Raw genomic sequence first — 288,358 nt, forward strand, 5'->3', positions numbered from 1 at the left:
TCAATCTACTCTTAGTCGAATTCCAACTGTTCTTTTATGTGTATGTTAACGTGTAGCTTCCCAAAATATTGAGCCTCTGGTACATTTATAGGCCACGTGGCGTGTGTGGGAAATATTTTATCCAGCTATACTTCAAACACCTTTATTTATTTATCTACTTCAAAAAAAAAGTTTTAGAGTTTAATTTGCAGAAGGAAAAAAATGTTAATATTGAGAGCTCATTAATCCGCACCGATATCATCCTTCTCATCAATTTTAGCGGCCTGGTTAATAAACTTATAACATTAAAATGTACTGTTGATCGGAAATTTTTTTAATTTCTATATATTTATTTATTTATTTATTTTCAGCTTTGATAAGTATTTTATTTGAAGAAAAGATCGATTCCGCATTTGCAAACTATTATACATCAAAGGCGTTGGGTTTTGCTACTACTTTCATCTGTGGTGTTTTCATGTGCCTGAGAATTAGACTATTTATCGCAGTGGCATTACTTGGAGTTGGCTTCCTTGGTTACGTGGGAGCAGAAGTTCTTTATTCAAAAACAAAACTTTTACAGAATCGAAAGGATGATAATTATGCTTCTAGGGATGAACAAACAGGTTTGTAGATTAGAACTGTGCACACGGTAACACGGTTTACACAAAGCCGCCAATCCCATTTCATTTATACCTCGTGGGTTTTCTCCGGGTCCTCCGGTCTCCTCCCACTGCTAAAGACCCCTACGTGCATGTAAATTACTGAAATAAAATTGAACCGTGTGTTTGTCCCGAAATGACCTGGTTTGTGTCGAGTGGTCGTTAAACTGTAGCGTCAGACAAAGCCGTATATAGATAAAGTTGCGACAAATGTGAAGCCATCCTAAACTTAGGCTGCCTGTCTACAGCTAGCTCCGCCTGAGAACAGGCCCTAAGCTAATTAGCCGACATTTTAATTCCTACATGACGATTTTAAACGAAAACACTGAGTATGCTTTTAGAAATTTTTAGAAGTATTTATTTCTCTTCTATTTTCATATTGAATGAAATTAAATATGATTATTTAGCCGTTGTGTGCATGAAAGATGTCAAACTGGTCAGAGCGGAATCACGAAATAGTCCACTAATTATTCAATATGGCGGCGCCCATAAAAGATAATTTCACAGAAGCGGTTTTGTTTGCGAAGACAAATTTAGGAGTATCTAACCTTGTTTTGAAAGATAAACAGATTGAAACTGTAAAGGCGTTATCACTCCCCGACAATGTGTAAATAATAATATTAATCTAATATATAAACCGCACAAATTTAACAGATACAAATAATGTACATGTTATTCCAAGGGTAGACAGACATTGAAGGAGCCCAGTGAAGGAGACGCAGTTGGTTTAGAATTTGTCCGACTCATTTGAGAATTTGCGCCACATTTCCAATGAAATAATCATGTTGTTCTGATACTCAACTAGTATCAAATATATATCGTGTCTGAGGTTTGTTACAAATCGCCTCGAGCATGTTCCACACACCTCAACATTTATCAGCTTTTTGTTCAATCTATAAAAGCCTACATTTCTACAAAATGTTTTGTTTAGTCAAGTGAAACAAGAAATTCATAGGCTAAATGAAACAATAGAACAAGTACACTTTGATATCTATGGAAGGGTATCGCTGCCAATATTAAATACTCTGCGACAATTTCGTTTCCATTGATTATATGTAAAAAATACAATGCACAAAGTCTTAATATCGATGAAGATAAAGTCAAAATACCTCTAAGGCAAGAGTTAAATGTAAAAAATCAAATGTTAAGTGTTAAATAACAAATGTTTTGTGGGAAAATGCTTTTTTTGGCGTGTCAACATTTTACATTTCTCTCATTACATTTCTCTTTTGATGTTGGCACACCGGGGGCCATTGCTATTTTGGGTTCAAAATTCAAAAGAACATATTTTCAGTTCATTTTTACTGATAAATTCCAGCAAAGATTGTAAACAATCTCTTATATCACATACATCTAAACATGTATACTATCTCTTTAATCGTAATGTAAACGCCCATCACATTTAATCATAAACTAAATGACTATTATATTTAATGGAAGTTTTGAGAACAAATGTACCTAAATTAATGTCAAAGTGACCATTCAAAAATCAAACAGAAAGTGTTGATCTCCTAAATTTTACACCATCCGTTTCCGTTTTCTAATCTATGTAAGAGTAATAAAATTTGGTTGTTTTCTTTTTCAGTTAACCAAAATAATGTCCAATTTCGATTTTATCAACCAATTAAATTAAATAAGAGTTTAACTCATTTTTTCACACGTACATTGGGTCAACTTTTAAAAACACCCATTAGCTAAAATTCATATGTACATTATGTAGTTAAAGACGCACATTGTGCCTGATAACGATAAGAAATGAAATGAAATGCAATGAAACGGGGTTTAACCTCCTACTGCTCTGCTCCTAAAATGGGCTAATGAAGACGGGCATACGCCATACAGTGTACTATGAGGGAATTTTTGCCCGGGCAGCGGCGCTACGGCCTACTCGAATTCCAACTGCCAAGGGATCTTTTACGTGCACGTCAATATGTACTCGGGACCTCGGTTTTACGTCCCATCCGAACGACTAGACAGTTGTCCTTGTCAGGCCCTCCGTCCTGCATCACTGACAAGGGGAAACCACGCCGGAAAATCGGGATGAACTTTCTCGGCCAATGCAGAGATCGAACACACGACCTCCAGGCTAGCGAGCCAGCGCCTTACCCACTAAGCCACGTGATCCCCAATAAGAGGACACTAGTCGAAACGTCGTGCTTATATAGAACCACATAGCTACAAATGTCGTACCGTTAAACTGCGTTTAACGCTACAATTGATACAGTAAAAAAACTTCTTACGCAAGTACAAATAGGTTCAAACGCACAATAATTGTCAACGTCATAACAGTTTGTATTGACATAGGTAATTTTATCACAAATAGTGAAGACTGAGAATGCTTTGTGAACTTGGGGCCAGATTATTAACTGTTTTCCTTGAGCAAATTAAACTCTAAAACATTTTTCTTTGAAGTAATAGAAAAATAGATAAAGTTGATTGAAATATATCTAGATAAAAATATTTCCTATTTAGTGTAAATGTGTTTATAAAATGAGTAAAGTGTCAGTTAAACAGTGCACGCGCCATAGACCCAATGAACAGCGCCTTGCGGTTTGACGTCACCTGTAGAAGGCATACTTGAACTTATAAAGGTTACCCAGTAGTCATCTAATACCTCTGTGATTGTTTCCCATAACCAGCGGCTGCCAAGCAGGTTACGCCCACATTTTGCAAGAGATAAAAATTTTGACCTCTAGAGGGACCACAAGCTAAAAACGTGATTTTTCGTACAATCAGGGGCCATAATTCAGGAAATTATGATTTGATATGCGCAAATATCGAAAGCAACCACGATCTGTGGGTTATAAACATGCATTTCAAGTTTCATCAAAATCAGAAGACAATTGTGACCTCTAGCGGGTCCACAACATTGATATACCAGATGTTTGCACTATTTGCGTAGGGGGAGGCCATTTTGTCTGGCAGTTTTCGAACTCGACCAACATTACGGTGTAACGGTGATATATTCGAACAGTTTTATAAATCAGATAATAATTGTGACCTCTAGATGAACCACAGGCTTAAAACGCGATTTTTCGTACAATCAGGGGCCATAAACCATGAAGTTACGGTCCGATACATGCCGAGATCTTAGGGAGATAAACCTATATTTCAAGTTTCGTTGAAATCAGATAAAAATTGTGACCTGTAGAGTGTCCACAAACAATTGCGGTAGGATGGACGGACAGGGGCGACGACAATATACGTCCACATGGAAATGTGGGCGTATAAAAAGGCGATTTTTCGTACAATCAGGGGCCATAATTCAGGAAGTTACGATCCGATATGCGCAAATATCGCAAGGAACCAAGATCTTTGGGTTATAAACATGCATTTCAAGTTTCATCAAAATCGGTTTAAAATTGTGACCTCATTAGGGTCCACTAGCTAAAAACGTGATTTTTCGTAAAATCAGGGGCCATAATCCATGAAGTTTCGATCCGATACATGCCAATATCGAAAGCAACCGAGCTCTTTTGGAGATAAACCTATAGTTCCAGTTTCGTCAAAATCGGATAAGAAATAAAGAATTGTGACCTGTAGAGTGTCCACAAACAATTGTGGACGGGCGAACGGACGGCAAGGGGCGACGACAATATACGGCCACAAGAAAATGTGGGCGTATAAAAATTGTGTTCCTTTAATGGCCTTAAAGACCATTGGTATCTCATGGATCAAACAAAGACAGTAGCTTTGGGCCTTAATTGATCCAAAAAGGTTAAAGAAAGAGTAGATAAATATCCAGATAATAAGCCTGGTTTTAATATTACACTTGTATGTGACAATAACACAACACAGTTTTTATGGGATACAATCACTAGTTGTATTCTAAAAGCAAGAAGTTTCGACAAGTATTCTCGTATCGTTATCAGGCACAATGTGCGTCTTTTACATTGGATTCTTCTCCCCATGGCCGTTCTTTTGATGATGTATCAATTTTGACGTTATATCAACTTTGAAGTTATATCCATTTCACGTTTTATCAATGTGACGTCATATCCATTCTGACGACAAAGCCTAGACTGGATAACCTGCTCTAATACGTCAGACTCGCTCCTACGTCACTCCTTTTCTGACTTGCATATATTAAAGTCAGAATAGCGCAGTGACGTGGGAACAAGCCTGGCGTCATTTAAAGCAGGTTGTCCAGTCTAGCCAAATTCCTGTATAGGAAAAGTTACGACAACTCATTTACAGGCGCCATTTTTGGGTCCCAACTATGACGCCATAAAAACTATGACGTCATGGCGTCATATAGCTTTACTTAACAAAATGTTTTACGGGCTACAATTTATCCCAAACAAATTGCAAAAGAAACCAATGCAGTTTGGTTCAATGATAAAATCATCATCTGCCGAATTCGGCCATGGCAAAATCACGTAATTAACATAATTCTAAACGGCGTTCTTCGGGAATTATTGGAGAATGATATCTCGTAATCGGCGTCTTTCAGTGGTGGGAGGATAAATAATATCTTTTTCAATCTTTAAACACACGAGTGGTTATGCAAACGAAATGAGCCGAAAATTGAATTTGACAAACATTAATTTAAAAAATGTATTTTTCATTTGGTGTTAGGCATTTCTTTCAAAATGGCTGCCAAATCTGGTAATTAATATCATTCTCCCCCCCCCCCCAAAAAAAAACCCATAAATTTGGTAATAAAAGGGCAGCGATAATCTCTTAAGATATGACTTTTGCTATGTTTTATATGGTTTTCGATGTCTGAATTTTAAGTTAGATTTCGAAAATCCACAGGAACACAAATCGGCGGATGTTAATTTAATCGTCATTTTTTGTAACATGTCATTTACACGCTATTTGATGTCGCCGGATTCAATACTGATCTGAATCCATGATGACAGAAATTAAACACGGTCGGCAAAATTTAATCCAAAATTGCACGAATTTTGCAATATATCTTATATATACTATTCAAAAAAAGTAGGGGATATTTGATTTTGGGGGCATAATACTAAAATATGCAAATGTCTACGAAAAAAGTCACTATAGAACCTAACAGAAGAAACATTTCCAGTTACATGTGACGCCCAAACGCACCAATAGCTACCGCATGGAATGCAGGTGATGCTTGGGATCATCATGGGGGTCCAACCCAAGATTTGCACGACTCTGACTTTGAATGTTACAGTCATTGTGGCATTGAATTCCAGGGTGGAAACATCAGTTTAATTGTTTTAGTGACCAGAAAACAAATTTTGATATGCGTCGGCTTACCCAAAATGAAAGGTTACGTGCCCTTGGCATGCTACAGATCGGCACAACACAGGCGGTTGTGGCGCGGACGATGAATGTTTCTCAGTCTGTCATAAGCAGGCTATGGTCCAGATACCGTGATACACAATCTGTACAGGACAGACCACGCTCAGGTCGACCAAGGGCGACAACTCAAGCCCAGGATCGATTTATCCGTACCTTGGCCTTGAGAAATCGTGTCATCACAGCAAATCAGATCAGCGCTCGTCTTCAAACAGACACTGGTGTGACAGTGAGTGGCCAGACGATTCGGAATCGACTGCATAGGGGTCACCTTCGCGCCCGACGTCCTCGCGTGATCCCTTGTTTGAGAGATCATCACATTCAGGCAAGACGTCGTTGGTGTAGGGATCGTCAACACTGGGATAATCGACGCTGGAGCAATGTGATGTTTTCAGATGAGTCAAGGTTCACTGTTGATTTTTTGGACAGACGTAGGAGGGTGTGGCGTCTTCGAAACGAGCGCTTCCAAGACGTTAACGTCATCAGACATGATCGATTTGGGGGTGGTTCTGTTATGGTGTGGGGAGGCATCACTGTTGCTGGAAGAACGGCTTTACATGTTGTTGCAGGGCGTGTTACAGGCCAGTACTACCGGGACAACATCTGGCAGTCCATGTTGTGCCGTTCGCACGACGTCATGGCCGCCGTTTCATCTTCCAGGATGACAACGCAAGATGTCACAGGGCCAGGATCGTTACAGGTTACCTCCAACAACAGAACATCACCACATTACCTTGGCCAGCACTGAGTCCCGACCTCTCCCCCATCGAGCATGTCTGGGACATGCTTGGACAGAGGTTACGTCGACGTCAACAACGTCCTGCCAATGTCCAAGAACTTGCTGCTGCGTTGCAACAGGAATGGGACAATCTGGACCAAAATGACCTTAGACGTCTCATTGGGAGTATGCCACGTCGGATCAATGCTTGTTTGGCAAACAGAGGAGGATTTACCCGTTACTGACTTGGTTGTGATGCTGTGGTAACTTTGCTGTTTGACCCCGGGTATCATTTTACCCTTATAATGGTCAGTCTGTGCCTTACTTAGTCTAACGATCATTTGGAATAAATCGATGAATGTGAACTTCATTTCATTTTGTCATTTGTTTCTTCCTCAGTTTCATTAGGTGACTTTAATAACACTTAAAAATCAAATATCCCCTACTTTTTTTGAATAGTATATGTGTTTTGGGGTTATCCGGTTCAACTCTGATCTCAAAATTAAATTTCGGGAATTCTTGACGGTAGAAATTCAAAATGGTCGGCAAAATGACAACCTGATTAAAATACAGATTATATTTCGTTTCGTTTTTTTATACTTTCGATGGCCTTTTGACCCTATGACGTCAGACATTTGATTAACCAATCAGCATTGATGTTACTAGTGGATTACCCACAGTTCCGTGCAAAACACGCCTAAAGTTCGCCGTAACAGACTGTTTCATTGGCTTATCCCTAACACCATTCAGAACACGAGTAAAATAACAACGCTTCCAGATCCTAGTGTAGTAAAGACAAGTAAAACGAAATTTTGAACTTTAAAACTAAACGAAATAGGATCTGTGTTTTAACCAGATTGGCAAAATGAAATCCAAAATAGTGGTATTTTAATTAATCGTCATTTTTTCCTTTGGGTATGGCTTGTGATATGTCGTATATATGGGTTTTGGTGGTTACTGGGTTCTATTTAAAAAAACAATAAGTATGAATAGTTCAGGTGGTGTAAATATGAAACGACAATCAAAGTAGAAACCAAAATGGCGATGCCTGTCCTTGTGGACATTATTTGTAATAGGGGTTTTAGGGTTACTGAATTCAATATTGGGTTCAAAACTTAATTTCAGATAGGATTGTCACACATCAAATTTGTGCGTAAGCTAGAAACATCAGGGCCCTTATTCACGAAAACTTAAACTAAGTTACAACCGAAATTTTAAGAAATACTGCAACTTCAGTGTCCTGCATCACTGACAAGGGGAATCCACGCCGGAAAATCGGGATGAACTTTCTCGGCCAATGCAGGGATCGAACACACAACCTCCAGGCTAGCGAGCCAGCGTCTTACCCACTAAGCCACGTGATCCCCAATAAGAGGACACTAGTCGAAACGTCGTGCTTATATAGAACCACATAGCTACAAATGTCGTAAGGTTAAACTGCGTTTAACGCTACAATTGATACAGTAAAAAAACTTCTTACGCAAGTACAAATAGGTTCAAACCCACAATAATTGTCAACGTCATAACAGTTTGTATTGACATAGGTAATTTTATCACAAATAGTGAAGACTGAGAATGCTTTGTGAACTTGGGGCCAGATTATTAACTGTTTTCCTTGAGCAAATTAAATTCTAAAACATTTTTCTTCGAAGTAATAGAAAAATAGATAAAGTTGATTGAAATATATCTAGATAAAAATATTTCCTATTTAGTGTAAATGTGTTTATAAAATGAGTAAAGTGTCAGTTAAACAGTGCACGCGCCATAGAGCCAATGAACAGCGCCTTGCGGTTTGACGTCACCTGTAGAAGGCATACTTGAACTTATAAAGGTTACCCAGTAGTCATCTAATACCTCTGTGATTGTTTTCATAACCAGCGGCTGCCAAGCAGGTTACGCCCACATTTTGCAAGAGATAAAAATTTTGACCTCTAGAGGGACCACAAGCTAAAAACGTGATTTTTCGTACAATCAGGGGCCATAATTCAGGAAATTATGATTTGATATGCGCAAATATCGAAAGCAACCACGATCTGTGGGTTATAAACATGCATTTCAAGTTTCATCAAAATCAGAAGACAATTGTGACCTCTAGCGGGTCCACAACATTGATATACCAGATGTTTGCACTATTTGCGTAGGGGGCGGCCATTTTGTCTGGCAGTTTTCGAACTCGACCAACATTACGGTGTAACGGTGATATATTCGAACAGTTTTATAAATCAGATAATAATTGTGACCTCTAGATGGACCACAGGCTTAAAACGCGATTTTTCGTACAATCAGGGGCCATAAACCATGAAGTTACGGTCCGATACATGCCGAGATCTTAGGGAGATAAACCTATATTTCAAGTTTCGTTGAAATCGGATAAAAATTGTGACCTGTAGAGTGTCCACAAACAATTGCGGTAGGATGGACGGACAGGGGCGACGACAATATACGTCCACATGAAAATGTGGGCGTATAAAAAGGCGATTTTTCGTACAATCAGGGGCCATAATTCAGGAAGTTACGATCCGATATGCGCAAATATCGCAAGGAACCAAGATCTTTGGGTTATAAACATGCATTTCAAGTTTCATCAAAATCGGTTTAAAATTGTGACCTCAATAGGGTCCACTAGCTAAAAACGTGATTTTTCGTAAAATCAGGGGCCATAATCCATGAAGTTTCGATCCGATACATGCCAATATCGAAAGCAACCGAGCTCTTTTGGAGATAAACCTATAGTTCCAGTTTCGTCAAAATCGGATAAGAAATAAAGAATTGTGACCTGTAGAGTGTCCACAAACAGTTGCGGACGGGCGAACGGACGGCAAGGGGCGACGACAATATACGGCCACATGAAAATGTGGGCGTATAAAAATTGTGTTCCTTTAATGGCCTTAAAGACCATTGGTATCTCATGGATCAAACAAAGACAGTAGCTTTGGGCCTTAATTGATCCAAAAAGGTTAAAGAAAGAGTAGATAAATATCCAGATAATAAGCCTGGTTTTAATATTACACTTGTATGTGACAATAACACAACACAGTTTTTATGGGATACAATCACTAGTTGTATTCTAAAAGCAAGAAGTTTCGACAAGTATTCTCGTATCGTTATCAAGCACAATGTGCGTCTTTTACTCTAGATTCTTCTCCCCATGGCCGTTCTTTTGATGATGTGTCAATTTTGACGTTATATCAACTTTGAAGTTATATCCATTTCACGTTTTATCAATGTGACGTCATATCCATTCTGACGCCAAAGCCTAGACTGGATAACCTGCTCTAATACGTCAGACTCGCTCCTACGTCACTCCTTTTCTGACTTGCCTGGCCTGGCGTCATTTAAAGCAGGTTGTCCAGTCTAGCCAAAGCCCTGTATAGGAAAAGTTACGACAACTCATTTACAGGCGCCATTTTTGGGTCCCAACTATGACGCCATAAAAACTATGACGTCATGGCGTCATATAGCTTTACTTAACAAAACGTTTTACGGGCTACAATTTATCCCAAACAAATTGCCAAAGAAACCAATGCAGTTTGGTTCAATGATAAAATCATCATCTGCCGAATTCGGCCATGGCAAAATCACGTAATTAACATAATTCTAAACGGCGTTCTTCGGGAATTATTGGAGAATGATATCTCGTAATCGGCGTCTTTCAGTGGTGGGAGGATAAATAATATCTTTTTCAATCTTTAAACACACGAGTGGTTATGCAAACGAAATGAGCCGAAAATTGAATTTGACAAACATTAATTTAAAAAATGTATTTTTCATTTGGTGGTAGGCATTTCTTTCAAATCTGGTAATTAATATCATTCCCCCCCCCCCCCCAAAAAAAACCCCATAAATTTGGTAATAAAAGGGCAGCGATAATCTCTTAAGATATGACTTTTGCTATGTTTTATATGGTTTTCGATGTCTGAAGTTTAAGTTAGATTTCGAAAATCCACAGGAACACAAATCGGCGGTTGTTAATTTAATCGTCATTTTTTGTAACATGTCATTTACACGCTATTTGATGTCGCCGGATTCAATACTGATCTGAATCCATGATGACAGAAATTAAACACGGTCGGCAAAATTTAATCCAAAATTGCACGAATTTTGCAATATATCTTATATATGTGTTTTGGGGTTATCCGGTTCAACTCTGATCTCAAAATTAAATTTCGGGAATTCTTGATGGTAGAAATTCAAAATGGTCGGCAAAATGACAACCTGATTAAAATACAGATTATATTTCGTTTCGTTTTTTTATACTCTCGATGGCCTTTTGACCCTATGACGTCAGACATTTGATTAACCAATCAGCATTGATGTTACTAGTGGATTACCCACAGTTCCGTGCAAAACACGCCTAAAGTTCGCCGTAACAGACTGTTTCATTGGCTTATCCCTAACATCATTCAGAACACGAGTTAAATAACAACGCTTCCAGATCCTAGTGTAGTAAAGACAAGTAAAACGAAATTTTGAACTTTAAAACGAAACGAAATAGGATCTGTGTTTTAACCAGATTGGCAAAATGAAATCCAAAATAGTGGTATTTTAATTAATCGTCATTTTTTCCTTTGGGTATGGCTTGTGATATGTCGTATATATGGGTTTTGGTGGTTACTGGGTTCTATTTAAAAAACAATAAGTATGAATAGTTCAGGTGGTGTAAATATGAAACGACAATCAAAGTAGAAACCAAAATGGCGATGCCTGTCCTTGTGGACATTATTTGTTATAGGGTTTTTAGGGTTACTGAATTCAATATTGGGTTCAAAACTTAATTTCAGATAGGATTGTCACACATCAAATTTGTGCGTAAGCTAGAAACATCAGGGCCCTTATTCACGAAAACTTAAACTAAGTTACAACCGAAATTTTAAGAAATACTGCAACTTCATTGGATATATGCAAATTGATTTTACTGGTCAGCCAATCGAATTGCAGTATTTTTTAAAATTTCGATTGTATCTTAGTTTAAGTTTTCGTGAATAAGGGCCCAGGACAAATTACAGAAAACATTTTTACGATCAGTTTTATAAAAGCAATGAGAGAACCCCACCGGACCCCCATTAGCGTGCGTGGGAACTAGTGTTTCTTGCTTGTGTAAAACTGTACTGATGTGGTAATCACAAGAGCCTGTCGTGAAATGAATATCAGACAGAATTGAACCCATGGTAATTACTATCGGCCTTGATGCTACCAGGGACAGACCGAGGGTCTAGGATATCTAAACCATGATGTACCCTGTAGTTCAAATAGAGTCCCTAAACCATGATGCACCTCGTAGTTCAGACTGAGTCTCTAAACCATGATGTATCCCAATCTGATTAAAACACAGATCCAATTTCGTTTCGTTTTTATAGTTCAAAATTTCGATTTTAGTTGTCTTTGCTACACTTAGATCTGGAACCGTTGTTATTTAACTCGTGTTCTGCTTGAAATGAGGGGTCAGCCAATCAAATGGTCTGTCGAATCGAGCGTTTGACCTTTTTAGCGCGGAACTGTAGATAGCAAAAGTAGATAAAAAATACATGGCGGTCGCTAATTGGTTAATCGAATGACTGACGTAATCGGGTCAAATGTCGCTTGCTTGGTACCTGACGTCATAGAACGTGGATTCCCGCAATAACTTGTTAGATCTACATGTAGTGTAGGCCATCGAAAGTATAAAAAAACGAAACGAAATATAGATCTTTATTTTAATTAGATTGGATGTATCCTGTAGTTCGGATAGAGTCCCTCTAAACAATCATGTACCCGGTTGTTCGGATAGAGTCTCTAAACCATGATATACCATGTAGTTCGATGTACCTTGTAGTTCAGATAGAGCCCCTAAACCATGATCTACCCTGTAGTCTCTAAAATATGATGTACCCTGTCTCTAAATCATGTTTACGCCGTAGTTGGGATAAACCAGAGTTTTGTAAATAGGAGGTGGATCGTCAAATGAATATGAATTTTACGATATGTTAATCCCGAAATGACATAGTTGCTCTTAAATGAATATATTGTTAATGCGCTTTAAACATCTAGATGCAATAGAATTGGTGTAGGATATTCTAGGTACATACTGTTAACAACCCGTAGATGTTGTTCACATGAATGTACCCCCCCCCCCCATCCCGGCATAGTTAACAATTTCTTGTTTTGCTTGACTAAACAAAACATTTTGTAGGAATGTAGGTTTTATAGATTAAAAAAAAGCCGATAAATATTTTGTGATGAACATGCTTGAGGCGATTCTAATTTTGTTTGTTTTCAATTTGTTTGCATGAAAAATTTGATTTTTAAAAGTTAAATATATTCAATTGCGCTTTTATCTGGTGTATCTTTTATTTTATTTTCTTATGAATTGGGTTCTTTTTGTTGTATAATACTAATAATATACTATTCAAAAAAAGTAGGGGATATTTGATTTTTAAGTGTTATTAAAGTCACCTAATGAAACTGAGGAAGAAACAAATGACAAAATGAAATGAAGTTCACATTCATCGATTTATTCCAAATGATCGTTAGACTAAGTAAGGCACAGACTGACCATTATAAGGGTAAAATGATACCCGGGGTCAAACAGCAAAGTTACCACAGCATCACAACCAAGTCAGTAACGGGTAAATCCTCCTCTGTTTGCCAAACAAGCATTGATCCGACGTGGCATACATCTAATGAGACGTCTAAGGTCATTTTGGTCCAGATTGTCCCATTCCTATTGCAACGCAGCAGCAAGTTCTTGGACATTGGCAGGACGTTGTTGACGTTGACGTAACCTCTGTCCAAGCATGTCCCAGACATGCTCGATGGGGGAGAGGTCGGGACTCAGTGCTGGCCAAGGTAATGTGGTGATGTTCTGTTGTTGGAGGTAACCTGTAACGATCCTGGCCCTGTGACATCCTGCGTTGTCATCCTGGAAGATGAAACGGCGGCCATGACGTCGTGCGAACGGCCCAACATGGACTGCCAAGATGTTGTCCCGGTAGTACTGGCCTGTAACACGCCCTGCAACAACATGTAAAGCCGTTCTTCCAGCAACAGTGATGCCTCCCCACACCATAACAGAACCACCCCCAAATCGATCATGTCTGATGGCGTTAACGTCTTGGAAGCGCTCGTTTCGACGACGCCACACCCTCCTACGTCTGTCCAAAAAATCAACAGTGAACCTTGACTCATCTGAAAACATCACATTGCTCCAGCGTCGATTATCCCAGTGTTGACGATCCCTACACCAACGACGTCTTGCCTGAATGTGATGATCTCTCAAACAAGGGATCACGCGAGGACGTCGGGCGCGAAGGTGACCCCTATGCAGTCGATTCCGAATCGTCTGGCCACTCACTCTCACACCAGTGTCTGTTTGAAGACGAGCGCTGATCTGATTTGCTGTGATGACACGATTTCTCAAGGCCAAGGTACGGATAAATCGATCCTGGGCTTAAGTTGTCGCCCTTGGTCGACCTGAGCGTGGTCTGTCCTGTACAGATTGTGTATCACGGTATCTGGACCATAGCCTGCTTATGACAGACTGAGAAACATTCATCGTCCGCGCCACAACCGCCTGTGTTGTGCCGATCTGTAGCATGCCAAGGGCACGTAACCTTTCATTTTGGGTAAGCCGACGCATATCAAAATTTGTTTTCTGGTCAATAAAACAATTAAACTGATGTTTCCATCCTGGAATTCAATGTCACAATGACTGTAACATTCAAAGTCAGAGTCGTGCAAATCTTGGGTTGGACCCCCATGATGATCCCAAGCATCACCTGCATTCCATGCGGTAGCTATTGGTGCGTTTGGGCGTCACCTGTAACTGGAAATGTTTCTTCTGTTAGGTTCTATAGTGACTTTTTTCGTAGTCATTTGCATATTTTAGTATTATGCCCCCAAAATCAAATATCCCCTACTTTTTTTGAATAGTATAGAATGTTTTAAAAATGTATGATTTATCTCCTATAGAATCTTCTTCGCGGATATCTATGACACATCTATTCACGCCCCTGTCTGTCGAGACAGTCAACTGCGACATAGCAATATATGGGGCATATAAATAGAGAGTGAGTACACTTTGTACACTTAGGTCATATTTTTTTCATGACGTCATCTGAAATTTCTGGCTTCACAGTTGTTGCAACTTTATCTATATAGCCCAAAGCCCTGTATAGGGATACGACTTTGATATAGCTCTACTTAACAAAACGTTTTATTTTTTTCTTGGTATAACGTTTTACGGGTCCTAAACAAATTGCAAAAGAAACCAATGCAGTTTGGTTAGATGATAAATATGTCAGACAAAATCATACTCAAAATCGGCCAAGGCAAAATGACATGATTAACATAATTCAATTTGGCGTTCTTCAGGAATTGATAACGATAAGAGGATACTTTTAGAATAAAACTAGTGATTGTATCCCATAAAACTGTGTTCTGTTAATGTGTTTACCGGTCGCTAAATGCCACTTAAAGATTATGTAGGTGAAAAGGTGTAAGGTTGCCGGGGAAGTCTTGCGGGGTTCTTCTTGATTTTATCCCACTGTCAGTCCCAAAATGGATTGTTTTAAGATGAGTCAACGTCCCCAGCCACGCCCAAACCGCTAACACTCCCCAGATGCAACCATCTGAAGCTGGGTGGGTGATACTTTTTTATTGAGAAAATAAAAGTTTCAGTTTTCATGTGGGGTTGGCCACAAGTTACCAATTAACACTGTGTAAATGTCTGGATATACGTGACTATATACCTGCCAAATTATCAAGTCTTTCACACAAATGATAATGAAATTGCAGTAATGAGTTAAGTAATATGGAAGGATAACGCTGCCACAAATTATTCCAATGTTAACGGTGTAAAATGCATATGTCAGCAGTTCAAAATACGTATTTGAGTTTTACAATTTGCAATATCCATTGCTTCACAATACCATTGTCACAGTGTTAAAATACAGAATACACTTTTCAATAATACAAAATACAGTACAATAGTTATTTTGCAGATATTACACTTCTCCGTTCTGCATTTTGCATAATAGACAAATGCATAATAGAACTTAGCATATTAGAACATATACCTTATATGGGATCTACGACGAAGCTCATTTGCATACGGAAACCAGCGGTTGCCAGGCAGGATACACCCACATTTTGCAAGAGATGGATAGAGAACAGGCTAAAAACAAGCGGTATTTTTGGTCTGAAATGCGCAAATATCAAAAGGGACTAAAAACATGATTTTTCGTAAAATCGAGGAACATAATTCAGGAATTATAATATTGTATGGTCACTTATTGTATAACAGATTAATCTCTGTCACTTCTACTGATGTTGTCCTTGTAGATTAAATTATTTATTAAGTCCAGATTTTTTTCCGTATGCAAATGAGCTTCGTCGTATATCCCATATAAGGTATATGTTCTACTATGCGAAGTTCTATTATGCATTTGTCTATTATGCAAAATGCGGAATGGAGACGTGTAATGTGCAAAATAACTATTATACTGTTTTTTATATTATTGAAAAGTGTATTCTGTATTTTAACACTGTGACATTGGTATTGTGGAGCAATTGAAATTGCAAATTGTAAAACTAAAATACGTATTTTGAACTGCTGACATATACAGTTTGTACAGTGAACATTGAAATAATATTGGCAACGTTATCCTTCCATAAAGTCCGAATGGTTAGCACTCACGCACTGTATCATACGGTCTGTCATTGAGTCAACTGGCGGGGTTTCGATTCCCCGGTTGTACGTGACAAGGAGTAGGGTCGCCTGTCCAACCTCGTGGGTTTTCTCTGGGTCCTCCAGTTTCCTCCCACTGCTAAAGACCCCTACGCGCAAGCGAATTATTGAAATAAAATTAAACCATGTGTTAGTCCCGAAATTACCTTGTTTGTGTCGAGTGGACTTTAAACCCCATTTCTCTCTCTCTCTCTCTCTCTCTATAAAGTAAATATCAAGCAAATCTGGCAATCATCTCTTGTGAAATCTGGTACTACTCGAAAATTATTGATCATAGAATAAGAATAACTGAAAAATTTTTAAACTAGCTATATGGATACCCGTTTTATTATCAATAATGACTAATTAAATATAAAAATTAATAAACATGATAAAATAAATTACTTGGTTTAAAAATTATTATGCTAATTTGTTTAAACTCTTCATATTTCCGTGATAGTATCATTAACCTGGCTAAACCCTTGTTTCATTCTTACATTACATATGCAATAACATTGGTTTTGTTAAACAATAACTCTAAAAAATATTACTCTTTGGTTCAAAAGGCCCAGGTTCCTAGAAAAATCTGAGGTCGGGGGCCTGTTTCACGAAGGAGGGTTGGATGGCCGAATGGTTAGCAAGTGCGCGCTGTATCATAAGACCTGTCATTGAGTTAACTGGCGTGGTTTTGAATCCCCGGTTGTATGTGACAAGGAGTAGGGTTGCCTGTCCAACCTCGTGGGTTTTCTCTGGGTCCTCCGGTTTCATCCCACTGCTAAAGACCTCTACGCGCACGCGAATTATTGAAATAAAATTAAACCATATGTTAGTCCGGAAATGACCTAGTTTGTGTCGAGTGGACCTTAAACCCCATTTTTCTCTCTCTCTCTCTGTTTCACAAAATTTTAACTAAGATAAAATCCAAATTTTAGTAATTTGATTGGTTAATATTAGATGGATTTTAGTGCTTAGCCAATCAAAATTGAAGTATCTACTAAAATTATCTAGTATCTAGTTAAAATGTCGTAAAACAGGGGCCTGAACTGAAAAATTATGTAATTTAACTGCACAAAAATTGACTTTAGCCTATATTTGTCTAAGTAACATGGTCATATTGTTTTAAAATGTTAGATTTTGTTGGAATTTAGGATTCCCCTCTCTCTCCCTTAAAATAACAATAACTCCCAATCTTTAGTCAAGAGATAAATTCCTTTACTACATGTAGACCATTATGAACAGCCATAGTTGACACAACCATGGACAATCTATATGTGATATCATAAACAAACACAGTCTAGTACACAAACAACAATCTGGACTAGTTCATTATAACCATCATAATTTAATACATATTCATAAACACAGTCTGGTATACAAACAACAATCTGGACCAGTTCATAACAACCATAATTTGAAACAAACATAAACAATCTAGATTTGCAGATTATAAACTACCATAGTTTGATACAAAAATCAACAACTAAAGCTAGATACAAATATCAACAACCTAGATTTGAAGACCATAAACAACCATAGCTTGATACAAACATCAACAATTAAAGCTTGATACAAATATCAACAACCTAGATTTGAAGATTATAGATAACCATAGCTTGATACAAACATCAACAACTATAGTTTGATACAAACATCAACAATCTACAAAAATTGTTCGTTGTATTGTAAATGAGATGTGGTATCAGGTGTTTTATAAAGAGTAATCATATCCTGCTCCATACACTCGTCACTATTTATTGTCAAATGATATCATACTTTGGATTTCAGAATTCTTTAGTTTTTGACTAGGAAACAATGATTTAAAGAATTATTACCGAATGTGTATATTATCTGAAAAATGTGTGGTTTAAAGATGCATTACGTAAGATTTAGATAAAGAGCTGGTCTTTTTTTTAAGCAATATTTTTTATTCAGATTTGTATCTGAATAGGGATTGGGGAACAGGCATAGCCTATATTAAACCCCTCTGGTCTTTCTTGATATACTAGTTCAAAAATTGAAAGTGAAAAATGAATATATTGAAAATTCCATTCAAATTACTCTGAGTGAAGTTTTGAATGTTGAAAGATGTAGAGTACATTGTTTACTGTTGTAGTAATGTAGTAATTTAAATCTCTGCAATCCGATTGACTAGAGACTTGATCATGGGCTTGTCATATTAATAAATGTCTAATTGAAATGAAATGAAATAAGGTTTAACATTTTTGCTCCGAACTGGGCTAATGAAGACCCGCAACAGCAGTACGGCCTACTCTTTTATCGAATTCCAACTGCCAAGAGATCTTTTACGTGCACGCCAATGTTTACACAGGACCTCGGTTTTCCATCTTATCCAAATGACTAGACAGCAGTCCTTGTCAGGCCCTCCGTCCTGCAGATGTCTAAATAATATTTTATATAACATTTGAAGCCAAAATAAAGACCAGCAATAGAAAGATTTAGATCTTACATAATGCATCTTTAAACTGTAAAAAATTATAAATGGTCCTGGTGCAAAAGACAATTAGCGGTTTAAATGAAGACAAACTAGAAATGCCAAGTATCAAGAATCAAGGTTAGAAGCTGATGATTGTTCGTCAGTTGAGTAGAATTTTCTAAGAGTTTTATTCATGGAGTATTCCACTGCATTATCGATAGGCTTCACAATAAATGGAATGCAGATTAAGCCAATTATTGTTGTGGTCCAGTGGCGTACTGGTGGTGAAAATCTTGTACCCCGCTTCAATGCAACTCCCAAATATGTACAGAGTCTGTTTATGGTGAATCCTGGGATAGCAACAGACGCAAACCCCTGCCATATCAAGCAATCACCGGTTGCTATGGAAACTCTTTCAAACTTTTCTTTTTTGGTTTTGTGTTTTTTCTGAAATAAAAAATTGATTTCCATTGACTTTGAGATTCTCAAAATAGATAATGGGAACCATAAAAACATTTAATATCAGGGTTGGTTTCAGACTATTTAGCAAGGTCAAGTATAGGAAACTTCAACCTAATAATTTCCAAATAAAAGCCCAATGTAGGCTTACTTTAGAGAATTTCCAAATATAGCCGTCAATGTACTTCAGAGAATTTCCAAATATAGTCTGATGTACTTCAGAGAATTCTCAAATATTGCCTGATGTACTTCAGAGAATTTTCAAATATAGTCTGATGTGCTTCAGAGAATTCCCAAATATAGCCTAATGTGCACATTATATTTAGGTATCATAGATAGTATTATCTTGTACTACTAAGCATGTTCTTTGTAGTAGTGGTGCTAGGTAGGTATTACTGCTATATGTTATCATTACCTTGTGCTTCGTACTGAGAATGTTCTTTATGAATGATTAGATATTATTACCTTGTCCTGAGTGTGTACTTTATGAATGCTATATAGATCAATATTATTACCTGTAATGATCATGTCCTTTATGAATGCTAGGAAGGTATACAGATATTATTACCTTGTACTGAGCATATCCTTTATGAATAGCATCTGCTACAACATAACAGCTGGCTACACCATAACTTAAATACACCAATCGAACTGGAACCTGAGATCTAAACGCTTCACCTACTTCATTAGTATAACCTGAAATATATCAATTATCTTTACAGAAAATGTTTCCAAATACCGACGAGAATTATTTATTTATTCATGTTACCCAGGACAGGAAAAACAGTTTTAGTTGTACCTTACAAATTGACAGGCATCACAGAACTTGTACCTGATATTTTGAACATTTTGTTGGACATGTACGTACTATAAAACCATAGAAAAAAGTGCTGGATAAATGACAGGCACCAAAGGGATTGTGCCTCATAATGCAAGCCTGAATTTTTGACTGGCGATGTCTGCTGTGACACACATGTTTTATCTCCCGGCTTGATTTTAGATCACTTTGTAAAATAAAAAACATTAGCCTATATATTAAGAATGAACAAATATTGGGTGGATCCAATTAATAAGGTTTACTTGCTCTAGATAGATACATGCTGGGTTTTTTAGCAGCTGATGCAATTATTATACCGTTGAGTGTGCTCCTAATATCCATGACATCCATAGAAACAAATACTACCAAATATATTTCTAAAATTTTCTGGGGTAGGCCTACCTACTCCCACCACCACCCTTCCCTCCAGCTCTCCTTTCAGACACAACTTAGAGCTGTAAATATTATGTAACAACATAAAAACAAACACTGCAATCATACCCAGATATCTGACCAGGGAATCTCTAAATATGTCGGTGTCGCCATTCTCTTTGGAAGGTATGGTGGCAGTTCACTGTGAACTTGATAAATTAGGTTTATAAAATCTATATTGAGGCGAGTAAAGGTAAAAGATTCCGTTTTAAGTGTTCCGTTAACTTAACGGTTAACCACGTGTTGGGAAGGTTATTTAGCGCCCTCTATAAATAAACAACCAAAGGGAGGTAATTCTAAATTAAATGAAACCCCTAACAGAACTTCAAATCGCATTCATTTGATTAAATATGCAGACTATCTGAATAATATTCTTATTTATAAGTTAATAATGGATAAAGCGACGGTGAAGAATGGCAATAAAACTGTGGCATTTGCTTTTGAGATTTGCGACAACGACAGAAAACTGCAACAACCACCAAGTCAATTTTTGAAACGTCAAGAACGTCACGTTCAAAAAAAGGAAAAATATTCAAAGGAATATTTGGATAGAAAACAAGAAGAAGCGACCAAACGTAGACAGGTACAAAATAAATAACCCAACCATGTGTTTCTTCTCCTACTGTTAAACATCCCTAGATGCAAGACAATATATAGTCTGTACACGTCTCTCTTTATTGGTTTTTTGTTTTTTGTTTACAATGAATGAAAGTTAATTGGATTACAATTTGTACCTTAAATGGGGGTTGGATGCCCGAATGGTGTGCGCGTTACATCATCAAAGGGTCTGTCATTGAGTCAACTGCGTGGTTTTGATTCCCCGGTTGTACGTGACAAGGAGTAGGGCCATGTACCTGTCTAACCTTTTCGGTTTCCTCCCACGTGGATTAAGACCCCTACGCGCAAGTGAATTATTGAATTAAAATTAAACCATATTTTAGTCACGAAATGACCTAGTTTGTGTTGAGCGGACGTTAAATCCTATTTCTCTCACTCTCTCTGTAAGGGACAATTTCCCATTTAAGTTTTTTGCAGATAATGGTGCCGCATCAGATGACAATGAAAAATATCTAGTACCGGTACAGTAGGCCTAATTCTGATGACACAATAATAAACAGGCTAGTTTATGCACGTAATGGATTCCTTGCCAATTAACTGCAATTTTGAAACACCACCATCCTGGCTAAATCCCCCCTAATAATAAATTTCTCCCTCTCCTTAAAATTGAAAATCGCTCTCCTTGACAAAGTCATGGAGGGTTTATTATCATTTATGAATCCAGGAATGACCCCCAAACCTGCAGTTATTGATCTTCAGAACCATTTTCCATACACACAACAAATACTTCCCTAGGCCTAGTATAGTAAAAATGTCTAGTTCTTTGGATGATACAAAAAAACCGAAGGTTCATCCCTGGAGTAGGCCCGGAAAAGTAAAATAATCTGTGACAGTCGGAAGTTGATGAAGAGTAGCAAAAAGTCAATCATAATCAGTCATTGTTGTTTATGTTTTAGAGGAGAGCCGAAAAAAGCTCTCCTTAATCAACAAATTGAAAAAAATCACTCCCCTAAAAAAGCTCTCCCAGTTTCGATAAGAACAGGGATTGTGTGACACAACTAATCACTCTTCTTAAAGGACAATATTGGTGCCAGTCATTATCACATATGTGACAGAGCTGGTTAAACACATTCCAAATATAATTTTAACACAGAGATCATTGCTACGATAGCTGAGTAATACAGGTTTCCTGAATCGGAAGTGACGAACGCCAAAGGAAAACACGAGCCATCTCTCTATATAACTGACTGATGTGACGAGTGATAACGGATATACGGGCGAATTTCTGCTCACTAATAATTGCCTCGAAGACCAAAAGTTGTTGTGTGAGACCGTGAGAGGATAATGACTGGCACCAATATTGTCCTTTAATATCAGATCACTCTCCTTAATTTCTAAATCCCTGTTCTTATTGAAACTGGGATGTATGTACATTCATTTTTTTTGTATCATCCGAAGAACTAGACATTTTTACTATACTAGGCCTAGGGATGTATTTTGTTGACAAGATTTAAAATACCGTTCCTTTTGTTTTTAGGATTATGAAGAGGCCATGATAGCTAGAATACAAGAAAGAAGTGAAGAATGTCGTAAGATAGATGAAAAGGTTCAGGTGTTGATGGAACAAGATGCACTCCGGAGACAATTACCAGGCTGCGAAAACATCAAACCATTATCTAGATCTGAGGTGTCTAAAACAATAAAAAGTGTTGCGAAGGACTTTCAAAATATATCAGTAAATATTAACAAAAGTACTGATATATCGTAATCAGCACTTATGAATGAGGATTTTGAATATTATGCTTTTTTTAGGCCAAACCAATTTGACTGTCCAACGTAACCTTGTGAGTTTATTCTGGGTCCGCCCACTGTTAAAGACGCCTGTGTGCAAGCAAATTATTGAAATAGAAATTGTACTTGTATGCTAGTCCTAAAATAACCTAGTTTGTGTTGCATGGATGTTAATCCCCATTTATCTCTGCTGCAACCACCATATAGTCTTCTCATCACTCGCCTTCTCTTTTAAACGTTGTCAAATTTGTTCTTTCTTACTAATATTACTATATCTTGGTATTTAAATTTAAAAAAAAAAAAAATAATTGTGATATTTATTTTTATTATTAACTAATCTGTGATATTTGCTTCTATTTTATGTATATTTTGTGATAATTTTGTCTCGAAGATTATATGTTTGGAAGAATATATCCTAGTTGGTGCCTACATGCCAAGAAAAGCGATTTCTTTCATTGCTATTTTTTTATTTATTGTTACTACGCAATTTTTTTTTTCTTTTGAAATATTGCACCCTGTTGGAATTTTGAACCGAGGACAACTGCCATTGACTTCGAGCTGTAATATCAGTACTAAGATATATTATGTTTTTTTTGTGTAGTATTTCAATCTAAGCCTTGGGTTCTCATTTTCCACCAACAACTTGTCACAAGTTTAGTCATTTCAGTTTTCATTTCTACAATAATAAATTAAAGCTACTGACAAAGGGGAATAAAATGAAATGGGGTTTAACACCCTACTGTTCTGCTCCGACTGGGCTAACGAAGACAGGCATACGCCATGAGTGAAATTTTGCCCAGACAGTGACACTATGGTCTACTCTTATTTCAAATGTCAAGGTTTTTTTTTTTTACGTGCACACCAATGTGTAAATGATACCTTGGTTTTTCGTCTTAACCGAACAACTATATATTGTCCCTTGATAGGCCCTCCATCGTACACCACTGAAAAGGGGGAACCACGCTGGAAAATCCCAATGTTCTTTCTTGGCCAACACAAGGATCAACCATACATGTAGGACTGCCAGGTTAGTGAGCCAACATCCTACTCACTGTGACTCCCTGACAAAAGGGAGATTTTAGAATACTGTTTATGAAATCAAGTACCAAACGAATGTCCATTCTCCTTTCTCTTCTAACTGATTTTAGTTAAATTTATTACCATAAAGTAATCCCATTTTTCTATTGGTTTATGGAGTCCATATATTGGAGCCACGGGGACTCCATATATTGGAGCCACGGGGGCTTGGGCACCTGTTTACTAAGAAGGAGGTACGGGGTTGGAGAAAGTTCTTCCGAGATTTTCGAGCCTATAGTTCCCAGATCCCTTGGCAAATACAAAATAGCTTTCATTAGCCATGTTGGTGCAGAAAGTAAAGATGTTTAACCCCATGGAAGTTAGGGGACCACGTGGCTAAGTGGGTAAGACGCTGGCTCGCTAGCCTGCATTGGCCGAGAAAGTTCATCCAGATTTTCCGGCGTGGTTCCCCCTTGTCAGTGATGCAGGACGGAGGGCCTGACAAGGACAGCTGTCTAGTCCTTCGGATGACACGAAACACCAAGGTCCCGTGTATACATTGGAATGCACGTAAAAGATCCCTTGGCAGTTGGAATTCGATATAAGAGTAGGCGATAGTGCCGCTGCCCGGGCAAAATTTCCCTCATAGCACACTGTATGGCGTATGCCCGTCTTCATTAGCCCAGGTTAGGAGCAGAACAGTAGGACGTTAAACCTCATTTCATTTCATTTCATTTCCATGGAAGTTAATTCTTTTGAAAAAAAAAAACGACACGAAAATTTCAATTTAGTTAATAGCTTGTTTCCTTTAGAAAATTGGACAATAGAAAAAGTGTTCGACAGTTATGAATGTCTTTGGACTAAAACTTCTTTTTTTTTCAAATTCAATGTGTAGCAGTTTGTCTTTTTAAAAAAACAGGTTATCAAAAGTTATTGACCATTTCATCATTGTGTTTCAATAAGACTATGAAATTGACCAAATTTATTTTATTATACTTTTTACAAAAAATGTGAATTAATACAAATTGAGATAAAGATGGAACATATTTTGTTCTAGTTGACAGTATATTATTTCATTTTTGTATTTAATATTTATATGCATAAAAGTTGTATTTTATGTTTAATTTTACTGTGATATTGTTTTTATTTATGCATATAATGTTTTTCTGTGATATGCTTGTAATATTCACCATATATTTGGCGCAATATAGTCCGGTTGGAGCTGACGTGCCATAAAACCACATTTCATTTCATTTCTAGTTGACAGGCCTTGAAAAGCAGTTTTATCAGTTGAATCAAATGATTTGTGTAAACATTCATTAATTTATCTTGCATCGATGGAGCTGTCAGTCCTTGTCGTTTTTGAGTTAGCGTTATATGTTCTATGGCTTTCTAGACAAGTTGTTTTTGAAATGTCATAAATATATTTATCTTTATTTATTATGTAAATTGATAGTGATAAGATAGTTATGTTCGAGACGAGTTGTTTTTGAAATGTCATAAATAAATTTTTATTTATTATGTAAATTGATAGTGAATAATTATTTTATGTTTAAACTTTGTTCTCACATCCAAAATATGTGGGGGGTTGGATGGCTGAATGGTTAGCGTGTGCGTGCTGTATCATAAAGCCTGTCATTGAGTCAACTGGCATGGTTTCGAATCCCCGGTTGTACGTGACAAGAAGTAGGGTCGCCTGTTCAACCTCGTGGGTTTTCTACGGGTCCTCCCACTGCTAAAGACCCCTACGCGCAAGCGAATTATTGAAATAAAATTAAAACCATATGTTAGTCCCGAAATGAATTAGTTTGTGTCGAGTGGACGTTAAACCCCATTTCTCTCCAAAATATGTACATTGCAAATCCAGAATATAACCAATTGATCAATCTGATTAAAATACAGATCTATATTTCGGTTTTTTTTTTATACTTTCAATGGCCTACACTACATGAAGATCTGGCCATTTGTAGTTGGGGGTCATACAAGCGGCTTTTGACCCTATGACGTCAGACATTGATTAATCAGTCGGCGTTGACGTTTCTAGTGGTTTACCTAAAGTTACGTGCATGGCATGCTCGCCGTAACAGACTGTTTCTTTGGCTTATCCCTTACTTCAACCAAAACGCCGGTAATATAATAACTCTTCCAGATCTGAGTACTGGGTCATATACTTAAGTCTAAGGGACATATAGTCAAGAAGTTGATCCTGGGTATCACCAAACCTCTTTAAGCGGCTTATAGTTCACAAATAACTACAAAATCATATTGGAGAAATACTTATCAAATCATTAGGGGAGTCAAGCACTAGCGTCTCAACTACAAGATTGAAAGTGGGCAGAGAATAACTTGCAGGACATCTCAAAGGAAAGTATGTCCAGTCTTTCGAACACGATCACAAAAGCTCATGAGGTCCTGATTGGCTTGTAGGAGAAAGAACTCTTGGCAGTTGGAAATTGAAACAGAATAGGCAAAATGCCCCTTAAATAAACACATCTTTAAATGAATATATAACAAATGTAATTTGTATAATAATAAATTTTATTTACAATAGTACTTTCAGATTATTATCAGCACTTTTAACAAACAAAAAATATCTTTTGTTAATCTAGTCAAATGACACTGTAACATCTATCAGCATCAACCATATTCCTACATGGTAATAAATGTATATAACAAGGGCAAACCAATTTAATTTTTAATCATTCAAGGCCTTAAGAAACAAGCCAACAGTGAGGCTGATGTCCCCCCGCTGAAATTGCAAAATAAATAGATGACACATATTAATTAATCGCACATTTATTTTTTTCACTAAGTTTCATCACTCTCTATCAGATAGAATCAAGATTATCTTGTCCCAAACCATCGACAAATGAAATCGATTAGCTCTGCTTAGCTTCAGCTCGAAATGTTAATTATTGAACTCAGTCAAGACATTCACCTAATGAACATCTACATATACATCAAGTTTAAACATTCACCTAATAGACACCTATGCCAAGTTTGAACATTCTACCTCAATTAGAAGGAGAGTTATTGTGTTCCAAAGTTTCTACCAATCAAATTGCTTATCACTCTGCTTACCCTCAGCAAAAAATGTTCATTATCGAACTTAGTTAAGGTATTCATATAATAAATCTATACACCAAGTTTCATCAATCTCACTTAATTAGAACTAAAGTTATCGTGTCCCAAAGCATCAACCAATCAAATTGCTTATCTCTGCTTACCCTAAGCGGAAAATGCTCATCTTCGAACTCCATCAAGGCATTGACCTAATCAACACATACACCAAGTTTGAACATTCTAGCTCAATTAGGAAGAGAGTTATCGTGCCCCAAAGTATCAACCAATCAAATTGCTTATCTCTGCTTACCCTAAGCGGAAAATGCTCATCTTCGAACTCCATCAAGGCATTGACCTAATAAACACATACACCAAGTTTGAACATTCTAGCTCAATTAAAAGTTATCGTGTCCCAAAGCATCAACCAATCAAATTGCTTATCTCTGCTTACCCTAAGTGGAAAATGCTCATCTTCGAACTCCATCAAGGCATTGACCTAATCAACACATACACCAAGTTTGAACATTCTAGCCCAATTAGGAAGAGAGTTATCGTGTCCCAAAGCATCAACCAATCAAATTGCTTATCTCTGCTTACCCTAAGCGGAAAATGCTCATCTTCGAACTCCATCAAGGCATTGACCTAATAAACACATACACCAAGTTTGAACATTCTAGCTCAATTAGGAAGAGAGTTATTGTGTCCCAAAAAGTGTGACGGACAGACAGACGGACAGACAGACGAACAGACAGACAGACAGACAGACAGACAGACAGACGGACGAACCCATTTTAATAGTCCCCTGCTTTCTTCGAAAGGCGGGGGACAATAAATTTACACTTGAATCTCATGAATGACATTTTGTTGAAAATGTCAAAACTTTAAAATTTGGAACCAAAAGTTTTTGAACAACCAAGTATTGTTTTTGGTTTTGAAACTATTCTTAAGTTAGAGGACAAGAAATACTTTTTTTAAGTGAACTGTCCAAGAACAATTACTAACATATTTTTGGGGGTATAAGTCAGTAATTTCTCTAAGACATTGTCTTAATCTAGTACTCCACATTGAGTTCTATCAAATTTGACATAATACAAAATGACACAAAATTTTGATAAAATAAAATATTCAGACTTTTAACAAAATAAATTTTTACTGCATTTGTATTTCACAAATTCTTGTTCATGCATTTATAATCATAATCACAACATGAAGATTTTACAAGAACTTAACCCTTTGGCACCTGCCAATATCATTAATTTTGGCCTTAAAATTAGATTTAACATCCTACTTTTCTACACGAACCGGGCTATAGAAGTCGGTATTTTCTGTTCTGTTTTGGTTCGAGTCTTCAAATGTTATGAAAATTTACAAAATAATTTACGGACTTCTTCGATGGGCATTTAGTAGTTTATCATATTAACACAAGGCACATCCCTAAAAATAATTTGGTTAATTGCTAATAATTTTCAAATTTCTTTAAGTATATTAGTAGTATCTGCTTTGGCCTGGTAAACTGAGGAAGCATAACCATAACTTTTTTAATAGTCCTTTTGTAATGGAACTTCTTAACACAATATTGTGATTGTACCTTGCATTAATAAGGATTTTGTAATGGAACTTACACAATACTGTACTTGTACCTTGTTAATAAGCATTTTATAATGGACCTTATAAAAACAATACTGTACTTGTACCTTGTTAATAAGCATTTTGTAATGGAACTTATAAAAACAGTACTGTAATTGTACCTTGTGTTTATTTACATGCTAGTTAATGACATTACATAAACAAAGTCTTTTTAAAATCTGCATAGTCATCTTCCCTCAGATCAAACAGTAATTTATAGATAATAATTTTTGTTTTTACAAATGATTTTTCTGTGATGATCCTGTCTATCCCACCAACTGATTTATTTCTTTCACCAGATGTTCACCATATTGAACCCAGTCCACCGGAGTCGCTGATAAACAAACTGTCTTTAATCTACTCTCCTCCTGTCAACAAATAACAAAATTCAAATAAACAACAGAGAGAGAGAGAGTAGAACGTCCACTCGACACACAAACTATTTCATTTCGGGACCAACACCTTGTTCTATTTTATTTCAATAATTCGCTTGCGCGTAGGGGTCTTTAGCAGAGGGAGGAAACCGGATGACCCGAGAAAACCCACGAGGTTGGACAGGCAACCCTACTCCTTGTCGGATACAACCGGGGAAACAAAACCAAGAGTAAATAGCAGATTATTGCTCTATTTTTAGTCTAGAATGTTCTGATTTGATGAGATTACAAATAAGTCATACATAATTGATTTCTGTCACAAATTCTGTCGGTCCCAATAACAGAAGAATTGAGAGCGGAATCATGACATCATCAAATGTTTCGGCTACGGTGATTGGTTGCGACAGTATCATAGTCAGTTGATGCAGGCTTTACTCGATTCATATATTTTTGGAAGTTTGAGAGTATTCAAATCAATCAAGTAAAAAGATTTGTCCTCAACAAATTTCTAACGAGCAAAAGGTACAACTACCATAATAGGTCGACGTTTGTACAAAGCTTCATAAAGATGTCATATCAATATCCCTCCTTCCTCCCTTAGCTTACCCCCGGATCCATTCACTTAATTTGATATGTACATCTGTTTGTGATTTCTGCATATTGTGTCTTGTCCGTAGATTTGTTTTGTGTAATTATGTGTGGTGCAGTCCCCCTGCACTTACTATTAAACAAGACTTACGTTATATGTCTCGACTTTAGCTCGTAATTTGAAGATAAATGATTTGAATAACGCATTCTGGAATAAACTGTCGAACTTTGCTTCATCCTGAAATATATCATAACATAAATATATACATACAAGATTGAGTATGGATTATCCTAATCTGTTAGCCATATGAAAACATCCTTTGGGATAAAGGCAGTCTGATTAGAACATAGATCCTATTTTGTTTTGTTTTTTATAGTTCAAAATTTTGTTTTATTTGCACTACACTAGGATCTGGAAGAGTTGTTATATAACCTGCGTTCTGGATGGCGTGAGGGATTAGCCAATGAAACCATCTGTTACGGCGGCTTCTTGGCGTGCGATGCAAGGTACTGTGGTTGAACCACTAGAAACATCAACGCTGATTGATTAATCAATGTCTGACGTCATATGGTCAAATGCTGTTCGTATGACCTCTGACGCGATCCCCCAAAACAACTGGTCAGATCTTCATGTAGTGCAGGCCATCAAAACTATAAAAAAACAAACGAAATATAGATCTGTATTTTAATCAGATTGTGTGTATTTTAGACTAAAAGGCAATCTACACCATTATATCAAATATAATAGAGCATTATTTCTAGACCTGTTTTATTATGTACCAACCTGCTCTCTCAAGTTACCAATAACATCTGCTTTCTCTCCTAGCAACATCTCCGCTGATTCCTGGAAACATGTCGCCCATTGGTTGTCCGAGAAATCAGCTAAATTTGTCTATAAAACAAGATAAATAGGATTATATCGGAAACACATCCACAATCTATACTAATATTTGTGACTGTTGTTTTTTTTTTCTTCTGTTTGTCTGTTCAGGGTAAGCGGCTACACTAGAGCTGTCCCAAGGCTGAAATTTGATGTATAGGTATCTCGGACCAGGGAGTAACATCGGCTAGGTGGCATTGACCTACCATTTCCAGTTATACTACTTTCAATCCGTGCAACACCGGTCATTCGCTAGTATTATTATATTGAAAACATGATGCATATTAACAGTTATAAAGATCTATAATAACTTACACTCAGTATCATTCTCCATTTAAAGTTGGGGAATTCTTTGTTACATTTTTCACATCGATATAAACCATTTCCTTGATCTACTACTTTCTTATTACACTGGTCTGTTGGACATGCCTATAATATAGATAACATGTCTCAAATACACAGATAACACAAACCCATTATTATAACAATGGTCTGTTGGACATGCCTACAATATAACATAACATAAAAACATCCACCATTTGATTTCAACCATCAAGGGTTCTTTCACATGCATGTCAACTATACACACGGCATCAGAGGGTCGTTGCATGTGTAGTAACCCAAGATCCCATCATGATGTGTTTGAATATCCCCCATTTATAAATTTATAACTTGGTTTATCTTCTGACAGTTTCCATGACAACAAGCTAACTCACTTTGTATATGCTGTTTCTATGACAACCTACTCACCAAGAACATACAGTTTCTGTGACAACTAACTCACCCAGTACATACAATTTCCATGACGACTGACCAACCCAGTACATAGTTTCCATGACAACCAAATCACATAGAACATAATGTTTCCACGACAACAAACTCACCTGGTACATACAGTTTTCTTTCTTTAGGTAAACAATGGTGGCTTTAGATGTAAAGAAATCAGCTTTACCCGATTGTCCCAAATTTTCACTCTTCACTTGGCTAAACGTCTTCCAATTTGTAGCGCCACCTGAAATAAATAAAATATCTTTTAGATTCTTGGACCGAAAGATAGGGCTTCAGATCATTCAAAAAAAAAATTAGGCCATTCTGGGAATAATGAAGGCATAGTTATGAAGAGACAAAACGCTAAAAAGGAAAAAAAATTAATAAATCATGATAAAAATTCCATAAAAAAATGCAAAACTGTTTCTGTGGAAGTTTGATCTATAAAACATGTTTTATTTTCCTCTGAAAATGTGATTTTGCAACACAGTCTCACTCTATAGAGATCAATAATTCTATATATCCTTGGTCAATTAGCCACAAGTATCCCAGTCTTTTCACTATTGCCACCCGGCAAATAAAAAAGGTTTCATTACCTGCTCCACTCGATCCCGGCCCATCACTGGCAAATTTATCAAAGTTCATACTCTGTCCTTCTCGATCGTACCAACCACGCAAGAAATGACTTTCTCTTATATCTGGATTCATTATCATCTGACTACTGGCTAACACTGACAACGATCGACCTGTGAAAAAAATAATATGGTGAACACAATCGTGAATAGAATTTTGAGCAGGCAGCATCTATTATTCTCAGTATCAAAGAATTTTGTATATATAAACTCTATAGTTTATTACCTTCAGGAAAACTTTATTTTCTAACTCCAAAAGCAAAACTATATACAGCAAACTCTCAGCAACATTGGGAAAACCAAATTTCTTGCAGCCCAACAGGTTTTCTCTCGACACTTCATTACCAAGCTTTAAAATTTCATACTGGAAATTTTAACTTGGTGTTTTTACGAAGCAACTACACATAGGGTTCATTAGCAGTTGGAAGAAACCAGAGAAAACCCAGAAAGTTGGGCAAGCGTCACTTTATGATCTAAAACCACTTGTCTTTATCAGCCAAGTCAGAGCAGAACAGTAGGAGAGAGAGAGAGAGAGAGAGAGAGAGGGAGAGAGAGAAATGGGGTTTAACCTCCACTCGACACAAACTAGGTCATTTCGGGACTAACACATGGTTCAATTTTATTTCCATAATTCGCTTGTGCGTAGGGGTCTTTAGCAGTGGGAGGAAACCAGAGGGCCCGAAGAAAACCCACGAGGTTGGACAGGCGACCCTATTCCTTCTCACGTACAACCGGGGATCAGAACAGTAGGACTTTAAACCCCATTTCATTTCTAAAACACACAAGTTAGACCATGAAGTCACCCAAACTTTGTAATATTAAAAGGCTCTGTATATTAAACTTACCACCATAATCTGATAATCTGGCACCTTTTACAGCTATAACAGGATTACCATCTCCACTAAACTGTTGAGCCTGTAGAAATAAAACATAATAAATTAATATTTTTTACAAAACTATCATTAGATATCTTACGGTGAATATATGAGAAACCGCTTTATTTAATGGTGCCTTTCATCGAAGTGACATCTCAGTCATTCTTCTGATCAAAAAGAGAGGTTAACTTCCACTCGACACAAACTAGGTCATTTCATGACTAGCAAATGGTTTAATTTTATTTCAACAATTTGCTTGTGCGTAGGGGTCTTTAGCAGCGGGAGGTTGGACAGGCAACCATACTCCTTGTCGCGTATATATAAAGCTATGAATCGAAACCACGCCACTTGACTAAATGACAGACCAAGATGAGAATATGACAACTACACGCTGCCTGGTTGCCCAGTATTATCACTTCTCTGTCTCAGTCGGTCCTTTACAATGACAGCAGTCGTCTCCATCTAACTTCTATGCCACTCTTGACAAAACAGATGTCGTTTTCTTTTAAATCTTGAAATTCTTATATTCCTTTCTTTTATAGAGTAAAATCTATGTTTGTAAAAGATTTTTCCATACTATCATTCCATTAAGAACAAACAGAACAGGAAAATAAATTTAATCCAAAGAAATGAAATGGGGTTTAACATCCTACTGTTCTGCTCCTATGCTGGGCTAATGAAGACGGGCATACGCCATACAGTGTGCTATGAGGGAAATTTTTCCCGGGCAGCGACACTATCGCCTACTCTTATATCGAATTCCAACTGCCAAGGGATCTTTTACTTGCATTCTAATGTATATACGGGACCTCGGTTTTTCATATCATCCGAAGGACTAGATAGCTGTCCTTGTCAGGCCCTCCGTCCTGCATGCCTTAATCCAAAGAATAACCTAGATAAAGTATATGATTGATAAAGTCAACTTACATCGTTACCCCACAATGTGAGATTAACACCAACACCTGATTGGTCAACTAAAGTTATATCACGTTTTGTTATTTCTTTCTGACTCTGACGACCAACAACGGAACCAATATCACCACATTTACTCACAACTCCAATTATATCTGGAAAACAAATTACGATAATCTGAATACATCAAATAATACAAAAAGAATTACAATGAATAGTTTGTTAAGACATGTCTTCTTGCTGTGCTTGAATAACGATAAAAGAACATTTGTTGCGCTAGGATTTAACGGTGATATAATAATACGTTTTTTTTAATCAGATAAAAATTATGACCTCTATAGGGTCCACAATCTAAAAACTCGATTTTTCGTACAATCAGGGGCCATAATTCATGAAGTTACGGTCCGATATGCGTGAATATCGAAAGGAACCGAGATCTTTGGGTTATAAACTTACATTTCTAGTTTCAACAAAATCGGATAAAAATTGTGACCTCTATAGGGTCCACAACCTTGATATACCATATTTTTACGCTATCTGAGAAAGAACGGCAGCCATTTTGTCTGTCAATTTTGGGCCGATTGTCACAAAATTCGAACTCAGTCGTCCTTAGGGTGAAACGGTGATATAATAATACGTTTTTTTAAATCTGATAAAAATTATAACCTCTATAGGGTCCACAAGCTAAAAATGCGATTTTTCGTACAATAAGGGGCCATAATTCAGGAAGTTACGGTCCGGTATGTGCAAATATCGAAAGGAACCGAAATCTTTGGGTTATAAACTTACATTTCAAGTTTCAACAAAATCGGATAAAAATTGTGACCTCTATATTTTTATGCAATTTGAGAACAAACGGCGGCCATTTTGTCTGTCAATTTTGGGCCGATTTTCAGGAAATTCGAACTCAGCCATCCTCAGGGTGTAACGGTGATATAATAATACGTTTTTTTTAAATCGGATAAAAATTATGACCTCTATAGGGTCCCCAAGCTAAAAAACGCGATTTTCGTACCCCACTGGCCATAATTCAGGAAGTTACGGTCCGATATGTGCGAATATCGGAAGGAACCAAGATCTTTGGGTTATAAACTTACATTTCAAGTTTCAACAAAATCGGATAAAAATTGTGACCTCTATAGTGTCCACAACCTTGATTTTCCATACTTTTACGCTATTTGAGAACGAACGGCGACCATTTTGTCTGTCAATTTTGGGCCGATTTTCACGAAATTCGAACTCAGCCATCCTTAGGGTGTAACGGTGATATAATTGAACGGTTTTTTAAATCGGATAAAAATTATGACCTCTATATGGTCCACAAGCTAAAAACGTGATTTTTCGTACAATCAGGGGCCATAATTCAGGAAGTTACGGTCCGATATGCGCGAATATCGAAAGGAACCGAGATCTTTGGATTATCAACTTAGATTTCAAGTTTCAACAAAATCGGATAAAATTGTGACATCTATAGGGTCCACAAGCTAAAAACGTGATTTTTCGTACAAACAGGGGCCATAATCCATAAGTTTTGATCCGATACATGCCAGTATTGAAAGCAGCCGAGATCTTTTGGGGATAAACCTACATTTCAAGTTTCGTCAAAATCAGATAAGAATTGTGACCTGTAGAGAGTCCACAAACAATTGTGGACGGACGGACAGGAGCGACGGCATAATACGTCCACATGAAAATGTGGGCGTATAATTATATAAAACAAAAGGTTTGTCTTGGGTTATTAGTTAGCAAATGGTCTGGGCCCTTTGACATACATTCTCAATGGGTAATAATGACCTACATGTATATAAATTTAACAAACTGCATAGTATGACAGTTTATGTTGAAAATCATTGACGTAATGTCAACAGGACTAGACGTGTCAATTGCTAATCGCATCCTCGAGAAGCAAGTGTATCAATGGGCAATTCACTGGCTAACTGACCGGGATTGATTCAGGTGTTGTTTGAGACAGTTGGCGGGTGTTGCAGTGACTTGAAAAATCTCGACATTCTATCATGGGAAAATAGGACAGTCTAGTCGATAGTACAGTGTTCTCAGCGCCAAGAAACAACAAAACAACGATATCACAGAAAGTAACCCACCTATCATACTGTTTGGTTGATGTTTTTCTAAATCTGATATTTGGACAAAATCAAAGGTCATGCTCGGTAGATCAGTTTCCTCCTCACATACCTCTATATTAGTATCAGGGTTAAAGGTCATTTCATAATCATTATTCACTGATGAATATTGTTTGTTGGCTGTCTTCAGAGTGGCTCGACTAACATAATATACCTGCAAATTAAATAATAGATTAGTGACTTAAGATACAATTTTTGTGGATTATCTCCATTGTTGTGAGGTTGATTATATTTTGAGTTAAGCCTGCATCATTTAAAGGCCCAGGATTGTGCAGTGAAGTGGATGTTTACGGCCGGTAACATTTATTTGAGTTAACATCAGATATTTACAGTGTTTATCAATTAAAAATAGTCAATTAAATCACTAAGAGAGAGAGAGAGAGAGAGAGAAGAGAGAGAGAGAGAGAGAGAGAGAGAGAGTTTAATGTCCACTTTCCACAAACTAGGTCATTTCGGGATTAACACAAAGTTCAATTTAATTTCAATTTTTTGCTTGTAAATAGGTCTTTAGCAGTAGGAGGAAATCAGAGGACCTGGAGAAAACCCACGAGTTGGACAGGCAATCCTACTCCTTATGCCGTTCAAGCGGGGGAATGAAACCACGCGACTTGACACATTCCCGTTCAAGCGGGGGATTGAAACAACGCGTCTTGACACATTCCCGTTCAAGCAGGGGATTGAAACAACGCGACTCGACACAATGACAAATCTTATCATGCAACGTGCACACAGTAACCATTCCCCCCCCCACCCACCCGTATCACTAAGATACAAATCATACAGAATCTGCTGTTCTACAAGAGATCTAATTTCCATCCAAAACTGACTAAAATAATAAATTTAACAAACCTTATTGACTTCTAACATATCGTAAAATTTGTCAACAGCATCATTAAATCCCGTTGCTCGTATTTCTCCAGATTCATCAAGAAAATTAACACTGAAGAGTTTACCCTCTCCACGTGAATTACTCCAGGTTTTAACAGATGATTTCTGGGTTATTCGTGCTCTGATTCGCCATCTACAAAACAACACAATATTTGTTATTCTGAGACTAACACATTGTAATATTTGATATGGTTGATGTGTAATGTTCGACCTACTCTTCGAAATACAACTGCACAGGAATCTTTTACCATGCATGACTAAAGTCCTTTTTCAATGATGAAGTGGGAAGCGGGTTGAAACATTCCGAAAGGCCCTCTATTAAGCAGTAAATTATTGAACTATGGTATAGTTTTGATATTTTTCAAGTCTTCTTAGGATTATAATTGTTAAATATCACGTCCGCAATGCTATAAACACAATACCAAAGTGAAAGTAGCATACTCGTCAAAATATTATAACTTTTTTGATGTGTCAAGGGTGTCTTTAACTAGTAATATCAAAGTAAAAGTATTGCACCAGTTTTAATATGGGGTCAGATGGCCTATTGACCATAATATCAAATTGAAAGTAGTTTAACTATTTTGATAAAGGTATCAGGCCTACTAAATGCTATATGAATGTGAAAGTAGTGTACCTATTTGATATATGGTATCTGAGTGCCTATTCAACATAATAAGAAAATGAAAGTAGCGTACCTATTTTGATCAGGTATCAAAGTGCCTACAAAATGTAATATGAAAAGTGAAAGTAGTGTACCTGTTTTGATATGGTGTCAGACTGCTGATTGAATGTACTCTGGATGTAGATGGACTGGCTGTAGCAGCCCCTCCCCCTTTTATACTGTAACCAGGTTTATTGTTATTGGTAGCCATGGCTGAAATATTCATAAAATATAATTACACAATTAGTGCTGGGTATTGCCAATTCAATCACGATACAATATGTATTGCAATTTGGGTGCTACGATGACAATTCATTACCCGGTCAATATTTACCAAGAAAACAACAGGATGAATGGATAATCAATATTTTCAGTGCTGTCGATGTTGAAGAAATAAAATTGTTTTATATCACAATATAGATGTGGATCAAAATAAGGACCAAACAAAATAATTTAAGAGTGTTTCTTTACTGAAGGCCCCCCTCCAAAAAAAAAACAACGATACATCGATTCAGGGTCTCGCATTCAATATGCAAATTGTGAGACCGTGAACCGCAATACATCAATATTCAATGATATATCGTGCCAGCACTATACACATTACCATTAGATTCAAACAGACTGGATATAATTTCTAAAGATGCATTATGTAAGGCTTAGATAAAGAGTTGGCAGTTATTGCTAAAATAGTTTAAAAACAGATAAGAAATAAATATATTGAAAATTTCAGTCATATTATTAATTCTAAGCAAAGTTGTCAGCGTTGGAAGTTTTCACAAAAAAGTCCTGATTCTCAAGTACCGTTATTACGATAATAAAGTTTTGATTATCCATTTTAAATTAAATGGCAATCATGTTTCAAACCATTTAAAATCGTGACCACCCGATGTTCTAGAGAGTTGATTATGGATATCTCATGTGAATAAAAGTCTAATTAATAATTCATATAACATTTGAGGTCAAACGAAAATATCTGCAATTGGCAGATTTAGCTCTTACATAATGTTTCTTTAAGGGGATAGTAAGCACTTCAGACCAAATTTTTTACTTATAAAGCTAGGATGTTTAAATTTTCACACAAGACACATATACATGAGACAAGTATAAAATTTGTCGTTTCGTTAAAATCTGACAACCAGTTGCCATGGCAACAGAAAAAAGGGATTTTATATAGGTAATGTGCTTAGTTTTGCTATTTTTCAGGATCTATCAATGGGATTTGGCTCAAATTTATTCTGAATGTTGTTTATGTGTTACTGTGTGCAAATATGAAGTTTGGTGGAGAAAAAATGATATAAAGTCACATTATGATGGCCACAAAAATTAGCGAAGCAAAATTTAGTACAGCCTTAGTTACTTTAGAAACCATAACTTTTGCCCTATTTGATGCATATTCAAAAAAAACCTTATTTGCACACAGCAACACCTCATGAAGCATCTCTGAAAATTTCAAATTGATATCTCTAATAGTTTTTGAAAAATAGCGAAACTAAAAGTTGCGACTGGCACAAAAACATGTTTTGAGAAAATGCCATTTGAAGTTTGTGCACAGTTTCCTGCAAGCATTTCATACTAAATTTTAACTTACAATGCTAGAATATTTAGATTTTCACACAAGACACATATACATGAAACAAGAATAAAATTTGTGTTTTCGTTAAAATCTGACAACCGGTTGCCACGGCAAACGGAAAAAGGGTATTTTATATAGGTAATTTTTTAGTTTCGCTATTTTTCAAAATCTATTAGTTGGATTTGGCTCAAATTTATTCTGAATGTTGTTTATGTGTCACTGTGTGCAAATATGAACTTTGGTGGAGCAAAATGATATAAAGTCACATTATAATGGCCACTAAAATTAGCTGCAACCATAATAAAAATTATAATCAGAAAAAAATGATAAGGGTATCCGTGTTACCGTATCAGTTGTTTGTAATGTTAATATATTGTTCGTTAAATCGTGCAAAGTGAAAAATTAACTGTTTTTGAACACTGATAGTTTATTTTTATTTGCCGGTACTAAAATTAAAACCCTTCGGAAATATAAACTGCTCCCTCTTTTATACTGCTAGTCACATTTTTTTTTTTAATTTTTCCAATTCTTTGACTTTCATATTTTTTTTAAATATCTCTCTGAATTTTATATATATATTATTTTGTATGTTCATTCATTTTTGTGCCATACCACTAATAGAACTCCCAGCAGCAGAAGCATTCATCCTATTTTATTGGCAGTGGAAACATTTTTCTGGCAAAAATTACAATACCGGTCCACCGTAATTGAAATTATTTTCAATCAAACAAAACTGTTGATCAAATTTATTCTGAAATTTTGGACGATTCAATTTTGATATTATTGACATTAGAAAGTTAACATCAGTCAAACATAACTGTTGATCAAATTTATTCTGACATTTTGGACTATTTAATTTTGATATTATTTATTTTAGAAAATTTACATCGACTAGTCTGTACGACTGTAGCCTGATGGGCCATTACTACTAGCCGTAACTAGGTCTAGACGGCTCTTCAATGGACGGAATATGCCAAATGTTGAGGGAAGACTCGTAGCTCAACGTCGACTATACCTTCTTCCTTTGAATTTATTTGCACTTCTCTATTTTTAATACGCATTTTAGGCTCAAAAATCAGTAAAATTCGGCTTAAGTTTTATCATTCTTAGCACTTCCGGAAGTTCGGTAAGAATAATAGTGCGCATGTGCACACGCGTCAAAGGTTACAAAATACCTGTATGTACTGATGTACTACGCATTTTCATTGGCTAATAATTCCATGTGATCTAATAGACCAATAGAAAACTTTGTTTTTGCTATCGAGGACTCGGTGTAACATGGGAATTCCTGTACATTGTCATTGCAAACACATAATACGTCACGGTTTATTTATAGTATTTTTCCCAGGCTATAAATAGATACCAAGATGGCGACGATCAGTTGATTTGTATAGAAGTTACGAGGGGGTGAATTTAGGCAAAATTTCAAAGACAAAAGATTAATTACGGATAAAAATTAATTATAAGATATGCAAAAGTCATTATATTTGTAGAAAATAATCATTTTCGGGAGAAATAAAGACTGAAAACAAGTTTAGTACACTTTATCCAAACATCATTTCATGTAAATAAAATTTTTCATTTTTTTTCATTTTTAATAAAAAAACGGTCATACCAAGTGCGAACGATCCCCTTAAATTTGGTGGTTTTACTATTAAACAAGAGTTGGTCATCAGCATTAAGCCCCCCTTGTCTGTCAAAAATAAGGAGAGTGAGAGAGAGAAATAGGGTTTAACATCCACTTGACACAAACTAGGTCATTTCGGAACTAACACATGGTTCAATTGTATGTCAACAATTTGCTTGCGCATAAGGGTCTTTAGCAGTGGCAGCAAACCAGAGGACAAGGAGAAAACCCACGAGGTTGGAATAAAAAAAAAATGTCTAACTTACGTCCATTACTACTGTTGTTTAGTGGTTTATTGATTGGTTGTGCAGTAGTTTCTAAAACAAAGAGAAATATACAAAATAAATAACATGGAACACCTGATACCATTTCTCATTTATTTAACAAGTTTTCATGAAATAGTAAACCACAAGAGATATGGGGTTTAATGCCCACTTGACATTAACCAGATTATTTCGGGATTAATATATAATATATTTCTATAAATAATTTACTTGCATGCAGTAGTTTTCAAAATTGAAGGACCCTGTAGTACCCATACTAAACTTAGGCTGTCTGTCTACAGTTGTCTCCGCAGAAGAATAGACACTAAGCTAGTTTACGAACATTTTGGTCACAAATTTTGTTATGTATGTATTCTCGAAGTATGAAGTAGGTGGATCTCTGTGTGCAGAATTGTGGATTACCCAGAGAAAACAACTAGACACAGTTCCTTGCCACGCCCTCTGCTTGACACAACTGACAAGGCGAGACAAGGATGTAAAATCCTGATCAAACCGTGGCTATCTACATACCTGCCTTCATGTGGTTACTATTATTAGTATTATCATGACCATTCACTTGACCACCTAAAAATATATCAAATGATTCAGATTAATGTGTCCTGCTATATGAACAGCAGGTAGCAAAGGCTGCTACAATTTCATGAGATAGAAACAATCAAACCCGACTGAACTCCGGTCATTTTAGATGATAAATGTACGAGAGAGAGAGGAATGGGGTTTAATGTCCACTTGACACAAACTAGGTCATATGGTTCAATTTTATTTCAATAATTTGCGTGCGAGTAGGGGTCTTTAACAGTGGGAGGAAACTAGAGGACTTTGAGAAAACCCACAAGGTTGGACAGACAGCCCTACTCCTTGTTACTTACAACCGGGAAATCAAAACCATGCCACTTGACTCAATGCCAGACCTTATGATCTGAAGTACAGATTCAACCATTCGATAAGGGTGTTAATGTTAAGACTAAAACTTACCATCAGCAGCAGATGCTTTATACTGTTGTGGATTACCAATTCTAACACCAACTTGTGAACCAGGTTGTAAAACATTTACATCCAGTAATATCATTATACGTCTATAATATATACAAGTTATTGTCATATAATAATTATATATCATCATATCTTCCACATGGACTAAGACTAGTAATTATTTCCCCTTATTTCATGATGGTATAGACAATTTTTCCCTTAATTTTTTTCTCCCCTCTTCCTGCATTTTTGGGTTGACTTTTTGGTCTAGAATTGGAGAAAAGGGATCAAATTTGCAATTTCATAGCAGTTTTGTGTAATACTGATGATATTACAGCGGAGGGATAGGGGGTGTCAAGTGTCTTTCTGCAGAGCAATCATTGTGTCGGAAGTGAGATTTTCACCCCTGTCAACTTCAAATCTGTGTAGCAAAAAATCTAAATGGTCAACCCCCTACAAAATTATGATGAGGAGATTGCCAAATGTTGTCCCCATTGTGCCTATAAAGATTGGAACCAACGGAATGTTGAGCAAAAAGCTACAGCCTGTGATGTTACAGTCATTTAACATTGAAGTCAATGGGCAAATAATTGCTAGTCGGAGTTCATATATTCATGGAAGAGTTTCCTCCCTTTTATTAGTTATTGGAGAGTGAATAAACAGGGTTGATCTCAGCTGCATGTGGTTTTAAATTAATTGTATTCTAACAAATACCATCAATAGATAAACAAACTACCCCCCTCAAGTAACTTTTGGTTTCAAAATGCCATGTTAGTGAATAATTGATCTTGGGCCGATAACACGGAAAGATTTACTTTTTAACCAAGATGAATTATGGTTTACTGCCCTACATTCCTTCTGGTTAATGGCGCATCCGCAACCTTATTCAAAGAGAGAGAGAGAGAGAAACATCCACTCGACATATACCCGGTCATTTAGGGACTAACATATAGTTCAATTTTGTATCAATAATTCACTTGCGCATGAGTTTCTTTAGCAGTTGGAGGAAATCAAAGAAAACCCATGAGGTTGGATAGACAACCCTACTCCTTGTCACCTTCAAGTGGGGAATCAAAACCTTGCGAAAAAATGACTAGACCACCCAAATCCCCCTAAATCAAAGACAAACTATTTAAACACCAACTTACCTGTCATTTTGTATTGTATTACAGAGATATCGTTCAACTTGAATCACACACAGATTATCTATTAAACCATCTTCCATATAATTATTTAACTGGGTTGCCAACATGGCATCTAGAAAATAAACAACAATACTTTATTTGAATTCAGGCTGACAACTTAAGTACTGACTGAATAATCATTCAGAAGGCACAAAAACACGGGTCAATCCTTCATCAACCCTCCGGCTTTCCATCTAAAAGAATTCTTAACATTGGCATTGGATAGAAAATTATTTGGAAACGATATGAAATGGGGTTTAACGTTCTACTCCAACTGAGCTAATCAAAACAGACATACGCCATTCTGTTTGCAATGAGGGAGATTTTGCCTGGACAGCTGCACTACAGTCTACTCTTATATCGAATTCCAACTGCCAAGGGATCTTTTACATGTACACAGGGCCTCGATTTTTCGTCCCAATAAGTCGTGTTTGCAATGTCAGTGACTGTGGATGATATTGAGTTATATACTTGCCTCCTTTAAGTCTATATACTTACGTGAATATGTGAGTTCTCCATCTGATAATAATAATCTATATCTATCAGCTGATCCACCTGCTGATATCTTCTTAAAACTCTGAAATAATACAAAACAACAAGTCTAAAATAACATTTTAACCAGTTGATAACGGACAGTCACCCAAAACAATACAGAATCGAAAATTTACTAAAGTAGAATTCGAATCAAGTATTTCCCCCCCCCCCCACACTTACCTAATTTTGTTTCGTCATATATATATATATATATATATACATAAATTTGTGTTACCCTATATCTAGATTCAATGGCCTCTGCCAAGCAGCTTAGAAGGGGAGGGATTTTTAAGAGCATTTTTAACAGGTCTTATTTTGTCACTAAAATGTTCCCTTACATTGTACAGGTCATTACAGTTTCTGACGCGAGATCGTTTAGCAGTAAAAAGTTGCCCAGTAAAATTGACTAGGGGTCAAAACTTTTTCGATAAGGATTCAAAAGGGCAGTTCCTTAACGTACAGGACAAGTGTAATGAGACCTACGTTCAGAGCTGAACTACTGATTGATCAGCCTTTTTTTTTTATTCATAGATGGCATTAGCATCGAAATCAATTCAATGTGACCGGCGATATTAATTTCTTACTTCACCAGGCTTTAACTACATTTTTTTTTTAGGAAGTGGATATTTAACCGTATACGGCAAAGTATCTACTTTCGCTATTTTACCGTACATCGTTTCTGATTGGCTAATTTGTATGATGATGTCATACCTTATTCAAAATGGCGGAAAGTACAGATGTTCTGAAGGATGTCAGCTGTTTCGTAACCTGGCTGTTTCGTACTTAGTTCATTCGTACCTCACATGAGCCGTTTCGTACTTCACTTCGTACCTCAAATTGATTCTTACCTTTTCCTATGTTGTTGAAATCAGTTAAAAGAAATTGAAATAAAGGTGAAACGATTTGATCAGATCCAACGGCTACGCTAAATTTATATTACACAGCCTGCCCAATAGTAGTAATTCACATACATTTTTACTAAAATTGCTTCAACATTTCACTAAATTTACATCGGTTATGATCGAAAGCCATTTTCATGCAGTTGGGTTTCAATAACAGAATCACCCCGTGATATGACCGTATATATACAGTCCATGATATAACAGATCAAAAAAAACGCGTACGCCCATCTTCACACGAAGGCACCTTTTGGAGACTTAATTGCTGCATTCTGTTTCTAGGCATAAATAACCCAACCATATCAGAAAACATGCAGTTTCACCTTACAATGAGTTAAATTGATTTTGGAATTCTTAGTATATTCAATCGTTTTTAATCGCTTTAACAACCACCAATCAGTTGTCGTCAATAATCACAAATCACAACTCACTCAACAGAATGGGTTTAATAATCAACCCCAGATTAAATACTTTACAATCGTTTTTTAAACTGCATTAACAATTACCAATCAACTGTCATCAAAAATCACAACTCACTGAGCAGAATGGAATCGATAATCAACATCAGATTTAAAAGAAACGCAGGTAATTGTTTATTATTTCAATTTCTTTCAACAACATATAGATTTATTTTAATTTCTTTCAATTCATTTCAATAACATATAGGAAAAGGTACGAATCAATTTGAGGTACAAATCACATGTGTATTCTAATTCTCGTTTGGCAGCCATTTTTATAAATTTAGTGCAGCCTTTGGATTTAGGAAAAGGAACTAATCAATTTGAGGTACAAATCTCGTGCATATTCTAATTCTGGTTCGGCATTTTCAATTTCTTTCAACTGATTTCAACAACATAGGAAAGGTACGAATCAATTTGAGGTACGAAGTGAGGTACGAATGAACTAAGTACGAAACAGCCAGGTTACGAAACAGCCTGCACCCGTTCTGAAAATAGGAGGTAAATTTGAACCCTAATCCTAATCCATTTTTCTAATCCATCAAAATGGGAAATTAAATTAAAATAATTACAATAGTGTGTTCTTAATTTATTTTCAAATTTAGGGATTAATACTGATTTTTAAGATAGCCGTATACGGTTAAATTCATCTCATGTACGGTCAAATAATCCAGGAAATGACACTTGATGACGTCACTATATTCCAGCCAATAAGAAACGATGTACGGTAAAATAGCGGAAGTAGATACTTTGCCGTATACGGTTAAATATCCACTCCGTTTTTTTTAAGGAATTAATTGTTATTTTTGTGTTCTGTACCGGTAATGGTTATGGTAATCTCATGTTTTGGGGCAGCAACACATAACATTGGTTGATAATGCACTACGAAATAATAATTTAATGCAGTATCAAATTCTACTATACACTTACAATAACTTGAAGAACTGGCTTATCTGGAGATCCTCCCTTAATAATAGCCTGAAAAAAATACAGTTGAGTTAATTAAGCCAGAAAATTAAATAAATTCTAGTCCACACGATAATTAATTTCAGACTAAAAAGCTTACTAAAGGTATGCGTAAGAAGAAAGCAGTGAATTTATTCAAAGACTGTCTTGTTATTTGAAATTATTATTCATAAGGTATGTAACAATATCAAAGACAAGATTGTCTGGGCTGTGAGTTGTAGCAAATGCGACTATCAAGGTTTGACAATCTTTCGTTTGTGATGTGAAACTAAAAAAAAACAGTTTTCAATTTTTGTTGTTTACTTGTTTTTTGTTGGCATTTTTTTCTCTATTTCTCTGGAATCACATATTTGTTTCATACCTCAATCGAGCCGTTACTAAGTTTTGCTGTCATTATGACAAAATATCTGTTATCTTCACTTTCTTTTTAGTCTTTCTTCTTCGAATGCTTACCCTCGCAAAATATGGCGCGAAATGTATGCGGTTGTCTAAAAATAACAATTATGAAACCTATTAATTTATTCTCACAAAGAGTGCACTCTCAACCCAATTCATTGTGAACAAGTTGAAAACATTATTCTTCATTCGAAAGACTTAAGTTTTGTCGTGGCCTATTATTCGCATTATGTTGATGGGATGATGTCATTATGTTTTATTTTCGTTTCGATTATAAAAGAAAATTATTCCGCTTCCAAATTTTAATCTCGGCAACGTTTGACCCGTTGACCTCAAAATATAAACTTCCGGTCTACGCCATACTGCTAGCGGAAATCTGGAAAAAATGTTTTAAAACTTTTAATAAGTCGTAATTTCGTGACGTTTTTTCTCTAAAAACCACATTGATAACCACGCAGCATATTCAGAAATGTATTAAAGCAGTTGAAAAGGGCTCGAGTGGAGTTCAAGGGTCAAAATGCCGATTGTGAAGATGAAGAAGAAAAAATCGGGTGGCAGCTCGAAAAGTTTGCCAGTCCGTGTGACGACGATGGATGCAGAGCTGGAATTTGATATTGATGTAAGAATTACTTTTTAAAAAGTGTTACTGTGTTTCTGCAAGCAATAAATAGATCAAAATATCAAACAAAAAACATTGTCATTAACAGTGATTTATTTTTCCAATAACGTCCGATTGCTTCTCCCAAATTTGAAATTAGTCATCACTTTCACTGACAAGAAATCAGTCATAATCTATGATTAGAGTTAGACATTGGTTTGGTATGTGTTTGCTTAAGGCAATAAATCTGAACATAACTGTATGTTTGGGGAGCATAGTAATGGTACTAACGGAAATTAAATATATTTTAATGTCTTAAATAATTTTTCTGAGCCAATATGATATGCCCCCGTCCGTTTGATTTCAACTAGATCTTGCACGTGCAATGGCAATGAACATGCTTATGAAGTTCTGACATGCACCCCAAAATTTTAAGCGTGAAGGAAATAAATCCATGTGGGATCAAAAAGGCTATTTTAGCCCAGTGTGCAATTTAAAACAAATACCGGTACCACTGAAATTCAAAATTGTAGCAACCATTGTACATTAGCCATACACAACAACTCATTTGGGTCAATTTGGGTCTGATACATGTATATACCATGTGCCATTATTAGAGAGCAATATAGACCACTCGTCCCAAGTTTAGAAGATCACTTATCCCACAATAGTTGTGTTTGTTTTAATACATTGGTCGAGATAGAAGATCGGGAAGCAGGTCGTTTCATCCCATGACTGGTTCACCCCGGGCTGTTTCATCCCAAAGTGACCCCGGGCTGTTTCATCCTGTCATATCGGGTCGTTTCATCCCACAAATCAATAAACAGGTTTTAGGTATTTTTACTATTTTTATTCATACATTTATAACAATAACAACATGTCATGGCACTTTTAGTAATATGATACATACATCATTTCATTTCAAACCTCCAAACGCATTGTATCCAATGAAAAACACAGCCCTTTAACTTCATAACAAGGGGGATGAAACAGCCCGGGGTGAAACGATTACATGTCATTTCGGTCCCGCGTCATTTCGGACTTACGTCATTTCGGACTCCAAAAAATATGTCCCCGACATTTCGGACTCGGGTAGGTGACATTTCGGACTCGGGTAGGTGACGTTTCGGACTCGGGTAGGTGACGTTTCGGACTCGGGTAGGTAAGATAGAATTATACAACACACTGACGCCAATTTACTTTATAAACTATTTTATTTATCAACATAGCATAAAATGATAACATCGATTTATAACAACGGGCATATTATTTTATTTTTAAACATACCATATAGCGATAACAACGGTCAAACAAAACATTCATTTATTGTATAAATACATACACATTCATACATTAACGCAACATTTATAACAACACGTGTATTTATTTGATGAAAAAATAGCTTTAGTCGGCTATTCATTTTTTTTTTTTTTTTTTTTCATTTTTTTAATTATGTAATTGTTTTTCACTGAGCGGGTGGACCATACAAATGACTTATTTTTTTTAATAGTCTACTAGTGCTCATCTGTTTTTCATTGTATGAATCCCATATATTAAAAAGTTGGCCTTCTACATGTCGATACCGACGTCTTTGGTGTCGTCTCAATGAACCTTCCGACATCATTGTGAGGTCCAGTGGTATCTTTGTAGCTTCTGAAAAAAGTGCGCAAATCAATAGATAAAATGGCACAGGACCTCTGGCGTTGACACGGGAATTTAGTCTGTTGTGCCAGCCCTCCACGTCGTTATTGGTTCTCACTGGCAACATAAACACGCACCAATCTTCTATTGGAAACAGACGAGATGAAATCCATTGATCTTCTATGTATGTACATATCGGCTCTAACTGTTCTGGGCACCTGTCTTTCAAATGGGCAAACATGCCCGCCACGTGTTCTTCGGGCAGGAAAGGGAGAGCCATCAATCGCCTCAAATAATTAAACACGTCCCCCTTTTCGTTGTACGCTGTCTGAAATAATAAAATATTAGAAATATATTAATACTGAAAATCTATTTGTGCACTTGTACTTTAAAAGAAGATATTATAATAAGAATTTTTTTATTTTACTATAAGAAGATTTATTATAAGAAGAACGCACAACATACCTGGAATCCCTTTTCTTGAATTTTCCGGAAAACGGCCTGGGTCCAATGAAACACGCATCCTTGAATTCTTATATCTACAAAACGGCGTCTAAGGGCCTGCCATAACCCCGCCTCAAAATCCACCACAAATCCCTCCAAGGCAATCTGGCTTGGTAGCATCTTGTCCACTGCCCGGAGAACCTGTAAAATAAATAAACCAAACGTTCATTTATCTGATTATATTTATTCATTTATCCGATTGTAATCATTTCTCCGATTATATTCATTTCTCCGGTTATTCATTTCTCCATTTTTTCCGATTATATTTATATCATTTTTTTATTCCGAGTTTATAGATCACATCTTACCTTGTAGTAATCGTCCTGACTCTTCCCGGACATTACACAAAAGACAAGTGGTACCTGCTTCGTGGTTTCCCCGGCTTTTACGAAAGCGTGGATAGAAAATAATTGAGAATATGGTTTGTTGATAACTCGGAAGGTGGCGTCCATGTACCACGTTTTAGCGATTGATGGACAGGATCTTGTAAAAATATTTCCTATGGCTTCCTTCTTAGCCTGCAATGATATAATAAATATTATACATATTCTTTTTTTTTATTTCAGCAACAGTCAGTACCAGGGTCAGCTGGAGGAATGAATATCTGTTCTTTCAATCTTTTAATATATGTACATATCGTTACTTTAATATTTGTATTTTTATATACATACCGTTACTTTAATTTTAGCAGCAGTCAATATACCAGGTTCTGCTGGGTGAATATGCTCTTTCAAACCTTTCTTGAAGTCGGTACCATCCTGAATCACCGTTCCAGGACAAGTCAGGGAACCATTTCTCTTGCAGCACCTCCATACGGTCGTTTTCTTGTCCGTCTAAAAAAAACATCATTAGTTCTAATTAGATATCATATTCGTCTACACGTAACATTAGTTCTAATATATAAGTTCTAGTTAGATATCATATTTGTCTATAACATACATATATATAACACATACCTTTATCGTATAAGCAAAACCAATGTTGTCAAACAGCTTCTTTTTCCCACGTGTTGTTGCTGCCTCTTCTATAGTGTATGCTAATTCAGGTTCTTCTTCAGCAAATACGCTAATATCTTGCTCATCTTCAGACATTGAAGACTCGATAACCGGATCAGGTAGCTGGTATGGTCGTTCAATGGTGAATGATTCTTCGATGTCCATTTCTTCTTCTGTAGGGGGGAGCGGGGCAACACATCTACAGCATTTCCATTCAAAAGCAGTTCTATGTCGGTTTAAACTCCTGTACTCATCCCGAGTGATGCCTGAAATAGTGATAAATAAAATAATAATATTCCCGGATTGCGGGTACGTGTCAATAAATAACAATAACGACAAATTTATAACGTTTCAATAAATAACAATAACTTACAAGCTGAAACGACAAATTTATAACGTTTCAATAAATAACAATAACTTACAAGAAACGACAAATTTAAAACGTTTTAATAAATAACAATAACTTACAAGAAACGACAAATTTAAAACGTTTTAATAAATAACAATAACTTACAAGAAACGACAAATTTAAAACGTTTTAATAAATAACAATAAAGAAAATTTCATTACGTACCGGAATCGCAGGTTCGATGTTGCCATAAAAGACAAGAATCGCACTGGAGGCCTTCTTGTCGAGGACGGACAGGATTGGTACACTTTACGCAATTTCCACTAGCCATGATAGATTCGTGTAAAAATTGAGAATGATTTGAATTGAAATATGGCACATATATATAATACATTTGAGCTTGGGCTCAATCATTTCTTAACGGCTTCATTATTTCTCAATCATTTCTTAGCGGCTATTAGAAACGCCGATCAGTGTTTTTATTTCTCAATCATTTCTTAGCGGCTATTAGAAACGCCGATCAATTATCGCTATTAATCTTAAATACAACAATGGGATGGTTTCACTAATCGCTGGATTCACTAATCGCTAGATTAAAACAACAATCGCGGATCGATTATCGTCAACAATCTAAACTAATTCATCGTCAACAATCAAAATTTACTCATCAAAATACAATAATATCCGATCAAGTAAATAAACAAATACAAAAAAGGCAAGTAGCATAGGTTTTACTTCAAGTTCAAGTTCAAAGGCGTGTTGTCAAGTAATGGCCTGTATGGGATAAATAAAACAAGACTAACAATGTTTAAATCTTTATTAATGTGAATGGTCTGTCTTGAGCCTCACCTACAACGAAAGAAAAACAGCTATTACTAATATATACACACATAATTTTAAGTTTTATTTGAGTCCGAGTCCGAGTCCGAAATGTCGCCGGTCCGAGTCCTAAATGTCGTTTGACTGAGTCCGAAATGACACCGAGTAAGTCCGAAAAGTCGCCATACTGAGTCCGAAACGACGTTTGTGCTGAGTCCGAAATGACGCGGGACCGAAATGACGTGCTACCGGTGAAACAGCCCGATAGAAAATAAGGTTGAGATGAAACAGCCGGGGTGAACCGGTTATGGGATGAACTGACCCACACCCAGAAGATCGCTCAGACTAAATTAAAATAAAATATTACTCAATTTATTGTTTTTTATTTATCATTAATATTTATTAAATTAATCTGTATACATCAAAAATTTATAAAAGAACAATTTACAAGAATAATGATATTGAATTAATCTTTATTACATCAACAATATTAAACATACATTATGCAAGAGCTAAATCTGCCTATTGCAAATTTTTTTTTTAGCCCTGAACTGTTATCTAAATTATTAATTAAACATTAATTAACTTATCCAGGCCATAATCAACTTTCGATGTCATCGCTAGCCTGCGATATTTAGTGGATTGGAATAGGCTACATTTTCACATTTTGTGAAGGATAATTAAATGAATAATCAAGACTTTGGTTTTTTTTTATCGTACTGACTTTAGTAATGATGATCGAGGCTAGCCTAAAATTCAAAAGCGAATATCTTGATTCAGACTGGAGCAATTCGACTGAAAATTTTTAGCATCTTCTTTTTAAGTTATCTATTTTTTAACTATTATAGCGAGAACTGTCAACTCTTTATCTAATCTCCCATAATGTCCCTTTAATATAAAATAATCTTTATCAACAAATTATTAAATAATACATTTTTTTCCCCTTATATCTATTCAAATATATGTTTGTTTTTTGTCTTCATTTTTTTGTTCCTTGCGTCCTTTAGTTTGTTGTTCCGAGTGGTCTTTTATCTTGGGATGAGTGGTCTTCTATTGGGCTGCGTGGTCTTTGGCCACAAGTGATCTTGGGAATGAGTTCTCTGAATACCATGTAACGGCAATGAGGATCTACTCTTATTTTGATTTACAATTGTCAGTGATCTTTAACATGTTGTCACTCATATGTACATGACCTCGTTTGTTTTTTTTTTTACTCTTCTCCTTACCATACTTTCCGTCCTGCACTGCTGACAAAAGAAAAGGCAAGCTGGAACAAACTGATGGAACATTATTGACAAACACCGGGATCAGGGCCAGCACTATACACAGCGAGTCACCTCGGTCCCTTTTGGCTTTGGGTCACTGATAAAGGGAATGTGTCTTGGCATATAATGATAGAGGGTGGGAAGGATATGAAATATCACTTGATATTTGGAATATGAAGAAAACTAGGCATATACCCCATTGTCACATCAAATTCTCCCTTTGATGGCAGATAAAACCCCAATAAAAAGAATAAGGTTGTTTACAAAAATGTCTATTTTTGAAAATGGTATCAATTGTCGTTTTTTTTGTTTCAGAACAAGACTGTTGGTAAAGAATTATTTGAATTGGTTTGTCGCACAATTGGTTTGAGAGAAACTTGGTATTTCGGTTTACAGTTTGTAGATTCAAAGGGTTATATAGCATGGCTCAAGTTCGAGAAAAAGGTTTGTTTTTGAAAACTCTCATTTATACATTTATGTATCATATAAAACTATCTCCAGTTAGCTGAAGTCGTAAAATTGATATGTGTTTCTTGCTAGTGCTTAAATTTTTTTCTTTAACAGAGATAGGGTCACCTGTCCAACCACATGGGTTTTCCCTCCGGGTCCTCCGGTTTCCTCCCTCTGCTAAAGACCCCTATGCGCAAGCGAATTATTGAAATAAAATTGAACCCTAAGTAAGCCCCGGTATGACCTAGTTTGTGTCGAGTGGACGTTAAACCCCATTTCTCTCTCCCTCTTTAACAGAGAATTTAAAAACAATGGAGATGCCCACATGTTCTCTCGCCCATGCAGTTTGCTGCGAATGTAAATTTAAAGATATATACCTAATGTAAACAATGTTTGTTTCTTCTTTTTAGGTTTTAGATCAGGATGTTCCAAAAGAATCTCCTATACCTTTTCTATTCTTGGCGAAGTTTTCTCCGGAAGATGTGTCGGAGGAATTGATCCAGGAGATTACACAGCATTTATTCTTTTTACAAGTGAAACAGTCAATATTAAATATGGATGTATATTGTCCACCTGAAGCTTCAGTATTACTAGCATCTTACGCTGTACAGGCAAAGGTAAAATACTCTACACACTTCACAAATTATCTTGAGGGGTTGGGTGGCCGAATAGTTAGCGCATGTGTGTGCTGTATCATATGATCTGTCATTGAGTCAACTGGTGTGGTTTCCATTCCCCGGTTGTACGTGACAAGGAGTAGGGTCGCTTGTCCAACCTCATGGGTTTTCTCCTGGTCCTCCAGTTTCCTCCCACTGCTAAAGATCCTACGTGCCAGCGAATTATTGAAATAAAATAGAACCAGATGTTAGTCCCGAAATGACCTAGTTTGTGTTGAGTGGACGTTATACCCCATTTCTTTTCCACCAGTTATCTTAAGGCCTTATAAAACAAATATTCTGGTTCTTAAAAAGAGCCACTAGACCTGTTTTTATTTTTAAAAAAATACAAATGGTCTGATTAATAACTGCACTTAAATGTTTTCACTGGATTACAGGAAGTACATCTGTGAATCTGAAAGGTAGGCTCAATTATCAAATATGCACTCCTGATAAATAGATGATTTATGATTTAACCTAGATGATTGTCTCACATGCCAGTATTAAGGATGCTGTAGGTAGAACAATTGTTGAAATATGACCGATTTTGTGTTCAGCTGGTGACATTTGGAGCAATTTGGTCCTAATAATCTCAAGACTTGCGCTAAATTTGGGGATGATTCACAGCAGACTGATTGGGGATGATCATATGATCTCAGGGGACATGCCTTTTTCTGTATAATACCTTTTGTAACAGACAGAGTTTGTCCCTTAATTAAAGATGCATTATGCAAGAGCTAAATCTGTCTCTTGATGCTATTGCATACTCAAGATTTTCAATGGATTTAAACAATTTTGGTGGTAAATGGATAATCAAGACTTTGTTTACTATCATAACAATGGTAGCAATGACAATCAAGACTCTGCTGTACTCCAAACAGTCCCAAAGTCGCGCAGAATGAAGTAATTTGATGAAATTTTTAAAATATTCCCATTTCATTATCTAGTTTTTATCTAGTATAGCGAGAATGTCAGCTCTTTATCTAAATATGGGGGTTGGATGGCCGAATGGTTAGTGCGTGCACAGTGTATCATATAGTCTGTTATTGAGTCAGCTGGTGTGGTTTTGATTCCCCGGTTGTACGTGACAAGGAGTAGGGTCGTCTGTCCAACCTCCTGGGTTTTCTTCGGGTCCTCCGGTTTCCTCCCACTGCTAAAGACCCCTACGCGCAAGAGAATTATTGAAATAAAATTGAACTATACGTTAGTCCCAAAATGACCTGGCCTGTGTCGAGTGGATGTTAAACCACATTTCTCTCTCTCTCTCTCTCTTTTTTTACCTCAATGTTACCTAATGTCCCTTTAAAACTGTGTCTCTTTATAACTCAAGAGTTATTTATATATTTCAGTATGGTGATTATGATGAAAGTACGTATAGATCTGGTATGTTAGCAAGTGAAGATCTTCTACCACAGCGTGTTATAGATCAATATCAGATGACAGCTGAGATGTGGGAGGAAAGAATTAAAGTCTGGTACGCTGATAGAAGGGGGATGACGAGGTAAAATATCATTTATAACTCTTGGACCCTATAATATATACTGTCCTTCTAGTAGATCTTAATAGGTGCACTATTATTCAAGAGCTAAATTTTCCTATTGCAGGTCTTTCGTTAGGCCTTAAATGTTATATGAATTATTAGACATTTAACATGACAAGACCATAATCAAGGTCTTTATTTAGACCTGAAATGTTATATAAATTATTAGACATTTTTTAACATGACAAGACCATAATCAACTCTTGATGCCATCAGATACTCGTGATTTTAACTGGATTAGAACGGTTTGCCATTTGAAGATCTAATTTAAAATTGAGAAGTGATACTAAGCCTCAAATATACCAGTACCATGGTTTCGATAATAAACAATCAATACACACATTTTGTCAACACTACAAACAGTAATTACTTTGCTCAGAACAAAATATAATTTGACTGAAATTTTCAATATATTCATTTTTCATTATTTATGTTTGAACTATTATAACAAGAATGGCCAGCTCTTTATCTAAATCTTGTATCTGTAATAATTGTTATTTTAATTGAACAGAGATGAAGCTGAAATGGAATATTTAAAGATAGCTCAAGATCTAGAAATGTATGGTATTAATTATTTTCAAATCAAAGTAAGTTGGAAGGTGGTTTCTTTTAAATTTAAAATGTGAAATCCAATGTTATTGATACTGATCGTAATACAGTAGATTTCAAATCTCTTGCAAACTACATTAATGTGAGGGATTTGGTATTTACAAAGATATGAAAATTTGGCAACATTTTGGTATACACAATACCGCGTTACCTACACCATAAAGTTGATATCGTTGACTAAGCAACAAATAAATAACATTTATAAATGACAATATGCAACACTAACAGATCAAAGTCATCAGTTTTGTCACTAAGGCGTTAAAACTGTGATTATTGAATGATATACACCACTATTGTCCGGGTTTGTGTATTCAATAGTGATGGCTGTTATAAGTATATTTTAGCATGGATTGAGCTGTGATGAATTAGATTTTGTCTGAAATATGTGAATGACGATCGTTGACTTTCATATTTTCACACGAAGAGAAAACAAACAAAAGCTTTAGCCCTCACAAAAAAATATTGTCAATAGTGTTTCCCATGGTTACGGACTTGATAGCTGAGATTAGTGTTCATTTCCTGTTATCAAGAAACGTTCAATAGAGTTACTTCCATTGATCGTGGGAAATATGAACAATCGGAATTCAAAATAAATACATATGTTGCGCCCCATTTTTAATGACTTGGCAGTAGCTGATAACCAGACTATTTTTTTTTGTGTGACCTTATACTGATCTGTCTTCCAAGAAATGTTTCCAGATGATATATTTACAATATAATACTTACTTCTATGTTTAGAATAAGAAGGGGAGTGAACTCTGGTTTGGTGTTGACTGTCGTGGTATAAATGTTTACGAACGGGATAATAGATTGTCACCAAAAGTTACCTTCCCTTGGAGTGAAATCAAAAATATTTCTTTTAAAGACAAAAAGGTAAGTAGTGGAATATCTTGTGATAAATGCTTCAGTTTTGACTATCCGCTATTAGAAACAAAACTTTGAAATTTCTATTTCCAAATTTGTTATTCAAGTACAGGGTAATAGTCATTTAAATCTTCCATAATTTTTTTCTGACAACCTACGAATTTTGACAATCCTGAGCAAAAGTCAGATTTCAGACTACAATGTATACACCAACTGAACTGAAAAATATCTCAACCGACCATGACAGCTGAAACATATTCTCTGTGTTTCATTATGTAGTGATTCTACTTAAACTACCTCACTATAACACATACTTATGGAAAAACAGCTACTGATTTATTTAGGTGATGTTTCGAAGAGTATACTCTCAACGTTATCAAGCTAACGGGAGTATACTCTTCAAAACGTCACCTACATTTAATTTTTTTCCATAAGTATGTGTTATATACTGATGTCCAAAAGAAAGTATACACACTAAAATTATCACTAAGTTTTGTTTGGATTAAAAACATTTGATAAAGCATTACTGAGTTTGTCTCTTGCGTCCAAACTCAACATTTCTAAGCAAAATAAAAGTGTGAAACAAATTGACATTCTACCCAAATATCGTATACCATGAAAAAACGACTTTGGTTGATGCAGCACAAAATGCACAGTGTATACTTTCTTTTGGACATTAGTATAGTTTATTTAGCTACCCAGTTACTAAATGCTACTTAAAGAATATTACCTGAGATATTGGCAAGGTAAACGTGTTTAATTATGTAGATATCGATGCTGTTATTCTGTTGCTTTTGAATCTTCCAGACTAACATTTATTTAGTTTTTATTCAGTTGTCATTTATATTATTTCAAAGCTTTAAAGGGGCATTATCAGAGATTAATTTAAAGTTGACAGTTCTCGCTTATAATACATGTAGTTAAAAACTAGATAACATAAAGAGAATATACTGACAATTTCAGTCAAATTGCTCCGCTTTGTACAAAGATATTAGTGATTTAATTTTAAGTCTAGTCTCTATCATCATTACTAAAGTCTGTATGATAAAAAAAAAAGTCTTGATTATCCATTTTGACGTTATATCATCTATCACAAAATGTATTCAAATCCAGTAAGTATCGCAGACTAGCAATGGCATCGAGAGTTGATTATGATCTGGATAAGTTAATTAATGTCTAATTAATTATTTAGAAAACATTTCAGGCCTAAAGAAAGACCTGCAATAGGCCGATTTAGCTCTTGCATAATGCGTGTTTGAAGGTCAAATCTATAAATTATTTTGGTTATTCAATGTCTTTATTTATTTTATTTTCAGTTCACAATCAAAAATGTAGATAAGAAAGCTCCTGATTTTATGTTTTATGCTCCTAAATCACGGATTAACAAACTGGTGAGTATTACTGACATATTCTGACATAACTAGGTCATTTCGGGACTAACACATGGTTCAATTTTATTTCAATAATTCGCTTGCGCGTAGGGGTCTTTAGCAGTTGGAGGAAACCGGAGGACCCAGAGAAAACCCACTATTTTAGCGAGAACTGTCAGCTCTTTATCTAATCTTACGTCCCTTTAATTATGTCTGACTTATAACGTCGTGTATATATATTAGAAATTACCCGGTATCTTGGGGTTGGGTGGATGAGTGGTGTTACGCATGCTGAATCAAATAGTGTGATTTCCATCCCAAGCTTGTACTTGACAAGGAATAGGATTGCCTGTCGAACCTCGTGGGTTTTCTTGGGTCCTCTGGTTTCCTCCCATTGCTACCGTCCACTACTACCGTCCACTACGCACAAGCGAGTTATTGAAATGAAATAGAACCATATGTTAGTACCCTGAAAAATGTTTACTTCACATTGTTTAGAAAAGAACTTCAAACCACATTTGAATTAAATTTTAACAATGTGCTTATCTTGTATTTCACTGACGATTATCGTTGTGTTTTTATTTTGTCAGATTTTAGAATTATGTGTTGGTAATCATGATCTGTTTATGCGACGAAGGAAACCAGATTCCATGGAAATTCAACAAATGAAAGCTCAAGCTCGAGAAGAAAAAGACAGAAAACAGGTTAGACTTTACTTAAAATGGTCTTCACATTGCTGTCCTTCTTGAAGTGAGGTTTGGTAACTAATAGTAAGTGCAGGGAGACTGCACCACACAAAATTTACACAAAAACAAATACACGGACAGGACATCATATTCAGGAAAACACAAACATACAGACAATTCAAAAAAAGTGAATGGATCCGGGGGCTAGCCGTAAGCGTCCACTGCGCTGTACAGTCCCGGGTCTGTAGTGACACAGACTTCACTCATATTGTGTAATGCCAGCATGAGATCGAGTCATGATCTGCTATATGCTACACAAAATACGAATGTAAGCATATGTGGTAAAATTCAACTATACAAGTAACCACATCGGTGAAATGTATAAAAAAAGTAATCTAAATTCACCTTTTGCTCACTCGCTAGAGGTGTAAAGATTCCATGCCTGGTGTCGCACATTTAGTTACTCAGCGACCGACAATTACCGAAAAAAACATTTTGTCACATGAGCAGTACATGTGGGGAGGTGGATTTGTTCCCAATAGCTTCATTTCCGAATAATAAATATATTTTGTTTGTTGTTTTGTAGCTAGATTGATCAAGACTAGCTTGTGATAAATGTGAATGTATTTTGTTTGTTGTTGTGTAGCTGGATAGATCTAGACTACCTTGTGATGAATGTTTTTTTGTAGTTTTATAGCTGGATAGATCTAGACTAGCTTGTGATGAATATGTATTTGGTGGTTTTATAGCTGGATAGATCTAGACTATGAATATATTTTGTTGTTTTATAGCTGGATAGATCTAGACTATGAATATATTTTGTTGTTTTATAGCTGGATAGATCTAGACTAGCTCGTGAGAAACAGATGAGAGAGGAAGCTACGAGAGAGAAAGATGAGATGGAAAGAAAACTAGGGATGCTTCAAGATGAAGTTAGAGGTGCTCAAGAAGCTCTGGTAAATAATTCATATTTTTATGTCGAGAATGGATCACAAGTTAAATTCTAATTGGCTGCTGTTGTCATTTAAAGGATTGAGAGTCTTTCACATTCGTGGAAGTGGATGAACGAACGCACAAACGAACGACTGAACTTCACGTTTAAGATGCGCTTTCGCTCCTGCACCTCGACTGTCCTTCGCGGGAGTCATTATAGATACCTGCAAATTAGCTAAATCGCTCTCCTAAATATTCAGATTAATAAACTACTTTCAGTTTCTGTTTATTTTTAAACAGCATATGTTGAGCTATCAGTTTCCATGATGATAATTCTGATGTTATATTCACGAAGCATATACAATACAGAGAGAGAGAGAGAGAGAGAGAGAGAGGGAAATGGGGTTTAACGTCCACTCAACACAAACTAGGTCATTTTGGGACTAACACATGGTTCAATTTTATTTCAATAATTCGCTTTAGCAGTGGGAGGAAACTGGAGGACCCAGAGAAAACCCAAGAGGTTGGACATGCGACCCTACTCCTTGTCACATACAACCGGGGAATCGAAACACTGCCAGTTGACTCAATGACAGACCGTATGATACAGCGCAGCACGCACATGTTAACCATTCGGCCATCCAACCCCCCATATACAATACAAGACTAAAGCATAAATACAATTTGGCTCTCCTTAATTAAAGAAAATCTAGAATTAATCTTGCAATATTATTAAGAAAAGTTTTTTTTTACGGGAGCTGCTTTCTCATTTTCAAAATTGACAGGAGCTTTTTATGGCTCAAACACAAATTTTTAAACGCGAAGGACTGGACTGAGGAGAGAATCTCTTGTAAAATACAATATTTTGTGGTTTTGAAGGGATTTCAGAAAATCTTATCAAAAGACAATCAGAAACATTTTAAAAAGAAAATTGTTTCATGGCCTTCTACTACAATCTCAATCCTAGAGATACCTTACACTTTGTTTATCTCTGGTAAAACTTGTCGGCCATTAATCAGCGTGAAATCGGTTCCTAAGCTCCGCCCCCAGTGGCTTCCGATTGGCAGGATTTGTTAGAATGAAATGCTGCTGATTTCTCGTCAATTAGGCATCGATTCGTTGCATGAATTACATATTAATGATCCTTGGAACATTTTCCACATCTTGACATCAAAAGTTCATTCAAAAACAGCCGATTTGATGATTTACTGGGAACTATTTTTAACACACAATGTGAATGCATGAAATTTCTGAAAAAACGCGAGTTTGAGAGGCCATCTTGGATCTTTGTGAAGCGATCGACGGATTGGCGAGTTTTACCATAGATAAACAAAGGGTGAACTTACCTCAGGGATCAAGATTGCTTCTATTACTGTATCTGTAATTGATGAACTTTGATTTAGAGATATCAAAACTACTCAGCAGACCAGGTTTCTACTACTGTGTCTGTAATTGATAAACCTTGATTTAGAGATATTAAAACTGTAGAATTTTATATTCATTTATTTTTCTTTGTAGATACGATCTGAAGAATCAGCTGATCTGTTAGCGGAGAAAGTTCGTATTTTAGATGAAGAGGCTCAACTTTTAACACAGAAAGCAGCTGAAGCTGAAGGCGAAGTCCATAGAATGAAGTTAAACACCATGAAGGTAAATATTTAAAGTTAGATTCCTCTAAAACAGACAAGTATGTTTTATAGTATGGTTAAAGTTAGATTCTCCTCCACAACAGACAAGTATGTTTTATAGAATGAAATTAAACACCATGAAGGGTAATGTTTAAAGTTAGATTCCCTCCATCAGAGAAATATGTTTCATCTTGAAGGTAATGCTTAAAGTTAGATTCCCTGCAAACAGACAAATATTTTTTATGATGAAGGTAATGCTTAAAACTAGATTCGTCTCAGACAGAGAGAGAGAGAGAAATGGGATTTAACGTTAGAATCCCGCCAACATACTAGTATGTGTTATCATACAAGCAAATACAGGAATGTAGTATAATGATTTTCTTTTTTAACTCTTCAGACTGAGGAAGAGAGAATGATGATGGAGAACCGTGCAATGGAAGCAGAACTGATAGCTGTTACTTTATTAGAAGATTCGGAAAAACGGTAAATTAGACATTTTCACCATTATATACATATGTCTAACATCACTACAAATGGCTTGCTAACCTGGTGATCTTGTGTTCGATCTCGATGTTGGTTGAGAAAATCCCTCAAGATTTTCCGAGGGGGTTCCCCCCTTTTCAGTTGTGAAGGAAGGAAGGCTTGGCAAGGGACAATGTATAGTTGTTCGGATGGAACAAGAAACCTGAAGTCCTGTGTACATATTAGATATTAGCGTGCATGTAAAAGAACCCATGACAGTTGGAATTCGAAATAAGAGTAGGCGATAGTACCACTGTCCAGGCAAAATTTCCTTCATAACTGTCTTCATTAGCAGAAAAGTAGGACGTTAAACAACATTTCATTTCATTTGTTCATCACTACAGAATAATGAGGTTCTTTTTTATGAAGGAAATATTATGTACAGGGCTAAATAGTGGAAAATATAGCCTATCTAAACATTGAGCTCACATGACCTTCTTGGCTGATCAATAATTTTCTGTGAGTTACTAAAGTTAGAATATTGTCAGCTGGACACCCTTTGTCAAGTCTGGGTAATCAAGACTTTAGTGGATATATTTACTTTTGTTTCTATAGTAACTGTTCCATCATATTCCTAGAACCCTTAAACCCACTGAACAATAGCGTGATATATATATATATATATATATATATATATGTTATTTACAGTGCTAAAGAAGCCGAGATGTTACGAAATGAGTTGGTTCAAGCTAGAATATCAGAGAAAGCGGCAAAAGGAACTTTATTAGAATTAACCAGAACTACCCAATATACGGTAAGTATGGAAGAGAAAGACACACGTGATCTTCTGAAATGTTAACTTAATTTCATACAAGTTGCTGGATAGAAAGATTTACCCAAATCTACCCAAATCCACCATTATTTCAATAATTTATATCGATATTTGATAAGATGCAGGCTCGCTAGCCTGGAGGTCGCGTTTTCAACCCCTGCATTGGTTGAGAAAGTTATCAAGATTTTCCAACGTGGTTTCCCCTTGTCAGTGGTGCAGAACGAGGGCCTGACAAGGACAGCTGTCTAATCGTTCTGATAGGACGATAACCTCGGTCCTGTGTATACATAGGTGTGCACGCAAAAGATCCCTTGTCAGTTGGAATTTGATATAAGAGTAGGCCATAGTGCCGCTGTCCAGGCAAAATTTCCCTCATAGCACACTGCATGGCATATACATGTCTTCATTAGCCCAGTCGGAGCAGAACAGTAGGACGTTAAACCACATTTCATTTCCCGGATTGCACTACTATGACCTACTCCTATTTTAGATATTCAACTGTCAGGTAACATTTAACACACTGTCAAAGGTTTTCACAGAACCTCCTTTTGCATACCATCCAAATAACTAGATTCTTTTCCTAAATGTGTATAACTCTTTGGTATTTCAGCCATATGCTCGATACCAAGGCTTATCCTCTGACCTCAGTGATCTTCGATTGAACTCTGACCTAGGATCAGGTGATACAGAGATGAGTTGTGATCTAATACCAGATAATATGGATCACGATCAGTTGAGTCAAGAAATAGAAAAAGAAAGGTCAGTTCTTTAATTCTTAGTTTTTAAATTCTTAGTTTTTAAACGCCCACATTGAAATGTTGTTGTCACCTGTATCTGCTATCTCGTCTCCCAGAGAGAAGTTTACCAATCGTTTCTCTCTATTGGGAATCCCTCCAGCCATTTTGATGGGGGGTTGGATGGCTGAATGGTTAGCGTGCGCGCGCTGTATCATAAAGTCTGTCAATGAGTCGACTGGCGTGGTTTCAAATCCCCGGTTGTACGTGACAAGGAGTAAGGTCGCCTGTCCAACCTCGTGGGTTTTCTCCGGGTCCTCCGGTTTCCTCCCAATGCTAAAGACCCCTTCGCGCAAGCGAATTGTTGAAATAAAGTTAAACCATATGTTAGTCCCGAAATGACCTAGTTTGTCTCGAGTGGACGTTAAACCCCATTTCTCTCTCTCCAGCCATTTTGAATGTCACATGATGTATCCTTCTACTGGTCGCTACACAAAGATCCAAGATGGAGTTTCAAACTCGCGTTTCTTCAGAAATTAGCATATTTTATGCTCATATTGCCGAATCACTCACATTGCGTCAAAAAAATAGTTCCCGGTAAATCATCAAATCAGTTATTTTCGAATGAACTTTTGATGTCTAGATGTGGAATATGTTCAAAGGATGATTAATATGTAACTCATGCGACGAACCAATGCATAATTGTCTAGAAATTGGCAGCATTTCATTCAAACAAATCCAGCCAATCAGGAGCTACTGGGGGAGGAGCTTATGAACCGAATGCAGACTGATTAGTGGCCGATGTGATTCCTAGGAGAGAGAAACGAACAATAAACTTCTCTCTGGGGCGCCAAGATTTCCCTATCTGTTTGTCCACCCTGCTTATAAACGTGATGGAGGTAAAATTGTTTATGTACAAGATGAATGAATTTCAAATTAAACAGCCAAGTATTTGCTTTGTGTCAAGAAGAAGCCAATAATGAGTCCAACACGCAAGCGGATTATTGAAATAAAATTTAACCATGTGTTAGTCCCGAAATGACCTAATTTGTGTAGAGTGAGCGTTAAACCCTCTCTTCTATCTCTCTTTCTCTATCCCGCGTTCAGTCAACCATGACAGCTGAAACATATTCGTTAAGTTCAATAACTTCACAATTCTACTCACACCACCTCCGTTTTCTGGGCTGAGAGAAATGCGACATGACTGAAATTTGCGTCACTCGATTGCAATTTTGGCAATTCAGGACGTCCCGAACTGTCTATTGACCCTCCCCTAATATCCCATCGGAAACGTTGTCCCTTGACAGGTCTCTTCAGTCTCTTGGATGATATTTTACAGGTTAGAGTATATGGAGAAGAGCCAACATCTACAGGAACAGTTAAAAGGTTTAAAAAGTGAAATAGAAGTTTTAAAAGTTGAAGATAAACAGACAGACATGGACAGATTACACGAAGCTAATCTAGAACGAGGAGAAAATAAATACTCAACATTATCAAAGGTTTGTTTCATTCTCAATTAAATTTGGCGCTCGTGATCAAGTATTATTTGCACATTATCTCATTTTTTTATGGGGGGATCACGGTGGCTAAGTGGGTAAGACGCTGGCTCGCTAGACTGAAGGTCGAATTTTCGATCCCTGCATTGGTTGAGAAAGTTCATCCAGATTTTCCGGCGTGGTTCCCCTTTGCCAGTGATACAGGACGAAGGGCCTGACAAGGACAGCTGTGTAGTCGGTCGGATGGGACGAAAAACCGAGGTCCCATGTACACATTGGCGTGGACGTAAAAGATCCCTTGACAGTTGGAATTCGATATAAGACCTTATTAGATATAAGGGGGCAGCCAAATGTTTAGCACACGTTGTATCTTAAGGTCTGTCATTGAGTCAACTGGTGTGGTTAAAATTCCCCGGCTGTACGTGACAAGGGATAGGATCGCCTGTCCAACCTCGTGGGTTTTCTCCAGGTCCTCTGGTTTCTTCCCACTGCTAAAGACCCCTACGTGCACGAGAATTATTGAAATAAAATTAGATATAAAATTAACACTTTTACAAGCTCCTGTAGTGTTCCCAAATATTTTATTGTACAAAAAATATCTGGACCTTCTATCAATTGTTGGCTGAGAAAGTTCATCAGGATGGTGCGAAAAACCGAGGACCCGTGTACATATTGGCCATAAATGCCGCCCAGTAGGAGCAGAACAGTAGGACATTAAACCCCATTTTATTTCGTTTCTATCAATAATGAAGCTTGATAGTCGAATATTGAGGAAGAGTAGGTCGAAATATTGCTGACACGTAACCATGGAAACATGTTACCCTTATTTCTTTATATTCTGTTTCAGATAACTGCCAGTACCTTAAGATCAAGAGTAACTTTCTTTGAAGATTTATGATCTGTGATTGTTAAAAACAATAATGACTACTTATTAGAAACAGTTTATAGCTACTGTTTGATTAGTGCCTTATAAGGACAATGCTATATCCACAGAATCTTTATCCGCAGTATGGCTGTCCCAGAATCACTGTCATTTGATTGAAGCGTTAGATTTACTTAAACGTTAGTAGATAGTTTTAGCTGCTGTTTAGTGCCTTACAACGGTGATGCTTCATTCGTGAAAATATCAATGACAGTGCCAGAATCTTTATCCACAAAAAGATTGATGGCTGTGCCAGAATCTTTGTTCTCAAAATATTGATGGCTGTGCTAGAATCTTTATCTGCAAAATATTAATGGCTATGTCAGAATCTTAAATCTCAAAATATTGATGGCTGGGCCAGAATCGCTCGCTGTCAATCGAGTGAAACGTGAGAGATATTTACGAATAAGGAGTTTAGTGTTATTTACAGTGAATGTGTGTGAAAATATTTTGGTTCTGTTCAATCACTGATGGAGTAACATATTGCTGTACCATAGTGAGTAAGAAGCGTTTTGTTATAATAGACTGTTCTAAACGGCACAACGTGCACTGCATTCTCAACAACACAACACGTAGTGCAGTCTCAATGACTGGCCAGTTCTTTTGCCGTATTTGATTTGCTTGACAAGATTTACCCAGTATTACAGAAAGGGGTGACGATACTAGTAGGATGATAATGTTATTTATTCTAGGTCTAGAGTCTACTGACATAAATTTGAATAACGCATGGGAATTAAATATGAAAAATAACGAGGTGCATCTATTTTTTATTACGTACGAATTTGAATATTATGTTGACACATGATTTTTGTGTGTGGTCAAAAACTGCCTGATGAAATAACAATAAGAGTTATGTCCCTTTATTTTCGGTAAAAATGTCTGACAAGAAAATTTTTGAAATCCCATCTCTGGTCTAGATCTATGGAAGGAGGAAGGGATTCGGTGGAATGGTTAAATGGCAGGATTTGTGACCAAACCATGGTAGGTTCGATACATAAAGTCTACCCAGCTCTAAAGTAGTCCTGAACCATAAAACCAGGGCTCACACTGGCTTTCAATTTTTTTCCGCCAAAATGGATGAATAGTTTTATGTAAAACAATGATGATATTTTTTTTCCGCCAACTTGAATATTTATCCGCCAAAAATATATAATAAAAAAAATCACATATTGTAATAGCATAAAACAAACCGTTAATCCCAGACAATTGTTTAGTATTACTCATGACACGTTCGGAATTATCAGCAAGTTGATTGATTTATCTTATACCGCTATGGTTAATCAAGGATAAATACGATTAGAATTTTAAGGATTTTTTTCACCAATTCTAAAAAAGAATCGCCAGTACCCCTAAACTCTATCGCCAAAATTATCGCCAAAAACAAAATTTAATCGCCACTTTCGTAATTTTATCGCAAATTGCGAATTTGGCGACCGACAGTGTGAGCCCTGCATAAAACATTTTATTGCTTAACTCAAATTTTAATTAAACTTTACATGACTTGTTGCTAGGATGCAAAGTAATATTTTATGATGCAGGACTAATATCACTGTAACCCGGGTATCATTTAAACTTGTGTATTTAGCACTAATTCCTTTCACATTCTTTTAATATCAAATTAGATGATTTCAGGTGATTTTAAATGATTTTTATGAATTTTTAAACAAAGATTTTATATTAAACGCATGTGAAAGAAATTAGTGCTAGATACATAAGATTAAATGATACCCGGGTTACAGTGTATACAGCTGATAAGACTTGGACTCTCGAACCTTCAGTTGTAATTGACAATAGTATCAATATTTTACTATTGACCTAATACAGCTGTACATCAACCCAGTGTAGTTTGTAGAGAATTGAAGACATAGTGTAAGTTTTGAATACAAGTAATTCTAAAGTATCAGACTAAAAAAAGTATTTTAAAATGCCACAAGAAATCAATGTCTTTACAAAGAAGTATTTGAAACCCACCCAATATCGATTTTAACATCAATTTGTTACGGTTACTTAATAACTTGAGCTTTAAATGAAAGTTTTTAGATACAGGAGTATTTCAGCTTTAATTTTAATGTCTTCCAAATCATTTTCATTAAATTGTTTTAATGGCATTTAGTAATTGAACTGGAATATACAGGTCACAATTCTATGGAATACAATTACTACTTTTAACAGAGGGATGTTTCGACTAGGCTTCTCTAGTCATCATCAAGCAATTACTGCTTTTAACAGAGCGATATTTCAACAAGGCATCTCAATTCTTTTTAAAGCATAGCTCAGTAATAAACAGTCATCGGATTCAATAGAATTGTAACATGTGTTAACATCTTCATTGTTATAATAATTATTTATTGATGTAAAACTTTGTCCTTTATCCACAAGAACTTTAACTAAAATAGTTTAAGAACAAGCCTGGCCATAAAGCACCTGTTACAGTATAATCCTTGAGTGGCATTTAGTAATTGAGCACATTAAAAAAACACAACACAATTTATATGAAAAACAATCACTGGTTTATACACATATAGCAAGACGTTTCGACAAATATTCTCTTATCATTATCAAGTACAAATGATCATTTATACTTGATAACTATAAGAGAATAATTGTCGATACGTCGTGCTATGTGTATAAACCAGTGATTGTATTCCATATAAATTGTGTTGTGTTTTTTTAACTGTTACAGATTTTGTCAAGTACAAATTATCACACATATAACATGTACATGTATGTTGTGTAATAAATTGTGTCTGATAATGTCTATGAGTAGTGACTTATGTCAAGGCTTGTATACATACATGTATGTTGTGGAATAATTTGTATACATTGAAGAATAATTGTTACTTGACAAATTCTATGGCCTTATGTCCAAGCTTGTTGTATATGTTGTGGAATAATTAGTACTTGACAAAGTCTATGACAGGTGCCATATGTCCAGGCATGTATATATATATATATGTTGTGGTATACAGTAGAATCTGTATGAGCAGCCACTCCTATTCAGCGACATCTCCTTGTAAGCGGTCACGATAAATTCCCCCCGTAGAAATTCTGTTGTTTCATCTCTTTATTCAACGGTCACTCCTCTAACGCGGCCAGCGGTCACTATTTTACTAATAAATTCAACAAAACATCGCCCATTCAACGGCCATTGTTGAATGATACCATCTTGTCGTTCTTTGTAACACCCCCGCTAATCCCGTGAGTAGTAGTTAATTAACTGGACCCCCACTGATCAGGTAAAAAGAAATGTAAAAATAACAATCAACCCGGGATTATCTGTTAATTAATCTTTTGTTTTATTAAACGACTAACCTGATCATTGTTTTCACGCGTAACGACACATTATTTGATACTGATTGAATAAAATAAAAGTACCGAGTTTTGTCACGATCATCTAGTATCTCGCTTAGCGCCTCCTATAACATTACATACAGAGTTACACCCCCTGTAAATAGGTGATAAAATTAGCAATGTTTTTTGTTCATGTGCTTTTTTGATAAAATAAAATGAATTCATCGATTTTCTTCACAAAAATGGATAAATATTATCGAATGCATCACAATGGTAGACAGTAGTATCGAAGGTTGGTACAAAATGACAAATTTACAGAAGTTATGTCCGAGATTTGAGTAAAGAATTTTCGTTCGGCGCAAGATTCAGCGACGGCCAAATTTACCGCTTCCAATGCATCCAAGCGTAATATTTAATTTATGTCGGCACAAAAAGCAACAAGATTTTATTAAGAGGCCACTCTCGTTAAGTTATGTCCGAGATTTGAGTAAAGAATTTTCGTTCGGCGCAAGATTCAGCGACGGCCAAATTTACCGCTTCCAATGCATCCAAGCGTAATATTTAATTTATGTCGGCACAAAAAGCAACGAGATTTTATTAAGAGGCCACTCCCGTTAAGCGGTCAGTTGTGAAAATTCCCTTGGGTGGCTGCTTAATGCAGATTCTACTGTAATTTGTACTTGAAAAAGTCTGTAACAGGTGCCATATGTCCAGGCTTTTATATATATATATGTTGTGTGATAATTTGTACTTGATAATGTCTATGATAGGTATCTTATGTCCAGGCTTGTATACATTGTGTGATAATTTGTACTTGACAAAACCTTTGACAGGTGCCTTGTGTCTTGTTTAAGAATGTGGACTGATCATTTAAATCATAGAATGGACCCTTTCTCTCGACCAGTGGAAAGGCTGCATTCTAAATATATCTTAGTTTTATGTTTTCTTGAATAACTTTACTTTGACAACTTCCCAGTCTTTACAATAAGGTTAGATCAACTTGAATTTCTGTTCTTTGGTGTATTGTTAAATAAATAACAACTTGAATCACATGAAAGATGTTTAGAGTAAAATCACGAAACTTAATTTGGAACTAAAAGCTTTCGAACATCACAATCAAGTACTTTTGGTTTTTAAATCATGAAGTAATAAGATGGACAATATTTACAGTGTTCACTGAAGAACAGAAAATCAGTTGTTGATGTAATACCACTACCATTTGTTGATGTAATACCAGATGTAATACCAGTTGTTGATGATGTAATACTAGTTGTTGATGTAATACCAATTGTTGATGTAATACCAGTTGTTGATGTAATACCAGTTGTTGATGTAATACTAGTTGTTGATGTAATACCAGATGTTGATGTAATACGGGAAGGTTTTATCAGTGGACTACTCAAACAAATTATTCAAGTAGATGGAGATAAGGGATGCTCAATAACTTATTTCATTGATTCCTAAAGAGATTGGTGCAGAACATTCTTCATATATTTTTGAAACATAAATTTCCAAATATAAATTTATTGACAGATTTCCAAATATAAATTTATCGATAGATTTCCAAATATAAATTTATTGATAGATTTCCAAATATAAATTTATCGATAGATTTCTAAATATAAATTTATCGTTAGATTTCTAAATATAAATTTATCGATAGATTTCTAAATATAAATTTATCGATAGATTTCTAAATATAAATTTATCGATAGATTTCTAAATATAGATTTATCGATAGATTTCTAAATATAAATTTAGCGATAGATTTTCAATAGGTCCATACGAAAACTGTTGGTAGATTTCTAAATAGAATAGAATTGAGCAAAGAAAAGAAAGAAAGAATTGTAAATAGTTATTATTATTATTGTAATATTTAATTTAACTAGATCTCAATATAAACATGTATATATAGTTTTTGTCATAATATATATATATATAAATTAATACATCTAGTCTAAAATTGATATCCTGCGCATAAACAACTCGGAACCACTCGACACAAATTAGGTCATTTTAGGACTAACACAGTGATTCTCAACCAGTGTGCTGCCCCACAGAGGTGTGCCGCGAGATCTTCCTAAGTGTGCCGCAAAATTTTGATAGCTGTGTTTTTCTTTATTTAGTTGAGACATTCTATGTGTCTATGTCTAGTCAGTTTCTACGGTTGTATGCTGTCTGACTTACCATGTTTTTATTCTGCAAAATTCAGTATTTTTGTCCCCCGCCTTTCGAAGAAAGCAGGGGACTATTAAAATGGGTTCGTCCGTCTGTCTGTCCGTCTGTCTGTCCGTCTGTCTGTCCGTCACACTTTTTGGGACACAATAACTCTCTTCCTAATTGAGCTAGAATGTTCAAACTTGGTGTATGTGTTTATTAGGTCAATGCCTTGATGGAGTTCGAAGATGAGCATTTTCCGCTTAGGGTAAGCAGAGATAAGCAATTTGATTGGTTGATGCTTTGGGACACGATAACTCTCTTCCTAATTGGGCTAGAATGTTCAAACTTGGTGTATGTGTTGATTAGGTCAATGCCTTGATGGAGTTCGAAGATGAGTATTTTCCGCTTAGGGTAAGCAGAGATAAGCAATTTGATCGGTTGATGCTTTGGGACACGATAACTTTTAATTGAGCTAGAATGTTCAAACTTGGTGTATGTGTTTATTAGGTCAATGCCTTGATGGAGTTCGAAGATGAGCATTTTCCGCTTAGGGTAAGCAGAGATAAGCAATTTGATTGGTTGATGCTTTGGGACACGATAACTCTCTTCCTAATTGGGCTAGAATGTTCAAACTTGGTGTATGTGTTGATTAGGTCAATGCCTTGATGGAGTTCGAAGATGAGTATTTTCCGCTTAGGGTAAGCAGAGATAAGCAATTTGATTGGTTGATGCTTTGGGACACGATAACTTTTAATTGAGCTAGAATGTTCAAACTTGGTGTATGTGTTTATTAGGTCAATGCCTTGATGGAGTTCGAAGATGAGCATTTTCCGCTTAGGGTAAGCAGAGATAAGCAATTTTTTGGTTGTTACTTTGGGGCACGATAACTCTCTTCCTAATTGAGCTAGAATGTTCAAACTTGGTGTATGTGTTGATTAGGTCAATGCCTTGATGGAGTTCGAAGATGAGCATTTTCCGCTTAGGGTAAGCAGAGATAAGCAATTTGATTGGTTGATGCTTTGGGACACGATAACTTTAGTTCTAATTAAGTGAGATTGATGAAACTTGGTGTATAGTTTCATTACAGTAATACCTTGACTAAGTTTGATAATGAGCATTTTCTGCTCAGGGTAAGCAGAGCGATACGCAATTTGATTTTTATATGTGTCCTCTAATTATTTTCCTATTTTGGCGGGGGACATCAGCCTCACTGTTGGCTTGTTCATATATATTTAGCCAGGGGTGCGGCTATTTTTCATGTGTTGCAAGGTGTGCCGTTGGCAAAAAAAGGTTGAGAACCACTGGACTAAAACATGGTCCAATTTTATTTTGATTATTTGCTAGTGTGTAGGAGTCTTTAGTCAGAGGTGAGAACAAGTCGCAATCTTAAGTTGCTGACTTTAGTGTCGAGTCGAGTCCCAAGTCTTCGCAAAGTCTGAGTCCCATTCAAGTCACTAGTTCATCAAACGAGTCAGCAATCATTCTTTGTTACATGACAATTTAAAATATGTAATTTAAAAATTAAGAACTTTTTTTTAATGAGCTTTTCATTGTTTTCTCCTTCCTTTTTATTGCTTGCTTTGTCTTAATTAATTATGCTGTGTATAAAACCACATTTTGAAAAATTCAAATGTATTTTATGGTTTATTATTGTTTATATTTTAAAAGACTAATTAAACCTTTTGAATTTTATTAAATGAAAGCAGATTATTGAAATTTTGTTTTCAACTAAAATCATTGATTTAGGACTCAATATGTCTGTCAACTTGCTTTGTGTCTGTTCTGAAGCAGAGCTTATTGTAGACAGACAGCCTAAGTTTAGTATGTTATTGATTGGGGGAGGGGAAACGAGAAAATTATTCACATAAAATATTTAGTTGCTTTGACTAATGGATTCAGATCAAATTTTTAAGTTTTGAAATTTTGAACAAAACATTGTTCACTGACTCTAGTAGCTTTTTATTTATTAAGATTTCTATAAATTGAATTCGTTCAAACTGATTAAAACACAGATCCTATTTTGTTCTGGTTTTGTTTAGAGTTCAAAATTCCATTTTACTTGTCTTTACTACACTAAGATCTGGAATAGTTGTTATATAACCGAGTTCTAGATGATGTAAGGGATTAACCAATGAAACAGTCTGTTACAGCAAGTTTTTGGCGCGAAGTACACAGAACTGTGTGTAACCCAATATAGAGACGTCAACACAGATTGGTTAATCAAATGTCTGACGCCTTGGGGTCAAAAGCCTTTCGTATGACCTCTGACTCGACCTCCCACTACAACCAGTCAGATCTTCATGTAGTGTCGGCCATCGAAAGTATAATATAGATCGAAACGAAATATAGATCTGTATTTTAATCAGATTGGAAATCGTTTGGCCATATATGTTTTAAGTTTTATGTGTTTTTCTATACTTTGTAATGTATTGCAAAATATCAAATTTTGTTTGAAGAAGTTGTAGAACTTTGAAGAACGTCAATTTTATCAAATTTAATCAAATGAAATATTTGATGTTTAATTTTATTTCTGAGCTTCATTGTATCTTGTGATATTTTGTCATTTTCTTAAAATCTTTTTTTAAAAATCTTCTTAATCAAATAAGTTTTTTTTTAATTGAAAGCATGTCAATTGTTAATTTAGTGCAATATATTTTTTATTTTTATTTTAGAAAAATAGAATTAGAATGTAGGGTTTATAGTATTCTACAAGCTTGATTATCGTACTCACAGGCATCTAAAACATGGAAAATCTCTTTTAAAAATAATATTATGTTCAGACGGAGTATAATGTCTAAAGTCTATTATGTTCATGGAGCCACAGTGGTTCTGTGAGTAGGATGTTGGCTTGCTAACTTGGAGGTCCCGTGTTCAATCCCCGTGTTGTCCCAGAATGTTTATCGGAATTTTCCGCCATCGTTCCCACTTGTCAGTGGTGTATGACAGAGGGCCTGGCAAGGAACAACGTATAGTCGTTCAGATGGGACGAAAAACCAAGGTCCTGTGTATGCATTGGGGTGCATGTTAAAGAACCTTCGAGTTGGAATTCGAAATAAGAGAAGGTCATAGCGTCGCTGTCTGGGCAAATTGTTGCTTCATAGAACATGGCGTATGTCTATCTTCATTAGCCCAGTAGGAGTAGAACAGTAGGATGTTAAACCCCATTTTTCATCTCTATTACGTTCATGTTCGAAAGCAGGATTATCAAATTCAGGTGCAAATAACTTATCCGAAACCTGACTAATAGAGTTTGTTTTCCAATGAGTTATTTGCCCCTGAAATATTATTTAAATAATGTATGATAACCAATTTACCTGTATCATTATTTGAAATAATGGTACAGGTACGCCAACATCATAGGATGATGTCATATTTGTGTTTTATTAGTGATTTTGTAATTTGTAGATTTTGTAATTTGTATCTATGTATATATAATATTTTTGTCGTGTAAATATTTATATTAAAAGTCGGCAGTAAAACTTATATATATATATTAGTTTAGTTTCTGGTTTATGTACTGGTTCCTCGTTTGCCATTATCGGTAAGAACTTTGGCGTACAAGTAAACACACCCTTGACAGTTGTAATTGGGTGATTATTAGGCAGACACGCTACCGCCGGGGCAAAATGTCCCTCATGCCATAATACATGGCATATACCCGCCTTCTTTAGTCCTGTTAATATATATTAGTATGGTTTGTGTAGCGTAGCTGCAGTGAGTAAGGTGCTGGCTCACTAACCAGGGGGTCCGGGGTACATTCAAGGTGTTGGCCGAGAAAGTTCTCCTGGATATTCCAGCATGGCTTCCCCTTGTCAGTAGTGCAGGATGGATGTCCTGGCATTAGGGACAACATATACACGTTGGCGTGTACTTTTAAGAAACCTCGACAGTTGGAATTTATAATAAATGAAATGAAATGGGGTTTAACGTCCTACTGTTCTGCTCCTAAACTGGGCTAATGAGGGAAATTTTGCCCGGGCAGTGGCTACGGCCTACTCTTATATCAAATTCCAACTGCCAAGGGATCTTTTACGTGCACTCCAATGTGTACACGGGACCTCCGTCCTGCAAATTTGAAATAAGAGTAGTAGGTTGTAACCTCAGTGCCCGAGCAAAACTTCCCTCCTAGCACAATATCGTATGCCCATCTTCATTAACCCATTTGGTACAGAAAAATAGGACATTAAACCCCACATTATTATGACAGGAATGCAATGCACCACTGCTAATCATCCATCCTTGATATATGGTATTTACTTTTATTCCGACCTGGTTCCCCCTTGTCAGTGGTGCAGAACGGAGGGCCTGACAAGGACAGCTGTCTAGTCCTTCGGATGAGACGGAAAACCGAGGTCCCGTGTATACATTGGAATGCACGTAAAAGATCCCTTGGCAGTTCGAATTCGATATAAGAGTAGGCGATAGTGCCGCTGCCCGGGCAAAATTTCCCTCATAGCACACTGTATGGCATATGCCGTCTTCATTAGCCCAGTATAGGAGCAGAACAGTAGGACGTTAAACCCCATTTCATTTCATTTCAATTCATTTACTTTTATAACCCCCATCCTGGTTAGATCTAAATATTAAGGCCACCTGCCGATTTCGTCAAGGTTACAAGATGTAAACAGGGTTAGGGTTAGCCCTAGCTGTTTACATCGTGACCTTGACGAAATCTGCGGGTGCCCTTAATATTTACACCTACCCCCACACCCCCACTAAAAATAACTGTAATGCATCTTATTCGTAGAATTCTTTAATAATAAAATATTTACAAGCTGCGTTGAATACATGGTTAATTTGATTGATACAAGCAAGGCATCCATTATATACGATAGGTAGTAGTTATAATATATTATATAATATATACAAATTATATAAACAAATAAATCACATTGTTTTTAGAATGAATAAATCATTAGGAATATAACATGAGACAATTAAGTTTACATGCACAAAAAAAAAAAAACAGAATTAAAAAAACAAATTTACAAAATATTTACAATCCTTGAAGCACTATTGATATTTATATTTGAAGCATTTCAAACTTTCAAATTGTTTTCTAATTTTGGCCATTGAGTGACGATGATAAAAGTTGTGCATAGGACAAAATATATAATCAACATTTCAATATATCAACTGCTATTTACAATTATCAACTTAATAATTCATTGATAAGAAATATATGATTTCCATTAACAGCGGCACCAGAGACAGGGTGGAGAGTTATCCCCACTATCCGACACGCGTTAAAAAAAAATTAAAATATTAATGTATCAGTCGAGCTCCAGAAGTCAAATTTCCCATCCTCTGATGCCAAGTTTATTATTTTTTAAATGTGTTCCTTATAAGAAAATTAAATTGCGAATTTTGCTGAGAAATTAGGACTATCTTTAAGTGGAGGCCCCCACCTGGCCCATGTATACAGAATAGGTAATATATATGTTTTACATACTGACCATATGTGAATATCATCCTTGACCTCTACAGATATTTCTACATTGTTGCCATAGTTACATGTATAATTAAATATGGCTGTTTGAAGTTTATACAAATTATAAGCATTGATCGGATTATATGTAGACGACAGCACATGACAACATAGATTAATATTATTTATATTGATATACCGGTAACTGACTAATTGAGTTTTATAGACCACAGCAACACAGGGATCGAACCTGACACATCCTGGTTATAGCAAGCCAGCGCTTTAGTCACTGAGCCACTGTGGCTCCTGTCACAACATAGATAAGTATTATTATTATTGATATAATTGACTAGTTGTGTTGAATAGACCACAGCAACACAGGGATCGAACACAATACCTCCTGGTTATAGCAAGCTAGCGCTTTAGTCACTGAGCCACTGTGGCTCCTGTCACAACATAGATAAGTATTATTATTATTGATATAATTGACTAGTTGTGTTGAATAGACCACAGCCACACAGGGATCGAACCCAATACCTCCTGGTTATAGCAAGCCAGCGCCTTAATCACTGAGCCACTGTGGCTCCTGTCACAACATAGATAAATATTATTAATATAACTGACTAATGGAGATAACGATACCAGTAGTTGTTGGTGGTACCTGGTACTAGTGAATAAATAGTTAACATTAAGTGTATGACAAAGGAAAATGTTAATACACCAAATATACATTAAACACAGTTGTTAAAGATGAGTATTATATCCTTAAATGACATTTAGAAGTAGAGATATAACATTAATTATAACACAACTTTATGGATTTACTTCTTCTTTGTTATAAATTGTTTTTACTCGTGGATGTACTATAAATATATGGTTGTTATTCATTATTGATCATTGCTTTATAAAGATACCTGTAAGAGTGAGAGAGAGAGAAATGGGGTTTAACGTCCACTCGACACAACCTAGGTCATTTCGGGACTAACATATGGTTTAATTTTATTTCATTAATTCGCTTGCGCGTAGGGGTCTTTAGCAGTGGGAGGAAACCAGAGGACCCGGAGAAAACCCACGAGGTTGGACAGGTGACCCTACTCCTTGTCACGTACAACCGTGGAATCGAAACCACGCCAGTTGACTCAATGACAGACTTTATGATACAGCGCGCACACGCTAACCATTTAGCCATCCAACCCACCTACCTGTAAGAGTACTGAAACGTTGTATGTAATAAACTAAGAAGTAGTAAATCCATAAAGTTGTGTTATAATGAATATGAGTATTGTTTATTATAATACAGTATCAACGGCAATCATTTGGCAGAAAATCGTGTTAACTAGAGGACGCTTGACAACAAATCAAATATATCTGAAGTCAAAAGCAATTTTTAAAATACATAAATATTGGTTATCGATGATATCTACACAGACAATTACAAGTGTAGGCCCGACTAACAATGTGCAATTGTCCAAAGACAATGGCAGAGCCTTAAGCTTCTTCCTTGAAAAGCGTCACCCAATATTACCAATTGTATGGGCAGAAAAAGAGAGCGAGAAAGAAATGGGGTTTAACATCCATTTGACACAAACTAAGTCATTTTGGGACTAACATATGGTTCAATTTTATTTCAATAATTTGCTTGTGCGTAGGGGTCTTTAGCAGTGGGAGGAAACCTATGAGGTTGTCACGTTCCAGTGGAGGATAAAAATCACACCACTTCACTCAATGACAGACCTTGTGATTTCACGCGTAGACAATATCAGATACCAACTGGCGCCGAGGGTTAGTTCCATGTCTAAAACTGGTCTAAAACAATCCTTCATCGATCTTTGAACAAAAAAAAGACTTTAGTGAACATAAAACAAAACATTAATAAATTAATTGGCTTAGCTGTACAAAAAGCTCCTGAGTCAAGATGAAGGAAAGTGGAACAACAAAAGGGTATAATATACAATGACAGACTATTAATTATATCAATATATGACTTGAAAACCTGGACTATAACATTCAATGCCAGACAATATATCAATATAGAACTTGTAAACCTGGACTATACTATTCAATGACAGACAATGGCTGAAACGAGAACCCAGGATTGTATGATTTTTCAGTTATCACAACTTGTGTAATATTGTGTAATATATAATATTTATACCAGGTTGTTGTGTAATATATAATATCACCAGGTTGTTGTGTAATATATAATATTTATACCAGGTTGTTGTGTAATATATAATATCACCAGGTTGTTGTGTAATATATAATATTTATACCAGGTTGTTGTGTAATATATAATATTTATACCAGGTTGTTGTTTAATATTACAATATGTATAACAGTTTGTTGTGTAATATATAATATCACCAGGCTGTTGTGTAATATATAATATTAACAACAGGTTGTTGTGTAATATATAATATTCAAATCATTATAAATCAGTATAAAATTTTAAAGTACAATATTTGACCATTTATCAATCCTATATAAGATCGACAGTAACTAAAACTTTGGTGTTCACTTTCATTGGCATCTTATCATAGCAGTAGTAGGTCTGATAAATTTGGCTAAAAACTTTTGGTTATATAATTAATAATTCACAAAATTTCATAATGACCATCACACAATCATTCAGTCATCATATTTTATTGTCTGTGTATTTTATAATTCACAAAATATAATGACAGTCATACAATCATTTAGTCATATTTTAATTCACATAATTTCAAAATGTCTATTAATTTTATAATTCATAAAACATAATGACTGTCATACTATGATTATATTTTAATTCATATAACTTCAAAATGTCCACTTATTTGGCAATATCCTTCCAGTGATACCCTTATAATGTTCACCTCGTCATCGTATTTACAATTTACAAATTATACATCATGTTGTTTATTTTCTCATCTGTAACCCTTGGAAACCATGTGTTGTCAACTGTGTCTCTTCAAAAGCTTTTCTTCCTTCATCACCTAAAAGAGAAAAATGAAATTAAAGAAATGAAATGGGGGTTTAAAAATGTGATTAAAACACAGATCCTATTTCGTTTTGTCTTTTATAGTTCAAAATTTTACTTTTCTTGTCTTTACTACATCTGGAAGAGTTGTTATATAACCCGCGTTCTGGATGATGTGAGGGATTGGCCAATGAAAAGGTCTGTTACAGTGAGTTTTTGGCATGAGGTGCACAGAACTGTGGGTATCCCACTAGAAACATCAATGCCAATTGGTTAATCAAATGTCTGACATCTTAGGGTCAAAAGCAGCTTGTATGACCTCTGATGTGACCTTTCATGACAACCGGTCAGATCTTCATGTAGTGTAGGCCATCGAAAGCATAAAAAAAAACGAAATGAAATGGGGTTTAACGTCCTACTGTTCTGCTCCTACACTGGGCTAATGAAGACGGGCATACGGCATACAGTGTGCTATGGGGGAAATTTTGCCCGGGCAGCGGCACTATCGCCTACTCTTATATCGAATTCCAACTGCCAGAGGATCTTTTACGTGCAATCCAATAAATACACGGGACCTCGGTATTGCGTCTCAACCGAAGATAAAAAAATGAAACGAAATATAGATCTGTGTTTTAATCAGATTGGGGGTTTAACATTCTAGGCTTCTTTCAAGTGCAAATCTACATGTACACAGGACCTTCGTTTTTCTTTCCGTTCTATCCGAATTACTAGAGGCTTTTACTTGGATTGTCTCCCTTGTGGTGAGTTTGTTTCCATTTTGAGTGGGAATGTACAGCGCAGTCGCTTTGGACGTTTTCGACTGGCCCCCAAATTTATTCACTTGATTTGATATATACTTTTGATTTTTATTACTTGTAATATCCGTTGTGTTTTTTGTTTTTGTCGGCTGGTTAGTACTATTAGATAGTATTTCAAAATTGTGAAAATGAAGTAAAACGTACCTAGTGAAAACAAGGCATCTTTAGCTTTACGTCTGACTGTTGTGGAATCATCTGATTGACAGACAAATACCAACTGATCTGTACACTCAACAGCCTGTAATATAAAACATAGGTTGCTAGGTAACCAAACATACACACAACAGATAACTCTTCCAAGCAGGACAAACTGATGGGAGAGAGAGGAATGGGGTTTAACATCCACTCGACACAGCACTAACATATGGTTTAATTTTATTTCAATAATTCGCTTGTGCATAGGGGTCTTTAGCAATGGGAGGTCCCAGAGAAAACCCACAAGGTTAATATATTTTAGGCTTTGGTTATTTTCAGGTAAAATAATAGGTCTGTTGGTCAGTCGAAATATGCAGTGATTCATTATTGCTGCTGTGTTGAAGAAAATATGTCTCCAAGTCGTTGACATTGTCATTGTCTACAAAATAGCAAGGGCACGGCAAAGTCAAACCACACTACTAACGTTTTTCCACCTATCAAAATTTGGTTGCACTATGTTTCTTTTAAAATTTATTTAAAATCATGACCTCAATTCAAAATACAATCATAAAGACTTGAAATGGCTATTAAAATAGGAACTGAAATTGCTCCATCATTCTGCACCAAGTTTAAGACAGACAGATTTGTTAAACTATAAATATTATAACGAACCTCGATAACAGATAGAGCCATACAAGATCCAGCTCGTACGTCTGGTAACATGTCTTCTAAACCTTCAACAAATACAATCATAGCCTGAAAATACACAAACATTATTACTGTTAACACACATAAACAACATGGCCATTATCAATCAACAGAGAAAACATTTGTTACAATTGGGAATCTATATATAGTGTCAGGTAGCTGTTCGAGACTCCTCTCATAAAGCTATCAGTTTCATTTTTATGTGAACAACTTTTTTACAGTGGTGTTTGTGAAAATTTTGAATTCTTTTGAATAAATTGTTCCTTACAGTGAACAAAGTGCCTATCCCCCCCCCCTCCCGAAATGGGGTTTAACGTCCCTTTGACACAAACTAGGTCATTTTGGGACTAACATTTGGTTCAATTTTATTTCAACAATCTGCTTGCACGTAGGGGTCTTAAGCAGTGGTAGAAGACCCACGAGGTTGGACAGACGACCCTACTCCTTGTTACATACAAGCAAGGGAATCGAAAACCACATCACTTGACTCTATGACAAAAATTGTGATTTCATATGCACCGTTAAACCACCCCACCCCCCTGTTAACAATGAACAAATCAACTGAAATAACTCACCTTATCACGTGTTTGTTTATTTTTACTGACTAGTTTAAGGTAAGATGCTGAAATAACAAAGTTAAATAAACCCATTAACACAACCCATCAATACAACCTATGAATACAAACAATTAATACAACCCATCAATACGACCCATTAATACAACCCATCAATATGACCCATTAATACAACCCATCAATACAACTCATTAATACAATTGTGGTATTTATTCATCTATCAAAATGAAATGAAATGAAATGGGGTTTAACGTCCTACTGTTTTGCTCCGAACTGGGCTAATGAAGACGGGCATACGCCATACAGTGTGCTATGAGGGAAATTTTGCCCGGACAGCGGCACTACGGCCTACTCTTGTATCGAATTCCAACTGTCAAGGGATATTTTACGTGCATGCCAATGTGTACACGGGGCCTCGGTTTTTCATCCCATCCGAACGACTAGATAGCTTTCCTTGTCAGCCACTCCGTCCTCCATCCCTGACAAGGGAGAACCACGCCGGAAAATCTGGATGAACTTTCTCGGCCAGGGATCGAACACCCGACCTCCAGGCTAGCAAGCCAACGTCTTACCCACTTAGCCACGTGATCCCCTTATTCATCTATAAATAGAACATCCTCAGCAGAACCACAAATAGTCTAGTTAATGGACTTGTAGGTATTTTCGGTCTTTTTAAAATAAATTATTTTCAGCAATTTTCGAAATTCAAATGGAGAAACAGGCACGATTGAACGTTCATGTATACACAGGACCTCAGGTTTTTTGTACCATCCGATGGACAAGACAAGATGCTGTTCATGTGTGACAAGACAATACCCATATTTCTGAGAAAACAAAACCAGTTTATGTCTTACCTGCAGACTGTTGGATTTCCTTGTTGACGCCGCCACATAGTAGCGACCCAATAACTTTGAGACAAAGAGGGGAAGGTAACTCTTCTCGTTGTGTTAATATTGATTTAATTACGATATCTGGATTACCTGAACATAATCTATCAGTCAACGCAACTAAAATATAAAATAAAATAATCAAATTAAAGTCACTAGTCGTCATTTCAGAAATTTTTTAATCCTGTGCAGACTACAATATTTGAATCTATAGTTTGAATGATCAGTCTTAATTAAAGATGCATTATGTAAGATTTAGATAAAGAGCTGGCTGTTCTCACTATAATATTTCAAAAATAGATAATGCGAAAATTAATATATTGAAAATTTCATTCAAATTACTTTATGCTGAGCGAAGTTATGACTGTTTGAAATTTTGACAAGTTGTAGCATAGATTGTTTATCACCATAGCAATGGTACTTGTTAATCAAGATCAAACGTCGATTCATCATTTTTTTAAATTAAATTATTAAATGGCAATTGTGTTTAAATCTCGATCATCCGATGTTCTAGAGAGTTGATTATATTGTCATGTTAATAAATGTCTAATTATAGTTTATATAATATTTTAAGTCAAAACAAAAACCTGTAATCGGCAAATTCAGGTCTTGAATAATGCATCTTTAAAGTTTCTGATTGTCATGTAATGGATTGAGCAAACTACAATATTGTGAAAGTTGAATCTCTAAAAGCAATATCAGCCCTAAAACTGGTTCAATTCCTTTCAGTATTTATAAAGATATGAATTTAACCTTTGTCAACAGTCACCATCCACTGCAGACAACAGATTGGATCTTTGTCAACAGTCACTATCCACTGCAGACAACTGATAGGATATAGTCAACACAATTTGTCTCAGTTAACTGCTGGTGGATGTGCTCATTAAAATTTTACAATAACAGAAATTTTGTTTCTCAATTTTCTATATTGGTTCAAGACAGGAATAGGATTTAACATCTCACTAACACAATACAAACAGCTATTCTTATTTACTTTGGTCATTTGTGTTATGCCTAGATAGTATTTTCTAACTGTAAAGGGCTTTGTTTAAGTGCACACCAATATGTACAATGGATGAAGCTCGTTTCTACAGCCTGAACAAACAAGTCATGTCTTTGTCAGTCGTATGGGCACTATCCCTACCTCAGTCGAAGCTAGTGTTGAAAATATTCGCAGAAAAATGGTTGATGCAGTTGAAATTTGGTTAGAAACAATACAAATGAAATGAAATGGGGGTTTAACGTCTTACTGTTCAGCTCCTATACTGGGCTAATGAAGACGGGCATTCACCATACAGTGTGCTATGAGGGAAACTTTGCCCGGACAGCGGCACTACGGTCTACTCTTATATCAAATTCCAACTATCACTGGATCTTTTACGTGCATGCTGGACCTTGATTTTTCGTCCCATCCAAATGACTAGCCAGCTGTCCTTGTCAGAAACAATACAATGTCTGTTTATCTTACAATATGAACTAATCAAGTAATTATAACTTACTATCGTGAGTGACATCATCAAGTTTTTGTAATCCACCCGCGGAAGTAAAATAAGACATAAACTGATGTAGAGTAACGATGTGTGATGATTTTAGTTTCTCTGGTTGATACGTTGGTATATCTAAAATCTTCGACATCACATGCCAAAATGCTGGAATAAAACAAAACACAGATTATAAGTTCAGGAGGACAACAACACAAATAAATCAGAGAGAGAGAGAGAGGTGTAACCTCCACTCGACACAAACCATGTCATTTCGGTACTAACACATGGTTCAATTTTATTTCAATAATTTGCTTGCGCGTAGGAGTCTTTAGCAGTGGGAGGGATCAGAAAGACCCGGAGAAAACCCACAAGGTTGGACATGCGACCCTACTAATTGTCACGTACAACCCGGAGAATCGAAACCATGACAGTTGACTCAATGACAGACCTTATGATACAGCGCGCATGTGCTAAGCTATCGGCCATCCACCCCAAACCCCACCCATTGAATCAAAACCACATCACTCGACTCAATGACAGGCCTTATAATCTAAAGCCCCACCTTCCCCCCATTCAAAATTCCAATGTCAAAGGTTCCTTTATGAGCACACAAACATGCATTAGTGACCTCATGGACAGCAGGTTAGCAAGCCAGCGCCTTACTCATTGAGCCATCAAAATAAAGACGTAAACTTATTGTATGTAATTATACCTCTAGTAGGTGATATATTGGCTGCATCTTGTAGACGTTGACCAAACTTCTGTTCCATCATATAAACTAATTTCTCTGGATGTAAAAACAACAAATTCTGATCCACACACATTACCCAGAATTCTTTTATTGATTTGTCGTCTGTTAGTTCCGCCATTACTGAAATCGAATAAAATAACAGTTGATAGAAGTAGAACATGCATGTCAGTAAATGGAAAACATGGTTTGCCAGGCAATAAAACAATACACAATAAAAATTATTAGTAGTAGGAGGAAACCGAAGGATCCGAAAAACCCATGAGATTAATGCTCCAGACAGTGGCGCTCGCCCTACTCTTATACCAAATTCCAACTGCCAAGGGATCTTGTAAGTGCACGCCAATGTGAAAACAGGACTCTGGTTTTTCGTCCCATCCAAACGACTAGAGAGGTGTCTTTGTCATGCTGGAAAATCCTGATGAACTTTACCGGCCAACACTGGTATCGAACCTGCAACCTCCAGGCTATCGAGCCAGTGTCTCACTCACTTAGCCACCGTGGCTCCTACCACGCCACCAGGCTCAATGACAGACATTATGATCTTAAGCGCATGATGTAAACCATTCGGCCACACAATCCCTTGAAACCAATATATGACCTCATTATCAATATAGATGTATAAAAATGATTGAGTGTAGAAACTGGAACTTACTGGGATGAAGGTCAACATTTGGTCCAGCTCTGGCTATTTTTAATAATGCTGCTATAATTCCTGACTGAGTTTTCAACTTGTCCAATGCATAAAACTCCCGACATTTTAGAGGGCCAAAATTACCCAAACTCTGAAAACAAATACCATTGGAAGACATGTAATAGATAAAACAGACAGAACAAACAATACATTATTACAACACAGACAACATGATGTTAGTGATATAACTACATTTAAACATTTAAAATACAAGCCTGCATCATTTGACACATATCTGACTGGGAAGCTGGGCATGTACCATACAATTTATGACAGAAATTTGGCCACGACAGCGGCACTACAGCCTACTCTTGTTTCAATTTCCATCTGCCAAGCAATCTGATTAAAACACAGATCATCTTTCATTTCATTTTTTTTATAGTTCAAAATTTTGTTTTACTTGTCTTTACTACACTAGGATCTGGAAGAGTTGTTATATAACACGCGTTCTGGATGATGTGAGGGATTAACCAATGAAACGGTCTGTTACAGAGATTTTTTGGTGTGAGGGGCACAGAAATGTGAGTAAACCACTAGAAACGCCAACGCTGATTGATTAATCAATATCTGACACCATAGGGTCAAAAGCCACTCATATGACCTTTGATGCAACCTATCACTACAACCAATCAAATCTTCATGTAGTGTAGGCCATCAAAAGTATAAAAAAAACCAAAACAAAATATAGATCTGTATTTTAATTAGATTGCCTGCCAAGGTATCTTTGGTGTATGCTTCTACCTAGGATGATATTGAACTCTGGGGTTATGACATGCAGGTGCAGTCTGGTCATCCTAGCTGCGATCTATTAGAGTCTGACAGTAGGACGTCAAGTCCTCCCACCAATCTAACACTTCTTTAGAACTATATTTTCACAGGGCTAGGAATTGTCTTGCCACAATCCTCCACCCACAAATATACCGTCACTTCCAAACCAACCAGATATCTATGCCTATGACTCTTCCCCCGGGATGTAGAGCCTTAAGCTTGTTGCACTATCTTGTTTTCTGTCCACTCCACAAATAATGAGTTAAGCCTAATAGGTCAAGGATCAAAAGGTCAAAAGGTTAAAGAAATCTTACCTCTAATAATCTATCACAGTAGTTAAGATGAAACAAGAGGGCGTGGTCCACCTGTTCATTACCAGTAGATGGTGGCACTGGACTAGACCCAAGACTTGATCCAAGTTGCGTATCTTCACTCAATCGTTTTGCAAGGGACTCGATACCAGAATCTCCAGTTTTTGCCGTAGATTCGGGACTAACTAATATATTATCAATACTTGATGTACGACTTTCTCTGTGGATTAGAAATATTTACATATATACAGAGAGAAATGGGGTTTAACGTCCACTCGACACAAACTAGGTCATTTTTGGACTAACACATCGTTCAATTTTATTTCTATAATTCTCATGCACGTAGGGGTCTTTAGCAGTGGGTGGAAACCGGAGGACCCAGAGAAAACCCACAAGGTTGGACAGGCTACCCTACTCCTTGTCACATACAACCGGGGAATCGAAACCACGCCTGTTGACTCAATGACAGACTTTATGATATAGTGCACACTTACTAACCATTCAGCCATCCAACCCCCCATTCAGAAAATAAGTAACTTACTCAGGTGAGTGGTCTAAATCTTCGACCGATTCTTCTGTGTTTAGAAAGTCGAAAGCTTCGAGAGCACTTTCTATTGATACACTAATACTGGAAGATCTAGAACTACATCGGGATCGTTTCTAATAATATAAAAACATTTAAAAACATTAAAAAACACATCTGAATATAACCGTTTTATCCAATCTGATTAAAACACAGATCCTATTTCGTTTTGTTTTTATAGTTCAAAATTTCGTTTTATTTGTCTTTACTACACTAGGATCTGGAAGAGTTGTCAATGAAACAGTCTGATACGGCGAGATTTAGACTTGAGGTGAACAGAACTGTGGGTAACCCACTAGAAACATCAACGGTGATTGGTTAATCAAATGACTGACATCATAGGGTCAAAAGGCGCTGGTATGACCTTCCACTACAACCAGTTACATCTTCGTGTAGTAGAGGCCATCGAAAGTATAAAAAAAAACGTAACGAAATATAGATCTGTATTTTAATCAGGTTGGGTTTTATCTGACTTAATATCAGGCACTACTGAACAGGTATGTGATATTTTGAACTTTGTGACGGACATTTGTTAACACAGTTATTATGTCCCTAAGCTTCGACCAATCAAATTGAGTATCCACTCTTAGTCTGAGGAATTCACCCAATAATAATTGTATTTATGTAATGAAACTATACACCAAGTTTTATCATTCTGCCTGAATTTGTGCCTATTCCCAGGTTTAATAAAGATAGGTTGCCCAGCAACAAAACATACGCCCACAGCAGCTAAATCGTCTGGGGATTCAACAAGTGTTGTCGCATATTTTTACTTTTTTCGGTAATGAAACATTTATAATACACTAAAATCTGATTAAGAGTAACAACTCATTAAGTAATTATCACAAAACCATTAGAATTTGTTTGGTTTTTATAAAGTTCTGTCCCATGCTAATGTTTAGTATACGAAACTTTTAATATCATGGATTTAGCTGTTCAAGTCATAAAAATTGTTTGTCTCAAGATCTTAAACTCTGTGTATCAATCTGAAGTCAATCAGATGACAACTTTGGCCTCTAGAGCGTCCAAAAGATTTTTTGAAGTGATCAAGGGCCATATCATTTTGATATCTTCACAGAAATCTACTTCATTCATCTCTCAAATTTCACTAATATTAGTTTACTATATAATAACTGCATGGGGCTCATTTTATAGTAAACTAAAATAAGCAATGAGACTTTAAAGTCAACACTTTTATTTATGTTGCTAGTTTCGCTAATATTAGTTTACTATATAATAACAGCATGGGGCTCATTTTATAGTAAACTAAAATAAAGCAATGAGACTTTAATGTCAACACTTTTATTTATTTATGTCATTTGATCCTGAGACTAACATGTGGTAATTTTTATGTCACATTACTAAAGCTCACACCAATTACTGATTCATATATTGTATAAAGCTGAGAAATCCATAGGGACTTCTCGGTCAACACCGGGATCGAACTCCGGACATCCTGGTTAGTGAGCCAGCATCTTACTCATCGAGCCCCCGCGGCTCATCAGAAAAAAGAACAAAAACCCCAGTCAAGATTAATAATATGCTTACTCTTAGAAACTGTTCTAAAGATACAACCACTTCTTCCAAGTATTGTAACTCTGGATATTGTCCGAGAAAATCTTCCATGGAAGTCGTTAAATTAACTAAAGCTTCTTCCACATGCGTCGGTTCATCACGAGTCACTAAAGTCTGTGAGAAAACACCCGGGAAACGTGTCTGTGGAACTATAGGGGGAGACAGCGCTCCACTACCTAGCACAGTCTGTGAAATAAGGGAACTATGGGATTCATCTGAACTTGAATAAACCGTGTTTTCTTTCACTCGTAATAACGGGGAGTGATACGAGGGGGAATCGTAGCCTCCACGAACTACAGGAAGTGATGTTGATGACCCGAACACAGAAAAATCTTCTTTTGATCTCAACATATGTATTGGACTTGAGTATCGTCTCTCGTGGCCTAAATCAGAATAACTATTTGACTGAAAAATACAAAAAAAACAAACAAATATTAGATTGAGATTTATAAACGAAATATTTCAAAATTCAAAATGCACAAGACTAATTTCCTTATTCTCGGGGTCTTATTTGTGAAAACTTAAAACTGAAATATTTTAGTATTGGCTAGTTACTAAAATCACAGCACAAGAGTACGCCCTACTCTTATATTGAATTCCACCTGCCAATGAATCTTTTACGTGCACCCCAATGTATATATGGGATCTCTGTCCTTCACCACTGACAAGAGGAAACCACGCCGAAAAATCACGATGGACTTTCACAGCCAACACCGGGATCAAACCCACGACCCCAGGCTAGCGAGCCAGCGTCTTACTCACTTATCCAATGTGGCTCCCTAGAAATGACGAAACTATCCTGGTTCACTCTATTGATAACAATGAACATCTGTTTGTTGTGACCATGTGATATATGATTTTTTTAAGTTTTCCTCATCAGCCCAGCACGTTATGCCCCTGGCAGGTGCCCTTACTGTTTGACAACCCTCTCCCCCTGATACTTACATACTGTCCGTTTAATGCTACAACAGATACTGGGCGTCGACGAGGTGTTGTAGCTGATCGGGTTGGTGCTTCAAAAAAGGTTATACTTTCATCCATACCTTCCAAAGGACTGAAACAAAATTTAACATCGAAATGAAATTTAACAGGACAACTGATCTATAGAGTATAGAAAATACAAACACAACAATAAAGGAATCGAATGGAATTCAACTTCTCTTCAACTAAATGCTTCAGTTATTTCAAGACTAATATAGTTGTTTTCTAAATTTGCATTTGCAATGCCAGAGAGGAGAACTTTGCCCAGATAGTGGTATTTTTACAAACTTTTCATATATTTCCAATTGTTTTGTTTTTTGGATGCTTTTCATGTACACCACTGATATTTTTCATGCTATCCAATCCTGTATACAGGACCTCAGTTTTTCGTCCTATGCGAACAACTATACATTGTCCCTTACCAGGCCCCCGGTCCTATAAATAATATAAAGATAGACTTACTTCCATGTGATAACAATGCTGAGTTTAAGAGAACCGTTAAAGTTGATACTAATGGTCATTAACTGTGGATTAGCCGAGAATAAATCTTTCACCTCACAATTCTTCTGGCCTAATAAAACACTTTTAAAACTACGTGATTCCAGGGCCTACAGATAGAAAATGAAATTTTAAATGAATAAATTTATGGTCATTACGATGTAGGATACGTGCTAAATCTGAATAACAGAATTTATGAAAGAAATGAGGGTTTAACGTCCTACTTTTCTGAAGGCCATACAGTGTGCTATGAGGGAAATTTTGCCTGGACAACAATGGAATTCCAACTGTGTACACAGGACTTCTGTTTTCATCCCATCCAATGTGTAAACAGGACCTCTGTTTTCATCCCATCCAACTGTGTACACAGGTCCTCTGTTTTCATCCCATCCAATGTGTACACAGGTCCTCTGTTTTCATCCCATCCAAATGACTAGACACTGCTGAATAACAGAAATCTCCACGCCCTGTCAATCTGCATTTACTCCCCATAGCCAAATGATCTCCTGCCTATTAATATGATTCTAATATAAACTACTGAAATTCATCATGAGAATACCAACAATTTCATACTGAATATTATCCACATGGATCTCTTGTAGATAGATCCCTTTGACTTTACAAATAGCCAAAACTTTTACATGGACACTTCAGGTTAGGTAACTCTTTATACGACTTGATCCAAATAAAGAAATATGTTTATTAATAAAAAAAACTTACTTTAATGCTGAGTACATCACCGACTAATGCTTTAAAGGTAAATTCGGGCATGTCCCATTTCTGGGTATTATTTTTCTCAATACGTCCTTTTGTCTTCCATTTTTGGGGTCCATGGCGTATTGTCACTTCAAATACATCTCCCGGACATAATCTCGCAAAACCAGCCATACCTAGATTCAAACAAAAACAAAACAATTTTAGTTTAAATATTCAAAAGTAATAATAAAGAACTCTAGATTTTAAAAAAAAAAGAAATTTGTGCATCCGAGTGTGTGCATGGATGGACATTGGATTTTAGTCCCATCCGAACAACTAGGCAAATCTCAAGGTTCTTCTCGGCCCCACACAGTCCTATGTCAATAAATCTTAAACTTACATATTTTAAAAATGTGGCCTTTTCATTGGCTCAAAGAAAACGCCGGAAAATCCTGATGAACTCGCTCGATCAACACAGGGATGGAACACAGGAATTTCAGGTTATTGAGTTAATGTCTTATCCATCGAATCAGTCAAACAATGAAAATGGTGCATCTACTCAGGGATCGAACACAGGACTTTCAGGTTAGTGAGCCAACATCTTACTCACTGAGCCAGTCAAACAATGAACATGGTGCATCTACTCTGGGATGGAACACAAGACGACCTCCAAGTTAGTGAGATAATGTCTTATCACTGAACCAGTCAACCAACGAAAACCGAAATGAAATGAAATGAAATGGGGTTTAATGTCCTACTGTTCTGCTCCTATACTGGGCTAATGAAGACGGGCATACGCCATACAGTGTGCTATGAGGGAAATTTTGCCCAGGCAGCGGCACTATCGCCTACTCTTATATCGAATTCCAACTGCCAAGGGATCTTTTACGTGCATTCCAATGTATACACGGGACCTCGGTTTTTCGTCTCATCTGAAGGACTAGACAGCTGTCCTTGTCAGGCCCTCCGTTCTGCACCACTGACAAGGGGAAACCACGTCGGAAAATCACCAACGAAAACCCTGCATACTTAAAGTACTCTAGTTTAAGTTTAAATGAATCTATGACATTCAAACAATGAAAACTATGGAACAGGAGGAAAGATGTATTATTTACCTTTTAATTTACAATGGAATGTGCCTAACATATTCTCTAGCTGAGCTTCTATAGCACATAATGTCTGAAAATATAAACAAAATAATGTTTACACCTGTTGTACATCAGGTCACAAAGCTTTTAAACAAAATGGACGTCAACGCATCGATTTGAAAAGTGTAATTTTTAAATATAATAACAATTACGAACATTATCCATGGTCTTTTATGTGGCCTACTATTCTCTTAGTACATTCTGATTGTCATTTGTGAGATTTAGCACCTGTTGAAATTAATTAAATATCAGTTCTGTACTTATAAAGATGTGACGAACTGAATATTTTACAATACGAAATGAAATGGGGTTTAACGTCCAACTGTTCTGCTTCGACTGAGCTATTGAAGATGGGAATATGCCATACAATGTGCTATGAGGGAAATTCTGCCCGGATAGCGGTACTAAAAAGTTTACTCTTATATCGAATTTCAACTGTCAAGGGATCTTTTACGTGCATGCCAATGTGTACACGTTTCATAAAACATTCAGAGAGATAGATAAACACAAATAATAATTAAACCAACCTGTGAGCATTCTTTATAGCCGTATTTAACATTAGTTATAGAATCTTTACGGTGTCCAGGTGATGTGGTGAAAGCTCTCGCCATCGTACGAGCACCTGAAGTCAGAAAAACAGAATTATTAATATTTACATTTATTCTTGAGAATCACAATGTGGTTTAACGATGTACACATTACTTTATCAAGTGGACGAATTAAGACAGGCATATGCCATACAGTGAGTTATTAGGGACATTTTGCCCAGACAGCGGCTCTCCAATTTACTTTTATTGCAAACTACAATAGTTATAAAGACATGATAAACATTGTCATCCACTGCAGTCAATATATAGTCAAAACAAGTCAGTTGATATATAGGATAGGGTCAAAACAAGTCAGTTGATATAGAAGATATAGTCAAAACAAGTCAGTTGATATAGAAGATATAGTCAAAACAAGTCAGAGCCACTTATGACAACTTTCACTGAAATCTTTTGAAGGGCCTCTTTATTGTCCGATTTAAACCAAGTCAGGAGATCATCTACCGTTGTTATATTTATTTTATGTTCTTAATTAAATAATCAATCTGAGTACATATTTAGCATGGATTAAACCATGAAAATTATTATATTTTCCACATGACAATAAGTAAGACATTCAAGTAGGGAGCACATGTTAATGTCTCACTATGTTCCAAATGAGGCCGGTCCAATTAATTATTTAGTATGGATTAAAGCATGAAATTTTTTTATTTTTTCCAAATGACGACAGTCAAGTAAGGAGCACATGTTAATATCTCACCATGCTTCAAACGAGGCCAGACCAATTAATTATTTAGCATGGATTAAACCATGAAAATCGTTATATTTTCCAAATAATGATAAGTAAGACATGTACAGTCAAGTAGGGAGCACATGTTAATATCTCACCATGTTCCAAACGAGGCCGGACCAATTAATTATTTAGCATGGATTAAACCATGAAAATTTTTGATATTTTCCACATGACAATCAGTAAGACAAGTACAGTCAAGTGGGTAGCGAATGTTAATGTCTCACCATGTGCCGAACGAGGCCGGACCAATTAATTATTTGTAGTAAATCTATACATGTTTGTCTGAAGAGTGTAAATAAGTTTTCACAAGCTTTGTATTTGATTTGGAGATAAAGTTAACATTTAATTCATTCTTTGAGTCCAATTAACTGACGATATATAGGTCACCGGGGCAACAAGAGTTACCTGTCAATATTTATCTTCAAGTAGATGAACAAATTACACCAAGATAAAAAAAACCCACCTGGAGTCTTAATTCGTATTGTAGATTTATTTTATCTTAAGATACATTATGTATGATTTAGATAAATAGCTGGTCATTCTTGTTATAATAGTTTAAAAATAGATAATAAAAAATGAATATATTGAAAATTTCAGTCAAATTACTTTAATCCATGCGATGTTGGGAGAGTTTGGTAATTGATAATCAAGACTATCTACTATCTCGTTAATAATATATAATACTAAATGAATATATTGAAAATTTCAGTCAAATTACTTTAATCTGTGAGAAGTTAGGAGTATTGTCTACTTGATAATCAAGACTATAGACTTTCTCGAAAAAAATGTTAAATGTCTACCATGTTCTTATCTACTTCAAATTAGAGCAATCTGATGGCTCAGAGGGTTGATTATAGGCTTGTCATGTTAGTAAATGTTTAAATAATATTTAATAATATTTAAAGCCAGAATAAAGACATGGAATAGACAGATTTAGTGCTTACATGATGCATCTTTAATCGAGAAGTCAGAACTCAACCAAGTCAACCATGACACTAGGCTCTTTATTTTAAATATATTGACTAAAGAATGTGAGAAATTATTCATTAGGGTCATAAAGACTAAAACAAGGCATTTTTATTCATGAAGGTTGGGGGGAAGGGAGAAGTTGGTGTAGGAGAATTTAGCCAAGGCACTTACCTTCTCGTAGTTGTTGATGAACCAAATAACAATCATATAACTCATCAACCTGTTAATAAAAGAATTAAGATTTCAATTAAATAAACAGTTTCTACTAGATAGAAATCAATCAGGTATCTCCAGTTCCTGTGCCCAGGTCTTGGCTACTAAGACTAACAATGCTCACAATGTCAACCGCTATTTCTGCCAATTCCAATAAAAATATAGTTTTTCGACGGTACATTTTTTCTTGGGATGATTCTATTTTGCTGTGGTGATGGGGTTTGGGGGGGGGGGGGTTCACAAAATGTTTTCTAAGCTTTGTTTATTTTTCATGTCATCCATGTGTTTCAATCCATGCTCAGTCAATCGTCACATAATTAGGTATCTATCATATATTAACCTTTTTTCTATTAGTGTTTAATGTCTGCTTCCACCAACGGAGATATCGTACACAAACTTTCTTATTTTTATTATCTTAGCACACATGTGGGGGGTCTTTCCTATTGTTGAGAAGGCCCCCCCTGTCTCCAAGCCACACCAGGGATCAAAACCACGACCACAAGCCAGAGATAACCGACCACCTAGAGCTCGAAGTGCAGCACTCTAGACCACTAGGCCTAGACCACTAGGCCATCCCAAACCCTCTATATTAATTAATATGGGATTAGTATTTATAGCGAGAGTGGTATTAAATGGGTATTGCTGAATTGAGAAAAGGTGTAATAGTTGAGATACGATTACGTCTGGAATGATTCCCCGTCGGCAGTGCTGGGGTTTTCTATGATTACGTCTGGAGTGATTCCCCATCGGCAGTGCTAGGGTCTTCTAACAATCAATCTCTCATTTATCAACGCAATTTATTGTTTCGTTCAAATCATCTACTCACCTTAGCTAAATGGAATTCTAATTTCTTTAAATATCGTTCGGCTGATTTAATTTGCTGAAAAATAAGCAAAAAGAGAAATTAGATAGATTAAAATTTGTCTGAAGATAAATTTAACTTTAAAATAATCATGATATACAAAGAAAAGATAAAAAGAATTCCAGAAGAGAACAAACTCAAAATAACCAACTAAATAACTAAATCGACCAATAACGTTAAAACTATCCTGAGATCAACTGAAACATTAGGTAAAATGTTCAATCACTATAGGTAGGAAATAAAATGGGGTTTAACATCCTACGTTTCTGCACCAACCAGGCTAATGAAGGCAGACCAAGTCCATGCAGTGAGCTATCACATAAATTTTCCTGGACACTTCTCCAAATTCCTACTGCCAAGGGATCTTTGAAATGCCCACATATGAGAAACTTTCCTACCAACAACAGGATTGAACCTCCGACATCCTGGTTAATGAGCAAACACATAACTCACTGAGCCATCAAGGCTTCCATCCTTCAAAGTCTATTAATTGATGCACAATTGCCCAAACTCAAATTGGAAGATAAGATGAAGAACAAGAAGATTACCATGGAAACATATCCTGTTTCAAAAATATGACTGGCCGAGAAATGACCTAAGGGAGGTAAGAACTGACTGGGTTAACAGAAATTAAATTTAAATCATTTTTCTGGAAATTAATAATTTCCTGATAACATTTCAAAAGAAATTTATCTGCATTAGTACAAATTAACATGCATTTTAGTTACAACACAAATAAAGGTTGCAAGATAATAAAATAATTCTTAAAAAAATCAAACATTCACCTAATTATAATCTTTTAAAAAATTAATCTAAAACATTAAAGGCAATTAACTAAAGCAAATGAGAGAAATGGCATTTAATGTCCTCTAGACACAAACTAGGCCATTTTGGGACTAACATATGGTTCAGTTTTATTTCAATAAATCGCTTGCACATAGGGGTCCTTTGCAGTGGGAGGAAACTGGAAGACCCAGAGAAAACTCATGAGGTTGGACAGGCACCCCTTCTCCTTGTAATGTACAACCGGGGAATCGAAACAACGCCACTTGGACTAGAACAGGTTTTAATATTTGATCAACATAATACTTTAGTTATTTTAACACAAGCAACTAGATATTATTTTATTGGTCAGCCAGACAGGCGTAAAGTTCATGCAAGGGTAAGAATATTTTTCTTTTTTAGAAAAAATTTCTATGGTATAAAAAAAAAACAAGGGCCATAACTCTGAGAGTTATTATTGGAATCATAAATAAATATACATCTTCTGCTCAAGAACTTAAGCACAGAGTGTAAATGTCCAGTTAATCTGATAATAAGTTAAGCCTTTAGAGAGTCCGCAAAATTTCTGAGAAATCATGGAAAATCCATAGGATTCTTCATCTCTTTTTTTCTTATAAACAAAACTTCGTTCAGATTAGTAGCTGAAAAAGGATTGGGAAAAAAACATAGCCTGTATTAAACCCTCTCGTCTCTTAAACATAAACATTGTGTATAAATTTAGCCTCTAAACTACGGACAAACGAATGGGTGTGACAACAATAGACTACAACATTTCAATGTAGCCATACAAAAATAATGGAAAGAACACAAATGTAAGGCAAGTCTCCTTGCAAGTACCATGCAAAATATTTATAAAGCTTCAACTACATAAAGAACAAAACATAGTCCCTGCTTTCTACAAAATAACCTTATTTCCATGCTGACCAAACATTTAACAATTTTATGCTGGGCTAACCATTTCGTTGATCACATCAAAAGGTACGAGATAGAAAAATATCAACCATTACATGAATTCTGTAATCTACATGGTTTGTTCAATCAGGAAAGGTGACAGTCTGAATTATCGCTTTGTGACTGAATGAAACAGTATATTGACTACTCCCAAAATTCCAACTGCCAATGGATCTTTCCCGTGCATACCAATGTGGATAAGGGACCTGCACCACCAACAAGGGAAAACGTTTGACCAATCATTAAAGATGCATTATGTAAGAGCTAAATCTGACTATTGCAGGTTCTTATTTTGGCTTCAAATGTTATATAAACATTTTATCAAGATATTTATTCACATGTTATATAAATTATTAGTTTGACATTTATTTATTCACATGACTTGTCTATAATCAACTCTCAAGCATCGGATGGCAGAGATTAAAACGGATTAAAACACAATTGCCATTTAATGATTTAATTTAAAAATGGCAAAACGAGGCTAAGTCTGGAATAAGAAATACCGCTGTTATGATAATATATGCCACATCTTATCAAAACTTTGCTCAGAATAAAGTAATTTAAATAAAATTTCCAATTTATTCATTTTGCATTATCTATATTTGAACTGTTATAGCAATAAAGACAAGCTCCTTATCAAAATCTTACATAATGCATTTTTAACCCAATCTTTAGGCCAAACGTTAGGCCAAACATTAGACCGATCGTTAGGTCTATAGTTGGACCAATCGTTAGATCAATTGTTGAACGAATCGTTCCTCCAATTGTTAAACCAATCGTTAAACCTATCGTTAAACCTATCGTTAGGTCTATCGTTAGGCTTATCGTTAGGCTAATTGTTAGATCAATGTTAGGCCTATCAGGCACCCAACTCCTAACTGAACAAAACCATTAAACATATTGACCAAACCAAAAAGCACAAATTATCACAATTAATATCAAAACAACATGGAGTCTTATCTTTATTTAATAAAACTTCTAAAAACAACAATGGTGTTTAGAAGTGAAGAAATAAACTGCCAGTTTTATCTGATATTAATTGTTAACCTTTTAGCACTAGGTACATGTAAATACTGACAACTCCAGCTTCCCTTAAATAAATTGGAGGAAATAGGTTACTTTTATAATCGTGTAAAGGGTATTTTACCAGAGGGAGGGGGAACCAGAGAACAGAGAAAAACTCCACAAAGTTGAACAGGCAACCCTATTCCTTGTCATGTATAAGTTGGGAATCGGAACCACTCCACTTGATTTAATGACAGACCTTATGATCTAAAGCTATATGTTAAGACCATTCAGATTCCACCACCTCCCAGCAATTTGAGTGACACAGGTGATTTGAGATGTTGAGGGAAGGAGTAGTTTATAGCGGTTTCACGCAATCCCAGTGCTAAAAGGTCAATAATGCAAATAAAAAATCAAAACACCTAAAAAAATATAAGATAAATAGTAAAAGTTAGTAGAATGGAGAACAATACAACACGATTCCAGTCTAAATATACAATATACCTTCTCTATTTCATGTAGTTTCCCCTAGCAACAGATAAATATAATATATTAATGACTATATAACCAACGCAGTTGTCAGGTGATGGAAATGAAATGGAGTTTAACGTCCTACTGTTCTGCTCCGAACTGGACTAATACGTTGTTACCTAACGATCAAGAGGTTCAAATAGATCCTAATAATAAATGGTTGTAAGGTCATACAAAAAAAATATTTCTTGTTCTTAGACAATCCTTAAAATAAATCTAATGCAGGAGGGGGTTCCTGAATTTTCAAAGCTAATGCAGGGATCGAACAGGCTAGTTAACCACCATGCCTCCTGGGTATCTGAGAACCATAATTATTTTTTTGTATGAACAATTATGTATTATTTTGCAAGAAACAGGTGTTTTCAGATTTGTAAAAAAAAAAAAACTTCCAGCATTCCTATCACAAATATTTTCAAGTAAAGAATACAAGTTTTTACCTGGGAGGCTGTGGAATCGTTTGTCTGTAAATGTAGCATATCTTCTTTTGTTGCGTGAATAAATTCCCTGAAAATCAAAATAATGTTTATTTTATTTGGAATGATATACATGACAAAATATAAGTGACCAAGCAATGAAACATACAACCCATGGCAGCTAAATTGTCCGAAAAGTTTAGAAATCGAGTGTGAAAACCAGGGGCCTGTTTCATGAAATTTTAACTAAGATAAAATCCATATTCTAGTAATTTGATTGGATAATATTAGATTGATTTTAGTGCTTAGCCAATCAAAATTGAAGTATCTACTAAAATTTAGATTTTATCTTTAGTTAAGATTTCGAGAAACAGGGCCCTGGCTGTTTAGTCACTATAATTAACATTATGTGAATGCTTTAATGAGCCTAGAGCATCCCCAAGTGGGATGAATTGGTGAGCAATATAAATATTGCTATTCTTATTATTTATTATGTATTTCTATTCTTTTATAGGTACAAGACACTACACTCTGATCAAGGGCAACAACTCATGAATTAATTATCAGAAATAATAAAAATTTGAAAACTTTTTTCTTGCACTAACATGAACAGATGACAACTTTTGCGGTTTTGGGTTAAGATCGTGGTAATGCTTGCTTGTTTTTACCATAGCATTTGCAAAGAATACTGAATATTGCAAAAATTTCAATTCATCATACTGAACTTAATAAACTAAACAAATCTCTGATTAATTTAACTCTGCATGGAATTCACAATACCTCAAATGATTTTAATTCAGTAAATGGAATTGAAATAGGGTTTAATGACCTACTGTTCTGCTCCGACTGGCTAATAAAGACGGGCATACGCCACACAGTGTGCTACGATGGAATTTTGCAAGGACAGCGGCACTACAGCCTACTCTGATATCAAATTCCATCTGCCAAGGGATCTTTTTCATGCACGGCAATGTGTACATGGGACCTCAGTTTTTCTTCCCATCCAAATGACTAGACAGCTGTCCTTGTCAGGCTGTCCGTCCTGCATCACTGACAAGGGGGAACCACGCTGGAAAATCTGGGTTCACTTTCTCGGCCAATGCAAGGATCAAACCTGTGACCTCCAGGTTAGCGAGCGAGCGTCTTATTCACTTAGCCACTGTGGCTCCCTTGTAAATTATGAAGCCTGGCATGAAGCCACCTGTCTCATACATTGACAGACATAACTTCTTTGGTGCCTGTTATTTTATCTGTCATGGATTTGTCTTTAATTACATGTGAGGCACAAGGTTCAAATTGGCAGGTACTAGTTCAGTAGAGTCGGTCATTTATCAATTAAACTTATTATTTCTAGGTCTGTAATTTATACAATAAAAGCATTCAATTGACTATTTTAAAAGAATTTCATTCTATTTCTTAAAGTATCGTACTTGAAAGATAGTATGTCCGTTTGACCTTTAAGGGTCGAAATCAGCTGAGTATAACTATTGACAATGTCATGTATTCGATCTTTCCTCGAGTTAACGAAGCGATTAAACATCACGTCTGTGATACAATCTTAAACAAACGACGAGAAAAACTTTGCAAAACATCACGGAATTACCGGAAAATCTTAAACACTTACTAAGACTGTGTCTAAATCAATATTTGCTCACCATTACGAAGGGCATTTTTTACATTTTTTTTCCTCCCAAAAATTGAAACAATTCTAACTGTTGTAGTTATTTTACCAAAAGAAATATGGTGAATTTGTTTTAAAGGCTAAAACAGTTGTTGTTTCAGATAGTTGTAAAGCCTTCACAAACACGGACAAAAAAAAACTTGTTATAAAGTTTTGACAGTTCTGCAACCATTGTTGTCTCCATTGGAAGCCGTGGTGACTCAGTGAGTAAGAAATTGTCTCACTAACAGAGAAAGAGAGAGAGAGAGAGAGAGACAGAGAGAGAGAGGATGGGGTTTAACATGCACTCGATCAACATAAACCAGGTCATTTCGGGACTAATATAAGGCTCAATGGACAGACGACCTTACTCCTTGTCGGGGACAAGCGGTGAATCAAAACCTCGCCACACTTGACTCACAACCATTCGACCACCCAGCTCCCGCATACTGATTTGCTCAAAAGACAAGGTTTTAATGACCTTGAGAAAAAAAACTACTGACCCAACCTCCATTTGTGTTCAATAATAACCGATAGTGGACAGCTTATTGACGGCAATAGCTAACTAGTTGTTTGTTTGTTTGTCGCACGGCCGAGAAAAAGGGATTTAAGTGTGGGGATTAAAGACGTATTTGTTTTATTTAAAATACCGGACTGTTGTGAGATTAACATAAAATACGAATATCCTAACTATTAGTTGTTCCATGGCCAAATTTTCTACTTGTAACTCAGCAGACGGAAAGAATGGTCTTAAAGTCAGGATGTAAACACAACCAGCGTTGGATCTCCGCACTCTTTTTATTTTGTATTGTTTTGTCTTAAAGTTGGAGATCGCCAATTACATTTGTCAGACAAATATCTCACTTAATCCACGGTAACATGTGCTAAAATGGATTGTTGAAGATTTAATTAAGAAAAAAGAAAATAAAAAAAAATCAATGGTGTATAATCTCCTAGCTTGGAATCAATCAAATTAAAAAGTTGGCAGTGATATTAGTTGACTATATCCTACATATGTCTGTAGTGGATGAAGATTGTTGCCAAATTTTCAATTGATATAATGCAGTTTGTAAGGAGAGAGAGAGAGAGAGAGAGAGAGACAGACAGAGAGAGAGAGGTGGGCAAGCCAGGGTCTTACCCACATAGCCACCGTGATCCCCTCCTAGTTTGTAAGGGACTTACAATAATGCAATCCATCAAGAGACATTTTTGTCTCCCTATATCTTGCAGTCAAGACTCAAGCGTACTCCAGCAAACCTTACTGCTTCTGCAGCAGAACACATTAAACTAATGACTATATTATAGCCTACTTACCCAAGTCCCTTTTTGACACTCTCAAATATAAGAAGGGCTCGATTAGGTCGTGGTACTTTCGGCACTTTGGGAGATTTACGGAAGCTGATCCCGGCATTACGTGACGCATGCTGGGGATGGGTGTAGACACGTGGTGTACGTTTTATCGTGTCACCGAGGACAGGCGTCGAAGATGACGATGACGACTTGCTTGACATTCCGCCAAATGACTGACTTCTGGTTACGCATACAGGACCACGACCACGGCCTTCTTTAAGTGACATGTTATCATGACTGTTATCGTGTTCCAGGATTCGAGTCATCGAGGAGGTCGAATCTGAAAATACAAAAAAAAAATTGTTTTGAGAATAATTACATTGCCAAGACAAGCCCATATTCCTGAAGCAATGGCCCGAGAAATCCCTCTCTGGTCATTGCTGGATTGGCTTCTGATACTTGAGCGTTTGAGGGAGTGTGTCTATTCTTCCCGTTCAATCAAATATATCCCAAGTACAGCAACATGACAGTCCGTTTAATCTGGGGTCTTTCCTAAAACTTTGGACAGTGATTTAAGGTGTTAAAAACGGTGAAAGTATTCTTCATCTCCATACAGTATTGTTTACATTGTTTTCGATTTGATAGTCTTGTTTGTCATGCAATTAGTTTTTCTGCAATATTCTGCTATGCACTGGTTAATTGGGCATAATAAAATCATGAGTCATGACGTAACTTTATGTAAACATATTTGGTCCAATTTGGAGCTCTGTTTTAAGCGTAATGCTTTTGTAACGCAGTTAGCTATTTGGTTGTTAATCGGACCATTGACCAGTCATAATTTGGAACAGAAATATGCCTTCATTAAAGCAGTGTTTAGTGGGATTAGGTATAATCAAACGAAACACTGCGAGGAGTATGAGACAACCCTGGAAATAAGGCACCTGTCACAGACACTGTCAGGCACGAATGTTAGTTTTGTCAGGTACAACCTCTCTTCTGCCAGTCATTCTGTCTGGCATAGATTTGTTATTTTTCAGTGTTTTTATTGATATTATTAAAAACAACATTATGTAAGATTTAGATAAAGAGCTGACCATTCTTGCCATAATAGCTCAAATATAGATAATGCAAAATGAAAATATTGAATATTTCATTCAAATTACACTATTCTGATCCAAGTTATCACTGTTTGTAATTTTGACACCATGTGTACATTGTGGTAACTAGGGCACTGGTATAATCAAGATTAAGTCTTGCTTGCCCATTTTTAAAAGGCGAACCGTTCTAATCTAGTTAAAATCTTGAGTATCCCATTATGGTCTTGTTTTGTTTATAAATGTCTAATTAATAATTTATATAACATTTAAGACCTAAAGAAAGACCTGCAATAGACAGATTTAGTTCTTACATAATGCCTGTTTAAATACACTTCTGACACAAAATTCAGATTGTTTGGTACAAATAATTTCTAGCACATCCTTTTCGTTAAAAAAAAAGAGGGTGTAATCACCACCCCTGAAGTTATTAAGATGTTGAGATCAGTTTGTCAACCAAACTTAAAGATACATTATGTAAGATTTAGATAAAGAGCTAGCCATTCTTGCTATAATAGTTCAAAAATAGATAATGTAAAATGAATAATTTGAAAATTTCATTCATTTTACTCTATTAGCATTTGAAGGTTTGACAAGACGTGTGCAATAATTTCAACCATTGTACTGGTTGTTCGAAGCTAAGTCTCGCTCCTCCATTTTTAGCTTAAATCAAAATATGGCTGAACTGTTCTAATCTATTTAATATTGGAGAAATATGATGCCATCGACAGTTGATTATGGCCTGGATAAGTTAATGTCTAATTAAGAATTTAGAAGACATTTCAGGCCTAAAGAAAGACCCTGCAATCGGCAGATTTAGCTCTTGCATAATGTATGTTTAATAAATGAGCTAATCGTAAAGTATTGAGTTGGGTTGATAAATATCGATTTGAAAGATTAATAATTTCTAGAAATCTGAAAATGCATCAAAATCAAAAATTCATCAATTCAATCTGAAAATCAGCATTCAATTAGTCATTTAGCAGTATATCAGATTTTTTATCGAAAATTACCTTTTTCTTTATCTTTTTCTTTCGATTTAAATAACGACGACATAATATTCAAATTTCTGGTGAATTCTATTAACCCCATATTCAATGATATTCAAAGAAACTGCTGAATAATCCAGGAAATTAAACTATTTGATTCAAAACGACTTATAATTCACTTCTTTGTCACCTTTAACAGTATTCTATCTTCCCAGAGAAAAACGATTGAAATTCAATCAAAGTATAACTAAGGCAGTCTAATAATGTATCAAATTCCTCATTTATATTACACTTTTCATGAAATGAGAATACGCTCCAATTAATAATAACAAAAACTGTAATACAATAATAGAAATTTTACACCATTCCATAAATTATTCAAATCATGGTTTTCATGAAATGAGAAACACACAATTCAATTTTCAATCACAGATCTCTGTAACATGATAGTAGAAATATTACACCAATCATAAATTATTCAAATCAGGATGTTTAAATTAATCATTGTTAAACCTTTTACAGTATAACAGGGAAGTATACATCAGTGATCACACATAATATAACAGTTAGCTTAAATCACAATGACTTCGATCAAGATGCTTGAGAATGCTAATTAAAATGCTGATCAGTTATAAATAATACCAATTGTATTGCATAGAAATACTTCTTGTTTATTTCCAGTTCAAATACTAAACATCGCTCAGTAATAAACGTAACTGTTTGATAAAGACTAGAGCAGCCTGGTAGAAACGTCGCCCAGTAGTAAAGAGTAACTGTATTCCATAGAATTATGCCTTGTGTATTTCAAATTCAATTACTAAATTCCATTAAAACAATTCATCACAACTTCAAAATGATCATACACTTTCATGTCAATCCTGACACACAAGGTTTTGAATTGTTACTTAATTCGTGTATCCAACTGTCAACTAATTCTGTTATCTAACTTCATTTAACTATATAAAATCAAGTGATCAAGCCGACAGACACACGAAAGTTGAATTAAAGAATTTTGGTTCAGGTATCAAAATTTAACCACCTGAATGTAAAATATTTCATAATAAGATAACATGACTTAATCATAATAAGGATTGTTCACATGTTTTTATGTTTATTACGGATTGCTCACATGTTTTTATTATAAATAGAATAGAACAACACGTTCCTTTTATACTGTATTATATACATGTTTAACTTAATCTAGTCACAGCTGATTGGTTGCCATATGTATATACAGGGGGCCGTCAAATGAGTAATACCCTACTTCGTTCTACTTTAATAGAGCAGATGTGCAGAGCATGTTCATAGCATATCATTCTGATTACAAGGGTTTTCTGGGGGGTTGGGCTTCTTTTAAATCATAAGTCAACTACAGGGGAGTTAACAAGGGTGTTAGGGGATTGTTTTTTTAGGTCGTTAGCCACACACCTATATAAGGAGTTCACCAAGGAATTACGGGGTTGGGTTTTTGAGTTATTTATTGTTATCCACAGATATGTAAAGAATTTAAAAGATATTTATATTTGACAGTATTACTGACTAACATAGGTAGTTTAAAAGTAATTTATATATGTCAATACAGGTAGATTAACCGATTAGTTACCTGTATTTCCTGGTTGTCTTATATAGGTAGACCCACTCCTGTATTATCTTCAAGCCTAGACATAAGGCATCCTACATAGATTTTGTCAGACACAAATTATTAGACCACATATATCTTATAATACATGTTGTGTGATAATTTGTGTCCAACAAAGTCTGTGACAGGTGCCTTAATTGTCCAGGCTTAATTGATTTGTCTACAGGTACCTGTATTATCTCGCATACCTGGGGATTTTTCTTATCGTATTAATGTCATTATTGAGGTACTGACTTTTGCTAATGGAATTTTACGCCTGATTTCCCTTCAAGCTATCAATGAATATCAGTAATTCGGAAAATTGATCTAAACAACATCCTGATAATAAAAGGTGACTAGAGTTTATACATATTCTGTGTGTGAAATAGTTTTATTTAACACTTTATTTAACGCCCACATTTCCCACTTCATAGTAAACTGTATGGCGTATGCCCATCTTCATTAGCCCAGTTGGAGCAGAATAGTAGGACGTTAAATCACATTTCATTTTATTTTATTTCATTTCATTTGATATCTTATTCCTATTTTGATTTCCACCTGTCTGGGAATCTTTAACCTTTATTTGTCCCGTCCGAACAACTAGATGCTTCAAATAGATTTTTTTAAAAAAAAACTTGCTACACGAGTGGCTTATTTGCTCAAAATTATTGAACAATTATTGAACAATTTATTTAAGGCAATTAATCTTTCTGAATCAAAGCACATGGGATTTGATTTCTAATCATATCATTCAGTCAAGAGAGAGAGAGAGAAATGGGGTTTAACCTCCACTCGACACACACTAGGTCATTTCGGGACTAACATATGGTTGAATTTTATTTCAATAATTCGCTTGACCCTAGGGATCTTTAGCAGTGGGAGGAAACCGGAGGACCCTGAGAAAACCCACGAGGTTGGACAGGCGACTCATTCAGTCAAACAGTGGCACAATCAATGACCTATCAACAACTAGGTATATCATAATATCTGATCTATTAATAGATTATTATTATTAATCACACCCAGGAAATCATTCACACAGGTAACATACAGGTATATACAAAAGGTAACAGGTAAACAGTGATGTAACCAATGACCTATCAACAACTACGTATATCATATGATAGGTTCTATTAATAGATTATGAATTCCACCCAGGAATTCATTCACAACCAGACACCGATAAATACAATAGGTAACACACCTAATCGACCAATCATAATACTACCTTTATATTCTATTTATAGATTTTTCCCAGGGGGGTTGACACAATTTCATTCATAATTCATTCAATATATCATTCAGTACTGTTATACACATGCATATACACATGGGGTTTAATGTTGTACTTCACTGAACCAATCTGGTGAATGAAGAACGTCAGGTGTCATGCAGTGTGCTATAACTGAAGAATGTCAGATGCCACGCAGTGTGCTATAACTGAAGAACGTCAGATGTTGTGCAGTGTGCTTGGAGTGAAATTTTGCCAGGAACAGCAGCAAATCCGCCTGCTCTTCATCAAATTCCAACTATCAAGGGTTCCTTTACATGTACGCCAATGTGTCAGGATTTTTGTCCTATCCATATGACTAGACACTTTTTCTTGACACATTGGAATATTGGAATACACTAAACAGATCTTTAAACCTCACTTACCTTTCTGCATCCCCCAAGCTAACAAAATGAACCTTTGCCATACAATGTGCTATGATCGACTCTCAGTGGCAGTTTTATGTGCATACCAATGTGTACTAAGATGGACCTCTGATTTCTATCCTATCTCAATGACTTGACATATAGTATGAAACATTGGAAAGTATCAAGGAAATTTCTTTAAACCTTGTAGTACCTCACTAAATTGGGTGAAAATAAAGTGTTCAGTTTAAACATACATTATATGCAAGAGCTAAATCTGCCTATTGCAGGTCTTTCTTTAGGCCTGAAATGTTTTCTAAATTATTAATTAGACATTAATTAACTTATCCAGACAATAATCAACTGTTGATGGCATCGGATTTCTTCTATATTAAATAGATTAGAACAGTTCAACCATATTTTGATTTGAGCTAAAAATGTAGGAACGACACTTAACTTCAACAACCAGTACGGTGGTTGAAATTATTGCACACGTCCTGTCAAACCTTCAAAGGCTAATATCTTCGCTCGCAATAGAGTAATTTCAATGAAATTTTCAAATTTTTTTTTTTACATCATCTATTTTCGAACTATGATAGCAAGAATGGCTAGCTCTTTATCTAAATCTAACATAATGTATCTGTAAGTTAGCTTTGTTACTTTGATCAATGAAGGAAAGTTTAAGTTAGTTTTGTTATTTTGATCAGCTTTGAAGAAATTTCAATACAAAAAATTTGCTATCTACAACTATTTAGCAAAACAAATCGGCATATTGAATTGACTGAATTGACACACTCTGACGTGAAATACAACACATTCAAAATTCACACAAAAATTTTCAACAATTTGTTTGCTATTTAATTGTTCTATATGTCAATCAAAAGTTTTCAAAGGGGTCTGATTTTTCCAATATAGAAATCATTTAACAATATCAATGAAATGAAATCAAAAAAATATTCAAATATATTATATCAAATACTGGTAATTGACCATTTGAAATGGATTTATATAGAATTTGAATCATTACTGAGAGAGAGAGAGAGAGAGAGAGAGAGTTAAACTTTCACTCGACACAAACTAGGTAATTTCTGGACTAACATACGGTTCAATTTTATTTCAATAATTCGCTTGCGTGTAGGGGTGGGAGGAAACAGGAGGACCCGGAGAAAACCCATGAGGTTGGACAGGTGAATCATTACATTGAATAGCATCTGCCACTAACAGATAGTACTAAATATCAATGTGAAAAATGTGACAACACAACAAGCAGACATGATTGATGATATATTGATAGCTTAAGGATATTTATTATATGTATATTATCTATTCTATATCCACTATAAATATTATCTTTAACAGATATACATCCCCTGAAGGAAAAACAAATCCTTTTATTTAATAAATAAGCAATTGGATCATAAGGCCTGTAATTGAACCAACTGGAGTGGTTTTGATTCCCCTCTTGTACGTGACAAGGAGTAGGGTTACCTGTCCAACCTTGTGGGTTTTCTTCAGTTATTTTGAAACATACAGTTAATCTGTGGTTACATGTAGAATTTAGCCCAGATTGTAAAGGGTTTTGAAGAGCCGGAGTTAAATCTGGCATCAGCTCCCTTGCTAAAAATGTCACTGAGGCCCATGAGGGAAAAAGCGAGAAAGAAATGGGGTTTAACATTCACTCAACACAAACTAGGTCATTTCGAGACTATCATATGGTTCAATTTTATTTCAATAATTTGCTTGCGCGTAGGTGTCTTTAGCAGTGGGAGGAAACTGGAGGCCCTGTAGAAAACCCATAAGGTTGGACAGGTGATTCTGGACGATAATGCCAAATATAATGTGATAATAATCAACCAAATATCACGATAAACGATATTATTGTGTGTCTTAAGAAGTCAAATTTTGAATACTTGGGCAGAAAATCGTTGCTTGATGTCAAATTATTGTTAGTAAAGTCAGTCGATGCCATTATGGATATTTTCCCTAGACCAATTGATATAATGCTGTTTTTTTACAGATGAATTTAATTCTATCAATAAATGTCATAAAAGTTAGTCAAAGTAAAATATCAATAACAATAATATGTAAACATAACTGGCAGGGTTCTAAAATCTAATTTTTGATATTTACAAGACAGTGACAGTTGCGACCGGGGTAAATACTGTCCAACTTTGACCTTGAAAAACAAGTGTTCCTCGATTACGAATCCTTGCATCAGTCGTGACCTCTCGCATTGCCATTTCGACTTCATACCGTGCACTTCAGCTGCACATGTCATGAGAAGGTGGTGATATAGATGTATTATCATCAATATTGGGACACGATTATCATATCACGATAATTTTGGTTGTCACGATATATACCGGTTTTTCGATATTTTTAAATAAGTCTGATATGATAAAATGATTTTATCACGATATACATTAAAACCATAAAACAAAGCACAGTCAATCCACGATAACAAAGAAACAATTATCGACTCCAACAAGATAAAAGAATAATATCTATATAGCTTTAGGATATATCAATATTCTTATCAGTAATTATCTACAGAAATAATACAATATATTACAGAGATAAGTACTATATTATATTCTGATCTTATAAAGTGGGGCTGAACAATTATTTTAATAAATCATTTAATGACAATACAGTTTTGACCATTAATAATAGGGGGGAGAGAGAGATAGGGAGAGAGAGAGGTTTAAGGTCTACTCGACACAAACCAGGTCATTTTGGGACTAACATATGGTTCAATTTTTTATTTCTATATTTCGTTGGCACATAGGGGTCTTTAGCAGTGGAAAGAAACCTGAGGACCCTGAGAAAACCCACGAGGTTGGACATGCGACACTACTAAATTCCACATACAACTGAGGAATCGAAACCACGCCACCTGACTCAATAACAAGACATTATGATGCAGCGAGCATGCGGCTAACCATTCAGTCATCATACCCCCAATAAATGTAGCAACTAAGATAGCCAGGAATAAACAGTACATTTAAAAAAAAAAAATCATGGGAAAAAAAGGTACATTTTGGAAGAACACATACCCATGCCCTGATCTAAAGTCTTTCTCCTTCAATAAAGATCATGTTCACATCCTTTTACAATATAATTTGTTTTCCATGATGAGATAAATAATTTCCTTAATATATTTATAGTTCATCCAAATTATCTGCACCATTTAATTCCTCGTAATATCTGATGTAGAGTACATGTACTATTGTGTCTTATTTTTCTTGTGATCATTTAAGAGAGAGAGAGATGTGGTTCAACGTCCACGACACAAACTAGGTCATTTCGAAACTAACATATGGTTTACTTTTATTTCCATAATTCGCTTGCACGTAGGTGTCTTTAGCAATGGGAGGAAACCGCAGGACCCGGAGAAATCCCACAAGGTTGGAAAGGTGACCCTACTCCTTGTCACGTACAACCGGGGATTCGAAACCATGCCAGTTGACTCAATGACAGACTTTATGATACAGTGCGCACGTGCTAACCATTCAGCCATCCAACCCCCCTCATTTAAGAAAGGAAAAAAATCAATAAAAAAAAAAGAAAGGTGCCGCGCAAGATACACCACCATATTGAAAGATGGACAGAAAAAAGGCCCCCCTCCCCCAAAAAGCGATTTTTCGTACAATCAGCAGCCATAATCCAGGAATTTACAGTCCGATATGCACAAATATTGACTGGAAACCAGATCTTTTGAATATAAAGATATATTTTAAATTTAATTAAAATCAGATAAAAATTGTGAGTGGGCGCAAGCTAAAAATGTGATTTGTTGTAAAATCAGGGGCCATAATCCATGAAGTTATGGTCTGATAAATGCCATTATTTACAGGAACCAAAATTGTTTGGGGATAAACCTATATTTCAAGTTTCGTCAAAATCGGATAAAAATGGTGATCTGTAGAGTGACCACAAGCAAATTTACATACAGACCAACGTTTAAAATGAAGTTCAGTTTTTCATTCGATTTGAAATGGGGTTTAACATCCAACTGTTCTGCTCCGACTGGGCAAATGAAAACGGGTATATGCCTTACAGTGTGCTGTGATGGAAATTTTGCCCTGACAGTGGTGCTACGACCTACTCTTATATCAAGTTCCAACTGCCAAGGGATCTTTTACGTGCACACCAATGTGTACAAGAGATCTCCGGTTTTTTTTTCATCCCATCCAAATGACTAGACAGCACCACTGACAAGGAGAAACCACGCACGAATATCCTGTCTTACTCACTGATCATGTATAGTCTACTCTTCAAATTGCAGATGCCAATGGATCTTTAAGTACATGTAATGCCAATCAGTACTCCATTAAGAGCTAAGTTATAAAGACAATAAGTAGGCCTTTCATCAAAGAAGATTTTTTTTATTATTTCATGGACCACCACCACAGCTTTATTCTAGATCCTTATTAATTACTCTTCCAGCTTTTAACAAATCAATAAACAGCCTTGTTCTAACCTATAGTTGTTTGTTATATCAACTCAAACACAACAGGCTGCCATCATGGATGCAAGGAGCCTTGTGTCTGGGCCCATTTTACTCTTCAATTTAGGTACTTTTTGATGAATTTGTAAGATTGACACACACCAAATTTGTGCCTTAGCTAGAACCATCAGGATATCAGGATATACTCTAGAAAGTATCATTTACAATTAGTTTTTTAAAACATTTATCATGGTGGGCCACTTTTATAACCAGACACATGGGCCTTCAGGTGCCAGTCCGTCCTAGCTGCCTTTTAAATTTTTCTTATGGAAAGGAAATGGAGTTAATTTAAACATCTCAACAACAGAATACTTTAGCCATTTTGAGAATAACATGATTTTTTTATGGTTACATCTGCATTCCTGTTGGGGGGGGGGGGATTGTTGCCCACACAGTGGCATTTCCACATACCCATCCATAAAATGCCAACTGTCAAGGATTCTTTTACGTGAATGCCAATGTCTATATGATTTTCTGTCCCATTTGAATTATGCACCATTTGGGCTAATGAAGACGGGCATAAACCATAGTGTTCTACGATGTAAAATTTGCCTGGCAAACAGCGCTTCTGGCTTCATCTAATTCCAACCGTACATGAGACCTAGTCAGTAAGGGTCATACTCTGAGCAACAGTAGACCCCACATAGGAAATAAAAGTACAAACCAACCTATATGTTCTGACTGCTATTCCATACATACATGTACTATCCCCAGTAAAAATACACTATAAAGGTCCTTGTTAAAAATAAACTATCAGATCCTTGATTAATTCTGACAGCAGACACAGTCAACACAGAGCTATCTCCTCCCAGAATATACTTCAAATATTCATTAAATTGTTGGGTGTTTTTTTTGTAATAAAATGATTCCTTACAGTTTGTTTCTCTCCAGCTCAGCAGTAAATATACGTTCAAATCTTCATTAATATGATATTTTTCTAATAAAACATTTCCTGAAAGTTGCCTTTGTTCTTACTAGCTCAGCAGTAAATGATCCGTCTGCTGCTAGAAGCTGTATCAGACACACAGTAGTAATATGAACCACCTTCACCTGAGTGAACACAACTATAGTTTCTCACTTGTATATAGCTTCAGGTAGTACTATAACTATAGGTAGTTGATTAGTTTATTGTTCTCAGGTATATTGATTAGCACACCTGGAGACAGATAACGACCACACCTACCACTCATCAACAATCAACTATATAAATACCTGTATTATCCCATGAACTTTACAAATTAACCTCTCACCTTTGGGAATTAACCTTGGATTTTCCTGCAACAATTAAAGGGGAATTCTGTCTGTTGATTGCCTTAATGGAACAGGAATAGGATTTAACATCTTGTCAACTTATTACTGTAGTTATTTTGAGACTGTCCTGCAAAGGGGAGGATTTTGCCTCAACAGCAGCTTTTTTTACCTACTTGTCATCAAATTTTAGATACAGTTAATAGACTTGAGGTCAGTCTACTCTAGCTAGTGCTTGTCTTTTTCATCTGACTATTAAACTACCGGTATATTAAAGATGCATTATGTAAGAATTAAATAAGAATGAGAGAGAATTGAGGTGTAACGTTCACTCGACACAAACTGGGTCATTTCGGGACTTACATATGGTTCAATTTTATTTCAATAATTTCGCTTGCACGTAGGGGTCTTTAGCAGTGGGAGGAAACCGGAGGACCGGGAGAAAACCCACGAGGTTGGACAGTCGACCCTACTCCTTGTCACGTACAACCAGCGAATCGAAACCACGCCAGTTGACTCAATGACAGGCCTTAAATCTCGGTATGTGAATAAATGTCTTAAATAACAGTTTATATAACATCTGAAGCAAAATAAAGACCTGCATTTAATAGGCTGATTTAGTACATAATGTATCTTTAATGATGTACGTTTATCATCTATATCTGCAAGAATAATACTTTATTTCACCGATAATGGGGGGTTGGGTGTCGCCTGTCCAACCTCGTGCATTTTCTTTGAGCCCTCCGGTTTCCTCCCACTGCTAAAGACCCCTCCGTGCAAGCGAATTATTGAAATAAAATTGAGCCATGTTTATATTGAAATGACCTAGTTTGTGTCAAGTGGACATTTAAACCCCATTTCTCTCTCTCCCCTGATAATGTACACTGTAACTTTTGTAGATATGGCCACTAATTTATAAATATAAGACAGTTTCAATGAATATCGTTATTTCAAAATCCATAGACAATAGCTTACAACCAGATTAAATTTATAATCTATGAGGCCTTTAACATCAAAGGTTGACCACCACTTTAATCCCCAATATTGTGCCTTGTGGTAAACCTCGTGGAGCTGCTACATCTCTCAGTCCAGCGATGATCCTGGACCAAGAAGGAAAGAAACACTAGTTAAAACTATTTCACAACTTACTTTCAGACATGTTTTAATATTTACATTTCAACCTTGCAACATTTCTCGCTTTCCTAATATAAACTCTTTCTTTTATTTCACCCTCGTTCTTCTAATTGGGTGGCTCAACATTGGCTCGCTAACCCGATGGTCCCGTGTTCAATCCCTGCAGTGGCAAAGAAAGTTCAGGATTTTTGGCCGTGGTTCCCCCTTTTCAGAGGTGCAGGACAGATGGCCTGGCAAGGGAACATGGATAGTCATTCAGATGGGATGGAAAACTGAGGTCCTGTGTACACATTGGTGTGCACGTAAAAGATCCCCTGGAACAGTAGGACGTTAGACCCAATTTCATTTCATTTCTTCTTAATTCGACGAACAGTAGGACATTAAACCCCATATCATTCTTAATTGAACCACTTTTATTTTGCTGACAGTGATTTTTAGGTATGATTTCTCTTGTAACATTAAATGTAGGATTGCTCTCTTAAAAGTGCACCACACATAAACGAACAGAAACCCCTGTCTTCGGTGCCGAACAGTAGAACCTTAAACCCCTTTTCATTTTCAGGTCCTACTGTTCTGCTCCAACTGGGCTAATGAAGTGGGGCATACGCCATACAGTGTGCTATGAGGGAAATTTTTCCCAGACAATGGGATCTTTTACATACAGCCAAAGTGTCCATGTGACCTCATTTATTTGTCCCATCCAAACAACTGGACGGTTTTCCTTGTCAGGCCCTCCGTCCTGCACCACTGACAAGGGAAACCATGCAGGAAAAAAACACATTTCAAACAGAAACTAATAATACATAGCCTGGGACAAGACAAACAACACATGGATATTGCAACCAAACAAAAAACAACACTACTATTAAATTACCGGGATCAGAGCCCTGGGGTGCTGGTCATAAATCACCAGGTAAATTAGTCTCTTATTCACTAGTTACCAGCAGATGTGACAATACCCTACATTTTGTTTAAATCTTAAAACAACAAATAGAAGAGGTGGTCTTAATCCGTCTATTACATATTATTACATGTACTAAGTCAGACATGGATAAACATTATTATAACATTCTCTGTTTACAGTGGACATGGTTTGTTTATCGTGATGTACAATAAATAAATAAATAAATCCTCACACTACAAAAATCAAACAAATATTACCTAGTATTATAAACAATCAACAAACAGATCTATTGGTGAAGTTAGATTTTATTGATGTTTTGACCTACAAGGAGAAATAGTCGTGGGAGTAAAGATGACATTACGACTTACTCGTATTTTAAATTCCATAACTGTCATGGAGTCTTTTTTTGTAAATGTCAATGTCCCATTCAAGCAACTGCACATGGTTCCATCCCGCATCACTGACCAGGAATTAAATGAAATGAAATGGGGGTTAACATCCTACTGTTCTGCTCCATCAGGGCTAATCAAGTGTGCTATGAGGAGAATTTTGCCCAGGCAGCAAGGCCACTATCAAGGGTTCTTTGACATGCACACACGTGTGTACACGGAACACTGGTTTGTTATGCCATCCGAACAAATAGATACTGTTCCATCCTGGATGGAATGAAATAAAATGTAATTTGATTTAATAACTACTGGTCTGCCCCATCCAGGTTAAGATGATATATGCCAGTATATACATGGAAAATAAGCTTTTTGTCCCATTCCAACAACTAGACAATGCTCCATACAGCACCACTGATAAGGAGAAAAGCTGTGATACAAATTGAAATGCTGTGTTCCCATTAGAAGGGCTTTTTATCATTCCACTTTTTTGGTCCCAAATGTATGAATGAATTGGGATTTAAGTCCTACGTTTCTGAACATCATGTGAGGTAGTATTGGACGGAGAGCCTGGCAAGGGGCAACATATAGTCATTCGGATGGGATTAAAAAAACTGAGGTCTCATGTACACATTGATAGTTGAACTTCAAAATAAGAGTAGGCCCTTGCTGTCTGAGCAAAATTTCCCTCATAGCACACTGTATGGTGTATGCTTGTTTATTAGCCCAGTAAGACGTTAAACGCCATTTCATTTCATTTCATTTTTTGCATTTTTCACATTATCTATTTTTGAACTATTATAGTAAGAACAGTCAGCTCTTTATTTAAATTTTATATAACGCATCTATAATGTCTCAACACAATACTTTGGTCATTTGAATTAAGACTAACACATGATAATTGTTTATTTCTATGGTTACGTGATCAATACAAGATGGGATGATTTTGCCCAGGCGGCAACATGGAAGATGTTGCTTTACACAATCATAATCTACCACATTCCTAAAGCAATGACCACACATTTTACTACAACATCTAGACGTTGCAACACTACTTTGCATTTTCCGAACTTATAGCTACGTTATCTCCCTTTACTGGAGAAACATGAACAGTAGCGTACAATCAGAGGTTGTGACACGAACACACTCAAATCAAACATGGCGACCTCCACAAAAACCTTGACATTTAACGAACCTTGAACTTTGCAACTCGATTATGACAGGTAGACATTTTAGCTGGAAAGCAGGAGAATTGATATTCGCGATGATCGAGGAATCTGATAGGCTCTCGAGCTGGGTCCGTAGCCAATCGAAATCAGTGCCGAAATATGCAGCGTATTACGTGAAGGGCTTGATAAGATGTACAGAGTTATGGCGAGATCAAACCTTCAGTTGAAGATGAATCTATCGTAGCTGATAAAAGGTAGATTGTACATTGATGAAATTCACCAACAATGATGAGACCCAAAGATTATAAAGGAAAAAAAAAATCTGCACAAAATATACAAACATTTGAAGCCATCTTTTGTTTTTCATTCAAAGAATTGTAAATAATACAAAATAAACAATCCGTATCTTGCGAGAAATCTCGATGTGCAATCGAAGTGCATTGATGTTTGGATACGAGAGCTGTGTCACACAATGCTGCAGCTGTTTGCAAATTTACTTAGTTGATTTTTTAACAAAAATGAAGAAGGCTGTTCATTAAATTCGTTCACAAACGACATCCATTGTTCTGTTCTGTTGTTATAGTTTAGGTCAAGTTAACGTTAATTGCAGAAATAAATCTCCTACTCTTAAAGATGCATTATGCCAGAGCTAAATCTGTCTATTGCAGGTCTTTCTTTTGGCTACAAATGTTATATAAAGTATTATTTAGACATTTATTCACATGACAAGCCTGTAATCAACTCTCAATTAACAAGTAATAAATAAAAGTCATCCTCAATTGAAATATCATCAATAAGCCTGTCGCCATTTTGTTGTGGGTGAACAGAAATGATAGTGATTTGTTAAATTTAATCAAATTTTAAATAATCAACTAGAGTACATATTAGTATTTTTAACTACAGGGGTTTTCTGTGGGTCCTCCTCGTTTCCTCTCCCTACTAAAGACCCTACGCGCAAGCAAATTATTGAAATAAAATTGAACCATCTGTTACTCCCAAAATGACCTAGTTTGTGTCAAGTGGACGTTTAACCCCATTTCTCTTTTTCTCTTTCATTGAGTCTGTCCCTATTTCAAGGAATAGGGGTACCTGCCTACTCTCTCTCTCTCTCATATTAGCATGGATGTCATCAGAAATTTGATATTTTAGTGACATATGCATCATTACTACCACAGCATTCATTATTCATAAAACTCAGTTTTTATAAGTAGTGAAAGATCTTAGGGAATCATTTATTAAGGTCATCAGGAATATCAGAAAATGGTTGAATCATGAATAAATAAAATTTGACCTTAGAAAGAAATTATTATATTAAATATTTATAGTTGTTATCGCTGGCAGCGCTATAGATAATTACTCCTGTTAAGTCGATCTAAGCTAGTTAAAGTCACTGCATGATCATCATTTAAAATTTTCCAAGACTACTGAAATCTCACTCAAATTGATTATTTAACATTTAATTAAGAAAACAAAATAAAAACAAGCCCATCAAATAAAGTTCAGTAAATATTTAACTTTCTTGGCCCAACTCTTGGTTAGTGTGTGGGAAAGAAATGGGGTTTAACATCCACTCAACACGAACTAGGTCATTTCAGGACTAACATATTGTTCAATTTTATTTTCTGAATTTTCTTGTGCATAGGGGTCTTTAGGTGTGCAAGGAAACCAGAGGACCCAGAGTAAACCCACTCGGTTAGACAGGCGACCCTACTCTTTGTCACAAGCTTACAAGCAGCCACATTATTCAATGACAGGCCTTATGATCTAAAGTGCACATGTTAAACCATTCAGCCACCCAGCCCCCTATGAAAAAGAAAAAAGAGAGAGAGAAATGGGGTTTAACGTCCACTCGACACAAACTAGGTCATTTCGGGACTAACATATGGTTTAATTTTTTTATTTCAATAATTCGCTTGCGCATAGGGGTCTTTAGCAGTGGGAGGAAACCGGAGGACCCTACTACTTGTCACGTACAACCGGGAAAAATGAAAAAAAAAAGAAAGGAATAGCGCTATGGACAACACTATGGTAAGTTTGATAAATATCTATTTCAAATTACACAAACACTTCATAACATTGATTAGTCCTTTGGATGGGACAAAAAAAAAAAATTGGCCCACCTTTGTCCTCATTCCTCATTGCAATTCGTTTCAAAGAACAGTCATAATTTCAGCAAGAGTAGGTGGTAATACAGCTGTTCAAGCAAAATTTTTCGTCATAGCACAATGTAAGGCGTATAAGGGGCTGAAAAGTAACCCTTACACCCTATTTCATTTGCTTCAAATTATTCTGTCATGTCTGTAACATTCTAATAAACATGTCACATTATTTAATCAATAAAAACAAACGTTGAGTCAACATCATAAAATAATGAATAGGTTAATTGTTATCAAAAACAAAACATTTTTAAAATTCTCCAAAGTAGGGCACTCGTAAAACATAAATATTTAAGCAATCCTGTAGGACAACATTTCAACATAATAATCCGCAAAAAGAAAATGTCCACCAAATTTCATCACAGAAACGAGCCGCTATGAAGATCCACAAAAAAACAAAACGGTCAGCCTTGTCAATACGCAGGTTCATCAAACTTTGAAACATAGCACACATATCAAATACTCTACTCCCTCCATCAAAAATATCACAAACGTCCATTTTGAAAGACGTACTCTTCTACAAAATATTTTTGTTACCTGTAACAACAAACACTTCTGGCTTCAACAACTGCGTCTGCTAAAAAATATTCCGTCAAAAACACAGCTCCCAAAAATGTTGTAGCAAAGTCGGATTTCTGATGATATCCAGAAACAAACGTTTCTAAACTGGCAAGACGGCTTTTTGAGGGAGTCACACAAATTTACATGCCTTCCTTGAGACCCGTTATTACCTCCAAGTCCCGAAGACACAACAAGAAATGCAACTGGAAATTCCTCAACATTGTAAAACAGAGTATTTGTAAACGATAGAACATTGTACAAATATTATTCTCTGGCACAACAGTCCAATCAAATTGTTTTAAGAGTAGGATCTGCAAATGCAACTGAGCATTATATAGAAATAAGAAAAATTTGTGGTTTCATCAGTTCGTTGTTGCCAGTAGACGGCGACATTCCAATCGAGCAGATCTATTGTATTTGGATCAGTATTTAAACAACTGCAGCATGTTCAAAATTCGTCAACTCGACTTCCTACAAAATGAGATGAAATGGAGCTTACTTTACTGCACTGACTGGGCTAATCAAGACGGGCAGTGTACTATTAACCCGTTAAGTGCATAGGTCGTTATATAACATCCTGGACAACTGCCACTCACTGTGTGTAGGGCGTAATATAACGCACTGGAGGTATTTTCCCCAACCTATTCTTAGAACATAGTACATAGTTCTTCGTCACTTCGTCAAATTAATTACACAATAGGAGGTAGTTAACGTTTTAAAAACGTCACGCTTAATGCGTTAAGGAAATTGTCAGGAAAGTATGGCCTACTATACATAATTGTTTCAAATTCTATCTGTTAAGGGTTCTTTTATGTGCACACCATTGTGTACATGGAACCTCAGGATTTTTTTTTCTGTACTCGCCAGATCTTCCATCTTCCACCACTGACTAGGGTAAACCACATTGGAACTTTCTCTGAAATTATTGGGAGAGAATCCAAGACCTTCTGGCTAGTGAGACACCCCAGTTCTATTTCTTCCCTCAACGAAAGAAACCACATCTTTATATGATGCTCATGTTATAGCCTTGTTGCTGAATTTTATAGTTTTTGCAAATTATAAAACTAGCAAGTTTTACGCAGAATACAGATTAAAAAATCAAACAAATCTAAATGAGAAGTAACTAGTGAACATCTTTTTCTATGTCTATTCAACACCAACTAGGTCATTTTTGGACTAACACATGGTACAATAACTTGATTGTGCATAGGGATTTGAAGAAAATCAACAAGTTTGGGCAGGTAACCCTAATCCTGATCAAGCATGGGATCAATAACAGGTCTTATGATCCAAAGCACACTTGTTAAGACCATTCGATCAGTTGCATTAAAAGTTTTTTTTGTTTTTTTCATTCTGGATAGCGTATGCGGGACAAGTTTGCATAAACTAAAAGTAGTGCAGATAGCACAGTCTTCGAATTCTGAAAAGACAACATTTTTCTGATAAATTCAAGAACTTGGAGTTTGACATTTTGCCAACAGATCAATTTAATCCATAGCTATTTGGTGATCACCTTTTTTTTCTCTGCCATCTCACATGATTGAAAAAGGTGAATCAAACACTTTTAGCAAAATATTTCAAAGGTCCCACATTTAAGATTTCATCAGTGCTCACCAAGTGACTTGGCCAACTATTGTATCAATTGTGACTGCGTAACAAAATGATTTTTTTTTTGGTCAAATCTTAGTGCTATAAACCCATCACAGATTTTCACGAAGTTCCTGACTCTGACCAATTATATCTTATACAGAACTTTCATTCCATTCGGTTTCACTGACACTTATTATTTTATATTTATTTTCTTCTAATGTTGATCTATTAAACTGACAGATTGGGCAACAAAATGGTGACTTTGTCTGTATTAACATGGAAATGAAATGGGATTTAATGTCCAACCTTTCTGCATCAAGTGGGTTAATGAAGTCGGACTCACGCCATACAATGTGTTATGAGACAACCTACACTTATTTCAATTCCAACTGTTCTTTAACGTGCACGCCGATGTATACACTGGACGTCATCCAAAGGACACTGTCCTTGTCAGGCCCTCCGTCCTGCACTAAGGACACAACCTCCTGGTGAGCAAGATAGTGTTGTATTCGCTGAGCCACCATGGCTTATATCGGTGTAACAGTGGCACCCGAGAGGTTATATTCAACACTCTTAAACAATTAAAATTAATTTATGTAATTTTATTACAATTATATCCGTTGACTGACATACTCTAAGGTCCGTTTTTGATATACGGGTCTTTGTAGACTACATAGAAATCATCTCATTACATTTGTGTAAGACCGGCTTTCAAACAGGGAAAATGAAAGCAAAAACACATACATCGAATATAGGACTAATTCATGCATTTCACCACGAGTTTTTCAAATACACCCTCCCACATCATCTAGGAATCTGGGCGGCGATTGTTAACCTGTTGTGCCATTCCAAGTTCCAAACAAAAGATACCAAAACATACCTTCTTCCATTTTAGATATATTGTACCAAACAGCTAACCTTGAAACACATCATCAGTATTAGAAAACAAAAACAAAACTTTATAACACTTGTTTCTCAACCTACTCAAAGGTCAACAATGTCTAATTCATTTGTTTCAGGTCAATTGTTGCAAAAACTTTATTTCTTTTATCTAATTTGACAGTTAAGTCGACAATATAAAAAAACTGTAAGAAATTAACTACTTTGGTGGTGTATTTTTTAAATATTGCCTTTTTGTTATTTTACTACCATATATAAATAATTTATAAGTTGACTTTACAAAAAATAACTATTTTGGGGTTATAAAGTCATATTTGTTTTTCGCTAAAGATGTTTTCGTAAAATATTTAAACTTGGTTTTCGTAAAGACATGTTATTTGAGGGGTTGTGTAATCCCTTGCAAACTACAATATTGTAATAGAAGAATTTCTAAACAGAATGTCAGTCTGAAAATGGTTAATTTCTGTTCACTATATACAAGAGAGAGAGAAATGGGGTTTAACACATGGTTCAATTTTATTTCAATAATCGCTTTTGCGTAAGGGTCTTTAACAGTGGGAGGAAACCAAAGGACCCGGAGAAAACCCACGCGGTTGGACAGGCAACAATACTCCTTGTCACATAAAAACGGGGAATCGAAACCCCGCCAGTTGACTCAAAGACATGCCTTATGATACATGCTAACCATTCGGCCATCCACAATTAAGATCAGTGATTTGGAGCAGCAGCAACTCTTTGATTTTGATCAATTTAAGATATTGAACTGATTTGATTACTGATCACATGATTTGTTTTGTCAGCTGGTCTAGTAATTTCAGTTTTATTTTCGTCTCAACTTTGTTACGTAACAAAATGAGTTATAACGTAACATTTATTTTATCTACAGACGTAAAATATTCAGATTGCCATCCCACAAAACAAACTAACATATGAAATCCAATGAAACTGATTCAAATTGGGTTCCTTTTATAAACACAACATTCCATTCTATATAAAAAGATTTATCCTCAATGTAATTAAAACATGTACATGAAATACTGAAATAAAACAACAAAATAAAATTGGTTTTGTATAGAAAACATGGAAATACTCTCTAATTACTATTTATATATAGTAACAACTATTTGTTTTGCAGAAATTAATTCGTTTATATACACATTTTAGAACTGTGCCTTTTTTTCCACAATATTTTTTACCTGTGAGATTCTTACTGTGCACCGCATTGCACACATGAAAATAACCATATTCTACCTTCTTTGATATACATTTAGTAATTGAACATATTTTATAGATATACAATTACTGAGTTTAATACTAAGCGACCTTTCGACGAGGATACGTAATATCGAAACGTCGCTTAGTATTAAACTCAGTAATTGTATATCTATAAAATTGTGTTCTAGTCTAAATAGTGGCCGGACACTGATGCTGAACCTTATTAAACTATAAATGGGAAACAAGGTGGAATGAATGGCAACACTCCCTTGAGAGAGTGAGAGAGAGAGAGAGAGAGAGAGCAACACTCCCTTAAAAGAGAGAGAGAGAGAGAGAGAGAGAGAGAGAGACCCCTATGCGCAAGCGAATTATTGAAATAAAATCAAACCATGTGTTAGTCCCGAAATGACCTAGTTTGTGTCAAGTGGACGTTAAACCCCATTTTCCTCTCTGATTTTGTACTTATTTTCCTCTCTCTCTGATTTCGTACTGCTGTTAAGCACGGATTTTTAAATATCTAATCTATAAATGAATAGACTTACAATTTACTATATTTTAGTCCCATTTTTTTCCCTACCTTTCTAATCTGTGGAAATCACATTAAAAAAAATTCAGATTCACATGTTCGTATATTTTAGTCCATAGTGGGCCGACACTACATCCCAGTCAATTCCTTTCAATTAATGAACCAGTTTTACAAGTTACTAGAAGCTAAGAGTACAGATGAACCAAAATACCTTGTAACAATATTTTTCATTCTTTTGAGGTAAAAAGTCACTTGAACGGTTTTAAACATCAACCACAAATTCAACAAAACCTAACTAAATCAAAAAACAACATATTTTAGTGGTTGCAAAAAAAAAAAAAAAAAAAATGTTTTGTTGACATTCTTTTACTTGTTGACATTCCGCCATATTGACAATAGTAATTAAAGTTTCTAAAAAAAACCTTCTCATTTCACTTTGCTATGTAAATTTCAGGTACATTTATTGAAAGCCAGGACATGACTGAAGCTGCAGTATATAAACATTTAGTCTCTCATAGTCACGATTACATTTAATTATTTCTCCCGTCCTCGGTGGAATTTAATTAAATCGCTTGTTGGTGCATTAATGAGTCTATATACAAACCAGAATAATTTGTCTTCAACAATCGGTCTATACCAATGGATCTTTGAAATATGGGTAGGTGAGCAACGTGGGACTAACACGTGGTATATCAATGTTTCATTATTTAGGGCGTGGTTTCCCCTTGTGTGGTGCAAGATGGATTGCCTGACAAGGACAGCTATCTAGTTGTAAGGATGGGTTGAAAAACTGAGGTCCTGTGTACACATTGAAGTGCACATAAAAGAAACCCCCGCAAAATTTCCCCCAAACACACTATATGGCATAAACCTGTCGTCATTACCCCAGTGAGAGCAGAAAAGTAGGACGTTAACTCCATTTCAATTCATTTCATTATTTAGGATGTACATGTACGTATGCATGGGATTTAAAGTGGGTGGAAATAGCAGAAAACCTCTAAACCCACAAGGTCAGGAAGGACTCAGGTGAGCTACTACCAGGCCCGTAGCCAACTTGTTGGCTACGGAGGGGCAGTGAAGTTTAATAGGGGGGGGGGGGCCGGGCTTCCATCCTCTTTACTAAGATTTATTAATCACAAAATCTACCAAAGTGCCCTTAGGGTCCTTACCAAAGAATCACAAATTCCTAGGATTTGAAAGCATTTTGTTAAAGAGCTACTTAAGTCAAAGTATTATTAATTATCTTTGCCTCAATTATTTTCTAAGATGTAAACTACAACCTAGAGCCATTGAAAAATCAAGTTTGTTTTTGTATTAGTCATAACCCTTGTTAAAGAAAACAACCAGATCTAGCATGGCCCCGGGGTAAGGCTTAAATATATCTAGGCCAAATATATCTGACATGACTCAAGGCTGTTGTTTTAATTAAATCCAACATCATCTTAGGTCAGGATAATATACTCGTAACAAACTACAAATACCTTGCAGCGTCATTTGCATTAAATATTTACAGTTTTTATCGCTGGCAGCGTTATAGATAATTACTCCTGTTAAACATACATTATGCAAGAGCTAAATCTGCCTAGTACAGGTCTTTCTTTAGGTCTGAAATGTTATCTAAATTATTTATTAGACATTAATTAACTTATCCAGACCATAATCAACTCTCGACCACTAGCATGCGATGTTTATTGGATTAGTTCCGATTTTCTGCTTGACTTAACCATTCATGATTAAATCATGAAATGGATAATCAAGACTATGTTTTTTATCGTTCCGACTTTAGTAATGATGATCAAGGCTAGGCCGAAATTTTAATCGCTAAAATGTCGGTTCAGAGTGGATCAATTTGACTGCAATTTTCAGCAAATTCCCTTTACATTATCTAGTTTTTAACTATTATACTGAGAACTGCCAGCTCTTTATCTAATCTCCCATAATGTATCTTTAAGTCAATCTAAGCTAGTGAAAGTCAATGCATGATCGCTGTTTGCATTGGCCAAGCTCCTTGTCAGTCAGTGATGCAGGGCAGAGGGCCTGACAAGGACAGCTGTCTTGTCGTTCGGATGGGACGAAAAAAAAAAAAGAGGTCCCGTGTACACATCGGTGTGTAAGTTAAAGATCACTTGACAGTTGGAATTCAAAATAAAAGTAGGCCATAGTGCCGCTGTCAGGGCAAAATTTCCCTCATGGCACACTGTATGGCGTATGGTACAGAAATGTAGGATGTTAAACACAATTTTATTTCATTAGACAGACTGGTGCCAAAATGTAGAATATTAAACACCATTTTATTTGATTTCTACAGGTAGAACAGCAGATCAATATCTTATTCTCTCTCATCTCTTACCTGTAATTGTTTCATCAATAAAATATAATCAGTGTCAGGTGAGTTCTCCAATTAAACAACGCCATGCATCGTTAATTGATATTTCTTACTGTACATTTTAAACTTGTTGAATCAGGTGGGTTCTCCAATTAATGAACGCCATGCATCGTTAATTGATATTTCTTACTATATGTTTTAAACTGGTTAATCATAGCTACTATATCTATGTGTTTTAAACTGGTTGATCAAAGCTACTATATCTATGTGTTTTAAACTGATTGATCAAAGCTACTATTTCTTATCAAATAAATACAAATTGTTGCCATGGTATTTAATCATTGGACTGGAAATATACAAAACACTGTTCAATCAATCTGATTAAGCTGAGAAAAAATAAGATATTGTCTGAAAAATGTCAGTGACGACCAGTCACCTTCGAGAGTTAATAAAAACCACTGTAAAATGTTGCTTCCATTGACACTTGTTGAATAGCCTATGATCAATAATAGACTTGAGTACATTTTATCACGGACAAAGTTCTGATAGATTGGAAATTGTTATTAATAATTTAATTATGCAAATGACGATAAGCAGCCTTTATGATGTAATTATCAATTGTATTTTATTTATTTTTTTATTGCATAGTCTGTATATATTTGTCAACTATCCACATATTTATATCATTTGTTTGATAAAGAAAAGTCAATGAAGAGAAATGAAATGGGGTTTAACGTCCAACTGTTCTACTTCGACTGATGAGGATACGCCATACAGTGTGCTATGAGGGAAATTTTGTCCGGACAATGACACTACGGTCTACTCTTATATCAAATTCCAAAAGCCAAGGGATCTTTTACATGCTCACCAATTGTGTAAATAGGACCTCGGTTTTCCGACCTTTCCGGACGACTAGAATCCTAAGCTAAATTTGCCTAGTGCAGGTCTATCTTTTGGCCTTAAATAGTATATAAATTATTAATTAGACATTTTATTAACTATTAACATGACAAGAACATAATGAATTCTCAATGCTCTCGAATGGCTCCGATTTTAAGTAGATTAGAACAGTTTGGCCATTTAATGATTTAATTTAAAAATTGAGAAGTGAGGCTAAGACATGAATGACCAGTATGGTGGTTACGATCAATGTACACATCTTGTCAAAACTACAACCTTTGATAATTTTGGTCCAAATAAAGTAATTTGAATGAAATTTTCAATATATTCATTGTGCTTTATCTATTTCTTTAACTATTATATTGAGAACCGCCAGCTCTTTATCTAAATCTTAAATTGTACCTTGTGTTAATATGTTTAATTTCTAACCAAATATCTGTCAAAGATGATGTAATAATCCCTGTTAGTAATACAAGTGTGAACTGTTGATTTAAATGCATGGCAGCCATTACATCAAATATTTCAAGTAGGATTAATACTGGTGAACATTGTAACAACATTGAATGGAGATTTTATTCCAACTGCCAAAACAAACATAATTATTATATACCGTATACAACCAAATTAGGGTCTCCAAGTTTCGACAAGATCAGGGATTTGGTAATTAAACGGGGTTTAACGTTCTACTGTCCTGCTCTGACTGGTCTAATGAAAACGGACTTGCGCCATACAGTGTGCAATGAGGGACATTTTGCCTGGACAGTGGTGCTACAGCCTGCTATTATATCGAATTCCAACTGCTATAGGATCTTTTATGTGAACAGCAATGTATACACGGGACCTTGGGTTTTTTTTTTTTGTCCCATCCAAACGACTAGACAACTGTCCTTGTCAGGCCCTCCATCCTGCACTACTGACAAGGGGAAAACCACGTCGGAAAAAATTTGGTACATAAGGAGAGTGATTCCTTTCACTGAGTAGGACAACATTCTAAGTATTATATTTGAAATTTTTCCTGGACAGTAGCGCTACACACGGGCTTGGTTTTTAGTCCCATCTAAATGAATATACATTGTCCCATGCCAGGGCCTCCATTTTGCCCCACTGTCAAGGAAAAACACGCCAGAAAATCCCAATGAACTTCCTCTGCCAACTTCAATATCGAACACAAGACCTCCAGGTTAGCGAGCCAACGTCATATTCACTGAACCCCTGTGGCTTCCATATTATATTTTAAACAATTACCCTGTGACTTTTGACCCTTTGTCCAGAGGCAAATCAACTGAAGCTTAAGCTCATCCTGAAGGGGGCTCCAAATGCAACTTCAGGCCACATTGCTTAAAATGTTTAGGTTTATTGTACCGGTGGGACACTTCTACATTGAGAGAGAGAAAGAGAGACAGAGAAAGAGACCGAGAGAGAGAGAGAAATGGGGTTTAAGTCCACTTGACACAAACTAGCTCATTTCAGGACTAACACATGGTTCAATTTCAATAATTTACTTGCGTGTAGGGGTCTTTAGCAGTGGGAGGAAATCAGAGGACACAGAGAAAACCCACGAGGTTGGACAGGCGACAATACTCCTTGTCATGGGAAATGGAATGAAATAAAATTAAGTATAACGTCTTACTTTTCTGGACCAACTGGGCTAATGAAGACGGACATAGAATAGGGATGTTAAGGAGCCAATAACTACTGTACTATAACTGGAGGTTCTGGTAATATCCAAGGTAGAATCAGAATCCCTCTCTCTCCTTTTTTTCAAATTCATGCAAATAAAATACAATTCGCTTATCCTTGAAAAATATATTACCAACGAAACAGCCCTTTAACCATCTTGAAAATATAATGTCATTTAATTGCTTGAGAAAATTACAAATAAAATTCTTTAACTGATTCAAGATGTTTAATTCAAATATCAAGTCCAGAAAATTTATCTTTTGATATTCAGCTCGAGATATTGCATGTTGAAATCTCATGCTGTTGACACATGGTCGAGATGAAAGCCTAATCTAAGTAAAGATTAAAATTAAATAAAATTGTACGACGATTAAATATGCGCAACCAGGTTAGTTATATTTATTAAAGGCAGAACCCAACGTACATGTAATATTGTTCAGTGGAGGAAAAAAATATGTGGAGTAGTTGTTGAAACCAGCGTTTGGTGTTGAAGTGTTTTCAATCAAAAGTTTCTTGTAATGTCGGCGAGAAAGTGAGATGTCATGGCAATTAAATTGCAAAAGTACTTTGTTTATTTTGTGATTGAGTCAAATGAGAAGTGGTATCAGGTTCTAGAATGAGTAAAAATACTATGTGAACTGTTCAAATGGTAAACATACTATGTGAACTATTCAAATGAGAAGTGATACCAGGTATTCTTGTAATAATCATACTATGTGAACTCCTCCAATGAGAAGTTGTATTACATACTCTAGGAGTAAGGCATACTATGGGATCTCTTAAAATGACAAGTGGTATTGGGTGTTCTATAAAGAAGAGTAAGCCTACTATGTGAACTCCTCAAATATAACATGGTATCAGGTGTTCCCATCAGTTTTATAGAAGCTGGAAAATATGCGGTACTGGCCTAATTAGAGGATGCAAAATCAAACGCAAATGATGTTTACTAATGGAAATATTAACCATGACGTAACAAAACAGGCCAGCAGTGAGGCTGATGTCCCACCAGCTCAATCCCAAAATATATAGAATGACACTCATTAATTACTTGCACATTTATCTTTTGATAAAACATTAAGCAATCACACTGCTTATCACTACTTATCCTGAGCAGAAAATGCTCATAATGTCACTTATAATCATGTCCAATGCATTGACAGGGGGTCATGTTGGCGAAGTGGGTAAGACGCTGGCTCGCTAGCCTGGAGGTCGGGTGTTCGATCCCTGCATTGGCCGAGAAAGTTCATCCAGATTTTCCGGCATGGTTCCCCCTTGTCAGTGATGAAGGACAGAGGGCCTGACAAGGACAGCTGTCTAGTTATTTGGATGGGACGAAAAACTGAGGTCCCATGTACACATTGGTGCGTACATAAAAGATCCCTTGACAGTTGGAATTTGATATAAGAGTAGGCTGTAGTGCCGCTGTCCGGGCAAAATTTCCTTCATAGCACACTATATGGCGTATGCCCGTCTTCATTAGCCCAGTTCGGAGCAGAACAGTAGGACGTTAAACCCCATTTCATTTGATTTTACCAACTACACATGAGAAGGATATATTGAACATTCTACCTCAATTAAAAGAGTTGTTGTGTCTGAAATCGATGATTCCATTATAACAGTGCACAAATTTCTCTAAAAGGTGGGAAAACTTAGAAAATAATTTGTAGATGCAACCTAAGACTATAAATTACCTACCAGGATAATGAACTCGTTTTTTTAGCGTCGTAAATCCCATCCCGTTAAACGATCTAATCCGTAAAATCCTCACATTCCTCACGCTTCCTCCAAACTGTTCCGGATTCCTAGATTCTCTTTCAAGTTCTTTCTTACACGATTTTCCTCTTTCTAATAACATGATGGATTCTCTGGATTTATATTTCAGTTGAATTAAAAAATTAATTTATTCAAACAAAAACTTAAATATCCATTTTTCGTCAATTTTTATCAACGATAATTGAGTTTTGAACCTTTCCAATCAAGAGTTAATTGAAATCTCCTAAATTGTCTCCTGAATTGTTGTGAATATCACTTCGATGAAAGTCGACGTTAAATAAAGCTATTTCACACACTTCTAAATTGTTCTAGATTTCAGACCAAAAAACAAAACAAAACAGAATAATATCGCTAATTTAAATCCTTAAACTTTCTTGAATTATACAAATTTAAATTCATCCATTGGTTGGTCCATATTTTAATATTCAAAATATTTTATAACTGTTTCCACAAAAACACTATTAAATTTGCCAAGTTTTTGTCAAGTATTTTTGGAGACTTCAACTTCAGATATTTTTATCTATTGAAACTTCTTCATTGTTTTTATATAAACACTATTAAACTTTCCACATAAACAATAAGTTTAACGTCACAACTTATCTGCACTTCAAAGTATGCGAAGATTTCAAAAATACATAAATCCTAAAATGGTACCTTTATGAAAAGAAAAATCCTCGAATTTCAATCTTCATATTTTGATCAAAAAAGTTTGAGGCAAAAAGTATTTGAAGATCTCACAAAAAACACTGATTTAATATCCCAGATCAAAATCCTTTAATTTTCAACGATTCAAGCGTAGAAATCAATCCAAAATGTCTGTCTCTTTTTTTGAGAAGATATTTGGAAGACAATATATCCTGTCAATTTCTGAAAATCAGGAACTAAACATCAGAAACTTTGAAATTAATTGTTGTTCTTTTCTTAACTTTCCACAGTTGTCAACTAAAAAATATTCCAATATGCCTCTCTTTCCTCAAGACAAATGCAAATTTGCAAATTTTTTTCCGAAGAAAACTGTTTAGATCATTCTCTAGTTAAGAAAGGCAAATAAGATTAACAGTTGTCTGACAGAAAACAAAATGTGTTGTCCGAACCTCCTAGTTGAAAGTTTAGCGTCTAACTGAGAAGAATATGGCCGATTGTCAAGCTGGGTATTAAGTAAGACCGATCTGTTGTTGTGGGGGATGTGGGTTCACTTTATACAAGCTTCTAGTGTGAAACTCATGTGTACATGTCCGTGAACAGTCCAGATTTATTTGTTGACAGAACAGACTTGTGTACCGTACAGTTGGTAATAATTGTACAAGCCATGATTCTGTGAAGACTTGTCTAGTGTAGAGTTTGTAATAAACGAACCCTTTATTACTAAGTCATAGACGCAATTTGCTGATCTATGCAGCTTGTAACAAACCCTGGATTCTGCTAATAAACTAACAAACTTTGATTCGTGAAGCACTAAGCTCCTACATGTAACAAACCCTTCATTCTGCTAATAAACTAACAAACCCTCGATTCTTGAAATAAGCTTCTAATAAACCCTGGATTCTGGAATCAAAAGTCTTCTAAAAACAAACTTGATTCTTGAAGCATGAAGTCTTCTAATAAACCTTTGATTCTTGAAGGGTTACAGATAACTCTACAAAATCAAAATAACCCGTGCCAGATAGTGTCCCGGTTTGAATTCTAGCCCATTAAAATGGCCGGTCATTAAGTTTTCATGGGCAACAAGATGATGTCAGCAGATTTATTGACTACCAGCAGCATAGATTTATGAAATTTCAATTCCACATTTCTTTGTAAATATTGAAAGTAATTGAACCGTTTTTGGGCTGATATTGTTATTAGAAATTCATCTTTCACAATATTGTAGTTTGCAAGTGATTTCAATTCCTTAAAATAGTGCATCAGGACTTAAATGTATGTAATATTATACGAAAAATGAAATTGTAATTATATGGAAAATAAAATGTGGTTTTAGGTCCTCCTTCTCTGAGAGAGAGAGAGAGAGAGAGAGAGAGATTCATCTTTCACAATTTTGTAGTTTGCAAGTGATTTCAATTCCTTAAAATAGTGCATCAGGACTTTAATGTATGTAATTATATGAAAAATGAATTGTAATTATATGGAAAATAAAATGTGGTTTTAGGTCCTACTTCTCTGAGAGAGAGAGAGAGAGAGAGAGAGAGAGAGAGAGAGAGAGATAGAGCTTCTTACTTTTCTGCTTCAACTGAGCTAGAGTGAAGACAGGAATTAGAAATACATCCTACATTCAAAATCTGAAAAAAGATGCGTCTTCATTGTTAGCAGAAAGTTAAGAATGTCAGGAATAACTTTAATAGGTCTTGTCATTCTTACCAAACCTGCCCAATATGGGAAAGAATTTTTGTCTACTTAACAAAAATCTATGCAGTATGGCATGTTAACTCCTTTTTTAAAATAGCAATTACAAAATCAAGAGGGTTAAAATTGGCCGTTAAATTTTATCAATACAATTAAAAGTTGTTTTTGGCAGATGGACAGATCAGCAGACGGACAGTGGTGGCACAGTTGTTGTGTAACTTGGATTAAATAACATTGATTTCTTGAAACACCCATAGATATCTAAAATTCTGTTCCCGATGTCAAAAGGAATTGATTGATAAGGCATTTGTGAATCACTTGTCTTCATCTCCCTGCCCAAGTTTTCAGAATATTTACTTCTTCCCTGATTTTTTCTAATTGTCCATTTGAGTCTGATGTATGTGAAGATCTTACAACAAAATTTTTTTTTCTTGTTTTCTTGATTAGAGAATTTGGCTCTAACAGTTACAATCTGTCAGCTTAAATCAAATTCTATGCGCTCGACAATTTAAGATACAACTAACCAGTTTCCGAGTGTTGTATTTATTACACGAACATTGTTGACAAATCCAAAATGGTGTATAGAGAGAGAGAGAGAGAGAGAGAGAGAAATGGGGTTTAACGTCCACTCAACACAAACTAGGTCATTTCGGTACTAACATATGGTTTAATTTTATTTCAATAATTCGCTTGCGCGTAGGGGTCTTTAGCAGTGGGAGGAAACCGGAGGACCGGAGAAAAACCCACGAGGTTGGACAGCCGACCCTACTCCTTGTCACGTACAACCGGGGATTCGAAACCACGCCAGTCGACTCATGACAGACTTTATGATACAGCGCGCACAACCTAACCATTCAGCCATCTGACCCCACAAAATGGAGTATAATGAAATGGAATTATAAAGTCCTATTGTTCTGCACCGACTGAAGGACTAATGAACACGAACATGGCTACTTTTATCGAAATGGAGTGCAACATTTATAAATACCAAATTGTTTTAAAGCTGAAATGAACGAATGAATATTATTCGGTTGATAAAGATGAGATTCCTCATCGAAACATCACTTATTATTAAACTCAGTAATTGTGTATCCACAAAATTGTACCTTGTGTTAATATGTTCAATTACCAAACGCCAATCAAAGAAGAATGAAATGGGGTTTAACATCCTACCTTTCTGCTCCAACTGGGCTAATGAAGATGGTCAGATACCATACAGTGAGCTATGAGGGCAATTTTGCCTGGACAGTGGTGGTTCCGCTTATTTACTGAACAATAATATACTATATTGAAAGTCATTTTAAAAGCCTTCACAACAATTTTTATTGAATTTAACCTCAAATATCTAATAATTCTAAACATCGACAAAAAAAAAACCTGATCTAGTGGTCAGTGATTTCAAAATTTACCCAAAACTGATGGCATCAAGATGTGAACATCTGGCACAGGTAGGACGGAAAGTGTTATAGACATACGAACTAAAACACCTGTATTATTGTTTAAAGGGGGATAATCCTAAAACAAACACGGAATACCTCGCAAGACATGATTACGGATTATCCTCTTTAGGTACAATAGAAACACTTTTCTTTAAAGCCTCAACAACATAGAGATACTTTCTATTTCTAGGCAAATATATTTACGACCATTTGTGTAGCAGAATCTGTCACTAGTTGTCCTGGCTAGGCCATACGAAAAAAATGTTTTTCTGGTACTCAGAGAATCTGAGGGAAGTTTTTGTTTTTGATTCTTAATTTTGTCATTTGTAAATGACTTCTCATAAACATGACATTTTTAACAGAATTACTTTCTGTAACCATAGGAAAATCTTTTCATGCTGTCATTAAGGAGACTTTTTTTTACATTTTACTTTGTAAAATAAAGACAGGTCGTACAGCCATGTTACACAAGGGCAGGAGTATCTCAGAAACAGAAGATATTTTTAACATGGCCTTATTATCATCCTTTTAAATATGTACTTCCTCAAACACAATAATTCAACTTTTCAACCCTCTTAACATATTTTTATCAAAAAGCCAAGCCTGGACATACATGTAAGGCACCCATCATAGACATTGTCAAGTACAAATTATTCCACAATGTATACAAGCTTGGACTTAAGATACCTGTCATAGACATTATCAGATACAAATTGTTCCTCAATGTATACATGTATACAAGCCTGGACATAAGGCATCTGTCATAGACTTTGTCAAGTAAAAATTATTCCACAACATGTCTGAACATAAGGCACCGGTCACAGACATTATCAGACACAAATTATTACACAAGGTATATATATATTTATGAAAGGTACCTTGTGTACAGACTTGCAAAAAGTATATGATATATTATTTGTATTTACTATGAAAAAAGAATACTGATGACAATAAACAAACAATCAATTAAATTTTACGAAAATAATTTGAGAGATTATGAATCACTTGTGAACTACAATATTGGGAACGTCCAAAACTCCAGGCAGTATTTACTAAAATATGATGAATAGAAAATATAAGTGCATTCAAAATCCCACAAAAAGCATTCCTCGGGATCAAAGTAGAATTTGTCTATTTACAGCAATTCTTTCTCCTACAAACCCCACCCCTTTTGCAGGGCAATTTATGTTGACTTTTGATCTAAATATATAGTGTTTGAATTTACTATGTCATATTTTGAAACTGTGCGCATGTGTAATTGGTAAAAAGGAATGAAATGAAATGGGGTTTAACGACCTACTGTTCTGCTCCAACTGGGCTAATAAAGACAGACATACGCCATGTAGTATGCTTTGAGGGAAATTTTGCCTGGAGAGCGGCACTATGGCCTACATATATTCCGAATTCCAACTGATAAGGGTTTTTTTTTACATGCACGCCAATGTGTACACGGGACCTTGGTTTTCGTCTCTCCGTCCTACACCAATGACAAGGGGGAACCACACTAGCATATCCCACTAAACTTTCTCAGCCAATGCAGGGATCGAACACAGGACTTCCAGGTTAACGAGTCAACGTTCTACCAACAGAGCCACCGTGGCTCCCAATGTGTAATTGGTATATTATGTCATATGATGTTTTCTATACCCATGTGTTGTTGGTATATTATGTTATATATTGATACTATACCCATGTGTAGTTGGTATATTATGTTACATGTTGATACTATACCCATGTGTAGTTGGTATATTATGTTACATGTTGATACTATACCCATGTGTAGTTGGTATATTATGTTACATGTTGATACTGGACCCATGTGTAGTGGGTATATTATGTTACAAGTTGATACTATGCCCATGTGTAGTTGGTATATTATGTTATATGTTGATACTGTATAGTTGGTATAATATGTTATATTGATACTGTGCCAATGTGTAGTGGGTATATTATGATATATGTTGATACTGTACCCATGTGTTGTTGGTATATTTTGTTTATAATTTGTTTCAAACTGTGATATATAATGATATTAGTATTTGTTCATACTATGATTTTTATCCAATAAACCCAACACCTGTTGATAGTATTTATAATGTAATAATAATATTTCTACTAGTTTACATATTGATTGATATATATATTACAACTGGTTCAAGTTGCAATGTAACATATGGTGGTTGTATAAGCTAAATAAGGTCACAGCATCATTTCCATTAATAGCAAACATACTGAGAATATCACTGTAATACACGTCCCTGTTGATATTAAAACTTAGAATAGTACTCAAGTTTGTCCTACATTTGGCAACTAATTATTTAACATTAATTAATATTATGGGCCATTTATAGTCTACAATAACTTGAGAAATGACTGATATATATATATATATATATATATATATATATATATATATACTATTCAAAAAAAGTAGGGGATATTTGATTTTTAAGTGTTATTAAAGTCACCTAATGAAACTGACGAAGAAACAAATGACAAAATGAAATGAAGTTCACATTCATCGATTTATTCCAAATGATCGTTAGACTAAGTAAGGCACAGACTGACCATTATAAGGGTAAAATGATACCCGGGGTCAAACAGCAAAGTTACCACAGCATCACAACCAAGTCAGTAACGGGTAAATCCTCCTCTGTTTGCCAAACAAGCATTGATCCGACGTGGCATACTCCTAATGAGACGTCTAAGGTCATTTTGGTCCAGATTGTCCCATTCCTGTTGCAACGCAGCAGCAAGTTCTTGGAAATTGGCAGGACGTTGTTGACGTTGACGTAACCTCTGTCCAAGCATGTCCCAGACATGCTCGATGGGGGAGAGGTCGGGACTCAGTGCTGGCCAAGGTAATGTGGTGATGTTCTGTTGTTGGAGGTAACCTGTAACGATCCTGGCCCTGTGACATCTTGCATTGTCATCCTGGAAGATGAAACGGCGGCCATGACGTCGTGCGAACGGCACAACATGGACTGCCAAGATGTTGTCCCGGTAGTACTGGCCTGTAACACGCCCTGCAACAACATGTAAAGCCGTTCTTCCAGCAACAGTGATGCCTCCCCACACCATAACAGAAACACCCCCAAATCGATCATGTCTGATGACGTTAACATCTTGGAAGCGCTCGTTTCGACGACGCCACACCCTCCTACGTCTGTCCAAAAAATCAACAGTGAACCTTGACTCATCTGAAAACATCACATTGCTCCAGCGTCGATTATCACAGTGTTGACGATCCCTACACCAACGACGTCTTGCCTGAATGGGATGGTCTCTCAAACAAGGAATCACGCGAGGACGTCGGGCGCGAAGGTGACCCCTATGCAGTCAATTCCGAATCGTCTGGCCACTCACTCTCACACCAGTGTCTGTTTGAAGACGAGCGCTGATCTGATTTGCTGTGATGACACGATTTCTCAAGGCCAAGGTACGGATAAATCGATCCTGGGCTTGAGTTGTCGCCCTTGGTCGACCTGAGCGTGGTCTGTCGTGTACAGATTGTGTATCACGGTATCTGGACCATAGCCTGCTTATGACAGACTGAGAAACATTCATCGTCCGCGCCACAACCGCTTGTGTTGTGCCGATCTGTAGCATGCCAAGGGCACGTAACCTTTCATTTTGGGTAAGCCGACGCATATCAAAATTTGTTTTCTGGTCACTAAAACAATTAAACTGATGTTTCCACCCTGGAATTTAATGCCACAATGACTGTAACATTCAAAGTCAGAGTCGTGCAAATCTTGGGTTGGACCCCCATGATGATCCCAAGCATCACCTGCATTCCATGCGGTAGCTATTGGTGCGTTTGGGCGTCACATGTAACTGGAAATGTTTCTTCTGTTAGGTTCTATAGTGACTTTTTTCGTAGTCATTTGCATATTTTAGTATTATGCCCCCAAAATCAAATATCCCCTACTTTTTTTGAATAGTATATATATATATATATATATATACCTATAGAGTTGAAAATCATTCCAGTATACAGTACTCTGCTTCAAGTTACATGTATCTATCGATAAAAGCTGTAAATTAATTTATACCACAATGCTAGTTTCTGTCAAAAGCTCAAATAATGACAATAAATGAAGAAAACTTACGATTTGTGGGTCGACCATTTTGTTTTCTGTCCAGAGACAGACCATATTTGTGGCTAGTACCTGTAAATAGATTAAAATGTGATTAAATTCGAGTGATTGTTTCACACTTGTGTATAACACAGGTACTATCAGGTAAACAGATCTCATTCCTTATTTTACATATATAGGTTGCCAGGCAACGAAATATACGCTCACAGCAGCCAAATGGTAAAAGCAATCCACAAAGGTTGTCCAATATTTCTGCTGTTTCAAATAACAGGATATGTTACCTAGTAACGGAATATACACAGCAGCTAAGTCGTTCAAGCAGTACACAAAGTATGTTGCATATTTCTTCTATTGCTTGGTAATAAGAGCATTTACAAGAGTATGAACACATGAAGTAATTATCAGAAATAATTCAAATTTGATTGGTTTCTAGTTCTTACTAATGTTAGACTAATGTACCAGTAATCTGATGACCAAAATCAACAGGCTTCATCATCTGATGAAATACAAACCATGTATCAATTTGAACTCAATCAGTTGATTACTTTACCCTACGGAGAGTACACAATATTAATCAGTGATCACGGGCCATAACTCCAAAATTTGACCTACCAACATCAACTTTATAACAGGAGTTGGGATCGTGAAAACAATTTTGTTTTAAATGCTAGCCTAAAAGCGTTTGTTTTTAAAATGATATATATTCAAATGATTTATCTATTATTATACAAGGAGGATATGTAATTTAAGCAACAGCAAAATTTAAGGAAGAACATCTGTTACACAAGTCTATATTACACCATATATTACACAGTACACAAGTCTATATTATACCATATATTACACAGTACACAAGTCTATAGTATACCATATTACACAGTACACAAGTCTATATTACACCATACACAAGTCTATATTATACCATATATTACACAGTACACAAGTCTATATTATACCATATATTACACAGTACACAAGTTTATATTATACCATATATTACACAGTACACATGTCTATAGTATACCATATTACACAAGTCTTTAAGTACACCATATATTACACAGTAAATAATTCTATAGAATACAATTCCTATATTACTGTTGAATACTGAGCAACATTTTAAAAAGACTCGGAAATCAGAAGATGCTCAATTAAGACAGTTAGCTTATGATTTGATGTATATCAGAATGAAGAAGTAAAAGTGGTTGATATTTTTTAAACTGATAGTTTTATTTCTATTTTTTTTATGTTCATATATATAGAGAGATTAAAGTATTACTATGTTTATAATAGACAAATACATTTAAAAAAATTAAAAATACCTCCAGTTAAAATAATCGCAACCACACAGTATAGCCATAATTTAAGAGAGAAATCAAGTAATTTTTACAAATGACAAGCAAATATCAAATACAAACACAAGACACAACCATCAAGATACCGAGTCTTTCAGGTATACCAAAATCTGAGTCAAATTTATTTTCAATGAAATCCAGACCCGAGTTCACAAAGCACTTAAGTTAAGAACTTACTCAAAATTGTTTGCCTTATTCTAACCAAAATATAGTCTTTTATAAAACGTTTGTTGTTTTAATGTATTAAATACATCAATAAGAAACTATGTGAAAAGTTTTGTGTTTCTGGATCAAAGATATTTCAAATAAACAGTGATTGAAAGTTGAGTAAATTCTTAACTTAAATCTGAGAGTGGTTTGTGAACTCGGGACCCATAAATGATTAAATCTGAGTCTGAGAAAATTTCTATTAACAACTACTAAGATCCATAAAAATATTCTGAACGGTTTATGAGATATATTTGAGAAAACAATTCCAGGTGGGAGAAAAGACGGACAGAGCCCATGACAATATTCCTCCCCTTAACTTTGTTCACTGCATGATGCCGATAAAGTTCATCAGGATTTTCCAACGTGGTTTTCCATCGTCAGTGGTGCAGGAAGGAGAGCGCGACAAGGACAGCTGTCTAGTCAATTGGATGAGACAAAAAAAAAACGTGGTCTCGTGTATACATTATAGTGTGCAGGTAAAAGATCTCTTGATAGTTGGAACTCGATATAAGAGTAGGCCATAGTGCCGCTGCCCGGGCAAAACTTCCCTCATAGCACACTGTATGGCATATACCCATCTTCATTAGCCCAGTCGGAGCAGAACAGTAGGACGTTAAACCCCATTTCATTTTCATTTTGTTTTGCTGCAGGACAATAAACAATCTTAGACCACATCAATATTATTTTCTGTTCTTCGGTGTGTTGATAAATAACCACCTGAATCACATGAAGAAGAGAGATAGAGAGAAATGGGGTTTAACGTCCACTCGACACAAACTAGGTCATTTTGGGACTAACATATGGTTTAATTTTATTTACATAATTCGCTTGCGCGTAGGGGTCTTTAGCAGTGGGAGGAAACCGGAGGCCCCGGAGAAAACCCACGAGGTTGGACAGGCGACCCTACTCCTTGCCACGTACAACCGGGGATTCGAAACCACGCCAGTCGACTCAATGACAGACTTTTTGATACAGCGCGTGCACGCTAACCATTCAGCCATCCAACCCCCCATCACATGAAGAATGTTTAGTGTAAAATTTCAAAACTTAAAAATTTGGAACTAAAAGCTTTCGAACAGCACAATCAAGTACTTTTGGTTTTTAAAAAAAGTCTTTTTCCCGAAGAAATAAGAAGGTAATTTTATACATGTATTCCAAAAGAACAGAAAATCACAATGATGTGGCCTTACATGAAATTATAAATACCAAAATTTCAACAGCATCAAAATGGTGAATTTAAATGTTTGTTGAGCTTTTAAAAAAACACACCCAGATAGTCACAATGATGTGGCCTTACATTAAATCATAAATACCAAAATTTCAACAGCATCAAAATGGTGAATTTAAATGTTTGTTGAGCTTTTAAAAAAACACACCCAGTTCTGCCTGTTGTCTGAGTCACATTATAGACTTAAATTCCCTCCAAATATTACATTTCCTACTTTTAAACTTTAAACAATAGACCAGGAAGAACTTTTAACTCTACACATTTTTAAACTTTACGTACTACAGCAAAATGACTCAAATATGGAAATATTTAACTATACACCCACCATGCAACTCTTCACTCAAGGTTTGGTGGTTATGAAGCGCAACACCACCATGCAACTTTTCACTCAAGCTTTGTTGGTTATATAAGCCCAACACCCACCATGCAACTTTTCACTCAAGCTTTGTTGGTTATAAAGCCCAAAACTCACCCAGTGGCAGACTACCCATGGCACATTTGCACCTGAGCCCCTGGGTAAAAATAAATTGAACTAAAATATTCTCAACTAACATGGGGGAAACCACACTGTTCTGCACCGACTGGGCTAATGAATAAGGACAGTGTCTAGTTATTTGGATGGGACAAAAACCAAGGTCATGTGTACACGTGTATGTAAAAGAACCCATGACAGTTGGAATTCGAAATAAGAGTAGTTCATAGAGCTGCTGTCTGGATAAAATTTACCTCATAGCTAGCACACTGCATGGCACCATGCCTGTCCTCATTATTTCATTATCCCAGTGGGAACAGAACAACAGGACATTAAAACCGATTTCATTTCATTTTCAAACCCAAGATTAACTACAGACAATAATTTCAACGTGAACATATGTTAATTCTAATTATATTGCACGGAACGGCCATTACCATTTGTCAGAGAATACAACAATACTAACCATGCGTAAAGACCATACTAATAATAATTATAACAGTATATAAATGCCAGCTGTTTATATTATCCTTATAATAGATCTACAATGTTCATATCTTCCTCTATATTATTAACACTAATACATGTAGATCAACCTGTACACTATGGTATTTTTATCTTCCTTTATTATCAATATTCTCCCCATAATAGATCAACTTTATGTTCATATATCTTCCTCTATATTAAACAATAATATATCAACATTGTGTTCATATATCTTCCTCTATATTAACAATAATATATCAACATTGTGTTCATATATCTTCCTCTATATTAACAATAATAGATCAACATTTGTGTTCATATATCTTCCTCTATATTAAACAATAATAGATCAACATTATTAAGTGTTTATACCTATATTCTTCTATAGATATTAACAATAATAGATTAACACTCTAATATAAAACAATATCATCCTCTATAGATATATTAACTGTTTATACCTATATTCGATATATTCCAGGTTTATTTCTCTTTCTACTGTAGTATATCAATCAATAATAAAATAGATGCAGAATACAAATTTAATATACCACGGTTTTTATGTCCTCTACTCTATTCAATACATATATAATACATATATAATACAATATACATCATCAATATTCCTGGTATATATAGTTGCGGTTATATGCATATTGTTATATCCCCAGTCTCCAGTAGATTTAATGAATAATAATGACTATTGCGTTATATATGTCATATTGAAATATACCAGGAATAATGATATACATTAATTCCTACTTGATATATTTAATTTTTTAGACATAATCCATAGGTTCTAAAGATTTAACTCCTTACTAAAAGTTCTGTCGATCGATCGGCTGAAGAATCCCTGATAGGATCTCAGTGATACGATTGGGGACCAAAAGAAAACATTATGCATAATGTTATATCCCCAGTCTCCTGATTATTTTATTAGGCATTTTCTTACCTATATATTGAAATATACCAGGAATACTGCTATACACTTTTAAATTGTATACCTAGATCTAAAATACATATTTTTCATCCAGAATCACAAATTCCAACTGTATGTATTAATTCAGTACACATACCATGTTCAATTTAACTGTATTATTATATTAGCTTGATAATGTTGAGCGAATATTCCTTGAAATGTCACCCAATTAAATTAGTAGCTGTTTTTCCATAAGTATGTGTTATAATCCTTATCTTTTTCAAATTCTGTTTTTTAAGTATGTGTTGTAGTTTATGACAGAATGTACTTTCATAATTTTATATTGAAATATACAAGGAACTATGCTATTAATTTGGACGAGTAGATCCTTCTAAGTCAAAAATACATACATGTATCTTTTTCATCCAGAAGCACTAATACCAACCAATGTTTTTTGATGGTGTATTATATTGAAATATACATGGAACACCGATATTAATTTGGACGAGTCGACTTTTCTCATATAAAGTCTAAAATAATATCAAGTGAATGTTTTTTATTCTGTATTATAATCATGATCAATTTATTAAATTGTAGATCATGAACTGAGAAAATGTTATTCATTACCACCCACTCCTACTAATATCTGTAAAATTCAACAATCTCTATTTTAATTTAGTGGATCTGTTTCTCTTCATGAGGAAAGTATATTTTAAATTAAAAATAATAACTCTGTGTATATTTCCTATGTACAAGTGGATTCTTGTATAATTTCTCGAATGTTCGTTGATAAACAGGACCCTTGTTGATAGTTAATATTACTACATTCTTTGGTTAACAAATAATCAACGTAAATTACAGCAAACAATTAATGTTAACAATCTTGGTTCAATGCTTAATAGTAAATGAGCTCTAATATAAATATGAGAATTCACATAAAAGTTTGTCTCCAAATATTCAAATACAGGTACATAACGTTTATCCTTAGGAATGTGATGTAAAGTTAATCTCTTAATGGCACTTTGTATAAAGATCTTTCCATATATCCCCATGTGTTACCTATGGCATTAATCCTATAATCCAACATCTATACAAACAATATCATGGTTAACTAATACACTTTAGTCCGCAGACGTTTTAAAATTATAAGATCAATTAATAGTGTAAAACATAGAATATTGGAGACAGGTGATTAGAGAAATATTTAAGACAATATAAAATAGATACAAATGGGGGTAATTAAGGTGGACTAGGATCCATTAAAATATTGTTTACTGAATTAAGTAACACTGTGCGGATTAGCATGACATATAAAACATTTACTATTGGGTCGAATCTGTTAATTGTGAAAATAATAAATATTTAGAAATATCTGGGATTCACCCTACTATGATATCACCTGTAGTGGATGTCTAATGTCGACAAATTTTTATTTCATTAGAACCTTGTAAATTTATATTGTATGTAACTGAACTAGTTTTGGACTGATATCACTTTCAGAGATTCAACTTGCACATTATTGTAGTGTAGTTGGCAAGTGATTATAACAATTTCTCAAATTATGAACTGAATATTTTCCAAACCTTATCAACTAATTCTGGATACAGTATATTTTACTTGAACATCTGATACCACTTCTCAGTTTGGAAGTTCAGACAGCTCTAACTATAGATAAATAGTCTCCTGTTCACCTTGTCAGGTATATTTTAATTAATAAATTGAATGGGTAATACTTAAACTTTGCATGGACTTAATAAAATGCTGTAAACCTGTCAGCTGTATATAAATTATTAAGGTATGATAGAAGAAATAAAATACTTTAAACTACCTGGTTGGTTATATACATGTACTCTTCTCACCTGGTCAGGTAGAGATATAAGTATATAATATCAATTAACTAATAGGTAATCTCAGGTTGATCGGAGTAGATGCAAGGTAAAGCTGTAAGCATTATAACTTCAATAAATTATTAGCATCATTAGTGATAATCAACACTTTGAACTATATCCTCTTCAATTTGTAGTGTGTATACGAATGTGTAGTGGTATACAGTAACGACTTCACATGATAGGTCCATCCCAGGAGATGTAAGATGTGTTATAACTTCACAAGAATCTCCAACATCGTTAATGGTAATCAACACCTTGAACTCTATAACCTCTTCAATTTGTAGTGTGTGTTAAAATAGTTATCACTTTGGGTCAAATCAATTTCATTTTCAGTTCTTTGGTCTCTTGATAAATAGGTCCATATAAGGAAATGTGAAATGAAATGGGGTTTAACGTCCTACTGTTCTGCTCCGACTGGGCTAATGAAGACGTCCATATGCCATACAGTGTGCAATAAGGGAAATTTTGCCTGGGCAGCAGCACTATGGCCTACTCTTATATCGAATTCCAACTGCCAAGGGATCTTTTACATGCTCGATAAATGTATATGCCGGATCTAGTTTTTTTGTCCAATCCGAATGACTAGACAGCTGTCTTTGTCAGACTCTTCTTCCTGCACCACTGACTAGGGGATAAAACATCTGAAAATCCTGATGAACTTTCTCGGCCAATGTAAGTATCGAACACACGACCTCCAGACTACCAAGCCAACGTCTTACCCACTTAATCACCGTGGCTCCTATAAGGAGATGTAAGAAAAGCTATAATTAATAACTTCACAGATATTATTAGTATCGTTAAAGGTAATCAAACACCTTGAACTAAACGGCTATATTATAACCAGGAATGTATATATAATCTGGCCAGGTAGTCGTATATAATTATGGTGATAAATGATCAGTAATTATCACGAGTAATACTATAGAAGATATATGTTACTTATAGTATATATAAACTACACATGTTTAACATCAGTTTCGTGTCAATCATTACAGTATATAATACACCTCTATATCAGGCCAACACCATTTAAATTCATCAAAGTACGATTTGTAGGGAGTGACAGGAAAGCGAAAGTTTTATTAAAGGAATGACGTTAAGGCCCCAATTTCATATCAAGCTTTCTCAGACTTAAGTTAAGAATTTACTCAAAATTGTTCACCTTATTTTAACTAAAATATAGCCCTTTATAAAACTTTTTTTGTTTTAATGTATCAAATACATCAATAAGAAACTATGTGCAAAGTTTTGTGTGTTTGTGTTAATTCTTAACTTAATAAGTCTGAGAATGCTTTGTGGAATTGGAGCCCAGATCTTACTTCCGAGAATGTAGGTTTTGACTTTTTTCGTACCATCAAAAGACTATATAGGCAACACCTAATGTACCCTGGCTCGTGACCAGTGGTTCTTGTAGAACCAGGGACATTCTGGTCCAAAATCTTTACAGCTTGGCTACAATGGTGCTCTTTGGCCATAAATATTTTGATATGGTCTAAATCTACATGGAGTCGCAGTGTCTCGCTAACATGTAGGTCATGGGTTCAATCCCAAGGTTTACTCTTGTCAGTGGTGCCAAACGGAGACCCTGGCATTGAACAGTCCTTCGGATGGGACTAAACCAAAAAGTTATGTATATATTTTGTGCATGTAGAAGAACCCTTGACTGTTGAAATTTGCAGCAAGAGCAGGGCATGGGAGCAGCTTTCCAGACAAAATTTTCCTCACTGCACTCTGCTCTCCAGGCAAAATTTTACTCACTGCACTCTGCATGAAGCAAGTACATCATCATTAACCTGGATGGAACAATGAAATCATCCCTATATCATTGAATTTATTTATATCAGCCTGATGAAAGGCCAAAACATCTGTTGAGTATATTGATTTAAAACAGTGAAAGCAGCAAGTTTTAAAATAAACTCTGTCTATATAGTCAACATATTATATAATATACATGTGTATATACACTCTTCTATATATCTAAGAGAAAAAGTTTAGAGCCCATTCACCCAAACTAGGTCATTTTGGGACTAACATTTGTTTTAATTTTATTTTAATTAATTGCTCGGGCATAGGGGTCTTCAGCAGTAGGAGGACCCAGAGAAAAGCTACGAGATTGGACAGGCGACCCTACCTATAATATATATGCACTCTTCTATATAAATAAGAGAGACTCAAACTAGGTTATTTCGGGACTAACATATGAATGAAATTTTCAGCATGTTCATTTTGCATTATCTATTTTTGAACTATTATTACAAAAATGACTAGCTCTTTATTTAAGTCTTACATAATGTATCTTTAAACTGTACAAATGTGATTATTTATGGTTATATACTTTTTGGTAAATTAACTATTGATGAAGTAACTATTATAAAATTTAAAAGGTTATGGAAATACAGACATTATTTTGTGTTAAGTTCAAATCAAAATCCATGAAAACAAACTTTATTATTTTATCCCTATTAAGGATAAGTTTTCATCTGAAAATATCATGGAACCACGGTGGCTCAGTGAGTAAGACATTGGCTCTCTCTGGATCTACCGGCGTGGTTCCTGCTTGTCAGTGATATAGAAGCGAGGACCTGACAAGGGACAATGTATAGTAATTTGGATGGTACAAAAAACCAAGGTCCCGTGCACACATTGGCATGCACGTAAAAGAACCCTTGACAGTTAGAATTCGAAATAAAAGTAGAGCCACTGTCCAGGCAAAATTTCCCTCAAATGCCTGTCTTCGTTAGCCCAGTAGGAGCAGAACAGCAGGACATTAAACCCCATTTCAGTTCATTATTTGAAAATATAATTTCTCAATAAGATCAAGAAAAATAAATTGTTGCACTGAACATTCATCAAATGTTCTAAAAGAGTAACTTTGCAAGGGATCTACTAATTTCCTTCATAGCACATTGCATGGCATATGCTATCTTCATTAACCATTAAGTTTTTCCCTTGTCATTTGTGCACAGCAGAAGGCTTGGCAATGAACAGTCAGTGTCTATTCATTCTGATGGCGGGCATGTAAAAAACAAACTTGAAATGAGAATAAGACCACTGTTCAGTCCACATTTCCCTCAAAGCACACTGCATGGTGTATCCTCATATTTATCAGACCAGTTGGTGTAGAAACATGGGATATTAAACCGTACATCATTTCTTTTTACAGAATATCAATAAAACCTTATGAACTAGCCAACAATTAATATATAAATTACTTGTTGGTGACATTTCAGGCCAGGACTGTGAAGCACAGTGATGCCTATGGCTGGCCCTGGATCCATTCACTAGGATTTGATATTTGTTGTTTATTTCTTGCAGTGTAATTTTAGTTTGTCTTGTCTGTGGTACAGTCTTCCTGCACTTCCTATATTACATAGCTTGATTTTTTTGGTTGAGTTTTTAATCCAAATGAGTTGATGTTGAACTATTATCTTGAAAGTTTTGGGGTTTAAAACAAGAGTTGTCCCCCTTTCACTATGCCCAATTTAAAGGGGTTTATGCTTTGTTAAAAGTTGCTGATCCAGAGGGAGAATTTTTGGGAGAATATCTAATTTTTCACTGCTTAATCCACTGAAAATCATAATGAACTTTCTCGGCCAACAATAGGATTGAACATGGGACCTTCAGGTTAGTGAGCGATCGTCTTATTCGCCGAGCCACAACGCCTTTCTTGTCATAATGTGAAGAAGCGTCTGTTATTATTCAAACACATAATAAATAATCCTGGAAATCAAGGAAAATGACAAGCACACCGCACCAGAGCTTTGTTTCAATATTAGGTCATGAATGCAAGTGTTCAGTTAAGTAGTTCAATATATCCCTGTACATGGAGAGAGCGATAAAAAGAGAAAAGGGCTTTAACACCCACTTGACTCAAACTAGGTCATTTCGGGACTAACACATGGTTCAATTTTATTTCAATAATTCGCTTGCACATAGGGGTCTTTACCAGTGGGAGGAAACCGGAGGACCCGGAAAAAAACCCAACGAGATTGGACAGGCGACCCAACTTCTTGTCACGTACAACCTGGGAATCGAAACCATGCCAGTTGACTCAATGACAGACCTTATTATACAGCGCGCACTCGTTAACTATTCAGCCATCAACCTCCGCACCCCGAACATTGAAAATGATGTCCAATAGAAAGGCACAATACTTTCAGAGATCTTCAACTTACCCATATTTTTTTTAAATTTAAACTGGTTATTTTTTCTCAGCCACTGCACCACAAATGATTCTTTTTTCTGCCCAGAAGAACAACTTCCAAAACTTTTTGCATGAGTCTCGAAATCATGCGCTAAAACACTGCGCTTATAAGCTGCACAATTTCCGACTACCATTTCTGTGTTCGAATTCTCTAAATATTCCAGACGACAAGAAATAAAAGATGTCTGTCAAATGTTTGACAGTTTTTAAGTACTGTCAAACCTTTTCTAGTATGTTTGGTTTTCTATATATTTAAGCCACAGGCAATTTTTTGTCGTTATTGTTAGGAAACCATGCTGCTGTTGAAATCACAGCAATGTATTACAAGCATTCGATGGTTATGGAATTGCCTCAACTAATCATGTGACTAGATCACATGATATTTTAGCTTGCGCTGACATGTCAAACTGAAAGATTGTTTCCTGCCGCATACACAGGGACAACCAATAAAATTTGAAATTTGAGAATTCAGTGATGCGCACAAGGGTAATTATTTTCTAGCAATACGAGTAATTAAAATTTGCCAAAATTGTTCACAAACTGCATAAAGAAATGGACTAAGGAAATTGCAAATGTGGCTAAGAATTTTAAATGAACATTATCCAGTTAATAAATATGATAAAGTATGCTATTCACTGAAATATCCCGACCAATAATAAAGTCTTGATAAGCAAGACAGACATGCAATTAACCATTAGTATAATCTTGATTAGCAAGACTGTAATTAACCATTACTCAGATTAAATTGTAGCAAGAGCTGTCAAAGTCATGCTTGTAAATGCTGAACATAACACCCAGGAGCCCCATAAAAGGATGGAAGCATTTCCACAAATGACTTTACAGTCATCATGGACCTAGAAACTATGGTTCCTCATATATTTTACTTGAATAAAACTGGTCAGGCCATGAACAATCTGACTAAAACACAGATCCTATTTCGTTCCGTTTTTTTACAGTTCAAAATTTTGTTTTACTTGTCTTTACTACACTAGGATCTGGAATATTTGTTATTTGGCGTGAGGGATTAGCCAATGAAACAATCTGTTACGGCGACTTCTTGACGGCAACTTCTTGGCATGCCATGCACGGAACTGTAGGTAAACCACTAGAAACGTCAACGCTGATGTCATAGGGTCAAAGCCACTTGTACGACCCATGGCACGACCTTCCAGTACAACTGGTCAGATCTTCATGTAGTAAAGGCCATCGAATGAATAAAAAATGAAACGAAATATAGATCTGTATTTTAATCAGATTGGGCCATGAATGATTTTGAAAGATTTTGTTGAAGTTTATTGATCACAAGTCCTGATTGAAGTGTCCTTTGTGGGGTTTTAACATCAAATAATGTATAACCACCTGTGTACTTAAATATATGCCAACGACCCCAACTTTCCAATAAATATATAAATGTGACCCACACAAAACATGCGTTACGAGGGGAATCACGATCAACAGCCTAATAAATTGACAAAGCTTTTTCTTTTCAAACGACTGCCTAATAATTCCATGAAGCTTGCCATTTTGAACAAAATTCAATTCCCGCAGAGGGTATTACATCAAATCATGTATATCCCCAAATATTCTCACATGCGTTACGAGAGGAATCACGATTGACAGCCTAATAAATTCACAAAGCTTTTTGTTTTCAAACGACTGCCTGATAATACCATGAAACTTGCCATTTTGAACAAAACTAAATACCAGCGGAGGTTATTACATCAAATCATGTATATCCCCAAATATAATAGCTCACATGTACAGCTTTCCAATTCAATATATAAATTACCACATGCACAATCAAAACACCACACAATTAGTATTAGATATCAAAATGGCATCCTTAGAATTAATCCTTATCCACGATAATATCCACGAAAGAATTCTTTCATAACAACTATCGGGTATCTCAATTCCAAAAGCTGACTGGAGTTAATGTTTCAATAAAAATTAAAATCAAAAAATCGACTAAACATATTTACCATTACTTGATTGGTTGAATAACAAATCACATGACTTCGAAATACAACAAAATGATGTTAACATATTCAACACACAAAGAATTCAGGCAAAAATTCTAATTTACACGATGTCAAAGCAACACCGTGTTATATTTCTTGTCAAGAATTCTTAAATATGATTGGTCAACAAATGGAGTCACATGTTTATTAAGTTATCGAGCCAATATAATCACTGACAGAGAGTTTTAGTTGTCGTTAGTTTTTTTTCCGCAGAGCCAAGTTCCGACATCCTGTTCAACATCTTCACAAGTAAGGAGTTTCTCTCTCAGCACAATAACAGTACAACAAATATAAATTTCTAGCTGTGTGAATTTCTGAATGAGTAAAGCTTACTATGTAAACTCCTCCTATGACAAGAAGTGTTCTAGAAAGAGTAAGTATACCATGTGGAAGCCTCGAATGAGAAGTGCTATGAGTGTTCTAGAGAGAGTAAGCATACTATATGGTCTCTTAAAATGAGATGTGGTATGAGGTGTTCTAGAAAGAGAAAGTTTACTATAGAACTCCTGTAACTGAGAGGTATATGTCATCTGGAAAGAGTAGGCATACTATGGTATCGGGTGTTCCAAACAGAGTAGGCATACTATGGTATCGGGTGTTCCAGACAGAGTAGGCATACTATGGTATCGGGTGTTCCAGACAGTGTAGACATACTATGGTATCGGGTGTTCCAGACAGAGTAGGCATACTATGGTATCGGGTGTTCCGGACAGTGTAGGCATACTATGTATCGGGTGTTCCGGACAGAGTAGACATACTATGGTATCGGGTGTTCCAGACAGAGTAGACATGCTATGGTATCGGGTGTTTCAGACAAGAGTAGACATACTATGGTATCAGGTGTTCCGGGCAGACTAGGCATACTATGGTATCGGGTGTTCCGAACAGAGTAGACCTACTATGGTATCGGGTATTTTGACAAGTGGTATCTGTGATATTATGAGACACTATTTCAGGTTAAAGACTTTGTGCTCTAATTATTTCATAATCTTGTGTAAATTTGTAAATAAAGTCAATTACCATCTGGATGAGGTTGAAGACAGTATTAGAAAGATAGTATTTGATCGTGTCGCAAGTGGGATACGAACCCACACCTACATTCGTAGACCAGAATACACAACCAATCATACTTATAGCCAAATGTCAGCCACTAATTTATGTCAAATGCGGGGGAGAAAATAAACGAATTCAAATGAAGGACAAATATGATTTAATGAATGCCACTAGAAACAAACGAAAGATTGAGGATTTTGCTCTGACAGTGACCCGCAGAGCCAGCAGGGCTCCATGAACCAAGTGAGTTCCGGGGTTGTGACTTTTTGATTAGATGAGTACAGGGCATCTTGCCACCCTGACTACTGACTGTGAGACGATGAATATAAGATTCTACTTTTAGTACAAGTCCAATAAAACAACACAGGCATCGTTCTTGTGGACATTTTGGAATCTGAATAAACTCGTCTTGGTTGCTGTGTACAGACAGACGTGAACGAAAACAATGCTAATACTTGACACCCTCGCTCAACATTTAAACAATTCATTTATTTCTATAGAAATAGTCCCCAAACCTAACAACCCACTGTCAAATATTATCCTTCCACCATTTTTAACTGTTACAATTACTAACAATGGTTTCTTGTGTTGTTTACTTTCGTTTTTCCACCATTTTTAGCCATGAACTTATACAAACAGGAAGCGTTTTTTTTCTGTTTTCTATTTTTATGCAGTCCAATTGAACAGAATTTATTTGACTCTATGCTCTTTGGTTCACGTCTAAACAAAGAAACAATATTGATGAAATATTTCACACTTCATCATTGGTTTATTTCTTAGTTCAAATGTTTAATAAGAAATAGGAGGAGTGGGTAGAATGTCGAATAATCTAATTTAAAAAATCAGTGAGAGTGCCTTTATTTACCAAGCTCCAAGTGAGAGCTAAACTTGCTTATTGTCTGGCTTCAAATGTTATATAAATTGTAGACATACATGTATATCCATATTACAAGCCTATATCAACTCCCTAGATGGTTTAGAGAGAAAGAGAGAAATGGGGTTTAACGTCCACTCGACACAAACTAGGTCATTTCTGGACTAACACATGGTTCAATTTTATTTCAATAATTCGCTTGCGCGTAAGGGTCTTTAGCAGTGGGAGGAAACTGGAGGACTTGGAGAAAATCCATGAGGTTGGATGTTTTAGATATTGAGTGGATTAGGTGACAATACCCATCATAACTGCATTTAACAATAATATGGCATGTAGAAAGGACGGACAATCGAGACTTCATAGATTATCATGGCATGTACATGACAATCAAGACTTCATAGATTATCATGGCATGTACTTGACAATCGAGACTTCGTACATTATCATGGCATGTACTTGACAATCGAGACTTCTTACATTATCATGGCATTAGTGCTTGACAATCGAGAATGTAAACGGTGGGCAGAGTTTCCATCTGCCAATCATGATTATTTCTTGTCAAAACTTCAAACATTCATAACTTTGCTCAGACTTAAGTAATTTGACTGAAATTTTCAAAATTCATTTTTCATTATCTAATTTAGAATTGTTATAGCAACAACATTCTCTATATCTTTAATAATGCATCTTTAAAATTCATTATAAATCAAACATAAGCAAGTTAAATCACAATCGAGACTTCATAGATTATCATGGCATGTAACTGACAATCGAGACTTCGTAGATTATCATGGCATTAGTACTTGACAATCGAGACATCATAGATTACCATGGCATGTACTTGACAATCGAGACTTCATAGATTATCATGGCATTAATACTTGACAATCGAGAATGTGAATGGTGGGCAGAGTTCCATCTGCCAATCATGACTATTTCTTGTCATAACTTCAAACATTCATAACTTTGCTCTGACTTAAGTAATTTCAATATTCATTTTTCATTAGCTAATTTAAAACTGTTTATAGCAACAACGACCAGTTCATTCTCTATATCTTTCATAATGCATCTTTAAAATTCATTATAAATCAAACACAACCAAATCACAATAATGGTATATATTTAGTTTCAAGTTTTTAACGGACGTCTTACAATTGCATTGTGCATCAGTTTACTTTTATTTTATAAAAACCACCACCAGAGGAGAAAAAACAGGAAATTGAATAATAATAATTTATTAAGAACCTGTTAGATATCACATGTACATAATATACATAAATACAAAATATCTACAATAACAGAATAACAGTCAAGTCTGAATTAAACATAAAATACCCAAGTAATTAAAGATATATTCCCTCAAGTATAATTAGGTCAATTCTTGGACCCAATTTTTGTTGTGAACAGGAATTAAGCTGATAAGACTCCTTCAATTGATTAAGTTAATTAATTAATACAAATTGTCAACAAGAATTCACATAAATGGCTGAGGATAAACAATATGACCACTTGACGAGAAGGTATACCCTTCAGGTGTGTTCCATATGACTTTTCTGTATTTTTCACCAAACTCGGACTGTTGGAGTTCTTTAGCGTGCACATGGGTGGACATCCTTTAGCGAGTCAGGGTCATTCCCAATGAGCTACTGTGGCTGCTTTTATATAAACCAGTGCTGGCATGATATATCGTTGAATCAATGTATTATTATTCACCTTTGCATGATTCACGTATTGAATCGATAGATGCTGAATCGATTATTTAAGATTCTATTTTTAAGTTTTATTGTCACTTCATTAAGTAATTTGTCACTCTTAATTATCCACACCACAAATTATCCAGTTACACAAACACCCTTAAATTATTTTGATCCTTATTTTGATTGCAATCTTCTTTCCAGGTTTCAGTGACTAATAAAAATATCAATTATTCATTTATCCTGTTGTTTTCTAGGTAAATATTGACCTGGTTATGAATCGTGATATGAATCGTATCGAAGCACCTGAATCGCAATATGTATCGTATGGTAACTACAGTCGCAATACCCAATAATAATATAAACAAACTAGATATACTTTTAAAACTAGAAATTACAATATCGACAAATCCGATTAATACATGCTTCAGTGTAATATTGGTTTCTGGCTTAAATACATGTGTAAAAATCCTTTATACTAGGGCTGCAACGATATACTGTGATAACTGCCAATCTCCCATAATGTATCTTTAAGTTCCGTACCACAGTTCAGTAAACATGGTATAGATTTTTTTAACCATCCATTTTCTTGCAGAGTTATGTTCGTCTGTAGTTCATGTGACTAGGAGGAAAGATGGCTTCCAACGATGAAGCTTTCATGGGAACATTTCTGGATTAAAAATGCCAGATGCAATAGCTGTGGTTAATAAAGCGATGTGTCGCCATTATATATCATGTACTTGTTTTTATTTTTTACGTAAATTTGGAAAGAAAAAATACTGTGATACGCATCGTATTGCGAGGTCCATACCGTGATACGTATCGTATCGTGAGGCCCATAATCGTGATACATATTGCATCGTGAGGTCCATAATCGTGATACGTATCGTATCATGAGGTCCACAATCGTGATACGTATCATATCATGAGGTCCATACCGTGATATGTATCGTATTGTGAGGTCCATAATCGTGATTCGTATCGTATTGTGAGGTCCACAATCGTGATACGTATCGTATCATGAGGTTCATACCGTGATACATATTGTATCGTGAGATCCATAATCGTGATACGTATCGTATCGTGAGGTCCATAATCGTGATACGTATCGTATCATGAGGTCCATACCGTGATACATATTGTATCGTGAGATCCATAATCGTGATATGTATCGCATCATGAGGTCCATAATCGTGATACGTATTGTATCATGAGGTCCATAACCGTGATACGTATTGTATCATGAGGTCCATAATCGTGATACATATCGCATCGTGAGGTCCATAATCGTGATACGTATCGTATCGTGAGGTCCATAATCGTGATACGTATTGTATCATGAGGTCCACCTTATAAAATAGATGAGTGTTGAAACAAATGGATAATAAAACTAAACTGTAAAAGTTAAACTTACCTCGTCTGTTTGATCTAACAGAATTAGACTTCCAACACCTCGTCAATGAATTCCGTAATCCACTTTTAGAACTAACAACCTTTCTTTTAACATATCTATCCGGCGGATGCTTCATTCGACAAACTTTCTCGTAATAACGAGGTAAGACAAGGGGTTCATCATAAAAAGATTCCCTTTTTCCTGTCATTTTTAATTTGTCACTTCAATTATCTACACAGTTATCATTTGTTAATCCAACCATCTTCACAAATTCTTTCAACTTCTTGATATCCAAAGACAAAACATAAATTTAATACACATATTTTTATGTGGTTTCAAAGTTAATTCACATTTAGTCTGTACTGTAGTAAGCAAGACACTTTATCCAAATTTGAAAGATTAATATTTTAAGACATGTACCACAATATAGCTAAATTTATTAAAACAAATGAAACTGTTTGAAAGACACAAAATCACATCACAGCTTAATTACTAAACATAAAACAGAAATGTTTTTATTCAAATTTAAAGGAAAATACATAGCGTAATAACGTATTCATTTATAAAGACAAATCAAACTTTTGAAGAAAGCTAAACCATAGCTTTTAATTAATCAACTTTCAGATTTATAGAGGATAGTACTCAAACATCAAAGATACAACAAATGCTGATAACACAAACTTCTACCAGAATTTAATACAACACACCAGAATTTAATACAACACACAAGAATCTAATACAACACAAGCTGCTACCAGAATCTAATACAACACAAGCTGCAACCAGAAACTAACAAGCTTCTATCAGAATCTAATACAACACAAGCTGCTATCAGAATCTAACACAAGCTGCAACCAGAAACTAACAAGCTTCTATCAGAATCTAATACAACACAAGCTGCTATCAGAATCTAAAACAACACAAACTGCTACCAGAATCTAATAATACAACACAAACTCATATCACAGCACAAGCCTATATCACAGCACAAGCTCTTATTACAATGCAATCTGATTTCAGAACAAAAGCCGATACCAAAAATGTATACCACAACACAAGCCTATACCACAACTTAAATACAAGAAGCTGGTAACAAAACACAAACTGATATCACAAAAAAAATTCTGATATCACAAGACAAACTGATACCAACAGAACCAATGTAAAAAAAAAACATTGAAATTATTTGAACTTTATTTTACTCTATAATCAAATAACATAGTTTTATGGATTAACTTTCATTCAAATGAGTGACAAGTTGACAGGATCACGATCACAATTAAAATATAGCTATAATTGTATCTTGTGTTAATTTGACATGACTAAAACGGCAATCCTATTTATTACTAGAAGTCAGTCATCAAAATACATCTATATAAATCACTAGTCAAAAACTGACAATCTATTTCCAGGTGATATTTTTAGAATAAACTTTTATACAGATTTGTTTTCATTATCTAATTTATTTCTCATTACGTAATAGAAACGAAATAAAGCAAAATGGGGTTGACATCCTACTTTTCTGTAAAAAAAAGAGGGGACTGCATTTGCATTAACCCTTTAACAAATGAATAGAAAATGATAAATTAAATGTTGAATCATCAATAGAAATATGCCAATATTTTCGTACTCTGTCAGCGCGTTTTTTACAGGTTGGTCGAGGTCTATCTGCAGGTTATTTATTTGGACGCAAGTGTTGAAATTTTGTGACTGTCCCTAAAGGGTTAATTATTTTATTAAATGAATAAATCCGTTTATAAAGAACTGTTTGTTACACTGAACAATAATTAAATTCATTTATTGAATTTCCTGTCCATAGTGAACCAAAAGAAGTAAACTATAAATACATTTAATAATAATATGCTCATTCATAAAGACCTATATCCACAAAACGTGCTCATGAAGCATAAAACACTAGCGTTTTATAATATAATTTAAACTGTCAAGATTTGAAGTGATTGAATGTTTGACATCAGTGGAAGTTTAAAGGTAGTTTATTCCACTTTGAAAATGCAGCAAATTGAGAACAGCAACCCCCAAAAGAAATTACATGTACATGTAACTACCCTCTGTGGAGGTTTTTTTCTGATTAACTAATCACATTGTAACTGTCAATAGAATTAATGTGTCATATTTTTGTCAATTTAAAACCTCACATGTATCTATAGAAAAAATTCAAGATGTTCTCATTCAGAATTCCAAGCCTTATATTATAAAATAAGGGGATACACTTCTGTCATATGCCAGTCAGGGCCAACCGTCTTTAATGACCAAACATGGCTATGATTATCCTCCACAAAAATGTATAAAATACAAATGCTTGACAGTACAGATTAGTGCACCCATAATGTAGACGCCATGCCAGCTCATGATTGGTGTTCTAACATAGTATACATTATCATCAACAGATGATTTTATTGTGTGTTTTGTTGATAATTAATGATGTATGTCTACTAGAACAATGAAAGTTCAGTATTTTAGAATTTTATCACTGATGAGAATAGGTCCATCTTCATTACTCTCTATTTGCTGTAACAAAACCATGCCAGTTGACTCAATGATAGGCCTAATGATACAACACAAATGCATTAACAATTCGGCCACCGAACACCCCAACTCAATTAGAAGCTGTTTTTCCATAAGTATATGTCTTTAGTCTATTTAGGTATAAATCAGTGGTTATATCACATTTAAGTTATAATTTTATCACAAAGGGAAATACAAACACTATCCTGATAATATACGTATTATTTATAATAATCACCTTCATGTTTTTATACTTATAATCCCATCAAATGAGGAGGGATTATTTCATAAACAATTGTCAGTTGACACACGAATGAAATTTGCTAGTCTTCAGAGGTTCAGATTTTCTGGGGATACAGCATCTTCAATAGAAGGCTTGATCTCGCTTTAACTACGTACATCTTATCAAGGCATTCACGTAATACCCTGTGCATATGTCGGCACTAATTTCTATTGGGTACAAGCCCAACTTGTGAGCCTATCAGATTCCTCGATCGTCTTGAATGCCAAGTCTCATGCTTTCAAGCTAAAATGTCTACCTGTGATAATCGAGTTGCAAAGTTCAAGGTTCATTCAATGTCAAGGTTTCTGTGGTGGTCGCAATGTCACAACCTCTGATTGGACGCTACTGCTCACGTGTCTGTAAATAACATAGCTATAAGTTCGGGAATTGTGAAGTGAACAAGCAACGGCCAGATGTTGTGAAACTCCCAGTCGTTGCTTCCGGAACATGGGTCTACAGGTACTATATATATATATGAGAACCCCAGAGCTAAATTAAGATGTTTCTTGGCTACAGGTACTATATATGAGAACCCCGCAGCTAAATTAAGATTTTTCTGGGCTACTATGGTACTATGAGAACCACGGCGCTGGATTAAGATTTGTCTGGGCTACTGGTACCGAAGGCCCCCCAAGAGCTGGATAAAGATTTTTCTGGACTACAGGTGCTACGAGAACCTCAGAGCTGGATTAGGATTTTTCAGGGCTACAGGTATACTGATCCTCTAGAGAGACAGTTACGTAATACAAATCTAGGAAATACAAAACAGAATTTGTTTTGTCGTAGCTTGTCTAGACGTTTATTTATTTGAACACTTTGTTAAATAAGAAAATTTAATTAGACTGGTACATATATATTAACTGAACACTTTTTTTTAGAATAGATAATTTAATTAGAATACTTATATTTTTAAATTATCAGCGAATTACAAATCATTATTCATATGTGGTGGAGACTATTGGACAAAAACTGCTGTTTATCGCAGCATTTCAAACCTTTTAAAATAAAAATACAGAATACCAACAATAACACCAACAACTTTGACTTTAAGAACAAAAAATACTGAATTCTCTTATCATTAAAAATATCACAATTTATCCAACTTTTAATATCACCATTCATATCTTTTCGCCATCGATTACAACAGCACACAAAAAAACCATACCCATCATTTTTTTTTTAAGATTAAATTATCCAAAATTTTGAAAAAAAAAAAAAAAAAAATTCAACTCACAATCTAAAGTAACAATACAAAATACAATGCCGAGACGGTCATACCTTTCAGTTTTTAAAATAATCCATTCCATTTATTAAGAAAATCCACATTCACACTTTTTCACAATCCAAATTAAAACGCTTTAAAGGACGACTTTTGGTTGTGAAATAATCTAATAAATTAATTGAGAATGCGGAACATTTAGGTAATTTAAGATATCAATCTTAACGGAAGTCATTTAATTTTTTTTTTTTTTTTTTACAGTAATTGATGCAGTGTAGTACTTGATGTTAGGTAATTAATGTAAGTAGGTCCACATACATTATAGATCTTATAAACAACTCGCTATGCATATTATACCCTACTTCTAATAAACATCTTAATTATAGGTTAATTAAAATAGCTAAGTCTCTAACTCAATATCATCAATTTAAATCAGCATTTCTACTATATATGCATTTCTACTCAAATCTTTCTAAAAAAACAGGTCCTATATGAACCAAGATCCGAACATGACACCATAGCAACCATCATGAAATTGTAATGTCCGAACATGACACCATAGCAACCATAATGAAATTGTGATGTTATTTCAAAAATCGAAGTCTGTCAACTAATGCGCAATTGTCCAAAGAACAAACATGTAAAGTTTCATATCAATCGTACTGAGATTAGTGGATCATTAGGCTTGTTTTTAACAGCTTTGTTACAAAAAATAAGAAGATGAATAACAAGATTGATCAAGTGTATGAAACCAGTTGAATAAAAGACTATTCCAAATGATCATTCCAGATCACTTACCACACAAATTATAAGAACAGCTTATGCCACTTCTCATTCAATTGGAGACCTAACATGATTACCAATTAATAGTATATCTAAGAGATCGACCAAATGAAGGCAGGTTAAATAAGGGCTATTAAAATCTACTATTGTCAATTCCATCAGAACACAGTAAAAGACATAAAATCAACTGGTCTGCTACCAACGATTTCTGATGTAAAATAACTCCCCTCACATCAACTATTCAACCCTCTGATATAAGCCAACAGTACCTGCACTCCAAGAATATACTTGAGTTTGGGTGACTAATAGCCCGTTCAGACGCTTAAGTTGAACTGGTTTAAAAAACCCAGGGATCGTCTGAACACAAATGTGGGGCAAATAAACCAGTTAAAAAAACCCAGCTCCCGACCGGTCCTCGAGAAGGCTTTTTATTTTAAACTGGTTCATCTTGGCCGTCTGAACGGGTTGGCTTAAAAAAACCCGGCTCCAGCTTGCTTTGAGCATGCGCAGTTTGCAGTAAGTTACATTCCTGTTATCGAAAGCGTGCGAGAACCGAATAAAGAATACGACCTTCCCATGCGTAGTTAACTCTAACCTCCGACCGAAGAGGTCATAATAGTTAAATTGATTTGGCTTATAGTATGTGTGAATGCAACACGATGCTGTCTTAAAAACACCGGCAATTTTGAACTGGTTTAAAAATAAGCGTCTGAATGGTATATAATAAATGTAGTTGAGTTTAGACAACCCACCAATCTGGCTGAGTTTGGGAGAGCCAAACCAACATTGAATGTTAGAAACTTGTCAAAGATATCTTGGTTTTATCAACTTCCTGGAAGTTATGAATTCAGAACAATACTATTCCACGTCTCCTCCACAACCAGGTTTACATATGACTTTGCACATCCAGGACGAATAAACATAACATCAGATGCAACATCTGATTCACTGGGAAACTTCACATACTTCACATAGACACCAATTTCTCCTTCACTACCAGTTATCATCCTCCATTGTTGTAAAACAAACCCTATAAAATCCTCAATATATATAGGGTTTTCAAATGACTTTCCACAACAAATAAACAGAACACTCCATAACTTCTCATTAACTGGGAAACTACACATAATTACCAATCTTAAAAAAAAAAAAAAAAAAAAAAAACAACATCTGAAACCCCCAAAACAAGATTTCAAATGACTTTCCGCAACAACTAAACAGAACACTCTATAACATTTCTTATTAACTGGGATACTTCACATAATTACCAATCTTCAAAAAAAAAAAAAATGACTTTCCACAACAAATAAAGAGAACACTATCTACCACTTCTTTGCAAAATTAACTGTTGAAATTTTCTATACATATAATAGGCCTTCAAAGGACCATCCACAACAAATAAACAGAACATCTGATCTCACTTCTCCTCACATAATTAACAAGTGTTGTACCTGTGTTGAACAACTACTCCATAGACCTGTTATACACTACAACAGTTACCTGTACCACAAACTTTAGTCCTTTGAATAGTTGTAAAACTTGTCACATGAACAAAAAAAACAAGATTTTTTTTTTTCTGACCTTCTAAATGTGATGTACAAATTACTACTACTCACAGGTAAAAAATGTCTGTGACCTTTAGAGGTCGGTGTTAGATGTTGTTATACTAAGCTGTGAGAAGTTGTAATCAGTTGATTAAAGGTGATTAAAATCAGGTAATTATACTGTATATTTACATCAGGTAGTTGATGTAGGAGGGTGAGTGATAAATGAAATGGGGGTTTGGTTTCCTACTTTTCTATACTTAGGGGGGCAGGGGACGGGGGTGGTCAAAATAACAATAGTAATAGAGTAATCAGATGGAATGGAATAGAGTTATGTATCTAGGACTTGGAGACTGGTGGTGGGGGTGATATAACGATAGTGTGTAACAAGTGAGAGAAATCAAATGAAATGGGGTTCATTTCCTATTTTTCTGTACCCATAGAGCTAATGACGAGGGGGGGAAGGGGAGAGGAGGAGTCTGAACGGAATTTGACCACTTTTGGACTGATATTCCTATTCGAAATTCAACTTTTACAATAGTTTGCATGAAATTCCTCAATCCATCAGATAACTTCAACACAACTTCAGGATTTATAAATTCCACTCAGATTTTCAGGAACTTCCCGATTAAATAAAGGGTGATATCACAACTTATTGGATATCATGTGTCCAATGAAGAGTGAGCACTACCTGCCCTGTGCACAACACTACTTACAGCTAAATGGATTAATACCTAATTTAAACAAACATACAGCAAAATGGATTAAAATTCAACTATCAAAGATTTCTCCATGTCCACAATTACCCTGCGTATATTCCTTATCACCACTACTAATAGCTAAATGGATTAACATTCAACTACCCAAAAATTCTATGTCTAGCATTACCCTGCATCTGTCTATCCATCCAAACAGCAGCAAGTTTAGCTAGCTACCCACCACCTACTGACTCGACTGACGGCAGTGGATTAAAACAGGGATTAAGATGGATTAAAGGATTTGTAAGGATGGACAGGCTAAGTTTACTCAACAGTTATTTGACCTTTTCAAGATGAATCTCATAATCCAGATTGTCAAGATTCTTAGAGTAGTATCCTCACCTCCTGACAATTGATACAAGTTCAATAATAGACTTATTAATTTTAGACAGGATTCTGATAACCAAAGTCAAATTTAGAGTCGAAACATGCAAGAATAATTGTTAAATACATATATTGAGGGCAAAAAATATTAAGCTTTCGGTCCCATTCAACACAAATTAGGTCATTTCAGGACTAACATATGGTATAATTTAATTTCAAGCAGTGATCAGATCCTGTAATGAAATGTAATGGAGTTGTACGCCCTACTCCGACTTTGCTAATGAAGATGGACATATGCCATACAGTGAACTATAAGGGAAATTTTGCCTGGACTGCAGCACTACGACCTACTCTTATATTGAATTCCAACTGACAATGGATCTTTTACGTGCATGCCAATGTATACACGGGACCTCAGTATTTCATCCCTTACGAATGACTAGACAGCTGTCCTTGTCAGACCCTCATACGGGCATACGCCATACAGTGTGCTATGAGGGAAATTTTGCCCGGGCAGCGGCACTATCGCCTACTCTTATATCGAATTCCAACTGCCAAGGGATCTTTTACGTGCATTCCAATGTATACACGGGACCTCGGTTTTCCGTATCATCTGAAGGACTAGACAGCTGTCCTTGTCAGACCCTCCATCCTGCACCATTGACAAGAGGAAACCATGCTGGAAAATCCCGATGAACTTTCTCAGTAAACATCAGGATCGAACCTGCGACCTCTAAATAAGTGATCCAGGGTCTTATATACTTAGCCACCGTGGTTCCAGATCCGGTATGGGGCCAGTAGTAGCCCCACAGGGTAAATATTGTGTATCCTTATGATATCCCAGTAATATGAGGTTTAACGCCTTTGATATCACGATATGCCAATAACAGAGCGATTCCACCTCACCTTGTTATGATATTATAAAATTACTAAATTAGTCAAACTATTTAACCCCTCCCTTAATTAACATATAAAATTAATACTCCTCTACAGGTATTTGTGAAACTGTTCAACTCCCCCTGTATAAAATAGCTACTCCTCTACAGGGGTTAGTGGACCTGCCCCCCCCCCTTTCGATATCAAGATATCATGAAACAATTACAACCCTACAGGGATTAGTGAAACTGCCCCCCTCCCCACTTCCCCCAACAAACCCAAAGTCCCTTAATATCAGACATTATAAAACTGAAAATGAAATGGGGTTTAACATCCTACTGTTCTGCACTGACTGGGCTAATGAAGACGGACATACGCGATACAATGTGCAATGAGGGAAATTTTGCCTGGGTAGTGGCACTATGACCTACTCTTATATCAAATTCCAACTGCCAAGGGAGAATCCCGATGAACGTTCTCAGCCAATGCAGGAATCCATTATTAAACTGGTAACAGGGGTTAGTGAAAGTGTAGTCAAGTAGGTAAAATAGTTTACATTCCAATCAGATTTAATTAATTACCCAAGTCAACTTGTGTCAATACTCGACCCGAATAAATCAGTAGTTTTATAGTTTCAACAGGTAAACTATAATTAGTTTATCTCGTTAACCTTTACACAGATAATCTTACAGGTAATAGTACTTTACAGATCACTTTCAAACCATTTTGAATTAAGAAGGATAAAAGTAGATCCCTTGTCACTCCAAAATCTCTTCTACAAATATCACAGTCTTTTAATCATAAAAAAATCTTAAAATTCTAAATCCAATATTCACACAGAAAACAGCTAACCATTTTCACCCCCAAAAACTGTAAAAAAAATTATATGCTAAAAAAATCTGGATTTTTAAATACACATAAAAATTAATTCACACAAAAAAAACACTTAATGGTATAAATGTTTACCTCACAACAGCTGATCAAAACAAAAATGTCCAGTTAAGGCTATAAATTTAACTATAAAAGTATCTTTGAATTTTCGAATCCAATTCACATACATGTATATCACAGCTAATAATCTTCCACCCAAAACTCCTGGACAAAACAAATGTTCAACTGAGTCTAAAAAGTAATCTCAGACTTTAAACAACAAAAAGTCTTAAAATTTTAAAAATCCAAATCACATCAGTATTCCTCTGAAAAACTCCAGTACAAAAGAAATATGTCTGACTGAGACTAAAGAGATCTGTCCTTTATCGTTAATTACAAATGTCTTAAACTTTACAAAGATAACAATAAATCAGTATTCACCAGAAAAACCTGTTGTACTAAAAAAAATGTTTGTACTACTGAGGTTAAGAAACTTACACTTTTTAATTAAAAAAAACCTGTTAAAGTATGTTATTTTACCACAGTCTGTAAAGAATGTATTGAGCTATTTAATTGGTATTTTAGTCCGTCTGATGTTTGAATTAAGTTATATATATATTTATTGAGAGGTTCCCTAGGTTTGTGGTCGTAGTTCTAACAGTCGAACATACCAAACATACTAGTGTCACAGCTAACAAGTAGATTTAAAATGGTTAATTACGAACAGATTGTTAAAGTCTCTTGTCGTCATTTGAAGGATGTTAAATCCCTTACAAATTACAACAATATTAAAGATGCATTATGTAAGAGATAAATCTTCCTATTGCAGGTCTTTGGACCTGAAATGTTATCTAAATTATTAATTGGGCATTTATTAACTTATCCAGACCATAATCAACTCTTGATGCCATCTTATGTGTCAGATTTTCATTGGATTTGAATCCAATCTGCTGTTCAACATTCTGTTGATGATAAAACGCAAAATGGATAATCGAGACTTTGTTAATTATGGTGGCTGTGCTCACAATGACAATCCAGGCTACAAAGATTTTAAAATAAGGTTTTCTCGGCTTAGAGTGAAGCAATTTGAAAGTGCTGAAATTTTCAGCATATTCCCTTTACATCATTTAGTTTTTAACTATTAAAGTGAGAACTGCCAGCTCTTTATCTCATCTCCCATAATGTATCTTTAAAAACAATAACACTTACTTATTGAAAACAGCTACTAGTATAGAGTAAACAATAAAGTGGGGGACCCCTCGGGACTACATCTTATCGTTAATGCCATCCGGTGCAAATGTTCTTAAAGTGTGAATCCATTTGAATTCATTGGCTTTCCTTACGGCATCGTTTATGCTGTTATCTGGGTCAGTCTTAAAAAGCTCTATAATTTTAATCATAACATTTCTACTCGTACGTCTATCTAAGTTGAAGTGTAGTGCGACCGGCTTTGGCCTGTTGTGTCTAATATCTGCATAGTGTTCCTTTATTCGTTTTGAGGTTTGCTTTCTCCTACGTACGTATTGTTTTTTTCAGGAGCATGTTAATAGGTAGACTATATTTCTACTTAAACAATTATAGCCTGGGCGGCAGGAATATAGAGGGCCACTGCACATCCTCATTTAAGCCTGAAGAGTTCGAATAAGAATGAAACTAGTAGCTGAGAGAAATCTGGGAAGGCTGTTCGCCTATTTACAGATTTTTTACAAGCTACTAGTATATTTAAGGCAACATTTCGAAGAGTATTCTCTCAACATTAGCAAAATGAAATGAAATGAAATGGGGTTTAACGTCCTGCAGTTCTGTTCCAACAGGGCTAATGAAGACGGGCATACACCATACAGTGTGCTATGAGAGAAATTTGGCCCAGACAGCGGCGCTATGGCCCACTCTTATATCGAATTTCAACTGCCAAGGGATCTGTTACGTGGACATCAATGTGTACACTGGACCTCATATTTCGTATCATCCAAAGGACTAGACAGCTGTCCTTGCCAGGCCCTCCGTCCTGTACCACTGCAGGGCTGCCGACAACCAGTATCGCAGCACAATTTGCGATACATATTTTGTCCGTTGTTAATCAAAAATTAAAATGTAACGTTTTTGATTCTTACTGCGAATCATTAATATGCCTGTCATTTTGGATATTGACACAAAGATTTATCCACATTTCTCAACACTTTCAACGTGTATAAAATATCAAATAAATTTTATAAACAAAACGGAATTCTCCGTGTGACATTTTCTTCTCAAACTACCCAGACTCAATTCATGATACTATATAATACAGGGACATAACTCTATGAATCGAGACTATTAAACCGGAAATAGGGAATCAAGTAGTACCACTCACGTTGCGAGACATGTCAATTTCGAGTAATTATATCAGTATTCAATTTGAAAAAAAATAAATTCAGTGTATCCCCCACGTATTGTAAATAAAATATAAAAAATAAATACGTGTAAACGTATTGTAAAGTGAGAAATCAAAGTAAGAATTCCCGTAAACTATTATTGTTTATATCGCGTGCGTCTAGTTAATCGAGATTATTCGTAAAATACCGCGTGCTTCCGATTGAACAAAAATAATAACACACGATAAAAAGCAGACGAAATTGTTTTCTAACAAAGAAATAAGAAGCCACTGCCAAGAATTGGCTTCAGACATAAGGCCTAACAAAAGTCTACATTCATTCAGAAATGTTCACAGCTAGCTGTAGAAGTGCTAAAATTCTAAAAAAATCTTAAGAATGAAATCTAATCATTTGCTATCAATTAAAATTAAAATAATCTTGTTATTTAGGTGTTTTATGTTGATTTGAAACTGAAAAACTGCTAATCAATTTTTAAATTTGCTAATCAACTTTGGCAAAATTGGACTTTTTGATTAGCAGTGCTGCTAATCATCTGTGAAAAATTACCGACAGCCCTGTACCACTGACAAGGGGAATCCATGCCGGAAAATCTAGATGAACTTTCTTGGCCAACACCTGGATTTTCTTTTCTTAATCAAATCCACGTTAAAGCCATGAAAAATTAGACATTTCTAAAAAAAAATGAAAATGATGATTATTGCCCTGATCTTATGTTGGGGTAACGGAGTGTCGTCAAATCATGTTATGGACAGAGAAAGATGGCTGGGGTTTTAAAGCTCACTCAACACAAAATTAAGTCATTTTCGAACTAACAAATAGTAAATTTTTTTTCAATAATTCACTTTCAAAACCCCTCAAACAATGATCAGCAGTATTCAACGAGACCTACAATAGGCAGATGTACATGTAGCTCTTACATAATGTACCTATTGATCTCATGAACAATGTTTTGTGTAAAAGTTAAAAAGGATAACTAAGAGCCTTTGAGAAGAGCAAACATTTTTTTTTCTCTGACAAAAAAGAAGCAAAGTTTTAATAGGTGTTCCCATAAAAACCTAATTTCAAATCAGAGTGGCCATTTTGCCACTTTAAAGCTCAAGGGTGTCTCTTTAACAGATATAAAATGTACTTCAATAATTTATACGAGTCATTGAAGTACAGATCAAAGTACTTTACATAATCTCATGAACGATGTTCTGTTTAAAATTTTAAAAGTTAAATATTGGGACTACTGGCAAGTGCCTTTTTTTCTTGATTATTTCCTTCTCCCACAAAAAATAAGAAGCAAAGTTTTAATACGTGTTCCCATAAAAACCTAAGTTCAAATTGGTGTCGCCACATTGCCACTTTAAAGATCAAGGGTGTCTCTTTAAGAGACATAAAATGTATATAATACTTCAACAATTTATACCAGTCATTGAAGTACAGAGCAAAGTACTTCACATAATGAAGAATTTATTAGGTTTGAGTGAAGGAGTTGTTGATTCAGATCTTGACATTATCCACAATAACTTGTGACATCAATGAAAAGGTTGTGTTTATATAATACTTAACTTGAGCAGGGTACTTATATAAAATATACAATAACTATTATTAACTTGTTTATGGGACTGGAGGTTGTGGTGGTGTGGGGTGGGAGAGAGAGAAGGGGTTTAACACGTACACGACACAAACTAACACATGGTTCAATATTATTTCTATACTTCGCTTGCAAGTTGCGGTCTTTAGCAGTGGGAGGAAACCGGAGGACCCGGGGAAAACCCACGAGGTTGGACAGACAACCCTACTCCATGTCACGTACAACCGAGGATTCGGAACCACCCCAGTTGACTCAATGACAGACCTTACGATACAGCACGCACATGCTAACCATTCGGCCATCCAATCCCCCGAGGAGAGAGTCTGCGTAACATCCCCTCTCACACAAACTAGGTCATTTTGGGACTAACACATGGTTCAATTTTATTTCATGGATTAGGTCTTTAGCAGTGAGAGGAAACCGGAGGACCCAGAGAAAACTCACGAGGTTGGACAGGTGACTAACTCCTTGTCAGAATCAAATCTATGCCAACTTTGCTCAACGACAGACCTTATGATGCAATGCGCACGCGTTAACTACCAAACATCCCCTCTACACAAACTATGGCAATTCGGGACTAACATATGGTATAATTTAATCTTAAACAATATGCTTGCTCAGAGAGAGAGAAAGGGCTTAATGTCCATTCCGCACAAACTATGTCATTTTGGGACAAACATTATGTGATAAAATTTTATTTCAATAATCTGCTTGCTGAAAGAGGCAATTGACAGTAGGAGGATACCAGGAGACCCAAGAGAAAATCCACGGGATAGGGTGGATGGCGAGAGAAGTGTATCTAGATTTTCCCTGATCACCATTTAAAAGGATGGTTTGACTCCATGATAGTACATGACAGGGTTGTCTCTGGCTCCTCCGGTTTACTGTTACTGCTAAAAAAAAAAAACAACTTTGCACACAAGCAAATTATCAACCTATAAATATATATGTTTTCTCTCTATCGAATAAATTAAAGACAGCTAGTTATAAACTTACTAAATATATCTGCCCTTGGGACAATCGAGAAGAAATTTATAACAAACTGTGAACGCCCAGGAGCCAGAGTTATTTTGAAAAAAGCCAGATCATCCAAATAGTGAAAATCATTCTATATTTTAGATCAGTGTTCTTATATAATTAAAGCAAGGCAAAGAGAAATGGGGTTAATCTAGGTCACTTCAGGACTAATATTCTGTTAAATTATATTTTAACAATTTGCTTGTGCGTAGGTGTATTTAGTTGTGGGAGAAAACCAGAGGACCTGGAGAAAACCCAAGAGGTTGAACAGGCGAGACGACTCCTTCCCACATTTGACAGAGATTATGTTCAAACACTCACATAAAACTATTCTTCCCCACCCCCATGTATATTTAACATTTGGGTATAAAAAAAAACAGCAATGCATGATGTTTGGGCTGGCGTGTATGAAAAATATAGCCCATTATTATTACTACATTTGTGTAAAATGATAATGTAAAGAGAAAATGTTAAAAATTTCAGTCAATTTATTCCGTCAATTTATTTCAGTCAATTTATTCCAGTCAATTTATTCAATTTATTCTGACACCGCACCCAGTTATTTAAAAGAACTCTTTGATTTCTATACTCCCCAGCGATCCAACCTTCGTTCTTCAAGTGATCGTAGCATATTGAGGATCCCCAAATATAATAAGCGTTCTGGTGAATATGCTTTCTCCGTCAAAGCATCAAAAATGTGGAATGATCTTCCAAAAACTCTTAGAGAGTCCTCTTCCATCCAGAGCTTTAAGACTAACTTAAAAACCTACTTATTTCAAAAATGTTTTTGAACTGTTTTGTTGTGAATGCGCTTAGAAACAATCATGTGTAATGAAGCGCTATATAAATCGAACAATAATAATAATAATAATAATTTCAATCCTCATTTCAATAACATTGTAGCCTCGATTGCCATTACTATCATTTTTACGGCTAATCACCACCCGCAGTTGAACCGTAGACCGGATTTAAATCAGTTGAAAATCCAGAGTATCCAATGGCATGGAGAGTTGATTATAGTCTTGTCATGTTAATTAATGTCTAATTAATAGTTTAGATAACATTTAAGACACAAAGGAAGACCTGCAACATTTAGCTCTTGCATAATGCCTGTTTAGTGCGTAATAATTAAGGGCACAATAAGCCAGATCATTCACATGTACTGGTACTTTAAAAGCCTATTTTATATACATGTATAAACAACCACATTTGGCTGTAAAGGAAAATCCACAGATGAAAAAGATAGAAATATTATTCATAGATATTCAATAATATTCATTAAAGAGTCACAAGTGATTTGGATGTCTTCCCTATCAAATTGATCATTTTTTATCATGTTTCCAAATCAGGGTTTAAAAATTTATAAATGCACTTACCAGATTTAAAATCAAAACTTTCTACATTATAACGAGACGGCAAATCATGTACACTCCACGATAAATTTCTCTTCTTCATCTTCTATATTCAACGTTAAACGATCGGCACGCAAAAAGCTAATCCATAAATTTATAATTCACAGTTTTTGAAATATTACTCCAGAAAACCTGTATGTAATTTAACATTTTTAGATCCTTTCACAAATTAAAACCCCAGTCAATATCAATAGGTTCCACTGTATAACAAATCCACAGAATTGTTTTTTGCAGGTTAAATGTTCAGCCCAGATGCATCCAAAATAATAGAATCCATCAAAATCTTGACGAGATCAGAGTTAAAGAATATGATCTCCTGGTAAACATTTTCATTAAAATTGTAATAAACACATAAACGCCCACAGATAGATCACCTGATAATTAACGGAACTTGACAATTAGTGATAGAAAATAGTCAATCTGGGTTTTAAAAACTGTTAAAATTGAAATAAACAGTTAAATATAAAACCCGAAACTCGATGAGAAGTAACAAGGACTAGTCTATTTAGTGATGTAAAAAAAAATATAACTAAGCCAATGGCTAGAACCACCCCTGGCTATTTTATCTAACCGTTTATCATCAAGGTAATCAGTCGACTTACCTAAAATTAGTATCAATGTATTATTACTTGTACAGGTATTAACTGAGAGGAGAAATACAGGGAGTAGAAACTTCTTTATATCTGAGAGTCGGGTGGCCGAGAATAAGGCCCGTTATATATGCAAAGTCATGGGTACAATCCCATGTGTAACCAGGTGTATTAATGTATTAACATCTGTAAAGGTATTAACTAAGAGTAGAAATACAGAAAGTGAAAACTTCTTCATATCTGGGAGACGGGTGGACAAGAATAAGGCCTGTTATATATGCAAGTCATGGCTTCAACCCATGCCTGGACATAAGCCACAGACTTTGTCAGACACAAATTATCACACAACATATATATCATAATAAAAACGTGCCTGACAAAATCTGTGATATGTGCCTTATGTTCAGGCCTGATTCAATCCCATTTTTAACCTGTATTAACGTATTAACCTCTGTACAGGTATCAACTGGGAACAGATAATGAAATAGGGATTAACATTCTACTTTTTGTAATTTATACTAAATGAAATAGAACCATATTTTGGATTGATATTCCTTTTAGGGAAGATTCAACTTTCATAAAATTGTAATGTTTCAGGGATTACACATCTCAAATGACAATCAGAAACAAATTAAGCGATAAAAAAAGGGTCTTTATTTCTTTATTTTCTTAGGTCTATATTACCGGTATATGAATTTCAAATAACACTAGATTTATTTTATGAAATGAAATGGGGTTTAACATCCTACTGTCCTACTCCTACTCGGATTATTAAGACAGGCATCATGGCATATGCCTACAGTGTGCTATGGGTGAAATGTTACCCAGACAGAATCGTTAAAGCCTACTCTTATTTCAAATTCCAACTGTCAAGGGTTCTTTTATGTGCACGCCAATTTTTACACAGTATCTTGGTTTTTCTTTCCATCTAAACAACTAGACACTGTCCCTGTCAGGTTCCCTCTGATCAAAGAATAGAAGAAGATAATGAGATGTATATTAGAGTCTCCACTCCCTTCATTTATATACCCAGGTAGAACAGGTATTTAGTAATCATTATATCTCTACCTGTAATTAGAGAGGTGTTCATTTCACCTGAACATGTAGTTCATATTAATTAAAACATTTAACTTATTAACTATTTACATAACACCATTATCTTCCAGGCACTGACCATTTCAAATCAAATCATTGAACCGATGACCTCATAATTAGTGAGCCAGCATCATACTCGGAAATAGCCGTGAAAATTCCTAGCAACTTTCCGGTGTGCTCTTTCCTTGTTTGTAGCGCAGGAAAGAGGGCCAGAAAAAGCACAGTGTCTGGTTGTTTGGGTAGAACAAATAAAAATGGTGTGTCATTGTACAAACCCCTTGAGAGTTTGTATTCGATGACGAGAAGATGGAACTGCCGCTGTCCTGGCAAAATATTCCTCATAGCACATGGCATCTGCCTGTCTTTGCACCGCTCGTGCAAAAAACTAAGATGTTAAACCCCATTCAATATGATATGCCCATATTCGTTAGCCCGCTTGATAAAGAAATTTAGGACAGTAAAAACCCATTTCATGTGGTATGCCCATATTCGTTAACCCGATAGGTAGAAAAATCTAGGATGTTTTGTATGACCATATTCGTTAGCTCGGTTGGTAGAGAAATCTAGGTTGTTAAACCTTATTTCATGTTGTATGCCCATATTCGTAAGCTCGGTAGGTAGAAAAATCTAGGATGTTAAAACCCTATTTCATGTGGTATGCCCATATTCGTTAGCCAATTTGATAGAGAAATCTAGGACGTTAAATTTCATGTGGTATGCCCATATTCGTTAGCCAATTTGATAGAGAAATCTAGGACGTTAAATTTCATGTGGTATGCCCATATTCGTTAGCCAATTTGATAGAGAAATCTAGGACGTTAAATTTCATGTGGTATGCCCATATTTGTTAGCCCTATAGGTAGAGAAATCTAGGACATTAATGCATATTTCATGATAATGATTAATATGGCTGTGACTACTTGACCTTCCATCAGATAATATATAGGATAACAATAGTTTAGTATCTACTTTCACCTATTGTATCAACTCAGGTAAATTATACTTATCTTATCTCTCACCTGTGTCATTATTATTTAATATAGTCATTAGGGGGCTTTAATTTAATTATTATTCAAATCTTAATTTTAAATGACAGAATACATTCTTCTTGGTCATATAAAATGAACTGGGGTTTAATGTTCTACTGTTCTGCTCCGACTGGGCTAATGAAGACGGGCATACGCCATGCAGTGTGCTATGAGGGAAATTTTACCCAGACAGCAGCGCTATGGCCTACTCTTATATCGAATTCCAACTGCCAAGGGATCTTTTACTTGCACGCAAATATGTAAACGGGACCTAAGTTTTTCATATCATCCGAATGACTAGACAGCTGTCATTGTCAGGCCCTCCCTCTCTTGGTTATATAAAGATAAGAACTGTAGAATAAAGAGATGGAATCTACATCAAATACATTAAGGAATAGGTGCTGCCCCATGTTAAATCTCAAAATGACCCAAGTATTAACTATTATATTGATCAGATATTATATGTGATTTAATGATCGTAGTCGAGACATTCAGTAATATAATTAACACTGCACAAGTGTGTCAGCCCCGAGAGTTGTTTCAATAAATTACTCGATGTCTTAAGATTGGGACCATTTAACAACTTAATGTATAGACACTATCTCGCATGCGCTTTGCAATGAAATACATCACGCGAGTCCAATATTTCATCTAGTATAAATAATGTACGATTGGCAAGATGCCCGTACATTATTTGGAATTAATGGTATGCCAACATCGAAGGCTAACATCAAACCTGTATTTTAAATCTAGTTTAATGGTCGAGTATGAGGCTCTAAGATATATACTGATGTCCAAAAGAAAGTACACACACTAAAAGTATGACTAATTTTTGTTTAGGTTAAAAACATTTGATAAAGCATTACTGAGTTTGTCTCTTGCGTCCAAACTCAACATCTCTAAGCAAAATAAAAATGTGAAACAAATTGACATTTTACCCAAATACCGTATACCATGGAAAAACGACTTTGGTTGATGCAGCACAAAATGCACAGTGTATAATTTCTTTTGGACATTAGTATATATTGATATTGCATGAGTGCTATATCTATATATTATGCAATGTCTTGCACAAGACCATAAAACAATCTAAAATACAGACACTATCCATCATGGGCATTGCAATGAAATACATCACGCAAGTCCAATATTTCAACTAGTATAAATAATGTACAATTGGCCAGATACCTGTACATTATTTGAATTAATGGTATGCCAACATTAAAGAATAACATTAAACCTGTATTTTAAATAATAATAATAACTTTATTTAATGAGGCAACGTATTTAGTTTGCAAAAAAAACCTAATCTTCCATAGGTCCCTCCTAAACTACAAATACATATATACATGTAATATCATGATAAATTTAAAATCATTAGAAATGCAATAGCATTTTAAAGTGGGAAGTTTGATAAGTCACTCCCAAACTCCCAAACTACAAAACATATACATTATACAAGTAGAATATAGGAAGAACACTATAATCACACACAAATAAAATAGAATGCAATTGCAAGTTAAAAATAATAAGTATGTCATCAGTTGAATATTATGGTTCCTTTATAGTGTGCTAAATAAATGAGTTTTCAGTTTAATCTTAAAATTTTCAACATTTTTACACATCTTTATATCAAAAGGCAGATTGTTCCATAAAAGACATGCAGAATAATGAAAAGTACGTTTCATGGATTCTGTTTTGCATTTTTGAAGAAAAAGAGATTTACTGGTCTGTGAACGGAGCAAGATATCCGTTTTGGAAACAAGAGATTTTTCAATAAAATAGAAATTTAGATAAAGTGGAGTATTAAATGTAATAATTTTGAATGATAAGACAATTTTATTGTAAAGAATCCTCTGTGTAAGGGTAAGCCAACCGAGTTTAGTAAATAAAGAGGTGGACGGAGTTTCAATCGGTGCATTAAGAATAGCTCTTGCTGCCCTCTTTTGTAATTTTAAAAGAATGTCTAATCTACTTTTGGTAGCATGTTCTTTAGACATATCTGCTATCTGTCATACATGTTAGTCTCAAAATAACCAAGTATTGTGTTAACCAGAAATTAAACTATTCTATTTATCAGATCTAATCTCCTGTTACATGTTTATCTATATTCATGACATTTAAATATAGGCCTGATATTGAATAGATTAATTCTAATCTGATGTTAATATATAACTATCTAGTTTAAAAACCCTATCTTATAACATATTAAATAGGCATTATATAAGAGCTAAATCTACCTATGATATTGCACGCCTTTTGTCTGGCTTCAAATGTTATATAAATTATTAATTAGACATTAGTATGGCTTAGTCGTCTAGAGTGTCACACTTCGAGTTCTAGTTGGTCAGTCACCTCTACCTTACGATCGTATGTGGCTTGGAGATAGGGGCACCTTCTTAACCGAGTGGGTTTAATTCGGGTACTTCCCCGTTTCATCCCACATGACAAGCCTATAATCAACTCTCCAAATCATTGGATGACTGAGATATTGAATGGATTGGACTATCAACACCATTTAGCCAGTAAATATAACAATATTAGATGTTACTCAATAAGAGAACCGACAGTTGATATTGGATGGCTGAGATATTGAATGGATTGGACTATCCACACCATTTAGTCAGTAAATATAACAATAGATGTTACTCAATAAAAGGACCAACAGTCGAGATTTTGTTTATTAGCATGTCAATGGTACTTGATAATCGGGTTATTTCTTGTCAAACTCATAACTTGGCTCTGAATAAAGTAATTTCAATATACTGCTTTTTAATTATCTATTTCTGAACTACTCTTTGTCGATTTCCAACTGTCAAGGGTTCTTTTATGTGCAATTAAAAAGCATCTAGTCTTTTGAATAGGACGAAAAAAAAACCTGGTATTGTGTATACTATAATGTTTTTGCAGCATTTCAAAAATGCCTTGACAATTTGAAATCGAAATAAGAGCAGACTGCCAATGTTCTGACAAAATTCCCTCATTTGGTGAAGAAGAATCAACAGTTAAACCGCATTCTACTCCTTTCATTACTGTGAAAAGGAATTGAATAATTTTTTTTTTTTTTTCGGCCAATGCATGGATCGAACACAGGACCTTTAGGTTAGCGAATCAACGTCTTATGCACTGAGCTACTGTGGTTCCCTATTTACATGTACAAAGATATGATGAATTGTTGAAAGTCAGAAGCCAACGTCACTGGTAACCATAGGCGTACGAGCTGGGAGGGCTGGGGGAGCGACCGCCCCCCCATTTTGGGCACCAAATGCTGGGAAAATTTGGGCACACAATTGTACTTTGTAAAAGTTGTATAAAAAAAATATTGTCTTCTTGAATGTGTCCAATTTAACAGCGAATTTATTATTATTATGTAACATACTAAGAACCTAACTACATTTTTTGGGCACCAACCACCACCGCCCCCCCCCCCCAGTCAAAAATTTCCCCGTACGCCTATGGGTTACCTTTGCTAAAATCTTTTGATAGGCCTCTTTTTGGTTTGATTCATTCCAAGATGGGAGATTATCTACCCTTGCTATTTTGATTTTGTTTGAATAGCGTGAAATAAGCCTTGGAAAATATTTAAAGTTACAATTTCATGTTTTTAAGTTATATTTTTAAAATGTATTAAAATAAAGCCCTAAAATAGATGGTATCTATAAACAGTCCTACCTTGTTAAAGAATAATTCTATTAATCCTACAATTCACTATTGCCAGTTGAGAAATTGGCAAAAATATCATTTTCAACTTCAAATTCAACCGTTTGAAGATAGCTATTCCATGGTGGGGAATAGGAAAACAAGGGAGGTAATTGGGAGGTAATTGTGTTTTTATTTCCAGTGTGAAGATCTTTAAGTGTATGAAAGATAACCTATGATCGTATAATAGTGAGTTGACATCCTATTGAGCAAAAGACATAGAAATAATTATGTTTTGACTTTCTTAGAAAATATGAAATTGTAACTTTAATTGATCCCTGTTGGAGTGGTGTGGTATAAAACGGACTGTTAGTTATAGGCTTAATGGGGGATTGAGATGGCCTTGTGGTCTAAAGTGTCACACTTTGAGCTCCAGCAGGCCAGTCACTTCTTGCTTACAATCGTATGTGGCTTGGGAGATAGGGGCACCTTCTCAACCTTGTGGGTTTACTCCGGATACTCCTTGGTTTCCTCCAACAGGAAAGCCCCCTGTGTGTGCGCTAAACATAATAAAAATAAGATAAATTGTTTGTGATATCACCCTTGTTAAACACTCTTAGAAGAAGATTATAGGTTGTATTGGGTATTTTGATTGGTTTTCCAATGAAATTAGACAGGAACCTTGTCATTGGTGGAACTAAAGATCTGGGCCCTGTTTCACAAATATTCTCAGACTTCAGTTAAGAATTTACTCAAAATTGTTTGCCTTATTTTAACTAAAATATAGCCATTTATAAAACTTTTGATGTTAAATGTACCAAAACATCAATAAGAAACTATATTGCAAATTGTTATGTTTCTGAATCAAAGACATTTTTCATCAACAGTGATTGAAAGTTGAATAAATATATTTAACTTTAATCTGAAAATGCTTTGTGAAACCGTGGCCTGGTTTACCAAGACAAAGGCAAGTTTAGTGTCATCATGTAGATGTTGTTACAGACGAGGGGACAGGTGTGAGGAGATGAAGTCTGTGACTTACCTGTATTTTCAATCTTTGTTTATTTTAGTTCCACAACAAATATAAAATATCCTTTAAACACAAGAAAACTGAAAATGTAAAAAAAAACAAAAAACCTTTTGTTACAAAAAAATCTTTTAAAAGCTGTAAAGTAAATAAACTAATGATCACTTCAAATATGAGACATGTGAAGGGAGACAACTCCATTTAAAGTTCACACCTTTTATCCCACCTGCTATTCAATTCTACTCACAAGTCCGAAAAGGAATCTAAGTCGAATTTTAAAAAGTGGATTTGTATACATGTAATTTGTATAATATGAACAAACTTTTTTTTATCAAATTACCCTGGCAAGTTCACAGTGATAAGGCACCAACGATTACTAAGTAAGTGCTAAGTGAGTTTTGGGGATAGGCAAATCATGTCTCAAATGTCACACCGAATTGAAGATCTTCAAAACATTAATTCCTCTTTGACCGTTGGAGTCAACTAACTTTTCTTATGAAATAGAAATGGCTGAAGATGTACATTGTAAGAACTAAATCCAATTGAAACATGATCGCCACTTAATGATTTAGTTTAAAATAAGCTTAGTTCACATTAAAAAGATCGGTAGCTACAGTACCATAATAAACAAACTTAAAACAGTGATAACTTTACTCAGAACAATTATGGTAAGAATGTCCAGATCTATCGTAATCATACATAATGTATCTTTCAGCAGATCCCAACATTTTAGATTTAATGCTTGTTCAGTAATGCTAACACCTTTCAATTTGATGAATTTTGTGTTGCCATAGATACATATAAATAATTGATTTTTATTTAAAACTCGAGACAAGTATATTTATACTGATATATTAACGGCTCGTTTGCATTTTCACTAAAATATCAAATTTCTTACAGCTTAATCCGCGCTAAATATGTACTCAAGACTGATTATTTAACAGTTAATTAAGAAAACAAAATCAAAATACCAACACTACATACGGTCCCAGATTAGATTCTATCAGATTTACACTAGGCTCAAATTACAGCATCTTGTTATAGCAAGCAGAATAGATAGATGAAATTTAAATTTATGACAATTTTGTAAATTCTGAACCATTTTTGGACTGATCTTGTTATTAGAGATTAACCTTTCACAGTATTTCACATCATATAGATTATAAATACCATATAGCTACTCTGCTTTGACTAGAAAACTACATGAAAACTACATGTATATAATCTACATGTACATCACATAGATTTAATAAATACCATAATAGCCACTCTGCTTTCACTAGAAAACTACATGAACACGACCTTTATTGATTAAATACTTATATCTGTATTCATTTCTCAACCACAATAACAGTAATTTAAAAATCTCGACATGTATTATTTCACGCCTGATTTACACAATTTTAAGCTCCTTTATCACAGATGTATTTTAGTTAGTAGGTGTGGATGAGTAGTAGCTCTGGCTTCTAGAAAATCATAATCAAAGGGGAGAGAGAGAGAGAGAAATGGGGTTTAACATCCACTAGGTCATTTGGGGACTAACTTTATGGTTCAATTCTATTTCAATAATTCGCTTGCATGTAAGGGGGCTTTAGCAGTGGGAGGAAACCGGAGGACCAGGAGAAAGACAGAGAGAGAAATGGAGTTTAACGTCCACTCGACACAAACTAGGTCATTTCGGGACTAACATATGGTTTAATTTTATTTCAATAATTCGCTTGCGCGTAGGGGTCTTTAGCAGTGGGAGGAAACCGGAGGACCCGGAGAAAACCGACGAGGTTGGACAGGTGACCCTACTCCTTGCCACGTACAACCGGGGATTCGAAACCACGCCAGTCGACTCAATGACAGGCTTTATGATATAGCGCGCGCACGCTAACCATTCAGCCATCCAACCCCCCCGGACCAGGAGAAAACCCACGAGGTTGGACAGGCGACCCTACTCCTTGTCACGTACAACTGGGGAATCGAAACCACGCCAGTTGACTCAATGACAGACCATATACAGCGTGCATGTGCTAACCCATAATCAAAGGAGTAGGCTGAAGAGTAGGCAACCTCTTTAAAGGAGCTAAATCTCTAATATTTGGGACCTAGGAATTGACACAAATGGGTCTCAACACATATAATAATGTAATATGAATGTATATAAACTGATTTACATCCAATCTTTTCTGTTTTTACAGTAATTTCTAATCAGTTATATTGGTCGAAATATGCAAAGATTTCTAATTAAATGGCAGTCTTTGGCGTCTGGTTATTCCAGTCTACACCAGTAGTATTTCCTTATGGGATATATTTAGCCTCGTTCATCAAGTTGCTTCATTACAAATGGCGCTCAAAAGCATTTCAAGTGCCAATTTTTTAAAAATTTCATTTTGTCTTAAATACTGGATTCCAGAAGCCCATCCTTTCACCGTAAGATAACAAAATCAATGTTGATTTAAATTGACCAACAAGTCTTGTTTGCAATGTCGAAGACTGTGGATGATATTGAGTTAGAGACTTGCCTCCTACACAGATTCCAAATAAATAAAAGATTTGTTTTCCTTTAAATGAGTCAATTCCCCGATTGTAACTAATCAACTGTAGAAAAGATCTGTATATTTAAATTATATTTGGAATATGTTTAACCAGATCTATATCAAGTCATGTAATACAGGTGGATACCAATATTGTCCTTTAAACCAATCCAATAAAGTGGTATAACAGAGTTTTTAGGTTGAGTATAATAAATAGTATCTCTCTGTCTTTTAATTTGTTCCCAATTTAATTTTTTAATGTTTTATCGCACAATAAATTGTGAATTTGTGCGGATACATGTCACATGGAACGTAAAAGATTGCCCAAGCACCACTGTTCTGGTCTAGATTATTCTGCAGAATCTAGTAGACCTATACTGTTCAATAAACCACGTGAAAAATACAGCTCTATTCTATTTTATCATAAAATAATAAATCTTCGAAAGAAACAAATATATGGCACAAAATACCATTGTAATTGTAGGCCAACTCAACACGTTTCCGCTTTTATCGTGTGTAAAATGCGTTATGCCAATTGCATATTCATCTCCATTCTATTCATAAAAAGATGAGTCTAAAATCCACTTACCGTAACTAGATATACTTGGAAATCCCCTTTGTGTGTTAAACTAAGGTGGGTTTTTACCTAGACTAGACCAATAGAGCGTATCAATGTAAACACATAGTACATTTATCTCGCTACCTTGTTGCAATGTGCTGTTTGAATAAGAGGGCTTGACAAAATGGCTTCCGGCTCTTACTTTCTCCTCCCTTGTTATTGTCTACGTATATTGTGTATTATGATGCTTTTGTATTGGTAGTTCGATATTGACGCCGTGCAATATGGTGCTAATACTGTGCAATATCTTTTCATCTCATTATTATGAAATGTATTGTTCATAATAGAATTTTCTGACACCTTTAGAATAGATGTGAGCGCTTGTTGATATGTAGAGAGAAAGAGAAGTGGGGTTTAACGTGCACTCGACACAGACTAGGTCATTTCGGGACTAACATATGGTTTAATTTTATTTCAATAATTCGCTTGCGGGTAGGTGTCTTTAGCAGTGGAAGGACAGGCAACCCTACTTCTTGTCACGTACAGCGCGCATCCAACCCTCCTTTATTGATATGTAAATCTTGAAGTTTAAATATGGAAAATTATAAAAGGAATTATAGCTACATGTATAGCTCTTGAAACACACAGCAACAAACAACCGTTTCCATGGCATTAAAGAGGCATTAGATAAGAATAGATAAAAAAAACTGACAGTTCTCGGTATAATAGTTTTTTAAAAATGATAATGAAACGGGAATATGTTGAAAATTTCAGTCAAATTACTTCACTCTGAGCCTAGTTATCGGCGATACACTAACACTGTAGCCTCGATTGTCATTGCTACCGTTGTTACGATAATAAACAAAGTCTCGATTATTAAGTGAACTGCAAAAGATACAGGACACAATTTTATGAAATATAACTGTTTATTACTGACGACATGTCGTTTAGCAGTGTGCTGAGCATTTAGCACCTTTATAAAGATGCATTTATTTAAAATTACTCAAATGTTGCGTGTAATAAACAAAGAAGTGGAGGGGGTTTGCCAGGTTCCTGAGAAAATGTACCCCCCCCCCCCGGCTTGAATTTTTTTGAGAAATACATTGTCTCTAACATACACATTGCGCTTTTTAATCAGAGAAATCCAACATCCTGTTTGACGTCAATTTTTTTTATGAATTAATACGATGACATTGTGATTCAATTTTATTGATGCAAAGCATGAATTGTGATATCACATATGTCAATATCATTATCTCGCGCTGTGAGTGCCCATTGTGTCGCACCATCTGACGATAAAGGATAAAGCACAATTATGACACTTTTCTCATGAAAAAGGTTGTTTTACAAAACAATTTAGGTAGCTGAGCAGCCCCCCCCCCCGATCCGTCCCTGTATCATCGAAATTTTGCCCGGACAGCGGCGCTATGGCATACTCTTATTTCGAATCCCAAATGACAATTAAAGGGCTCTGCACTTTTATGTGCACGCCAACAGAACCTCGGTTTTTCGTCCCATCCGAGCGACTATATACGTTGCCTCTTGCCAGACCGACACCGGAATCGAACGAAAATGAAATGAGCATTGCCGTCCTACTATTCTGCTCCGATGGACTAATGAAGACGGGCATATGGCATACAGTGTGTTGATACGAATAGAGAAAGAGAGGGAGGGGGTTAATGGGGTTTAACGTCCATTCGACACAAACTAGGTCATTTCGGGCCTAACACATGGTTCAATTTTATTTCAATAATTCGCTTGCGCTAAGGGGATGTCCTGGAGAAAACCCACGAGGTTGGACAGGCGACCCTACTCCTTGTCACGTACAGCCGATAAATCGAAACCATGCCAGTTGACTCAATGACAGACCTTATATGATACAGCGCGCACGTGCTAACCATTCGCCCCCCCCCCCCCCGCGAATTGAGAAACACTTTCATGTTTTACTTTACTAAAGGAAAACATAGATTCAAATGACTTATTAGTTGAACTGGAAGTATAGGATCTTATTCTATGGAATATCCTTTATTACTGTTTATTACTGAGCTACGTTTCCACTTGGATTCTATAATTGTCTTTATTAAAGTAGCTAAGTCTCTAACTCATTATCATCCAAAGTCTTCGACGTTGAAAAGGCGATTTATTTGTTAATTCAAATCAACATTAATGTTGTGATCTAACCGGGGAAAGATGGGCTTCTGATATCCAATATAAGATAAAATAAACATTTTACCATTGGTACACGAATCGTTTACCATAATGCCTTACAGCGCCATTTGTAACAAGGGACTCGAAGAACGAGGCTAGACATATTCCACAAGTCATGTCAAACGATGACGGCATATTCTTATCTGGAGAGCACGCGCAATAAATATTATCGGTGTAGACTGGAATAAACAGACGCTAGAGATTGCCATTGATTCGATAATGTAAATCAGTTTATATACATTCATATTACATTATTATATGCGTTGCTACCCATTTGTGTCAATTTCTACGTCCCAAATATTAGCGATTTAGCTCCTTTAAATTTTCCGTGCGTCAGTTGTGGGTAAACATCAGATTATCCACAGCATAATCCCCCCTAAATTATACTCTAACTGAATATGCTGAATGTCGATATGAACGGGATATCGTCAAGACAATACAATGTCACCTATTCGCAAAATTCTTTTGATGGTCCACTTTTATTAATCCCGTGCATTTTATACAAAGATGTCTCACTATTATAGGCGACAAACGATCAAATTGTTTGAATTTCTACTTTGATTTGTGTTTATCAGTCGATACGTAAGTCTTGCATTGTGAGTGTGACCCACAATATCCTCCTATTTTTACCCGACATCGGTTTGTGGACAGGGAGCCCAGAGATAAAATACACGAATAATTTTCTCTCACGAGCAAACACCGAAGGCGTAAAGTATGGTGAGGGGGCAGGGCTATGGGGGGCTCCTCCGAAACCATTTGAAAATCAGACGGCTGCAAACGCGTTTTCCTATACCAATCCCGCCAATTAAAGGACAATATTGGTGCCAGTCATTATCACATATGTGATAGAGCTGGTTAAACACATTCCAAATATAATTTTAACACAGAGATCATTGCTACGATAGCTGAGTAATACAGTTTTCCCGAATCGGAAGTGACGAACGCCAAAGGAAAACACGAGCCATCTCTCTATATAACTGACTGATATGACGAGTGATAACGGATATACGGGCGAATTTCTGCTCATAATTCCCTCGAAGACCAAAAGTTGTTGTGTGAGACTGTGAGAGGATGCCGTATGTCGCTGGACATAACTGATTTGAAATTAGAGTAAAAACGGAAACAATTGAATTTAAATCAGTTTATATGCAAGCAGATTACATTACTATATGCGTTGCGACCCATTTGGGTCAATTTCTAGGTCCCAAATATTAGCGATTTAGCTCCTTTAAATTGCCATCCATTAGTAAATGTAAAAGATATTTCGATTCCCGCAAAATGGACGAAACAAACAATCATAGGATTTCAGGTACTTTATTTTATTTCACTTTACAGTCTGTCCGACAAATTTGATAGGCCGAATGTTGGGCGGGCGGGGGGTTGGATACGGGTTTGGGTCGGGCGGTGTATATAATGCTGCTCCCCCTGATATCTTTCCGGGACAATACCAATGAACACATTTCAGCCCCAATGGTTCCGCCGGCCATGAACAGTGGAACACAGAGATCGGGAAGTTGAGGTATTGATCATTTATGTATGTAATAATTCATATAGGCAAAATTTTATGGAATACAAGTTACTTAAAAGTTTATTTCCATGGTGACGTTTCGGCAAGGGTTCTCTGGTCTTTATGCGACCCTACTCCTTGTCACGTACAACCGGGGATTCGTAACCCCGCCAGTTGAGTCAATGACAAACCGTATGATACAGCGCAGCGCGCACGTGCTAACCATTCGGCCATCCCCCCCCCCCCCCCCCATGTACACTAATGGTATTCAATAATTGTGTCATGTGTTATTCCCCTGTTTTCATTAGCCAAGTCGGGGCAGAACAGTAGGACGTTAAACCCCATTTTACTTCATTTTCATTTGGGTGTTATTCCCATGCAGTTACTAAATCTGTCCAACCTCGTCGGTTTTCTCCGGGACCTCCGGTTTTCTCCCTCTGCTAAAGATCCTTACGCGCAAGTGAATTATTGAAATAAAATTGAACCATGTTAGTCCCGAAATGACCTAGTTTGTGTCGTCGAGTCGAGTGGATGTTAAACTCTCTCTCTCTCTCTCTCTCTCTCTCTCTCTCTCTCTCGGTTACTACGAGATGCCTCTTAAAAGATTTAGGGTTTTACTGAATATGTGACGTGTAAAACTAATCTATGACGTCAATGTATTGTCATTCAGTTTTTTTTGGGGGAAAGACAACACACATTTTATGAAGACAGCAACACGAACATTCCCACTTGGATCTTATTACGATGTCATCGTCTAAAGGTATTATTTTCTCTTCACAATCCCTAAAGGTATTATTTTTCTTTGAAGTCTCTGTTAATCCCTTGTAATCTGAAAGGACAATATTGGTGTGAGTCATTATCACTTATGTGATAGAACTCGTTAAATACGTTCCATATATAATTTTAACACAGAGACCATTTCTACGACATGTCCGTAACTATAAGGGGGCGCAGCCCCCCCCCCACCCCGTGAACAAATTTTCGACCATAAAAACTAGATATACATTGTCCGTCAATATTACAGCACCCCTAAGAACACTTCCCGCGCCCCCCTCGTTGCCCTGAGCCAGTTACGGCCCTGTGCTACGATAGCTGCGTAATGAAGGTTTCAACAAGTGACGAACGCAAAAGCAAAACACGAGTTATCCTTCTATATAACTGACTAAAGTGACGAGCGATAACAGATACACGGGCGAATTTCTGCTTACTAATAATTCCTTCGAAGACCAAAATTGTTATGTCACGCTGTGACAGGGTTCCCGCGGTCCTTGAAAATCCTTGAATATCCTTAAATTTAAAATTTCATTTTCAAGGTCTTGAATATCCTTGAATTTCGCGGAAATCGGAAAATATCCTTGAATTTCAGTTGAGATCCTTTGTTTCAAATGTCTTCAATTCCTTTTAAATATGAGATTATAACGATAGTTGGTAATGTTTTGGTTATTTTTAAGATGAAAAATTGTAACTTTAGGCTAAAAAATGTCCTTGAAAATCCTTGAATTTGACGTATATTTATCCTTGAATATCCTTGAAAAAATGTTTGACGAAGCCGCGGGAACCCTGTGCGAGAGGATATCTGATAATTCAGAAAAGTAAATTGAATGCCACTAGATAAGGGAAAACGAGAAAAATAGAAATAGGCCAAACATTCCCTTGTTTTTATTCATTCTATACCTTATAAAACATGGTATTGCACGAACTTGTGCTATTTTTCTCGTTTTTTCTTACCCAGTGACAGCCAATTATTTTTTTGCAATTATATTGTCCTTTAAAAGAAATGAAATGAAATGGGGTTTAACATCCTACTTTGCTGTTCCTACTGGGCTAATGAAGACGGGCATACGCCACACAGTGTGATATGAGGCCTACTCTTATTTCGAATTCCAATTGTCAAGGCATCCTTTACGTGCACACCAATATGTTCACCGGACCTCGGGTGTCCGTCCCATTCGAACGAATATACGTTGTCTTTTGTCAGGACATGTATCACTATCACTATAACATTGTAACAGTTGAATCTTATTCTCTAAACGGAAAATCTTTCGAAATAAATATTATGGTTCAGTATTTACAAAGATACGATGAATTAAAAATTTATCAACATTCGCCTTCCACTACAGATATATAGTCAATGCCAAAAGAATCCAGCGCCACCTAATAGTTTCACTGAAATATTTCGATGTGCCTCCTTTTAATCCAATTGAATCATCCGGTGATATTTGGATTTTGTTGTATTGTATAATAACCAATTTGAGTATATTTCTGGTGGAGTAAGTCGTGGACAAATTAATTTTCCCAAAAATGCAAATTGTAGCTCTACCCGGCTACAAATCTTTTGTTTTCTCCTATGATCGTCTAAGGTTTGACTCCCACTGATCAGCAGTTCGCAATACCTTTTGAAACAGATTGGGTTTGACTCTGGCGTGGATATTCTTTTAATAACTCTCTTCCCTGGGACTTCGCGTTGTTAGTTTACTCATTCGGAATCAATATTACGTCGAGGCCATAATATTGTTACCAAATTATGCACAGCGATATTAATGTGACGTGGGGGACTATAGTGGCCCAGTGTGTGGGGTACTGGTTCTTCAGGCGTGTCCAACGTCGTTTCCCACTGTCGGTGTAAACTTTGACGTACAAGTAAACGCAACCTTGACAGTTGTAATGGGTGATTATTAGACGGAAACGCTACTGCCGGGGCAAAATGTTCCTCATGCCATAATACATGGCATATGCCCACCTTCATTAACCCTGGTAATGCAGAGCATCAGAGCATTAAACCCAATTTCATTTCATTTAATGTGACGTATAGAACTATTACGTCAGTGTATTGTCATTCCGTTTATGAACTAGGGTGAACAATTCACCCGTTCCACTACACTCGGATCTTATTACGAAGTCGGGATCTAATGGTATTATTGTCTGGTTTACGTTCATTCCATCCTGCACCGCTGACATGGGAGAAACCACGTTGAAAAATCACGAGGGACTTTCCCGGCCAATAGCTGGACCGAACCAGGGATCTCTAATTGTCTAATCAGCCAGCCCCCCCCCCCCTCCCCTTGAGCAACAGAATCCCCGTTAAGATAATCAAGCGATGATTTCTAATAAACGGCTCAATATTTTGATTTGAAATTTTTAAACAAGGTAAATGGTTGCATCTTCACATTGGCCGGTTGATTTACGTACAAGTATGGCTCGCCTTTAAAGATGCATTGTGTAAGTGCTTATTTTGCTGGGGCCGGTTGCTCAAAGTTCCGTTATCTTTTAACGATCCGTTAACATGGAGTTAACGGATCGTTAACTTTGACGGAGATAAAGGTTGTTGCTTGAAGCCCCGTTAACTTTAACGTGAAGTTAACTTGGCGTTATATTTAACGGAGGTGTTGAGCTCCGTTTTTTGTTTAATGATGGCATTAGTTGGCTGTAGCAAAAAGTCATAGATTACCTATGTAATTTTCTGTAGAACATTCTAGAGGGTTGGGCGATGCCGGTCTATTCCATTTTCTATAGGGTGAAATTCTATACTATTTTACAGAATTTTGGTGGCCTGTAGGAAATAATGGCCCCATAATTCTGTAGTGCAAATCCCATAATTTTTCCTACAGATTTATGCTTAAATTTCTAAAGGAAAAAATAAAGTATTCTGTAGTGTTTTCTGTAGTAAATTCTAGTTATCTTGTTGTCTTTAATTAAGTTTTATGAACAGACTGCACAGTTGTCCCACTTTCTTCAGTTTCTTGTTAATACTAACTTCTATGAAGTTGTTATACATGTACATTAAATTTAAAAATTTAAAATTCAGCCAATGAACAAACAGTATTCTCTTGGATTAACTTTAATGAATCCGTTAGCTAACGGATAATGAAATTCACTTTCCAGCAACAGAAATTTAACGGACCGTTATCAAACGACACATTAGCAAACTAACGATCCGTTAGACTTTAACGGATCGTTAAAATAACTTAGTTTTGAGCAACCGGCTTATATTGGCCTCAGATACATTTATATAAACTATTATTAGACATTTATTAACACGACAAGTCCATAATCAAGCCTCTAGACCATCGGGTGGCTGAGATCTAAAAGGATTTTAGCACCTGCGAGATTTAAAAAATTAACGGTAAAATGGACAATCAAAGCTTAGTGTCGCTATACGATAACAAACGATGTCACATCTTCAAATAGCCATAACTAAGCTCAGAAAAAAGTACTTTGAATGAAATTTTCAATATATTAATTTTTCATTATTTATTTTGGACTATAAAGCCAGAATGTCCAGCTCTTTATCTAAATCTTCCATAATGCATCACTTTTTTCCTTTTCTCGAACAGATCAAGATACCTCTCAAGGTACAGAGTCCAGCGTTTCATCAAATATTGACGAGGCAGTGAAACATCTTAAAGAAGTGACGAGATTAGTTGCTGACAGTAGAAACAGCGAACTGTTGGTCCCACCCGAAACAGACGTGGATAGATTGTCTCCGGACGGACTCACGGGACTTCTTGATTCATTAAAACAACTTGTTATTCAGAGACAAAGAATTAGAAACAAGGGAAAAGAATCCGACAAAAGTTTGAAAGAGGAGCGGAAATCACTAGACTCAAAATGATTGATGCTGTACAAAGTTCCGAAAGGCGGAATTAACACTGAAGACAAGCGTGCTAGAAAAAAAAGACATCGTCCAAGATTTCACAGGGTAGGTCTACTATTAATCTCGAACCGGGGCCTGTTTCGCGAAATTTTAACTAAGATAAAATCCAAATTTTAGTAATTTGATTGGATAATATTAGGTTGATTTTAGTGCTTAGCCAACTGAACTATCTACTTTATTTAAGATTTCGAGAAACAGGGCCCAGAATTTGATGGTTTGCCGCCAATTATAATAGTCACTGGAGTTACGTAATGGCAATGACTTTAAAGATGTGTTATGTAAGATTTAAATAAAGAACTGACAGCTCGACTCGTTATAATAGATAAGTAATATATAATATTTTTTTAGTCAAATTATTTCATTCTGAGCGGAGTTATGACTGTTTGAAGAATAGCCTAGTCCCTATTTTCATAGCTGCAGTTGTTACAATAAAAATACGGTCGCGATTATCCAATTTTAAAATAAATTATTAAATGGCGATCGTGTTTCGATCCGTTCAAAACCACAACCATCCGATGTTCTAGAGAGTTGATGTGGGCTTGTAATTGTCATGTGATTAAATACCTAGTAAATAATTTATAACGTTAATTTGAGGCCAACCGAAAGGTCTTCAATTGGTGGATTAAGCTCTTACAATACATCTTCAATGACTACAAAAAAACTGGGACAGCATCCTCGATTTCACTGGGTACCCCCGTGACGGACATACGACGGACCTACGCTATTAATCTCGGATGGAGGGGGTAGGGGGTGGGGGCACAGCTGAAATTGCATGAAGAACACGGCCCCGGGTTCGTACCCCTAAACCTAGTCCTAACCCTTACCATAACCTTAACCCAAATCTCGTCAGAAATCACGTGCCCTAACCCTTTTTAAATCTCACGATCTTGGCGGAATGTGCAGTTAGCCTTAATATTTAGACCTGACCCTGCAAATAGACCATTTCTTCATATTCTGACTTGGATAGCCTACTTAATAAACTTTTCCCTCGGCACAGCCAAAACAATGACACGAAAACAGAACAATTAAAATATAAATATATATATAGGATTATAAATCAAACCCAAAAATAACTTCGGTTCGTATATTTAATACATTGCACAGAAATTTCTTGCAGGGTGTGGGGGTGGGGGGGGGGGCAAGGGACAGCGTATAGTCGTTCGGATTGGACGAAAACCCGAGGTCCATTGTACATTTTGCCGTGAAGCTAAAAGAACCCCTGACAGTGTATGGCGTATGCATATCTCCTATATTCCGGTCGGAGCAAAAAGTAGGACGTTAAACCCCTATAGTTAGTCTCTACCATCCAGAAACTATGAGGTTCTGGGTGACCCCGACTAACTTATGGTAAGAAATTATTTGTATGGAGCGGAATTTACGACATTGAACTAAATTCTAATGCTTAAAGGACAATACCTAAGTGGTTGCTTATTCATATGAAATTGACTTGTTTATAGGAATTTTTTCTTAAATATTGTAGTTTGGGTTCGATCTCTCATTATGGAAACCCATGGGTAAAATAACGACTTGAAATGGGGTTTAACGTCCTACTTTTCTGAACAGAATGAAATAAAACACGAATTATCAATATTAACGTATTTAAACATTTATCTGGGTTATAATTTATTTTTTTCTTATTTCTTGGTGATAGTATTTGGAAACGGCAGTTGTTTCGTACTATTCCCATGTCACTTCCTTGACTGTGGGCATATATAAAGGACATCAGTTTTTACGTTTAATAAAAATAGAATAGAATAGAGACTATGTTGTCCCGAATGTAATTATGATGAGGGTATGAACCAAATGATTAGTTGACGAGCTTGACTGTAATTTTTTTTCTATTTATTTCGTTCCTGCTTTTCGAGTTAATTAAATACATTTTTATTTTTCGTTTCTTAAAAATATAGAACAATTCAACAATCCACAATTTTAGTTAATCAGACACCTGTTAAACTTCCGGTAAGCATGCGCACGTTGAATGAATCTGGAAACAAAATTTAAAAGTTTTTCGTTTGACAATTTTTTTTTTTGAAATTTGAGATAAACTCTAATTTATAACTCATTTATTTATCTATCCATAGCCATTAATATAAAATCATGTTTTCACCACTTGCTGGAGAATACCACGGTAATAATAGCCAAGTTTTTTTTATACCACCCGATTATTAGGACGATGCCAATGGCCAGGTCACGGCGCACAAATCGAAGTCGAGCGTTTTAAACGATTGAACTTTATCTCAAAACAATGATACACATTTGTTCTTTATTAAAGTTCTTAAGTGCCAAGACCAAATCTGTACATTGAACATTGAGATTAAGACAACATATGATGCCAAATAGTCACGTTCTGTGATGCATGTCATTAGCATTGCCAACGGGTTTTCAGATACAACCATTGACTCAAAAATGACAACGATACTGCAATTGTGAACTATCTAGAATGAATAATCTGAAAAAATTTCGAAAAAATATTGAAAATTAAAAAAGTTATAGCGTTTTAAAGAAGGCAAACCAGAGGCGCTAAAAAACGGCTTTTTTTAAAAACCGCAAAAAAGTGACCGAAGCCAATATCTCAGTAACTATACAAGATAGGTCTATGAAAATTGCACTAATTAAAGATCTAGATGTACTTGATAAAGCCAAATTGTCGCTATAATATTCTAGTATATACTTTTTATGTTACAGAGGTTCAAAGTTGGGATCCGTGCCGATTTCGCACAAATCACAGCAAAAAATTTTTCAAATTTGTGTGTACTTAAATTGTAGCGCTTTGACATTAATACAGAGGCTTATTTTTTAATGAATAAGCACACATAAAAGTGTTTTCAGTCTGTTCTGTTATTTATTTTTTGCATGACAACACCTTAAATCACAATTTTTGACCGTATGATGTCAATGTCGAAGAGAAACAAGTTTATGTATGTAATTGGGCACCTACTGGTTCCGAGGCCATTGACCACTGGCCATTCACAGTCATACAACAATTATAAACCGGTTATACTAACGTATACTGTGGATATTTTTAAAAATCATGAAAGTGTGTGGCAAAATGAGAAATAAACCTGTAAGCTTTTGGCAGATTTGCCTCTTTTGCCACGCCAACTGCTTTAGTTGTTTAGAAGCTGCCATGTACATCAATTTGAAATTGTTTGTTTCAGGAATGAAAATTAACAATTAAACTATGATTTATATAACAGCTATATTTTTGTGATCAACATCACTACAATTTCAAATAAAAACAGACATAATTAATAGACATAATTAAAACATTTGAATATCTTAAAAGAGTCCAAATTAAAAGGTAAGCTTATAAAAAGTATGATATAATCTACATGAAAGAGTATTAAAAAAATTAATTTGTGATACATGTGCATTACGATATACTATATTATAATATCAGTGGTAGAAGTCTAGCTTTCTTGTTGAGACATTATCCCATGAAAATAAAAACAATATAAACATTCAGATGGTGATACATCTTGCCGAGACATTATCTATGTCATAAAAATATAAAAATATTAAAAACAAAATCACAATAAGATCAAAATTCATATCTGTTACTTTTTAATATGAAATTAAAAATGTTCACCCACCGGTTTAAAATAAATGATAAAAAAAAAGAAACCATTATCACATTTATCAACAAATATAAGATTTCTAATACATGTATCTTACAAAAACAAACAATAATAACAATATAAAATAATCACATTATTCATATGCGATATTTTTCAAAATAAACAAAAACATTTGACGCATCAGGCCACTTCTTTCAGGTAGAAAATGTTAAAAATAAAATAAATATTATCACAAATATTGAAATAACAAAAATAAGATTACTAACACTGATTTCAAACAATAAATTAAACTAACTTCTATGATTCATACCAAATTTATAATAATTATGGACTTTCTTGAGAATGCTGAGAAACAGTCAGTTTCAAGCCCCCCTTTTTATAGTCCTCATGCAAATTGTATGAGTAGGCCTATATATCATCATCATTTGTCTATTTTATGTTGTACCAAGTAATATCAGGGATCGCCTTTGGCTATGTTTGGATTTGGATGAGTATATATTATGTAGCTTACTTCTTCAGCTACAGTTCCTGAAAAAAAAATCCAAGGTGGTCAACAACATTCACAATTTTTATCCTTTGTTAGTGAAATGTCTGGCTAAAGTTTGGTTGGTAGCTTTAGTAACATTCAATATAATAAAAAAAACCTGTCCAAATCTAACATCATTTTTTTTACACTGAAGTCTGTGGGGGGGGGGGGGGGGGGTAATTATGGTCTGAACCCTGATCAACCACGAGTTACCTCCCTTTAATTCCACATGGTTCAATTTCAGCCATTTTACGAATTCCTACGGGGGATACGGACTTAACAAATGGTCAAACTAAGTAGTTAATGAATTGGGCTTTCCAAATATACCAAAATCTTGAGCGTCGAGGGCCTTTTTCGAAAATTTCTCTCAACTTCAAATTTTCAATTCATGAAAAATATCAGAAAATCTTACCTCAGCTTCTCAAAATCCTACTCGACAGCAAGTTCATCTATTTTTCTCGATGGTAAACATCACGTGGTCAATGTTTGACACTTTGAATATTCATGACAAGGCGTAACACGACGTATACTTTTCTCGGTCAACTTTTTGTGATGTCTGTAAATAGTACAGCCAGCGCTCCTAGCGGCGTTTAGCATCGCTAATGTCATGTCTTCCGGACAGGCATCCCATATTACGATTACTAAAGTCACTACTTGAGTCAAGTCAGTGTCTTGACAATCTGTGATTCGAAAAAATCTCTTGTCTTGACTCTTAGTTAATGGACATTATTAGTGAAATCCCTGCATTTGCTGAGAAAATTCATCAGGTTTTTCCGACGTGGTTTCCCCTTCCCTTGTCATTGGTGCATGATGTAGGGCCTGACAAGGATGTCTTTCTAGTCATTTGGATAGTACGAAAATCTGAGGTCCTGTGTAGGCTACACATTGGCGTGCACGTAAAAGACCCCTTGGCAGTTGGAATTCAATATAAGAGCAGGCCATAGTGCTGCTGCCCAGGCAAAATTTCACACATACATAGTAGGCCTACAGTGTATGGCATATGCCCTTTTTATTAGCCCAGTCGGAGTAGGATGTTAAACCCCATTTGATTATTTGTGATATCCTTTTCATTTCATATACTTGTGCCCCTCGGCTCAGTACAGGTGTTTGTGAAAATATTGTAATAATTACCGGGGACATGATTTTAAATGCTGAATGGCCCCATCAATGATACAAAGAAAAATCAATAATGTAGTAGTAGGCTGATGATAAATGGATTTTTATTTCAGAACCAATGATGACGGCATCTCCAACCAGTCCTGGTCCACACCATTCCCAATATCTTCCCAGTTATCTTCTGGGTGATAATGTCTCTCATTCTGGCTCTGTGAGTATTTGTTGATCATGTTTATAGTTTTACTGTAAAACATAAAGGAGAGCCACAGTGGCTAAGTGAGTAAGATACTGGCTCATTAGCCTGGAGGTCGCGGGTTTGCTCCCGGTGTTGGTCAAGAAAGTTCATCAGGATTATCCGATGTGGTGTCTTTTGTGCAGGATTGAAGGCCTGACAAGGACAGCTGTCTAGTCGTTCGGATGGGGCGAAAAACCGAGGTCCTGTGTATACATTGGCGTGCACGTAAAAGATCCCTTGGCAGTTGGAATTCAATATAAAAGTAGTCTGTAGTGCCGCTGACCAGACAAAATTTCCTTCATAGCACACTGTATGATGCATGCCCGTCTTCATTAGCCCATTTGGAGCAGAACAGTAGGATGTTAAACCCCATTTCATTTCATTTGTAAAACGTAAAACATGAATCTTTGGGATTTGTGATCAGAGCTGGTCATTTGAGAGTTTAATGGAACTTTCTTATCCAACACCAGGATCGAACCCAGGACGGCCTTGTTTGTGATCCAACACCCCAGTCACCAAGCCACTGGTACATTGAGGCTTTAGGCAACTAACTTAGAATATCATGTACCAGTAAGCTTGGTGGTTCAGTGACTAAGACACTGGCTCAATAGTCTGGAGGTCTGGGTGCTGGCCAAGAAAGTGAAACCTGTGTCAGTGGTGCAGGACAGAAGGCCTGAGGAGGACAACTGTTCATTCATTTGGATGGGACAGAAAACTAAGGCCCCATTGGCATCCACGTAAAAGAACCCTTGACAATTGGAATTTGATATAAGGGAAGGTCGTTGCGCTGCTGTCAGGGAAAATTTTTCCCTGACAGGGCGCATGGCATGCTTATGACCATCTACATTAGACCAGTCAGTGCAGAAAAGTAGGACGTTTCATTTCATTTCTTTCTCCACTCTGCTGCATGATCAGTTTACGTTGTATATGATAGCTGTGCAGATATCATAATGATATAATACTAACCCAAAATTTTAATCAATGATTTGAATAATTTCAGCCAGTGCCGAAACTGTGGTCAACATCTGGCCAGAGTCCAACTTTGCAAAAGGGTCAAGGTCTTACGTCTCCTGTAGGTCACATGACAGGTACACCAAGGTTAGTCACCCTTTTTGATTGATCTAATCTTCCCCTGGTTCGAAGCTTACATTTTGAATTTTTTTTTATTCTCGCTTCTATTTTTGACAGGATCTGTTGACAAAACAGGTCTACATTTCTTCCCAGTTGAACTTGACACCATTTTGCAGTCGACAGTAGGCTGATTGCCAATGTCGTATAACATCTTGATAATAAAACATGCCTGCTGCCATCTTTGATCCAATTGAATCCAGACAGGGAGATTATCTAGTGTTTTGATTTTGTTTTCTTAATTAAATGTTAAATAACCAATCTCAATACATATTAGCGTGAATTAAGCTGTGAGAAATTCAATATTTTTCGAAAAATACAAATCATGCACGGTTACTTCAAGCTTCAAGATATTTTAGATGGTTGAACAATGGCTGCAGAAATTTAGTTTTATTTGTGTATTTCAGTAGAAATGAAGGATTACGTGGTAAAGATAAAATGGGGGCGCCACCTGTTAAAGGTTTATTTTCTAGCAGCATGATTGATACATATGATGGTAGTCCAGCCTTACAGGTGAGTAAATTATTATACATATGTGCAGGATGGAGGGCCTGACAAAGACTGCTGTCCGGATGGGATGAAAAACCGAGGTCTCGTGTACACATTGGCGTGCACGTAAAAGATCCCTTGACATTTGGAATTCGATATAAGAGAAGGCCGTATTGCCAATGTCTCGGCAAAATTTCCATCATAGCACACTATGGCGTATGCATGTCTTCATTAGCCTAGTTCGGAGCAGAACAGTAGGACGTTAAACCCCATTTCATTTCATTTTCGGTATTTATGCTAAAACCGTTTGAGCAGGCTTCTTTGATTGAATTTAAGCTCTGTAAGTTATCATTCCTTTTGCTTTGTGTATTTCAGACGTCATTTGCTGGTCAGTTACATCCACGATCACCACAGACACCAGCAGCTAGAACATTATCACCTTCTCATCAAACACCAGGTAAGCCATAACATATAGTAGATGCTTAATCTTATCTTATTTGGGGGTTGGTGGGGTCTAGTGCTGAGGACATATTGAACTCTATAATATTATTAAGGGATTTGGGTGGTCTACTGGTCTAATGTGCAAGCCTTATGTCTTGAGTTGTGTCATTGTGTCAAATGGCATGGTTTCGATGACCCTGCTTGTGCGTGAAATAGGGTCGCCTATCCAACCATCTGGATTTACTCTGGATCCTCTGGTTTCCTCCCATTGCTAAAGACCCCTTTGGGCAAACAAATTATTAAAACGAGATTGTTTGTGGTGATTGGATGTAAACTCCATTTCTTCCTTGTATTATTGGCAGACATTTGTGCATATATATTTGGCTTACAGAATTCTTGTTCAAATACAAGACTGTTGTTAAAAATCCAGAGTTTATTTTATTTTATCATGGCAGTTGGAATTCGATGAAGAGTACATGGAAACTTGTACAGGTAAAATTTGTATTTGATTGTGTTTGTATTTTATCATTTGGTTTTATTTTCAGGTTATTATAATCAATCACGTTTAAATGATAGTTTACTGGGAAACAAATCAATGATACCAGCTTCACCTGCTCAATTAGATCCTTTCTATACACAAGGGTAAATATTATATCATTCTATACACAAAGTTCAGTATTACATCTGATCATACATGCAGGGTAAATATTTTATCTGACTATACACAATGTGTAAATATTGTATGATTGTATACACAAGGGAAAATATTATATCTTCTATACACAATGGGTAAGTATTATATCATGAGGTATACACAAGGGTAAATATTGTATGATTGTATACACAATGGTAAATGTTATATCATTGTATACACAGGGGTAAAAATGTTATATCTGATCATACACACAAGGGGTAAATAATATATCATTGTATACACAATTGTAAATATTATATGATAGGGTATATACGAGAGTAAATATTTTATCCTTGGGTAATTATAGTGCATCTTTAAATTATAAAAGAGTAAATATAATAAATATACCATATTATTGTTGTATTTTTTTAGTGAAACATTAAAGTCGTATGATATGTTAGATGATACATGGATAACAGTATTTGGGTGAGAAACTATTTTCTTTTAGTTGTTTTTTTTTCTTATTAATTGCACCACACAGAAACCATACAAAGTGGTTATTTGTTACGTTGATAACATATTTAGACCGCCCCACCAATATGGACATTATTAGACACAAATTATCACACGACTTGTATGTTATGCTTTGTGGTAATTTATGTCTGATAAAATCTTTTGACAGGTGCCTTATGCCCTGGCTTGTAGGGGGGGGGGGGGTAGTGCACGTGAAATCACATGGTCTGTCATTGAGTCAAGTGGCATGGTTTCAATTCCCTGCTTGAATGTGACAAGGACTAGGGTCGTCTATCAGACCTCATGGGTTTTCTCTTGGTCCTCCATTATCCTCCCTCTGGTAAAGTCCCCTACGCGGAAGCAAATTATTGAACCATATGTTTGTCCCGAAATGACCTAGTCTGTGTTGCATGGGCGCGAAACTCTATTTTTTTTTCTCCGTTTCTCTCCATGCTTGTATAATACATTGTGTGATAATTTCTACTTGACAGTTGCCTTATGTCTAGGCTTGCACTCCACATCATCTTCTACAGATTATATATTTGAAAATAGTCATTATAATTTATGGGGGGTTGGATTGCCGAATGGTTAGCATGTGCGCTGTATCATAAGGCCTGTCATTGAGTCAACTGGCGTGGTTTCGAATCCCCGGTTGTACGTGACAAGGAGTAGGGTTCCTGTACAACCTCGTGGGTTTTATCCGGGTCCTTTCCTCTCACTGCTAAAGACCCCTACGCCTAAGTGAATTATTGAAATAACATTAAACCATATGTTAGTCCCGAAATGACCTAGTTTGTGTCGAGTGGGCGTTAAACCCCATTTCTCTCTCTCTCTCCATTATAATTTAATCCTATTTTTCGTTTGTTTTAGTTTTAATAAAGGAGCTACGTCGTTTATTTTAGAACAGTTTAGTCAATATGGTCATATAGTCAAACATGTGGTGAGTTAATTCATTTTGCATCATCTATTTTTGAACTATTATTATAGCAAGAACGACCAGCTCTTTATCTAAATCTTACATAATGTATCTTTAAGTGTAATTTTATTCTTGCACGATTTATTTATTTCCAGGTGGCCACAGAAGGAAACTGGATGCATGTCCATTATCAATCCAAGATTCAGGCTAAGAAAGCTTTAAGTAAAAATGGTAAAATATTTGGTGGTTGTATAATGGTGGGTGTATTACCATGTATAGACAAGGTAAACAGTCATTATTCATTTTCTTTATAAATCAAGGGGGTGGGCAGGTGGATGGCTGAATGCTTAGCACGTGCGCGCTGTATCTTAAAGTCTGTCATTGAGTCAACAGGCGTGGTTTCGATTCCCCGGTTGTACGTGACAAGGAGTAGGGGCGCCTGTCCAGCCTTGTGGGTTTTCTCCGGGTCCTCCGGTTTCCTCACGTAAGCGAATTATTGAAATAAAATTGAACCATATGTTAGTTCTGAAATGGCCTAGTTTGTGGCAAGTGGACGTTAAACCCTGTTCCTCTCTCTCTCTTTATAAATCGGGGATCCGCTGTGACTCAGTAAATAAGGTGCTGCCTATCTAACCAGTAGTTCTTGAGTTCTCTCGGTGTTGGCCAAGAAAGTTTATCTTGATTCCCCTTGTTAGTGGTGCAGCCACAGTGGCTCAGTGTATAACGTGCTGGCTCCCTAACCGGGAGTTTTTGTGTTTGTTCACAGTGTCCCTCGTTAGTTCAGACGTGGTTTCCCCTTGTCAGTGGTGCAGGATGGAGGACCTGGCAATCGACAGTGTCTTATTGTTCGTCTGTCCTGGCAAAATTTCTCTCACAGCACACTGCATGGTGTATGCCCATCTTCACTAGCCCAGTTATTACGGAAGAGTAAGACATTAAACCCCATTTCATTTCTTTTCAAATCAGGATAACAAATGTATAAATACAGAAAGGTACACGACTTATACATGTGTGCTATGAGTGAAAATATGAACTATGGTCCTTTCTAACTGAAATAAAATGGGGGTTAATGTCTTACTTTTTTGCACCAACCGAGCAACCGTGTATGAAGACAGGCATACACCATGCAGTGTGCTATAAGTGAAATTTTGCCTTATTAGCGGTGCTACGGCCTACTCTTATTTTCGTAAGTTATCAAGTGGCAAGGTTTTGATCCTAAGCTTGGACTAGAGTCGTCTGTCTAACTTTGTTTTCTTTTTTTTGTCCGATTTCCTCCCAATGCACAATTATTGAAATTATGATATGTCAGTCCCAAAATAATCTAGTTTGTGTTTAGTTGACATTAAACCCTATTTCACTCTTGACACCTTGCTCAGTTCTGGCATTGATTATTATTCTCTTATTTGTTTCAGAATGTAATGGATGGTCGAGCATCTGCTAATGATATGCCAATGACCCCTTCGACCCCTCTAACAGACGTGACAAATGCAGTGAATGCGAGAAATACTCCAACAATTAGACCTTTAACGTCGGCTTATCAAGCTTCTAGGAGTGAATACGATGTAAGTAGTGATTATATTTTGTTGTGAATAGGAGCGAAAGATTTTAGATCTGTGGTATCTGGTTTCTAGCAAAACATTAAACATACATTATGCAAGAGCAAAATCTGATTATTGCAAGTCTTAATTTAGGCTTCAGATGTTATAGAAATTATAAATTAGATCTTTATTTAAACAACAAGCCCAAAATCAACTCTTTTGACCCACGGATGGCTCGGCTACAGCTCGGATTTAAATAGGATTTCACTTATCAATTAATTCAAATATGGCGCATCCTGATGAGAATATGTCAGTTAGATCGAGGCTAAATGATAGAGTGTACTTAGTGAGGCCGCTGTAGAGCGTTTCTGCATGCCATTGAAAACTTTACTTGATAATCGAGATATGTAGGTGGAGTTAACGCCTGTCAATCAAACGATCAGCCACGGTGAAGGCACATTTCACTACCATTTCTAGTCAAATATTACAACGATGATAACTATGTACAGAATAAAGTAATTTGACTGAAATTTTCAAAATATTCTTCTTTCATCATCTACTTTTGAACTGTTATAGCAAGAATGGCCAATTCTCTGTAAAAATCTCCCATAATGTATCTTTAAATGAAGGGAGGTTTAGCATCCTACTGTTCTGTTCAGACTGGGTTAATGAAGATTGGGAAATTTTGCCCGGACAGCGGCACTACACAGATCTCGATTTTGGTCCCATCCAAACGGCTATAAATTGTCACTTGTGCTAGTATGTGCATACAAATGATATATTTTCTTGACTCTGTTTCAGGTTGTAAAAGGTGGTCAAATACCTCAAAAAGATAATAGTTTGATGTCAAAGGTCAAAGAATATATGTTGGGCTGGTGATATAGTAGTAATATATTAAAATAAAAATGACATTCCTTTGGGGAAAAGATAAGAAATCTAGAATAAATTTTATTTAATTTTGTGATGGATTCCTATACAAAAAATCGTTTTGACAATGTGAAGTTTGAATTGTGCTTATCCCAGTCACTCTTGTCCAAATTGTCTCCATTTCAACTACGACTAATATCAGAACAACATAGCACTAAATTTCTATACAGTGTCAAAGGTCATACATAGATTCTTTTGTATTTAGTATTAATAATCAACACTATTTGCTGGTCTAGTGTCAATTTGAATATCAAAATAGTGAAAATTAGAAACAACATAGAGGGATTTTATTATGAATGGAGGCGGGTGCAATAAACATGGATAAAATGTAATATAATATAAATGTACATAAGAATGTTATTAAATTACAGAGCTTAAAGCATCATACAATCATGACTAATAATAATAATATAGTTTATATTTTGTAATTAAAGATATGTTTGTTTGAAATGCAGATTATGTAACCATACATTATAGACTGTGTCCAAACTTTCATGAAAACTCTATTTTTTTTCTATAAAAGTTTTTGTTCCAGAAATCTGTTAATATATATCTGAAAATATTGCTACTGTACTTTAAGAAGATATATTTATTGTATGTTTATTATTGTTAGTCAGTCTAGTTTGTCTCTTGGTGATAATGGGGATACTCGATTGAACGTTCCGGAATTAAATTCTCTCAATTCCAAAAATAGTGTCAAGCAAGTGAAAAGGAGAATTTGGGGGTACAACGCATGTGCCGACAGCATAAAAGTATCTCAACCAATCATGACAGATGAAACATATTTGTTACTTAAAATATGTCACAATTCTACTCACACTACCTCAGCTGTCGGGACTGGCAGAACTGTGACAGGGCTGAATTCTGTATCTCTTGACTAATTCGGTACTTTCCGGACTGACAATGGAGCCCCCCCAATGTTGTGGGTACAATAGATGACCTGATTAATATTCAGGGAATATATGTTTGAGTTCAAATGGAGGAGTCACAGTGGCCAGGGAGTTCTTGGTTTGATTCTGGTCTTGGCCGAGAAAGTACCTCAGAATTTTTCAGCGTAGCTCCAGGGGAGGGTCTGGTAAAGTACTGTCTAGTCATTTGTATGGGACAAAAAAACAAAACATCCAAGATCATGTGCACACATTGGCGTGCATGTAAAAGAACTGCACACAGTTGGAATTCAAAATAAAAGTAGGCTATATCACAGTAATCCAGTTTATGCAGAAAAGTATAACGTTAAAGCCCATGACATTTAAATGGAAAAAAAACTTTAGAAAAATTCTCTCATAGCAAAGTTAATGAATTTAATGAGAGGTATGAGAACAAGTCATGTTATTACCCTCGCTGTCTGTCTTCTATTAATTTTATTATGTAAATAAAACTGTATATTGTTCCAATAAATGTGTAAATACTTGTATTAACTATTCTTTCTTGTTTGATCAACGTAGCATATCAATCAAATTAAAATACAGATCTGTATTCGGTTTCTTTTTTTTTTAATACTTTCGATGGCCTCTACTACGTGCAGATCTGACCAGTTGTAGTGGAAGGTTGCATCAGAGGTCATACAAGTGGCTTTTGACCCTGTGACATCAAATATTTAATTAAAAATTCAGTGTTGATGTTTGTAGTGTGTTACCCACAGTTCCGTGCACCTCATGCCAAAAATTTGCTGTCACTTACTGTTTCATTGGCTTATCCCTCACATCAACCAGAATGCGGATTTATTTAACAACTCTTCCACACCCTAGTGTAGTAAAGACAAGTAAAACAAATTTTTAATACTGTATCATGGATTTAGCTGTTCTAAGTCATAAAAATTCATTGAAAATCAATATACTTGTTCGTCTCAAGATCATAAACTCTGTGTATCAATCTGAAGTCAATCGAATATTAACTTTGGCCTCTAGAGCGTAAACAAGAATTTTCAAAGTGATCAAGGGCCATAACTCTGGCAGTAATTATCAGAAATCATTGAAAATCAATAGGATTCTTCGCCTTGTGACCTCAAATACTGTTTATAAATTTAAAGTCAATCAGATATTAACTTTAGCCTTTAGAGCATCCACGAGGTTTTTTGAAGTGATCAAGGGCCATAACTCTGGCAGTAATTATCGAAAATCACTGAAAATCAATAGGCTTCTTCGTCTCATGGCCTTAAACACTGTATATAAATTTAAAGTCAATCGGATATTAACTTTAGCCTCTAGAGCATCCACAAGTTTTTTTGAAGTGATCAAGGACGGACGGACGGGGGCGACAACAATATACGACCACATTTCAATGTGGGCGTATATAAAAACGAAAGGAAATAGGATCTGTGTTTTAATCAGATTGCATGGCCTACGTGCAGCATTAATAATTGACTTAAGCCATTTCAACAAAATTCTGATATGAATGGCTTGCAGAGAGGGTTTGGGGTGCAAATAATCAAGGCAATGGACCAGGTCATCGCTAAACCTCTGCACATCACAAGGTAGCAGTAGCAGACTGCATTAAAAACTTGCCTGTTATTCTTTAATTCTTTTTTTCTGCCAAGTGGCCCATTTGATGATCCAACGGTTCCAGCCCAACAGACATTGTCCAAATGTTGTACTGTGGTGGTGGAGGTTATTCTTATTTAATTCCAGTCACAGAGAATGCTCATTATCGAACACCCGTCAAGACATTAACCTAATGAACATTCTATCTCAATCAGACTTAACCCATTTTCTTCAAATAACATCTGGGAGCAATACTGACATTGACCAAAGGCATAACATCAATAGCCGTGATGATACTCTTGTCCACAAGGAATAGAAAAAGTAAAATATTTGAAAATTTATTAAGTTATAAAATTTGCTATAGACAATATTTACAAACACGTAATTTAAATAATGTTTTCATAAAATTTGATATTTAACAGACGTTATGTCTCGGTAAATAAATGAACAAAATCTATTTATAGTCCATTTCAACATTTTCATACGCTGACATGTGGTTCAACAATAACTTCAGTTGCCAATTCTCAAGGGCTAAATCTATTTTTTAAGGCCAGCTCAATTTTCGTCAAGGTCGCAGAGATGTAAATAAGGTTAGGGCACGAGATTGTAGGTTATGGTAAGCATTGGGACCAAGTCCAGGGTTAGGGTTAGGATTGGGTTTAGCGCTAGTCCTGTTTACACCTTTTGACCTTTGACCAAACATGAAGTTGGCCTTATCAAATAGACCTAACCAATTGTCAAGTCATTGAATCAGATAACTACTTTCAATAATGAATTGAGAGATTACAGGCTAATAAAGATCCAATGAAACTGACCTTAATATATTAATAAAGTTTTACTTTCTTCAGTTCAAATAAAGAGTATATACAAGACTCTGACAACTACTAGGGTCAGAAAACTACAAAAAATATTTCAATGATGCAGCATTTTCATTGGTTGTGGGCATATTAAAACTAGGCTGCCTGTCTACAGTTATCTCCACTTGAGAACAGACACTAACCTAGTTGACAGACATTTTAAGTCCTAAATCGACGATGATTTTAGTCGAAAACGCTAAGCATACTTCGAGAATTTTGATAAGTATTTATTCTGTTTCCATTTAATGGAATTGAATAGGTTTATTTAGTCGTTGTGTGTATGCCAGGTGTTAAACAGAGTAGAACCGCATTATAAAACAATATACTAATTTTTGGATATGGCAGCCATAAAGGACAGAGATTTATTCTTGAAGTATGAAGTAGATGGATCTATACTAATGTCCAAAAGAAAGTATACACTGTGCATTTTGTGCTGCATCAACCAAAGTCGTTTTTCCATGGTATACGGTATTAGGGTAGAATGTCAATTTGTTTCACATTTTTATTTTGCTTAGAAATGTTGAGTTTGGATGCAAGAGACAAACTCAGTAATGCTTTATCAAATGTTTTAATCTAAACAAACTTAGTCATACTTTTAGTGGGTATACTTTCTTTTGGAATTCAGTATATGTGTGTAGAATGTGATTGAGGGCTATAATCCGAGACTATTCAAAAAATTAGCTCTTGGCCAATGAAAAGACTGCATACATAAATATTTTAATTTAAGTTTTCACGAATAAGTCTCCAGATCAGTCTCTTTTAGAGTCTCTATGTAACAACATTACATCAAAAATCTAGTTTAAACCATGAATAATATCAACACACCCACAAATATCCACCATTTTTACACAAACAAACACTTTAAAACTTTTACACAGACAAAATGCAATTTTATTCGGCCCAAAAAAACCCCAAATTACCTGTGTTTATGGTTACACACGACCGACTTTTTTTTTAAAACCACAAATTAACGACTTAAACTTTTTTCCTCAATTCTCAATTCCTATAAATCTGTCTTGGCCTGCTTTTCTGCAGACACTGAAATTTGGGTATTTACAAGTTGAAATCGGCTATAATTTACACAAATTTACTCAGTAATTAAGTTGGAAATGCCAGGAAGGAAATAATAAACACTTTACAGAAAGGCTTCAGACAGCAATTATTGATGTAGCTTAATAAAATATTAATTTATTAGTTCATTTAGCTCTATCCAATCTTCTCCAACAAAAACCATGAAAGAGATTTTTTACGACCAAGTGACCCTATTTTTTGACGTCAAGTAACCGTTAAACACAGGTATTTTATGATTTGGCCTTATAATAACAATATACAGGACACAATTCTTTGGAAGATAATTAATATCTACTAGAGAAAGTCAGACTGTTTCATACACGTAAAATACCTAGTTGAAATCAAATAACACACTATTTACAGATAACAATTACTATGGTTTATTTCACTGCGACGTTTCAACAAGATTTCACAAGTCGTTATAAAGCATATAACACAAATAATGACTTGTGAAATCTTGTTGAAATGTCATCGTGAAATAAACCATAGTAATTGTTATCCATAAATAGTGTGCTATTTGATTGTGTTCCAATTACTAAATGGCATTCAAAGAATATATCCTCGTTTAAACATTACTTAGTAATAAATTGTAATCGTTATAATTGTATCATTTGCTGGATGAAGACGAGGGAAGCCTAATCTAAACTCGTTCAGTAATAAACAGTAATTTTTTACCTAAATACATGGGGTTGCTTATTGTTATACAAACGCCCAAGGACTTCACTTAAGAACTATTTAGCAATATGAATTCAATGAAATCAGAAATAAGAGAGAGAAATGGAGTTTAATGTCCATTTGACACAAACTATGTCATTTCGGGACTAACGTATCAATTTTTTTTCAAAAATTCGTTTTTTCAGCAGAGGTAACAAGGTTGAACAGGCCACCCTGACCCTACTCCTGGTCATGTACAAGCTAGGAATCCAAACCATGCCACTTGACTCAATGACAGACTTTATGATCTTCAGAGCAAGCGCTAGGCCAGCAATAAACAGTGAAAATACGCTGATTTCACAGATATATAGTTTCTTGAAAGGCACCAAAAACAGCCCCAAAAATAGTTTCAGTTGAATATTTAAATAATAACCTAAAATATTCGAATAATGTTGAATATTAGTTGATTTCAATGAATGAATAATTTTGAATATTTCATAGGCGCCAAAAAATATCAAATTCCTTTAGTTTTAACTTTCAACATGTCATTCGAATATGTGATTTGGATATCAGAATTCCAATCATCACAGAGATCGTTCACAAGTCAACAACACAGTCTGTTTGTTTGCAATTTGAATTTGAAAAAAAATCTAGGGCCATTTAAATAATATTCTCCTCTCTATTACTTAAAGATAGGTTGCCAGGCAATGAAACATACGCCCACAGCAGCTAAATCGTCCGGGCAGTCAACATGTGTTGTCGCATATTTTTACTTTTTTTGGTAATGAAACATTTATAATACACTAAAATCTGATTAAGAGTAACAACTCATGAAGAAATTTTTAAAGTGATCAAGGGCCATAACTTTGGCAGTAATTATCGGAAATCGTTGAAAATCAATAGGATTCTTTATCTCATGACCTCAAACACTGTGTATAAATTTAAAGTCAATCTGATATTCACTTTAGCCTCTAGAGCATCCACAAGTTTTTTTGAAGTGATCAAGGGCCATAACTCTGGCAGTAATTATTGGAAATCGCTGAAAATCAATAGGCTTCTTCGTCTCATGACCTTAAACACTGTGTATAAATTTAAAGTAAATCGGATATTAACTTTAGCCTCTAGAGCGTCCACAAGATTTTTCAAAGTGATCAAGGGCCATAACTCTGGCAAAAATTATCGGAAATTGCTGAAAATCAATAGGCTTCTTCGTCTCATGACCTTAAACACTGTGTATAAATTTAAAGTCAATCGAATATTAACTTTGACCTCTAGAGCACCCACAAGATTTTTTGAAGAGATCAAGGGCTGAAAATCAATAGGCTTCTTCGTCTCATGACCTTTAACACTGTGTATAAATTTAATGTCAATCGGATATTAACTGTAGCCTCTAGAGCGTCCACAAACAATTGTGGACGCCGGACGGACGGGGGCGACGACAATATACGACCACATTTCAATGTGGGCGTATAAAAAGTAACTTATCGCATGTTATCCACTTATCTTACAATAACAGATTAGATATGTAACACAAAAATTCGTAATTAGGTTTAAGTGAATTCCTATAAACAGCAAGAATAAATAGAGAAAAATGTAGAACCTTGAAATTTAGCCCACCGATCCTTTGACAAACCAAGTTTAACTATTTCTAGAACAACCCTCTGGTTTCCAGCCAGTTGATTCCTGTCATGAATTGGTGATTCTGATCATGAACAGATGATCCGGTCATGAACAGATGATCCGGTCATGAAGAGTTGATTATGGTCATGAAGAGTTGATTCTGGTCATGAACAGATGATCCTGGTCATGAACAAATGATCCTGGTCATGAACAGATGATCCGGTCATGAACAGTTGATTCTGGTCATGAACAGATGATCTGGGTCATGAGGAGTTGATTCTGGTCATGAACAGATGATCTGGGTCATGAAGAGTTGATTCCAGTGACAAACGAACAGCCCCAAAGAAGAGACGTGAACGCAACGTCAAAATTAGACTCCGAGCACCATGATGATAAAAACACAATATTAAAAACCTCGCTCCTGCATCAGACATTTTTTTAGAGGATTGTCTGTCAACCATTATTTTGGATTGTCCTTGATTAGCTTCTTGGAAATCAAAAATATTCTTAATATGTATTATAAAGATAAACACCATTAGTAATGAGATCACTCTTTGATGTGGGAAAACAATGCCAGGTAAATTTTATCTCAATCAGATTGTCTCGAAGAATTATTTCTGATCTTCTATGCTCCCTTTTGAAATGTCTGTCATTTTAGGATATTTTTCTTTCTTTTTGTCGAGTTCATCTTGAGACCAAAGAAGAAGTTTAAGTAAATTAGCAAGTTTTGGAGTAGCATCTGCTTCTAATATGGCAGCATTTAGTTCACTGGCAACCTGCAAATATCAAATAATCTTATTATATGATAATAATTTACAACTTTATCAAGGGTAGTCCAACCTCATGGGTTTTCTCTGGGTCCTTCGGTTTCCTCTCACTGCTAAAGACCTCTACGCACAAGTGAATTATTGAAATATAATCCGACCATATGTTAGTCCTGAGATGACCTAGTTTGTGTCAAGTGGACGATAAACCCCATCTCTCTCTTTATTACACTGCTGTAAAATTTACCTAAGTGCAATTGAGCCCGCTTTGGATTCAGAACCACAAACCTGCATCAACTATCTTAAACAGGCACCTGTTTCAGCTATGGTGAGTATTCAAGAATGACATGGGTTTTTCAGTATCATCAACCGCGTCGTGTGGTGCTATGAGGTCAATATTTGCCCTGACAGTCCTACTAAAACTTACTCTTATTTTCTATTTTCGGAGATTTTTAACGTACTGCCAATGGTATACACAGGACCATGTATATTCGTCACATCCGAATGACCAGGCTTTAATTCCTGCAACACCAACAAAGGAAACTAGGCTGGAAAATCCAAAGAAACTGTAATGAAATGATATGGGGTTTAACGTCCCACAGTTCTGCACCGACTGGGCTAATGAAGACGGGCATACGCCCTACAGTGTGCTATAAGGGAAATTTTGCCAGGACAGCGATGCTAAGGCCTACTCTTATATTCAATTCCAACTGTCAAGGGATCTTTTGTGTGCATGCCAATGAGCACACAGGACCTCATGATGAACTTTCTCGGCCTTCACTGAGGGGCGGACCCGTGACCTCTAGACTAGTGAGTCAGTGTCTTACCCACCTAGCCACCATGGCTTCCAAGAAAATTTCTTTGCCCGATAGATTATGGTAGATCCTGGTTAGTGAGTCTGTGCCATAGACATAAAACCATTGATTATTCAAGCTAGTTTCGTATACAGTTGATTTGTCACACGAAATTCTTTTATTTTGTGAAAGCAAGAGAGAGAGAGAGAGAGAGAGAGTGAGGGAGAGAGAGAGAAAGATGGGGTTTAAGTCCATTGACACAAACAAGGTCATTTTGGGACCAATATATGGTTCAATTTTATTTCAATAATTCGCTTGCGAGTAGGAGTCTTTAGCAGTGGGTGCTGTTTTACGTTTTCGTGACCCTACCGTCTTGCCATAGATTATAACTTGTAGTCGTCAAATAAGACACTTGTTACTAGAACTAAGGCACCTTACGGTAACCAAGCTGACGCTACGCTTGTGTTTTCTTTATCTTAAACCTACCATTATTTTGTGTACTTCGGTAATGGACATTTATTAAGCTTATCATTTCATTCCATATAATTTACTGACACTTATTTCGCATTTGCATTTGGTTTGAGCGTCACAGCGAGTGTCGGTGCTGTCTTATATCTGAGAGACTGGACAATGAGATCTATGAACTGGTTAGAACCCGCCATTGTTTCCAACATGGGTTGATATTTGTTTTGTTCGTCATAATTTTGTATGTGAAACTTCACAGTGTTTTTTACCACTTTGCCCATTAAATTAACATCGTTCCAGGACATCGTCGTTCTATGATTTATTTGTGGGAGTGCGTTAAGCTGATCTGACGCGTCCGGTTTGTTGACATCTTCGACTTTGCTGCGGGTAAGGCCTCAACGGTACTGTCAGAGTTAAAGAGTCGTCTGCAAGCCGACAAAACAGTACAGTAAAAAACACTAAAGTTATTCATAGTAATTGTTATGAACACTTCGCAACACGCGAATTAGTTGTTGATCTTTATTTGTGGTAAAATTATTAGTTTCTTCAAAACGTTTCAAGACGAAGTTTTAAAAGTATGGAAGCCAATCAAGGCGACAATGAAACTCCAATTGCGCAAAATTCATCCAGAAACCGAACGCCATCTGTGAAATTCGTTGAAAACGCTATAATGGAGAAAACTAAGAAGTTTTGGAAGTCTCATAAAGAACTTAAACACCACGTTGACATGTTATTGCGAGCAAAAGCCGGATCACCAGAAATCCCAGAGTTAAAAAATAACGTTGTTGTCTCTCAACTTGCCTTCAAGCACGAAGCCACAGAGATTCAAGAGTTATTTACCCGTGATAAATCGGAATCTGGACAAGCTGAAGCTCTTGAAATTTCGTCTAGAACAGTGGAATGGTTAAAGATATCAGATAGTGCACTGGCTAATAGCATTCCACCACCTATCCCTTGTAAGGAAGGCACCCAAGAGCACCCCTGTGACGATAAAAAATCTGCTCATTTGTCAAAAGCTTCTACTACATCAAGTTGTGCCAGGCGACTGGAAGCTAAGGTACGAGCTGCTGAGCAGAAAACAAAATTTGAATTTGATCAACAGATTCGACAGTTTCAGTTAACCCAAAAGTTGAGAGAAGCTGACCTCGAACGCCAGAAACTACTAGATGCTTCCAAATTAGATGAACTTAAAAGTAAACGAGACCTCGCAATGGCTGAAGCAGCAGTAAAGGCCTACAGTGGGGGATCAGACATTGGCTCTGTTGATGATTTAGCATCACAGCTTGATCGCTCTAAAGCAACCCAGGACTGGATAAACGACGTGAAACCAGTTTTTGATACTCAACCTAACATTGAGGATAAAGTCAATCAAGATAACCATCAAGCATCGGCTACCAGAACGATTTGCTGGTAACGACCCACTGTTTCGACCATTTGATCAAGCAACATCACATCAACATAATGCAACTTTCGCACTCAATGAAACCCTGTTTCGACATCTTGATATGCAAAATGAAACAAGTGCTAAGCTTATGTCTTCGTTGGCAAAACAGTCACTACCTAAGTGCGAACCGGATGTTTTCGCTGGAGACCCTCCTATATTTTTGCCTTGGAAAGTGGCTTTTAAATCAATGATTGCTGATGTCGATGCTTCGCCAGACCAGGAAATGACATACCTTCTTCGCTACACATCTGGAAAACCAAAGGATCTTGTCAACACCTTTCGTAGACGTGTACATCCCGACGCTCATGTGAAAGTCACCAACCTTTGGAAAGCTATGGAAGAACGTTTCGGTCATAGTGCAGAAATTACAAACGCCCTCCTGAACAACTTGCAGAAAGCTGCCAATTTCCGAAGCGACGACCGACAAGGGTATCAGAACTTTTATGATGTTTGTGAAGACGTTGGTTCACAAATTCCGTTTTTGAACGGTCTGTCCATTTTGAATTCATCATACTACATGAAGTCATTGATTGAGAAAATCCCTAAAATGGTACGTGACAAATGGGAAAACAAAGTTACCAAACACATGATGTCAAGACAATCTGATGATTATCCTCCATTTTCTTCCTTTGTTGAACTCATGCATAACATTGCTTTGAAACAAAACCATCCAGCTATCATCAAAATGCCTGGAGTTGACTACGAATCTACTTCGAAACTACACAAATCTCCAAACCCTCGTAATTTGAACTTCTATTCGAACAAAGCAGGACATACCAAGTCATTGAAAACGGATATCAAAACTTCTGAAGACATTAATCCGGAAGAAGACGTGTTATGCCCTATTCATCCTGAAAGTAAAGATCGTCACACTTTGCTTACTTGTCGTGTATTTGCAGATAAGGAACCCAGAGAGCGGGAACTGATTGTCAGAAATGCTAGCATTTGTTTTCGATGCCTCACCAAAAAACATTACTCTACAAGATGCAAATCAGATGTCAAATGCGATAGCTGCGGACGTAGACATCCAACACTTTTGCATTACAGCGCATCTAACTCGTCACATAACCCTTCTCGGTCAACTGGAGAGAACGTTGGAACAGCTTGCATGAAGATATGTGGATCACCAGGCATCAAAGGGAGAACCTGTGGAAAGTTCTCACTCATTGACATTCTCCGTGGAGACGACTTTAGCGTAGTATTCCGAACGTATGCCACTCTCGACGACCAATCTAGTCATAGTTTGGGTACTGGATCTCTTTTCGATGACCTTGGCATCACAGGAGATAGGCACCAGTACACACTTGAGACCTGTCATGGCAAAGAAACTTGTCTGGGACGACGAGGCACGAACTTATATGCCCGTACTTTGGATGGCAAAACATTCAAGCTCCCGACAATCATCGAATCCGATAATATACCGGAAGACAAATCTGAAATTCCTACAAAGGAAGCTATACAGCAAATCCCACATCTTCGGCATATAGCTAAATTTCTTCCACCCTACGAAGAAGCCACAGGAATAAATTTGATAATTGGAAGAGACGCTCCAGAGCTTCTTAAAGTTTGCGAATCCATCAACGGCCCCGTAGGAGCACCATGGGCTCAACGTCTGGACCTAGGCTGGACTGTGTCTGGAGATATTTGTTTGAATCGTCTTGGAGGTAGCGTGCACCTCTCATGTCGCCGAACCTTAGTTGGAACAGAATATACTCTAGAGGATTGTAAATATGAAATTCATTGTAAAGAACAGATAGCAAAAGCACTTGAAACCAAGACTGGGGAGGAGCTGTACACATCTGTTATTTGTGAGAAGACATCAGTTGATCAGAAAGGTTTACTGAACAGTATTGCTAAAGATGAATTCTTTACTTCAGAACATGATTCGGACCATGGAACATCTCCAGATGATCGTCACTTTTTGAAAATTATGGAGGAAGGATTCCACAAGAACTGTTTAGGAAATTGGGAAGCACCCCTTCCATTTCGTGAGACTAAAACAAACTTGCCAAATAACCGAGCTCAAGCAGAGAAGCGGTTCGAAAGTCTTCTACGAAACTTCACAAGAAATAGTCAACTTAAAACTGACTATCTTGAATTTATGTCAAAGATTCTCCAAAGAGGCCACGCTTCACAAGTTGATCCGACTCAAGGTGATACCAAGGAAGGACAGAAATGGTACCTTCCCCACTTTGCAGTGTATCATCCTAAGAAACCTACACAAGTTAGAGTTGTTTTTGATTCGTCAGCAGAATACCAAGGAACATCCCTAAACAAAGAATTACTTCAAGGTCCCGACCTGATGAATGGACTTCTCGGAAGACTGCTTCGTTTTCGTCAAGATGAAGTTGCGATAATGTGTGACATTGAGCAAATGTTTCATAGCTTTTACGTCAATCCTGAACATCGAAGTTTCTTACGCTTCCTTTGGTTTGAGGATAACAATCCAAATGCTCCTGTTGTTGACTACCAGATGAATGTACATCTTTTTGGAAACGGACCTAGCCCTGCAGTAGCTACATTTGGACTTCGGAAATCGGCTGATGACGCTTGTCACAAGTATGGAAATGCCGCACATAAATTTGTCCACGAAGACTTCTATGTTGATGATGGCGTGTATTCTTGTTCAAGTTCTGGGGAAGCTATTGATCTACTCAAGTCAGCTCAGTCCATGCTATCAGATTCGAACTTACGCCTGCATAAAGTTGTTTCTAATAAACCAGACGTTATGAAAGCCTTTCCGAATCAAGATCTAGCTAAAGGGTTGACAGATCTCGATCTTGAACACGATAAGCTACCGAGTCAACGCACTCTAGGAGTACATTGGGATTTGGAAAAGCATGTTTTCACCTTCCAAGTTACAGATAAGGATAAACCTTATACAAGACGTGGAGTTCTGTCCATAATCCATTCGCTGTACGACCCTTTAGGTTTCGCCGCGCCATTCATCATAGTTGGGAAGAAGATCCTTCAAAATTTGATTCATCTTAGTACTACTGAAGGACAACACCTCGATTGGGATGACCCTTTACCGCCCAATTTATGGTCTGAATGGCATACATGGCATACTAACCTCAAGTCTATTTGCAAGGTTGAGGTAAAACGTTGTTTTAAACCTGAAGACTTCGGCGTAGTCACTAATATTGAAATCCACGCCTTCTCTGATGCTAGTCAAGATGCTATCAGTATTGTTATTTATTTGCGTCTCTTCAACGATAAAGGAGATACCCACATTGCCTTTGTGAGGGGTGCATCTAAAGTTAAACCACAGAAACACCTCTCAATACCCAGATTGGAACTTTGCGCAGCAGTTTTGTTAGCAACTACTGTAAAGCAAACCCAGAGGGAGTTAGAGTACAACATTAACAATGTCTACCACTACACCGACTCCAAAATTGTTCTAGGCTATATAATGAATGAATCATGACGATTTTATGTCTACGTAGCCAACCGTGTTGAACTTATTCGAAGCCTTACATCACCAGAATCATGGCGATATGTGAGATCGGAAGACAACCCTGCCGACTTAGGAACCCGTGGTTGTTCAGCATCAAAACTCATGCAAGAAAAGTGGTTCGTTGGTCCAGATTTTCTGTGGAACTGCAGCGACATTCCGTTTGGCGCATACACCTTGAATGATGGTGACCAAGAGATTCGTCCAGAGGTTAAGTCGTGTGCAACCTCTACTGTTACAGACAACATCTGTCTACTTTGTAGATACTTTGCTTACTTTAGTAATTGGCGCAAACTTTGTAAATCGATTGCCTATTTGAAGACTCTGCTTCGTCATAGGAAACGTGGCTCATCAGAAGACCAAAGCATGGATCTTAATCCTGAAATCCTACATGAAGCAGAACTTGTAATCCTAAAACATGTTCAACATGAAGCCTTCCCTGAAGTGGTTGCAAATCTCAAAAAACATCAAAACGAAAGTAAACGTATAAAACGGTCTCTTGGACAACATCTTTATCAGCTTGACCCTTTCTTTCATCAAGATGGACTTATCCGGGTTGGTGGTCGACTCCGTCGTTCCAGTTTGTCCTTTCCGGAGAAGCATCCGACTGTATTACCAAAGAAGAACCATGTTACACTGCTTGTCGTGCGACATTACCATGAAACAGTGCATCACCAAGGTAGATCTATAACCCATGGAGCCATCAGACAAGCCGGATTTTGGGTCATAGGAGGTTCCAGTTTGGTAAACTCTTTGATTAGAAAACGTGTTGGATGCAATCTTCTACGTCGGCCTTCTGAAACACCTAAGATGGCCGATCTCCCAGAAGATCGTGTAGGGCAAACAGCACCCTTTACCAACGTGGGAATGGACGCCTTCAGTCCTTGGGACATAACAACGAAGAAAACTCGAGGTGGATCTATCAATAGTAAACGATGGGGCATCATCTTCACATGTCTAGCCAGTCGAGCAATTCATATAGAAGTTGTTGACGCGATGGACACTTCGGCCTTTATCAACGCATTACGACGCTTTATCGCTATAAGAGGTCCTGTTGCTTTACTTCGATCTGATCGTGGAACTAACTTCATAGGAGCACATAATGAACTCCATGATGCTTTGAGGGATGTCGATAATGATAAAGTGAAGAAATTCTTGTTGGACCACGACTGTGACTGGAAATGGAATCCGCCACACGCATCTCACTTTGGTGGCGTATGGGAACATCAGATTGGAACCCTACGTCGTGTTTTGGATGGTATGCTTTTGGGACTTGGGAAGTTTCAGATCACCCACGATCTTCTTGTTACTCTCATGGCGGAAGCTACAGCCATTGTCAATTCCAGACCTATAACAGCTATACGTTCAGATGCAGAGGATCCTCAGCCTCTATCACCAGCTAGTATCCTTACCATGAAAACTAGACCTTATTTACCTCCTCCTGGAAACTTCACGGAACCGGATTTGTATTGCCGCAGTCGTTGGCGCAGAGTGCAGTATCTGGCTGATCAATTCTGGATTCGGTGGAGGAAGGAGTACCTCCAAAACCAACAACTTTTCCAAACTTAGATGTTGGTGACTTAGTGTTAGTTATGGAAAAGGACGCCGTTCGTGGATCATGGCTTAAAGGACGCATAGTGAATGTGGAACTTAGTCAAGATGGAATTGTCCGGACAGCTGACGTTGTAGTCTTTGAGGACGATCAACCAGGTTCGAGCAAGCTTAGTGGAAAACTGAAGACATTTACGCGACCTGTGTCTCAGCTTGTATTTCTGTATAGACCAGTGATTTGTTGATAAGAACTAATTATTAAAGACGTACGCCTTTAAGGTGGGGAGTGTGCTGTTTTACGTTTTCGTGACCCTACCGTCTTGCCATAGATTATAACTTGTAGTCGTCAAATAAGACACTTGTTACTAGAACTAAGGCACCTTACGGTAACCAAGCTGACGCTACGCTTGTGTTTTCTTTATCTTAAACCTACCATTATTTTGTGTACTTCGGTAATGGACATTTATTAAGCTTATCATTTCATTCCATATAATTTACTGACACTTATTTCGCATTTGCATTTGGTTTGAGCGTCACAGCGAGTGTCGGTGCTGTCTTATATCTGAGAGACTGGACAATGAGATCTATGAACTGGTTAGAACCCGCCATTGTTTCCAACATGGGTTGATATTTGTTTTGTTCGTCATAATTTTGTATGTGAAACTTCACAGTGTTTTTTACCACTTTGCCCATTAAATTAACATCGTTCCAGGAGATCGTCGTTCTATGATTTATTTGTGGGAGTGCGTTAAGCTGATCTGACGCGTCCGGTTTGTTGACATCTTCGACTTTGCTGCGGGTAAGGCCTCAACGGTACTGTCAGAGTTAAAGAGTCGTCTGCAAGCCGACAAAACAGTACAACACTTGACTCAATGACAGACCTTATGATCCAACGTGCACGTGTTAACCATTCGGCCAACCCCAACAGTATCTAGTTTTAGAGTAACTAACCTTTTGCCTGTGTGAGGGATGTAACAGTTCACTGAAAGGTGAGGATTCCGGATCTTCGAAAGCTAATAACGCCAACGTTCTTTCTAACTCTGACAAAACTTCAGGATTTTCTTCTACTCTCTCTGATAAATGAATTTGGGCATACTCTAATGCTGCCTCCACTTCTTTCTGACGGATTAATTCTATCATTTTCTGTTGCTGTAAATAAAAACAACATAGGAAATGATATATAATACTTAACAGCAAGTACTGGAGAACTGTACAACACACAAAAAAAACCCAGAAGACAACCCTACAGACAAGACACACCACATATGGAGCAGCCAAGTAATAACAACGAAAATACAATCAAATCAAGAGAATGAATCCATTACCCTGTACCGTCCTGGGACTTCACAATTTGTCACTGTTAACAGGACCAAAAACTAAATAGTGTTATCTCCCCTGAGCCAAATACAGAAAATATGTCACACTGAAATGAAATGGATGAAATGGTGTTTAACGTTCATGTCACACTGAGAAACTCTGCTGATCACAAACACAGTCAACGCACAAATACAGTATGGAATGGTTTCCCCAGAGATTTGATCCCATTTTCATATTTTTTGACAGAAGATCCAATCTTCAATATTTTAGAAGGGAGAAAACCCACGAGGTCTGACATCCGAGGGGAATCGAAACAAAATGACAAAATGATAGACACAAGAGGGGCTTGTGTCATATTAAACCTAAGTATGTGCCTGACCATGTCTGTGAAAGCTGACTTATTTCCAGGTTTGGTATTAACCCCACGAACTAATGTCACCCTGTCTACGTGGTCTAGTTATTTAACACAGCCCTTGATACTGGGAAGCATGCAGGAACCTTTGCTGGGGATGGTTCAAAGTGTAGAAAATGTCAAATTTGGCATGAGGTCTGGAGGATTACCGCAAATTTTATAAATTAGAAGCTCAGATATTTCTTCCCATTTAGGTACATGCATGTACAGGATTAGAGTGAAGTGAGGCAAAATGGCGGCAATATTTTACATGTTTCTTTCGCTGAATGTTGGAGAAAAGGAATACGTTTTCCGTGAGCAATGGGGGGGGGGGGGGTCTGCCGTCTGGTCTATGTATTTAAAACAGTTCCACACAAACCTGTAACCGGAAATAAAGGTAGCGATCATTATCTAGTAATTCAGGGTAGAGTTGATTAACCAGACATATAGCATCTTGTATATTTCCTGAATGTATTGCCTGTCGTATTTTTATCCTATCGTCGAGTTCATCTAAATCAACTGATGGCTGGACACCCGATTCCATTCTAAACTTCTCCGCCGCTTCCTTGAATCCTTCTGTTAAAACAAGAAAAACATGGAGGAGATCAAATAGATAGATAGATAGATAGAAATGGGGTTTAACGTCCACTCGACACAAACTAGGTCATTTTGGGACTAACATATAGTTTAATTTTATTTCAATAATTCACTTGTGCGTAGGGGTCTTTAGCAGTGGGAATAAGCCCGAGGACTCGGAGAAAACCCACGAGGTTAGACAGGCGACCCTACTCCTTGTCATGTAAATCGGGGATTTGAAATCCAACCACTTTACTCATTGCCAGATTTTCTGATCTAACGCGCACGTGTTAAACCCAACTCCTCCCCTTCCCATATGAGAAATTACCCACGACTATAACCCATGTTAGGAGACATAATTGTAATATAAATATAAACAACAGTCCTATTACCAGTAACAAGATAGTTCATTATAAGTTTATTCATGTCTGCTCGAGTAACATGCGTTCCGGTTTCTCGTAATTTTTCCATCCAATCATCTCGTCCAGAACTATCACTTTTGTCACATCCAAAATTCATCTGAAATCAAACAATTTTATGATGATAAAGAGCTGATGACATAAAATAAATATGGCATCATAAATAGATTTTCCAGTTATTCTAAACCCAAACAAATTTACGGTACTACATATAAGTACAGGAGGACCGCATTACACAGCAAAAAATATTAAACAAATATCAAATCAAGTTAATGAATCAAGGGCCAGCCGTAAATGTCCACCGCGCTGTACAGTCCCGGCCCTGTACATGTAGGTGGACTGTATGAGTAACCAGGGAAATAGGGTCTCTGGTATCTGTTATTTTGTCAGCCATTTTTTGTCTTTATCCGTGTTTTTATTGATATTTTTATTATATTATATATAGGCCTGTTTGGCACAAATTTTACCATATCCAACTACAATTAAACATCTAATCACCTCTTTTGAATCAAAGCCATCAAGTGTTGCTAGGAAGACATTTTCCAAATGGAAAACATGCATAACCTATCAATGAAAAAGGCTGATTGATTAATTTAACCCAATAATATTTGCTGTATTGTCGCTACATTGGAGGGGGGGAGGAATGTTTAATTAGTCATATAGTATAACATTTTAAAGACGTTATAGATCCCCGTTTTCAACCTTTATTAGCCGACGTCCCAAATCTTTACCAAAGATTCTACTGCATCCCATGGACGAATGAAGTTTCAATCTCTTGCAGAATTGGGAAGATTTTATCGAAATATAGGCCATGGACGCCTCCCATGGGGAATTGCAAAATGTCCCACCAGTGGGACGCATCCCCCAAGTTGAAAACAGGTTATAAATAGACAAAATAATAAATAAAATGAGTTTGTAAGGTGAAACTGAAAGGATCGTAATCTCATAGTGTTAATGTTATCATTAATATGACAATATTGCTATTACATCAATTAAATGTAAACATAAATCCCACAGATGTGTGCTATTCTTATGGTACTGTCACAAATATCATTATTAAATCCTGAATTGAATGTGAACTGGGGCAGTGGGGGTACAATCAGTCACAACACTGACTAACATACTCGTACTAAGGTGACAGAAGGCAGACAAAAGTTATCGGATCATTTACCAATACTACAATAAAATATTATTTACAATCATTTCTAAACATTCTAATTAATGTTAATGATACATTACTGATCGATTACCTAATCTCATTAACTCACCATTGCCGTTAATTGTCGGATTAATTATCAAAACAAAAGACAGTCACAAAACCGGAACTTCCGGAACCGACTTTTTTGCTGTGTCGCACCTGCCATTTCCGGTTTATTAAAATAACTGATGCAGACACAATTCCTCCAAAATTGAAGAAATTGTGCACGGTGTCGTTTTATCTATATCTTTATCTGTGATTACATATTTTTTGCTTTGGAGAAAATTGATATCGAGAAAACGTCAAACCCTGGCTTACGCCTCGCCGAAACAAGATGGCGGACAAGGTGTTGTATTTGGATACGGCTAGCAGATATTAGTGAATTATGTGATTATTTATTGGATTATTGAGCTCTTGAAAAAGCCAGCGATGGCCGAAAGGTATGGGTATTTGATTTTAATTCATAGATAATTTTTAACCAAGCCAATTGTCGAATAATTATTGATAAAATGTTGCCTTTTTGACAGGCGTTTTTTGTGAATTTCCATTTCGCTATGATGATGCTATCTATTGCGAGTAGGCAGCGTTATTGTATAGTGTGTGTGTGTATCGGCTGAACTGTCACTCGCTTGGCTCTTGGAACAATTGAATGAAGCGACCTCCCGCCACGACATTCTTGACTTTATTTATTTAGAAATACGTGTTTTTTACGTCATTTTAGTCATGTTCGAAGCGGGAGTGTTGATAAGAACTAGAAATATGATATTTTTGTTCTTAACTAAAGCCCCTATCACATGTTTTAAGGGGAGTATTCAGGGTCTCAATTATTGAACGAAATGGACACATTGAGTTGAATAGTATTGATCTGAAGTAGGAGCTGAAGCCATTCTGAATGGAATCATTGTGATCTGTCAATGTAATTTTATTTATCCGAAGAATGAACAAAAATAATCATATTTTATATTTATAATCCCCTTAATTAGTAGCTTAATCTCAGAAAACTGTATTTTCAAATTTGTTTTAATTTTCATTAATTAAGACCTTTTAGACAAGGATATTAGAGAAAATTCAATTACTTTTTTTTTTTTTAATAAAAAATAATTAGATCTAAATTTTTATTATTTAGCACATTGAAGAAAAAAATAGATTTTATTTGTTGTCTATAGAATCTATAATTTATTATGGCCAAAATATATAAAGTAAACAAAAATACAAAACATTGTTAAAATTCAGGTCTGCTGATGAATAAAACAATCCTGCAAACTAAATGAGTACTAATTTATAATTTGATGCTGGTGCAATGTACAAGGTGGCCAAGCACAAAGCATGCAATATACATATATCATAACTCACATATTGAATACACAATGTTAATGGATTTGTTGTCCATCATCATGACATAACTCACACTTAAGATAAAATTAATGTATACAGTGTTTGGAATACACACTCAAACTCACAGTTGGAATACACACTATTAGATGCATTATACTGTGCATTATTGTAAAATAATTCAGCTACAATTAATACTATGAAATACATATTTACATTATTATTAATGTTTATTCAAAAGCAACATAACTCTTTCTTGAAATAAACACAATATAGATAATAAACTTTAAATATACATCTATATCAGTGATTCAGATTTAAGTTATGAATGAAATGTTTAATGTTCTACAAAGGGACAGATTTAAAAGTAAATCAAAATTAAAATCCTGTTAATCTGTTATATTTGATAATAATTATGTCACTTTTTGGGTGTATATAATAAGCAATTAACAATTTCATTGTCAGTGGTGTCAGCCTTGTTGGAAGATCTGATATTAGATAAACTTATTTCACACACAATGTCTTATCCGTGATATATTAAGCTTGGTGGAAACGGATGTTACCCCCTATTTTAGTATTTAATAGTAGTAGTTAATATCTTAATAAAAATCAAACACATTAATTGTCCCTAACCAGACGCTGGTCAATCTACACAATCCAGTGGAAAATTCAAGTACAGTAAATGATAAAATGGAATGATAAATACATGTACATGCAGGTCGGATCTATGGATACCTGTATGTTAATATCGCCCAACAATATAACGATGGCTACCATCGATGGTTTCAGCCATTTAATTTAAGTCCTCACTTACACGACCTGATAGCTGGCTTGAGTCTTACAATGTCTGTGTGTTTATCCTGTGCATTTCTAGGTCCAGACACACTAACAATTCAGTTTGCGATTATTTATCTTTATTAATTATAATTATTACAATTATTGTTAATTATTTATTTAATGTATATATGGCGCTATCTTTAAATGACAATTGAGTGCTTACATAAATTACAGATTAAAAATAAATAGAAATAAATTATAAACACAAAGCACATAAAATACAACATCAAAAATAATCAAGTGGATAGCCAGCCCAAAGTATATACATGTATGTAAGCTTTGAATTCTGGAGCACAAGAGGCTTAGTAAGTACCCTGTTCCTGAAGCAACGACTGCAAATTTTACAACATCTAGCCGTTGCTAGGTTAGTCAGAAATTCCCGAACTTATAGGAACCGTACATTATGTCCTTTTACCACAGACACATGAAAAATAGCATTGTTAACCAGAGGCTGTGACACAAACACACTTAAATCAAACATGGCTACCTCCACGGAAACCTGGACATTGAACGAACCTTGAACTTAGTACATGTAACTCAACTATCACAGGTAGACGTTTTAGCTGGAAAGCGCGAGGCTTGGTATTCGCAATGATTTTTTCTATCAAGGAATCTGAAAGGTCCCCAGCTCTCCCGTCAAAAGGCAAAACCGAGTAACTCACTTTTTTCTTATTTTGAGAAAACAAAGAAAACGTAATGAATGAATATTAAACCCCAGCTAATCCTTAGATTTGACTATTGATTTACTAGGTTTTGCTGTGGTATACTAGGAAAATGAAGGAAGTTGCTAGGTTGTGTCATGGATGTAACTGCTTACAAAATCAGGGGGATCACGTGGCTAAGTGGGTAAGATGCTGGCTCGCTAGCCTGGAGGTCGTGTGTTCGATCCCTGCATTGGCCGAGAAAGTTCATCCAGATTTTCCGCGTGGTTTCCCCTTGTCAGTGATGCAGGACCGAGGGCCTGACAAGGACAGCTGTCTAGTCTTTCGGATGAGACGAAAAACCAAGGTCCTGTGTATATATTGGAATGCACGTAAAAGATCCCCTGGCAGTTGGAATTCGATATAAGAGTGGGCGATAGTGCCGCTGCCTGGGCAAAATTTCCCTCATAGCACACTGTATGGCGTATGCCGTCTTCATTAGCCCAGTATAGGAGCAGAACAGTAGGACGTTAAACCCCATTTCATTTCATTTCATTTACTTACAAAATCAAAAGATTCGAATATCTAAGACAACAACAGGAAGCACATACCCTAGTAAATACAAATTTGGTCCTAACTCAATTTTGATAAAAAAAAAAAGTGAGTTACTAGGTTTTGCCTTTTGACGGGAGCTGGGTCAGTAGCCAATCGAAATATGGGACGAAATATGCAGGGCTTAATAAGATGTACGAGATCAAGCCTTCTTCTATTGAAGATGAATATGTACAAAGTACCTGTTCTTGCATGTACCGATGCTAGATGCTCAGATCAGAGAATTGATAGTTAAATGAGAGAGAGATGAAGATAACCTTGAGTTGTAGATAATACCGTTGTATTGTAAACTCCAGCTGATATATTCTATAGTACTTTATTTATTATTGTTCTTGACTTGAATATAGAACTGCATAATTTTTAGAATATTTGTTTACGAAAACAACAAGAAAACTCCCCTAAAAACGTACAAATTCGATGTCAAATATTTACAAGTTTAGACAAAAGCCAAGTTCTCTTTTTTTCATTGTGGTTGGCATCCATTGGTTTCTGATCTATTTTTAAGCCTGTGAAGTGTAAATGCTGTCTTGTGAATTTGTAAACATCCATCTGTTAGCAGCCACCTGCTGGGCTGGTTTGAGCAGTAAGCCATTTATTATAAGTAGTAATATGTAATATTCATTACAAGTTTCACTGATTGAAACAACTTACCAGGTAATATAAGTGCTTGATCGAAATGAATATTATTTAATCCAAAGTTTGGGCACATGTCCATTTTCTGGTACATGTGTAATAAAAATAAAATCTTTGAAACAAACTGGTAGAAGTATCATATAAGGTCTGTCATTGAATCAAGTGGCTTGTCTTCAATTCCACACTTGTACATGACAATGACAAGGAGTATTGTCATGGGTTTTCTCAGGGTCCAACAATATCCTCCCCTTGCTAAAGACCCACTTTTGATAGCGGATTAAACTCGTTAGTCCCAAAATGACCTACGTCAGTAGTATAGGGTGAGTGAATGTTAAGCTAATGTAATATAAAATTTCTTTCAGCACTGAATCTACGATTCTCTGTCTTCTTTGGCCAAAACTGTGCAGGAGAATAGGAAGTTCATTTTAATTTAGGGTACAGCTGGCGTGGTTTCGATTCCCCGGTTGTAGGTAACAAGGAGTAGGGTCGCCTGTCCAACCTGGTGGGTTTTCTTCAGGTTCTCTGGTTTCCTCCCACTGCTAAAGACCCCTATACGCAAGCGAATTATAAAAATTAAATTGATCCATATGTTAGTCCTGAAATGACCTAGTTTGTGTTGAGTGAGCGTTAAACCCCATATCTCTCTCTCTCTCTCTCTCTCTCTCTCTCTCTCTCATTTTAATTTAGGTTTCCCTGGGGTTTTTTTTGACTTAAAACTGTTTTATATGATGAATTATGAACAATTCATTTGAGTGTTTCATCTTGTTTTATCTTGTAAAAGATCAGCTGATAAAATGGCTTTGATGAATGACAATAAACTGGGCTACATGAATTAAAACATGTATTAACATGTATAACAATCCTCTGTTAGTCTGATCTAGTTAATCAAGTCCCTTTAATCATGTTTTAAATCTGGAAGCGGGGTCAGGTGACGAGGTCTCTGATTACTTTGAAGTGGAAAAAAGGAATGAAATGGAGGTTTAGCTTCTCCTCACAGTCATTTTAAAATGAACATGTATACAACTTTACAGTTTTATTTGTTTTATGGTCAATGTAAGCCGATACACCACGTTTTTTTGTCCCATCTGAATGACTAGACTGTGAAATAAACACAATATAGAACACAGTTAGTGTTTGCTTGATAGCATCGAGAGGACCCCCAACAAAACTTTGATTTAAATTTATTAGGTATCAGTTGCTAAATGCCACTCAAAGAAGATGACAAGACTACTCTTTGCTTGTCAATTTCAACAGGAACTACTATGACCAGGTAGCTTTCAGATGTACAAATGTACATTGTATGTATTTGAATTATTATCGTTTGTCATACATACATGATATATATATTAGTTGCAGTGATTAAAAGATTGAAGAACCATTACTGACTTACATGTATTGGTTTTCCCGGATACAGGTAGATGGGAGACACGCTTAACAAACTCCTGAGGTTCTTTGATGTTTTGTTTTCTTAATTATATAATCAATCTGAGTAAATTGTAACATGGAAATAACAACTAGGAAATATTAAATATAATGAGTAACAACTTTGATAATTTCTGTTTTCAGTATATTTATCAATGTTAGTGGTGGGTATTGCGACAGAAGTTGTGATACAATATGTGTTGTGATTCAGGTGCTACAATACGATTCGTATCGTGATTCATAAACAGGTCAATATTTAACAAGAAAACAAAAGGATAAATGAATAATTTTATTTTTATTGGGGTCATTGGGGTAAGACGCTGGCTCGCTAGCCTGGAGGTCGGGTGTTCGATCCCTGCATTGGCCGAGAAAGTTCATCCAGATTTTCCAGCGTGGTTCCCCCTTGTCAGTGATGCAGGTTGGAGGGCCTGACAAGAACAGCTGTCTAGTCGTTCGGATGGGACGAAAAACCAAGGTCCCGTGTACAAATTGGCGTGCACGTAAAAGATCCCTTGGCAGTTGGAATTCGATATAAGAGTAGGCCGTAGTGCCGGGCAAATTTTCCCTCATAGCACACTGTATAGCGTATGCCCGTCATCATTAGCCCAGTTCGGAGCAGAACAGTAGGACGTTAAACCCCATTTCATTTCATTTAAAACCTAAAATAATGACCTAAACAATTTAAAGATGTTGTGTAATGTGTGACATGGATAATTAAGAGTGACAGGTTAGTTACTGATGTGACAAAAAAACATTTAAAAAAATCGTAAAAAATTGATTAAGTATCTCACAATTCAACACGCGAATCACGAAAAGATTTGACGATATATGGCGCCAGCACTAATCAATGTGTGAATGATCATGGCATATAAGTGTTGATTATTAGATTATAATATTAGTAGGAATTGGTCTTATGATCACTGACCTTGTGGGCCTTTTCTTGGTCATCCAGTTTCCTATCAATACTAAAGAAAAACCTAAGCGCAAGCAAATTTCCTCCCAAAATAAAATTGTAGGATATGTTAGTCCCAGATTGACCTAGTTTGTGTTAAGTGGAGGTTAACCCTCTGTCTCTCTCTCTCTCTCTCTCTCTCTCACCACAAGTGTTATTTATTTATATGAAATGTGGATGATCTTCTACCGAACTGATGTTGATTATCTTGGAGTAGGTTATAATCTAAGAGAAATATACAAATGGGGTTATGATGTCCTCTTCCCAACAGAATGATATCGCAGATGATAAGTAAAGTATGTAGGATTATATAAAACATGTGGTCATATATTTGTAATATAAATAGTGTATAGAATTGACACTAATCAGTACAGTTCGAGATGCAGGCCTGGATCTGTTAATTGTTCACCTTATTGTTGTATTTAAACCATCTGTTATCATCTATACACTTTCCTCTTGATTAACCAGTCTGTTCATCTATTATCATCTACATCTATACAGCCTCACCTTGATTAACAGGTGGGCAGACTGTTCAAGGCTACTTACCTTGTTTGGAAATAACAATATTAGTTGTGCCTTACAGTACAGGTACCGTTGTTTTTTTTTTACAAATTGTTTAAGATATACAATTACATGCATGAGCATACTATATGAACCAGGTACAGACTATGATGTCATCACAGCCATCTTGGAATTGTGATGTCATATCCAAGATTGAAGTCTGGCAATTGATGCACAGTTGTCCAAAGAACAAGCATGCCAATCTTTCTCGAACTGGTGGATCCTTAGGCTTTTTTAAAGGGCGTCGCCTCAAGAAGGACAACAAGTGTTTGGAACTAGTCCATTTTTCAAAAACTGAGAAAAGGTACATGTATTAAAAATACCTGACAAAATGAAAGGAATCGTTGAATTGGTGCCCGATATTAATCATTGACACTTGGCTTATTTCCAAGATTACATGTCCAAATAAGCTTATAAAACCATTACCTGGAAATATGGGTAATGACAGCACTAGAGCAATTGTTAAGTACTTTTATCATGCAACTTACAATTTCATCCCTCTTAGAAATATGACTAAGGAAGATTCATTAAAGATACATTATTGGAGATTAGATAACGAGTTGGCAGTTCTCACTATAATAGTTAAAAACTACATAATGTAAAGGCAACTTGCTGAAAATTTCAGTCAAATTGATCCACTATGAACCGAGAACTAAGCGGATGAAAGTTCCGCTTAGCCTCGATCATCATTACTGAAGTCGATAAGACAAAACTAATAGTCTTGATTATCCATTTAATCGTTAATCACGAAGGAAAGTTTTGCAGCAAATCGGACTGTAATCCAACAAATATCGCAGGCAAACCTTGACATCGAGAGCTGATTATGGTCTGGATAAGTTAATTTATGTCTAATTAATAGTTTTTATAACATTTCAGGCCTAAAGAAAGACCTACAATAGGCCGATTTTGCTCTTGCATAATGTATGTTTAACTGATTCAATGTTTTATGCTACACCTGTGGTAATGCTAGCTTATAAACTTTGAAGTATTGTGACTTTACAGCATTGTCGCATAACGGCATTACTTAATTATAAAAAAACTCTAAAAGTAATACATACATGTATAGCTTCTACCTCCCTCTCAACGAGGAACACTTTTAAAATTAAAATGGTACATTCCCTCGAGCACTGACTGTGTGACGTAATAGTTATATGTATGTTAATTATAATCAGTACAATATCTTTAGGCAGTGATGAGTAGTAATTTGTATGTAATTGTTTTATTGTTATATATTTATGACGATTTAATGATTTTAGTATATATTTATGATAATGTATTGTGCTGATTGTATCTAAAAACATTTATATCAGTTATACAGTGTATCACTTTCATTACCAGGGGCAACTCAACAAGTGATGTGTAACCACCAACGACAGTTAATACATGTTCATACCCTGAGGCTGTAAAACTTTTATAAAATTAAAGAAAGAGAAATGGGATAAAACATCCACTTGACAAAAACTAGGTTGTTTCGGGACAAACATATGGTTCAATTTCATTTCAATAATTTGCTTATGGGCAGGGTTCTTTACCAGTGGGAGGAAACAGATGGACCCGGAGAAAACCCACGAGGTTGGACAGGTGACCCAGCTCTTTGTCACGTACAACTGGGGAATCAAAGCCATACCAGTTGATTCAATGACAGACCTTATGATACAGTGTGTACACGCTAACCATTCGGCCATCCATACAACCCCTCCATAGACTTATAAATTTTAAAGGCAATGATCAATATGGTTACAGACGATAATTATTCATGGCTTAATCCAGCCTAAAATTGATTATTTTTAAGATTTAAGAATGAAACCAAAACCAAGTTTCCGGTTTGGATTCAAGCAGATTAAACAAGAGGCACATCATTTATAGGTGGCGCTGAGTTGTTCATTTCGAACGTAAAGGATGCAAAATGTTGCAGAATTTCAATTCTTCATATCTTTGTAGATACTGAATGGAATTGAACCATTTTTGGACTGATGCAAATGTATTCCTGTAAATACATGAAAGCCACCTGTCAGTGTCAAGCTTTGTCAGACATGCCTCAGTGTTATTTTTTCTATGAAATGAAATGTGGTTTAACATCCTACTGTGCTGCACTGACTGGGCTAACGAAGACTGTCATACGCCATGCAGTGTGGTATGAGGGAAATTTTTACCAGATGGCAGCTCTACAGCCTAGTCGAATTCTATTTGCCAAAGGATCTCTTGCGTGCACACCAATTTGTGCAAGGGACCTTGGCTTTCGTCCCATCCGAATGACACCACTGACATGGGACACCACACTGCTGGAACATACTTGACCAACACAGGGATCGAACACTGGATCTCCATGGTAGTGAGCCAACATCTTAATCCCAAAGCCACCACGGCTAACATTTGTACAATCATGGTCTTTATATTTCCAAACAAATGTACCGTACACTTTTAACGTCTCGTGAACACGAACGGTCATTTTGAGAATATCTTTAAAAAAATGTACAATTCCTTGACCGTGATTATTTGTTTTTATTTATGTTTATTAACTGTTATTTGTGGTTACATTTCTATTGGGGGAAAGTGGAATGCAGTTTATCCCCCAACATTTCTACACGAACCATGTTTAACACGAAACATGTTATAATCATATATAGTTACCTGTTGAGTATAGAGTACAACTATTTGTATTGTATTAGTCAGGAATTGATTTTTTGAAGAAAAGTAAAGCTGGCATATTCAGGTCAGTAGAATAGATTAATAATGTGGTATATGTCAGTAGTCTGTTTATATAAGAATTCATTTCAAGTTTTCTGTGGTATACGAAATGGTTTACCTCAATAATTCCCACACCGAGGTGGATTATCAATAATTCCCACACCGAGGTGGATTATCATTATGTTATATTAATATATGACACAGTAACCTTGCTTGAACAATTGACTACTGTTAAATACTACTATGCAATACACAATATATATCAGTAGCCTGTTCATACTGTATATTAAAGAATTCATTACAAATTTCCCATGGTATACGAAATGGTATACCTCAATAATTCCCACATCAAAGTGGATTATCATTATGTAATGTTTGGTGTGTGAGGTATATTACTATATGACACAGTAACCTTGCTTGAACAATTGACTACTGTTAAATACGTGCAGTAGCGTAGTATATGTATATGCAGAACACAATAATATATCAGTAGCCTGTTCATATAAGAATTCATTACAAATTTCTCATGGTATACGGCGGAATGGTAGACCTCAATAATTCCCACACCAAGGTGGATTATAATTATGTAATGTTTGTTGTGTGAGGTATATTAATATATGACACAGTAAAGTAACCTTGCTTGAACAATTGACTACTGTTAAATAAGTGAAGGATATGCAATACACAATCTAGATTAAAATCCACATAGGTTTCCTCTAACTTTTGAAAACTCCTGTACTTCATAAATTCTCTCCTCATCTCTCTATCTCTCTCTCTATGTTAGTCCCATTAGTGTCAAGTGGATGATTCTCACTCCCCCATAAACAAGAAGGATGACCCTGCCTCCCTATCTCCCTACCTCCCTAAACAAGAAGGATGACCCTGCCTCCCTATCTCCCTACCTCCCTAAACAAGAAGGATGGAGTTTGTGATCCTATTTTACATTTGGGGAGCTACGGTGGCTAAGTGGGTAAAAAGCTGGTCAGTGGTGCAGGACAGAGGGTCTGACAGCTGTCTCGTCATTTGGATCGGATAAAAAAAATAAGGTCCTGTGATACATTGGTGTGCACCTAATAGATCCCTTGGCAGTTGGAATTCGAAATAAGAGTAGGCCACAGTGCCGGTGCCTAGGTAAAAATTTCCCTCATATCACACTGTATGGCGTATTAGTCCAGTCGGAGCAGAACATTTCATTTCATTTGTTTACATCAGAAGCTGTTTTAAAAAAAAATCTGTTAAGATTGGTGGATTAATTCGCCTCAGCTTGTAAACTGTTTCTATTTGTAAATTGGGTTTTAATAATTAATGAAGTGATATGTCATAGATCAATACACTGTACACATACATGTATTCATACATAACAAGCATTGTACTTAGTTTTAGATAATTATTTTTTACTGGAAATAAAATCAGGGGAAATTTGGCCAGGACTGTGGTGCTACAACCTACCAGTCAGGAGATCTTTTACATGCTGCTGATAATGGTACATGTATACATGGGCATGGGACCTTAGTTTTTTAAAGCCATGTCACATGACTCAATAACCTACGCGTTATACATGTATTGTTTAACCACCCAACCCTCCCCACACCAAATGTTTAAAATCAATATATGATAACATATAATAATATATATTTGATTTTGTGGGCGTCACTAAGTCTTAATGCTGCTAAGAATATTGATATTGCTTTCACATAGCATAAGGTGACTTTGTTCAGTTGATACTTGACTTGACTTTAAGAACAATATTAATCTTGATATATGTGCTCAGTAGCTCACCTATGACCTGTGACACTATTAATAAGAGAAGAAATACATATTTACACTATTATATAAATATAGTACTTGACTCTCGAACTTCACAGTATGATAAGCTCAGTTAATACTAATTTTATTGTCTCAAGAACATTTTGCTAAGTGATAAAATCAATAGGCTTCTTCATCTCATATACATTGAACACTGTGTACAAATTTCAAGTCAATCATATAAATAGCACTTAGCTTTAGAACTTCACATTGTGATAAGTTCTCTTAAGGCCCGTAGCTAGCAGGAAGGCAAGGGGGGCAGCCCAACCAATGTCACTCAGCTTTATGGGCCGCCCATAAAACTGATATGGGCATGTTGGTCGTTGGCTTCGTATTGCGTCTAATTGAAAGTGCACAGTTCGGCGTCCAAACGGGGCAGCTGCCCCCATCCCCCGCTAGTTACAGGTCTGCTCTTCATATGAACTTTAGTGTCTAGAATCTCAATAAGATTTTGCTTAGTGATAAAATCAATAGGCTTCTTCATCTAATGTACATCTACTGCCACTGTCCAGGAAAAATTTCCTGTCTTTGTTAGCCCAGTTCGGAGTAGAACAGTAGGACCTTTTAACACCATTTCATTCATTCATTCATTTATTCTACCATTGATTGTTATGGGCCGCGAAACTACTGCTTGTCTTGTGCCATTATAACATCTTTGGTGCGGTGACAGCCCCTATAATAAGGCTATATATAATTAATGCCTTTTTAATTTTCATCAAATTTTGTCAAATGCGACATAAAATTAAAGTCGTAGGGTGTCTTTTGTCACTAATAGAAAAGTTCTTTGTGAATACGATAAATGGAACAAACGTCAGTTATTATTCAAACATGTAATAAACGGTTATAGAAAGAGTCCAGGGAAATCACGGAAAATGACAGGCACCAGAGCAGTCATGGATGACAAAAACCTTTATCTAAATGTTGGGTCATGAAACCAGTCAAGCTATAATCCCATAATCATATTTCCAGAAGTTTTGTTTACCTATAATTGTCTTAACTTAAAATTCTCTGTAAAATTGTTCGCACAGTCAAGGTTCAATAATTGACCTCAAGTCTATAAAGTATAATATGAGAGAGAGAGAGAGAGTTTAACATCCACTTGACATCAATTGAGGTCATGGTCATAGGCGTAGGAGCTCAAAGTAATTCAGGGGGGGCATTAAGAGAAAATTGCCCGAAATCAATACCGTTTTTTCGGGCATACCTATCATAAGAGAGCTTCGGGCATATTTTCGGGCATGCAGTGGACAAGAAAAAGACAAGAAAATACTTTTCGGGCAGTGTGGATCTCATAGAAATAAGTTAGTTATATTTTTTCTCGAAACGTTAATAGAAAAAAAAGGTCGTCAAATTTTTCTTTGCCCGAAAATAAATTTGGGGGGGGGGGGCAATGGTCATGGTTCAATTTTGTTTCAATAAATTGCTTGTATGTAGGGGTCTTTAGTAGTTGGAAGAAGCCAGAGCATCTGTGGAAATAAAATGAAAGTAGAACAGTTTGTCTACAGTGTTAGTTTCTAATAATAAAGTTGAGTAGTAATTATAAAAACCTTGACAATTTGTCAAGGGATCGCCTGTGTCCGAGTATTTAAGTTGTGTATTTAATGTAACTCGTTATTTTAAAAACAGAAGTAGACCCAATCTTAAAACCTGAGTTTCATGACAAAGATTGTACGCCAGCCAAAGATAAAAGAAATGTACATTGGAAGGTTGAACCAAGCAGATTAACCCCTTTTCTATAACAAAAAAACTCACAGATTGGTCCTTCTTTTTGACAGATTTTTAAAATAGGATATTGATCATTGGAGAAAAGCGGTAACATTCACAAAATCGTTCAGTTTTAATTATCGGCACCAATTATGCTAAAGAAAACATGTACATGTACACAGTGTAGTTGAATTTGAACCTGACAATGGTGCTACAGAGATCTTTCCGACTAGGTTCTGGTCCTTGCCAGTAGTAGGGTGACCCATGTACTCACAGAAATACAGTCCACCGCTGATAGTTCGAGACTACCACTGAAGCGTGCACATTCGCCGTGCCGAGACCAACTTTCTGACAGTATGATACTATAAATAGCCATGGCACGTGCAATTCTCTACAAATCTATCAACTATTACAGCCGTAAAAAAATTATTGTTGACGATTTTGAATAGCAGTAAAATTAAGCTTCTTGATTATTACAGCAGATTTAGAAATTACGTTCGTTTCATTTTTTAAATCGCTTTATCATTAACTGTACCGTTAAGAGTGGCATCTTTTGGTTTAGTACAAATAATATCTCTGAATCACTCGGGTTAGACAGGAACATGATACTAGCAGTAGTTTCATTTTACTTTTACAAGCTTCTTAAAACGATTGTTGAGCTACCTAACGTGCTTATTTCTAAATTCAATTTCTTGTTCTAGCTTTCTGTTATGTTTCGTAAAAAAGTAGTCTTGATTATCCCGACCTGTCAATCAGACGTAGAATGGTCGATAGACTGGTTAAGCGAGACTAATTTCAAAACAAGGGCACATAACCTATCTTTTACTCAAAAGTGTCTGGATGTTATGGACGACTCTTGGAACCAGTTTTCAGTCTATTATTTATACATGATTAATGGTCATAGCTTATTAAGTACAACATGATCGTTTATTTAGTGACTATAATTGTGTGAAACTGATTTGAGGCTTGGCATATATATAAATATTGTGGCGTAATTGTCGAGATATATGGAGATATTTATTTATGGTGGGTCACCCTACCAGTAGTCCATCCTTCACCACTGAAAAGGGGAAACAAGGCTGGAAAATCCAGAGACTATCCAGACACTTGTTAGTATATGCCATTGCTGTTATCACTGAGGCACAGTGACATCAAGTTCAATTAATACACTGGATTTCATATTGACGATGAGACAGAAGGTACTCATCACGATTAATTTTTAAGAATACTGTCAGTTGTTACAAGTGTAGATAAAAAAAGAGCGCTTATATTTCTGGCCCCCCCACTAGTTCCCTCCCACGGATCTGCCTGTCATATGCAACATGTAATAGTATACATGTATTAGCAAATCCACTCAAGTTGCCAGTTAAATGGCACTTGAATATAATTGCACATTGATCGGTCTGACTATGTAATACAACTCGATGTAATCATAAGTTGAAATCAGATATATAAAGAATGCATTCAACGGCTGATTGATTGTACATTGAACATTATAAGATTAAATTGCTACTAAAAATGTGTGTAAATGTGTCCACCACTCATATTACCTGTATAGGTGGTGGGGTCGCAGTTGTTGAATGGTAATACTGACACGATATACAGCTGAATCAATGTATCACAATTCAGCTTTTCACGATTCGCATAAACAGTGGCTTATTTAAGATTCATTTCTTTGATTTTTTTTGTCGCTTCAGTAACCTGTCACTCTTAAAATCCACGTCACACATTATCCATACATGTATAGTGTAGGTACCCCAACATGTGTCATATTACACCCAAACACTTTTCGACGCCTGCAGGACAGCGGAAGTGGCCTGATATTGGTCTGCCGACAATCTTAATTTGTTTTGGTCCTTATTTTGATCCACATCAATATCGTGATATAAAACAGTTTTATTTCTACGATATCAACAGGGCTAAAAATATCAATTAATCATTTATCCTGTTATTTTCTTGGTAAATATTGACTTGGTTATGAATCCTGATATGAATTGTATCATAGCACCTGAGAAGCATTACACACAATGTATCGTGGTTGCAGTGGCAATACCCAGCACTAATGAGTAGTAGACCAGCTTGGAATCTTAGTGCGGGCAGAGAAAACCTTCCAATTGTTACCCCTTTAGCATTACACAGGTAACATTGAAATGAAAATTACCATAGCCTGTGTTAGTCTCAGACTGACCAAGGTATTGTGTTGAGGTGGTGTTAAACTCATTCCTTTGTATTGCATGTGTGAAAGTTTGTGAACAGATCCTATTATCCCCCACAAAATATTTAGGACCATTGGTGTAATATTCCTACCCTCCTAGTTATTCTAAGCTTAGAATATCCAGCCTCATATAAAGTCGTGATTATCAAGCCAGAAGAACAGTGTTAACGTCACACCAACCAAGTTTAGACATGTGGATGTGGTTTGCTGAGATGAAGTACATGTATATAAAAAAAAACCATGCTGTTTTTGTCTTCAGAGTTCTTGACACTGCATCATTCGTTACATATTTTTATATTTTTGTCACCCCAATCTCTCTGTCAGTCCGTCCTTTCACATTAAAGTTAATACCCGATTGACTTTAAATTTATATACAATGTTCAAGGTCAATAGACAAAGAAGCCTATTGATTTCAGATAATTACTGCCAGAGTTATGGTACATGTTGTCGTCTACCTGATCACTTTGAAAAATCTTATGGATGCTCTAGTTAGTGTCTTGTAAATGGTTTCATTTACAACAAAAGAAAAAACATGTGACAACCCTTCTGGACTGCTTGGATGACTTACATGTACATGTAGCTACTGTGGGCTTATATTTCATTGCCTGGCAACCTATCTTTCCATCTGTTTAAGTGATGTTTTTAATACAGGTCCTGCACAAAGTTAAAAATGTCAAGAACTAGATCATTACTGCCTGACAGTTTCTCAAGTAAAACTAAAATCACAATATCCAGGCCTGATTTACATGTTGGGGGCAGGGTAGGGGGGGGGGGAATGGCCGAATGGTTAGCATGTGCACACTGTATCATAAGGTTTGTCATTGAGTCAACTGGCGTGGTTTCAATTCCCTGGTTGTACGTGACAAGGAGTTTTGTCACCTGTCCAACCTCGTGAGTTTTCCCTGGATCCTCTGGTTTCCTCCCACATCTAAAGACCCCTATGCGCAAGCGAATTATTGAAATAAAATTAAACCATATATTAGTCCCGAAATTAGTCTGTCTGTCTCTCTCTTTCTCTCTCTCTCTCTCCATGATTAAAATGTTGTCATTTATGATTTTATTATTTGTTTATTTCAGGTGGGAGTGGGTTGAGATTATAGAACCCCAGACCCAGGAACACATGTACGCCAACCTGACTACGGGTGAATGTGTCTGGGATCCCCCACCTGGCGTCAAAATGTAAGTACGACTTTATATATATCTATACATAAAAAAAATACACAAACTTTTATTAAAGGCTGAATACCACTCATGTTGTAACTGAATAATATACTATTCAAAAAAAGTAGGGGATATTTGATTTTTAAGTGTTATTAAAGTCACCTAATGAAACTGACGAAGAAACAAATGACAAAATGAAATGAAGTTCACATTCATCGATTTATTCCAAATGATCGTTAGACTAAGTAAGGCACAGACTGACCATTATAAGGGTAAAATGATACCCGGGGTCAAACAGCAAAGTTACCACAGCATCACAACCAAGTCAGTAATGGGGAAATCCTCCTCTGTTTGCCAAACAAGCATTGATCCGACGTGGCATACTCCTAATGAGACGTCTAAGGTCATTTTGGTCCAGATTGTCCCATTCCTGTTGCAACGCAGCAGCAAGTTCTTGGACATTGGCAGGACGTTGTTGACGTTGACGTAACCTCTGTCCAAGCATGTCCCAGACATGCTCGATGGGGAAGAGGTCGGGACTCAGTGCTGGCCAAGGTAATGTGGTGATGTTCTGTTGTTGGAGGTAACCTGTAACGATCCTGGCCCTGTGACATCTTGCGTTGTCATCCTGGAAGATGAAACGGCGGCCATGACGTCGTGCGAACGGCACAACATGGACTGCCAAGATGTTGTCCCGGTAGTACTGGCCTGTAACACGCCCTGCAACAACATGTAAAGCCGTTCTTCCAGCAACAGTGATGCCTCCCCACACCATAACAGAACCACCCCCAATTCGATCATGTCTGATGACGTTAACGTCTTGGAAGCGCTCGTTTCGACGACGCCACACCCTCCTACGTCTGTCCAAAAAATCAACAGTGAACCTTGACTCATCTGAAAACATCACATTGCTCCAGCGTCGATTATCCCACTGTTGACGATCCCTACACCAACGACGTCTTGCCTGAATGTGATGATCTCTCAAACAAGGGATCACGCGAGGACGTCGGGCGCGAAGGTGACCCCTATGCAGTCGATTCCGAATCGTCTGGCCACTCACTCTCACACCAGTGTCTGTTTGAAGACGAGCGCTGATCTGATTTGCTGTGATGACACGATTTCTCAAGGCCAAGGTACGGATAAATCGATCCTGGGCTTGAGTTGTCGCCCTTGGTCAACCTGAGCGTGGTCTGTCCTGTACAGATTGTGTATCACGGTATCTGGACCATAGCCTGCTTATGACAGACTGAGAAACATTCATCGTCCGCGCCACAACCGCCTGTGTTGTGCCGATCTGTAGCATGCCAAGGGCACGTAACCTTTCATTTTGGGTAAGCCGACGCATATCAAAATTTGTTTTCTGGTCACTAAAACAATTAAACTGATGTTTCCACCCTGGAATTCAATGCCACAATGACTGTAACATTCAAAGTCAGAGTCGTGCAAATCTTGGGTTGGACCCCCATGATGATCCCAAGCATCACATGCATTCCATGCGGTAGCTATTGGTGCGTTTGGGCGTCACATGTGACTGGAAATGTTTCTTCTGTTAGGTTCTATAGTGACTTTTTTCGTAGTCATTTGCATATTTTAGTATTATGCCCCCAAAATCAAATATCCCCTACTTTTTTTGAATAGTATATGTTCCAATCTTTATTCTGGTCAACAGATTGTACTATTATACAATATTCCAATTAATTGATGATACAAATTTCATCTTAACACACCTAATTTAAAAAATTGGAAAAATTCAACTAAATGATTTGAAAAGCCTGACGTAAAGCTTTTCAAATGTTACTTGGATTTAAAAATATTTTTGAACCCTCTGGACAAGTAAAATAGGATTTAATGGATAATTTACACAACAGGTAGGACACTAACACATCTAGCACTTAGAATTAGGCTATTTTTTATTTTCTGGAGCTGTCAAGCCAGCAAGAGTGTTATTGTCCCTTTAACAATTACACACAGACTTTATAACAAAATATACACATACATGTACATCTACTTTTTAAAAAAAAAATGTACTTGTAGCTTATAAAGAAAAACAGACATAATTTTATTCAGAAAATTATACATAATTTTATTAAGGAAAATACACATGATTTATTAAGAAAAATACACATGGTTTATTAAGACAAATACACATATTTCACCACCAAATGCACATAAACTTGTTACACACTAACTTTATTTTTACACAAATTCAGTATTATTGCACACAATCTATACAAATGTTATCATCAAATACACAGACTCAAATAATTAATACATGTACAGACAAACTTTATTATTTCACATACACTTTATTATTACACAAACTTTTATATACACACAATTATGCACACAAACTTTATTTACAAATGTACACAGATACATGTATTATCATCAAATACACAGACTCTACAAACTCTATTAACAAATACATACAAAATTTATTAACAAATACATGTACAAACAATATTTATTAACAAATACATACAAAATTTATTAACAGATTATAAACCTTTATTAAAAAGTGCACCAAAAAATACAATTTACGAACTTCAGTAACAAATCTGTAATTTTATTAATACATGAGCATGGTCTGCATACACTGATACTGTAAGTAAGAATACTGCTAATTAAATGTTGAAATACAGGTATGAAAGATAATGTGATAGATATATTTACCTGTATAATTTATAGCCTACTTCACACCTAAATAACTATAATTTTTTACCTGAACAGGTAATTGTATGTTGAAGTATATATATCTGTATTGTACCTGTACAACCAGGTATTCACATCAACTACTATACACATGTTTCATATAAATTTTACACATGATCTGCTCAGAAGAAAAAAGAATCCATTCAGCACATTAGTTTATGCTGCTGAGTGCATTATGTATCTTCATAATACATGTATTTTAAAGTGTACACATACAAACTTGACAATATTTTAAAGTGTACACATACATGCTTGACAATATTTTAAGGTGTACAACTACAAATGCATGCTTGACAATATTTTAAAGTGCACAAATGCATGCTTGACAATATTGTAAAGTGTACAACTACATGCTTGACAATATTTTAAAGTGTACACATACATAATTGACAATATTTTAAAGTGTACAAATACATTATAATTGACAATATTTTAAAGTGTACACATACATTATAGTTGACAATATTTTAAAGTGTACAAATGCATGCTTGACAATATTTTAAAGTGAATACATACAGTCTGACAATATTTTTAAGTTTTCACTACTGTACACTTTTGACAATATTTTAAGCCCTGGGTTCCCAACATGCTTGACAATATTTTAAAATGTACAAATGCATGCTTGACAATATTTTAAAGTGTATATATAAAGCCGTGCAATATTTTTAAGTTTTCACTACTGTACACCCTTGACAATATTCTATATCCTGGGTTTCCAACCTCTTTGAAAAAATGCTATTTGCCTTGTGAATCTGGGATGATTGTATGGGGAAACTTAGCTACTGTTATGATCATCGACCACTTTTGATTGTTTCAAAAGTTTTGTATTGTTGACATATGCAGCACCACCCAAAGTACGAAAATGACATAGAGAAACATCAAGTGCAGGTGACACAGGTGCAAATATACAAATGTAAATATGTTAATTCTGTTATATTTTGGTTATAAAAGTGTAACCGTAAAATAGGTCCCGCTCAAACATATATTTGAATATTGGAATTCAATGAAAGCCATTTGAATAGATTAAAATATTCATTAGTTATTTACTGCCATTTATAACAAATGGAATTGCTTTCTATAGGACATATTTAGTTAAATATTAATCATTGCAGCTCACTTAAATTTAAAAATAAATAAACGGACAAGAAAAATATATTGATTTGAATTCATTTATTGATTATAGGGTCAAATTATAATCTCATCTAGCTATATGTAAATGCAAGATTAGCAATTCTATTCATTATGCTGCAGAATATTGGTAGAAATGAAATTATTTCCATCAATTGACTGTACAGATGTATATACTGTATGGTAGAACACATGTTTTCTTCATAAATATATATGAAGTTGTTTGGCCTTGGGGGTAAATAGATCGTAAATATATTGAATAGTATGTGATACATGTATCGTATATTGAATAATATAAATTTATTAAAGGACAGTTTGACATATTGAATATGATTGTGATTATAGGACTGTGTGATATATTGAATAGTATAGTTATTATAGGACTGTGTGATATATTGAATATTATAGAGTTATTATAGGACTGTGTGATATATTGGATATTATGAAGTTATTATTAATATTATGCTAGCCAAAGTAAAATACAAATGTAAAGTTAAAAGATTTAAACTTGGTTCATCTGTTTCGTACATGTAACTTAATTAGTGAATGGGCAAGCTTAATGTCGCTCATATTCAATTGAAGGATTTTAAATCTTTTGCAAAGAAAGTCAGTCCAAAAGTGGTGCATTTCTGTTCAGTATTCAACTATAAGTATGATGAAAGACTGATTATACTGTCTAGATATTATTCTGTTTGGTATAGATTTATAACCACTTTAATGTATAGAAATGGAAAGAATTGTCTTATTGTTCTGCTCCAACTGAGTTAATGAAGACAGGCACACAACGTACACTAAACTTTTTTTGTATCATTCAAACAACTGTACATTGTCACTTGTCAGACCATCTGCCCTACATCACTGACAAGGGTAAACCATGCCAGAAAATTCCCAATGAACTTTCTTGGGAACTCCAGGTTAACTAGCCACTGTGGCTCACTTTAAAATGATATTTTACAAGATGTATTTTACAAGATCCGAATGACCATATTGTCCCTTCCCAGACCCTCTTTCTACATCACTGCCAAGGGTAAACCATACCAGAAAATTCCTGATGAACTTTCTTGGGCCCCCCCAGGTTAACGAACACTGTGGCTCCCTTTAAAGTATAGATGATATTTTACAAGATGTAAAGAGTTATATGATCATGGTGGTCTACAATAGATGTAAGGGTTAGTTATATCTGGGTACAAAATGAAGACATTGATTAATTCGCCATCCACAATGCCGGAAAATTCCTGTTGAACCTTCTTCGGACCTCCAGGTTGATGAGCCACTGTGGCTCCCTTTAAAGCATAGATGATATTTTACATGATGTAAAGAGTTATATGATCGTGGTGGTCTACAATGGATGTAAGGGTTAGTTATATCTGGGTACAAGATGAAGACATCGATTTATTCTCCATCCACAATAATCCAATACAACATCAAAAGAATTAATGAGATCGAATCTAGTTGCGAAATATTGATTCACCAACATAAAACGGATGACATATTAAATAGAAAATGATGCACTTAATGCTGGTATTATAAATGTGCAACCAGTCATTGAGTTATTGAATAGAACTTGAAATAAATGAATTGGGGTTTAATGTCCTACTGTTCTCCTCCTCGTCGGCATAAGCCATACCTTCTGCTGTGAGAGAAATTTTGCCCAGACAGTGGCACTACAACTTACTCTTATATCAAATTACAACTACCAAGGGATCTTTTACGCGCACAGCAATGTGTACATGGGACCTCAATTTTTCATCCTATCCAGACAACTATTATGTTGTCTCTTGTCAGGTCCTCTGTTCTCGGCTAACACCGAGATCGAACACGGAACCATGGTTCCATTGCTGGCTGGGAAGATTTCCTAGATTTGTAGCACATGTATCGCATTGTTGGTGGTGCAGGACGTACACGATGGTGTCCACGTAAAAGAACATGGCTGTATCGTCACTATCCTGGTAAAATGTCTCTCATATATAGTTCACTGCATGGTCTATGGCTGTCTTCATTAGCGCGTTGGATATATAAAAGTAAGATACTAAACCCGATTTCTTTCTATTTTTTTTGCACCAACCCAAAGTTAATAGAACTTACAAAACCTCGGAACAAAATTTAATTTAAAATACATACAATATCATTAGGGTAGAAAGCGAAAGTAGGTCATCTTCTAATTCAACACCCTTAAATAAAACACAACCCTTTCTAAACAATTATAATACTAGTAAATTTAAAACAAGCCTCTATTTTAAAGGAGAGAGTTTTTGTTTGCTCAAGGTTGAAAGACTTTCATTTTAAAATTATAAGAAATTCATCTGTAATGAAATTTGTGTAATGTAGATTTAATACTGTCAGACAGGCCTGAAATAACGATTTTAGTTGTTTCTAACAAAATGACAGGAACCAGAAATAGACAAATATGTGCCAGACAAAGGAATTGTGCCAGACGAAATGACAGGCATCAAAGGAACCGTTCATTACATAACCAAAAACCTGGCCTGACATTGTCTGTGACATGTGCCTTATTTACAGGCTTGCTGACTGGTAGATATCTTAGCCAGTGGTCACACACTTTAGATTATAAGGTCTGTCATTGAGTCAGATGACATGGTTTCGATCCCAAGCTCGTACATGTACTTGATAAGAAGTAAGGTGGCCTGCCCAATCTTGTGGGTTTCCTCTGGGTCCTCTTGTTTCCTCCCATTTTTAAATACTCCTATGTGTAAAATTGAAATATATGCTAATCCCGAAATGACCTGGGTTGTGTGGTGGATGTTAAATCCCATTTTTCTCTCTCTCCCTTGAGGATATTGAATGGTGTCCACTTAAGTAGGTTTTACCATATACCATGGGTTATGTATATAATTCACATTGAGACTGATATATCACGGCCACTTACCCACTCTCAATACCATGATATATCAACATGTGTTATAGAGAATAGACAACAGCTGGTTTGGGTATATACATATAATAATACCCAGTAGATAAAGGGATATATCAGTCAATAACTCATGGTTATAATGGTCAATTATAGACATCAATATATCAACATATTCATATTTTATCAATAATTAGATTCTCCACATTGTTCCACATAAAAAATTTTGGACAAGTTTGTATTATTTTCTTTTTAGTATTTAGTAATCCATGACTTGCAGCAATGTTGGATTAAGAATTTGTAATCACCAGGGCCTTCCTCTGATATTTTTTTTAAAGGAAATTTTTACCCACTGGATGACCATGGTATACAGTACTGTGTTTTGTTTTGTTGTATGTTTGCTACAAATATAAAGTATTCACAAATGATAGAACTTAACTTTAACAGACATTATGCTAGAGCTAAATCTGCCTATTGCAGGTCTTTCTTTAGGCCTGAAATGTTATATAAACTATTAATTAGACATTTATTAACAAAACAAGACCATAATCAGCTCATTTATTGAAGGTTTTCACAAGCCATCAATTTTTTCTCTCTTAAAGAAACGGAGTAAAATTTTAGCTTATAATTTAATGTACAAGCTTCAGAACAGTTTGTTCATTTAATGATTTAATTTTCTGATTAAAACACAGATCTTTTTTCGTTTCTTTTTTTATAGTTCAAAATTTTGTTTTACTTCTCTTCACAGCACTAGATCTGGAAGAGTTGTTAGGTATATACATGTAACAGGCGTTCTAGTTCAGTTTATGTGAGGAATTAGCCAACAAAATGGCGAGTTCTTGACGTGCTATGCGCGCTAATTGATTAATCATCAATGTCTGATGTCATAGGGTCAAAAACCACCTGTATGCCCCCTGATATGACCTCCCAGTACAACTGGTCTTATCTTCATGCAGTGTAGGCCATCGAAAGTATAAAAAAAAACAAAATGAAATAGAGATCTGTATTTTAAAATAAAAATAAAAATGGTTGGAGTGCCCAAGTTTAGATTTGTCATTGTTCCATTAAATAGTTATGTTTTAAAACGTTAAATGCTGTGTAGGGGTTTAATACTATATAGGTACGAATTAGTACCAAATGGTTTATTTCTATGAGTTTCTTGAGGTTTGGACTATGCCTTGGAAAACGGAAGTAGGAGGCGACTGGTATGTGTCTCTATTTTGTGGACCGAGGTGAGATTGTCCGTTGTATTAACTGGACGGGTATTTTAATCAGATTGAATTTTCTGTGGAAATTTTTTATTTTTTTATTTTTGTCGACCTGTCTGAATATTTACTCATATAACTTTATAACATGTATTAGCCTTTATCAAATATTTACTCATATAACTTTATAACATGTATTATAGCCTTTATCAAATTTTCTATTTGAAAATAGGTAGGCGTAAATTTTGTCCAATTATTATATCTGTAAATATCTTTGTGGAGTTAAAGTTTTTTATGTTGCGAAGTTAATTACCATAGATCATCATCAACTCATCGAGAAACAGTCAGTGAAATCAAACAAGCAGACATCAAAAGATAGTCTTCATCAACAAGACTTTTGATAATCTCCAGTTAAATAGATAACCCGGATGGGACTGGTTATACAAAACTACTTGTATTGCATTTGGTGAAAGAATGGACACAGAATCCTCGGTCTAAATAAGTTAATTAAAAACCTGTTTCTGTTCGTAAGCTAATCATGCTATTTTTGAATCTGTACTGGATCAACAGCTCATTTATTGTATGTTTTTGACAAGCCATCTTTTTTTTTTCTAAAAGAAATGGAGTAAAAGAATATTTAGGTGATACTTTAAAGGTCACCGGAAAAGCATCAATTTTTTTTTTAAATAATGCAAGTAATTATGTCAACATATCCTTTCCATAAGTATAACCCGAGCCCGAACGTCAATAATACCTGCAACAGGTAAATTTCAACATTAGTAATTTCCGCCGTTCTCCGTCGGTAGTCGGAACTTTCCGTCAATAAGCAATCCGTGACGTCATTTTAGTCCTTCTGCACATAGAAATATAGACTAGAATGTGAGCAGAAGGACTAAAATGACGTCAAATTTACGGAAAGTTACGACTACCCACGGAGAATGGCGGAAATTACTACCGTTGAAATTTACCTGTTGCAGGTAATATTGACATTCGGGTTCGTGTTATACTTATGGAAAGGATATGTTGACATAATTACTTGCATTATTTAAAAAATTTAAGAACCTTTTCCGGTGACCTTTAATGTACCAGCTTCAAAACTACGTACATGTAGTATTCTTTCATAGCCTATATGTTCGATGTAGCTATTATGTTTTTAATAAATAATTGAAAATTCATTTGTTTATACTCTATTGTATTTAAATGAAATGAAATGGGGTTTAACGTCCTATTGTTCTGCTCCGAACTGGGCTAATGAAGATGGGCATACGCCATACAGTGTGCTATGAGGGAAATTTTGCCCGGACAGTGGCACTACGGCCTACTCGTATATCAAATTCCAACTGCCAAGGGATCTTTTACTTGCACGCCAATGTGTACACGGGACCTTGGTTTTTCGTCCCATCCGAACGACTAGACAGCTGACCTTGTCAGGCCCTCCGTCCTGCATCACTGACAGGGAACCACTCTGGATGAACTTTCTCGGCCAATGCAGGGATCGAACACCCGACCTACAGGCTAGTGAGCCAGCGTCTTACCCACTTAGCCACCGTGACCACCCTATTGTATTTAAACCCCATTTTGTTGATTTATATGGAAAACAATTACTGGTTTGTACATATTGTTTATAGCACAGAGTTTTGGACAAATTTTCTCTTATTGTTAAAAACCCATCAAGTATTAAATTGTTCAGATAATATGCATTTTTTTTTTTTAAACAATATTTATTCAGAAACTGAGGGGATTGGGGGAACAGGCAAGGCCTATATAAACCCCTCTCCCATGTGCATTGACTGGTATCTCTTTTAGAAATCCATCTTTTATCATATGGGCGGTTGGGTGGCCGAATGGTTTAGCGTGTGAGCGTTACATCATCGGTCTGTCATTGAGTCAAGAGGCGAGGTTTCGATTTCCCCGCTGGTACGTGACAAGAAGTTGGTCTGTCCAACCTCTTGGGTTTTCTCCAGGTTCTCCGGTTTCCTCCCACAGCTAAAGACCCCTACGAGCAAGCGAATTATTAAAATAAAATTGAACCATATGTTAGTCCCGAAATGGCCTAGAGTCTCTTGAATGACATTCAAGTTCAAAGCGTTTTATGGAGGGCCAGATCTGTGTTGAGTGTACCTCTCTCTCTCTCTTTCTTTCTCTCTCTTAAAGATCATTGAATTTTAATTTCCTCTTTTTAAAAATAAAATATCTGTACATGTATGACTGAATCCATTTACCATATAGGATCATGGATGATTGACTGAAGGTCGATTCCCACGTTTGTGAAGGTGATGTAATAAATTATCACAGATAATATAACAATGTTTACCTCCCTCTTAATGGTAACTTACTAAACTAATTTGTAACTCCTTTCTTGTTTTCATTGGATGATTAACCCCTCCCAGTCAGCATCTTCCCTATTTTCATCATCTCACCTTACAATAACAAACACTTCACAAGATCCACCTTTTTATTATCTAAATATTTACGTAAAAAGATCTTGACTGTTTGCTTCCCTACCTTCTCTACATCAAAGTTAAGAATCATCCAACATCTGGCCTTTATTGTATTTTTATGATAATTTTGTCTGATTGTTTATGACAGAACGTTTCTTCAACCTACAAATTATAGCTTGTTTGTACAAAAGTTAATGGCTCGATTTAATGATATATAGACTTAGTTTATATTATAAGTTGTTAAATTGTAAATATTCATGAAAATGGCGTTTTATTTTAAAGCTGTGGCTGGTATATATATATATGTGTGAGATTATGTAAAATATAAAAAATGAAATGAAATGGGGTTTAAAGTCCTACTGTTCTGCTCAGACTGGGCTAATGAAGACATGCTATGAGGGAAATTTTGCTCAGACAGCAGCGCTACTGCCTACTCTTATATTGAATTCCAACTGTCAATGGCTCATTTACATATACGTACATGTCAGTTTGTACACAGACCTGGGTTTTTTGTGCCATCTGAATAACTAGACCTTGTCCTTGCCAGGCCCTCCATCCTGCAACAACTTAAAACCAAGTTGAAAAATTCCTGGAAACTTACTCAACCAACACCGTACTCACTGAGCCATTTCTTTCTCTATAACAATATATCGCTTTCAATTTTGCGGGATTGGATGTCCGAATGGTTAGCGCGTGCGTGTTGTATCATAAGGTCTGTCATTGAGTCAACTGGCGTGGTTTCGATTCCCAGGTTGTAGGGTCGCCTGTCTAACCTAATGGGTTTTCTCCGGGTCCTCCTGTTTCCTCCCACTGCTAAAGATCCCTACGTGCAAGTGAATTATTGAAATAAAATTTAACCAATTTTGGTTATAAGAATAGTTATAAGAATACAAACTAAGACATTGAGGATGCCCTCTCTCTCTGTGTTTTCATACTCCTGATTCCTGATGATACTTGAATATAAAATGGTTTGAATAGAGTTAGTGGTGTTTATTTGTTATTTGTCTATCACACTGGTATGTTATGATACATGTTTTGTGAAGCCCATAAAATCTTTAGAGAAGGAGGGGGGGTATGTGAGAAGTATAAATTCATGAACATGCCTTTCATATCGTTGTCAAGGGTAACCAGATGTACGAACGATGTAGTTATGCAGACTCTAGGGATGAGATATTTAATTGTATAATGCTCTCTTTCCTTCCATCAATATTCAACACTGTGTGTTTCTAGTCTCGTGAGATGCATAGTTCTTCGTGGGGAATGTTCTAGTGTTGCGTTAAAAATGCGTACCACCTTCTATGTAAAGGGTAGAACAACAGGTTGAAGAAAAGGTTATGAATAATATTTTGACGTGTAAGTCGCCATGCGGCGGAAGGCTAATAAAACATTTTCATAAAGTATCTTATCATGATTTCAGGGATTGTTAATCCCTTGCAAAAGGAATATGTTAGTCCAAAAATGGTTCTATTCCGTTAAATTCACAAAGATATGATTAATTGAAAATTTGACAATGCATGGCATCCTACGCATACGATATGTAGGATATAGTCAACATAAACCAATGACACTTTATTTTCTCTGAAATCTTTTGATGGGCCTCTTTTTTTCTGATTGAATCCAACCTGGTAGATTATAATCTAGTGTTGAGCATCCGATGGTATCAAGAGTGGATTATGGTCTTGTCATGTTAATAAATGTCTAATTAATAATTTAGATAATATTTCAGACCTAATGTTAGGCAGATTTAGCTCTTACTTAACACCTCTTTAATTGAATGATAAAAGAGTACATTTTAGCATAAACTCGCAGTCATGGAATATTTGATATTTTTCCAAAAATACAAATGATACACAGACGTTAATTAAAAGCTGAAAAGTATTGTTTAGCAGGCCGAAATGTAATGATCAATTGGTAACTTCCAGAATAGTTTCTAACTGGTTTCACATGGGGGATGGATGGCCGAATGGTTAGCTTGTGCGTACTGTATCATAAGGCCTGTCATTGAGTCAAATGGCGGGGGTTTCGATTCCACGGTTGTACGTGACAAGGAGTAGGGTTGCCTTCCGACCTCGTGGTCCTCTGGATTCCTCCCACTGCAAAAGACCCCTATGCGCAAGCGAATTATTAAAATAAAATTGAACCATGTGTTAGTCCCGAAATGACCTAGATTGTGTCGAGTGAAGGTTAAACACCATTTCTCTCTCTCTCTCTCTCTCTGGTTTCACATGTTCTACTGGGAAGAGTAAGCATACTATGTAAACACCTCTAATGAGAAGTGGTATCACATGTTCTACTGGGAAGAGTGAGCATACTATGTAAACACCTCTAATGAGAAATGGTATCACATGTTCTAGAAAGAGTAAACATACTATTTGAACTCCTTCAATGAGAAATGGTATCACATGTTCTAGAAAGAGTAAGCTTACTATGTGAACTCCTCCAATGAGAAATGGTATTAGTTGTTCTAGAAAGAGTAAGCACATCCTGCATACTGCATGACACTCATCACCACATATAACTGACTAGAGAGATAGCCTGGACCAGAAACAACAAACATAAGTACCATTGCAGGAAGCTACATGTATGTTGAGTATGAATGAAATATTTACAGGTAGTAGTAAAACCTGGTGTAGTACAAGTTATTGAGACTAATTGACCACATATTTTGACGCTTCAGGATTTTATGACTTACATATTAACACCATATTGATACAATATAGTACATACCTGGATTTAATGATTTTTGTTGTAGCCGACAAAATATCAGGCGGTACTGAAGTCGTATCTGATATGGTTAAGTTTGTGCCAGACATGTGGTTTAAAAAGCACTGAAAATAGAACTGTGCCAGACAGAATGACAGACACCAGAGAATTTGTGCCTGTCAGTCTTGGATTTTTGAATTGGTGCCTGACAATATCTGTGACAGGTGGTTTATTTCCAGGCTTAATTACAGGCTTAGTAATTAAATACCATCTTGACCTTGATGTCCATGGATAGGAATGAATTATTATTTAGTCTGAGACATTATAGATCATGTCATAAAATCAATAGCAATAATCTAGAATTTAGATTGATTGATTATAATCATTTTTGGACCGATATCTATTCAGATTGATAATTTAACGTGTAATTAAGATAACAGAACCGTAATATCAGTAGATAATCTCCCGGCTTGGATTAAATATGATTAAAAAGGGGCCCAACACTTAAAATTACAATTTCATATTTTCTAAGAAAGTCAAAACATAATTATTTCTATGTCTTTTGCTCAATAGGTTGTCAACTCACTATTATACGATCATAAGTTATCTTTCTCACACTTAAAAATCTTCACACCGGAAATAATAACACAATTACATGTACCTCCCAATTACCTCCCTTGTTTTCCTATTCCCCACCATGGAATAGCTATCTTCAAACGTTTGAATTTGAAGTTGAAAATGATATTTTTGCCAATTTCTCAACTGGCAATAGTGAATTATAGGATTAATAGGATTATTCTTAACAAGGTAGAACTGTTTATAAATACCATCTATTTTAGGGCTATATTTTAATACATTTTAAAAATATAACTTAAAAATATGAAATTGTAACTTTAACAGGTGATGCTGGCTTGTTTATATTGTATGAAGAGGATGCTGAATTGTGACAAATTTTCAATTCATCATATCTTTGTAAATACCGATTTGAATTGAACCATTTCGGATTGATCTATTTAAAGTTTAAACATTCACAATATCCATCACAATGTATAACCAGAGTTAATGTTAGTACTAAAAAACTCTCAAAAACATTTTTCGCAAGCATGAAAGCACAAAAATGTGGTCATTGATGATGCTACTTAACACGATCATTTAATCTGTTGTTAGAACAGCTGAGTGATGGAATCAGAACTAATTTGTCGGCTTATACTTGGGCCAAGAAATGTTATTTAGTGCTTATTACAGTTTCAGGTAAAAATAACAGGTGTGTGCATATTGAAGCGTTGTAGATTTTAGGTAAAATGGGGTGAATGCCTTATTTACAACACACATTAGATCAAAGCAATTTAATTATTAGTTTGTCAGATTCTGGATAAATAAATAGCCACTAGAGGCATATGAACTGTGTCTTGAATAACATTTTTGAAACTTAAAAACTGAACTTCAGGCTTTTAAGAACGAGCAACAGCTACTTTGTTTTCATTTTGAGTTAATATTTGACCCCACAACCCCCCCCCGCCCAAGAAGTAGAAAACAAAATTTAAACTGGTGTGACTTAATTACTTTAGTTATGTTGAGACTAAAACATTGATTTATTCATTATGTTTTATGGTAATGCATGCAGTATGAGACAAGAGTTTGCAGTGACAATTTTAACACTTCTTTACCGCTCACATGGTACGAAAAACCAAGATTCGGCTGGAATTCACCCATAACCTCCTGTATGGCAGATTAGTGTAGAAAAGTGGGACCTTTAAACCCCATTTCCTTTCATTTCCAATAAATATTAAATTATTGATATGTTCTATTGTGTTCAGACACTATGGGGGGGGGGGGGGTTGTGGTGATTGGGTTGTCCGAATGGTTATTGAAATAAAATTGAACCACATGTTAGTTCCGAACTGACCTAGTTTGTGTTGAGTGGAGGTTAAAACACCTCTCTCTCTCTCTCTCTCTCTCTCTCTGTTTAGACCCAAAGGGTTCCGAGTTCCTGCTATATAACCAGTAAAATGTATAGTGTCAACATCAATGTAGACCTCTGTGACCCGTATAAAGATCATGTGAATATTCATTCTATTTTATCCTACGAGGATTACGCGTTAAAATCAGTTTATAGAAAAAAAGCAAATTCTTTAACATTGATGTTTTCAACTTCCGTCAAATAATGCTCTCTGCGGACCAGTTTATAAAAAAAACCTGACATTAAATTGCAACGCTTCTTGACAGAATTTGATGGGTTCGTGGAAGGTGGGAAGGTATAAAACACAAATCAGAGTCGTGAATAAAGACGGAGAATTCTAATGGGAAATAAAACCTCTTTTATTTTTTTGTCTCTTTGTTATTGTCAGGTCAAACCAACCCGACTTACAGCTCAGCTGCTGGTAATTTCTGTTTAATTGTTTCTATGATTTGTCCAGGAGAGTCCCGTCACGTTTGATGAGATGGAAAAGGAATATCAAAACAAATACTTTGGCTATTTTGATACTAACATTTTTTTTTTTTTTTGTTGCTTTGGTCATAGTGTTGGGTATTGCCACTGCAGTCACCATACGATACATATTGCGATTCAAGTGCTACGGTACAGTTCATATCACGATTCATAATCATAAACAGGTCAATATTTACCAAGAAAACAATAGGATAAATGACTAATTTATATTTTTAGTCCTGCCAATATCGAAGAAATAAAACTGTTTTAAATGTATATCACCATATTGATGTAGACCAAAATAAGGACCAGAACAATTTAACATTGCTTGGATAATGTGTGACGTGGGTAATTACTGCATGAAGCGACAAAAAAGCATAAAAAAGAATTTTGAAAATATTGACAGAACCTAAAACCTAGCCGTGCATTGTCAGTGACATGTGCCTTATTGTCAGACATGTGCTTTAGATTGTAAGGTCTGTCATTACGTGCACGCCAATGTGTACACGGGACCTCGGTTTTTCGTCCCATCCGAACGACTAGACAAGGAAAGCTGTCTAGTCGTTCGGATGGGACGAAAAACCGAGGTCCCGTGTACACATTGGCGTGCACGTAAAAGATCCCTTGGCAGTTGGAATTCGATATAAGAGTAGGCCGTAGTGCCGCTGTCCGGGCAAAATTTCCCTCATAGCACACTGTATGGCGTATGCCCGTCTTCATTAGCCCAGGTTAGGAGCAGAACAGTAGGACGTTAAACCCCATTTCATTTCATTTCATTTTCTGTCATTGAATCAGATGACATTGTCTGGATTTCGAGTGTAGGGTCGTCTGGCCAACCTCGTTGGTTTCCTGCAGGTCCTCCAGTTTTCTCCCACTGCTAAAAACCCCTACGGGCAAGTAGATTATTGAAATAAAATCCCACCTAGTTTGTGTTGAGTGGACAAGCTTAAATCCCATTTGTTTGTCTCTCTTTCCCTGTCTCTTTCTCACTTGGTACATTTATTAGACTAAATACAGTATCAATAAAATAAAAACGCTTAAAATAGGGCTAGTAACACAACGATTTTACTTGCTTCTGTTGAGTATTTGTAGTCATGTAAATGTAGAGGGAAAAAAAGCAAAATTTGAAATGTCTTCGTATTTTTACGTAACTCGAAATTGATCCACTGTGACCTCTGCATGTACCATGCTTCTCAGAAGGAAACCTCCAGGGATTGACTTCTCGATACATTGATTACACAGTACTTCATGTACTAACACATTCGACTAAAGCAATCATCCAACTTGCTGTAGTGGTCGGAGATTAGTCAACGTGAAGACGAGTAACTAGCCGTGTGAAAAGCACTAACAATTCCGTCAATACCAATCTATAGAACGGTATATTGGTTAGTACATGTACTGCAAGTACCAACTAAATGGTTATAGTTTTGTAACAGAGAACACAGCTAGTATTAAAGATAAATGGGGAAAGTATATAATATACAAAATAGGTCATGTGTCTGTGTACACTTTGCATGCACGTGTAAGAACCCTTGGTATTTATTATTTGATATAAAATTAAGAGTAAACTCATAGCACACTGTATGGCGTATGCCCATCTTCATTAGCCCAGGGGTCTTGGATGGTTGAAAGGTAATAAAGAATATAAAAAAAAAAACAATTGAGACTAAACTTCTAGTAATAAAGAAATATATAAAAAACAACCAATTAAGACTAAACTTATAGTAATGAAAAATATAAAAAAAACCCAACCAATTGAGACTAAACTTCTTGTAATAAAATATATAAAAAAAACAACCAGTTGAGACTAAACTTCTTGTAATAAACTATATAAAAAAAACAACCAGTTGAGACTAAACTTCTAGTAATAAAATATATAAAAAAACCCAACCAATTCAGACTAAACTTCTAGTAATAAAATATATAAAAAAAACCATACAATTGAGACTAAACTTCTAGTAATAAAATATATAAAAAAACAACCAATTGAGACTAAACTTCTAGTAATAAAAAATATTTAAAACCCCTAAAATTTGTATTCTAGATCTATGTTATTTTATTGGAAGAAAAAACTCAGAAGAATCCAAAGCGAATGCTACTTTAAAGCTGTTTGGCCTGTAATTGTATACTTATTTTATGGTGATTGATGAGACAATCGTGTTGATTGGTTGAATGGAGGGTGACATTGTTATTACTACACAGGGTTGTAAGTTCGTCACCAATCAGGGTTTATTGATTTAAGCTGGACGTTTTTATCAGTTTACTGCTCATCTCCACAGTGTTAATATCACTTACTATTGTCTGGGATGTCATCATGTGTAGGCATGATCATTGGATTCAGCTGGATGTTTAGCAGTTTATAAACTGTTTATCTGCATACATCATAAGATATGACAGGGGGGTTGGATGGCCGAATGGTTAGAACGTGCCCGCTGTATCATGAGGTCTGTCATTGAGTCAACTGGCATGGTTTCGATTCCCCGGTTGTACGTGACAAGGAGTTGGCTCGCTTGTCCAACCTCATGGGTTTTCTCCGGGTCCTCCGGTTTCCTCCCACTGGTAAAGAGCGAATTATTGAAATAAAATTGAACCATGTGTTAGTCCCAAAATGACCTAGTTTGTGTCGAGTGGATGTCATCTCTCTCACATTAACTTTATAATGCTAAAATGGATTCTGGTGTCACAAATTGATTATTGTAAAACAAGAAACCATTACTGAATCATGAAATAATTGCCACCATTCACAGATCAAATGTAGATGAATATAGAATTTAATACGACCAGCTGTACATTAATATCTTTCTGAATCCATACAAATCTTGACTCGATCGGTAAATATAATATTATGAGCAGGAAATAGACATTCAGATACTGTCATGATATACAGTGTACAAGTGAAATAGTAGAGAGAGATAGAGAGAGAGAGAGAGAGAGAGAGAGATGGGATTAACGTCCACTTGACACAAACTAGGTCATTTCGGGAATAACATATGGTTCAATTTTATTTCCATATTGCGCTTGCGCGTATTGGGAGAAAACCGGAGGACCCAGAAAAAACCTATGAGGTTGGATACGTCGACCCTACTCCCTGTCAGGTACAACTGGGGATTCTCGAAACCACGCCAGTTGACTCAATGACAGACCTTATGATACAGAGCGCACATGCTAACCATTCGCCCGCACCCCCTCCTGTGAAATAGTAATATTTGTTTACTCTTTTTCCCCACTGACCCCCCCCCCCCCCACTTTATTGTTTACTCTAGTAATATTTGATACAAATATTTAAACTGAAAAAAACAACCTATAAAAAGAATTGAAGGTAAACGTGTGTCTGAAAGTTACAGAACTAATTAAGAAAAGGACTTCCGTTCTATTAAAAAAAACGGTTCCATAGTAACAATATTCTCTCACAGGATTTATTTCTGATGTATAGCTAAGTCATCCTTGTAATTTCCAATAATACTTGTGACAAGGAACTAAGCACTGTGATGGCTTTAGTACAAGAGTTGTAGATTTATTTAATATCACGGTTCCCCGGCTATATAAATGATACTTTAAAGTAGCTATATCTTTACATCTACTATAAAATATCAATCGGTTTATATAAACATTGATCATGTGTACTTTTTGACCAATTTTCGTCCATGCTAGGTCTGTCTTCATGAGCCCAGTCAGAGAGAGAGATAGAGAGAAATGGGGTTTAACATCCACTCAACAGAAACCTGCTCACTTCAGGACTAAAATTTGGTTCAATTTTATTTCAATAATTCATTTGTTTGTAGGGGTCTTTAGCCGTGGGAGGAAACCAGAGGACCCAGAGAAAACCCATGAGCTTGTCAACGTACAAGTGGGGAATCAAAACCACCTCAGTTGACTCAATGACAGACCACCCAAACCCCCGAGCCTAGTCAGAACAGTAGGACGTTAAAAACCATTTCATTTCCATGCTAGATTCCAAAGAATAGAAATTTAAGTCCTTTAATACAAGATATTTAGGTCTGTAATATATATATATGTGTCCTGATCGTTCTTGGCTGTGTCTGTAACATAAATCTTTCACTCATTTTATGATTTATAAATTAATGGCTATTTCTAAGACTAATCTCATAACTGGTTATTTTATGATATTTTTATTGATCGTAAGTGGAGATTGGGATCTATTAAATGAAAGAGAGTTATTAACTGGATTCTGATTATTAGTAATATTACTTACTTGTGGTAGGAATATCTTATAGATGATGTTTAGTTGACAGTAATTTACCCAAGACATTTATACAATCAGACATTGGCTTTAGAAATCTTAGTACCAGTATTAATACATATTATATAGAGAATATCCTGCGAGTCCTCTTTGAAAACAAAAAATATCAACACAAGTCGATAATTGTAAAAAAGAATGAGGCTTTGCGATATCGCTCGTAGAATATTAAAGTTATCACACAAGCGATATCTACGGTAGAATGACGTGTTTTTAGGTGATAGATGTATATATTGCTTCCATGAGAGCGAGAGAGAAATAGGGTTTAACATTTACTTAGGTCTTTCTAGGACAAACATTTTTTAAGCCCAGGCAGTGGGGTGCTGTTGGGCTGACATAGCACACTGTATGGCGTATGCCCATCTTCATTAGTCCAGTCGGAGCAGAACAGTAGGACGTTAAACTCCATTTCATTTTATTTCGTTTCGCATTCAATAGATTTGTTACATATTATTGATATGTGGAAGTATCTTCAATTCAGGGTCCAGCACTGATTCATGTGGTCAAAGCTAGAGGTCAGACATGAATTACAGTCCTGTCCATCAATGGGCACATTTAATATCCTTTGTTACATGTATTTAGAATTTATGGAGAATTGTTCCACCAGCAGCATGTGACTAATGTACATTGTTTGATCAGCTGATTGGCTATGATGTCCACTGATTGGTTACTCTGTCCGCTGTGACCATTTAGTGGAAATTGTATTTATCCTTTAACCACTTTAGACAGTAGAAGTTGACCTCTGTGTTGACCTTTTATATTGTGAATGGGCACAAGTGTTTGTCATGTCAATATAGTACAGGCTTTTAGCTTTTATAGGAAAATAAGGGGCTTGTAAGGAGATTAATGTTGAAATTCTACATTCTGTGCTTTTAAAGGTGGTCATTCCCCCGAAAGACAAAATTAAAATAAGATATCAAAACTTTAGTAAAATGCAAAATGTGTTTAGTAGGTAACCTGTTTGGTTGGCCATTCCTTGAAATGCCGGGAGATTGGGTGGCCAAATGGTTAGCGTGTGCGCATTGTATCATAAGGTCTGTCATTGAGTCAACTGGCATGGTTTCGATTCCCCAATTGTGAGTGACAAGGCGTACGTAGGATCGCATGTCCAACCTCATGGGTTTTCTCAAGGTCCTCCGGTTTCCTCCCACAGCTAAAGACCACAAACCTATTATTGAAATAAAATTGAACCATGTGTTAGTCTTGAAATGACCTAGTTTGTGTCGAGTGGACATTAAACCCCATTTCTCTCTCTCAATCTTGAAATGCCTATATTACACCCAAAATACCATATTATGAGCAAAAAGCAACAATAAGGTCAATAACTTAAACCTTTCACACCAAGGTTTCCTCATGTCAATGATGCAGGACGGAAAGACTGGTAATTTAGGAAAAGTTAGTCATTTGGATCTAAAGCCTAGCTTACATCCCGCCGTACTCATTTTGGACATGCATGAATCACAAGGTTTTGTAGCACGCAAACCGGCCGTAAAGAAACCAGAAGAATTTGCATCTGCAAGACCAAAAGCCTCTGCAGCCAGTGTCCTAACACACACAAGTGACGCGTAAATCTCACGCACATGTTTACTAAATTTTGCCTCGTTGACTGTCGCAGGCTGTGAGTTAGGCTTTACCAAAAATATTCCCATGTATTTATGTTAGCATGTTAATGATATCCTGACAGTTAGAAATCATAATAAGAATAGACTGCAGCATCATCGCTTTCGAAGGAATATTTCCGTATGCCTATCTTCCTTATCACGATTTATACAAAACAGTAGGACATTAAGCTTCCTCATTTCGTATGACTTTCTAACCGTGTAAAAATCAATAATAAAGTACATGTAGTTACATTGTTCATAAAAACGCATGTAGTCTGACAATTTGATAAGTATTCTCTTATCATGTTCCCATATCGTGCTTGAATATAATCCTTTACTGGCATTTAGAGATTGGAAACATAACAGTTATATGGGACAACAATCACTGGTTTATTAGACACAAGCACGATGTTTCGATAAGTGTCCTCTTATAGTTATCAAGCACAATGACGATAAAAGAACATGTGTTGAAATGTTGCGCTGTATGTCTAATGAACCAGTTATTGTATTCCATATAAATTGGGGGGTAGGATGGCCGAATGGTTAACAAGTGCGTGCTGTATCGTCAGGTCTGTCATTGAGTCAACTGGCGTGATTTCGATTCCCCTGTTGTACATGACAAGGAGTAGGGTCGCCTGTCCAACCTCATGGGTTTTCTCTGGGTCCTCCGGTTTCCTCCCACTGCTAAAGACCCCTATGTGCAAGCGAATTATTGATCTAGTTTGTGTGGAGTAGACTCAAACCCCATCTCTCTCTCTCTCTCTCTATCTCTCTCTCTCTTCATATAAGTTACTGTTATTTTTATTGTGGTCAAATCTCTAAATTACACTCAAAACCAAACATTTAATAAGAAATAAACATGTGGATTCAATTTTTTTTGCTTTCGTAAGCAGTATTTTTATTCAGATTTATATCTGATCTGATCAGAGATTGGAGAACACAGCCTATATTAAACCCTCTCCCTGGATTAAATGTGGATAAAATTAGACATGAATGATTTGTCAGGATTAGTTCTATCAAGTGTTCAATGAGTAGATAATGGTAGATTGTATGACCGACTGTTGAGTTGTGCTAACTATGGTATATCTATAGAACAAGTACTAATATAGATCGAGCTAAATAAATAAACCAGTTCTTCTATAGCCAAATCCACAGACTTATTGTTTCAGGCGTGATCACGAATATAGATTATAGAACATATATCACTGATGATCATAGTCTTCTTTTAGGTGGTGTTGGGGGAGGGGGGGTACAGGTACAAGAGACTTAACACACGCACTTTAGACCATAAGGTCTTAAAACAGTGGATACCTTTTTTAACACAGAATTATAGAACATATTGATGAATTAGATTAATCATTTCTTCTTTCTCTTTTGATATTTCTTATAAGACCCAAGCATTCACACATATACGCTTATAAGAAATGGTAAAAGTGTTAGAAGAAAATGATTTATTTCTCAAAATTAAATGTCATTTGTCTTAAAAAAAGGGGTTATTTTTTAACACAGAAATGTCTAATTCTGTATTTGATTCATGTCATGTCATGTTAATGAGTTTTAGACTCAAAAGAAATGATATCCAACTGTCTGTCAGGTTATATTTAACATGCTGATCGACACATGATTATATACTGTTCCTGTACCCTGACCACTAGGGAAAACCTGGCTGGAATGAATTAATGTAATAAAAAATTAATTTGGCTTATTTGTTGTGTCTTTTTGGATTGATTATTCGGTGAATCTGTGATTAGAAGAATAAATACAAATATTAAAGGGCATTAGGTAAGATTAGATAAAGAGTCGACAGTTCTCACTATAAATGTTAAAATATAGATAAAGAAAACAGAATATGGTGACAGGGGGTTGGATGGCCGAATGGTTAGCACGCGCGCGCTGTATCATAAAGCCTGTCATTGAGTCAACTGGCGTGGTTTCGAATCCCTGGTTATACGTGACAAGGAGTAGGGTCGCCTGTCCAACCTCGTGGGTTTTCTCCGGGTCCTCCGGTTTCCTCCCACTGCTAAAGACCCCTACGTGCGAGCGAATTATTGAAATAAAATTAAACCATATGTTAGTCCAGAAATGACCTAGCTTGTGTCGAGTGGACGTTAAACCCCATTTCTCTCTCTCTCAGAATATGGTGAAAATTTCAGTCAAATTTCTTTACTCTAAACCAAAATATTAGTTATTCAATATTAGGCTAGTCTGGATCATCATTACTAAGGTTGGTACGATAATACACAAAGTCTCAATTATCCATTTTTACGTTTAATGTATTCAAATCCAGTAAATATCGCATGCTAGCGATCACATCGTCATGATTATGGTCTGGATAAGTTTATTAATCTCTAATTAATAATTTAGATAACTTTTCAGGCCTAAAGAAAGACCTGCAATAGGCAGATTTAGTTCTGGCATAATGGATGTTTAACCATTATTTGTCATTGAAATTTGGGTATATTTTAATGGATGCCTAATTTCATAATCTTGGAAGAAAGTTTTTAAATTGATGTGTAAATTTAAGGATGTAAAATAAAAGTAAATTTGCTTATTTGTCACTCCTGTCGCGTCATATTGTACGTATCCGTATTTAACAAAGGTGTAAGAATAAAATCTCTTCCTGTATTCATTATTCATCAAATATACACATGTAGATATATATAACAATGGGTGTTGTTATATTTATTTTAATGTCGACTGTTAAATTTAGTTTTTTTGATGTCAGAATTTAGTTTTATTTTAGTATAACACATGTTTTCTATTTTAAGTTGTATGATTAAAGATGACATGTATTTGAAAATGTCCGCTTGATATATAGTTGTGACTGTTGAAATTGAAAACATTATAAGCCAGATATATTTTAGAATTAAATTTAAAGAAGAGTAGGCGAAAACATTTTTGTCAGGGCAAAATTCTTGTCTCCTTCATTGCACATTATACACATAGAAATAAAAATTACTGCATGTTTCAGAATTAAATTCGATGAAGAGTAGGTTTGAAACATTACTGTCGACCGTTTGGCACACATTTACACAAATAAAAAAGGATATAGTATGTTGGTTCCCCCTTGTCAGTGGTGCAGCACGGAGGGCGTCACAAGGACGAAAAACCAAGGTCCTGTGTACATATTGGCGTGCACGTAAAAGATCCCTTGACAATTGAAATTCGATATAAAGAGTAGTGCTGCTGTCCGGGCAAAATTTCCTTCATAGCACACTGTATGGCGTATGCCCGTCTTCATTAGCCCGGTTCGGAGCAGAACAGTAGGACGTTAAACCCCATTTCATTTCATTTCGATATTGTATGTTAGTTTCTAATTGACCAAATTGTGTTGACCAGACATTAAACTCAACACCGTTCCTATTTTCCCAGCATTCAAAATATGATATCCAGTGATCGTTTGGTTCATATTGGTGGGGAAGAATATCTTTAAACAACGTTAAAGAATAAATTGAGGTTACAGGCACAGTCTCGCTAAACAGTTCCTGGGTTTCGCTCCAGGTGTAGACTGTGTTTCACATAACAAACTGGCAACTTTATTTGTCTTGTTGGAGCTGCAGTGGCTCAGTGGGGTTTTGATTCACTGTTGGTGTTGACTCAGAAATTTCCTCAAGATTTTCCTGCGTGGTTCTCTGTTGTCAGTGGCACAGTATGGAAGATCTGACAAGGAACAATGTCTAGTCTTTCAGATGGGAAAAAAACCCAAGGTCTGTTGTACACATTGGCGTGCATGTAACAAAAAAAAAAATTGTCCTTATAGCACACAGCAATTCATTCTACAGTAATAAACACATTAATGTAAAAAAATCCCTTAACAACCAATTGAGACTGATCTTCTAGTAAAAAAAAGAAATATAAAAAAATCCACTCATTGATCACTTAACAACAATTTGTTCTCTAGATCAATTTTATTTGCCATGTCTATATTTAGTTTTTATCATTGTTTTTAATTGACCTTTAAACTACTTAAAGTGATCACTTGTTAAAGAACACTTGGTGAAACAATAGTCCTCGACAACCAGTGGCGTATAGCTGGAGGGAGAGCAAGGGCAGTGACTCCCTGGCCCCAAAAGAACCGTTGGTAAAACAATAGTCTTCGACAACCAGTAGCGTAGCTGGAGGGAGAGAAGTGGAGTGACACTCGGGTCTCTAGTTCACAAAGCATTCTCAGACTTAAGTTAAGAATTTAATCAAAATTGTTTGCCTTTTTTGAACTCAAATATAGCCATTCATAAAACTTTTTTGTTGTTTTAATGTATCAAAAACACCAATAAGAAACAACAGTGCTGCAATGTATGTGCTAAATTTTGTGTTTCTGGATCAAAGATGTTTCTCATAAACAGTGATTGAAATTCGAGTCAATCCTTAACTTACATGTAAGTCTGAGGATGCTTTGTGAACTCAAGGCCAGGTCTGGAGATAGTTGATAGTTGACAGAAATTTCGGTCACCTGAAATTTTGAACTCTGTACCGGACATGTTTTATGAATATCATTAAAAGTAATAAAAGCACTGATAAAAAGAAGCAAATCTGTGCTAGACAAAATGACAGACACAACACAAGTATGTTATATCTGGAACTCATGATACAACTTCTCATATGAGGAGACTGCAAAGTTGGCTTATGCTCTTTATTAAACACCTCATACCACTATTCATTAGCAGAGTGTGGATCACGTGGCTAAGAGGGTAAGACACTGGCTCGCAAGCCTGGAGGTCGGGTGTTCGATCCCTGCATTGGCCGAGAAAGTTCATCCAGATTTTCCGGCGTGGTTTCCCCTTTGTCAGTGATGCAGGATGGAGGGCCTGACAAGGACAGCTGTCTAGTCGTTTGGATGGGACGAAAAACCAAGGTTCCGTGTACATATTGGCGTGCACGTAAAAGATCCCTTGGCAGTTGGAATTCGATATAAGAGTAGGCCGTAGCGCCGCTGCCCGGGCAAAATTTCCCTCATAGCACACTGTATGGCGTATGCCCGTCTTCATTAGCCCAGTTTAGGAGCACAACAGTAGGACGTTAAACCCATTTTATTTCATTTCATTAGTGGAGTTCATATAGTATGCTTACTCTTAATGGACATGTAATACCACTTCTCATATGATGAGCTTGCATAGTATGCTTACCCTTTCTAGAACACCTCATACCACTTGTCATTTTTATTGCTCATCCATAGTAACAGTAGTAATATTACACTTGGAAACGAAAGGGGAAATGGCCCCACTCCCTCAAAAGAGTAGCGGAGACTGGACAGGACGGTAGATCTGTGTGTAGCTGCTGGATCAAATTATGATGCCTGCAGAGAGAGTAGACATTATTAATTTGATAAAGGTTGTTTTAACATGAAACGTTATCAAGATGAATACACCAGCCCTCATTTCCACCTAAATCTGTTTTTATACTGCTGTTGTGCGGGGATTTTCTAATATTACATTCCAACAAAGACACAGATCATATTTTTGATCAAGAAGACTTTTAACAGCCATTTCATGTTATTCTATCAGACAATATTGGCATCGTATATCAAAGTCTTAGAGACTCGCAGGATAATTCCTGTTTATAAAAAACATGCCATGGAGATAAAAACAACAGACTATATTCCTGGAGGCCGTCCTTTTGATCTTAACAACTGACAAGTTGCAGAATTCCTACAAGTTTTCAAGCTAGAAAGAATTTATTAGATAGAATATTCTGCAGATTCCTGCAAGTTTTCAAGGTATAACAATGGGATATAGAATTCTGATAAATAATAAATGGAATGATATGAATGTAATTAATTCTATGACAGGCTGTGTGGTCATAATTCATTATCCAAAGTAATTACAAACTATTTATCTGCAAAGGATAAAAACAAATGAAATGAAATGGGGTTTAACGTCCTACTGTTCTGCTCCTAATGAAGACGGGCATGCGCCATACAGTGTGCTATGAGGGAAATTTTGCCTGGACAGCAGCGCTACCGCCTATGGCCTACTCTTACATCAAATCAAACCGCCAAGGGATCATTTACGTGCACACCAATGCAAAGGACTATACATTGTCCCTTCCCAGGTCCTTTGTCCTGCTTCATTGACAAAGGGGAGACACACTGTAAAATCCTGACGAACTCTCTCCGCTAACACAAGGATTGAACACAGGACCTCCATCTTTTACAAGCCAATGTCTTACTCACTGAACCACTGTGTCTCCCAACGATAAAAACAACCATTGCCACCATTTAGTGTTGGGATGAGCCTCTTTTTAATCCTATTGAATCTGATTGTTTTGGTTTTTAATTAAGTGTAGTTTAATGTTCTCGTGCAAGACATTACGTAATATATTTATATTGCTTAAGGTGCATTAGCCCTGATGGCTTTATTTATATTCGAATAACACACTATTTATGGATAACAATTACTATGGTTTATTTCACTGCGATGTTTCTACAAGATTTCACCGGTCGTTATCAAGCATATAACACAAATAAATAAAGTGAAAATGTGTGAACCCTCCAATGGGATTCAAAATCAGCAAGCATGAGCAACTGTCCCAAGCCGTTAAATATGCAATGTCTTCCACAAGACCCTTAAACAACTTAAAATACAGACACTATCTACATGTAGCACGTGAATTTCAATGGAATAAGCTACGCGGGTCCAATATTTAACTAGTATAAATAATGTACACTTGGCACATTGCCAGTATCATTATTTGATATAATCGTACACCAACATCAAAGGATGACGTCACTTCTGTATAATGTTAAATAATCAATATCAGTGTATTTTTTTTTTAAAATCTTTATTAACAATAAACATCTGTATACAATACAGATCAGTAGGTATACATACATGTACTGAAAGTTTACATACAAATATAATAACAAATTTTATACTGCAGAAATATAAAATTCATTACGTGCATTCTAGTGGATAAGCCAGGATTGTTTGCACTATTGGGATCGTCAAATTTAAAGGCTCAATACCACTCTTGTTGTAACTGAATAATATGTCTCAATCTTTATTCTGGTCAACAAATTGTACTATTTTACAATATTCCAATTAACTCAATACCACTCTTGTTGTAACTGAATAATATGTCTCAATCTTTATTCTGGTCAACAAATTGTACTATTTTACAATATTCCAATTAATTGACGATACAAATTTCATCTTAACACACCTAATTTAAAAAATTGGAAAAATTCAACTAAATGATTCGAAAAGCCTGACGTAAACCTTTTCAAATGTGTCTTGGATTTAAAAATATTTTTGAACCCTCTGGACAAGTAAAATAGGATTTAATGGATAATTTACACAACAGGTAAGACACTAACACATCTAGTAGTCAGAATAAGGCTATTTTTTATTTTCTGGAGCTGTCAAGCCAGCAAGAGTGTTATTGTCCTTTTAACTGCACAGTCAAATCATCCCAATCAAAGTATGTCCCTTGTACACATTGAGGTGCACGTAAAAGATCCCTTTGCAGATGGAATTTGATATAAGAGTAGGCTGTAGCCCAGTCGGAGCATAACAGTAGGATGTTAAACCCCATTTCAGGTCATTTTATTTCCTCTTTTGTATTTAAGACTAGAGTCACTGCCCTTGTGTGCATTAGATAGAAGCAAACCTTATGTTGGATCATCAATGTAAGATTTCCAAAGAAAAAAAAAATTCAGATGAGAAAATAATTATCTAGCTTAAAGTTCGATTATTGCATGTACATTGGTATTGAGCGTTAATGTCTGTAGCACACATGGATGTTGTTTGAGCATGTGCAGAACTAATTACACGCCCTCCCACATGCTCACATGCACCACATTTTACCATGTCATAAAGATTTTTATGTTAAATAGTGGCAGAAAAAATTGTTACGGTTCATGCATTGACAACAGTTTAGGAATGTTTTCAAAGTTACTGAGACTGTTTAATGACTTGAACATACGAGGATACCCCCCATCTAACACACATGTGAACACTGTTTTTGTAAGATTTTTAAAAAGTTTTTTTTTTTTTAAGCTTGCTGACATAATTTACCTTGATCTTTTGTAAACCTATACATTAGAGCGACCAGACGCTCGAGCACATGGCATGTATCCTGAAAGGTAGTTAAGCAAAGAATCTGGCTCCCCAATGGGCTTCTCTTAATGCAACATTGAGAGAATTTTTTTTTTCTAAATGTTAAAATTGTGAAGGCCCATCATTAAATAGACATAATACTGAACTTTGACAATATTTCAACATTTTTTTTTTAAATTCTTTAATTCACTTTTGTTTAAAAGTTGAATCTTTTTTTTTATCCCATCATTAAATAGACATGATACTAAAAAATGACTTAGGGATGTCAATGATTAAAACTTCGGGAACGATTGTGATGAGTGTGTCGAGCGTGCATATCAATATGTGAACAATATTTAACCTATGTGTAAACAAATAGTGCCATTGTGTCACAATGTTACGCGGATTGCGTATGCACAATGTACAGTAGATTACTGTGCGTAGAATCCGTAATATGTTTTCAGCCCACTCTGTAGAGGTGTATGGATGCCACGCCTGGAGTCGTGGGATCAATACCCACTAGGAGTAACCAGTCACATGTTGTTCAGGGCCGTTAGCTCAGACCAACGAGGGGGCGGGAAGTTTTCTCAGGGGTGATGTAAACTTGATGGACACGGTATATCTAGTTTTTTTTATGGTCAACAATTTTTTCACAGGAGGGGGTGAGGGGGGAAACTTTTTGCTGGGAAGGGCTTTGCCCCCTAAGCGCCCCCCCCTCCCCTAGTTACTAGCCTAATGGTGTTTATGGCTTCTACAAATACGGGACTGGAACAATCTGCTACAAATTCCCAACAGGAGCAACCTTCTATAAATTGTGATACACCAGTGAATTCATCATTAATTGTAATATTCCTAAGGGCGAATTATACATTTTTATTGGTCAATTAGTCACTGTTGATTGGATGATAATACCCATCTAATTTGGACGATTCACAGTGTAGTAATATCATGAATACTTCTTTATTGGAGATTGCCACAATAGAGACGCTTAATCCCCATCTTGTACATTTGCCGATTCATTTGGTGATATTTCGGTTGAGCATCTTGTATCGCCAATACTGTTGTCACGTAGTGGATAAAAGCATAAATGACTGATTGTTAAATTCCACGCCATCTCCACAAAATGTCTGGATAAGCCAAGACTACATATTTGATGCATAGGTACTTCCATAATACAGTTACACTGTAAATGTCTGGATAAACCATGTCTACATACATGACGTACAGGTACTTGCTTAAAGCACCATCAATACAGTTAAATGGCTGGATAAACCATGTCTACATACATGACGTACAGGTACTTGCATAAGCTCTATCAATACAGTTAAATGTCTGGATAAACCATGTCTACGATCAATACAGTTAAATGTAAAATCACTTACATTTTTAGAAATTTGGAAAATTCTAAAAATTGTTATCTTCCATAAAGCACTATAACTGACATGACAGTTCAATTTAAAAACAATTAAAACAGTTAAAAAATATATTTATAGAAATTACGGAAAATGCTAAAAATTGTTGTATTCTTCGAAAAAATATTTTGCTAAACAAAATATATGTACATCAAATATTGAGGTTTTGACAAAATTTGAAATGAAAGCAGACATGTGGTAGACTGTCGTAATTCATAAAAACTTTTCATTAATAAACGGGTCAAATAAACTGAATAAATAGATGCTATTTATATCTCCATGACAACCTGCTTCTCGTTAGTTAGACAAATCTACGTTTGACATGTACAAGTGTTAATTTCCCTGATTCACAGAAAGACAAAGATAGCAGACAACGAAACAGAAATAGATTCAGCCATTAGGAACTCTTCAATGAAAAAATGGTTGCTATTAATGATTGTTATCAGTACTAATGGTGAGAGATGATTGGTCGTTTTTTGTTTTATTTTAACTGATATTAAATTAACCATTTTATATTGATTGGAAAGGGTTGATGTCATGTTAAGGGATCGTTAAAGCACAATGGCTAAGAGAGTATACCAATTCAGGGTATTCACTTCAAATTAATCACCGTGCAGCAGATAGGATTGAAGGGGCATAACTCTTGTAAACCAAGGCACAAATTATTCTACTGTAACATCAAACAGTATTTGAAAATACAATGGTAATCAGTTTAACATAAGGGGTGTTGACCAAGACTATATTCCTGTGTATTCACTTCAGGCCGTTGGGGGGGAAGGGGTGGGGTGTCACTTGCCGAACCCCTTTGGGTTTCTCTGAGTCCTCCAGTTTCCTCTCACTGCCTAAGACATATGTTAATCCAGAAATTACCTACTTTGTGTTGAGTGGCCATTAAATCCTATTTCTCGCTCTCTCACTTCAAAATTAAAACCTTGCTTCAGACAGCACTAAAGGGGCATAACTCTTGTAAACCATGGTACAATATATTTGATTAGAAAGGTTTGTAGTAACATTAAACAAATACTCAGTCAAAAGTATTTGAACATGCACTGGTATTCAGGTTAACTTAATGATACATTATTCAAGAGCTAAATCTGCCTATTGCAGGTCTTTCTTTAGGCCTTAAATGTTATATAAATTATTAATTAGACATTAACTAACTTGATAAGACCGTAATCAACCTGATAGACCATTGGATGGTCTTGATTTTCAACGGATTTAAACATCATTGGCGGTTAATGATTTGATCAAAAAATGGACACTCAAGACTTTTTTTACTACCATAACAGTGGTATCAATGACAATTGAGACTCAGCTGTTCTCCAAACAGCCCTGATGTTGCTCAGAATGAAGTAATTTGAATGAAATTTTCAAGATATTCACTTTTCATTATCTAGTTTTTAAACTTCTATAAAATAACAATAAGCTACGCGCTTTACAAACTATAAAATTTAGAATAAGATTGTTACAGATAATAAAACTACATAAGACGAAAAAGTTTAACATCCGAAATGGCGTCGGAAAAGACTAGTTTTGATTACTTTTTTGAAAGTTTCAATGTTCATCACGGCAGTCCATTCCATAACATATAGGGGCATATCGTTAGAAGATTCGGTCACCGTAAATTTGTTCGCTCGAACTTTGGGGTTGGCAAATGGTGGTGCTTGGGTAAAACGGGTGGTTTTTTGTGGGCATCTTCACAGGACATGGACCAAGAAGAACCTTCAGGATGTTTCAAGCTCTGGTCTCACTTGTCCCTGGTATTACCTGCAGGGCTGACAAGGAAACAGTACCTAGTCTTTCTGATGGTACAGATAACTGAGGCCCACCCTTATTGATATTAGAGTGACGGAACTCCAATCTTTAATGTCGATCCTAAGCCAATTGCGCATTGTTTTCCCGGTCTAGATTAGCCCCTGAGGATCAAGCCACATTGGATGTGACGGAACAGAAAAGAACCCATTGACAGTTGTTGGTATTCTATGAAGAGCAGACAGAACGCTGCTGTCTAGGGGAAATTTCCGTCATAGCACACTGCATGATGAATTCCTGGCTTCATCACAATACTAAGATGTTAAACCCTCATTTCATTTCCCATTGTTTTTAGAATGAATCTTTCAAAATAGATACTTTAACAAATTCATAGATTTGTTTTATTTTATGTTTAAAAACCTTTTATCGAACCATCATTTATTATAACAGTAACCAATCAGAAAGAGCCTTATTTCATGTCCCGACCAATGAACAAGTGTCTATTTTAAACCATAACCATTGAACCACTAACCAATCAACAAGTGTCTATTTTAAGTCTTAGTTGTAAAACTGTCAAACAGAGAACTCCATTATCCAAATTTGTTTTTGACACCAACTTGAAAATTACTGGGCAATATTATTGTATAGTTCCCAGTAGCCATATAAAACGGATCCATAATCAGCTTTTATGGCCTACTTATTCCTATTATGACATGCAAGAGAAAGCAGAGAGGCAGACACAATGATTTTACTGTCGTTAACTGTGTTTCTTCCACATCATTAAAAATATATCTTGCAGCTCGTAAAGACAGATCAATAACAGTAGATGTCCTTGATTATTGGATATTTTCAGTATTTTGCAATCGCCCATGTTTTTCTAACCTTTTGATAAATGACGTGACTTGTATTTTATGAATTCCCCTGGTCTAGTAATTATACTGTGATGTCTCTCTGGTCTGTAATTTGTATAAATATTACATATGTATACGTAAATGTCACGTTTAGTTTACGTAATTCAAGGGACTTGATTTTATTACAGTTTGTTATACGACTCTCATCGGTGAGAAAATACAATAGAATTTGTCGGCTACAGTATATATTTTTTAATACATGGGAAGAAAGCTAGGTTATAATTTGATGTATATCAGAATAAAAAATAACATGAAATAGGGTATAACGTCCTACTTTTCTGTATGGACTCGACTAATGAAGAAGTAAAAGTGGTTTAAAATATTTTTTGACTGGACATATTGTTTTTAAAGTGTATCCTATTTATCTACTGTAAGCATACATGTAGAAGTACTAGTACTTTATTTACTATACATGTATGGACCACAGACCAAGTTTGACGTCCCGGACACCAACATGTACACAACTTAACTGAAGGTCCCAATTGCCCCACCCACCTCCAGCAATGTTTGATCAGCTAAAAGTGACAACAAGCTACATGATTAACTTTAAAATCACATTGGTCTATATTAATAGTAAGTGCAGGGGGACTGCACTACACCTAAAACAAAAATCTACAAGACAAAAGACAATTTCTGTGGGGGTGTTGTTATAAGGGAGATAACTCCTTCAGTCACTCTGTGATTCTCTACTGATAAAAACCTTGTAACTTTAGCTTTGAATGAAATGTGTAGGTTTATGTTGATGGTAATTTACATTAAAGCTTCACTGTCTTTCTCTCTCTTCCTCCTACTTCCTTCCTCTCTAGAAATTTGTTAGGTCCCCTCTCTATCTCTCCCTCCCCCTCTAGAAATTTGTTAGGCCCCTTTCTATCTCTCCCCCCATCTCGAGAAATTTGTTAGGTCCCCTCTTTATCTCTGCCCCTCTCTCTCCTTCCTTTTCTAAAAATTTGTTAGGTCCCCCATCTATCTCTCCCTCTCTCCTTCTCTAGAAATTTGTCAGTTCCCGCCTCTCTCTCTCTCTCTCTCTCTCCCCCTCTCTCTTCCTCCTCTAAAAGTTTGTTACTCTCTGGGTTTTCTCTGGGTCCTCCGGTTTCCTCCCACTGCTAAAGACTCCTACACAGAAGAGAATTGTTGAAATAAAATTGGACCATATGTTGGTCCTGAAATGAACTGGTTTGTTTCTAGTGAATGTTAAACTCTCTCTCTCTCTATCTTTCTCTCTCTCTCTTGTATTGATGTATTAAGAGTATGTTTATTATTATTATGTGAGTAAGTGTGATATATATTGGTACCAGTACCTAGTTAGCAGGTTAGACCACTTGTAATAATATTTATATAGTGGTAAATATAACAGTTTATATCTATAAAACTGTCTGGGTACATGCATGTAAATATAACATCTACACATGTATAAAACTATAACATCTACACATGTATAAAACTAAAACTGTCTGGGTACATGCATGTTGGTGTTTGTTTACAGTATATATATATATATACCCGATACCCACTTGTGATTTGCTAGTTGTGCATTCAAATTTATTTTGTTCTGGTTTTGATTTTTTTGTGTGCGTCTATATTCAGAAATAGATCTTTATGTAACCATAGAAAAAAGATATTCCTTAGTTTCTTATGTAACCAAACCATAGAAAAATATGTTCCTTAGTTTCTTATGTAGCAATAGAAAAAAAAACATTCCTTAGTTTCTCATGTAACCATAGAAAAAACGGTCCTTAGTTTCTTATGTACATGTAGCCATAGAAAAAAAAAACGTTCCTTAGTTTCTTATGTAACCATAGAAAAAAAACATTCCTTAATTTCTTATGTAACCATATAAAGAAAATACATTCCTTAGTTTCTTATGTAACCATAGAAAAACATTCCTTAATTTCTTATGTAGCCATAGAAAAACATTCCTTAATTTCTTATGTAGCCATAGAAAAAAAAACATTCCTTAGTTTCTTATGTAACCATAGAAAAAAACATTCCTTAACTTCTTATGTAACCATATAAAAAAACATTCCTTAGTTTTATGTAACCATAGAAAAAAAAACATCCCTTAATTTCTTATGTTACCATAGAGAAAAACATTCCTTAGTTGCTTATGTAACCATAGAAAAATAAAGCATTCCTTAATTTCTTATGTACATGTAGCCATATAAAAAAACATTCCTTAATTTCTTATGTTACCATAGAAAAAACATTCCTTAATTTCGTATGTTACCATAGAAAAAACATTACTTAATTGATTACGTTACCATTGAAAAAAAAAAACATTTCGTAGTTTCTTATAAATATAACCATAGAAAAAAAAAGATTCCTTAGTTTCTTATGTAGCCATAGAAAAAAAAACATACCTTAGATTCTCAGAATATGAAATGTTACCATTTTAGCTACATTTGTACGTTTTAAATCCCAAGAAGCACATATTTTCATTTGCTTGTACATACATTGATTTAATTAAATGTATCAATATTTTTCACAAATACAAGACTGTTTGATGGAGGCTACCGATGCATTCGAAACTGATAGACAGCCTTAGAAAAAATCTATGTAATTATTTGTTAAAATATTGTAATTATAAGAATCGCCCAACATCTTTATATTTTTTGCTGAAGAGTAGGACATTAAACCCTATTCCATTTCATTTCACTTAATATTTTCACTAATACAGCACTATTTGATAAAGGCGATTGATGAAAATTGATACTTAATCCTAAGTTTTCTTATCACTAATGGTGTTGAATGTACATATTACCATCAGTATCGGTACCAATTACCAAGTTCATTTACCCAAAAAACGTTAATTAATAAAAATTCTTAACACATGCTGATAGAATGGTAGGTTTAAGACGTATGAATAATGATGCGTTAGTTATGACTAGTAGAGTCAAGTATAAAGGCATGCTGAGTAATTTTACGATGATTTATAGAAGAAAGATTAGATATAGAGCCGTGGTGTTCAAGTCATACTGTGAAATATGGTCTTAGATCTATTGATGCTAGGGATATATGATATATACTTTATGTCAGGGTGATCTAATACCTTAAAGGGTAATAGTATATTTAACTTATAGAATTAACTGCTAAAGGGCTATAGTATATCTAACTTATAGAATAAACTTTTAAAGGTCAATAGTATCTAACTTACTTATAGCATAAACTTTTAATGCTCAATAGTATCTAACTTATAGCATAAACTGCTAAAGGTCAATAGTATCTAACTTATAGCATACTTATAGCATAAACTGCTAAAGGGCAATAGTATATGTATATCTAACTTACAGCATAAACTCTTAAAGGTCAATATATAGTATCTAACTTATAGCATAAACTCTTAAAATTCAATAGTGTCTAGTTGTCTGGATGGACCGATAGAGGTCCTGTGAACATGCTGGACATTAAACCACATTTCATTTCATTTTCGTATCGGTTTCATTGACAGCTGCAACCTGCGAAACGTATATGGTACATAAACATGGACATATCCTCATTCTCAGATTGCAAGAAAGTAGGATGTTAAACTCTATTTCATTTCATTCGCAGAAACGATACATTCTCGCCAAATACCTGTAATTGTATGAATGAAAGAAAAATAAGTCATGAAAGGCTGACACATGTAGAAAACATGTTGTTCCGCGGCATGCCATGTGCACTAATTACCAGAAAAACCCTGCTGTTTTCTGTGGCTGCACATTCTTGTATAGAGAATACAATGACATACATGTCGTATCATAGGAAAGAGAGAATAATTAAAAATGCTTCTGTCTGGTTCCCTAATTACAGTTGTATATTTTGGGTGCATCGTGCAGTTTGTTTGTTTTCTTTCTTGCACTGTATTCCTTGATTGACTCTTCGTTTTTAAGATGGCCGACTGATCTAATACATGCACTGCAAAATATTATTTTAAACATGGGTTCCCGCTACAAACTGGGTGATTTAATGGTATATACATGTATGGACTAAAAACATATTCAAACTAATTAATTTGTCATAAAACTTTGCTTCAAATCCTTCTCAAACATTGTAATTGCGAAGGAATGTCCTGCTATAAAAATTTGATCAAACCAGGTCATATTTACGTCACATGACTTACCTCTCTTGGAAGTCAGAGGAGAATTCATTGCATACATAAGATGATGTTGTTTTTTATCGCTTACTATTTATTACAAATATCAAATCCTAATTAATTTCTCGGATTATCCACTACCCGCGTCTTTTTCCTTCATTTTTATCTCAGAAAGGGTTGTACGTCTAACTCTTCATAAAGTTTATCAACTTGTACATCAAGCACTCAACGTTCGCGTGTGACCTTTGACATCAAGCGTGCAGAAATTCCTAATCGTCGGGCTGTTGATTAGGGGAACCCTTACATTTTTGTCCTGTATACGCTCCATGAGTGTTTTGCGGGGAATCCAGTATTTTTCTAGTAAGATTTGATTTCTCTACTTTCCATATATACCAAAATTACCATACTCTTATTGGAAATAACCACCCAATAAATACTTTTCTGCGAACCCATCTTTAAGTAATTTTTCAATTTATAACATCTCTGAATTCTAATGGACTAGCTGCAAGAGAATATCCAATGTACCGATAAAGTTGAAAAAAATTACTGATACATGTAGAATGGCTGAAGAGTGTTTGTTCCTGCCACCCCGTCATACTCAAGCCTTGCGGAAAACACCCCTACTATAAACAAAATGTTCTCAAAATTACCAAGATGTATTTTGTGAGCAACATTAACTCCTTCCTTTATATTATTTGGGTAAATTGTTTATTTTATCGTAGAGTGGCATCAGACAGGAAAATATCTGGCATACAGGTAGAACAGTTCATTTAGTTTAAAAGTGTAAGAATATATAGCTTAATAGTATAGTAGGATGTTTTAACAACTGGACGTAAAGAATGTAGCGTAAAAATATAGTAGGATGTTTTAACAACGGGACATAAAGAATGTATCGTAAGAATGTTTTAACAATGGGACATAAAGAATGAATCAGATATCAACTGGGTAGCATGTACAGTTGTATAAACTCACTATATAAAAATATATATCGGAACTCGTAACAGATGAGTTTTATTTCATCTTTTGTGGCAATTTGTTGGATATGCATGTGTAGAGCGTAAGAATATCGTATTAATACCATACTTTTCGGGTTATAAGTTGATACTTTTTTCCGCGGAAGTCTTATACTCCACATCAAATTACATATGGATGAAGATAAAAACATTACATCCTGAAAAAATAGTTCTCAGTTCCCAACTGTCAACTGACATCGTCTGCTAAATAATAGCACTCGTACTACGGTCGAGTCAAACTTTTGCTATCGTCTAAAACTACTTACCGTATTCCAATACAAATACTTGTCGACATTTTAAAATATATATATACATGTACATGTAGCTTGTATGACTTTTATTTTAAAAAAATTAACCCCCGTTTAAAGTATAATCATAAACGCTAGAAAATTCCAGCTTTGTTCCGACATTATTTTTCTTTGTGAATTTTTTCACATGCCATCTCTTGTAGTTTCTTAGTTTGGACAAGGTCAGGAATTTAATTTGCCAATGTAGCAAGTCTGGAGCAATATTAGAAATCTGACCATTGAGGTAAAACAGCACAGGTCATGTCTCTTAAAATCCATTCATATCAACTGTGATATGATTTAAGTTTAATGTGTATATACAGGTCAGACAGGTGTGAATTACACGTGTATCTCATACCTTCACTCTCTAGAGATAACCAGATTGTTAGAACAGGTAAAATACCATGTTATCATGTTATCATTTAACATACTTGTAGCTATATATTATATACCCAACATGATTAAAGGAGCTAAATCGTTAATATTTGGGATCTAGAAATTGATACAAAAGGAGTCGCAACACATATAATAATGTAATATGAATATATATAAACTGATTTACATTCAATCGTTTCTGTTTTTACTGTAATTTCTAATCAGTTATGTTCCGTGAAATACTCCAGAAGTCTTGATCGAATGGTAATCTCTAGCATCTTGTTATTCCAGTTTACACTGATAGTATTTATTGCGCATGCTCTCCATATAAGAATGTGATGTCACCGTTTGACATGACTTGTGGGATATGTCTAACCGTGTTCTTCGAGTCCCTTGTTACAAATGGGGCTGAGACACATTATCGTACATGATTCGTGTACCAATGGTAAAATGTTTATTTTGTCTGTAATATTGGATATCAGAAGCCCATCTTTTCCCGGTACGATCACAACATCAGTGTTGATTTAAATTGACAAATAATTTGTATTTTCAGTGTCGAAGGCTTTGGATGATATTGACTCGATTGAGTTAAATACTTAGCTACTTTAAAGATGCATTATATAAGAGCTAAATCTGCCAATTACAGGGTTTTATTTTGGCTTCAAATATAAGTTATCATTTAAACATTATTCACATGACAAGCCTATAACCAACTCTCTAGACCATCAGCTGGTGCACAGATGTAAACAGATTGAAATACAATCGCCATTTAATGATTCGGTAAAAAAAGGGAGAAACAAGTGACGGTGCTCAGATAATAAACAATCTAGTAAAGACATCAAACAGTGATACTGGCGCTCAGAATAAAGTAATTTGAATGAAATTTGCAATAAATTAATTGTGAATTATCTATTTCAGAATTATTATAACAAGAATGGCCAGCTTTTTATCTAAATCTTACATAATGTATCTTTAACCAGTGTACATCAAAAAGGAACTGAAATGAAATAGGGTTTAGCGTCTTACCGTTCTGCACCAACTGGTCTGCTATGAGGGAAATGTGACATGGACAGCAAGTGTTAATACTGCCTTCTCTTTCCTTTCAAATAATTAGACACTTTTCCTTGCCACACTCTCCATCTTGGACTTGCGACAAGTGCAAATCATGCAGGAAAATCCTAAGGAACTTTCTTGACCAACACTGCTATTGAACCTAGGACTTCTGGTTAGTGAGCCAGCTTCTTGTTCACTGAGCTGGCTTCTCTTTCACTAAGCCAGCACCTCTGTCACTGAGCTATCTCCTCTGTCACTGAACCAGGCCCTCTGTCACTGAGCCACTTACAAATGTACTCTGTCACTGAGCCACTATGGCTGGAGAAATGAATACATCTTGTCTGTTCAATATTTCATTTAATTTAAGACTAACACATAATCTTTTTTCTCTCTTTATCATAAATATCAGATGTTTGAATTCTTGATGAAAGTGATTTCATATTTAAAGTCTGCTAAATCTAGATGACCTTGGATGCAAGGGCATTATTTAGATACAATATAACATTTGTTATAAAAAAATTTGCAGATATTTGATTTCATGATGGAAGTGGTATCACCCCTTTAAGATACCTGACAACAGTGTTACTGCCTACTCTTTGAATTGTGAATCATTGATTTATTGATGAAGTGGTATCACCCCTTTTAGGTATCTGACAGCAGTGTAACAGCTTACCTGTTGAATTGTGGATACCTGAAAGGTTGCTGAAAGTGGCATTACCCTTTTAAGATAACGAACCACAGTGTTACCACCTACTCTTTGAATTGTAGATATCTGAATGGTTGATGAAAGTGGTATTACCCCTTTATGATACCCGACAACAGTGTTACCACAGGCTACTCTTTGAATTGTAGATATTTGAATGATTGATGAAAATGGTATTACCCCTTTAAGATACCTGACAGCAGTGTTACAATCTACTCGTTGAATGATTGATGAAAGTGGTATGGCATCTTTAAGATACTGGATTAGTTTGATATTTAATCTATCAGTATATTATTGATACGTGTTAACTAGCAGAAGGCGATCCTGACAGCAGACGCAATGATTCTGACAGCACTCGCACAACCTTTCAATAATCTTCCCCGATATTACATGACAACTTTATCTCTTTGGTTTTCATAGAATTAATCTACTAGATTACACCATCTCTCTTGTAGGCTAGCTGAATAGCAAACTCTCTTCACTTTTAAAATCCCTGTCTGAAGTTGGCAACAAGCTTAAGTCTTATCACTTGAGTATAAAGTGTGGGTTGTTATATATACATGTACATGTATAGAAATGAAATAAAATGAAATGGGGTTTAATTTCCTACTGTTCTGAACTGGCTGGGCGAATGAAGACGCGCATACACAATACAGTGTGATGTGATGGAAATTTTGTCTGGACAGTGGCACTACAATCTACTCTTATTTCAAATTCCAACTGTCAAGGGTTCTGTTACGTGCACACTATAATGTCCAACCAGTGGTGCACAACCCAGGCATCGGTTTTTCATCCCATCCTGCACCACTGACAAGGGGTAACTAACCTTGAAATTCATGGAAAGTATTTCGGTCAGCCCCAGAATTGAACCCTGACCTGGTTAGCCAGCCAGCACCTTACTCACTGGGCCACCATGGCTTTACCTTATATAGAAATAGTAAGAAAAACCTGTATAACGTTAAGCATGTCTGATAAAACAGATCAAATTACCTGTTGTACAAGTCTCCATGCCGACCAGGTGATATGTTCATACAGGTAATTAGGCAGTGAGGGTAATTAAGATAACAATCTAGGTTACCTCCCTTTTCTACAACTGTCACTCATTCATCATGTTTAATCAGTGTATGTCAAACTAAAGAAGGGTGTTATTCTAAACTCATTTTAAAACTTAACGATAATGAAGACATGTTTAACAATTTCACACAAATGTCTTTACTTGCAACAGTACTTACAACAAGAGATAGATGATCTTTCAGTTTCATAGAAATTCAAAACTTTAAAAGCTATTTCTGTGCTTTAGGTTTTTGTGAATCATGAATTCATAATAATGTCAATTTCGTTTTTTTCCTACTCCCAAGAAATATACAAAATGTAATAGATATTCTTGCAGAAAAGAAATGAAATGAAATGAAATGGAGTTTTATGGCACGTCAGCTCCAACCGGGCTATATTGCAGCATCCTGCAGAAAAGAAGTTCTAACAGGTGTCATGTGGCCAGTGGTTGGTTGTGTACATTGAACAGTGCTACAGTTTTAACAAAATGGACAAATTACATTATCAACCCATACCTATTTCTCCTGGCTGAAACTTAGTGTTCTTAAGGCGACACTCTTCACTTATATGTATTTGATGCTAGCCTGGAGGTCGGGCTGCATTGGCCGAGAAAGTTCATCCAGATTTTCCGGCGTGGTTCCCCCTTGTCAGTGATGCAGGATGGAGGGCCTGACAAGGACAGCTGTCTAGTCATTCTGATGGGACGAAAAAACGAGGTCCTGTGTACATATTGGCGTGCACGTAAAAGATCCCCTGGCAGTTGGAATTAGATATAAGAGTAGGCTGTAGCGCCGCTGCCCGGGCAAAATTTCCCTCATAGCACACTGTATGGCATATATCCGTCTTCATTAGCCCAGGTTAGGAGCAGAAGAGTAGGACGTTAAACCCCATTTCATATCATTTCATTACATGTATTTGAGGGTACAGTCAGCATGTAACTTGCCTGTTCTTTGGACAATATGACGTCACAATTCCAGGATGGCTGCTGTGAGATACATGTATCATGGACCATAATGGCCAGTTCTTGGTTTAAATATAAAACACCAATTTTGTCATCTTAAATGACTTGCTGAATGATTCATATAATTAGATTAGATTAGATTAAAGATTAGATTAAAGAATTTAGTACATCTATTGATTGAAGGAGATGGTGTTACATGTAATTAAATACAAGTACAAGTATATATTCATCATGTTAATTTAGCCTGATGTCTTTTAGCATGTTTCAATTATGGTAATATACAGGGGTCAACATGGTGTAATGGGTTATCCTCTTTGATATAATTAATACTAATTAATTTTATTATTTGTATATACCAGATAACAGGATTATTTTTGCAACCAGTTGATAAAAGGCTTGTGTCCGGCATGTGACCTGGATTAAAATTACTCTTTTTCATATAAAGTCCTGTCAAGTTCGTACCTTATGGTTTTAATATCTGCGACTGTGCATTATTATAATTAATGAAGATATTGATAATTAATTATTAAAATGATGATAATTAATTAAGTGTTGATAATTAATTTGAGGTGTCTGGTTTTTTGAGTTAATGAGGGTTTTTTTTTGGCACCTGTGAAAATATGGTGATAGTTAATTATCTAATTGAGAAATAAATTTGGGTACGTCCATGTCATTTAACTGCAGGTATTTATTGATTCTGGTAGAACTAAGATACAATTTTTTTTTTTTTTATAAAAAAAATGACCTCTCAAGGGAACATTAAACTTCATGGTATGTTCTTAGCTTATCCTCGAAGACTTAAGTCAAAGAATAACCTTGATCATTCCAGTAACCTTGTGGGTTTTCTCCAGGTTCTCCAGTTACCTCTCACTGCTAAATATCCCTATACACGCAAATGAATTATTAAAATAAAAATATGAAATAAAACAGGTTTATATTGATGAACATTGTCATTATACCCCATTCCCACTCTCTGTCCCTAACCTAGGGTTTTTTCTCTGGGTCCTCTGGTTTCCTCCGACTGCTAAAGATCCCAAAGCACAAGTGAATTATTGAAATAAAATCTAATCATGTGTCAGTCCCGAAATGACCTAGTTTGTGTGGAGTGGATCTTAAACCCTCTCTCTCTCTCTCTCTCTCTCTCTCTCTCTTGTCCCCAATTACCCAGTTTGTATTAAGTGGACTTTGAACTCCATTTTCTCTCTCTATTTTTTCGCTGTTATATATCACTGTCCATGAAAGTCATTACCAATACTAATGGTGTATTGATATTTCTGAGGGCTTTTATAGTAAATTGGGCTATCAGTTGTTTTATTACATCGCTTCGATGTTTACGATCACACCATTTTATATATCGGAAGAAAATGCCAGACGGTCTAGTCAGAGTCAGGTGTTTCTCACATGTTGAAAGTGATAAAAATTACGCCGCCAGACTGACCAATCAGACATTAATGATGATGGCAGCTTGTTCCCTCCAAGGTGTAAAACCCACGATGTAAAGTAACGTGGCTAATTTTCCTGACTCCTGTGTAATTATATTATTGTCTGGTACTTTGTACGGAGACGAAGTAATTGTCCTTCTGGCAGACGTCTAGTTACTTTCCGTGAAGTCTGCTGGTCAAAGACTTTTTATATCACGTACCAGGATCTATATTAGTAATCGCTCCGTAGTAATGATGGTATGAAATGAGTCACTGATTAGTTTCTGGTTTACACTTGAATCACTCTTAGTAAACTTCTTAATAACATCTGTCCAACCCCGTGGTTTTTTTTACCCGGTTCTCTGATTCCTCTCAAGCTAAAGCGAATTATTGAAATAAAACTGAACCATGTTTAAGTCCCGAAATATTCTAGTTTGTGTTGAGTTGATGTTAAACCCGATTTCTCTCTCTCCCAGCGGGGTTTGGATGGCCGAATGGTTAGCATCTGCGTGCTGTATCATAAAGCCTTGTCATTGAGTCAACTAGCATGATTTCGATTCCCCAGTTGCATGTGACAAGGAGTAGGTTTTCTCTGGGTCCTCCGGTTTCCTCCCACTGCTAAAGACCCCTACGCTCAAGCGAATTATTGAAATAAAATTGAACCATGTGTTTGTCCCAAAATTACCTAGTTTTGTCAAGTGGACATTAAACCCCATTTCTTTCTCTCTCTGAAATAAAATTGACCATATGTTAGTCCCGAAATGCCCTAGTTTGTGTCGAGTGGACATTAAACTCTCTCTCTCTCTCTCAAAATGAAATCCAAGCTGAGAGATGTGTTAAAAGACTTTAAAATAGAGTAAAACAATGTGTTGAAGAAAAGAAATGTTTTATCATGTAAGAATGTGTAATGTTTGTTGTTACCGTGCCAACATTAGGATAAGATATGGAAGGATTGACTGAATGATGATTATTCTATGAGAATGTGACGATAATTACACAGAAACAATTTGTTTAACACCGCAAGTGTAACACTCTTATTATTCTTTTATTACAAACAATTTGTAATTATCTTGAAGAGCTGTAGCCAGTGGCATAGTTGGAGTTTGTGATGCCGGTGGCAATGCTCGAGTATTTCTGTATTTTTTCTATCTTTTTAAGTGAACCTGAAATCTGTTTTAATAATTTCTGGACCGGTGTTCTTTTTGCTAAGACTATAAAAATATGTTTTAATATGTATGAGGAGCCACGGTGGCTAAGTGAGAAAGATGTTTGCTCGCTAACCTGGAGGTCCCGTATTTGATCCTTAGATTGGTCGAGACAGTTCATCGGGATTTTCTGACGTGGTTCCCCTTGTCAGTGGTGCAGGACAGAGGGCCTGGCAAGGGACAACCTATACATGTAGTGGTTCGGATGGGATGGAAAACCAAAGTCCCATGAACACATTGGCGTGCACGTAAAAGATCCCTTGGCAGTTGGAATTTGATGTAAGAGTAGGCCATAGCGAGCAAAATTTTCCTTATAGCACACTGTATGGCATATACCCGTCTTCATTAGCCAAATCAGAGCAGAACAGTAGGATGTTAAACCCCATTTTATTTCAATTTAGTTTATTTTTTTTTATTATGTATATGGACTGAAAGTCTTTATTTACCTTGTAATCTGGAATATTACTTTTTTGGCACTTTAATCTGAATTATTGAATGGTCCTTTATTCTGGAATATTGGTCCTTCAATCTGCAAAAATTGCCCAAATAGGTGTCCAACCAAGGTATCTTTGTAATTTTTTTATAAAATAAAGTTTTGATGTGTCCCCCTCCAGGATGTGAATAATTTGTTTAAATGTAATTAAGCATGAGGACTTCTCAAGAGCATCATTAAAATTTAGTCCTGAAATGTTAAGATCGTTTCGATCGTAAATTTTGTACAGAAATTAGTTTATTTCCTCTCTGATATTGAATAAAATCCATAATTTTCTCCCTAAAGCCATCTATTTAATAAAATTATTAAAATAGACAATTTTATGGCAGGAAAGAAAAATAAATAATTCTGGGAAATTTTCTTCAAGCAATAATGATTTATTTGATGGATACTGTTAAAGGGAATTGGTCTGGTTGTAAAGAATAGGATTTTGCAATTGGAAATCTTCAGGAGTTCCTGTACGTTTTTAGAATTGAGTAATTGAGGTCTCATGCTTGGTCGTTACAAGGAGAAGGGTCGTCTGCCTAGCCTATCTTCGTGGTTTCCTACCATTACTAAAGACACTTACAATGTTCATCCTGAAATGACTTGTTCTATGGACAAATGCTCTTTTTAATTTGACGTCACAATTCAAGATGGCTGTGATGACATCATGGTCATGGTTCCTGGTTCATATTTTGATAATGTTTTAAGACTTGATATACCCTTTAGTCTCAGTGGAACAAATGAGAGGTCTTGAAGTAATAGGGAAAAATCCTGAAAGTATTGTCATGTGGTTCAATTTTATTTAAATAATTTGCTTGTGCGTAGGGATCTTTAGCGGAGAAAACCAGAGGACTCGGAGAGAACACACAAGGCTGGACAGGCGACCCTACTCCTTGTCACGTACAAGTGGGGAATTGAAACTGTACCACTTGACTCAATGACAGATCTTATGATGCAACGCGCACGTGTTAAACAGTCGCCCACCCAACCCCACTGCAACACAAGGTGTTTAAATTACAATTTTTATAAGGTGGACCACTTTAAACAAAATGTTAAAATCTCATAGAATAGGAAGGGAATTAACTGAATTAGAAAACTTGTAAATTGTTTATTTTCTACTTGAAATCATATTTTATCGCTCAGATTAACGACTTTATTCCACGAACTGGAAATTTTTCCCCAAGTTGTGATTGAAACATATTTTTTTTTTGACAAGAATTTGTTGGGTCACCTAGATCTTTATGTTGAAGTTAAAGTCATTGACCACAATTGTACAGTTTTCTAACTATTTAATATATCTATTTTTTTATGGGTTAATAAATTCCTGTCAGTAGCACTGTTTGGTTGAGCTAAAGATAGATCCCCTTCCTGGAAATTGCAGGAAGGTCAAAGTTGAAGTGCCCATATGTTATACAAGCCACACGTGTATGATAGTACCGTTGTCATTGTATTGGGGAGTTGGGAAGCACGTGGACAAGGCAAATTTTTGAAGCAAAATGGACAAAATAACGGTGAAATCTAAATCGGAAGGCGTAAAGCACTGCTGCTATGGAATCTAATACTGATACACGATACAGACAGCGAGAAGACATGAACGGCGTCTTTTTTTCTCCCTTTCCCTAGGTTTATATTGTCTGCAGAGGACGCCAAATGTTTATCATGTTTCTGTAGAATGGAATTGAATGAATTTTTGAGATTCAACTTACATGAAATAGTAATTTGCAGGGGATTCCCCTTGATTGAATTGTTTCATTCTTTCAGTCATCATCAGGATTTTCCAGCATGGTTTCCTCTTGTCAGTGGTGCAGGATGAGGAGGTGGGGGGGACTGACAAGGACAACTGTCTAGTCCTTTGGATGTGACAAAAAACCTGTGTGTACTCATCATTGGCTTGCACGTAAAAGATCCCTTGGCAGTTTGAATTCAATATAAGAGTAGGACTTAGTGCGCTGTACGTGCAATATTTCCCTTATAGCACACGGTATGGTGTATGCCTGTCTTTATTAGCCCAGTCGGAGCAGAACAGTATGATGTTATTAAACCCCATTTCATTTCATTTCTTTCAGTCAAGCTATACAATAAAATAACAATGGCTTTTAGTCTGGCAGTTTGATTTGCATATCTACATCTTCAGCTGAAGAAGGATGTTTTTTTATGTTTTTTATTTCGCAGATTGAAAATGCTTGTAAACTGATAATCAATAAGATTAGGAGACATTTCTAGAAGTTAATTTGAAGAAACCCCATCTATATCAGATTCATGGCTTATACACTGACGTAAATACTGTAATTAAAAAACGGATAATCATAAAGATTAGTAATCCTTTTGAGAGGTTAATTATTTAATCTCTCCCTGTGCGTCATTTGTATTTTTCGAAAATATCAAAATTTCTATGGCTTACATGTACACATGTATTATAATCCATGCTAAGATGTACTGACATTCATTATTTAACATTTAATTAAAGATACATTATATAAGATTTAGATAAAGAGCTGGTCGTTCTTGCAATAATAGTTCAAAAATAGATAATGCAAAGAGGATATGCTAAAAGTTTCAGTCAAATTATTTTGCCCTGAACCAAGAAAACTGAATTTCAAAAACACTGTAGCCTCGATTGTCATAGTTACCGTTGTTACGATAATAAACAAAGTCTTGATTATCCATTTTTATGGGGAATCAAGAACAGCCATTGCATTGCTGATCAGATTCAAATGTGTTCAAGAGTTCATTATAGGCTTGTCATGTTAATAAATGTCTAATTAATAATTTAAAAAAACAGTTAAGGCTTAAAGAAAGACCTGCAGCAGGCAAATGTAGCTCTTGAATAATGTACATGTATGTTTACGAAAATAAAATGAAAAATATCAACCTTAGATAATCTCCTTGCTTTGATGGAAGATTACAGGTGGCACTGTTTTTTGACCATACTGATATTCCATTTATATTGTCTTCACATTTTCTATTTATTGTCTGCCTAATCTAGTAGGTTTTTTCCAGGTCCTCAAATTTTCTTCCACTCCAAAAGACACCTAAATGCAAAGGATTGAAATGTATAAAATATTAGTCAAGAAATGACCTAGTATGTGTTAAAGAAATGAAATGAAATGGGGTTTAACCTCCTCCTGTTCTGCTCGGATTGGGCTAATGAAGATGGACCTGGTTAAAGATACATTATGTAAGATTTAGGTAAAGTGCTGGTCGTTATTGCTATAATAGTTCAAAAATAGATAATGCAAAATTAATATTTCGAAAATTTCATTCAAATTAGTCCCGAAATGACCTAGTTTGTGTGAAGTGAATGTTAAACCCCATCTCTCTCTCTCTATCTCTCTATCTCTCTCTATCTCTCTCTCTCTCTATCTCTCTCAGTAGGGCGTTAAACCCCATTTCATTTCTCTCTCTTCCTACATTAAAAGAAATGGATGACCTGGAGTTCCAACTTGAAGCAATCATTTCTATAATAACCCACAACTTGAAATCAGTATGCCAGTCACAGAGCCTGTAAGTACCTCCATAAATAGTTAAAACGGCACAGTACATTGTTAAGTCTGAATTACTTGGACATTGAGAGGAATAATTTACAGTATTGATGTTGGGTTTGGACGTTGTTATTGGTAACATTAACGCAACTTAAAGTAGGAACTGTCTGAATGGTTTTTATTTCTCTGCTAAACATCTACAAATATCTCGGACTTATTTTATTAACAAATCACGTTGCAGGAGAACGATGACAGTTGTATAAATATTTAATCAATTTAGGGTTTTAAGTATTTATACCTACATGTTCAAATGAATAAGTCTAAAATCTAAATTTTTTACATTTATACATTATTAAACAGTATTTGTAATGTTTTTAAGTATTTATACCTACATGTTCAAACGAATAAGTCTAAAATCTAAAATTTCTACATTTATACGATAAACAGTATTTATAAAAGTTTTTTTATCCATGTTAGAGCTACATGTATTCACATATACAGGCCTATACAACAGAATACATTTATTATTGGAACTTGTAGTGCAGTAAATCAGATTGTAAGTAGAAAAAAAACCATATTTTACATGTTCTCAAGTTGTTGTACCTCATAAAAGTTTCTTTCAACATGTCATGGTTGAACTATTACCATCAGCATGTACCTCATTATTATTATTATCACATGATTTATAGGTACATGATACCATGGTGAAGTAGAAGATATATTGGTTATTAGTAGAGAGGGAATATCATCTGCCTTATATACAAGGCTGGATTCAGACCAATAGAGGCTCTAGACA

At 35.9% G+C, this 288,358-nt stretch overlaps 6 protein-coding genes and 1 long non-coding RNA gene across 16 annotated transcripts in view; 3 read left to right on the forward strand and 4 right to left on the reverse strand.

Moving 5' to 3' along the window:
* Nucleotides 1–18,243: 18,243 nt before the first annotated feature.
* LOC126824471 (replication protein A 70 kDa DNA-binding subunit) lies at nt 18,244–46,256 on the reverse strand. Its single transcript, XM_056101794.1, has 18 exons — nt 46,114–46,256; nt 45,717–45,764; nt 43,394–43,472; nt 42,860–42,968; nt 41,715–41,815; nt 41,250–41,303; nt 40,722–40,772; nt 37,351–37,468; nt 36,556–36,727; nt 35,668–35,860; nt 33,581–33,720; nt 32,624–32,693; nt 31,743–31,892; nt 31,263–31,390; nt 30,852–30,883; nt 20,551–20,588; nt 19,801–19,928; nt 18,244–19,220 (listed from the first exon to the last, which is right to left on the reverse strand). Exons 1-18 carry the CDS (start codon nt 46,144–46,146, stop codon nt 18,900–18,902), a joined length of 1,965 nt encoding a protein of 654 aa, XP_055957769.1. The 5' UTR covers nt 46,147–46,256; the 3' UTR covers nt 18,244–18,899.
* A 252-nt stretch (nt 46,257–46,508) lies between these two features.
* LOC126824473 (radixin) lies at nt 46,509–59,191 on the forward strand. Its single transcript, XM_050553707.1, has 9 exons — nt 46,509–46,767; nt 52,635–52,763; nt 53,180–53,386; nt 54,775–54,926; nt 55,477–55,552; nt 56,313–56,447; nt 57,755–57,829; nt 58,399–58,512; nt 59,141–59,191. The coding sequence occupies exons 1-9, from the start codon at nt 46,666–46,668 to the stop codon at nt 59,189–59,191; spliced, it is 1,041 nt and encodes a 346-aa protein (XP_050409664.1). The 5' UTR covers nt 46,509–46,665.
* Nucleotides 48,088–49,351, reverse strand: LOC126823339 (uncharacterized). Its single transcript, XR_007681127.2, has 3 exons — nt 49,200–49,351; nt 48,853–49,032; nt 48,088–48,715 (listed from the first exon to the last, which is right to left on the reverse strand). It is a non-coding gene; the product is annotated as an uncharacterized LOC126823339 (long non-coding RNA).
* A 16,498-nt stretch (nt 59,192–75,689) lies between the features above and the next one.
* Nucleotides 75,690–182,161, reverse strand: LOC126823326 (rho family-interacting cell polarization regulator 2). 8 transcript variants are annotated; one of them, XM_050552098.2, is made up of 24 exons: nt 182,011–182,161; nt 178,915–178,982; nt 138,169–138,228; nt 101,988–102,303; nt 99,038–99,104; nt 98,574–98,597; nt 95,295–95,348; nt 94,427–94,475; nt 92,476–92,570; nt 91,916–91,979; nt 90,825–90,994; nt 90,069–90,214; nt 89,571–89,679; nt 88,599–89,030; nt 87,009–87,127; nt 86,471–86,687; nt 85,350–85,479; nt 84,659–84,817; nt 83,962–84,111; nt 82,430–82,582; nt 81,576–81,622; nt 80,965–81,048; nt 80,302–80,395; nt 75,690–79,355 (listed from the first exon to the last, which is right to left on the reverse strand). In XM_050552098.2, exons 4-24 carry the CDS (start codon nt 102,287–102,289, stop codon nt 79,279–79,281), a joined length of 2,742 nt encoding a protein of 913 aa, XP_050408055.1. In that variant the 5' UTR covers nt 102,290–102,303; nt 138,169–138,228; nt 178,915–178,982; nt 182,011–182,161; the 3' UTR covers nt 75,690–79,278. The 8 variants fall into 8 exon arrangements, with proteins under 8 accessions (XP_050408055.1, XP_050408053.1, XP_050408048.1 ...); XM_050552096.2 differs by lacking the exons at nt 178,915–178,982; nt 182,011–182,161 and adding an exon at nt 171,485–171,578; XM_050552091.2 differs by lacking the exons at nt 178,915–178,982; nt 182,011–182,161 and adding an exon at nt 155,976–156,182.
* A 10,099-nt stretch (nt 182,162–192,260) lies between these two features.
* LOC126823340 (nucleoporin NUP35) lies at nt 192,261–203,804 on the forward strand. 3 transcript variants are annotated; one of them, XM_050552131.1, is made up of 11 exons: nt 192,261–192,308; nt 195,683–195,780; nt 196,805–196,902; nt 197,340–197,445; nt 197,797–197,878; nt 198,408–198,504; nt 198,929–198,982; nt 199,880–199,949; nt 200,081–200,209; nt 201,338–201,487; nt 202,265–203,804. In XM_050552131.1, exons 2-11 carry the CDS (start codon nt 195,688–195,690, stop codon nt 202,340–202,342), a joined length of 957 nt encoding a protein of 318 aa, XP_050408088.1. In that variant the 5' UTR covers nt 192,261–192,308; nt 195,683–195,687; the 3' UTR covers nt 202,343–203,804. The 3 variants fall into 3 exon arrangements, with proteins under 3 accessions (XP_050408088.1, XP_050408086.1, XP_050408087.1); XM_050552129.1 differs by lacking the exon at nt 192,261–192,308 and adding an exon at nt 192,327–192,477; XM_050552130.1 differs by lacking the exon at nt 192,261–192,308 and adding an exon at nt 192,327–192,477 and having other exon boundaries at nt 197,343–197,445.
* A 1,390-nt stretch (nt 203,805–205,194) lies between these two features.
* LOC126823347 (glucose-induced degradation protein 8 homolog) lies at nt 205,195–221,592 on the reverse strand. The gene is made up of 5 exons (XM_050552139.2): nt 221,516–221,592; nt 220,221–220,347; nt 219,632–219,828; nt 218,496–218,693; nt 205,195–209,848 (listed from the first exon to the last, which is right to left on the reverse strand). Exons 1-5 carry the CDS (start codon nt 221,516–221,518, stop codon nt 209,684–209,686), a joined length of 690 nt encoding a protein of 229 aa, XP_050408096.1. The 5' UTR covers nt 221,519–221,592; the 3' UTR covers nt 205,195–209,683.
* Nucleotides 221,593–221,768: 176 nt separating this feature from the next.
* The window catches only part of LOC126823325 (rho GTPase-activating protein 39), a 119,165-nt gene continuing 52,575 nt past the window's right edge, over nt 221,769–288,358 (forward strand). Inside the window, exons 1-2 of the mRNA XM_050552090.2 lie at nt 221,769–221,885; nt 237,926–238,027. Coding sequence (XP_050408047.1) covers nt 221,875–221,885; nt 237,926–238,027 — 113 coding nt within the window. The 5' untranslated portion in view covers nt 221,769–221,874. The remainder of the gene's footprint in view (nt 221,886–237,925; nt 238,028–288,358) is intronic.

This window comes from Patella vulgata, chromosome 6, assembly GCF_932274485.2.
Source record: "Patella vulgata chromosome 6, xgPatVulg1.2, whole genome shotgun sequence".
Classification (NCBI taxonomy): Eukaryota; Metazoa; Mollusca; class Gastropoda; family Patellidae; genus Patella; species Patella vulgata.

What these genes read in the sequence shown, in the direction of transcription:
- LOC126823347 (XM_050552139.2), bottom strand. An exon ending in AATGAACTATCTTGTTACTG is followed by an intron (nt 219,829 to 220,220) that starts GTAATAGGACTG and finishes TTGTTTTAACAG; the next exon opens with AAGGATTCAAGGAAGCGGCG. An exon ending in ACCTTTATTTCCGGTTACAG is followed by an intron (nt 218,694 to 219,631) that starts GTTTGTGTGGAA and finishes TTTTATTTACAG; the next exon opens with CAACAGAAAATGATAGAATT.
- LOC126824473 (XM_050553707.1), top strand. Translation starts at nt 46,666, where the DNA reads ATGCCGATTGTGAAGATGAAGAAGAAAAAATCGGGTGGCAGCTCGAAA. An exon ending in GATAGAAGGGGGATGACGAG is followed by an intron (nt 54,927 to 55,476) that starts GTAAAATATCAT and finishes TTAATTGAACAG; the next exon opens with AGATGAAGCTGAAATGGAAT. An exon ending in AAGAAAAAGACAGAAAACAG is followed by an intron (nt 58,513 to 59,140) that starts GTTAGACTTTAC and finishes GTTGTTGTGTAG; the next exon opens with CTGGATAGATCTAGACTACC.
- LOC126823326 (XM_050552091.2), bottom strand. Translation starts at nt 156,162, where the DNA reads ATGACAGGAAAAAGGGAATCTTTTTATGATGAACCCCTTGTCTTACCT. An exon ending in TGTTAGATCAAACAGACGAG is followed by an intron (nt 138,229 to 155,975) that starts GTAAGTTTAACT and finishes ATCTATTTACAG; the next exon opens with GTACTAGCCACAAATATGGT. An exon ending in AGCATTGTTATCACATGGAA is followed by an intron (nt 89,680 to 90,068) that starts GTAAGTCTATCT and finishes ATTTTGTTTCAG; the next exon opens with TCCTTTGGAAGGTATGGATG.
- LOC126824471 (XM_056101794.1), bottom strand. Translation starts at nt 46,146, where the DNA reads ATGACAGCAAAACTTAGTAACGGCTCGATTGAG. An exon ending in TTCCCTGGTCAGATATCTGG is followed by an intron (nt 19,929 to 20,550) that starts GTATGATTGCAG and finishes GATATATTTCAG; the next exon opens with GTTATACTAATGAAGTAGGT. An exon ending in AAGGATATGCTCAGTACAAG is followed by an intron (nt 19,221 to 19,800) that starts GTAATAATATCT and finishes TTTTTATTTCAG; the next exon opens with AAAAAACACAAAACCAAAAA.
- LOC126823340 (XM_050552129.1), top strand. Translation starts at nt 192,447, where the DNA reads ATGTTTTCACCACTTGCTGGAGAATACCACG. An exon ending in ACTTGCTGGAGAATACCACG is followed by an intron (nt 192,478 to 195,682) that starts GTAATAATAGCC and finishes TTTTTATTTCAG; the next exon opens with AACCAATGATGACGGCATCT. An exon ending in CTTCTAGGAGTGAATACGAT is followed by an intron (nt 201,488 to 202,264) that starts GTAAGTAGTGAT and finishes ACTCTGTTTCAG; the next exon opens with GTTGTAAAAGGTGGTCAAAT.